This window comes from Sarcophilus harrisii, chromosome 2, assembly GCF_902635505.1.
Source record: "Sarcophilus harrisii chromosome 2, mSarHar1.11, whole genome shotgun sequence".
Taxonomy (NCBI): Eukaryota; Metazoa; Chordata; class Mammalia; order Dasyuromorphia; family Dasyuridae; genus Sarcophilus; species Sarcophilus harrisii.
The window spans coordinates 354,595,963-354,839,755 of record NC_045427.1 but is presented as its reverse complement, the minus strand read 5'-3'; the positions used below and the strand labels follow the sequence as shown (position 1 = coordinate 354,839,755).

The following is a 243,793-nucleotide window of genomic DNA, read 5'->3' as shown; positions in this document are numbered from 1 at the left end:
AACCTGTAATTTATATTTTTATATAAAAATAGAAAGCCTGAAGGATCCGTTGTTTTTTGTGAGATACTTCATGAATTAGATGAAGTCTTTCTTATAATGGAAAAGTCTGTTGACAATTTATGAAAAATTTTGTGTTGATGAAATCATGCACTCTTCTTTATAGTATTTTTCCAATTACATGTAGAGATAGTTTTCAACATTCATTTTTGAAAGATTTTGAGTTCCAAATTTTTTTTTCCTCTCTCCCTTTCTTACCTTCCCTTTCCCCAAGACAGCAAGCAAACATGATCAAAATTTAAGGACTACAGGATGGGGAGAAACCTAACTTGGAGCCAGGCCTGAGTTTGAATCATAGTTATGCTACTTAATGTTTGTTCCCCTGAGTCTCAGTTTCCTCCCCTCTATAAAAGGACAAGGAACCAGATGATCTCCAAGTATATAACAGTTCTGAGTTTCATAAGCCCATCTTATTCCCAATACAGCCAAATCATAGTGTTACTCTGAGTTCTGCATTTGAGGAGCAGAGGACAGGAGAGGAAGAACGTTTCCTCCCCTTTTTCTGGATAGAGGCCAGACCATATGCTCTCATTTTGAAATGGAAGATTTAGTTGTTGGTTCTCCACCTCCTACTATTCATGCTGGCTTTTCCCAAGTATGTCATACACCCAGATTACCTTCTTGGTTGTGGTCCTTATTTCAACAAAATTCTTTCACCCTGAGCGAAAAAATTGGCAAATTTTAGCCAAAATAATTAATTCATGCCAATTTATGGATGTTGGTCCCAGAATTATTTGCACTTTAAAAGAACAAAATTTTTTAGGCATTAAATTGGTGGAATTTCACAAGTTTATTAATAAAGGGGAAAGTCAGTGTGTGGGGGGAGAGGAGGAATCTTTTAGGAGTAAGGGAGATAAGATCGCTGATCCTAGAGTTTAAAGATCTGAGTTCAGATGTCAGTTTTACCATTCCTCCCTCCCCCCCACCCCCCACGTTCACCAATCAATTCTTTGGGCTAGGGGTTGCACTGTAGGGAGATTTTGAAATTTCTTCTAAATCTAACATGCTGATTCTGAGCCCTCACAGAAGGGGGCCAGCTTTGCTGAGTCTGCCTTTGGGTTAGTGCTCTTAAATTACTCCTGTTCTTCCCTGTGGCAACAAAGTTTCTCTAAAGTCTACAATGTTCTTCTTATAGTAGCAAAGCAAAGAAGTTCAAATGATCAAGTTGCATATCCCATTTATCTTCTCTCACTGCTGATGTCTATCTTTAGCAAAATTAGATACAATTCTGATCTTCCCTAAGTAGGGTAAGGTATCCTGGTCAAAACCAGGTAATAAAACTCACCTTTTAATTTGGGGAGACAATTATTTTATCTCCTTGAAGAAAAACAAACATCTGTATATTTTATACATAACACTACTGTAATATACTAAGTATTAATGAATGGAAAATGAAAATTAGGATAAGGATAGATTTTTGTTATAAGCATCCTAACTTATCCCTTCGACATTGTGACTTTTCTCATGGTGTTTTGAACACCTATGAATGGGAATTTGGGGGGAGTTTTGTGGAAGTCACAACCATCACACAAAAGCCAGCAGATGACAAAGTTTAAAAACTTTGTCTCCAACAGGGAAATGTGGAAGGGATAATTACACCTGGGTTAGCATCCTGATCTCATGCCTCACTATGACAGAGAAGTTCCTGCAAGCTGCAAATGGCAGTAGGCTAATGTATCACACAAAAGGCATCTTGGGCAAATGACCCCTAACAGACTGTTATCCAAATTGCTGAGGGAAGAAAAGCTTACTACAGAAGGCAAAATAGTGTGTCTCACTGACTGGGGAATAATACATGGACAAACTATGGGATACGTAAGAAAGAACACATCATTGCACTGCAAGGAAAGAATTCAAAGAAACATCAGAAAAGGTAATGTAGGCTGTTAAGAATTCTCTCGTTTTGGTATTTCTATCTCCAGTGCCTAATATCATGGCTGATTATGTAGTGTTTTAACAAATATTTATCAGATGATTTGCATGGACTGACATGGAACAAAGAAATCAGAACCAGAGGAAAATGACTACAAAAATATTAAATAAAACTAAACTCAAATTAAATGCAATGGCCCATGTTAGTTCCAGAGGATCAGGGAATTATAGTTTTCTCATCTTGGTAGAAGACGTGGGCAGTTGTCAAGGATATTGGAAGTTGCTATATGGAGAGGTGAAGCCAAGATTGTGGATGATACAAAGTAATCCAGAGTCCTCCATGAATTTCTCACATTTGCACTGGACCAATTCCTGATGGGGAAATCCAGAAAGTCACATCTCATTGAGTTTTTCATCCAGTCCAACTTGGTACTGGGGAAGTCTTTGGACACTGGAGATGTCGACACAAAGCACTCTAGAGCTCAGGAAGACAGTATGACACAAGAGGTGTCAGATCCATATCTGGCCACGTTCAGATTCCAATATGAGCTATTATAGAGGTAGGGATGTCCAAAATGCAAATACATCTACAAACATTACTTTCAAATTTTTAAACCACAATTTGGGCAGAAATTCAACAAGAATTCCTTTAGGAGATGAAAACATTTTTGCAAAGTTTAAAATGTTTTTATAAGTGGAATGAGAATACTTTGGGAAAAAAAAATTGGAAAATAAATTGAAGGGATCGAAAAGGCAATTACATTATAACTTGCAAAAGAGATACAAAACCTTGCCCAAATAAGTGAAAAACTTCATGAAATTATAAAAACAAGAAATTGAAAAAAAAATGTAGAAAATGTAAGGTACTTCGTGGCAAAAACAACTGATCTAAGGAAAAAATCATGGAGAAAAAGTTTAAGAAAACTCTTTGAACACTATGACCAAAACAAGAACCTAATATATTTCAAGAAATATCAAAAGAAAATTGCCAAGATCTCTTAGAACCAAAGGGCAAGATCTCATTGGAAAATGAATCCAATTGTCATCTTCAGAAAGAAATCTCAAAATGAAGATTCCCAGGATCATAGCCAAAATCTAGAGCTTCCAGGTCAAAGCTAAAATATTGCAAGTAGAAAGAAATGAAGTATGGAGTCAAATTCAGGATTATATACAATAATGCAACCACCACTATAAAAGAGCAGAGGTCTTGGAAAAAAATAAGGATTTATAATCAAAAAGCTTTACCTAACAAATAATGCTACAAATATAATTATTACAATTATATATATATATAGAATACAATGCTTCAAAGAGGAAAATGGACCTTAAATGAAAAATTTCCAAGCACTCCTTATGGAAAGATTAGACGTATGTGAACTTTCTAAATACAAAGGAATAAAGAGAAACATGAAATGTGAATAATATTAATAAACATGTTACATATCCAAAATAATCGTTCTGATCCTCACCATTAGGGTTAATAGGAGTACAGTACCAAGACATCCAGGTGTAGCTGTTTTGATGTAAAGAATGGTTAGGAGGACATCACATAAAATGAGGGTATGAAAGTAGACATCTATATAATTAAGGGTGGAAGAGCTATGGACACTTGAACCTCAATTTTCATTTGAATTGGTCAAAGGAAGGAAAACAGTTATTCTGTTGGATACAGAAAAGAAGCTTTTCACTCAAATTAGAAAAGGGGAGACGGCAGTAATCAAAAAGTAGATTAAGGGAGGTATTATTCCTAAGCAAAACAACTCTCTAAGGATGTGCAAAAATAGTTTTAGCTCTTTTCAAGGGACCAAATAATGTGACAATCAAGTGAATGCTCATAACTAGAGATTGGATTAATAAGTTATAATGCATGAATGTGACCAACATTCCAGAGAACAAACACGACATCCAACTCCTGCTGGACATGGACTCAGAATGCATGATTTCAAACATGGATTATGTGGAAATTTGTTTTGACTATATATGGCTAAGACGTGCTGTTTTTCTTCTATGTGCAACTGGGGAAAGGGGTGGGGAAGGTTGGGGTAGTAAGGCAGATCTTGGCTGATTAAAACTATTTTAAAACAGAAAACTTGGAACTTGAATAACAGGAACAACAATTCCTAAAGACTCGAGATGCTTTAAAAAAAAATGCCCAATGATCAATTTTGTTTTGTTTTTTTTTTTTTTTTTTTTTTTTGCTCTTACAACGGAGAAAACAGGAGGGAGAAGGGAGTTCTTTGAAAACTTTTTAAAAAGTTGCAATATATTGATAGCTAATAGTTGTATTTGTTGGCTTTGTTTTCCTGTTACAATTATTCCACAATTTGGGAGGGGAGTGTGTAAGAGGATAGTAAAAAATAAACAACGCGAATGAAATCTTCAATAAGCACTTTTCATATAAAAAGATTATTGTTATCTACTGAGAAAGTGGACTACTGTACTCGGTCCATGAAAGGAAAAGAAATAATCATATAATCCTGGATGACAATGACATAACTTTCACTCCATCAATTTCTCCCATATCAGCTAAGGGATAAGTTAAACAGATTGTGTGTGTGTATTGGGGTGGGGAGAGAAGAGAGGGAAAGAGAGAAGTGAAGGGAATTACAGGATCAGGTAAAATATTTTTAAGGATAGGGAAAATCTGTACATGTTGATAGGCAAAAGGGAAAGGGAAAATGGGTAATGAAAGACTAAAGTTTAGAAAATAAGGATGATCAACGGGGAAACTCCAGGAGAAGGGAGAAGACGGTACCAAGGTCACAAAAAGAAGGGTTAATCAACAGAAAAGTCCCCTCTTCATTAAAAACTGGAGCAAAAAGGGAGACAATTTATTAGATCTTGGGGTTTATGGTTGTTTTCTGCTTGACCAGTTAAACGTATTTTCTAATAAATTCCTCCCTCCCTCTCCTCAAATACTTAAAGATCAAACTTTATTAGAAACTCAATTATTAAGTCCTAAGATGAACCCCATCACCAAATTTTAAACAAGATATTTATTGACATCACTCAGCTCCTCTAAACTTGCAGAAATTTGATAGTTTCCAAAAAAATTTTAATCATTTTATCTTAGAGGTAATTACAATTAATCCACCACATATATTCTAAAACAAATGCAAAGTTTTGAGAGACAGATAAACAAAAAAGGGCTATTTTAATTGGATTGGAACACAGTAATTACCATGTAAATATGTATATGTGACTTTATTTCATAGTATGAACAAATGCCTAAAAGTTAAGATGGGAAGTCCTTGTATTCTTTCTTCTATCATGAAATGCTCAAATTTACAGCCAGCTTGATGTTTCACTTCATCATAAAATAAATCCAGTTAATGATGTCCGTGAGCCGGTGCACCTGAAGCTTTGGGAAAAAAAAATGCAATAGAAATTGTACTGTAATTTAGAAAACAATACAAACAAAATAAATTTATATGAAAATTTTTTTTTTAAAACAATCTAAGTGAGATACCCAGGATAATGAAAATCACAACTAAGTAAAACCATTTCAACTTATCTAGTTCCTCTGTAAAGTTTCTCTGTCCCTTTTTTCTATCAAAGCAAATATTTTGTTCAGAATTCAATCATAACTTTTTTGGGTGTTGGGAAATTATGATGGAAAAGAAGAAAACATTCAGGATTTGGCACTAATCAAATGGGATTAATTTCACCACCCAGTTTAGAATTAAATATCCTTTATTATCAGTAGTTTATTTAAAAGTGACAGTATGATTAAACTGATTTGAATTACATACCTATCTCTCACTCCCCACTGTTATAAAGCACACCCCACTGTTGAATCTTCAACAATTTCAATGAAAATATTTAGGGCATTAAAGAGTAAAAATTGCTTTGAGAATTCTGCTTTACTTTATAATTCAAATATGATATTCTGAAATTGTCCCTTTGCTTTATATATATGTATGCATGCCATATATATTTTGAAATGAATCCAATGCTTTTACAGAAAAGGAATCCATCGCTATCTTATTCCCTTCCCCAAAAGACTTACCTTTCAAGGCTTTGCTTTTTTTATCTAAAAATTAAAAGAACATATTATTAGTCTCTGTGATAAGCTAATTTTTTATCCATTAGTCACAATTAACTAACAAGATTACATAACTTAATACCTTAGACATATGGCTCAATTATTATTTTGAGTGGTATCTGGTTGAGCTCTTTATTACCTAATGTAACACAAAAAATTACTACTGGTGGTTTCTACAACCTCATTCAGTTAGGTTTTCCAAAGAGCTTCAAAACAGGAAAACCTGAAAAGCTATAAACAATATGCTTTCAAAATTTTGTATTTTAAAAGATTTGTCTTCCTTACTCCCAATTATATATAGTTTAATGGGTCCCAAAGCAAGATATTTCCTAACACAATATTTAAGATAGATACATTTGTCCAATAATGCTAAACATTACCCTATTTAAAATCTAAAATTACTAAAAATCAATATTTGTATGGGTAATTAGTTATGACAATCCCTGACCCCAATAAGAATCTTTTTTCCTTTCCTTTCTCCCAAGAACCAAACATAATGCAACTTACCAGCACTTCTGATCTTGTACATAATATACCACATGACACCCATTCCTACCCAGATTTCCTGGTAAACCTTGGTATAGTAGGGTTTCATTGGAATCCAAACATTTTTCATTAAGCTCTGTAACATCTGAAAATTAATAGTAGCAGTAAATTTAGGCATTCTGCAATCTTGAAAGTTCAGATTATTATTCATTCAAAAAATATTTATTGAGGCTTCTCACAGGCTTTCTCACTTGTTCCCATCCACCCAACATCATGTTTTCAGAGTTCCAAATCCTTTCCATTCTTTCAGAAGATCCTAGTTGAGCTCTGCTTCTTTCATGAAAGATTCTCTGTTCAACCCAATTGTTCCCTCCTCTGAATTTTCAATAGCATCCATATCAGTACTTATCATATTGCTGTTTCACAGAATCATACACAGCATTCTAGAACCAGAAAGAACAGATCACTGAGATTTAATCTAAGCCTTAACTAGAGCATGAATCCTGCTCAAAATAGTTTGGATTATGATCTGACCAGGAAAACTAAAGTAAGGACAAAAATACATAATGGAAAGAACCCTATATTTGCAATGAGGGAATCTGGGTTCTCTATTCTGGTAAACTTTGTATGATCCAGGTCAAATACTATAATATCTTCAATTTCTTCCTTTTATTAACTGAAAGATGTAAAAGCCCTCTAAGATCCTTTTTCAAGTCTAAATGCTATGAATACTTTCACTGTAAATGAAAATCTTTTTACTAAGGCAATCTAAGATTACAATATTTTTTAATTTGGGGAAGACTGTTTATTGCCTAATTTTTATGTATGTTTCGGATACATAATCCAGTTATTTTAATTATTTGATAGCGCTAATTAATACTTTTTAGGAGTGAATTGATGAGAAGTATCATAGGTCAGAAACTCAGAGCAATGTTAACTCATAGTATGATTTTAGTCAATGACTCCCATCTCAGGTTCCTTACTGTAAAATTAGGAGATTAGACTTGACACTTAAGATTCCTGTAAGATATGACATTTTATGGCTCTACGATGCCAAGTGCCTCCTGTTTTCAGGCACGGGTGGTAAGGATAATAAACAAAGATATCATTTCTAGGTTATAGCTATACCAAGTTACTTGCTTCAACCAGGAAGCAGGAACTTCAGCTCTCTAACTTCTCTCCAATTTCCAGGTATGAGTTTTTAGTATTCTATTATACCTTACGGGTTTTTAGGCCCATCACCACTGCATAGTCATCTCCATGCCATCTTGGTAGAAATGTAATCATCTTCTCCTCTCCCCTCTTCCCACTCTAGCTCTGACAATAGTAATCAAACCAATACTACCAGTGCTGGAAAATACTAGTCAATCATTTGTCCTCTGGCCTTCATTACTATCAGTACAAAATACTTTCCCCTGACCATCACCTTCCTACTGTTGTTAATTTGCCTCCAATTACAAGTAAGCTCCTTGAGAGAACTGATTATCTTCCCTGTTTAGATTAAACCTCCGACTTAGAAGTTCCCTCATTAGTAAGGTCTTAATATTTTCCCATTTATATATTCATTCATATCCCTCCAGATAGTCCACCACTGAGATTCCTTAAAGAAACTCAATTTTTAAAATGCAAATAAACACTATCTAGTGCTACTTATTTTAATATTAATTACTTTTATCCAATTGCTTATATTACTTCTATTAGACTGCTTGCCAAACTAATGGTGGAGGTGGTGTAGCTGGAGGGATAATTTTCCAACACAAAGCATTTTATGAAGAGCAGAGGTAATCTTGAAAAGAGAGGGTGGCAGATGGGGCAAGCAAAAAGTGACAAAAACAAACAAAAACCCCTTCTCCTTTGAAATTCTACATAAAGCTCTTCTGGTACTGAAAAACCCCATTTGGAAACAAAAATACTTATGTCTCTTGGAGAATATGCTGCTGATGGCTACTATAAAACATACTGCAAATTCTCCTTACTGAATAAACCCTTGATCTAGAGTTGGGAGACCTAGCTTCCAATGTCCACCCAAATGTCACTTAACTTCTTTAAGCCTCAGTGACCTAATCTGTAAAAGTGGAATACTCACTCCACCCACCTCACAGTTGCATGAGCAAAGTATTAGCCATTCCTATTAGATATCATCATATGTTTGGCTCTTAGATGTAGTTTTATCAGCCACTGTCACTCACTAAAATTTACTAAAGCATAAAGAAGTCAGAATTTATTACAGGAGTACCACATGAGGGAAATTGTGAATCCTTGAACCATGGTATTGCAACTATTTATGGGATAGTTAAGACGTGTAAAAAGAAGTCAAAAGACCAGGGTTTGAATGCCAATTTATTGTTTAACTTTAGGCAACTTCCTCAGGTCTACAACTTGGAAATTACCTTGAATCCTTCACTATCTCTCCAGTTTACTCACCCCTCACATCCCCCTCTTTCCTCTGACAATGCTACCACTCCTGGGCAGGCCCTCATCACCACCACACCTCAATAAAAGTATTGCTGGTGGGTCAGCCTGCCTCAAGTGCTCCCAATCCATTCTGCATTCAACTCCTAAAATGAATTTTTCTAAAAGCACATATCTGCTCATGTCATTTCCCTACTCAAACTCTGGTGGCTTCTCTATAGTCTCCAAAATGCTCTGTCTAGCATTCAAAGTCCATCATAACCCAGCTCCCTCCGGGCCCCCTGCTCAACTTTTCCAGTCTTTGTATGCCTTATTCCCTGACACATACTTTTAGATCCAGGTGCACTAGCTTGCTAGGTTGTTTCATGAACAAGATTCTTCCATCTCTCAGCTCTGGACATATATATACAAATTGCATCTCCTGGTAGAATATAAGCTCCATAAGAGTAGGGGTTTTTTGTATTTGTATCCCCAGGACTTGCTAGGGGAACTAGTATTTACTGAATACTAAGTAAATGCTTGCTGACTTATTAGTAATGAGGAACACATGATTCAAGTAAGCTCATTTCACTGTTACTGAATTCTTTTTAAAAAGTCTTTCCTTATAATATTGGACTGGACCTGTGATTTATTTAGTGTTGGAAATGTCCATAACTTTTAATACATCAACCTGCCTCTTTCCCCATAACTTAGGCTACAATTCACTTCTCCACACCTTCTAAATACTGTTCCTATTTCTACCTTTTGGAGACAATATGTCTGACACAGAGCTTTATAGAACAAAATGCTTTTTCCTAAACAATTATCTCTGCTCAAGTCTCCTTTACCCCCTAGTATTACCAATGGGAAAACTGAGGTTCAGTGACTCCAAATAGTACAACAGGGACTGGATCACAGGTCTTCAGTTAGTTTACTATTCTTTCCATCATACCATGCTGCATTTTCATATAGCATAAATTAATCTTCCAGGAGACAGTCTTTCAGATGTCTGAAATTACCCGTTATACTCCCTAATAAACCTCTCATTTCCTCACTGTTCTTCACAGGATGTAATTGTGAGTCAGGGCTATAAAATAACCATACCTCACTTCAATACCTCTTGGCCCTCCCAACAAAATAAGTCCTTATATGCACAATCTTAATTTAGGAAGAAAGCAATTATATTTGATTAAATGTACAGAAACCTTTAAGTATTCTTTCGCACATCAGGAATACAAGTTCCACTTATTAAAACTGATCCTTCTAACATACTTCAGCTACCTATGTTTTTTACATAGCTTTAGAAGTGCAGTGGAAAGAACGCTGAATTTGAAGCTAAAGGACCTGGGCTCAAACCAGGCCTGTGTGACCTTATCCAGATATATTTATTTGCCTTTAGGTGTCTTTAACACAAAAGATCAGCTGGTAAGGGATCTTTGGGGTGTAGATTTAGATCTGGAAGGGACCATTTAGTCCAATCCCTTCATGTAAATGAAGAAACAAAGATCCAAAGAAGTGACTTGCCCAAGGTCATAAATTTATTCGTTTAGGAAAAATTTCTTATAATCATAAGTAGAAAGCAGAAAGGAACCATCAATTCATCTCCCCAACCCATCCCACAATTTCAGAAATAAGAAAATTGAGGCCCACAGAGCTTAAGTGATTTGCCTAGAATTTCCAGAGTCTAGAAACTAGGGATGCTAAGACCAAAAAAACCTCTCAAAGAGGACTTATTAAGATAATATCTTATATTCTATTGGGAGGATATGGTTTCAAAATGTAAGGCAGTTGAAAGAAGGAGACAATAATAATAACGATGTTGTCTACAAAGGCTTCCTAAAAGGTGGCAGATACAGCATGCCTTGAAGGATACTATAAAGACAGTAAATGGTAGGGCAAGGTTTAAAACTTTGGTCTTCTAAACTAAAGGAGAAAGACTGGGAGATATTATGAGATACCTCGTTTGATCAATTTAGATATTCCCTTTACTGCCATATACTACAATTCATATCTCAACGTTTATGATTCTTGAATATATCCTTCCTGATGCAAGACAATTCCAATAAACTGGGGATGGAAAAAGACATCTGCAACCAGAGAAAGAACTATTGAGACTGACTGCAGACTGAAGAATACTATTTTCAACTTTTTTTTTCCTTTCTCGTGGTTTTCTCTCTTTATTCTTATTTCTTTCCCTACATGACTAAAATGAAAAATATGCTTAAAATGATTGCATATATATAATCTATATAAAATTTCTTGCTATTTTGGAGAGAGGAGAGGGAGTAAAAAATTTGCAACTCAAATATATATCCTTCCATAAATCCAACTACAAGTATACATTTAGTCATAAATGTTACATGATAGGGCAACCTCCATCTTACACTGCTTCTCAAAAAACAAAATAATATATGTATCTTCTGTGTTTGTGTCTATTAGGTGAAAAAGATCAATCATGGAATCAGAGTTGAAGTTAGAAGTGATCTCCAAGGTCATGCAGTCCAACTCCCTCATTATACAAATGAGAAGGCACACCCAATAAAATTGAGTGGTTTGCCTAAGGTTAGTAAGTTTCAGAAGTGAGATTTTAAACCCATTCCTTTCCATTCTACCAGGCTGGCTCTTAGTTGATTAATCACAGAAGAAACAGACGGAAGTCAAACATTACTACACTGCTTCTCAATTAGCTAAAGATATAATACTTGAAAAATATGGTTTCTATGAGGAGATTCAAGGCACTTTCAATAGACATGATAGAAAGAGCCATCTACAATCCAGAGAGAACTATGGTTCTATGATCGTGGATCAAAGTATAATGTTTTCACCTTTTTTTCTGTTTGGTTGTTTTTTTTTCCTTTTCCCTTTTGATCAGATTTTTCTTGTGCAGCAGCATAACAAAAATGGAAATATAGTTAGAAGAATTGTAGATGTTAAAACCTATATTGTACTGCCTGGTGTCTTGGGAAGGAGGTTGGGAGAAAAATCTGGAATACAAGGTTTTGCAAAAGTAAATGTTGAAAACTATCTTTGCGTGTATTTGGAAAAATAAGAAGCCATTAAAACAAAACAAAACACGGATTGTAATCTCAGGTCATTCTCTAATCCTCTATGTAACCTTGAAAACCTGTCTCAGCTTCTCCGGACTTTAGACTCTTTCTCTATAAAAAGTAAAAGCTCACCTTTCTAATGGGGACACATTTTAGGATACAAAATTAGGATACATTTTAGGCTTGGAAAAGGTACATTTAAGGTACCTCTAAGCTCTCCCATGCTGATACTTTACAAGATCGAGCTCCTCCCTCCTTTCTCTTTTCTCCTTTTTTATTCTTCTCTTCCTCACCTCTACCCCTTCCAAATGCCCAACTTTAACTCTGCACCTCCTTGCCCTGCCTTGCACCAGCTACCATTTGCCTCCCTGTTTTCCTCTTCCTGTCCCGATGCCCAAAGCTTTCCCTCGCACCCCGCCTGCACTCTTCCTCCCCTCTTCCCCACTCACCACCTCTGCTCTTCCCTCCCACCGCCCTGCTCCCGATGAAAGCCCCTTGAACGTAAATGGCAATGAGTTCAAGTCGCGTCCGGAGTACTTGATACTGGGAGGCCTCGAACAAACCTGCCGGCTTCCTTTTTCCTCCTCTGTTAAGATGGGGACAATAACAGCGCCTACTTTCTAAAGGGGTTTGTGAAGGCCGCATGAGTACTTGTGCTTCTCGGCACCCGCCCCTCCCTCCCAGACCCTGCGAAGGGCCTCCAGAAGCGCGGTCCGGCCCAGCGACCTTCCCCGGACGCGCCGGTCCCGCTACTCTCCCTTCTCCCAGGGAGGCCCAAGGGCCGCCGCCCCTCTCCCGGACGCCTCAAGAAGCGCCGACCTGAGCGGGGACGTCTCTCACCGTGGCTGGTTTCTGCAAAGGGCCGCGCGCGGGAGTCTGGGTCCGCAGCAGAGATCAGCGTTAGGCCAGAGACTTGGAAAGGTGACCTCAGAAGCCGGGGCCTCGCGGGGGATGCTGGGAAAAACGGCCCGGAAGCCGCCGGAAGTGGCGGGCCTTGGCCGTTTGCTCCGAGTGCCGGCCTCCCGCCACAGCGTCCTCAGGCGGCACGCGTCGGCGCTGCAGGACTGGGGAGAGCGGGCGTCCTGGGAGGAGGCATGGCCTGGCAAGCTGGGGCGGGGGAGGGGTGGGGGCGGAGCCTGAAGCGGGGGCTGGGTGGGATGGAAACCAAAACTCAGAAATAAAAAGAGGTTTGTCCAAAGCCACGGCCACGAGAGTGTTCTTTGAAGCAGCCAACTACTTCGTTCTACGCAAACCTTTCCCGTTCGCTCCCCATCTTGTTATACGCCGCACCTCCCCTCCCCCCTCTCCCTCCCCCCTCCCCCAATAACTAGTGCCCTTCCCCCATCCCTATTTTTAACTTATTCGTTGGATTTCGTTTCCGCCCGATTGGGAGTTTTCTTGGCAGAGTTACGAAAGTGGTTTGTCATTTCCTTCTCCGGTTCATTTTACAGATAAGGAAACTGAGGCAAACCAGGTTAACTGACTTTCCAGGGTTACTCAGCTAGTAAATAACTGAAACCATGTTTGAACTGAGCCAAATGAGTTTTTCTAATTTAAGATCTAGTACTCTGAAACAAGAAGGGCCAAGAGACCATTATATACTTCAACAACAATACTAGATGATGACCAGTTCTGATGGACCTGGCCATCCTCAGCAACGAGATCAACCAAATCATTTCCAATGGAGCAGTAATGAACTGAACTAGCTATGCCCAGAAAAAGAACTATGGGAGATGACTAAAAACCATTACATTGAACTCCCAATCCCTATATTTATGCCCACCTGCATTTTTGATTTCCTTCACAAGCTAATTGTACAATAATTCAGAGTCTGATTCTTTTTGTACAGCAAAATAACGTTTTGGTCATGTATACTTATTGTGTATCTAATTTATATTTTAATATATTTAACATCTACTGGTCATCCTGCCATCTAGGGGAGGGGTGGGGGGGGTAAGAGGTGAAAAATTGGAACAAGAGGTTTGACAATTGTTAATGCTGTAGTTACCCATGCATATAACCTGTAAATAAAAGGCTATTAAATTTTAAAAAAGTATCCTTGCATATGTTTTGAAAATAAAAACTTCAATAAAAATGATTATTAAAAATAAAGAACTTAAAATAATAAAATTATATTTTCTGGCCATAAACTGTCATTCCATTTCCTTGCCTCAGTCTTTTAACTTTCTTTAATATTCTCTTATTCCCCAGTTTCTTCACTTGTCTCTGTCCTCATATCTGCATTACCCTTGCTCTGGGCACATTTTCTTGCCTTAAAAGTCTTGATACTATTTAATCAGTTCAACTACACATTGCACTTGACCCTTGCATCCTTGATCCCTTTGTGAGGGATGTAGAAGACCCTTATCCAAAATGACAATTCAGAGATCACTCAGTAGAAAGCAGAAAAGTTATTTATTAATAAATTCTCATGAGAATGAGCAATTCTATGGTGAGGAGGGAAAGAGAGAAAACTCACAGTAGAAGGGCTAAAGATTTAGGAAAGATATAAAGTTTTTATAGGTTTGGTTACAAAGGATTACATTATAGGTTGGGGAGCATTGAGAAATAGGTGCCCTCTCCCCTAATTGAATGTTAAACATTGGTGTGAAAGGCAAATTAGAACGGAATGCTTTATTTCCCTGATTTGGAGAGGAATCATCAGACCTTCAAACTTCAGATTACTGAGCTGACAGCATTTAATAATCTAAATATTGATAACATTGAACAAGGATAAATGTCATCATTTCTGGTTAAGTAAATATATCTAGTTTTAAATAAATATTGGCTTGCACACAATGTACTTATGCAGGTCACAAAGACATAGAAATAATAAAAAATACAGAAAAAGAATTTAAACATTCCTGTAAGTTCTTCACTTTATCTCTCCACTGCACACCCCTTGATCTACCTCTGTATAAACTGAGCCAATCTTCATCTTTGAGTCATCATCTCATGCCTACCTTTTCCAATCTTACTACTGTGTAGAAGAATGATGCTGGAGGAATTGTTTGAGCTTGATCAACCTCTAAAATTCATATTACTTAAATCTTATAGAAGCTGTCAGGGTTACAGTTCTTACCGGGTGGTTTCCCTCCCTCACTGGGCCCGTACCATTACCGATAACTTTATATACTTCTTTTTGGACTAGATTTGTGTTTATAGTATTATCATGAGCTTCAAGCGTGGAAATTCCCTTTTTCAATTTAGGTCTGTGAACTTTCTGTACCAGCAATCTCAGAGAGTTATGTGGAGCACCAAGGTTGAGTGACTCCAAGGTTTTACAAAGTGAATGTTGAAAACTATCTTTGCATGTATTTGAAAAAATTAAATACTATTAAAATAAATAAGTAAAGCAGGTTTATTTGCCAAAAAAATTTTTTTTAAAGATTTGAGAATATAGCCTTGTTATATTCTCTCATTTGATTCTCACAACTACCCTGAAAGATAGGTGCTTTCATCATCCTCCTTTTAGATGAGGAAAAATTTTTTTTCCTAGGGTCACATAGCAAGTATCAATAAACAAACACTTATAAAACATTACTTTACTCCAGATTTTCCTAACATCATTATTCAACAAACTTTCATCCTTTGAAGTTCAAATTTTTCAAATTTATCTCCCAATCCAAACCTAATGGCAATTATTCATACCTAGGACTTTCTTCCCCCTTCCTCAATGAGTTCAGGGCCTGGCTCATAGTCATTCCTTTCCTTTTCAATTCCTGCCCTCAAATTAAAAGACGCTTAAGATATATATCTATATCTATATAGATATAGATATTCCGTCAAAAGCATCAGCAGCTAGGTAGCTAGAGTACTAGATGTAGAATGAAGAACTGAGTTTAAATACAGCCTCATATACTCATTAGCTATGAGAATCTGGACAAGTCATTTAATCTTTATTTACCTTGATTTCTTCATCTAAAAGGAGGATGATGAAAGCACTTATCTTTCAGGGTGGTTGTGAGAATCAAATGAGTTAATAATTTTAAAGCACTTATCATAGTGTCTGGCATTTAGTGCTAATATACTAACTTTCCAGTTCCTCAATCTATCCTTTTTCCATGACTTCAGCTCACATTCCACCTCTGCTATAGATAGATGACAAATTTTTCTCCCTCTCTGCCCACATCTGCTGTGATGTTAATCATGGCTGACTTCTCTGTAACCTTCACGCTAACGGGGCTTCAATATTTTTCATGTACCTCTTTCTACATGTAGGCTGAGGAATCTACTATGGGTCCTATCTTTACAAAGAAACATGAAACATCGGCGTAATCCTTCTCCTCTCCCCAAGATAGCAAGCAATCTATTATAGGTTAAACATGTGCAATTCTTCTAAACACATTTTCATATTCATCACACTGCAAGAAAAATCAGATCAAAAGGAAGGAAAAAACACAAGAAAGAAAAACAAGTAAGCAAACACACAATCACCAAAAAAAGTGAAGATTCTATGCTTTGATCCACATTTAGTCTCCGTAGTTTTTTGTCTGGATGTAGCAAGGCTATATTCTAAAATCACCAATTGTCCCTTGGATACCACAAACTGGATGTTCTGGTAGGTACCTCTACAAACTCAACATGTCTAAAACTGAACTCATCTTTCTCCCAAACCTTTTGTACTTCCCGATTTCCTTTTGATTATTGAGGGCCCCACCATCTTTCCAGTCATTCAAGCTAGCAATTTCCTTGACTCCTTTCTTATACTCAATTCACATATCCAATCTGTTACCTAGTCCATCATTATTACCCTAAGGACATCTGTAGTATATGCCCCCTTGTCTTCATTCACACAGTCACTGCACTGGTGCAAGCTCTCACTTCCTCACACTTAGACTTGCTACTATTGCAGTAGCCTCCAGATTGGTCTTCCTGCTTTCAGTCATCTCCTCCTTCAGTTTATCTTCCACTCAGCTGCCTAAATAATCTTCAAAGTGTATAACATATCACTAACTATTCATTAAACTCTAGGGACTGCCTCTTAAATGCAGTATCAAATTTCTCTGTTTGGTTCTTAAAGCCCATTACAACCTAGCTTCTGCCTACTTTCCAAGCTTGTGTTTTTTTCCTCCTCCACCTCTACAATTCAGAAAAAAACTTGGCTTTCTAGCTAATTCTTAAACAGGAAACTATTTGCCTACTCTGTTTTTTACTTTGGCTGTCCCCCATGCCTGGATGCGTCTCCCTTCTCACCTCCACTTTCTGGCTTCCTTACAGACAGCTTAGATTTCATCTTCTGCTAGCGACTTCTCCCACTTCATACCTCTCAGCCTCAACTGCTGACTTCCCTTTGGGATTATCTCATTCATCCTGTGTATATCTCATTTCTATGTGGTTGTTTAAATATTGTTTCTCTATTATAACATGAACTTCTTGAAGATAGAGATTGTTTTTGTCTTTTCTGAAATATAGTGTTTAAGAAATGCTTATTAATGATTGATTTTTGAGAGAGCTAGATGCTCCAGTATATAAAGCTCTGGTCCTAGAGTCTGCAAGTCATTTCATTTCTATAGGCTACTCGTCAGTAAAATGGGAGTGAAAATAGCACCTCTTTCCCAGAGTTGTTGTGAGGATCAAATGAGATGATAAGGCTTTGCAAACCTTAAAATGTTATATAAATGCTCATTGTTATTACTATTTCTATTATGTATGAGAGTTTGACCTCACTCCGAGGCTACATTTCTGTAATAATATAATAATAGCTACTATCTGTTGTTAATTGTTTCAGTCATGTCTCATTCTTCATGACCTCAATTTGGGTCAAAGATACTGGAATAATTTGCCATTTCTATCCTAAATTCATTTTACATATGAGGAAACTGAGGCTTAAACAGGGTTAAACAACTTGCTCAGGGTCACACAGTTAATAAGTGTCTGTGGCCATATTTGAAATATGTGAACATATTTGAATATTAGAAAGATGAGTCTTCTGATTCTAAGCCCTGTGCTCTATATACTGTACCATCTAGCTGCCCTAACTCATATTTACAAAATGCTTTAAGATTTGCACATTTTACACATGTTATCTCATTTGATCCTCAAAAGAATTCTGTGAAGTAGGTGCTATTATTATCACTCTCTTTTTTCATATAAGGAAACTGAGTTTGAGAAAGATTAAGTGTCTTCTCCTGGGTCACACAATTAATAAGTAAAGAGAAGATTTCAATTGTCCTGTACTACGTAGCCTCCTGTTTAAGTCTAAGTATTTAATATTTTATTTCATTTAATTCTCATAACATTTCCATGAATTAGATTGGGATGGAGAATGTCTGACCCATGGGGTGAATAAGTCCCACGAAATCATCTGGTCTGGCCCTGTCAAGGCAAGCACAAGTGATGATGAGCTGAAAGCTAGGTATAACAATTTCCTACTACTGGTGTTCTCTAAGTTGATAATTTTGGATGGCCTTCAAATGATGTTATAAATATCCAATTGGCCTTTGGAAGAAAAAAGATTCCCTACCCCTGAATTAGACGCTACAATGCTATTCTCCACATTTGATAGGTAAGAAAATAGACTGAAAGAAAGCAAGGGATTTGTTCAAGATCACATAGTTAACAGATAAGCTTAACCTCAAACCCAGAATTCTTTTCACATTTTGCCTTATCGTGTTTTCCTTTTTTATATATAACAGGGTAGAAGGTGATAGGAAAAACATGTACGACTCATTCTTAACCTTACCTTCATAGATTTCAGGCCATTTGAAGGCAGGAACTGGGCTATTTTTATTCTTTTTAATCCCAATGTCCAGTCTAGGATTTTACACATATGTAATAATTATTCCATTCTACTCTGGAAACACACTACTATGTGTCTGTGAAGTAATATTGTGCTTTGAAAACCTTAAAGCTTTATATAATATGCTATTATTATCATTACATATCAGAATCTAGACTTTAGTCCAGTTCTCCCTGATCTTGTGACTAGAATTCTATAAAAATACTGGCTAGTGTTTGTTATTGTTGAGTCATTTCAGCTATGTCCAATGCTTTGTGACCTCATTGAGGTTTTCTTGGCAATTACAATTTTCTTCTCCATAGGATTAAGAGGAGCCCTTCTTCAGCTCATTTTATAGATGAGGAAACTGAGGCAAACAGGGTTAAGTGACTTGCCCAACATCACACAACTAAGATCTGAGGGCCTGCTTTGTTTTTTTTTGTTTTTTTTTTTTTTTAAATTTAATAGCCTTTTATTTACAGGATATATACATGGGTAACTTTACAGCATTAACAATTGCCAAACCTCTTGTTCCAATTTTTCACCTCACCCCCCCACCCCCTCCCCTAGATGGCAGGATGACCAGTAGATGTTAAATATATTAAAATATAAATTAGATACACAATAAGTATACATGACCAAAACGTTATTTTGCTGTACAAAAAGAATCAGACTCTGAAATATTGTACAATTAGCTTGTGAAGGAAATCAAAAATGCAGGTGTGCATAAATATAGGGATTGGGAATTCAATGTAATGGTTTTTAGTCATCTCCCAGAGTTCTTTTTCTGGGTATAGCTAGTTCAGTTCATTACTGCTCCATTAGAAATGATTTGGTTGATCTCGTTGCTGAGGATGGCCTGGTCCATCAGAACTGGTCATCATATAGTATTGTTGTTGAAGTATATAATGATCTCCTGGTCCTGCTCATTTCACTCAGCATCAGTTCGTGTAAGTCTCTCCAGGCCTTTCTGAAATCATCCTGTTGGTCATTTCTTACAGAACAGTAATATTCCATAATTTTCATATACCACAATTTATTCAGCCATTCTCCAACTGATGGACATCCATTCAGTTTCCAGTTTCTAGCCACTACAAAAAGGGCTGCCACAAACATTCGTGCACATACAGGTCCCTTTCCCTTCTTTATAATCTCTTTGGGATATAATCCCAGTAGTAACACTGCTGGATCAAAGGGTATGCACAGTTTGATAACTTTTTGAGCATAGTTCCAAACTACTCTCCAAAATGGTTGGATTCGTTCACAACTCCACCAACAATGCATCAATGTCCCAGTTTTCCCGCATCCCCTCCAACAATCATCATTATTTTTTCCTGTCATCTTAGCCAATCTGACAGGTGTGTAGTGGTATCTTAGAGTTGTCTTAATTTGCATTTCTCTGATTAATAATGACTTGGAGCATCTTTTCATATGACTAGAAATAGTTTCAATTTCTTCATCTGAGAATTGTCTGTTCATATCCTTTGACCATTTTTCAATTGGAGAATGGCTTGATTTTTTATAAATTAGAGTTAATTCTCTATATATTTTGGAAATGAGGCCTTTATCAGAACCTTTGACTGTAAAAATATTTTCCCAGTTTATTGCTTCCCTTCTAATCTTGTCTGCATTAGTTTTGTTTGTACAAAAACTTTTCAGTTTGGTATAATCGAAATTTTCTATTTTGTGATCAGTAATGATCTCTAGTTCTGCTTTGGTCATAAAGACCTTCTGAGGGCCTGCTTTGAACTCAGGAAGATGAGTCTTTCTGACTTCAGGCTCTGCAGTCTATATGCACTGTGGCTCCATCTCATTCTCCTGTGATAGTTAGCTTATTACTATTGTTCACCTAATATTAAACAGTAAATACATAAGCTATATGATAAGCCTATGACTGTACTATAAAAATGAAAACATTAGCTAATACATAAAAATTATAGCTTAAAGAATGTATATTTAAGGATCTAGTACAATAGATGTGATTTTAGATAAATATCAAGAGCAGGTTATTCAACTGTAGCAGGGTAACCTTGAGTGCTCCATCAGACATCCGATATGGACTAATACCATTTCTCATGTTTATCATGAAGTCCAACTACTATCATCATCTCTGGACACATTTTGTAGCAAAACAGTAATACAACGTAGGTGACTCGGGCCTTCAGATTTTATATAAAAGTCTAGTTTCTTATATATAATTAGTACTCCTTGCTTCAGGACTCTGGGTAGTGATGGTCGAGAATATAATTGATTAGATTCAAATTTAACTGAGAATATTTTATTTTTATTATACAAAACAGCAAAGGATCTAGATCTGGCATGTCTTCTTATCTACTTTACAAAACCAGAGCAACAAGAATCTCCTTTCCCTGGTATAGACACTATGCAGCTATAACCCCAGGGAGGTTTGGCCATTCAAACAGCTTAAGAATATAAAACATCATTGTTCAGTTGAAACTTGGTGATCCTGTAGACCATATTATGCTAATATTGTCCATGGGGTTTTCTTGGCAAAGATTCTGGAATGGGTTACAATTTTCTTCTCCATAGGATTTAGGGGTCAAATGACTTGCCAAGGGTTTCAACTTGGCAATTGTTGGAGACCACATTTGAACTTGGATCTTCTTTACTTCAGGAGCGGCCTGGAAAGAAAAGCTAGGCATTATCATATTTTTTTTTTTTTTGAAGAATCAACCAATAAACATTTTTTTTTGTTCTTAGTAGTATATTATTTTTTCAAATACATAAGATAGTTTTCAATATTCATTTTTGTAGGACTTTGTGTTCCAAAGTTTTCTCCCCCCTCCTCAAGACAGAAAGCTATCTGATATAGGTTAAATTTGTGCAGTCTTTTTAAACATAATTCCACATAAGTTGTGTTATGCAAGAAAAATCAGACCCAAAAGGAAAAACCCATGAGAAAGAAAAAGTCAACAAACAAAAAAAGGTGAAAATACTATGTTTTGACCCACATTCAGTCTCCATAGTTCTCTCTCTCGATGTGGATGACATTTTCCATCCCAAGTTTAACCAATAAACATTTATAAAGAGCCTACTATGTGCCAGGAATTGTGCTAAGCACTAAGAATAGAAAAAAAAAAGAGTCTCTGCCCTCAGAGAGCTTACAATTTCATGGGAAGACAACATGCAAACAAATATCCAAAGCAAGCTATATACAATGTAAATAAGAAATAATTAAAAGAGGGAAGGTCCTGAAATTAAGAGGGGTTGGGAAAAGTTTCCTATAAAAGGTGAAGTTTAAGTTGGGACATAGAGGAAGCAAAAGAGAAACACAAATATTGTATGAATATTGGGACCAACTAATAATAAAAACACAGGATATCTAGGTAGTACAGTGAATAGAGTACTGGCCCTAGAGTCAAGTAGACCTTAGTTCAAATATGAGTGAAGATACTACTAGCTGTGTGAAGCTGGGTAAGTCACTTAGTGACTTAGTAGGGAGAAGGCAAAAAGCTCTCCCCTTACAAACCTGTGCCTCATGAAATGGCAACAATTAGGAATCAAGATTAGACAGCTGAAGAAAAATGGGAGTGTCTGAAGTTAAACTGTATGCATGCTACTTTCATTACATATCATCACTTCTCTCTGCAGGTTCCCCAACCTCTGATTATGGTGAGCAGCACTAGAGGTATTGTTTGTATGGGCCATACTCCTCGTACATATGTGATCTTTTTCTGCAATGTGGAACAAGTTAAGGCTAACACAAACTTTCTGGCCAGATAGCCTCCCATTCCTGGCACTCTTTACCTTTTACAACTCCATTCCAAAACTCCTTTGTTGCTTTTACTTTATTCTTTCTCTAAAACCCTCATCTATTGAAGCTCATCATTCACTGCTGCTCTGGGTCTCTGAATAATAGTAATTTCTAGCATTTATATACTATCTACTATGTGCCAGGGTAATTAATCAATAAACATTTATTAAACACCTACTGGGAGCCAGGTACGTGCTGGGAATACAAACAAGAGACCAAAAAACAGTTTCTATCTTTACAGAACTTACAGTCTCATGAAATAAATAGCATGCAAATGCATATATTTAAGGCAAGCTCTATATAAGATAAATAGGAAATAATTAACTGAGGAAAGACCCTGAAATTAAGAGGGGTTGTGGAAAACTTTCTATAAAAGGCAAGATTTCAGTTGAGGTTTAAAGAAAGTCAGAAAAGTCAGTACTTAGAGCAGAGGAGAAAGCACATTCCGGACATGGGGAACAATAGGAGAGAATACCTTGAGTTAAGGGATGTAAGAATCATGTTTATGGCACAGCCAGGAGGATCCAGTGTTACTGGATCAATGAGTATGTGTCAGGGAGTAAAGTGTAAGAAGACTGGACAAGTAGGAGGAAGCTTGGTGCTCAGTAGCAGGGAAGATAGTAAGGTCTGATGATCTCTCCCCATTCTTTTTTTTTTTCTTTTTCTTTTCTTTTCTTTTCTTTTCTTTTCTTTTCTTTTCTTTTCTTTTCTTTTCTTTTCTTTTCTTTTCTTTTCTTTTCTTTTCTTTTCTTTTCTTTTCTTTTCTTTTCTTTCTTCTGAGGCAATTGGGATTAAGTGACTTGCCCAGGATCTCATGGCCAAGAAGTGTTAAGTATTTGAGTGCCGATTTGAACTCAGGTCCTCCTGACTTCAGGGCTGATGCTCTATCCACTACAACATCTAGCTGCCCCCCCCCCTTTTTAATCCCAGAAAGATTTATAATTGGTGATTCCTTGTACATGAAGGGAATGTGAATGACCAAATTTATCCTTCAGCTAGAGCTTAGGTGGATCCTAAGTCCATTTGCCACTGGAGATTGGGAAGAAACCATCCTGTGTGGGCAGGGGTTGGACTGGGGATATTGGGGGGTGGTAATATGTTTGGCAATGATCATCATATTTTCAATTATTTTATTAACCAGATAACTCATCCAGCTGATATGTAAACAGCTGCTCAAGAGACTGTCAAGACTCCTTTTCTTTTTTGGTTGGAAGAGTATTTTTTCAGTAGTATTTTTCCAATCACATGCAAAGATAGTTTTTAATATTCAGCTATGTAAAACCTTGTGTTCTAAGTTTTTCTCCTTTATTCTTTCTTTTCCCCCTTCTTAAGACATCAAGCAATCTAAGTTAAATGTGCAATTCTTCTAAACATTTCCATTGTTGTTATACTGCACAAGAACACTTAGATCAAAAGGGGAAAAACTATGTTAAAGGGAAAAACACCCCCCCAAGAAAACAACCAACAACAAAGAGGTGCTATGCTTTGATTCACATTTAGTCTTTGTAGTTCTCTCTCTAGATGTAGGTAGAAGTCTATTGGAATTACCTCATTAAGACCTTTCTTATTCCCTTTACAAAATCAACCTAAATTACCTAGGCATGAATGTAATTTGGGTTAGTGAATTTTTTTATATCTTCTTTATTCAAGAGTGTGTTTCCCCTCCCTTCCACTCCCCTCCATCAGGGTCTACATCTCCAAATGAATTTTTCTGAGAATGTCTATACAAATGTGTATTCTTTTTCATTTTCTTCTTCCATTCTCATCACTGCTCCAGCAACAGGAGCCTGAATCATGCAAATCACCACCAAGCTTCTCTAAGTCTCAAGGAGGAGGCATTTAGCAGCTCTAGAGAAGAAAGGGGCAGGGGAGGGTAGCTTTGGAATTTTTAGTCCTTGTCATCACACAAAGTAGGTCTTTAACAAATATTTGTTGATTTGAATTGTATTCTGGTTCCAAAATGCAGTTTCCTTTCCATGACACTAAATTAACATAACTTGGGGGCTGTGACACATGAAAGCATTTGAGCAATTATGCAGAAGAAACTCTGGATTTAGGGTTAGAAAATTAGGGTTCAAAAAGCATATTTTTACTATGTGATTTGGGACAAGATTGAGCCTCAGTTTCTCTATTAGAAGAAACAGTTGGACTACATGATCACCACATTTTCTTTCAGCTCTAGAGCTCCATTCAGAGCTACCTCAGGCTATTTTCTAATACTCATGCCTTCTTCTGACATCTGTCTTAAAATTCATTTCTGAGTACTGACAAACACCTGTCTTCTCCTACAATCCTAGACTATATGAAGTAGTTTACTACTGTTTTACTCTTCTTATCAGTCATGTTCTTTTTTATGCCCTTTAGAAGGTGTCTCAAAAGTTTCAGTAAAGTTAAAACTTCACTAACTTTTGAGATACCTTATATGTGCTGTTGTATATGTGGGAGAGTTGGGCTCCTCTGTGACCATGTTAAGTGGAAGTCTCATTTTGTAGATTTGAGCCTTTCCTTGTAACAAAGATTAAAAAAGAAAGAAAAGTTTAGCAAAACTTCCATCTCGATCACCTCTGACATTCTATATAGATAGCACCTCATCTTTCTAATGGAAAAGAGGTACATTTTCTTGCCTTTTTTTTTTTTGTAGCCATAACAAGGTTATTTAAATTCACTTTTCTCTCCACTTGCTTTTTTATGAGGTGATAGTACTAATAACCTCAATCACTCTCCCCCATAATAATAAGTGATATATAAAAGTTAATTATTATTTTCAATATTGATTCTAACAGATGTGGATGTATAAGCTACTATTATTTTCATAGTGGTCCTTTTGTATATACCTATTGTAAGCACTCAAACATAAAATGACTAATATTAAATGAAATGATATTTCTTATTGCCTTTGAATACATGATTAACTCAACTCTGCCAAATAATCTGTTCTGGACATCAAATATGCTAAGTATACTACTGTTCACAGTCTTTCCATTATGGCAGAAATTCCCTTTATTCTCTGTGGGCATAGTTCAGAGCCATAGCCACATATATCACTGCAGCAGAACTTTGATCAGAGTTTTTTCTTGAGGTTTAACCAACTTTTCCTTCTCCCTGGTTAAAGGGGATTCTAGATGAGACTAGAACTAGAGGCTCATCGTACCATAAACCGTATCTTTAAATTTGTCATAGGATTTGATCTTCCTTTCTCCCTATGCCTTTATTCTTTATTCTAAAGTTCTAATTTACAGAAAGGGTAAACAGAGTCCCAAAGAGAGGTTAAGACTTGCCCAAGCTTGTGCAGGTATTAAATAGCTAACTGGGATTTACCATTTGCCATGTAATTAGGCTGTGAGATACTTGAGGTCAGAAATTGTGGTACTCCTTATTTTGGGGTCCCCAGGGCTAGCTAGCCTCAGTCCTATTCACATAGTAAGTGAACAGAAAGTGTTTGTTGAATGTTATTAGCTAAGATTTTAAGTAGTGTTTTAAAGTTTATAAAACATTTTCTTCCTAACACGAAGATAGTAGGGTAAGGATCATTTTCATTTTACACCAGTTAAGTGCTTTAGTGTGTTAAGAGAATTGAATGAGAGGAAGAAGCCAAGAGGAGATGATTGTGTGTTTTGTAATGTAGTTGTGTCTATTTGTGTGGGTCATTCCTAGGCCCTTGGGAACGGACACTCCCAGCTTCCTAGATTTCCTTGAGGGCTTCTTATAATAATGATCAAATAAGATCAACTATGCAGAGGATATTTAAAGTGCTTGGCAATCAGTGGAGAGAGTGCCAGTCCTGAAGTTAATTTGAGTTAAAAACGGGCTTCAGACATTTACTTGCTGTGTGACCTTGGACGAGTCACTTAAGCCCATGCCTCAGTTTCCTTATCTGTTAAAATGAGTTGGAAAAGGAAATGGCAAGCGGCTTCCCATTATCTTTGCCAAGAAAATCCCAAATAGGGTGACAGTTAAATCCAACTGAAAAAAAAATTAAATGGCCATTCTAATTTTCTAAAATTTCTAAAGAAATTTCTAATTTCTAACTTCATTTCTAATGAATTCCTTAATATTTAATTCAATTGTATTGACTCTTGCTGTTCAGTCCAACGATGCAATAGAATTATAAAGGACTCATGAAAAATGCTATCTGCTTCTAAAGAGAGAACTGAACTTTGAATGGCAATTTTAGTATTTATTTCCACTTTTTTTTTCCCTACGCTTTTTTTCCTTTTCAACATGACTAATATGGAAATATTTTGCATAATTTTGCATGTGTAATTGACAAGTTACTTCCCTTCACAATAGGTGAGGAAGGGACTGGAGAGATTTGTCATTCAAAAAAAAAACAACATTAACGTTGAAACATTTATTTAGAAAACACAAATAACCGCGTGGCCTGGGGTGTATCAAGTTCTCTTTTCGGGTAACAGTGGAGGAAGGAGGGAAGCCTCAGGGAAACCCCTCCAGCGTGGGGAAAGGGGCACCGGGAAAGACCAGTAAGGACTGCGATTCCGGCTTTGTTTCAAAAAGTGGAGCCTCAAGGGGCACGTGGCCACAGGGAGCCTCGTGTGTCTGTATGTGGAGGGGCCGGGGAGGCGGGGAAAAGAGGGGAGCGTGGGGCCGGGGCGAACTTGCACTTGTGCACGTGCGCGGTGGGTGAGCTTTAAAGGAGGCGCCTGGGAACTTCCTTCTGTAGAGCTTTTCCCATTGGCAGAATTTCGGAGGTTTCCCAAGTCTAGCAGGGAGGGTTCTTTGAATCCTGGAGTCTAGGAAGGACTGCACTTGAAAGGGCCGGGCGGCGCACGTGCTGGGGGAGGAGCCCCACCCCGTTGAAAGAGGGCGGGGCCGGGGGCGGGGCTTGTAGCCAGGCATCTCTTTCCCCCGCAGACGTTTTGTTACCGCCAGACTCTCAGCGACGCCCGTAGGGCTTGGACGCCCCTACTTTGGTGCTCGGTCTCTTGGGCTCTGCGACCGCGTCCGCCCTCCAGTCGGCTCAGACCTGACCATGCTGCGCAAGCTGACCCTCGACCAGATCAACGACTGGTTCACCATCGGCAAGACGGTGGCCAATGTGGAACTCCTGGGGTCTCCGCCTACCTTTCCCGCCGGCCCTCCTGGGATTGGGGTGCAGGCTCACCATGCCCAAACCCAGGCTCACGCTTATGCCCAGGCCCAGGCCCAGGCCGAGATGGAGGCGGAGGCCCTGGCTCAGGCCGAGATGGAGGCGGAGGCCCTGGCTCAGGCCGAGATGGAGGCGGAGGCCCTGGCTCAGGCCGAGATGGAGGCGGAGGCCCTGGCTCAGGCCGAGGTGGAGGCGGAGGCCTTGGCTCAGGCCGAAGCCGAGGCCGAGGCCGAGGCCGTAGCCGTGGCCGAAGCCGAGGCCGAGGCCGGGGCCGGGGCCGAAGCCGAGGCCGAGGCCGAAGCCGAAGCCGAGGCGAGGCCGCAAGAAGAGGAGAAAAAACCACTTGAGAGTGACCAAGCGGCATTGGGATCGGACGGCAGTGCTGTCAGCGAGGAGGCCCGTATTCCAGCCTTGGCCTCCCCGGCGGCCGGCGGGTAAGGGGCCGTGGGAACCCTTCGCTCCTAATCAAGGCATGAGGAAATTTAGAAATGGGGAGGAGGGAGCTATGTATTTGGGAGACAGGCAGAAGAGGAAAAGGACTCCCCCGCTCGGGGTAATGAACCAAAGCCATTTTTAAGAACGTCGTGTTCCTTATCTCCTTTTCCTTTTCTTTTTGCACCTATCATTCTTTGTGCTCACTTGTAAAAAATATCGTTACGCAAAACCGACTAAGACGTTGAATCTTGGTCACAAGCGTTTCTCAAGTGCTTCTTCTCTTCAAGGAAAGCAGCGTGGGAACTGTTAGCTCTTCAGGCCTAGGCTCTATCGAAACTGCTCCCGCATGTTGACTTGAGTCCTGACCTTTTTTAAGCGTTGTTTTCCAATAGGCATTGTAGTGAATCTGATCCCTTAACTACTTCCTTCGCTATTGTAACAGGTAATACCAGCGCAGCCGCGTTTTTCCGAGTATAAATATTAGACTTTTGGTGCTTTCGGTTCTTCAATCCATTAGTACCTATTTTATTTTTAGTTTTTTCCTCCACCAGTAGTTGTTGAATTGCTTTTTTTCTCTCTGCTGTGTTAAGATTTACTCAGTGTTAGCCTTGGGACATTGTGAGGAAGTTGGTGTGAGTGTTCTTTGTTTTACAGAGGAAGAAACTGAGGTCCAAACGCTGATGATAGTAAGGGTTATACAGCCAGTAAGGATCTCAAAGGCCGTGAAGGCTGTATTGTATTTATTTTTTTGCCTGCTTTCTCTCTGATGCAGCATTTCTTCCCTCTCCTCCCCCCCCACCATTTTCTGTTTTTTCAAAAAAAAACTTGTATATATTTGTCACAAAATGAAAACATTGCATTCCACTAAGAAGTTTAAATTGTTTTCTGAACTTAAGTTTCTTTTGTTTAAAACCCAAGGCATTTTGAGTGTGGTATAGGATTATAGATTTAGGGATTGAAGTGACTCAAGAGGTGGTATGAAGAAACTGAGGCCTAAAGAGACTGCACTTCCACAGAAGTTGTATGTTTTAGAGCTGAATTTGAGGTCTGATTCTCTGACTTGATTACTCATAATGAATTTGATTCCTGCTGAGGTTGGTGAAGAGTGTTAGCATTTGCCAGTCACAGAAAAGAGTGATAATAATTGATAATAAGCAAATTTTTTGGAGTGTATTTTTTTAAAATAGAAGAGTTCTTAAACAGAATGTAATGAGAAACAACTATTTATATCAGAGAGATCAACATTCTCCTTACCTCAGGATCTTGATTCAACTCCCTCCAGTTATTTGCCAAAACTTGCTGTTTCTACATATACTATTTCTTCTTCCTGACCTCTGGAGTCATTCAACTACCATCTTAGTTCAAGCCCTTATCACCTCTGGCTTAGTTTACTGTAGTAGTCTCTCTTTACTCCCTAATTAATACATTCTTTTTATCTAAGGTGTCAAAGTAAGGGCTGCTAGAACCAAATTAAAATATAGTAGGGAAATATTTAATAAAATAAAAACAAACTAAATAAAATAAATATGTAGTATAGACACATGCCACATTTAACATAGATGTACACACACACACACACACACTCTTTCTCTCCCCTTCTCATGTTCTGCCAGGAACTTTATGGGTGATTTAGTAGCCCCCATTCTATTTAAATTTGACATCACTTCTCTATTGTCATCCAAGTGATTTTGAACACAGAATTGACTGTCATTCCCACTCAAATTCCAGTGGTTTCCTATTATTTCTGGGATCAAATGTAAACTCTCTTTATCTTTTAAAGCTTTTCACAAGTTGGCCTCAACCCGTCTTTCAACCCTCAATGTATTTTATTCCCCATCTCACAGTCTTTTTAATCTACCCAAATTGGCCATTTCCAACTCTTGCTCATTCTTGACATTCCATCTCCCATGCCTAAAATGTTTACCTGACATAACATCTTTGTCCAAGGTGCAGCTCAAATACTATTTTTTATACTATCAATGCTAATCTTCCCCCCATTCCCAACTGCCTGTACTCTTCTTCTCAAACTACATATGTTATTTTCTCCAATTAAAAGTGATGTCTTTCTAATGTTCAGCTACCTTTTGAGCTATTTCCAGACTAGAGGCATGCCTATTCTATTTAACTGAGAGGAAAAGAAGTCAGTATAATGGAACTCAGAATTTGAAGTCACATGGGTGAGATTACTGTCTTTGTCACTGCCTGACTACTTTTTTGATCTTGGACAAATGTCACTTTGCCTCCCTGGGCCTTTGTTTCCTCATGTGTAAAATGAGGAGCTTGGATTTGATGACTCAAAGGACCTTTAGTTTTAAATCCGTGATCCTATTAAGACAAGTAACACTTTGACTTTTTGTTGCTCTTACCATATTTTACCCGGCATCCCACTTATTTCTAAGGAATTAAAGCTGCATGTAGTCTAATCACTTTTTTTCACAGATGGGAAAACTCAGGTCCAAAGAGTAGCAGTGACTCATCCAAGAAGACACAGGTATTATGTAGCTGGGATTTAAGTTTTTGTTTCCTTTTATAGTGTTAGATCTCGAGTCCAGGGTCTTTTGATATTTTTCATCTTAATATCTTAAATGCCAAGTTATAGTGTCTTGTACATACATATACATATTGACTATGTTGAATTAAGTCATGTTTCTATAGTGCTTTAAACTATACAGAACATTTATCTAATTGAAACCATGCTAATTTCCTTCTCATTAATCACCAAAAACAAACAAACAAACAAACAAAAAAAAACTATTGCAGAACTGTTGGGGAAAATGCAGTAAGAGATATGGGAAATTATTGTGTAACCAAGGCATTAATTAAGTGTAACCAAGGGCCAGATTTCTGGTAGATTAGGACTTTTTAAGAATTTACTGTTTTCTTTGCTCTTTTGCCACTGATATTTCCTGGGAATGGGAAGTTTCTATTCCATTTCCCTGCCATCTTTTGTCTCGTATTTCCTCTCTTTTGTGAATAAACTCCTTTAGGACTTCTATAATAGGTGTCTTCACTTCCTTTCAAGATATATTTCATTCTTTTTAACTCTCTCTAATCTGATTTCATCATTCAGTCTGATTGTTCTCACCAGCATGGTCTCTTAAATGTTTAAATCTACTGGCCTTTTAATCCTCATACTTCACCTTTCTGCAGACTTTGACACTGTTGATACCTCTTGAATATTTGCTTCTTCCTAGGTTTTCACGAAACTACTCTCTCCTATTTTCCCTCCTACCTATCTGATTGTTTTTCTGTCTCTTTATTCAGGTTAAGCCTGCAAAGTGTGGCTATCACCCAAGGCTCTCTCCTGGGACCTCTTCTTTACTTCCTTTCAACTGTTTTTCTTGGAAATCTTGTCAGTTTCCATGGATTCAATTATGATCTCTATGCTGATGCTTCTCACAGTTGTTTACCTAGCCTTGCATCTCCAATGCCTATTGGACATCTCACACTGGATGTCCCACAGACGCCTTCAGTTCCACATGTCTAAAACCAAATTTGTTATCTTATTCTCCAAACCCTTCCTGGTCCAGACTTCCCTGTTACTATTGAGGGTACCACCACTGTCCCAGCCATTCAGCCTCTTTACATATTCATCATCTTGAGCTCCTCACTCTCCCTTATCCCTAACTTCCCAATATCTGATCGATAATTGAGGTTGAGCTTATCTTTGTAGCATGACTGCTTTCTCTGTTCTGATACTGCTACCACCCTGGAGCAGGCCTTCCACATCCTTGTGCGTAGACTGTTGCAGTAGGCTGCTGGTTGGTCTCCATTACAAGTTTCTCCCCACCCTAGTCTGTTCTTTACTTAGCTGTCAAAATGATCTTCCTAAAACGTGGATCTCCCCACATTACATCCCCCACTTCACCCATGTATTTAGTAAACTTCATTAACTGTCATCTCAAATATATAATCCTGTTTGGCATTTAAAGCCTTTCCTAACCCTGGTCTCTTTCTACCTCTCCAATCTCTTTCTCCAACTACTTCCCCCATATACTTGACCCTACAATGAAAATGGCCTCTTTGCCCTGCTTTGCACAAGTTTCCTAACTCTGGGCATTTTCACTGGCTATTTCTCATAGGTGGAATACTCTTAACTCATTTCTGTCTCCTGGCTTCATTCAAGTCCCAGTTAAAATCTCTTTTTCCTGGAATTACTCTTTCTTGGTTTCTGTTAATTCCAACGCTCCCTCTTTGATTATTTTCAGTTTAGCCTGTATTTTGCTTAAACAAAATTGTTTACATATTGAATTAAGAGAAGAGAAGATTTTCCCCTTCATTGTATCCCATATTGCCTGGCACCTCTATATGTTTATTGACTGAGTTACTGACTAGCTGTTGTGATTCTAGTCAAGTCACTTAAGTTCTCAGTGCCCCTAGGCATCTCTCTCTATTAATAAGATTGAAATGCAGTTCTGTATATGTAGAGGGAGTTTCCTCACTGGAAGTTTCCCAGTGAAATCATAGATCACAACACCCTTCCCTTCCCAACTCTCACCCTGGACCCAAACAATTTATTTATAAGCATCACCTTTTGATAGTGATTGCTTTATCAATTGTAGGTATAGTTATTATATAAAAATTTAAATAAAACTTTAAAAAAAAGCTAAATGGATATATGGTGCTTTACTCCTTAGAGCATTGTTTCTCAAAATACAAGGAAATGTGAAACACACCAAGTCTGCTTTAAAAAATGAATCATATGTTATTTGTTAATAGGCATAAAAATAATTTGAGGATTTTACCACAAGCATAAAAGATTTCTTTAAGCTGAAAAAACAAGAGCTGCTGCATTAGAGCGTGCTTAAAGAAATAAGCATGCTCTCCTTTAGAATGCCTGAAGTATGAGAAATACATCTCTTGTGAAAATTTGTCTAAGACAGCACTTTCCTAGATAATCAATTCTTTTTTATTTCCCCTGAAAATTTTAGGCAGGAGCACATAGCTATAATTATACCTTGATTATCTTATTCATTCGTTAGTTTTTTGAAAAGTTTTGATATTCTGAGAAAATTATTTCATTGTTCATTTTACATTCAATCATACATTTTGATTAGCAAAAATTTAATTTTAATTCTAGTTTAGATTTGACTTTTTGCATGATTGTCAAGGAGTTTACCATCACTGAACTTTTATTAAGCATTACTATGTAAAGAATACTGCACTAAGTGCTAGAGGAAATGCAGAATCAATACAAAATCAATTGATTTGTTAACCAGGAACTCCCCTGATCCATCTCTATAACTATAACGCTAAATGGTAGTTAGTTCAAAATAACTATTCTGGTGTTAGTGAATAGAATTGTAATTACAGATTCTTGAGTTTGAGGAGCTTCAAAGATCATCTAGTCCAAACTCTACCTTGTTAGGGATATATGTCATAAAGGAGATTTCTTTTAAGTAATGATTCTTCGTATTTTCTTACCAAGACCTTTAGTAACACAGAACACAGTACTTAGGGAAGAAACTCATTTCACTTTTAGTTATTAGGAAGGTTAGCCTTTAAGCCCAATCAAGTTTCTTTACAACTTCTATTTATTGATCTTTTTTTTATCATTCTCTACCTTTACTGGGCCCAAGGCAGAAATTTTTATGAAGACTAAGTCTGTCTCATTTTTATGGTCTTAAGTTTTATCAAGTGAGAGTGAATATAGGTAATTTAAAAAAGATCTTGTTTCTGATCTAGGGATTAGAAAAGCATTGATTGATAGAACTCTTATTTAATAATTTCTGTATCTCTGAATTGCTGTTTTTCCTCTCAGTAGATACCATGAAAAACTCCTCAGGGAGCAGGCTTGTGGGTCAGGATTCATTTAGAGCACTTTTTGTCTGGAATGGCACAGAGAATGGGCCATTACATAGATAGAGTTCTCAGAACAGACTTGAGTCTTCAATGTTTGTTTTGCGCCCATGCACTCTTAAATGCTGCTACATTCTTCCTCTTCTTCATTCTGGAGCTGGGAAGGAACTGAGACTTTAATCCAACCCCTTATTTTATATATAGATGAGGAAATGGAAATGTAGAAAAGTAGAGTAAATGTGCCTATCTTAAGATAGTTCCTTTTTCAGAGACTTGCATCAAAAGGCCACAGACCTTTGTTTTTCTCAAAGACTTTACTCCAGAAAGAGATGTCATAAATAACCAATACAAGGGGAAGAGAGAAAAGATATTAAAAAAGAATTTTGGGGGGTTTATTTGGATCCATAGATGGATTTATTTATATGAGAGTCATCTTGATTTTTAAGGCCTGTCCTTGTAGACACATTTCTTGATATTACTGCATTTGAGATTTAATTCAAGCAAAACCAAATAATTTAAAAAAAAAGTTTTTAAGGGGAGAAACTTTAGAACCTGTGCATTTTTTCCTCTCTGTACAGAGGTTTTAATTTTGGAATTTAATTCTTTTTTGTTCATATGTTTATTTAAAGACAGAATTCAAATTTTCGTTTGTTTCACTTATTTACTGACTTATTCACTTTATTTACTTCATATTTCTTGAATGGTTAAGATTCATTTTTTCATTCTTTCATCAAATTATTATGAATTCCTAAATTATAATCTTAAACGTCGTTAGGTTATTTTCACATTTTATTTGCACTGAGAAGCAAGTTTATATGTAGTAAAATGATGTATTATTTTTGTTCCAGGAGAACTACCAACTATTAATGTGGTTAAAATCCAATTCTATTTTTTTCCAGTTAATCTGGAGATTATATATGTATTTTAGGATTCTGCCTGTGTTTCTGACCATTGTTATGTTGTGAGTACAATAGATAACTTTAAACCATTCACTTTATTCTACAAGGAGCTTCTTTATATAAATATTTTTTAAAAAATTGTCCTTGCTATCCATACTTTACAAAGTGTTGTTTACATTTTAAATACATAAAATTAGTTTGTTTTTTGTAACATATGCTAGAGGTATGGTAAAAAAAAAAAACAAGGAAATATTTCAAACATTTACTTAAAAGAGGCACCATTTACACTTTAGTTAAACTTTACATTTTTTGGTACAGTAACTAAGTATAATTTTAATTATAGAAAATATAAGGACATCCATAAGAATTGTAGACTTTTAATCTTGTAACAAAGAGAAACGAATCACCACATTTTCTTATTCCTAAGCTATACTTCATGTTGTGAGTTCAGATAAATACTTATGATGATGATGATGAGTAACTTAAGTTGATTGATAGTAATATGGCAGATTCCATATTCTCTGTGAGAATGTAGGGAACATATTTTTGGTGTTTTTATCAATGTAACTTGAAATAGTAGGAATTTCTTCTTTATCTGAATTACCTTCACCTAGAACTCCAAAGTAGACAGAGCAATTTGTATTCTGTGTGTTTCCCAGTTCCTCTTGTTGACTTTGCTTTTCTGCATTGGTTAGAAAATCTCTTAGTACTTGCTTGAAGATATAGACTATTTCCCATGGTAAAACGTCATTTTCTGCTAAAACTTCTCGAAATCTAGAAGAAAAACTAGAAATGAATATCTCGTTTTGAAATACATAAGGTATTTGTAGTTTCATTACCAAAAAAATGCACAGAACCTTGGTGAAAGATTTTTGTACATTGTAAGATTACATATTTCTTTCTTTTCTTTTTAGAAGAATTAGAATCCATTAAAGTTTTGTTAGTTTTCACTTAATGTCTTGTTGATGTGAACTGACTTTTACCCTGAAGGTGTATAGAAAAAAATATGAATTCATTCTCTTCCATCCTCCTTATGTGACCTTTGAAAGTTTATGCAAAAAATTTAGTGGAAGATTTCTGAAATTTAAGTAGTTATTGCTAGGAACAACAGTGACTTTGCAATTAAAAAAATTAATTCAATACCATTACCACCTTTAGGATTATGATTTATTTAAATGAATCATTTCTAAGCTTGAAATCAATATTAAATAATACAGAAATAGGTAATAGTGTAGAAGCTGTGTAAAAGAGAGTACTTGTTATAGAAAAGAATAAACCATATTTTCTTTTGGGCCATGAAGCATCATAAAAATGTAATTCATCTGCAGGGACTTTATGGTTGTTATCTTGTTTGATAAATATAAGCAAAGAATTTGCATAATTAGGATTTCTAGTCTAAGTATTTAGGGAGTTTAAGACTAATGTCTGTAAATATCTTAAAAAAAGAATCCTGTATTTGTACCTGCTGAGAATAGTTCCAGTCTGGCAAGGTTGAACTTGTGAGCAGAGAACTTCAAGCTGTCTTTGTTCAGTAGCTGGAATGGTTGCTTGGGGATTCTGGTAGTTTTTTGGCCAGTTGTAATCCACACCAGCTTTTTTCACTTTTTGTTCATTTTCAATCTCCTGTATTAATCTCTCACGTTCTTTTAGGTGCCATGTCAGTTCCCGAAGCAGAGTCTTGGTTACTACATCTGAGCCCGGATAGTGTGTAGATTTATGGGATTCTCTTTTTGACCACTTCATCCAGCTAAAAAGTGGCATTTTATAATCTGGAAAATCACATAAAATTATTAACTGGAATTTCCTAATTGGGATAATAGACTCTAGAAATTCTAGGGCAGACTTTTTTTTGACCACTTCATCCAGCTAAAAAGTAGAATTTTATAATCTGGAAAATCACATAAAATTATTAATTGGAATTTCCTAATTGGGATAATAGACTCTAGATACTCAAGGACAGACTTAAAAGTGTTTGATAAATTTGCTATGGATTTGTCATAGAGTAATATTTCATTGTACAAGTTCAGAATAAAATTGGAAAAAGATATTATGAAATCTTCTAATACATAACCAGGTTTTGACCAACAGGCAAAATAGCTTAAAAATCTTGACAAACAGATTTGTTTTCATAAATGTTGTCATATAGCTAGTACAGCTTTCCCACTAGAATTATTCCTGTTGTCAACTAAAGTAACCAATAATATTTACCACCATCAGGACTAGCAATTAAGATTAACATTTAGGGGAGAGGATTATTTAAGAAGAGGTTTTTTGGATCTGTGTTTTGTGAAGGAAAAAAAAAAGGAAAACATACCTGTTAAGTTGTTACTGTCCAATGTGATAGTTGTGCTTCAAAGGAGTTTTGCTTGAAATATTTTATTCAATCGTATCCTGTTCTCTTGAATGTGTCCACGGTTGAGAGAAGCAGTCTTCTTATTTAATTAACCTTTTAAACTGGATTCTTGATAAATTACTTTCTGTGTTGGGAATATGGTTTTGATTTCTCTGTTGATGAGGCTGCTACTTAATTCACCTTGTTTGATTAAAAAACACAACCGATTTTATTCTTCATGAAATCCATTAAGATCTTCGACCTTTTGAATGTAGTTTTGCCTGTGGAAGCAATCTAAAACGAGTAGGTGCAGATACAGATGTTTGTTTCAAAATGCTTGCAAATATATTGTTGGTAGTGAGATGAATAACAGTAGTCTGAAGCAACTACAGATGTGCTCCTAGCTAAAGTTAAGACTGTCGCATGATGTGATGCGTTGCTGTGCATAGCTGTAGGTCACAGTTTAGTGCTGTATTTTTATGCCTGTAGAGCTCTAAAAATAACCATGTTGCTTTTATTCTGTAGCTAAACTTTCAGGCCATTTTTGAAAGCCAGGTCATTATTTTCTTTAATTGAAGATAGAGAAGTAAATTAGACTTTATTATTAAAACTTGAAAAATAAATGGTAAGATTCCTTTGCCAGTGAAATACTGTGAAAACTCATTTTTATTAAAAGAGCAGATAGAGTTAAAAGAATCCTGAGCAGACAGCCTTTCATGTGATTTTTAGCAACTTGGGTTCATTTTTTCTAAATATTAATTATTTTTCATATGTTTGAATTATTATACATTTTTATTAACATTTCAAATATTTTAATGTAAATTTTGAAGTATAGAACATGTGCTTTAAATTCTTTTAAAAGTCAGATGATCGTAGTAAGGCCATTATAATACTTAAGGATCAGGATATTAGCACTTACAGTGCATTGATAAATCATATCAGAATAAAATATGAAGGCTTAGTATATTCAACTTTGTCACTGTATATTTTCTCCTTTTTTGAGAATTAAATGCAAAATATTAGATTTTTAAAATATTTATTATTTGCTATAGGGAAATATATCATAGGTTGTAAAGGTCACTTTGTGTTACTGCTTTGTGGATAAGGTCTTTTCTTTTGAAAGTATACTTTTTCTTTATTACTTTTTTCCTTTGCGTGTTTAATTGAATTATAGAACAGGCTTTGTAAAGCAGACCTAGATGTCATGCGACATAAAGAATGATGTGTGTGGCCATTACTATAGCTGATATTACTTGTACTTTGGGAAAATTCAGATGTCAGGATTCATTATATTCAGCTGGAAGGCTTTCACATTGCATTGTACATGGTACTATGAAAAATGAAAGGAGTTGGGTTTATAATGACAGAAATGTCCTACCAAATTTTCTGATAAAATTTAAATGATTCTCGCCACCTCTTTCTTTAAACTATCTGGTTGCTGCTATTTTTTCCCTGAAAGTGTGCGACATATCAGAAGTATAATAGAGTAGAATATTCCTAAAGTGAGTAGATTGTAGGGAGATATATATGTACATATATATATATATATATATATATATATATATATATATATATATATCTTCACACACATCTGTGCACATATGTATGCAAATGACATGTATAGACATAGGTCTGTATATGTGTCTAAAGACACAAACGTATGCACACACATCATTGTGTGTACACTCATAGTTCTATATATACATGTGTTTAAGGTATGGAAGTAAGTCTGGTCTGCCTTTTCTCAAGTTGAAGCATTGTTGGTTGGGATAGAAATAACAAAAGAATAAAATAAATTGGATAAGGGAATATATTAAAAGAATGGAAGGAAATGTGTAATTCAACAAAAGAAAATATTATATATGTGTGTGTACACACACACACACACATACACACATAGAGTTGAGTCAGAAACGGAGAAAGAAGCAGGGGAGATGGATGAAAGAATAATTTGAAAATATAAATTAATACTGTACCTGAGAATAAAGAACATTGGTGGGAATAGCAAAATAGAGTGAAGACCACTAAATAGATTAAAAAAAAAAACAAAGACAATCTTAGAATGTAATAGATCTTAAAAAGCAACTAACAAATATTCATGAGATGTCTTGCATCTGTTCCCAGACAGATTTGGAAAACAGCAGGAAGCACAAATCTTAAGAGTAATTGGACTTTTAGATTAAAACACTGAAAAAGAAGAAAAGTTAAATACTGAGTTTTGAGTAATTTAGTGAAAAGAATTGTAGCTATCCATCAGAATTTCCTCTTCCAGATTCTATATTGTTCTTTAAATTGCCTCAGTACAGTTTTCTTTTCTACTTTTTCCTTTAAATTTTGGAGGAAGAGGCCTTTCTATTGGAGTATTTTATTTTCCCAAATACATGTAAAGATTGTTTTAAATGTTCATTTTTTTGTAAGAGTCTTTAAAATTTTTCTCCCTTCCTCCCTCATTTCCCACTACCCGAAGGCAGCAACCAAGCTGATATAGGTTATCAAGTATCAAAAATACAATCTTTTAAAACACATTTCCATAGTTGTAATGTTGTGCAAGTAAAATCAGACCAAAAGGGAAAAAAATGTTAGAAAGAAAAGTAAAATCCTATGCTTAGATTTACATTCAACCTCCATAGTTCTCTCGCTGGATGATAGGCATTTTCCATCCCAAGTTAATTGGAATTGCCTTGAATCACTGCGCTGTTGAGAAGAGCCAAATTCATCACATTTGATTATCACATAATTTTCTTGTTACAATTCACAATTTTCCCGACGGCCCACTTCACTTAGCATTAGTTCATATAGGTCTTTCCAGGTCTTTCTGAAATCAGTCTTTTCATTATTTCTTATAGAACAATAATATTACATAACATTCATATACCATAACTTTATTCTGCCATTCCTCAATTGAATGGGCATCCAGCTCCTTGCCACTACAGAGTTGCCACAAACATTTTTGCACATATGGAGCCTTTTCTCTTTTTTATTATTTCTGGGACACTGAGACAACTGGTTCAAAGGGTTATGGAGTCAGGTTCGATCATAATCTTCTCAATAATATCATTTATTCATCCATTCTCCTACTGATGGAGATGCCCTCAGTTTCTAATTCTTTGGTACCATAAAAATTTTTGTACATAATTATTTAGTTTGTTTTCTTAGGATTTATAACTTCTTCTTTCTTTTCTCTTTTTTCCCTTTCTCTTCATATTTTTCTTTTTTAAGAATTGTTTTGGCTGTCTCAAAAGTTTTGGTATGTTTCCTTTTTGCCATTCTTTAATGAAATTTTCTATTGTTTTTATGATTTATTCTTTAATCTACCAATTCCTTATTAAATTTTTTAAGTTTTTCATCTTTATTTAGGCATTTAATGAATATAATTTTTATTGTGTTATAGTCAATAATGTTTTATTGACTATATAATTGTTTTGTAAGGTTTTTAAATACCTTAATTCATATTTGTTTTGTAAAGGTGCCTTGCAACAACTTCAGAAATAAGTATTATACAAGTATGAGGATTATACAATCCTTTTTATTCTCATTCATTAATTAATAGAAAGATATCACATCTAAGTTTTCAAAAATTCTATTCAGATCCTTTTTTAGTAATTTTTTTGGTTAGACTTGACCGAGTCAGAAATGGGTACAGAGGTATCCCAACTATTATAGTTTTATTGTTGCATTTTTCTTGTGAACGAATTATTTTTTAAGTATTTAGGTGTTAATTCATTTCATGCTTATATACTAAGAACTGATAGTCTTTTTTTTTTTTTTTTTTTTTTTTTTTTTTTTTTTTTTTTTTTTTGCTGAGGAGGTAATTGGGGTTAAGTGACTTGCCCAGGATCACACATATAGGAAGTGTTAAGTGTCTGAGGCCATATTTGAACTCAGGTCTAACTAACTTCAAGGCTCTTGCTCTAACTACTGCACCACCTAGCTGTCCTCTCATACTCATTTTTAATGGTGCCTTTAATTTAAACAAAATGTGTTTTCCTTTTGATCTTTTTAAGATATACCTCTTTTAATGTTGAATTTTCTGAGGTCATGTTTGCTATTTGTTCTATTTGAGTCCATTAGAAGCATAATAAATATTATTCCAGCCCCTTTTTTAACTTCATGTAAATCTTTGTTTCAGGTTTTATTTCAAATGTTTTGTTGGATTCTTTTTCTAATCCTTCCCCTCCCCCTGCCCCCGTCTTTTTTTAAAATCAGGTTTAAAGTTAAAATATATTGACTAGAACACAATAGGGGACAATCCTATGCCCAAGGAAGTCATCAGAAGCCTGTCCTGAGGCCAGGGATCCCTGGTGTAGGAGACCAAGACGGTTTTCAGGTCCACCCTGGAGGTGGACCTTTTAATAGACTCTAAAGATGAAGTAATTTTTTTTGTTATTTGTGTGTTTTCTTGGCAGTTTTATTTATTTACCTTACGGTATTTGCAAATCATATGTAATCTGCTCAGGTCTGGGTGTTTTTTTTTGTTTTTTGCAGTAGCAAGGGTGAGAAGAAGGGTAGGAATGCTTCTTATTTATTGAGCATCCATCTTTTTCTTTATTATACTCAGATTTGTAGTTTATTGAATTACATCTTGAGCTCCTGTTGCTTTTTTAGAATATATTAATGAATTATCTTCTTCAGTTTTGGATTGGGGCAGAACAGTCTTATGTCATTTAAATTTCCTTTCCTTTACATTTGAAGACCTTTATCTACATTACTTGCAGAATTGTATATATCAAAGGAATTGTTAAATATACTTACTATGTATTTTGGATTTTGCATCAATAAGTTTTTTTTTTTAATGTTTTTTTTTTTTTCCTTGCAGGTGATCTGTGTGTTCCTTCTTTTAGTCCTTGGTTTTCTTTTAGCTTTTTCTTGCATTGTATCAGGTTTTATTTGTCTTATTCTTCTGGGATGCTTGTGGATCCTTAAGTTATCTTATCTTACCTTTGAGATCAATATATTTGGATCAATTGTTTGGAAATTATATATTCTTTCTGTGTTACAGATTTTTGCTTTTCTTCCAGATTGTCCTTTACTTCAATAATATTTGTATTTTTAATGGATTATTTTATTTTTCCTCTCACTTCTTTGGAGTGATTTGTCATTATGGACCCAAGATTCTCTACTCTGATAATTATTTCTTCCAAGAAGGCTATAAATCCTGTCACTGATTATCTTTCTCTTTCTTTTGAGTTAAGTGACTTGCCCAGGGTCACACAGCCAGGAAGTGTTACGTGTCTGAGGTCAGTTTGAACTCAGATCCTCCTGATTTCAGGGCTGGTGCTCTATCTGCTGTGCCACCTAGTTGCCCTTCATTTATTATTTTTTTAATGACTTCTTCCCAAACTCTTATTTCTTAAACCATTTGCAAACATTCTGTAGCAATTCTATGTGCTCTCAGGAATCCACAATGTTCTGTTTTATTGAGTAATGTTTTAATTTCCTTTGTCTATTTATTTTGGGGATTGTTTGGATGTTTTGATAGCCTCTTCTGTTTCCATATTTTTCCTGGTTGATTTATCAGTTTATGCACAGGTTTTAGCTTTAGTTTTCTTCATTGTGAGATCTTTGTTGACTTTGGTCAGGGTGAACCTGAAAATTGTCTTGGTCTCCCACACCCAGGCCTCTGGTGACTTCTGTGGCTATAGGACTGTCCTTTATTGTATTTTCTCTTTAACTTTAAATCTGATAAAGCTCCACCTCACAGCCTCTTCCCCTTAACTCCTTTGGTGTTGCTGCTCTGTCCCAGTTTCCTTTTCTTTAGTTATTTAGTTCTTTAGCTGAATGCTACCAGTCTGACTATATAGATCATTTTCTTTCTCTATAGGGTTGTATAGAATTAAAGTTCTATTTGTTCTATTGTATCTAGAATTATGGTGTAAGAGCTAGGGGCCTTGTTTACTTGAATCCATTGTAACTACAGCAGGGGAATTGTTGACTAGCTACCACAGAGAATAAGCCAATTGAGTTTTTTGCCCCTGCCAGGGCTTTGGATTATTGAGATGGTGGTGGTGAGGCAATATGTTAGGGATTACTCTTCTATTACTGGGCTTGATATTTGGCCTTGTGGAGACAGCTGTAATTCTCTGTTTCTGCACTCATAATTACTTTTTTGGAAAGAGTTTTTGAGAGTTGAAGAGGATTAGAGAAAAATCTTTAGTCTTTCATTTTATTGGTCATGTAACTCCATGAATATTTTAAAATATTTGAAATGAATTTTTATTGCTGCTTAGTCTTTTTTAGTTGTGTTCACTTCTTTGGGATGCTTTTTTTGGGCAAAAATTACTAGAGTGGTTTGCCATTTCCTTCTCCAGCTCATTTTACTGATGAGAAAACTGAGGCAAACAGGGTGAAATGACTCGCCCAGGGTCACACAGCTAGTAAATTTCTGAGGCCAAATTTGAACGCGAGAAGATGAGGTTTCTTGACTTCAGACCAGAACTTTGAACCTAGCTGTGGTCATTACGATAAGAACTGAGCTTTACAAATCTCCGTTTGAAATATGCCATAGGATCGTTGATTAGTATTGAGAGGGAGATTGTTTAGTTCAAGGTCATATGAGCTTTTGGTTTCAAAGTGGGCTCCTTAGATTTTAAATCTAGCATGATTTATGTTGTAGCTTCCTCCTCTAAATTGTTAAGTATGTATTCTGGGGATGAGAAGAATTGTAAAGAAGTTAGGAGATTTAGCATAAAACTACTTGATTCATCAATCTTGATTAATCTTTAGCCTGAAAGACTCTACAAGATAGCTCTTTAGTCTCTAATTTGCTACCTCTTTGCTTCATATTTTGTGTCTGCTAGATGAAGGATTTGGTTGTTTCTACAGATTGGGTCAAGCACATTTCTTACAGTAACAAGCAATTGGGCATTCTCCAGGAGCAAAGTGCCTACCTCCAACCATTCAACTCTGTAGGAAAGGGGTCAATTATCTAAAGCATTAATTGAGTGGCTCTCTTTTAGTTTCACAGGTTGGTAAATTGAGAGCTATTAGACTTGTTTATAAGAGGGCACCTAGACCAACCTCTTCATTTTATATTTATCCTTGCTCTTTGGTAACAATGGTTCTGGGAGGTGGATGGAAATATAATATAGGATAATAATATTCAGATATGGAAAGGTTTTATAGGCTACCTTGTCCAAGTCTTTCATATTACACATGAGGAAATTAAGTCCTAGAAAGTAACATTATAAAGGCAGGAATCATTTAGTTTATCTTTGCATTCTTACACATCTTTTACAATGCTTGATATATAAGCAGGCACTGTTGAATGAATGAGTGAATGGAATGCAAATAAATTTAATGAAGATCATGTAGAGATAAGCAACGGAGCTAGAATTTTAGTCCAGATTTTTTTATGTTGCAGTAAGCATTCAAACTGTTATTATAGTCTTTTCTATAGTCTTATAGTATTTCTGTTTTGTTTATTTGCGTTAAAAAAAAAATTATCATGCTTTTATTTTTTTCTTCTTCAATCTCCCTGCTCTTACAGAAGGGAAAAAAGAAAAAGAAACTCTTGTTAATAAATAAATATACCATACAAATTCTCATATTGGCCATGTTGCAAAATGTGTTTCATTTCGTATGTTAGTTGATCACTTCTCTGTCAGAAAGGGAGTAGCGTTTTTCAACATATAATCATAATTGATCATTTGCTTATCTCTACAATGTTGCTATTGTATAATTTTTTTCCTCTTTATTTGATTTACTTTGAGTGGAAGTGATATTGTTGGGTCAAAGGGTATGCACAGTTTAATAACTTTTAGGACAAATTCCAAACTATTACTAGTTCACACCTCTTATCTCCCATAGTATATCATAATTTTTTTCTGCTCCTTTATTTGCTTTGCTATTTATTACTTAACATCTCCTCACCCATGGCTCCCTCCCTTTCTTCTTCCCTAACTCTGCTTGCTTGTCTGCCCATCCCTCCCTCCTTATTTCTTTCAGAGGTTTGTTATATTCTTCATCATACCATAATTTTAATCTTCAGTATATATAATATATATATTAAGTAAATCAAACGAAAAGCAAAGAAATTGATATTTATTAAGCACTTATAAAAGTGTTAGGCACTTATTTATCTGAGCCTAAGACTTCTATTAGTAGCATGACTATGGAGACCATGACATGCATGGTCTGCTAAAAATTTAATATTGTTCTAATGGTGATTTCTTCCATTTTGACATCTAGTGATGACTGCTGAGATCCCTAAGGTTTTTTTTTTTTAAACTCAAATTCTCTCACTTCATATCCAGTTTGCTTTAAAGTATTATTTGAAAATATTAGAAAAAATTAAAAAAATATTAAATGGGACAGCTGAGTTTCACTTTTAATTAAATCTATTTTAACTTGAACTTTTAGATCATGATTACTGTTCCTGCTTTTTTTACATACTAAATTCTATTTCTGCTTTTTATTTTTGTGTATATCTCTCATTTTTATATCATTTCTTGAAACAACGTATTATTGAATAAGGATTTTTAATCTGATATCCATCTCAGTCTTAGGGATAAATTCATCTCGTTTACATTCTAAGCTGTAATTACTTGGGTATTTTCCTCTTTCCTATTTTTCTTCACTATCCTTCTCATCCTATTGACCTCTATTCCTCCTTACTCTTCTGCTTTATGTATACTTGTCTGTCTCTCTGAGAGCTGTCCTTATCTTCAACTCCAAACTGATCCCCTTACTATTTTTAATGCTTTCTGAATTTAGAAGACTTTTATACCTCTATCTCATATATATGTGTGTGTTTGTATATACATATACCTATGTGTGTGTATGTGTTAGTGTGCATGTGTATATATGTCTGTTGTTACTTCAAGTCATTTCTGTTAAAAATTCTAGTACTACTTTCTGACTCTTAGTGTCTTCTGTATCAGTTTTTCCTTTTTTACCTCATTTGCATGAGATAAATACGTATTTTTATTTTTCCTTAAAGTTTTATTTTTTCACACTCATCTCACCATATCAACTCAGCTCACACCTTTCTTTCAAATTAATCAAATAAGCATGTCAATATTTTCACATATATGAAATAAATAATTTGACCTTATTGAATCTTTTATAATTTGTCTTTTAATGTTTACCTTATATTTCTCCTGGTTGTTATATGCTTGAATTTTCCCTTAAGTTTTGGGGTTTTGTCACAAAATCCTGAAATTCTGTGAGTTCGTTAAATGTCCATTTTTTTTTTCCCATTCAGAGTTGCATTTAACTTTGCTAGGTAGGTTAGCCTTGGTTGTAACTAACCCCAATTCTTCTGCTCCACAGAACATAGTATTGCAAGACTTACATGGTTCTTCAACACAGTAGCTGCTAGGTCTTGTAAAATCCTTATTATAGTTCCATAATATTTAATTGATTTTTTTCCCTTGTGCTTCCAATATTTTCTCCTTAACCTGGAAGCTTTGAAACTTGGCTGTGATATTTCTGACTTCCTCCATGATTCTCTCCTTTTCAAGTGGTAATTGGTGGATTTTTTTTTTTTTTTTCTATTTCAGCTTTGTCTTGTAATAGAACTTCAGGGCAACTTCTGATAATTTTTTGTAATATTGTATCAAAATTCCTTTATAATTTAATTTTAAAAATTTTACTTTTCCTCAGTTCCATATAAAAAGTTCATAATATTCATTTTTAAAACCTTGAGTTCCAAATTTTCTCTTTTCTCCCTCCCCACCTTCTCTCATTTAGAATATAAGTAATTCAATATAAATTATACATGTACAGTCCCATAAAACATTTCTTAATAGTTATGTTGTAAAAGAATACATAGACCAAAAAAAATCATTGAGGAAAAATGAAGTTAAAAAGCATGCTTCAGTCTGCATTTAGATAGCATCAATTCTTTCTCTGATTATGGATGGCATTTTTCATAACTCCGTCAGAATTGTCATGGATCATTGTATTACTGAGAATATTTATGTCATTCATGGCTGATCATGTTACTTTGTATATAATACACTTCATTTTATATCAACTCATGGAAGCATCTCCTTTCACCTTGCTTTTGACTACCTCGTTGCCTAATCACTTAGGATCATAGAATCAGAGTTGGGAAGAACTCTGAATTGTGTGTTCTTTACCTAGCCTCATAAATGGTTTTGGATTAAAAATGAAGCTTAGCCATTAATGAAACAAGATTTCATTAAGTTCTTTCTTTTGGAATAGTCTAACTTTGACATGTGTGTAAAGCACTTTGGAAATCGAATTGCCAAAATAATGTAATCTATTATTGCTACTGTTTAATTTATAAGGGGGGAGGAGGAATCAGGTAGTCCCTATATGTTGAATAAATTAGCCTAAAATGTTAAAAAGGTTATATGGCAGTGGTATATGATTTTGAAATTGCTAGTTTATGTTAGGGTCATATTTACACTTTATTTCTATACTATTCACCTGTTCTTTCAATTATATTGTGAAATAAATACTATAGTAGAGGTTTTTTCCCCCCTCCAGAATTTCAACTATTTAAAAAACAAACTAAAATGGTCCTTAAGGGATTGTGTTTATATACCTTTGGAAAACACTTGTTTAATATACCATGACTGCTATCACCACATACAATATTATCTAATAAAAACAGTCCCCCAAAGTATATTTGTCTGGGTACTAAATATAGAAATTATGTCTGCAGGGGACCTTGTCTGCATAATTTCTGGGACGTATTAGAGGCATCCTTAGATCTTTCACTAGCAGTGCATTCATTAACATTGGCAGGCTCCAGAAGGAGCTTCTTGTTAGCCTTCCATCAGATGCCTTTGAGGAATGATATAAGTCAAAGGGCAGAGAAGAGGGGAAACATCATCTTCTTTTTAAAAAGTTTTAATAGTATCATTATCAAAGATAGTTCTTAACGTTCACCTTGGCAAAACCTTGTGTTCCAAAATTTTCTTCCTCTCTCCTTCCCCAAGAATGGTAAGCAATCTGTTATGGGTTAAATATGTGTAATTAAAAAAAAAAACATATTTCCATATTCATCATGTTCTGCCAAAAAAAAAAAAAAATCAGATCAGAAAGGGGAAAAAACATGAGAAAGGGGAAAAAAACCAAGCAGATATACAACAGCAACAAAAAAGGTGAAAAACTATGCTTTGACCTATATTTTAGTCTCTGAAGTTCTCTCTCTAGAAGTAGATGACACTTTCTATCAGAAGTCTATTTTAATTGGCCTGAATCACCTCATTGTTGAAAAGAACCAAATCCATCACAATTGATCATCACATAATCTTCTTGTTGCTGTGTACAATGTTGTCTTTATTCTACTCACTTTACTTAGCATCAGTTCATGTAAGTCCTTCCAGGCTTTTCTGAAATCAGCCTGCTTGTCTTTTCTTATAGAACAATAATATTCCATTGCACTTATTCAGCCATTCCCCAGTTGATGGACATCCACTCAATTTCCAGTTTCTAATGAGTATGAAGAAAGGGCTGTTAACAAACACTTTTGCACATGTGGGTCTGTTAGAGGGAAAACTTCTTTAAGGTGTCTTAGAGCAAAATTTCAATAGAATTGCAATTATTCCTTCCACATCACAGTTTTTCCATTGCAATTTTGATGTAGCTCAAGTTGAAATATAAGAAATTAAATGGGAATTTTTTTGGGGAATTTTGTAGAAGTTGCAGATGACACACAGAGACCAGCAAATGACACAGAAAAATTTTAGAAACTCAGAAATAACTAATCTTCAGGTGTTTGAAGATAATGATACAGTATTGACAAGAAATAAGGGATAGTAGATAGGGAACATCAAGAGTGAGAAAAAAAGTTTTAAATTTTGTCCTTTATATATGTCAGTCAAGTAGCTTTTTAAAAATCTTATGTGCCTTGACACACATAGTTCTGTAAAACTTCTAAGTTGCTAACAATTGCTGATCTGCATCAATAAAAGGAGTCCTCACAGAGATTTTTTTAATCAGTTGAAATCAAAAATATAATCCAGTCATATCCCATGCAAATCTTTTATTTGGGCTAGATCCTCACTTCCCTAGATCTTTACATATTCTCTGAGTTTTAAGGTGTACCAAAAAAAATCTAATACTATCTCCTTTGGATAAATATGTGTATAATTGAATTGATTCTACAGGCCTTACAACAAGCTGAAGAAAATACTACAAACAGCTATTAACATCCCATTTTTACAAATAAGAATATTGAGACTTAGAGCGGTTAAAAGTATATTTGACATGCCAGTACAGTCATATGGCTATTTAATCCTATCTGAGAAAGATTTTGAATTTAGGTCTTCCTAGTTCCAAAGTCCAGTGCTTTGTACACTATGCATGCTAGAGGTTACTCATTGTCACAAATAGCAAGGGTACTAGACAGGATTTGAGTCTCTCTAGACTCAGTATTAACATTTTGGCACAGTGCTTCTTCGTGATTTGTCACATGTTTGAGAAATAGCTTGACTAATGTAGAATACATATAATTATGTTTTCATCTTAAATCTTTTCCTTTCTCACACCTTTCATAATTTCTCTCTCACCTCCCTGACTTTCCTTTTTAGCAATGGTAATACTTTCACTCATTCTCTAATTTATTTGTTGACATGGGGGAGTTTGAAATTTTCCTTGTACTCATTGTCACTTTCAGGTTCTACTTCCAAGCCTGTTATGAACATTTCTTCTTCTTTGAGATTCACTCATCTCTATCACCTGATCAAAACTCTAGTAGCTGTTATTTACTGACTTTCAAAATCTTTCTCTTTTTTTATTCAATGAGTACAGTGCCTGGATCTGTTCAACACCCATGCTGTATAGTTCTTCACTTTACTCATTTCTTGTGATCTGCTTCTTTATTCCACTTTAGCCCTACACAATGATAGTCTATTTTTGATCTTATCATGACTGAGGTATGCGCCTCTTTCATGTTCGTGAACTTTGGAATTTCTGTATCTGATCGGTCTATTGTTATTCCATTTCTCCTTCTGCCTTGTAACCCTGAAAATCTATATTTTTTATCTTCATTATGAATTCTTAAGTCCCTTGACTACTCAGTTTTTATTTCAGGCTATCATCCATGCATTTGCTGTACTTGCTTGCCTTCTCCATCTTGACCCTTGGGTGAACCAATTAAAATCTGAAGTCCTGTTCTCTTGAATCCCTTCCCCCGGTATCATATCGCTGACCTCACTACTTTAAGTCTTAGTCTTGGATTACCTTGATATCTGCTGCTTTTGCTCCTATATACTTACTGCTGAATGAAGCTAGAGAAAATCATGAAATTGTGCTGAGTTGGGTACATTAGTAGTTCATGTATGTAATTTCTTTTTTTAAAAAAATTTTTTATTATAGCTTTTTATTTACAAGATATATGCATGGGCAATTTTTCAGCATTGTCAGTTGCAAAACCTTTTGTTCTAATTTTTTCCCTCCTTCCTTCCACCCCTCTCCCTCAGATGGCAGGTAGGACCAATACATGTTAAATATGTTAAAGTATATGTTAAATACAATATATGTATACATGTCCATAGTTATTTTGCTGCACAAGAAGAATCAGACTTTCAAATAGTGTACAATTAACCTGTGAAGGAAATAAAAAATGCAGGCAAAGAAAAATAGAGGGATTGAGAATTCTATATAGTGGTTCACACTCATTTCCCTGAGTTCTTTTGCTGGGAGAAGCTGGTTCAATTCATTACTGTTGTATTGGAACTGATTTGGATCAGAATTGATCATCATATAGTATTGTTGTTGAAGTGTATATAATGATCTCCTGGTCCTGCTCTTTTCACTCAACATCAGTTCATATAAGTCTCTCCAGGTCTTTTCAGAAAAGCCTGCTGGTCTTTTCTTTCAGGTTCTTTCAGAATCATCCTGCTGGTCATTTCTTCAGGTATGTCATTTCAATTGGAACCTCACTGTCAATCATCACAGTGACTCTTCCAAATCTTTTGCTCCTTTACAAACTCCCATGATTCTCCCTCTCCTTAGTTCTCATCTGATAACCTTGCCTCATATTTTACTGGAAAAACTGTGAAAAGCTTCCTCTGATTCACTGTTTCTTATCTTCTACCACTCAGATGCCTTAGTCACTTTCCTGTCATTCTTGTCTCTTCTTATCAAGGCAACATGCCCAAGAGATCCTTTTCCGTCCTGTCTTCTATTCAGCACGTTGCTTCCTTTTCATTTCCATCTTGTTCCTTTTCTTTAGTCTGTTCTTGACTAGTGTCTACTTCCCTAATACTTGCAAACACATCCCCAAACAACCCTCACTTGGTCTGTATTCCAGTAAGTTGCATCCCATTTCTTCTCTTTTGTGGAGATTCTTTTACAAGGTTGTTTGTAATAGATTCGTCTCCCTCTTTTAGTTGCTTATCTCTGTAAAGTCTGGCTACTGCCCTCATCAATAAATGAAAATTGCTAAATTAACAGTAATCTCTTTAATTGCCAAATATAATGGCCTTTTAAAATTTCTCATTCTTGTTCTCTTTGCAACTTTGTCACTGTTGATCACCCTCTTCTGTGATACTGTCTTTCTAGTTTTTCCTCTTCAGTAATCTCTTTCTCTGCATACCTGTCATACTGCTTTCAGTCTCTTTTACTGACTTCATCCAAGTCATACTTTAAAAAATAGTTTTTGGTATCTTTTTTTTTTAATTTCACAATCATTTCTTCCATTGTCCATCTCACTCTCTTTGCTTTTTCTCATAGAGCCATCCCATGTATAATGGATAGTATTTTTTTAAACAAGCAAAAGAAGAGAAAAGGATGAAACCCAGCATAAAGTGAAAAGCATATTGAAAAAAGCTGAAAATATGTGTAATATACTTCATCTGTGGACCTCTAACTTCGTTATAATTTTAGAAATTCACTTTTGATTTTTTGGTGATTATTCTGTTTTTATAGCCTTTGTATACATTGCTTGACTTTCACATGAATGAATTCACGTGAATAGCAATTCATGTACATCTTTCCATGGTTCTTTATAGGCATCATATTGTTTCTTATAGAAGAAAAATAGTCCTTTATGTTCATGTACCATAATTTGTTTAGTAATTCTTTAATCAAGAGACATTTACTTTGTTTCAGATTCTTTGCTTTTAACAAAATGTGTTACTATAAATATTTTTGTTCATATGGGGATTTTTTTCTTATTACTAGCTTCCTTAAGCTATAAACACAGAGATAAGAGTCTCTAGAGAGTTCAAAGGGTATGGATATTTCATAATTTTCTTTTCATGAGTCTAAATTATTTTCAAAAATGGTTATATTGATTTATAACTCCAACTAGTTTATTTTTAGTGTAGTTTTCCTTCCTATAGTTTCTCCAACATTTACTACTTCCAATTAAGCCGTAGGGTTGTTTTCAATTTCCTCTTATTTGTATTTTGGACTATTAGTTCTGGTGTGATTATCAGTAGTTTGCTATTATTTGAAAAACTATTCCTGTCATTTGATCATTTATTGGGAAATGGCTTTTGTTCTTATAACTATACACACATATACAGATAATATGACATATAACAATACAGAAATATCTATATATACTATAAGTAAACTATAAATATCTATACTATATGCAAACTATAATATATAATAAATAATACTTATATATAACATGCATATCCTCTCTACTTGCTGTTTATATGTCTTAAGTACTAAAGTTATCAAAGAAATTTGTTACAAATATTTTTCCCTAATTGACCATTTCTTTCTTTGTGCAGAAGCTTTTCATTAATAATGAAAATTTACAATTGAGTTGTATTATTTCTGTTTCTCTTGTCTGTTCCATTGATTTATCTTCTTTTTTGAAGATGTTTTTGAAGACTGATATTTTATAATACACTTTGAAGTTAGGAAGTGCTGTTTGCTCTTTTCATTATTTTCTTTTGACAATCTGGATTTTATGTGTCATCAAATGAATTTTGTTACAATTGTATCAAGTTTGATAAAATATCCCTTTAATGTAGTTTGGTGAAATTGTTATAAGTTGTTTGTTCCAAATGGCCAATATAAAAGAACAGATTTTGGAAAAGCTTAGTATAGAAAAACTATATTTATCAGAGAACGTCTTTATTTTTAACTTGGCTCAGTAAAAGTCTCTTATTCATTGGTCTATGTTATTAATTTCTTGGATATATGATTAACCTTGGTATATGTTACCCTTCTCTTTTGCTTTTTTAAAAAAGTATATTATTCTTTTTGGAAAAGTTTTATAGCAAATAATAGATATGATGTATAAATAAAACTGAATGTTCAACCCCTATACTTAAACTTTTGAATATTTAAAAAATTAGCTGAAAATTTTATTCATTGAATTTCAATGCAGTGATGTTTTATTTCTCAAATATGTATTTTTTTGGTTGAAAATATCTGCTTTTAAAAATTTATCCTAAAAGAAAGAACATGTTAATCTTTTAAGACTTTATAAAGCTGATTACATGTAAGCTGTAGCTAAAAATATTTCTTGTGATAAGAATGTATATAGCTCTTTTCCACTTTAGCTTCATGTTGTTTATCTTAATTTTATTTAATATTGCTTTAAAATACCTTCCCTAAATGTGTGGGTAGTTTTAAAAAATCTGTATTTTTCTTTTAAAATAAGTAGTTTATTTTGGGTTATTATAGTATGGTAAAAGTACACACAGGACAGTGATTTTATGTGTCTGATTTTAACTTGAAATGACATTTTTATTTAAGACCTGAAGCAGTATTGTCAACATTTCATTGGGTTTTACAGTTGGAAAGAGCTTCTGAGGTTATCTAGTCTAATCTACCTGAATAGAATCTATTTTCTCCTTGATAAGTATTTCTCTATTCTTTGAAAATTTCTTATAGCAGAACATGTTCTTTCCAAATATATCTTTGGAGATATCAAAAATCTCAACTGATTTTGCTTTTGAATTACTTAAATGATTAGGAAAGTTTTCTTTTTCAACATTTCAAACTGCCTTTATTAAAAAAAAAAAACAAACAAACCTAAAAACTACAGTTGCTTCTAATTGTTTATTTTGACCAACTAGACTAGAACAAGCTCTATTTTGTTGCCTCTATTCTCTTCTTTAGATTTGAATATCCTCACTTCTTGCATCTTCATATTCTTTGATAATGAGGCCCTTGCTTTTCTGGATACTATCCAACTCCCTATGGCTGCAGCTTTGGTACTTTATCTCTCTATAGGCAACTTTTTGTAAATCCCACATGAGACCATATTCCTGTTCTTCATAGCAGGAATGATCGAATTTCTAGGCATCCATTTTAAGTCACATAGATGGTGCAGTGGAAAGGGCACTGGCCCTGGAGTGAGGAGCACCTGAGTTCCAATCCATCCTCAGACACTACTAGTTGTGTGACCTTGGGCAAGTCACTTTACTCCTTCTGCTGTGTCCCTTCTCCCCTCCCCTCCCCCAAAAAAAGAAAGAAAAAAGAGAAGTGATGTATGTATAGCTGACTAAGAGTAAGGACTGATTATGGAAAGTAGTTCTTAATGAGATGACCTGAAAGGAGTGATGTTTGTGTAAAATCAGTCTTTCATCCCTTAAATTTCAGAGGTTTGGGACCATAATCCTATTTTTCTCATGGTAAGCTTGCCCCCTTCTCTCCTTAAGGTTAAGATAATAACCTTAAATTAATTGAATGACTTGGATTTAATTATCTACATGATTTTTTTCTCTTAATGGAGATAATTATCTTGTGTATAGAATGCATTTAATATTATTTATATTGCTTAATTGTGGCACACATGCATTTTTACCCTTTCTTCACTAGCCTTTGTGTTCCTTGAAAAGACACCTTTTTGTTGTAGCTCCTCAAAAACCTAGAAATAATTGATTTGTAAGTAAAATGAACAGAATATCAATAAAATTTTTCATAATACATCATATAATCATAAATTTTCTGAAATTTATGAAACTTTTTCCTTTATTAAAGCTTTTTCTTTTTCAAAACATATGCACGAATAATTATTCAACATTAGGCCTTGTAATATCTTGTGTCCAGTTTTAATTTATGAAGCTTTACATTTTATAGAGTAATATTTCAATGTAATATTTTTCACGATTTTTTAAAAAAATAAGGCAGTAGGGTATAATGTATGGGGGAAAAACCAAGTAGCTTTGGATTCAGGGATAACTAGTTTCACATTCTGTTTCTGATATAGACTAGCTCAGTGATGCTCAACATTTCAATATTTGGGACAACTCCTTTAGTTGGTAAATTGCAGAGTAGTTCTCTGCTTTCATAGAGTTCTTTTCTCATTCAGTTCTTTAAATAAATAACATCACATAAATAGATTAAAAATAAATATGGGAAATATGAATGAAAGTATAGACTTTCATGGACATAGTTTTTGATGTTCATTCTTTTAGGTCAAGTTCGATTTCAAGATCCCATTTGGGGTTTTCTTGGCAAGGATACTGGAATAATTTGCCATTTTTCCTTCTCTAGCTCATTTTTTATAGATGAGGCAACTGAGGCAGACAGGGTTACATGACTTGCTCAGATTCACACAGTTAACAAGTGACTGAGAAGATGTCTTCCTGATCCCAGTCCCAACAGTATATGCACCATGCCACCTATTTGCCCCTAGACTTTTTGATCAGTTTAAAACATTAAGTCAAGTTAGGTAATTATTACTTCCTTTGTAAGTTTTTACATTCCTTTTGCATATTCCATATTGACATTCACATCTAGATGCATCAGCATTTTATAGAGTAATATTTCACACCAAATAATCTTGAAATTCTTTTTGCTTGATGACTTAAATTTTCCTATTGATAAACATGTTACATAGTTGGTCTTATTATGGTCATTAAATCACTTCATGGGAAAATAAAGTTGCTATTCAGAATTAGAAATTTTGGGATTGCTTGCATTATTCTAGAGGCCTATCTATCTAGATTCAGTTCATCAGAGTGGGAATTTGAGGACTGATATAATTTCTGACTATGTACTTTATTCCCTGAGAGGCCTCAGACAAACTGTTTTTTGACATTTTTGCATATCATTTTCCTAATTTTTATCATGTAAAGAGGGAAGAAGGAACCAGAGTTGATGGCCTCTAAGATCCCTTCTAGCTCTAAATCTATGATGCTATGAAGTATTTTATCTGAGAGCTTAGTATACATAAGACTTATTATACATAAGTATACATAGGGGAATAAAAAGAGAAGTATGACACAAATCCTATGCTTAAGTGGCTGATAGTTTATGGCAGAGGAGGGGGGGGAAGAAAATGTCAAAATAATTATGAGCCAAATAAAAAGTCTAGAAAAGTTTGGTAACAATCTTTTTAGTTAATTATAATTTAATAAGGATTATATTTTATTTTTTATATTCCTAGTAAATTTATTTTTAATACACATTACTTATAAATCATGGTGGGAGAGAAAAATAAGAGCAAAAGGGAAAAACCAATAGAGAGATTAAAAAAAAAAGAAAAAAGAAGTGAACATAGCATGTGTTGATTTCCGTTCCATCTCCTTAGTTCTTTTTCTGAATGCAGATGACATTTTCTGTCCAGAGTTTATTGAGATTGCTTTGGAAAACTGAACCACTAAAAAGAACCAAGTTTTTCATAGTTAGCTGATCATCAAACATTCTTTCTGTTATTGTTAGAATCTGATCATCAAACATTCTTTCTGTTATTGTTAGAATGGATTCCTGGTTCTGCTTGTTTCACTCAGTATCAGTTTCTGTAAATCTTCTATGTCTTTCTAAAATCAGCTTGTTCATCATTTTTATATAACAATAATATTCCATTACTTTCATATGCCATAAATTGTTCAGCCATTCCCCAATTGATAGGATCTATTGATTTTCCAATTCTTTCCTGCCACAAAAAGAGATGCTTTTTGCATATCTGGGTCATTTCCCCTGCTTTATGATTTCCTTGGAATATGTAATGCCAAGTCAAAGTGTAATCACTGATAGTCCTTTGGGCATAGTTCCCATTCTCTCCAGTAGGGTTGGATCAGTTCACAACTTTACCAACAACACATTAGGGTCCCAGTTTTCCCATATCCCCTCCAACATTTATCATCTTTTCCTGTCATCTTGGCCAATCTGAGAGGTCTGAGGTGGTACCTCAGAGTTGTTTTAATTTGCATCTCTCCGAACAACAGTGATTTAGGGCACTTTTTTCATATAACTATAGATGACTTTAATTCTTGTCATCTGAAAATTTAATTTAAGGGAAAAACATTAAATGTTTAAAAGTATTCTGTGGATTTTGGGAGGGGGAGTATTTGATTTTTAACAATTATAAAGGACAGAAATAGAACATTACCAGTTAATAGGAGGCAGTGGAGATTTGAAATGCTGGGGTGTTTTGTTTTGTTTTGTTTTGTTTTCCCTTTGTCAGGCTTTACCTGGGACTTTGGTAAAGTCATTTCTAGAGTAGAAGATAAAACTTTTTCTTGGAGGGGGATAGTATGTAGTATTCCCTTACTTTTATGATTACTTTATAGAATCACAGAATGACAGAATTTTAGAGTTGAGGACCTTTAATAATCTAGTCTTAACCCATATTTTAAAAAGGGAAATCCCCATTGTTAAATAATAATAATAGGAGTTAATATTTTGGCCCTTAGTTTAAAGATATCTCTTATCATATATATCCAAATGGAAAGAATTTCTTGACTTAATAGCTTTTAATTTCTCCTTTAGGCTGCATGAGAGAAAGAGCCCTGAAATGGAATATATAAACAAATACAGACAATTAGAAGCTGAAGAATTTGATGTATACAACAATGATCATTCAAACAGTGGACCAGGTAAAAGAACCTCTAAAGTCATATGTTATATAGGATATTATGTGTATCTTGTTCATTTGAAGAATTTATTTGTTTAAATAGTGCCATTCAGAAATATTTTAGACAGTGTCTTATCCATTCTTCCTGTCATTTGAAAATATTCTAAATTGGTGAAGTTTGGGGCATAGATAATCTATGCGTCCATTGGTTTAATACAATGCCCCTTGCTGAGAGAGGGAGAGGTTTAGGAAGGAAGGAAAGGACCAAGGCAAGAAGCAAAATAATTTGTTAATACTTATATGCTGAATACTGTGCTAATAATTTGAAAAATTACAGTATGAGATTTTACCAGTGAGTTGTCAGTTATTGAGCTTGAATTTTCCATTTATGAATTAAAAGGTTAGATATTACAAATTTTAATTGTCAGATTATCTTCAAGGAGCAAATTGAATGGCAGAGAGGTCAATTCCTATTCCTTCCAGTTTAATATGAAATGATTTCAATATTAAATGTTTTAGTATTTAGGATTGATGATATAATTCAGTGATTATTAAAGGACCCTTAAAAGAAAGACATGAAAAATAATTGGATACTACCATAATTCTGATGAACCTGGTGGGCTTAAAAAGCAAGTTACTGTTAAAGTAGACAATTTCATCAAAGAAAGTAATAGTAATGAGACACAGTATACCAAAACTTATGGGATACAATGAAAGCTATTGAGAGGGTTTGGGTCCACAGTTTAAAAACTGCAACATACTAGAAATTCAAAAGAATTGAATAAAATTAAACAAGACAACCATTTAATTGAAACAAAATTAGTTTTTTTCTTTAAATGGGTAACCTGATTTAACAAAAAGAGAAAAACCAAATTAATTGTTCATAACAGAAATGAAATAAAATTTTTTGAAAGAAAAATATAGGCGTTATCAGAAACCTCCCAGTTATATACTAACACAACTGATAATGCAGAAAAAATAAATGAATGCTTACAAAAACATAAAATACCTGTACTTAGCAAAAAAAGAAATAGACTATTTATTTTTAAAGATAGTACTTTTTCTAAATACATGCAAAGATAGTTTTCAAATTTTGCAAACCTTTTCAAAACCTTGTTTTCCAAATTGTTCTTCTTCTCTTCTCTCCTTCCCCCTCTCCAAGACGGTAAGCAATCTGATAATAGATTAAGTATGTGCAATTCTTGTAGACATAAGAAATAAACTATTTGGATAACAGTATCAGAAAAAAAAGAAATTGAACAAACCATAAGTGAACTTCCAAAAAATAAACTCTGGGAGTAAATGGATTCATAAGTAATTTCTCCAGACATTAAAGAGCAATTAATTTTAAAATTACACAAGGTGTTTCAAGCACTTTTTCCTATTTTCTTTTCTATGATAAATAAAATTTTGATATCTAAACCAGGCACAATAGTAGACCACTATCCTTAATGAAAAAAGATCACTGCATTAGAAAGAATATATACTATATCCAGGTTGGACTAGCATTAGAAATTCAGCATTATATCAACATAAAGAAGATTATAAATATAATAAGCCATGCTTATTATAAATAATTTTTAAACTCCTGTAATCATGTGAGCTAATCAACAAAAGATAATGCTCGTTTCTGTTAGACTCTAGAAATCTACAATAAATGGATCTTTCCTTAATATAGCTGTGTATATTGAAATCCAAGAGCAAACATATGTCGTGAAGAATCTAGAAATCTTTCCAAGATTGGGAATAAATAAGAATGCCTGTTATCACCACTATTATTTAAAACAGTGGTAAAATGAGCAATAAGATGAGAAAAATAAATTTAGAGAATTAACAAAAGTGAATAGAAACCAGTTATTGCTTTTGCAGGTGATATGATTGTACTTCGAGAATCCTCGAGAGTCAAATAAAAATTAATTGAAGTAACTAATACCATCAACAAAATTCAGAATAAGTATATCTTCCCAGATTCACTAAGGAAACTAAGTGACTCTTAAATATAAAATACTCTCTAGAGAGATAAAGACAAGTCTAAATTACTGGAGAAGTACTAATAAACCCTTATAATAAAAATGACAATATTATTTCACTTTATTTATTAGTGGTGTGCTAGTTAGACACTCAAAATTTTATAAGTATTAGGAAAAATGATAAAATTCATATGGAGGAACAAAAGTTTAAGAATCATTATGAAAAAAGTGGGAAGGAAGAGAATCTTATCAGTATCAGATCTTAAGTCATTATTATAAAGCAATAAACATTAAAACAATTTGTTAATGGTATAATAAAAGTGAGGTTGACCAGTGGAACAAATTAGGATATACAGTATATAGAAGCAAATAGAGAAGCACAGTGTTCAATAAATCCAAAGACTCCAGTTACTGGGAAAGGACTATTTGATAAAAACTAGAACAGCAGTTTGACAGAAATTAAGTTTATACCAATACTTCCATGTTATAATCTCAGATGTATTGTAATAAAATGAGTCACATAAATTTTTTGGTTTCCCAGTGCACATACCAGCTTGTTAAGTGTGTAATATTATGTCTTAAAAATGTTAAAGGAAATGAAGAGACACAAAAGATGAGGAGCATTCTAGGCACAGGAGATCCCAGTGTAAAGGCACTGAAACAATTTTTTGTGTTGTGTTGTGTTGTGTTGTGTTTGAGAAACAGCAAATAAACCAATGTCATTAGGCTGAAGACTGGAAATAGGAAGGGTCCAAATTGCAAAGGGATTTAAGTGACAAATAGAAGACTTTGTTTTATTTTTTAGATAATAGTAAGCCATTAGAGTTGGTTGATAAAGTAAAATCTGCAATTTAGGAAAGTGACTGGCAGTGAAGTGGAGGATGGATTGGAATGAGTAGAGATCTGAGGCAGGAACAGAAACCACAAGGCTGTTATTAGTATTTTTCATGAGAAATGTGAGGAGGTATTACAGCTCTTATATTTTAAGAGGTGGGTATGTATAAGATTATGAAGTAGAAATGACAAAAGTTGGTGAAAGATACTTCCAGATCAAATATAAAATATCCTCTGTTTGGCTTATAAACCCCTTCATTTACCTTTTCCTATCCTGCCTTTCCAGCCTTCTTAACTTTGCTTCCTTTTACATACTTGGTGATCCTGTGACACCAGCCTTCTTACTACTTCTCCAACAGGACACTTTATTTTCCGATTCCAGGCATTTTGGCCAGCTTTCTGCTCTCTCTGCATTTCTGTCTCTTGGCTTCTCTGACTTCAAGTCCCAGTTTAAGTCCCACCTTCTGTAAGAAGCCTTTTCTGGTCTTTTTTAATCTTATTACCTTCTCTTTGAGAGTTATTTTTAACATTTACTTTTATCTGTACATAGTCTAATGGAGAGAGAGTGTGACAAGAGCTGTGAGCCCTTTGAGAGCAGAGTGTTTTTTGCCTTCAGTGTATCTCCAATGCTGAGCACAATAGTAGGTGCTTAATAAGAGCTTCTTGACTTGACTTGAATGAGAGTAAGGAGTTGGGGATGACATCAAGGTAGTAAGCCTGGGTAACTGGGGAGAATGGTGTGGTTCCTTTGCTCTAGCAATAGGGAAGTTACGAGAAAGGGGATACTCCCCAAATATTTAAGATGATCTAAATTGTATCTATCACAAAACTAGACATGAATATAAATGCATGTTATATAAATTTAAATTTTTGATAGTTAATAAATTGGTAGATAAGGGGCATGGTTATTGGTGTTGTTTATATAGATGAAAGAAAGTAAACTAGATTATATGCAGTTTGAATGATACAGAAATGTTTAAATGAATTGTCTCACAGGAGAGTAGATAGTTAATAGACAGAAAACTTGCAATGGAATGTCACAAGGATGTGACAGTAGTCTTATTATTTTAACTTTTTTAAATCAATGACTTGGATAATGGCTAGATGGCATGCTCACCATATTTGCAGATGACAGAGTAGGAAGAAATCATTTATCTACTAGATTAAAAAGTCAAGCTCCAAAAAAATCTTGACAAGTTTGTTTAATAAGATGGTGTTTAATAAGGATACTAAATAATAGTAGTGAAAATGAATTACCATTACTATCAGTAGTTAAACAAACAATAATAATTAATGCTATTATGTACCAGACACTGGGCTATATGATAATTAATTCATTTGATCATTACACTAATCCTAGAAGTTAGGTGCTATCATTATCATCTCCATTTTATAGAAAAGGAAACTAGGTAAATAGAGATTATGTGTCTTGTCCAGGGTTATACAGCTAGTGTCTGAAGCTATATTTAAACTCAGTTCTTCCTGACTCGAGATTTAGTACTCTATCCATTGTACCACATAGCTGCTTTTATATAAAAAGTTTCATTTATTGATCAATTTTTTGAACTCAATTACAAAACAGAGTGGAAAGGAGCTGATGTTAGTAAGTAGTTTGTTTGAAAGACTATTAAGTTATGGATAGTAAGCTCAGTATGAGTTACTGTGATATGGCAGCCCCCCCCAAAAAAAAAAAAAAAAAGCTGATATCATCTTGCCTGTATATTCCCTTTTTAATCTCTAGAGTAAGAGATAGCTTCAGTATAAGATTTGCCTTTAAGTTTGTGTTCTTTTGTATTGTTTCCTATTTGTCCACTACCTTATTATATGCTAGCTCGTAATGCAATAAAATCAGCTTGTTTTAACTGGAGATAAAAATCCATTCTAAAGTACATAAAACAAACAACAAAAACAGGAAACTACTGAGACTATGCAATTCCAGTTGATAGGATAAATTCACTATTTTCTAATGAGTCACCTTCAGGGAAAATGAAAACTATTTTTCATATAATTTCTTTAAATGAGTTAGTGGTCCAGTTAAACATTTATCAGTTAAGTGCTCATGATGATGATATTCAGTTCAGAGTATATTAGTACCTCTTACTTGAAATTTATTGGCCAAGATGGGCTCAAAAGGTCCTGGGACTTATCCCATCCTGTGGCTTTTCTTCCTCATGTGATTCTTTAGTTCCTCCTAGTTGGGAAACTACACTTTCCGTTGGCCCCCTTGCCCAATAAGCAGCTACAATTGCATTAAGAGTATCAGAGCTTTCAAAAATAAAAGAGATATCTCTAAATTATTCTTAGGTAACATCTAGTTTGTTGTGTTCAATTCTGTGGGCCATTGTTTGGGAAGGACAATTGACAAATTTGGAGAAGAGAATCGTGAAGTTGGTAAAGTACACTCTGAATTTGTACCAGTGAGAATAATTTGATATGAAACAGGGGATGTTTAGAAAATAACAGTCAATAAGAACCATTACATTGAATTCACAATCCCTATATTTTTGCTTGCCTGCATTTTGGATTTCCTTCACAGGCTAATTGTACAGTATTTCAGAGTCCGATTCTTTTTGTATAGCAAAATAACAGTTTGGTCATGTATACTTATTGTGTATCTAATTTATACTTTAATATAATATTTAACATCTACTGGTCATCCTGCCATCTAGGGGAAGGGGCTTGGGAGAAGGAGGGGAAAAATTGGAATAAAAGGTTTAGCAATTGTCAATGTTGTAAAATTTCCCCTACATATAACTTGTAAATAAAAAGCTATGAAATAAAAAAAAAAAAGAAAAAAAAAAGAAAATAACAGTCAAAAAGAGAAACTAGGATCTTATCACCAAAAAATGAATCCTCTTCTATAGAGTAGGTTATTCTGGAAGAAAGTTGTAAGTTGTGTCAACTATTTGATGGGCCTTTGTGGAAGAGATCTTCGAAGAGACTTAACTTATTGGACTCCAAAGCATAGAAATTAGAGCATTCATGAACATTTCAGAGGCAAATTTAGGTTTGATGTCAGGAAAAACTTTGTGAAATGTTGAAATCTCAAAATTGAAGGAACTAATTCTGAAGGACTTAAGGTAAAAAAAAAAAATCCTTTCCATCCCCAGAAAAAGAGCTAATGGTGTTTGAATGCAGATTGATGCATATTTTTTAGACTTTATCTTTCTTGAGGGTTTTTTCTTTCCTTTTTTTTACATGACAATTATGGAAATGTTTTGCATGAGTACATGTATAGCATGTCAAATTGCTTGTTTTCTGATTTAGGAGGTGGCAAGAGGGAGGAAGAAAGAAAATTTGGAACTCACTTTTAAAAGCTCATGTTCAAAATTGTTTTTACATGTACTTAGGGAAAAATAGAATAACAATTTAAACTTTTTTTATAATTTAGCACCTCTCTGGAAAAAAAATCCACAATAGAAAGATTATACTGCATGGCTGCAGAGGTTCCTTCTAACAAAAATTCTAAGATTCTTTTGTTTTATTTATATTAAAAAGATCGCTGTTAACTAAATTTTTTAAGATGGCCATGGAAAATGCTTGTTAAAATATTTTCTAGTTTCCAAAAATCAGTATATATATATTTTTTTGTGTGTGTATGTGTGTGTGTACATCTAGAGAGATGAATTGAGTGCTGTAGCTTGTTCGGCTGTGTATTGCTTTCTGGATAATAGGAATTCTTTAAATGTGTTTTTCACTCTTTGAATCATTAAGCCAAAATCTTTTGAATGTTATTGATATTAAACCAGAGGTGCAAAAAAACACTATAGTTTCACCCCCCAAAAAGCATCTGAAAGGCATTTTGGAATATTACTGACTATAAGGAACTCCTTTTCAGTTTGGACTTTGTTCTGTCTCTCCTCCATACCACTGCCATACCACTGGAAAACATTTTTGGTTAACCTTTCCTGATAGTAACTATCAGTGAGTGATCAAAGTTATGCCTATATATTTTACAAGAAATCTTATGCAGTTTTGATGATTTTTTAATGCTTCAGTCTATATTCAGACTCAATCAGTTTTTTCTCTAGATATAGATAGCTTTTTTCATCATAAATCCTTCATAGTTGTCTTAGATCTTCGTATTGCTGAGAATACCTAAGTCATTCACAGATGATCATCCTACAGTATTGCTGTCACTGTTTCATGTTGTACATTTCACGTTGCATGAGCTTGTGGAAGTCTTTCTGAAGAAAGCATCCTGTGATTTCAGAAAGGCCTGGAGAGACTTACACGAACTGATGCTGAGTGAAACGATCAGGGCCAGGAGATCATTATATACTTCAATATGATATATGATGATCAATTCTGATGGACTTGGCCATCTTCAGCAATGAGATGAACCAAATCAGTTCCAATAGAGCAGTAATGAACTGAACCAGCTACATCCAGGGAAAGAACTCTGGGAGATGACTAAGGACCATTACATTGAATTCCCAATCCCTATATTTTTGCCTGCTGCATTTTGGATTTCCTTCACAGGCTAATTGTACAATATTTCAGAGTCCGATTCTTTTTGTACAGCAAAATAACGGTTTGGTAATGTATACTTATTGTGTATCTAATTTATACTTTAATATATTTAACATCTACTTGTCATCCTGCCATCTCGGGGGGGGGGGGTTGGAGGAAGGAGGGGAAAAATTGGAACAAAAGATTTGGCAATTGTCAGTGCTGTAAAATTACCCATACATATAACTTGTAAATAAAAAGCTATTAAAAAAAAAAAAAGAATCCTGTACATCATTTCTTATAACACAATAGTATTCTGTCATAATCACATGCCACAATTTATTCCCTAATGGGCAGCCCTTCAATTTCCAGTTCTTTGCCTTAAGAAAGAATTGTTATAAATATTTTTTGTACATAAAGGTTTTTTTCCCTTTTAAAAAAAATCTCTCTTGGAATACATGTGTAGTAGTGTATTGTTAGGTCAAAAGATATACATGATTTTATAGTCCTTTGAACATAATTCCGAATTGCTCTACAGAACGGTTGAATTAATTCTCATTTCCACCAACAATAAAGTAATGTTCCATTCCCTCCAACATTTTTCATTTCCCTTTTGTGGCCAATTAGCTAATTTAATAGATATGAGGTGGTATTTCAAGTGTTTTAATTTGGAAGTCTCTGATCAACAGAGTATTTTTTTTTTCCATATGGGTATATATAGCTTGATTAGTTTATTTGAAAACTGTTCATATCTTTTGATCATTTATTAATTGTGGAATGGCTTTAATTTTTCATCAACTTTAATGCAGTTACTTATGTTTGAGTGAGAAATGAGGTCTTTATCAGAGAAACTTAACTCGAAATTCTTTTCATGGTTACTATTGCTAACTGTATTTCCCTTGATTATTCTATTCTCTCTCCCCTTTCCCCCAGTCCCTGTTTTGTTTCTGACTATCCTCTCCTCCAATATGCCCTACCTTCTATCACCCTACTCCTTTGTTATTATATCCCCTTCCCTTCCTACTTTCCTCCAAGGTAAAATAGATTTCTATACCAAATTGAGTTGTGCATGTAATTTCTTTGAACCAATTCTGATGAGAGTAAAGTTCACTCCCTCTCCCTTTAAATCCCCATCATCATCTCCACTGTAACATTTTTTTCCTTGTCTGTTTTATGGCAGACAATTTATGCCATTCCAAATCTCCCTTTTCTTCAAGTACATTTGTCTCTTACCTATTAATTTAATTATATCTTCATATTTAATTCAGACCTGATGCATCTGTACTCCTAACTGCTTTAATAATGAGAAAATTCTTATGAGTTACAAGTATCTTCCTTCTATCTAGGAAGGTTAACAGTTTTACCTTAGTAAATTTACCCTTATGATTTCTCTTTCTTGTTTACCTTTTCATCTTCTCTAGAGTCTTGATTCAGCTCTGGTCTTTTCATCATGAATGCTTAAAAGTCCTGTTTTTCATTTTTTTGGTCTCATTTTCCCCCCTGAAGGATTATATTCAGTTCTGCTGATTAGGTGATTCTTGGTTGTAATTCAAACTCCTTTACCCTCCAGAATATCATATTCCAGACTTCCAATCCTTTAATGTAGAAACTATTAAATCTTGTTTTATCCTGATTGTGGCTTCCCCATACTTGAATTGTTTTCTTTTTGAATGCTTGCAATATTTTTTCCTTGACCTGGGAGTACTGGAATTTGGCTCTGATATTATTGGGAGTTTTTATCTTAAGATCTCTTTTAAGAGATGATGGGTAGATTCTTTTAATTTCTATTTTACCTTCTGTATCAGGAATTACTGAACATCCTTATAATTTCTTGAAAAATGATTCCCAGACCCTTTTTTTTTGATATGGCTTTCAGGTAATCTAATAATTTTAGAATGATCTCTCTTGGATCTATTTTTTAGGTCAGTTGTTTTTCTGATGATATAGTTCACATTGTTTTCTCTTTTTTTCCATTCTTTTTGTTGTGTTTTATTGTTTCTTGGTTTCTTATACAGTCATTAGCTTCCATTTGTTTAATTCTAATTTTTAAGGAATTATTTTCTTCAGTGAGCTTTTGTAGCTCCCTTTCCTTTGAAAAGCATTTTAAAAGCATTCTCCTCATTGCCTTTTTGTACTTACTTTTGCATCATTCTCATTTCTTTTCCCAATTTTTCCTCTACCTCTGTTACTTGATTTTCAAAATCTTTTAAAATTCTTCCAAACCTTTATTGGAGGTTTTGGATGTATAATAGCTCTGATTTTATCATCTTCTTATGGAATCACCATAGTGACTTTCTGTAGTCAGAATCTTTTTCTCTTGTTTGTTCATTTTCTCAACTTATTACTTGATTTTTTAACTTTTTTGTTTCTGGAATGGAAGGTGTATGTCCTAAGCTTTAGGGATTTTTGTGAAGCTGTTTTCAGAGATCCTTCTAGGAAATCTACACATTTTTAATTTTTTCAAGGTAGTACAATCCAGGGTGAAGTGTGTTTACTACTCTCCTGGCCTATGCTCTGGTCTGTGAGCCACTCTTTAAGGCCCAGAAACTGTCAGGAGCATCTCTGTTTTTCTGTGACTATATGTTCTAGTGTAGTAGTGCTCCTCTTTGCCCTGGGACTGTGACCAGGATTATGTCATGAATCTGTACATGGACAAAGCAGCAGAGTCTTACCTTAAATGCTATCAAAGAGACCCCCTTAATATCTTTGGACTGAGATTTCCAGAAGCCATTGCTGTTGCTGCTGATGATTTCAGTGGCTTCCAAGGTCCACTTCTGGATTGCTGGATTTGGAGTTGCATTTTTCTTTCTAGTGCTACAAACCTTTCTGGCTGATTTTCCAAGTTGTCGTTGGTGTCTGTGGGTTGAAAGGTCTTGAAACCGCCGCTTCTGCCATTGTTTCAGAGGCTTCCAAGGACTTCTGTTTTTCTGGGGCTATGTTGACGTGGCCTTACCCCTAAGTGGGCTCCACTCTTACTATTGCACAGCATCCTGATGATCTTCCAAGTTGTCTCCAGTTAGAAAATTGTTCCAACTCAGTCATTTTGTGGATTATAATGTTCTAAAATTTGTTTAGAATCATTATTTAAAGCTCCTTGCTTTTTAATTCCACCATCTTGGCTCTGCCTCCTGATTTTGATCTGTTTAAGAAGGACTACCTTGTTGTTAGGCTTTTGTGTGATGGTACAAATATGACATGAAATAGAACTGCATGTGAAAACTTGGTGGTTCTCTGTTAATACCCTTATTATGTATTGTTTTTTGATTCTATCTGTGGATTGTCTTCATAAATTTCTGTAAAGATGGGAAAAGCAGACTACTTGGTTAAGTAGTTTTGGATATTCTTTTGAATAGCTTCTTTTTTCCTTTGGTGATAAGACCCTAGCGTATTTTCTTCTTCCTTCAGATTACTTGAGACTTGATCCTTTACTGCTCTCAAAATCATGTCACTTCTAGCATAGAGAATCTTTGTGTACCTTTGATCAGTTCCATCTGTTCTCTTCAATGACTTTAGATCCTTCTTTGTAATTCATGTTAGTCTTGTGTTGTGGATTATCTCCATTGTATTTGATGGTGAGGATAATTTGCTTTAAAAAAGTCCTAACAGTGTTTTTACTATTTGTTTTGTGTATGTATGTGTTATGTCATTCCTTACCTCTCTTTCTTATCTCTTCATCTCCTGTTTGTCTCCCCTTATGCCTCCCTTCTGATTATTTCCCCATTTATCTTCATCTTTTGTCATCTCTTCCCCCCACAAAAACAGTATCTCATTTATTCTGTAATATCCTGCCTACCAGGACAATGGTAGCACAATGTGGTCAGGAGTCTTCCATTCTCAGCTCTCCCCCTCTCACATTCCTCCTCTCTCCTCCAAATCCTTTCTCTGGTACTATCTACTGACCTTGTATCTTAAGAAGGTCCTTCCATCTTAATTCTCTTCTCTTTCTGTTCTCACATAATACTTGGTCCTAATAATATGAAGAAAATTCTTCCTCATATTTTGACAGGTGATATTCTCAGGAAGAGAATAGGATATATAATTTTTGAATTTGTTTTCTTTGCTATACATATTGCAAGGATTTTGTCTTCTCTTTTTTTAAAGGTAAGGGAACTAAGGAAAGAAAAATATTTGTTAATTAGAAAAAGAAAAATATATATTTTTTTCTATTTAGTGGGCCTGTTGCAATGTTACTTTTTTTTTGTCTGGCTCCAATAAAATTCTCGATTTAAAATATTAAAAAACAATAACTTGTTTTGCAGCCTTTAGGAATCTATTAGTCATTCTCTGTAAAAATATAAAATTCTATGCACATAATTGTGACTGTGTGTATGTATATAAAAACTACCCAGAAGTGCTTAGTGGTGGTAAGAATTCCTGTACACGTACTTGGAGACTTCTCTAGGTGTTTCTTGTACTGCTTTTGGCCCTGTAAACTTTTTTGCATTTGGTTTTTTGATTCCAAATCTAATTTTTTTTTTTTTACTTAATAGTGTTAAAGTGATAAGACTTCATGGAGAATAGAAAGCAGGAATGAAGACATCCTTTGAAGTATATTATGACATTTGTTATTAATAGATTTGAAAAATGTATTTAGTAGTATATAAATCCTTTTAACTTTAAATATTTTTAATCTCATCATAATTTTATTATCATACAACTCAGAATAAATATTACTGCATTGAAAATAGTGTTTTAGCTTTTAAATGGAAATAGAATACTGAAAATACAATCATTTTATTCAGTTTAAAAGGATAGTACTTTGGGAACCAGGGTTTCCTAATAACTTGAACCTTCTCTCAGAATGCTATATTTTGTGGCGCTATTGCTATTTTATAGACATTTTAAAATTTGCTGTAGGGTTGGAAGTTATATAAGTTTTCATATCATATTTTATGACTAAATGCTTTCTTTTTCTTTTTATGGTAAAAAATTTCTTTACTGTTTGTGCCCATTATGTAGGAAATAAGAATAAGAAAAGATTATTTTCATTTTCCATAAGAATGAAGTGTATGTAATATTTTTAGTATCTTAATAAACTATTGATACTCATCCCACATTAAGAGAAATAGTAAAGACATTCATTTAAAAGACTTAATTTGTGACTGAATCATTAATACAGTAAAAAAAAAAAACCTTCTAATTTTCAGTAGTGTATGGATGCAATGAATGACTATTCAAATAATTTCAGTATTCTAGAATTAGATGACTTATGACCATCTTACAGTTCTTTAATTTTATTTGGAAGGAAGCTGAGAAGTCATATAGTCCATTTAGCTCCTAACTAGTATTACTTTTATCCACAGGCCATTTTTTAAAAGATCATTTCCTTAGTGTAAGCCTAAATATGTCTCCCTGTACATTCTGTCCTCTGGGGCCAAACAGAACACTGCTTGATAGCCCTTTATGTTCCATTTTCCTTGTGGTTTTTTTTTTTCCCCCAATCTAAACATCCCCTGGCAAGTATGATGATCCTCAGTCCTCTTGTTGTCATATTGTCTCCTCAATGTGTGTGTTTCAATTTGATAGTGATAGTGATCTTTGTGCAAAAGATTTGCAGATGATCTATTTTAAGTACTATGGCCGAGTATAATGTTGAGTCCAACACTATTGCATTTGCTAAACTACTTTAGTAAGACAATAAAATAAGACCTACTGGGATAGTTGTGAATAGCTAGATAAAGCTGTGGACTAGAGTCTGGGCTCAAACACTAACTGTATGACTCTGGGCAAGTCACTTAACTCTTTTTATCTCAGTTTCCTCATTTGTAAAGTGATCTGGAGAAGGAAATGGCAAACTGGTCCAGTATGTTTGCTAATAAAAATCCCAAATGGGAGTCACAAAGACTTTGACGTGAGTAAAGTTGACTGAACAATAACAGGGATAGTTAGAAGGAACATTGGGATTTTTTTTTAAAATTCCAAATCTATTTTATTTTTACTTAATAGTGTTAAAGTGATAAGACTTCATGGAGAAGAATAGAGATAATACCTCCCCACTCATTTTATATGCCAACATTGGTCTTAGATTTTAATGTCATAGAAGTATACTTACTGCTGAAGTGGAACAAAATCACATGCAAAACTTTGTAATCTTTACATGTTGTCTTTGAAGCTTGAAACTTTGAAGTTTACTGTTAATTATAAACCTAATGTGATTCCTGTATTCTATTACATGTATGAACTCTGGAAAATTATATATAGCAAATCATCTCAACTAAACTACTTTAGTATGCTCTATAAGTAAATAGAAGTGAAACCAAAAATTAATAAAACTTGTTCATTACCTAAAGAATCTTAAAAAGAAAGAATGTTAAGAAAAGTCAACCAAAAGGAATATTGTATAGTAATAAAAATAGAACTTAAGTTGTTGAAATTTGGTCATTCAGTAAGTCTTTTGTATTTGTGGAACAGATTTAATTAACTACATGCTTTTTAGTTGAAATCTTGTTGCGTCATTCTGGAGTATTTAAATTAATTTTTTTTCCTTTAACCTGATTACTTTTACATTCACCAATTTTAAAAGACTGCTATATAAGGCATAAAACCCTCTGATGTTTTATTTGGGAAAGTGTTATTTGTGTTCAAATTGTTGGGCCGGGGAAACAGTAAAAAGGAACTAATATTTCTTGCAATTTCACTCTTGTGTTAGAGGAACTCAGGGAATCTCTAAATCCAGGGAATCTGGTCATTCTACTACTGCCTTCAGGGACCTGTGATCTCTTGTGCCATGTTCTGCTTTTTTGAGACTATATTTTTCTGCTTTTGGATTTTTCTGAAAGGGAGAGGAACTGGAGTTGTTAGTGTTCATCCTTTTCTGACTTAGAGTACTAATAGAGGGCAAGGCACCAGTTTGCTTGTCCCTATGGTGGCTTTATCTCTCTGTTCCTAGGCTCTGACTCCGTTAGATCCTGAAATTCTCCTTTGTTTAGAAGACACACCTACCCAAGAACTCTTCTTTTTCCTTCCAGGAATTTGGGTCCAAGAAGGCAACATTGCTGATGAACTCTTTCTTCTTTCTTTAGAATTATTGCCATTCCATTGTTGATCTATCTAACAGGTTGTCTGGTGAGGGTGACACAACAGTTACCAGCTTTTGCTGGAATCCTAGTGTCAACTCAACTTGAAACAAGGTGAAAACTCAAGGGTGATATCAGGGTCCTGGTATTAACTCAATAGAATTGATACAGTGCTTGTTGGTTCACACCTTAGAGGGAATCCTTTCAGGGTAATGGGTTGCTAATACTGATAGACAACAATGCTTGTGTTCATACCTCCCTTGAAGTTCTTAGGACCAGAGAGCACTCTGGGAGATAACCCATAATCCCTGCCTCCAGAAGGAGGAGTTAACCTTTGGGAGATCATCTATATGGAGGAAGCTTTTAGAGCTAAAAAAGAATTTCTCCAGAACATTGACTGGGGTCGGAGAGGAGCACTCTGGGAGGAAGCCCACAAGCCCTATTTTCGAGGCAAGAGAGATTCATTGCATCTTCCAACTTGGTGTTGGCTGGAGGCTGAAGAAAGAGGAAGAAGCCAAGGACAAAGCTGCAAGAGCTCTTGGAACCAAGCAGAGAGAGAGAGGCCTGAGCTAACTGGGCTATGTTGAAGGACACAATAAAAGATCTGAACTTCTTTCAGCTGGCTGCAATTTTGGAGTAATTATTTACTTGTAACTGAAACTAAGGCTGCCTCCAGAAAACCTCCTCCAGAAACCCTCTCCCCCAGAGAGAACCTTTATTTTAAAGAAGAGAAAAACACCAACAAGCTTTCAGCTCCAAACTCTCTCTAGTCCCTGTCCATGTTCAGCTCTACTCAGATCTGTCTGTTTTCTTTTAAAGGCCATATCAAAGATGATTCAGATCTACCAATAGCCATCCCCAAATGCCGTGAATCAATCAAATGTTTTTGATGAGTTGATAACATTGGAGTAGTAGTCACACCTTAAGTCAGGAATTAGGTTCAAATGATGTATCATTCTGGATGTTCAAGACCAAGAAAAAAGTCTTTCTACCTCTTATAGGAAATAATACAGAATGAAGTAAGCAGAATTGGTAGTACAGTTTATACGGTAACAACAGTAATAAACAACCTTGAAAGATTTGGGAAGTTGGATCTATACAATTTTCTTCTTATTCTGAACTTAAGAAATAATAAAAAATTTAAAAAGAGAATTGTGCCTGAAGTTGAAGATTTTGTATATATTTAAATATATAATATAAAATATATTGTATATATTTAAATATATAATGGTTATGTAACTTTCTTTCCCCACTCCTCCTCTGAGATAGCCACCATTAGACACAAATGTGTGTGTATGTATGCATATGAGTTCTTTTTTCTGAGTGCAAAAAGCATCTTCATAGGATTTTTGCAGTTAATTTGGGTGTTTATAATGTCAGAATGACTTGGTCACTCAGAATTGTTCCTAAATCAATATTATTGTTAATATATTCAATGTTTACTTGATTCTACTCATTTCACTCTTCATTATTTCATGCAAGTCTTTCCATGTTTTTTTTTAAATCAAGTTGATTATTTCCTATAATAAAGTAATATTCCATCATGAACATATACCTCAGTTTGCTTTTTAGCCATATCCATCTCTGCATTTTCCATTTCTTTACTGTCACAAAGAAAGCTGCTATAAATATAGAATATATAAGTTCTTTTCCTTTTTTCCCTAATTAGGGTATTGCTGGATCAAAGGGTAGAGACAGTTAAATTAGTCTCTGAGCATAATTCCAAATCGCTCTCCAAAATGGTTGGATCAATTCATAGATCTACCAACAAGGAGTTGGTCCCAGTTTTTCCATTATCTCCTCCAATATTTGTCAGTTTCCTCTTTTATCACTTTAGCCATTTTGATAAATGTAAAAGGATATCTTGAGATTATTTTAATTTAAATTTCTCTAATCAGTAATGATGTAGAGCATCTTTTCATATGATTAGAAATTATTTTGATTTACCAAAAAAAATACCTGTTCATATTCTTTGACAATTTATCAATTGGAATAACTTGTTTTCTTATAGATTTGAGTAAGTTCTTTATATATTTGAGATAGGAAATAATTTACATAATCTAATCACAATTCTAGAGTACTCCTGATAAAAAACATGCTGCCTTCCTTCACATAGAGAGGAAGATCTGAGAGAGAAAACTGAGAATTTTTTGGAGAGGGAGGCATGGCTAATGCAGGAATTCTTTTAGGTTGACTCTTCTCATGTTGATGGATTTTTTTCTTTTCTTTCTTATTATTTTTTGTATTTTCAACTTTTTTGGTTATCCCCTCAGTTTCCAATTCTTTGCCACCATAAAAAGAACTGTTATTAATATTTTTGTATATGGGTCCTTTCCTGTTTTTATGATCTGTTAGCCTAAATCCAGAAAGAATCCAGACAACCAAGATTAATTCTAACTAAGGTTAAAAGGAGGAGTATGGCAGGCATTGGGGATAGCCAGTGCAAAGACACAGAAGAGGGATGAGGCGCACCCCAAGAAAGCAGGATTGTAGAATTCAGAAGCCTAGGAAGACAAGAAGGAGAGGTTCTTCTGTGAATTTACTAAGTTCACTTAACAACTTCTGACTTAGCTGTGTCTTGTGATCAGATTATTTTTATTAAGAAAAAAGAAGAAACTTTTACTTGCCATAGTTAAAGACCAGCCTCCTTTAATAAAGTATGTGCATTTAGTGTGATTTTTAATAAACCAAGACACTATCAGGAAAAGGGTTATGGATGTTGCCTGGGGAATAGAATCAGTAACAGTATTTGTGTTTCACTTCCCTCAGGATGATGGTTATTGTAAATAGAGAAAGTCTTGAGGTCACAAATGATAAATTGATTGTAGGACATTATGTAAACAAGAACTCTGGATAATTGGGGCTCCCCTCTCCCACTTATCTAGTCCTTGGAAGTAAATGCTGACATCCACTATCAGGCAGAATGGATCCACAGCAAGCTCCAGGCCTCTCCCTGTTACGATATTCTGATGACCCTGCTGTTGCTCTGTCACTCCTCTTACGCCTCTTCTTTAGCCTGGCTTGGTACTCTTTGCATCAGGAGGCATTATCAGTACTTTAAAATTTTCTCTTCCTTTTTACTTTCTCAATAGTGAGCCCAGTGAAGTAAAAATAAAGTCTCTTATTTCCTTGGGAACCTCTAGGCATCTGGTCAGTGCTCTGCTGTCTGTGCTCTGCTGTCTTTGCGTCACTGTCCATGCTCAGTTCTTGAAAATCCTGTCCTCTTTCTTTTAAAGAGCCTCCAGTGATGCTTCAGGTCTGCAGGAGCTCAGCAGTCATCTCCTACTTAATCATTCTTTGGATTAGTAAACATTTGAGGATGGGAGTTCTCTTTATACCTTATCAAGGAAATCTGATCAGTCTCAAATGAAGCTTCAGTGTGAATATTCAGACCATATATGAACAGACTATTAAAGGCCCGGAGCAAAAGGCCTTATATTGTATCGTTATTACTTTAACTAGGCTGTTTCATATTTCTTAGATTTGTAATTTTATTATTTATAGTTAAATTTCTTCCACTGTTTTTGAGGAAATAAGTTTCCGTCAATTTTTAAAGGAAATAGAGAAAGATGTTATTTAATAAGAATCTTCAGGGTGTAAGTTTTGTTCAAATACAGGAAATATTTTGCTTTCCTCTGGATTAATATTTACCTGCCCTGTATCCAGATGATGGAAAGATGACAGAGATATAGAATGTAAACATTTTCTGCTTGTTATGTCTGCCACCTTCCCCCCGGCAAAAAAAAAAAAATGGTATGTTTGGTAACAAGATTTGCTCTGTGTTAGAACTGTTTCAGTCAGTGACCTGGAAACTTCACATTGTGTTTTGTTGAAATAATTCTCCCACAGAACATTTCTGCCTCACGGAATGTGTTTTCATTATATAAAATCTATGTCCATACCTCACAACCTAAAAATGATCTCTAAATATATAATTCTGTTATATTTTCATGATAATCAGTCTAAATCCTATATTTAGATATTTTATACTCATTAAAGTATTTCTGTTGACTTTGTGGAGCTCTTGAGCATTGGTTTACTTTTTTTATCACTAGAATATTTCTGAGTTCTGAACATTCATCTTTTGAATTTTTATGTCTATTACTGTTAATAATATTTATAGAATAATAATTTCAATAATGTTTTAAGGCTTACATTTGATAGAACTTTACTTTCCTATGTCCCTCATAACAACTCTACAATGTGGGTGCTATTAGTACTCCCCTTTTAGAAATAAGGAAGTGCAAGCATGGCAAATTTGAGTGATTTGCCCAAGGTCATGCTATTAAAATAGTGTCTGTGGTTAGATGAGCACTCCTGGGCCCCTACCCCCTGGACCCTTTACTGGCCTGCCTGCTCTTCAGCCTCTTGCTTCTTTCTTGACCTAGCTGGCCTGTGGTTCTCCTCCATGACCACTTTGCTTCCCTTGCAAAGAGTCATGCAAGTGCTGTATGTTTTTTCTCTTCCAGTTTTAGATGAGTTCAGGCCAATTTAATTACTCAGTGTCTGTCTCACATTCATATCCTTGGTTATCTATTTGTGCCTTTCTCTTTTCCTCTTCTTCAATTCACAAATAATCTCATTTGTCTCAGATCCTTTTGGAGGAAGTAACTCTTTCTGCCTTTTGGAAAGAGGCAGAGTTATTAAGAATCTAAAATATGATGGCTACCAGGTGAAGTTTTACAATGCCTTTTGTTGATTTGGCGATGTTTTTATTTCTCTCATAGCCATATACCTACTGTTCATGTAGAAAAAAAAATATGGAGAAAACTTCAGTTTTTCAAGTTTGTCAAGTCTCTTTACACACATTCCAGATCAAAACAGACAATACATTTTCCCTGAAAGTGATGGAAAGGAAACTTAAGTTGGGGGAAAAAGGACTTAAAGTGATAAAGTAAACTTGACATTTGTTGGGATGTTGGAAAGTGGAAGAATGATATGAAGAGAGGAAAGAAGGGAAATAAGTATGTATTAAATGCCTACTGTGTGCTGGAGATTATGCTCTAAGCTTTAAAAATGTTATTTGATCCTCATAACAGCCTTTGAAGATGAGTACTGTTATTTCCTCCATTTTATAGTTGAGGAAATTGAGGCAGACGGAACTTAGTTGACTTGTCTACATTCACACAGATAGAAAATTTCTGAGGCTGAATTTGGATTTGAACTGTGGATTCAGCATTCTATCATCTATATCATCTTAGCTGTGGGAAGGAAAAATAAAATTTTAGGCTTTGCATTAAAGAATAAATTTGAAGTACTTCCTGAACAGGAGGGAGCTGGATGATCTGAGGAAAAAGTACTACCTCTAAAGACTGTTAAAGCAGAGCCATTGAAACCATCAAATGAGCAATTATCCAGTAATATCAGATAAATCAGAGAGTCACAAATGTGGTTTGTGAATCCATTTATTTGCTAACTTTACAGTAATAAAGAAGTCTACATGGTTTTGAGTGTGTATACATCTTGAAAAAACTGATTTTAAAGGATTCAGAGAAAAGATTGGCAGGATTCCATTGACTCTAAAATTCTACAGGGGAAATGAGTTGGAAAGGGATGAAAAACTCTTAACATGAAATTCTCAATACAAAAAGGGAAGTAATTCTACTGAGGAGGAAGAGTGATGGTTGTCTGTATAATGTGAGTGAATACAGTACTCATCAACTAAATTAGAATTAAGAATTATGTCCTCTATCTTGGCAGATAAACATAAATATTGCTAATTGTACATAGGTATCAGGGAATAGGAAAGCCATACATTTTGAACTAAGAGTAGACAAGGAATAAACTTTATCAAGATGGAACTACTTTGATTTCAGAAAATCCTTTTATTACCTCCATTCTCCCTACTCACTTAATTTTGCCGTTTAAGGAGAACAAAAGTTTAAAAATGTTTTGCTAGTGTTGTGACTTGTTAATAATTATATTTTGGCTATATTATCAATGAAGTACCTGTTTGGAGACTTATCTAGTAATCTAGCAACTGTTTATAAGTTGAAGTATAATAGATATATAGAGGTCATAAATCTTAGATTAGAATTGTAAGGGATCATTTGTAATGTCATTTACTGTGATGGATAGGTCGTTTAACCTTTTTTTTTTTTTCCCAAACATACTCTAAATTGCAGAATTTGCATTATTATATAGTTTTTGTTTATCTGGGACTCCCTATACTAATGAAATCTAAGATCTGTTTACTTTATAAAGAAAAGACTGAATTTAAGCGTAGTAAATGTTTTATAAAAGATAAAAGAAATTTAGCTCAGTCCTATCCACGAGGACCATAAGGATCTTGTTTTATCTAAACTTTGTGTATATTTTACCAATTGAGCAAAATGTCTAGGCAATGCATATTTTGTGATTAATAAAAATTAATTAAATATATAAAATTCAGACTTTATTCAGTAAACAAGAAAAATAATTTCTTGGTAGGTAAGATGAGAGTTACATGCTGAGTCAGGGAGAAAGACAAAAAGACCAGAATTAATTTTTCAATTAGATCTTTTTTCAATTTCCTGGTTTTTAAAAATATGTAAAGAAAAACAGACTTAACTTTTTTAGATGTTAGATTATGATCTGTCAATTCATAAGAAATCTTTTTGTTTGAAAAGCTTTTGTTTTATTTTTATTCTTTGTAAGATGTAGAGTATATTATTCCATAATTTTCTGCTGAATAAATATAATCTATAGTCCTGATCTAGGAAAATATATAATTGTCAAAGTTGCCACAATTCTCAAGCATCTGTTCTAGCAACCTAGATGTTATCCTATAATATACATTTTTCTTCCCCTCTGTCCTCCCATCCAGTCATTTATCAAATCCTGCTGCAGCATCTATTGCCACTACCCTTTTGCCATTACCCTCATACAGCCTCTCATTACCCCACACCTATACTATTGTAGTAGCCTGTGCATGGTCTCCCTGCCATACCTTTCTCCCTGCTTTAGTACATTCTCCATCTAGTTTTCAAAGAGATTTTCTTTGCGTTAAAGTAGGGATATTAAAGTACTATTAGTATGCCTGAGAACTGATCCAACCATAAATTTGGGAAAGTTATAGTGCCTTCAAAGTTATCAAATTGGGCATACTCTTTGATCCAGCAATACCATTACTAGGTTTATATCCTAAAGATACCAAAGAAAATGGAAATGACCTGTATGTATAAAACTATTTATAGCAGCTCTTTTTGTGGTAGCAAAGAATTGGAACAAAAAGATGCCCATTAATTTGGAAATGGCCAAACTAATTGTGGTATATGAATGTAATGGAATGAATTAATTCCATGGTATGGAATGAATATACCATGAATGTGGTATATGAATGAATGTAATGTGAACACTATTGTGCTATAAGAAATTATAAAGGGGAGATGGTTTCAGAAAAAAACAGTGAATTTATGCAGAACAAAGTAGGAAAATATGGTACACAGTAATAACAACATTATATAATTCATGAAAGACTTAATTATTCCAATCAGTACAGTGTTCTAAGACAATCCTAAAGGTTTCATAATGAAAAATTCCATCCCCTCCAGAGAGAGAACTGATGAACTCTGGGTACATTTTGAAACATAATTTTTTTCCTCTCCCTTCCCTCCTTTCTCTTTCTCTCCTCCTTTCCTTCCTTTCTAGTTCCCTTTCTTCTTCTCTCCCTTCTTTCCTTTCCCACCTTCAAAATAGCTGATATGGAAATAATGTTTTATGACTTCATATGTGTTATTGATATATTGCTTTACTTTCTAAGGAGTGGGGGAGGTTTAAAGGGGGAAGGGAGTGAATTTGAAATTCAAAAAAAATTTTTTTAAAAGAAAAGAATGTAAAAAAACAACAAAATTTTAAAGGAAAAAAACCCTAATGAAATGATTTTCCTAAGACATAGATATGACTATGTCACCTTCCCTATTAAATAAGCTCTAGTGGTACCCTATTACCTTTTACCTTCATGATCAAATATATAAAAATCCTCTCTCTGGTTTTTAAAGCCCTTATTCTTTTCTGTTTATGATCTAGTGACAGTGGCCTCCTTGATTCTGGACATAATCACTGGCTGTGCTCCGTCTGCTAAATGCTCTCTTTCATTGCTACTTCCTGGATTCCCTGACTTCCCTTACTTGTAGTAGTAGTAGTAGTAGTAGTAGTAGTAATAATAATTGTTATTTCAGTTACGTCTGACTTTGTGACCCCTTTTGGGGTTTTCTTGGGAAGTATATTGGAATAGTTTGCCATTTCTTTTTTCATTTCAATTTTATAGATGAGGAAATGGAAGCAAACAGGGTTAAGTGACTTGCCCAGGGTCACACATCTAGGAAGTGTCTGAGGCCAGATTTGAATTCAGAAAGAGGAGACTTCCTGACTCACGAGGCTTGCCTCATGTTCTATCCATTGTGTCAAGAAATGAAATGAAATGATACTGTCAGTCTGTCCTGGTCATAATGTTTGGGGATCGTATTTTTAAAATGGATCTATGTAAACTAGGGGCCATCTGGAAGAATGACAGAACTAGAAATCAAGGCCATATGATTGAACAGGGAACCAATTAAAATCACACCTTTTACAAGATCCTTTCCTAAATCCTCCTTAATGATAGTGTCTTCCCCTTGCGATTATCTCTGTTGTTTGTTGTCTATGTTGTGGTAGTATATAGCTGTTAGCATGTTTTTATCTTCACTAGACTCTGAATTTCTTGAAAACAGGGGGTGGATGCTTTATATTTCTAAGCTTAGCATAATATCTGGCACTCAGCAAGCAATTAAATGCTTTTGGACTGATTCTTGAAGCAGGGAAAGAATAGTTAACACTTGAATTATCTTTCAGTTTAAACTTGTATAAAGAAGATATACACACACACATACACACACACACACACACACACACACACACACACACGTAATAGTTTTTTTGATTTGTGCCAATTGATAAATTCTCTTTTACACTGGGTTGCTAAACATAGTCTGAAAGATTCCACTAAAGTAATGTGTTTAACTTTTATTATTTTTTTTTTTATTTAATAGCCTTTTATTTACAGGATATATACATGGGTAACTTTACAGCATTAACAATTGCCAAACCTCTTGTTCCAATTTTTCACCTCTTACCCCCCCCCCACCCCCTCCCCTAAATGGCAGGATGACCAGTAGATGTTAAATATATTAAAATATAACTTAGATACACAATAAGTATACCCGACCAAAACATTATTTTGCTGTACAAAAAGAATCAGACTCTGAATTATTGTACAATTAGCTTGTGAAGGAAATCAAAAAAGCAGGTGTGCATAAATATAGGGATTGGGAATTCAATGTAATGGTTTTTAGTCATCTCCCAGAGTTCTTTTTCTGGGTATAGCTAGTTCAGTTCATTACTGCTCCATTAGAAATGATTTGGTTGATCTCGTTGCTGAGGATGGCCTGATCCATCAGAACTGGTCATCATCTAGTATTGTTGTTGAAGTATATAATGATCTCCTGGTCCTGCTCATTTCACTCAGCATCAGTTCGTGTAAGTCTCTCCAGGCCTTTCTGAAATCATCCTGTTGGTCATTTCTTACAGAACAGTAATATTCCATAATTTTCATATACCACAATTTATTCAGCCATTCTCCAACTGATGGACATCCATTCAGTTTCCAGTTTCTAGCCACTACAAAAAGGGCTGCCACAAACATTCGTGCACATACAGGTCCCTTTCCCTTCTTTAAGATCTCTTTGGGATATAATCCCAGTAGTAAATGTGTTTAACTTTTAAAGCCATTTTGTTTAAATTGTAAATAAGATAGTACAGAATTTTTTATTTTTTAAGTTGTCTTCTGTCTTGAAAAGGTGTTAATTAGCATGGAGAGGGAGAAGTGTATTCATATATAATGCAAACATTTATAATGTAATCATTTTAAAAATTTTCATTGCTGTTTTTTTCCTCCCTACTCCCAGGTCCAAAGAAGCCTTTATGTAAATCAAACAGTGTGCCATCTATCCCAGAAACAAATTACAAATATCCTGATTTGCCTATAAATCGGTGTAAGGAAGAGGTAAACAGTTTATTTTAACATAAATGTAACTCTGTAAATGAAGAAACAATCACAAATATATGTAGATGTAGAGCAAGGAAAGGCCTTAGAGGTTATGGAGTTCATCCCCGCCTCATTTTGCCGGTAACTAGTGGCCCAGAGAGGTTAACTGACTGGCCTCAGCTCATATAGATAGTAAATAAATATCTGAGGCAGAATTCTAACCCAGCCCTTTTTAACTCCTAAATCCAATAATATGGATTGAGCCAATACTATGCTACTTCTCAATTTTGTCTTTTTCTAAATAAAGGTATCATGTCTTTATTCACCATATATTTACTAAACATCCGCTACCATCTTTAAAGGCATGGTGTGTCACGGGATGCAGATACTTAAAAGATAAAATCTCTGGACTTAAGTTATATATAAATTTATTTTATTCATTGACTTTTTATAAATTTTCACTTCTATTATTTCTGTTTCTCTCTATCAGAGGCTTTTCATCTCTGATGAATTCTTTTCAAAATCTTTTGACTAAAAGTCTATAAAAAGTGGAGATTCTTGGTTAAAATATCTCTCTGATATAATCTTATAAAACAATTATGTAATAATGCAAAGATATTTGCCTATGTTAGATAATTTTATTAAAAGTGGCAAACTATTAATAGATTATTTTTGGTTCTAACGAATCACATTCCATTAAACATTTAAAATTTTAAGTATATTGATTTACCAGTGGAGAGAAGTTGTAGTGTAAATAATAGAAAACTGAAAAATTAAAACTCAATTTTTATTTGATTTGAGCTTGTATTGATTTTCAATATTTGGATGATTGTGTTGAAATGTAATTAGTTTCCCTTGTAGTCCTATATGTTTTATTTTATATATTTAAAAATATTATTTGTAGAAGGGGGTTAAGCTTTACTAGATCCTCAAAGGAGCTTATGACAAAAGTTTAAGAGCACCTTGATTAAATCATCTTTAAGGTTCGTTCTAACCTTGTCTTACGTTATTATAGGCATGCATTATTATTTTATGCATAATAGTTTCCATTTCTGTTCAATTTTTGTTCATCGAAGAGAACACTGATTTTTTTGCCCTCTCTAATTTCAGGTTATTTCCTTGATAGAAAGCAATTCAGTTGTAATTATTCATGGTGCAACTGGTAGTGGAAAAAGCACCCAGCTTCCTCAGTATGTCTTAGATTATTATATTCGCCGTTCTACATACTGCAACATTGTGGTTACTCAGCCACGGAAAATAGGAGCCAGTAGCATTGCAAGATGGATTAGTAAAGAGAGATCTTGGACCTTGGGTGGTTTGGTAGGATATCAGGTAAGCTTGTTATAGAAAGGAAGCAAATTTTTATTTCTGCTTTAATTCATTAGCCTATATCATATAAATTGTATAACACAAATTTTGCAAACCTTCAAATTCTACCAGATGTTTATGTGTTAGATTTTTTTAAAAATTAAATTTTAATCAGTGTTTTTTATTTTTCTCCAGATAAATGGGTGATTGAATGTTCAGTATTGCCAGACTTAAACAAAACAAAACAAAAATTTCCCCAACAAAATAAGACATATTGTGTGTAGGAAGGATAGTACCTTTATTATTAGGTAAACCAGGCTCCAAAGAGAGGAATTAAGAACTGTAATTTTATTTTAATCTGTCACTGAATTTTATACTGGATGATAAAAAACACACACAGTTACTTTACTCAAAAATGGAAGTGGTAATAGTTTTTAGTAATTGGCATGTGAGCTATTTAAATATATCAACTTCCTATTTCTTTCTTTCTCTTCCCCTCTTAGGTTGGACTAGAAAAAATAGCTACCAAAGACACAAAGTTAATTTACATGACCACTGGTGTGCTGCTTCAGAAAATAGTTGGTGCCAAAAGTTTGGCAGAATTTACTCATGTCTTCATTGATGAAGTAAGTTTGAAAAAATGTGTTTTTATTTTATTGTAAAGGATCAAATTGACATACACAAAAGCATTTTGTAAAATTGCAAATTGCTATACAGTGCAAGTACAGATTGAATGTAAATGAAATAACTGAATTTCATATAAAACATTTTGACTACATGACACTTTTCAAAACTTTAAAATTTGTTTTTTTTCTCTTATTTCTAAGGTACATTTATACATGGATATAAGGGCTTGAGGGCTTTGGTCAGATCTATTGTTTGAAGTGCTAGTTTTAGTTTTTAGATAAAGAATATATAGAATTTAGAAGGACTTCTAATTGCATTTTTTTTAATCCAATTCTATTCAACCATTGAGTTGATAAGTTAGATTTTTTTTTTTTTTTTTTTTTTGCTGATCATCAAGATGAAAATGTTGGCACTGTATGACTCAGCACATGACTTTTCTTTTCTCTCTCTCTTTGATCCTGGGACCCTTGATAAATTAGCTCCTTCTGGCACTTGCCACCAGGTAAATCAGTGGATACCACATGAGCCATGATAAAATTGGAAAATGTAAATCAATGGTTTTATTTTCTTTGAAGTAAAGGAATCATTGAGGTCTTAATGACTTTTTTTTTTTTTTTAAGAAAAAGTGACTTTTACACTCAGGCTTTTTATATACGCAGATAGGTATATTTACACAGACATGCATGTATGTATATATTTATGCATGTATATAGTATGCATATATTTGTATATATGTACACCTATGTGTGTATGTATTTGTGTCTGACTCTTAGAAGAGTTGTCCTTAATTTTTGTGAAATTTAGGAACAAATTTGAAACTTGAATTAAGTATGCCCCATTCTAAGAAAATTAGATATATGAAAAACTGAATTTATAAAAGAGGTAAAGGAATACTTAATTAACATCACAAACAATTTCTTTATTTCATTGGGATTTGATATACTTTGGGAATTTGGATTTATGAAGGACCAAGTGCTGAAGTCTTTCTAATGCATTTGAAACATGCAGATTTGGCAGAAGTATGTGAAACTGTGAATAGGAATAAAAGGCAGTTTTGATGTAGTGTAAAAGTTCTTAGCCTTTTTTTTGTAATGGACATTATAGTAAATTGATGAAACCTCTGGACCTCTTCTCAGAATGATGTTTTTAAATTCATAAATTAAAATACATGTTAAACATATAATTACATATATACACAAAATTAACAGGAAGGCAATTAAAATAATTTATTAAAATATTTTTTTAAAGTTTATGGATACCAGATTAAGATTGCTTGGTGTGCAGTGCTTAAAGTCCCACCTCTGATGTATGTCCTGGCTATGTGATGCAGGCTAATCATTTAAGTTGTCAGTATCCCAGGCACTCAAGACTCTAAATTGCAGTGAAATCACTGACCTGCATTGGTAGCAGAAGCATTGATATCACAGATCTGTAAAAGAAAGAAGTTGTCAGAACTCTGTGAGGTTCTGAAGGTACAAGAGAGATGAATAAATGTCTATTTAGCCTTGAAAAAATTTAACAGTCTAGTCTAATGAGGATTTGTACTCAGACAAATAAGAAATTGGGAATATATGTCCAGACAATGGAGTAGAAAGAAAATTTGATTTGGAATTGGAGAATTTCAATTCACATTTTTGTTTTGTTGTATAAGTACTCTGAGTGACCTTGTTCAAATTACTTATTCTTCAATTTATAAGATAAAAAGAGGATTGGATTCCATAATCTTTTCAGTCTTTATATTTTTTAATCAGTCATCTTTATCTTCTACTTTTTCTATTCTTTGGCACTGAATTGGAACTTTGTTTTTGTCAGTGACCACTGATTCCTTTGATAGTTTATTTTCTTACACATTTATTTCTCTTGCCTTCATACCTACCCTTGACTTCATATACCTTGGCCTACCTTAATAAAATTCTTGTTGAATTTCATGCTCTGCCAGTTAGATGATTTAACCAACCAAATAATTCTCATTAGGGCTAAAATATTTGACAGACTAACAGTCTCTGTCAGGTTTTTCCACTTTTAGCATTGATGGATGAAGTCACAAAATTGAGCTGATTTTATCCTTAGTAATATTCTGGAATACCATCTTAATCTGTTGCTAGTGATTTTTTTGTTCTTATGTATTACCTGTTTTATTTCCCAAATGTTCGAGGGTTTTTTTTTCCCCCCTTCAAGACCTTTATTGTACCTTCCATGCTCACAGTTAGAAGTATGGCCTAACTTTTCCATTTTTTAAAAACTATAACCTAATTATAAATTTAACTGTCTAAAATGATCAAATAAATATGCCAAATGAAGAATAAGAATCATCATAAATTCATAATGTTTTGTATTGAACAGTAAAAATTAATACCAAATAAATTGTAAAAGATAATGCATTTGCTTTCTCCTCTTAGGAGTGCAGTTGAAATTTTCTGTGGCTTTATTTTCTTTTTTATATGAAGTTATTAGTATATATGCTCTTTTCAACCTATTAACCTTTCACAGATTTATCTATGTTAATATGTTATCCATATTTATATCTATAATTTTCAAGTCTCCAAATATACAAAAACCTTCTCCTAATTCCACTTTGATATAATTTTAAGTGTCATATAAGCATTCAGTTGATTTTTGTGGTTTTAATTTATGTTGTAATGTGACTTTGAACAATGGAATTTTGCAGTTTTTGAAGATTAAAATTGAACATCATTCCTCAGAGGGCAATGAAAACTTCTTGGCTAAATATGGATAGATTGCAGTGAGGAACTATTATTTAAAAAAAAAAAAAAACCAGGAACAAAAGACTGTCAAATGTCTATCAGATGTGTTTAGCTAGATCACCTCCCCGAAACTGGCCAATATAAATAATTATTTTGCATGGTTTTTGTGTTCATGTATATTAAAAATAATAGCTTATAAGCTCCCATTGAGTGGTTTAATTTTTTCTGTAGTCTACCAGAAGAACTAATTAAAAAGCAAAAACTTTAACTGAAATAACATAGTAAAAATATTTGCTACAGATCATTCTCCCCATAAACATGGGGCACACTCTTTCACAAGTATTTTTACCATTGTTGGTCTAAGATTAATCTAGGTTCGGAATTCTCACTTAACCAGATATAATCTTAAAGAGATTGGACACAAGTTTATTATTGCTCAGAACCTTGATTTAAATAAGACTTAAGGGAAGAGGAATTTCATAGCACAAAAGTAATACACAATTAACAAACACAATGGCTGCCATAAAGACAAAATTAACAAACAACATACAACATACATGATAACCACCACCACCACTACCATTTGAATTCCTTGTCTAGAAGGATTCATGGTTACAGCTTTTCAGAGTCTCAAGTGGGAGCCATTGCTCAGTGAGCTTTCTAATACTTCCTAGATGAATTCTCACTTTCCACTAAGGGGTTTTTTATATATAGATTGAGAACAAAAAAGGCAGTATGCTAAGGACTGGTCAGGTTTCTGGGAGAGTAAACACAGGCCTGCAATAAAGGATACTAAGGCACTGGAAGGGTGGCTGACCTTTCTTGTGTGCTTACTGAGATTCTGTTACTGTGAGCATGTTCCAGTGTTCTCAGCAAACAAATTTATACAAAGATATGCCCAAGACCCCCTGAGATTCTGTAATGGGCTGAGGCTTGAGTTGATGCACTGAGGTCCCAAGCATGTGAGGCTAAATAGTAATTTGACTATACTCTAGTAATACATATGCTTGGAGAAAGAATGGCCCCCACCCACTCTCTGTGCAAGTCCTGATATGTTGTATAGGAAATGACGATTTTGTTGGGTGGAGGCAGAGGGGCAGGAAGGGAAAGAGAGAGAGTTCTGGCTGGGTTCTGTTCTGGTGGCTGCTGGTCTCGTGGCTTCTGGTCTGGCTAGCTTCTTGAGTCAGCTGCACACATTGCTATTGCTGATTCCCTTCTACCTCCAATTTTTCTTCATCTCTACTGAGAATAAAGATTGAAGATTTTCCTCTAACCTGAATTCCTGACTCCGTCTGATTTTAAAATACACGGTCATCACACGATTCCTCATTGGGTTTCCTTACAGTTGGGGAGAGTAGGCAAGCCTAGGGATATATTGGGACCCCATCATGACCACAACTTGTGAGGGAGGGGTTGGAGACTGACCTGAGTTAGCAACCATATAAAAGGATTCTCTAATAAATGGAACATAAATTAAAGCAAAGGTTTTTTACTTATTAGATTGGAAAAGATAACAAAATGAGAAAAAAACAAAAACAAAAAAAGGAGGCACATTTTAAGGAGGACATTTATACTCTATGTGGTCTAGAGGAAGGGAATCAGGATACTGAAGGACTTTGACATGAAACTTGACTGAAAGAATTGAATGTAAGATTCCAGGGGAAGGTAATGATTGTCTTCAAATATTAAAGGATTGTTATATAAAGTAGCAATTAGATTTATCTTCTTTGGTCTAAGAAAGGAGTGCCAGTAAAGAAATAGCAGGTTGTGTTGTGGGAGAGCAGTTTGGAATGTGAAGAATTGACGTTAGATGTTATAGTCACAAGAGCCCTTTATTAACATGAAAAGGTTCATGAGACAAAATCAAAAATGATTTTTAGCAATAAACTGTAATAGTCTCTAGAACAAACTTGATAAGATGGTTGAGTATGTCTTAGATATTCTTAACAAGATAGTCCTGGGAATTTGGCCTCCTTTTGTGTGAAAAATGTTGACAATGGGAACAGGATGAACTCTAGAGTTCACATTACCAGGAAGAGTGGGTAGAAATTGTAAAGAATTTCAGCTTCCAAGATTAGAGAGCTGTTCATAATATAATGAAATGTCTTGAGATTTAGAGTGATTCTTTTTCCATTTAAAATTTAGAGAAAAAGTCTACTTGTTGGATATGTTATAGTAGTTATTTCCTATTGTGTATTTTTTAAAATATATATTAGATAGCCTCTGAGGTCCCTTCCAACTCCTGAATTAAAAAAAAAAAGCTGCCAGTCAAATTTGCTTATTCTGTGCTAGTAGCAATATTGGATTCTTTAACTTGCATTTGTCTTTTTTTTTAAAGATAGTTTAATTTTTGGATTCATTGGCCCTATATTCTTTTCTTTGTAATACTTTTTTGCAGAATTTATTTTAAAAAGTATTGTTCCCTAACAGTTTTCTTATATTCTTAACAACTATTTTGTTTTGATTTTTAAAAATCTGAATGGTTTAAAACCCTGCTTTTTTGTGTGGCTTGTATTCTTGCCAGTTCCAAGGTTAGAAAATTGGCTCTGTAAATTTGAAAAGTTAAAATATTTTTTAAATTGTCCATTTTTGTCTTCATATACTACATCATATACTACATATACTACCCTAAGATTTCCTAGTAGATAATTTTGTGTTCATGGCTCATACATATGTATTTTTTCTTCCTTATTTCTATGATGTTTCGTGAATTGCATTGATATTTCTTTGTATATTATTTGTTTTTCTTAATTTTTGACTGCTTATAAGCTGTTGGCATTTAAGTATATTTGGGAAGAGCTAAATTTTGGGATCTTTAAGGAGGTCTGGAGGTCCTTTGAAAATTTTTTCTCTCTTTTTCCTATTATTTGTTTTTGTCCATTCTGGAATGTTTTCTTGTTTAAACTGCTTTGTTTTCCTAAATTCTTCCGGGATGTCAGTAATTCTGATTGTAGGTTTATCTTGATTTGTTCCTCATCCATATAAATGGATCAAAATAATTCCAAGAAATTTTCTCTAAATTAGCCAAAAAAGCCAGAAGCTTTCATGAAGTTAATGGTTGTGATGAGGTGTGAAAATTGGAGTGGGAAACCCTCTCTGATTGGAAGCCCAGGTCCTATGTGAAAGAATTCGAAAACCCAAAATCTGTGTGGCAAAAAGGAATTTACTGACACTGAGAAGCCAACTTGCTAAGAAGATAGACTTTTTAGGGGGGTCCTGTCAGGAAGATAGTAAAGGTTAACACTGAGAAGAGACTATCTCATCAATGGGCAAAAGTCCAGGCAGGACAGCTTGCTAAGAAGACAGCTTCCTTGACAAGCATTAGGGCTTCTGCAAAGAGTCTGGGTTCAGAGTTGTCTCTTATTAGCTGTCTGGGGCTTCAATTCAATTTAAAATTGAATGAGATTACTTAACTGGGAGTTTGAGTCCATGTTGACAATACCCCTGGCCTATATCTCTAATTGAAAAGAGATTATTTATCTTGGGAGTTTGAGCTACTGGAAGTTGTTTGTAGCGATTCAGTAGAGGGTGATTAACCAAGATCTCTGATTGAATGAAACCAATTAACTGGGGGTTTGCAGGCTTTTCCCAGGATCTGGGAGCTCTGGAAGGAGATACAGTTTATATCTGGCCCCCCAAAAGATCCCAGTTTATGTCAGCTTCAAACTTAAAAAAAGGCTTACAAATCATTGTGCTTATCTTAATTAAACTATCTCAGGGCTGATATGGTGGCAGACATTCTAATGCCATTGTAAGAGGGCCTGCCCAACCCCCTGCCAGCCTTGGACATCGCATAGTGCACGGGTCAGGTAATCTGAGGGTAGCTTTGTAAAGGTGAACAATATGGTGCTGGGAGGAAGGGGGTCCCACCCTAAGGAGCAAAGTGGCAGTTCCCAGAAGAGGTGTGCCAGAGTTAGAGGGGAGGACCTTAAATATCCTTTATTAAGAAAGGAATGCACACATCATATCTATGTATAGCTTCCTCTAGAGAATCATGTGTCTATTATAGGCTAGGACGTGATTACATATGAAATAATAACTAGAAACAAAGCACCAAGATGATAAAAGCACCTGCAGTCTTTGAAATAAATGGAGTCTCACACCACCCTGGCTCTCATCCCTCATTACTCACACTCTTCGCCATTCAAGTGGACAGGCAGTGCTGGTCACATAAGTCCTGTTCAACTTGGGAGTTAGGGCCAAGATCCCTAACATGCCATGCTTTCTTTTCACATATAGGTAAACTTGAAAAGAGGGATTTCATTTTTCCAGCATAGGACGAAAGATATAGATGCTTAGCATAAATTATTTTCCTTTAAAATAAATAACCAGGGTGCAGCTAGGAGGCAGCTGAAATCAAGAGGACCTGAGTTCAAATCTGGTCTCAGACACTTAGCACTTCCTAACTGGGTGATCCTAGGTTAGTCACTTAACCCTAATTGCCTCAGCAAAACAAAACAAATGAAATAAATAACCAGACTTGAGATGAGAATTATCCCTTTATGAAAGCAATTTAAAAATGAAATTTCACTTAACTGGCAGGGGCCCAGAGAGGAAGGGCTCATGCCAGGGTTAAGGAGCAGTCACTTTCCTGCCATACCCAGTAAGGGGGGAAGGGGGAATTAAGTTCTCCTATTCCAAGGCTAACGGATTTAAAATAAAACCATGAAATTATGCAAATAACTAGTAGACAGTTTCAACCCTCAATTTCAATAATTCCAAAAATCCTCATCAAGAATTTCCAGAAGTGATAGCCAAATTGTCACCTGTATTTTCTTTCTGTGTGGGAATTTTCATATTCCATATCAAGTTCATTTCCTAGGGCAGATGACCTTGCTAGCAAGAAAGATTCTGTTTGGGTTTTTTCTTTCACTTCTCCCAGCCAGCAGTGTGGAAGGTGGGAGAAGAGGAAAGGGCTTACTGATCCAAAAATAAAATTAATCTAGATAAAGTTTTCACTGTATTCTTCCTTTCTATACACAGTATTTACACCAGTTTTAAGTTAAAATCATCAATTTCGGATAACTCAAGAGAATAATTAATCCTAATACTATAATTTCAGAAAGGACCTATTAACTCATCAGTTAGTATTTACTGAGATAATTCAGCTGATGTTCAGATCTCAGAAGTGCTTAATTTTCTTTTTTTTCTTTTCTTTTCTTTTTTTTTTTTTTTTAAAGTAAAGGGAGAAATAAGACAATTCTAAAATTCAGGACGTTGGTCTGACAATTTTAAAATACATCCCACATATAGTTTTACAAATTGCATAATAATACAATTTAGAAAGCAACTTAGTATTTTCTATTAATATAAATATATTTCCTCCAGTTAGAAGCGATAAAGACATGTGACCTCTTTGAGTAAGAATTTTGTTTTAATGCTTTGTTTTTGCTTAAAATTAAATCAAATTTAAATTTCTAGTAGTAATATTTAAATATCAAGGATTTATGCACATATCTATAAAACCTTATGCCCAGAATAAACAAGGATACACCCATTAATAATGATTATTTCATCAGATTTCCAATTTAAACACACATACAAATTTAAAGATGCATCTGTTGGGAGAAACTTTTTGAATCGTAGTTTTTCAAATGTGTATTCCTCCACTTTGAAACTTTTCAACATTCAAATTTATTCTCTTAGAGCCCAATAAGTTTTAAGGGACAGTAAATTGAGGCCTGAAATGGAGACCACCCAGGCCTGGGTTTTTTCCATATGGTGCTTGGGGGCAAAAGGATAGTGACTTCAGTCTTCCCCCTCTCCCCTGAACCATGTGAATGGCATATATTCTCACCCCAAACCATGAGGATGTCCTGTATCTCTATTTTCCTGTCCATTCAGTTGGAGGAAAGTGGTAAAGCTCTTAAAAAGCCGAATGGATTTCCCTAAGCCTCTGGAGGCAGTCTCTTGTCTGGAGAGAGTGGATGAAAACTGCTAGTATCTTCTATTTAAGGATAACTGAAAAGACCATACCGTTCTACATATCTGGAGTCCCATGAGGGAGGACTTTAGGACTCTGGGGGTAGGGGATACACGAGACCTCCATCAAGAGAGAAACTGAGGCTCATGCCAGGGCATGAGGAGAGTATTGGGGAGCCTACTTTTAATCTGAGAAGCTGGACATACATCTTGTAAGTGGACACAGCGTGTGGCTATTCCACAAGTCTCTTCAAGGAAGAGAAACTAAAGAAGGACTTGTCACTCTTTTCAAGGTGGTAGTCTTGAAAGCTTACCTTTTGAGAAAATGCAAATTAGTTTAAAGCACAAAGAGAAAGGGAGACTGTCATAGACTCAGAGAGGTTAGATAGACCCAGAGACATAAAACAGAAAACATGCTTTTAAATTCTGAATGGCCAGATATTATATTAGTTCCCCTTTGCAATGTTGGGAGTGTAAACACCCCTATAAAACCAAAATACTACTCTCAAGCTTCCCCTGCACACTCACCCAGTATGCTGGAGAGAAGTGGGGATACGTGTTTTATACACAGTCATCTTCATAAAAGAAAGTGATCTATTTGGGGTGTCCCCCTACTTTAGGCCCCTTACCACCATCCAGTGAGCAAAGTGATAACGAGTGTACCCTGAGATATTGCTGGACTCCTATTATTCCCCACTTTATTGACCAGTAGGAAGAAATTATTAGGATGCACATTTCTTACTTTTTGGCAAAAAGAAGGCCAGACAGTTTGGTGCACCAAATGGTATAGTTGATGTAGGCAATTTTGGATTGATATCCAGGCACCAAATAATGTGTTTGAGGTTTAGTACCAAATGTTGGGGTTTAGTCATATGAAGAATTCACAGTGGTCATTCTCTAGTCAGTGGCAAAAGGTAGGTTTATTTAGGAGAAGAGGTTACAGATAAAATGAAAAGCTACAGTAGGCACCAGGAAAGGTAAAAATGAAGTAGAATTGGAGGAGCATATAACAACAGTGGAAAAGACAAGTTCCCTAGTGGAATTCACAGTTAACCAAGAGAAGGGTGTTATCCTATTACGTTGGAGTATGCCCCTTAGCTGGAAGATTAAATCCATGGAGGAATTTAGTAGTCTAAAAAAGTTTAGGAGTCAAGAGGGAGTAGGGAGGGGAAAGACACCAGGAGGCAGAGTGCTATGATTTTAGTAAAGGGATTCAGCAAAGATGGCGTGAGCCATGGACAGATTTATAGAAGAAATTTAACTTCAGGGCTTTGATATAATTTGGATTTTTGGCTGGATCAACAAGATGGGGCTACCCACAACCTCCACAGAGGGAGAGACTATAAGGTTAAAGTTGATCCCCATCAGTGTCCTTCCTTGCTTGCCTGAGGAAGTAATTTTGTCAATACTTCAGGCTGTCTCTGTCAACCCCACATGGTAACCCAGAACCACTAATATCCCTATTTCTCATACTTCCTTCATATCTAAGAGAAAAAAAATATGTCCATACTTTATTTTGAGGCTAAACATGTATCCTTGCTCAGCATATATTGCTGTTTCCTTCCTATTGTCTGGGATTATAATTAGTTTTCAAGTCTACCTCTTGACCAATCCTTCTACTTCTGTCATGTCCCTAGCGTCTTTCACAGCCATGCTTCTTGGGCTTTTTGTTCTCTATTTGATGCCTTTACTTTCTCATCAGTACTCTCTCTAATCTGACAATTGAGCTTTCTTCACTACTACTCTTAATTCCTCTCTCAAGATTTACTGGTGATGTTTTTTCCCTCCTTTTTCTTTTAATTCTTTAATAGTATTTTATTTTTTCCCAATTATGTGTCAAGATAATTTTTAACATTCATTTTTATAAGACTTGAGTTCCAAATTTTTTCCTTCCTTTCTCTGTCCCTCTTCCTAAAGTGGTTAGACAATTTTATATAGGTTATATATGTGCAATTATATAAAACATGGTTCCATATTAGTCATAGTTGTGAAAGAAGAAACAGATCAAAAGAAATTTTCAGAGTCCATTAGTTCTTTATCTGGATGTAGATAGCATTTTCTCTCCTTAGCCCTTTGTACTTGTCTTGGATTATTGTGTGGCTGAAAAAAGCTGTCATTCATGTTTAACCATTGTACAGTTGATTTGTGGTGGTGGGTCTATCCATTTATAATGTTATAGTTATTGTATATATTGCTTTATTTACTTGGTGTACTTTGCACTAATTCACTTGTCTTTATTTCTCTATAGTTATCTTATTATTCATTTATCACAGCCCAGGAATATTTCACAATTGTTTAATGTACCATGATTATTAAGCTGTTCTCCAATTGATGGATAAGTACTTTGTTTTCACTTCTTTGCTATCATAAAAATTAACTGCTATAAATATTGGCATATATGGAGACTTTCTTTTTAATCTAATTAAAATCTAATTTAATCTTTTTAAGTAAAGGGATATCAACATTTTAATTGCTTTATTGGCATAATTCAGATTACTTTTCAGATTGATTCCAGTCACTTACAACTCTGCCAACAATATATTAGTTTGTCCATCTTTCTATATCTATACTCTCTTTTACATTGACTATTTTCATTTTTTGTTGTCTTCAAATTTATGGTCATGAGATAGAACCTCAGAATTATTTTCTTTTGTTTATCTCTTGCTCTTAGTGATTTGGAGGATTCTTTCCTATAGTTATTAATAATTTGCAATTTTGTTTTTAAAAAGTTTCATATACATTGACCTACTAGTGATTTTTTAGTGGCCAGTTTTTTGTCTTCCTTTTAGGAAGCATTTCCTATAGCATTTAACACAGTAGAATACTTCTTTCTTCTGGATACTCTCTTATCACTTAAATTTTTAGATTTTATTCTCTGTTAATCTTTCTGACTCTTATTGTTTTGATTTTTATTTTACTAGATCCTTATCCTGCTCATTTTTTAATCTCTTAAGATATGAATAATTGGAAAATCTAAACCCCTATTCTTGATCTTATTTTGGAGGTTGAGGCCTATTTTGAAGTCTTGCAGGGGTTAATTTTGTTTTTGTCAGCTTCTGGCACAATATCTTACACATAGTTGGTGCTGTTGTATTTCATAAAAGGGGGGAGGTAGTTATTGTTACTGCAGATCTGTCCAGATGTCCCACCATTTTCATATATATTTTAAACTACAATGATAATTTACCCTCTCAATCCATTCTCCTTTCTGTCTACATCAATTTTACCAGTTCCACTATCTTTCTTTCCCATTCTCATGTCACTGATATTTAAATTTTAGTTTATCATTACTTCCTTGCCTTCCTTCTCTCTCTCTCTCTCTCTCTCTCTCTCTCTCTCTCTCTCTCTCTCTCTCTCTCTGCCATTTAGCTTCTAAGTTCTGTTGATTTCTTTCTCTTCATCATTTTCTAACCACTACTTGTTATTATTGCCTTGACCCTTGTTAAAGACCTTGTTTTTATCCATCTGAACAATCAGTTTCCTTTGTTTTTAAACTTTTTATCTACACAACACATCATTTCTATTTTGGCTTTCTCCTCTTTACTTTGCCAAAAACTTATTCCCCCTCTCTTGCTTTTTAGATTGCTAAATGGAATGATTTTTTTTTCATTCAGAAAATATATATATTTATTGTTTGCTTACTATATTTCTGGCATTTAATTGTTTTATTTTTTCTGGTTATGCATGTATGTTAACTTTTTAATACATATTTCTTTATGAATCATATTGGGAAAGAAAAATCAGAACAAAAGGGAAAACCACGAGAGAAAAAAAAAAGTGAACATAGCACGTGTTGATTCAATCTCCGTAGTTCTGTTTCTGGATGCACTGCTGGATCAAAGGGTATGTACAGTTTTATAGATCTTTGGACATAGTTCCAAATCGTTCTCCAGAATGGTTGGATCAATTCATAACTCCACCAACAATGCATTAGTGTTCCAGTTTTCCCACATCCCCTCCAACATTCCGCATTATCTTTTCCAGTCATTTTAGCCAATCTGAGATGTGTGAGGTGGTACCTTGTGTTGAGAGGTTTAAGAGCCCATAGCATATGAGCCCTTTGATCTCAAAGGCGAGATGAATGAGGCAGGAGACTGATTGGGTGTGAAAAGAATTCCAGTTTATTATGCTGTATAACCTTGTTGATATACATTTTTGTAAGTGTGATCAGTGCATGAACAGTAGGCAATCCCCAGTCACCATTCAGAGAAGCAGCTTGTGGGCACTGTGTTCACATGGTATCTTACCAATGGGAGGTGGGCCAATCCAGCAATCCAGCAGCTCGCTCACAGGTGAGAGGGCCTGTCCAGGCATCACTGTTTACTGGTCACTGACTGTGACCTTTGGCTTACACTCGTTCCCACAATCCCAAATCAATGCTTCTTGCTCAACAAGGGTGTTTCCACAATGTGGCAGAAAAACTTATTGTTCATCAAAGGTCGAGGTGGCCTCGGTACTCCCTCTCAGCAGGGTCCTATACCCTTGCAATTCTCCCTTTTTATCTTTTTTTTCTTGAGTTGTAACCTCTGAAAGGATGGTGGAGAAAGGTCTATAAAAGCATCCTAATATTACAGGGCAACAACAAAGCAGTAACAACATAACACACAGGGCAATCCATGATTCTAATTTTAACCACCATGAAAGAGGTATTATCAAATCAATATTAGATTTTTTTCAGCAGTTTTATCTGGATTCACATTATAATTGAGCCAGGTGTTTCAATAACTCTATTTCTGCCCCTATTTCCAATAATACTTTTTTTTTTCTAATGGGATTAAGGTCCGTTTCTCACTTTTGACAGGAAGACATTGATAAATGAGTTCTAGTGACCATAAATACAATCTGATTTTCAATTTCAGTATACAATCCCAACAGGCAACATTATAAAATTCTAATGTTTCTTTGGTAACAGTTAGAGTCTCCCGAGATAAATGCATATTTCCTTCCCAGACAGGCTTTAGTATGGAACTGGTTTTCAGTTCTCATACCATTTGCCCAAAAAAAACAGGTCCTAAGATGTTTTTCCATGTGCCAAACTGCCAACCCAATTTTTGAATGACAAAAATGTGTCCCATGGAGGTTTGTGTGGGGCCAATCTGATGATCCATTATGTAGACATACTGCTGCAACCCTCCCGCATGGATGAGGGTGTTACTGTGACAAGATGTCCCCTGCATACCCAGCTTGTGTGTTACATAATACCCCATTCCATGAAACAATCCTAGGACATGGTGGGTCCAGCCCACCAGTCCTGATTGTGTGTAACACAAACTATATATATATATATATATATATATATATATATATATATATACCACTAGCAAGATGCTTTCTCTCTCTCTCTCTCTCTCTCTCTCTCTCTCTCTCTGTATGTATGTATGTATGTATATATATATATATATATATATATATATATATATATATATATACACACACACACACACACACTAGTGGTCTTGGGGGCATGTCTTCTCATGTTGGATGGTCGCCTCTTGTTTTCCTCTTCACTTCTATGGACAACTTTGAGATGTCTGGTGGGAATTCACTGTTGAAGATTTTCTCCTGCATCCTGGCCTTCACGTAGAGCCCTATAAGGTCCCTCCCATCCTTCAGGACCCTTTTTCATTATCATGGTCTTGTTCTTGGGGGGCCTTCTTAAAATGGGGTGTTATTTTTGAGTGATTCTCTATGTTTCTACCTTCATCTCCCTCTTTTTGTTTTTTCCTCCATGTGAAGAGGGATAGACTAAAAGCAATCCTTAATATTTGTTATCCATAAGGGCCATTCCTTGGGGATCATGTTAGGGGATGGCAAACCTGCCTATAAAGAACCCATGTCTTTCAAAAATGAGTTTACTTGTCTCAAATCTGTTAACATTCTCCATTTACCAGATTTTTTTCTTTATAACAAATACAAGGAGTTCCATGGGCTATTTGTTTCCTCAATATGTCCTAATTCTAATTGTTCTCGTAGTAATTGATGTAGAGTGGCTGTTTTCTCTTTGGACCGAGGGTCCATTGCCCCACCCATACTTGTGTGTTGATAGTCCAAGTCATTTTTGGATCGGTGAAAGCCACAATAGCAATGACCCTTCCTAAAATTTTCATCCCTAATTGGTGTAATATATCCCTACCCCATAAGTTAATATGTAAGCCATCTATTATTAAAGGAAAAATGGTTCCTGTCTTTTCATCTTTTTGCCAGTTTACTGGTTCAGTGGACATCAAAGCCTCCTTATTACCTCCTGCTTCTTCTGCCAAGAGGGCCATTGAGAAGCAGCCACCGCAGACCTATTAACTTCGTCTATAATCCTTCAAACTATTGGTTATTCAAAGTAAGGGTTAGTATTGGCCGAGTGAGTGTGATAGCCTTTGTAAAATATGTTTGTTCAGTGGCCTCTGTATTTGTATAATTCACAATTATTATATTCTATTTTAACTGTAAATTCAGGTGGAATGACTATTCCTTGAGCTATACATTGTCCTTTGTTAAGATATGCTTCAATATTGTCAGTGTTAATCATAGTTACAGTGTTAAACAGAGTTACAAGCACTTCTTCATATATTTGTATGACTTGGATAGCTAATGAATACTGGGGTAGTGAAGGATTTATAACAAGCAGTTTTAGTTGTTTTCCTCTGATACTGTTGAATGAGTACTTCACAAATAGCATGAGGGGGTAGGTGATAATAATCATTGCTTCTGAGTTTTATTACTGTGATTGTCCCTTGGTGTCTAAAGCTGCATACTTGTTCCTCCGTTCCTGATTTATATCTGTCCCTTCTTGAGCTGTCATTCCCCAGGTTGGTTTTGGTGTCCCAGTGCCACTAAGTTGCTCAAAATATAACTTCCTGTTTGCTCCTGGAGCAATTTGAATGGCAATCAACTGAGTCTATTCTAAAAATTCTGTCATCCAGAACACTGCCTGGCCTGGAGTCAATGCTGCCCATGCAAGTGCTTTCTAATCATTGGGGTACAAAATTGCTCATGACATTGTTTCAAGTTGTAACATATGAACCGAATCCTTAAGCTGGGATAGAACTTTAAAGGGAAGTGGTTCATGTCTGAGTCTTCTCTTCCTGAGTTAAAAAGGGCCATCTTCCTCTATAATAGGATATAATTCTTCCTACCCCTCCATGTCTTTTCCTTGATCTCTAGCCAGCTGCAAAACTTTTTGAAGAGCAAGTAAATATAATTGATTACCTTTTAGTTTTTGTCCGCTAAGTGTCGCTGTAGTCTTTGTTTATGTTTCTGATTCTGCTTTTCCTCAGTTCTTATTTCATTTTTTACATTAGGAGAGTCTTTAAAAGGCTGTAGGTCTGGATAGACACAACAGTAAGGTGGGGCCGAAGGTGGTGGTGGTAGTGGGGGAGGCCATTCATTATCATCCTCCTCAGGCTCAGGAGAGGGACATCTACTGCAAAGAGGTGAACCTGTCTGTGCTCCAACTGTAAGTTTCCTGACCTCCTTTTCTGGTTCTGATTTCAGACTTTGTTTAATGAGATTATTTTGTATTTTTCCTGGGCATTGTTTATCAAAGGTGGTGAGCTGTTCACCAAAAACAATCCATCTATCACAATTATAACAGCCTTCCTCAGGTAATCATGTAAACTTTGTAAGCAATGTCCAGGAATTTCCTAATGTCTCCTAATTGAACTGTGCACCCCTGCTCTTTTATACATTTATATGTAGTCCTGACATATGCTTCCCTGTCTGAAGGGAGTAGAGTACCTATTTTCAGCCCCATTAGGTTACTTAATCACTCTCCGCCGCACTTTGCCTGGTCCAGAAATAGTGAAGTTTGGCGGGCTCTCCCTCTGGAGTCCTTGTAGAGGTTGTCTTGATCACATAGCAGTTCTTGACTGTGAAGTGGTCGCTCTGGCACTAGTCCAGATTCCTGCCCCTGTTCCCAGTGTCAGTTGTTGTGGCTGTCTTTTAAGAGCTCATGGCATATGAGCCTTTTGATCTCAGAGGCGAAATGAATGAGGCAGGAAACTCTTAGGGTATGAAAAGAGCTCCAGTTTATTATGCCATACAGCCTTGTTGATATTCATTTTTGCAAGTGTGATCAGCATGTGGATAGTAGATAATCCGCAATTGCCATTCAGAGAAGCAGCTTGTGGGCATTGCGAATGTGTGGTATGTACCAATGGGAAGAGAACTGATCCAGCAATTGAGCAGCTAGTTCACAGGTGAGAAGCCCTGTTCAGCATCCCTGTTCATGTAACCACTGGCTGTGACCTTTGGCTTACACTTGTTCCCACGATCACAAATCAGTGCTTCTTGCTCAACAAGGGTGTTTTTGCAACTGTTCATCAAAGATCAAGGTAGCCTTGGTACTCTTTCTTAGCAGACTCCCATACCCTTGCAACTTCAGAGTTGTTTTAATTTGCATTTCTGTAATGAATAGTGATTTAGAGCTTTTTTTATATGACTATGCTTTAATTTCATTATATGAAAATTGACATTTATCAGTTGGGGAATCCTTGTATTCTTATAAATTTGACACAATTATATATATTAGAAATGAGGCCTTTATCAAAAATGCTGGTTATAAATTTTTTCCCCCGGCTTTGTACTTCATTTTTAAAATTTTGTTTGTATTGGTTTTGTTTGTGCAAAACTTTTTTAAATTTAATGTAATTAATGCAATTTAATTTAATGCATTTCATAATGTTCTCTAGTTCTTCTTTGGTCATATATTCTTCCCTTCTCCAAAGATCTGATAGGTAAACCATCCCTTATTCTCCTATGTAGCTTAGGTATCACTCTTTATACCCAGATCATGTATCCATTTTGACCTTATTTTGGTATGGGGTGTGAGATGTAGGTCTATGCCAAGTTTCTGATAAATTATTTTCCAGTTTTCCCAGCAGTTTTTTTGAAATAGTGAGTTTGAGTTATTATCCCAAAAGCTGGAGTTTGGGGATTTATCAAATACTAGATTACTACTGTAATTGATTATTATGTCATGTGTATTTAATCTGTTCCACTGATCCACCTCTCTATTTCTTAGCCAGTTACAAATGATTTTGATAACTTGTTTTATAATAGATTTTTGAAGTCTGGTACTGCTAGACCACCATTCTTTGTATTTTTTTTCTCATAAATTCCCTTGATATTCTTGCCCTTTTGTTTTTCAACTGAATCTTCTTGTTATTTTTTTCTAGCTCTAAAATAATTATTTGGCAGTTTGATTGGTATGGCACTGAACAAGTAGACCAGTTTGGTTAGAATTGTCATTTTTATGATATTAGCTCAGCCTTCTCATGAACAAGTGGTATTTTTCCAATTGTTTAGATCTGATTTTATTTGTGTAAGAAGTGTTTTATAATTGTGTTGATAAAGTTCCTGGCTCATGACAGGTAAACAAGGGTTTCTTTTTTGTCTATATTATTTTAAATGGAATTTCTCTATCTCTTGCTGATGCATTTTGTCAGTAACATAAAAATGCTGATGATCTTTGTGAATTTATTTTTATATCCTGCAACTTTGCTAAAAGCTTTATGTTGTTTCAATTAGATTTTTAGATTATTTTCTAGGATTCTCTAAGTATATCATATCATCTGCAAAGAGGGATGGTTTTTATTTCCTCATTGCCTATTTTAATTCCTTTAATTTTTTTTCTTATTGCTAAAGCTAACATTTCTGTTATAGTATTGAATAATAATGATGATAATGGGTGTCCTTATTTCACTCCTGATGTTTTTGGAAATACATCCAGCTTCGCTCCAATACAAATAATGATTGCTGATGGTTTTAGATAGATGCTGCTTATTATATTTTAAGGAAAATTCCCTTTATTCCTATGCTTTCTCGTGTTTTTAATAGGGATGGATGCAAATCAAATCAAATAATATATCACTATACATTGTATGTAGGAGAGGATATGAGAATCCACTTATTTTCTTGCTAAACCAGACATTAAGGAGCTTTGCAAAAATATGTTTAAAAAAACTATTCTTACTACCAAATTTTGTCTTGGAAAATAGTATATTTTCTTAAAAACATTATTTATGTTAATGTGTAGAGAACTTGTTTTTCTTTCAGAATAAATGAATGAATTAAAAAACATTAAATTTAATGTCCAATATGGTGACATAATTCAATGTCCAGTAAATCAAAATAATCAAAAGTAATCAAAAACTCTTTGGGATACTCTTTTTTTTTGGTTGTGAGGCAGACAGGGTGAAGTGACTTGCCCAGTAGTATCACATAGCTAGTAAATGCCAAGTGCTATGTATCTGAGGCCTGATTTGAACTCGGGTCCTCCAGATTCCAGGACAAGGCCTCTATCCACTGTACCACCTAGCTGCCCCCATACACATTAATTTTCAAGAGTATAAAAGGATTCTGAGGTCAAAAAGTTCTGAGCTGTTGCTTTAGAGTATCATTTACTTCATTGTGAGATAATTGTCTAAATTGTTCATATTGTTTATAATTAGCTCTCACAAAACTATCACAGCTTTGAATGTGTCTTTTCATTCTCTACTTACACCCTCCCCTAGACTTTTCCAACATTTTCATTTTCTCTAAGACGTTAGGTTTTTAAATTTTTCTTTCATGTCTAAACACTTGTTTGGTTGATACTAGTTTTGTATGAATTTTTGGGAGGAAACAGCTGCTAGTTCTGATCTTGATCTTTCAAGGCCAGATGGTTCCATGGAATGCTAATATTCCTTAGCTGGTGGACATAACAGTGGCTTTTTTGTCTAATTCCTTCACTTTTACAAAGAAGGAAATAGACCCAAGAAGGTTAAGTGACTTGTCCTGGTCACACAAACACCAAGTGTTGAAAAGTGTGGTGTAGGAATGTACTAGAAGTGACCTCTAGTCTTTTGACACCAGAAGTAGTACTCCTCCCACAGTACCATGCCTTACTTTTGCAAGCCTGACTGTCATTTGATTTAGCATACCTGGTAAAGAACCTTGTTAACGTGATAACATCATCCCTTATGACCTTATATTGGTCTAGAGTGTGATAATGGAAGAAGGAAATATCTTTCTCATACTCTGAATTTAGACTGACACTGTCACAGCTTCTACCTGTTTAAAGAAAGTGTTCAGACTGTGATTGGCATTGGATGAAGGCAGAGATATTTTACAGGCAGTGTCTTATATCAATCCTGGCACCCCTATCCTATTAGACCCATGGCTTACTATCGATTACAACCTGTTAGCTAGCAGGTCTGATAAGGGATACTTGATACGTGAAATGTGGCACAGATATAGAGATTTGAATCAAATCAATATTCTAAAATGAAAGACAGCTACTGCCTTTTATTCTCCTCCTAGCAGTTGTCATAGCTGATGTGTCTAATACTATCATCATATTTTTTTTCATAGGTACATGAACGTACAGAGGAAATGGATTTTCTCTTGTTGGTTGTCCGCAAACTTTTAAGGACAAATTCACGTTTTGTGAAGGTAAGTATGACTTCTCTGAATAATAAAAGTATTCAAGATCAGATTTTGTCATTGACTTTCCCTTTTTATTTTACCTGAATTTAAATTGAAAATGGAGACTTATCAAACTCAATAATATGTAGAATATCTTAGTTCTTGTAAGAAGAAAAGCTAGAGGCTATTTTCCTATGACTATGGTAATGTGTTTTGAGTACTTTTAAAATAAAATTGCATTAATGCCCAAAATTTGCTTCAGGCTGTAGAAAAATCTAATGATAGTTGACTATAATGAAATACTTAATATTAGATACTTGTCTTTGCTGGACTGAATGTTTAATTTAAAGGCACAGGAATAGATTTAAAGATTAACATTAAGCATTAAATGACATGTATAATTATTGTGTATCTAATTTATATTTTAAGGCTATTAAATAAAAAAATAAATAAATAAAGCATTAAATGACAACAAAGTATAATTTAAATGAAATAACTGTAAATGTGTTATGATTGAAGAGATTTCATATTCCATTCCATCCCAACCTATTAGATTTATTTTATAGAATTTATTTCATGGACATGGTTCTCTAATCAAATTGATAGAGTCCTAGCTGTTCAACTGAGTCCTTGTTGCATCTTGATATCTTTGTACAAACTGTCTCCCTTTCTCTCTCTTCCCCCTCCCCAAGCCTGCAATATATTCCCTTTTCACTTCTGCCTTTGGTTTCTTTGAAGATATCTCAGGTGCTACCTCCTATACTTTCCCAATTCATGTTTGTCTTGTTCCTCAAATGGTCCTAATATTTACTTATCTATTATTTTCATGTTGTTTTTTCCCCCCCAGTAGAAATTTACATTACCTGAAGGCTGCGTGCAAATTACCATGTTGTGTTTGTACTCTCTGTGCCTTGTCCATTGCAGATGCTTAAACATATAGCAAATGTTTATAATAGGGATATTTTTAATATGATTTCTAGTTCACATATTTGGACTAGCTATTGTGAAGAGGGGGAAGGGAACAAGCATTTTTAAAGGACATATTGTATGTCAGACACTGTGCTAAGTGCTTTAAAAATATTTCTTATTTGATTAGAGTTAAGTTAAATATTTAGTGACCTAATTTAATCTAACTCATTTACTTGTAAGTATATAGAACACTTCCAAAGATATGGAGATTTAATACTTAAAAGTATTTAGGGAGAACCTGCTGTATTAGAAACTTGTAGAAATCTTTAGGGCAGGGGTCCTCAAACTTTTTAAATAGGGGGCCACTTCACTGTCCCTCAGACTGTTGGAGGGCCGGACTATAGTAAAAACAAAAACTTTGTTTTGTGGGCCTTTAAATAAAGAAACTTCATAGCCCTGGGTGAGAGGGGGATAACCATCCTCAGCTGCTGCATCTGGCCCGAGGGCCGTAGTTTGAGGACCCCTGCTTTAGGGAAAAGTGTTTTGGAATAATTGATAATTGACAGATCACTGTAGACTCATGAGTCTAAATGTTTTAGAAATGTTTGAAAATTATTCTGTTATGTATTGGTCAACCTGCCATCTGGGGGAGGGGATGGGGGGGAAGGAGGGGAAAAATTGGAACAAAAGATTTGGCAATTGTCAATGCTGTAAAATCACCCATGCATATAACTTGTAAATAAAAGGCTATAATAAAAAAAAAAGAAAGAAAATTATTCTGTTAAATAACATAAAATTTATCCCTTGAAATGTTCATACATTTTGCAGCTGATATTTGCTCCCATAAAATAAGGAAACTCTGTTACAATGGTCACAAATTTTGAAATAGTGGGATCCAAATCAATGAAGCTTATTTTAACTGTCTCATGACATCATCTCTCTTATTTGATAGAGAAGAAAACAAAGGCTTAGAGTGACCTTAACTACAATTCTACTGAACACCAGAGCCATAATGTATAGTCAGCTTGACCCTTGTCTTCCACACAAAAGAACTAGTTTATTATCTTTTATTATATTATGAAATACTTGGATTATATATAAAAGGAATTGGAATTTTAAAATATGATTTTATAGATGTTGTCTATTTAGCCACTATTCTTTTACACTTTTAACTCAAAGGTGGTACTAAAGTACAACTATACTAAATACTAAAAGGCTTTTATTCACTTTTTGATCATCTTCTTGAGAATACTCTATAAGCATTTTAATTCTTTTAAACTTTGTAAAGTATTTGAGACTATTTTAAAAATATAGTTGAAATGTGTAATTGGCATTTCATATCTTGATGTAGTGGCATTGAATTTTCCATTAGTCTTAGCACAGAAGAGAAATGTCAATTTCAGCAGAAAAAACTTTAAATATGACGCCTTATTTCTAGTCATGACCCAAAACATTGAGCTTAATTATTGGGAAAAATTTGTTGCATTTTTGGATTGTTTTTCTGAAAGTGTTTTGTGATTAAAGACCATGAAAATTACTACTTAGTCCAAATGGTACATATTTCAGATTTAATGGAAATAGATTAATTTATTTTTGGCTTGGTAACATACCAGAGGTAAATGGCAAAAGGTAATAAATTTATAACAAAATACTTTGAATAGTAAAACAAGTTTTTCTTGTGATGTGTTCTGAAATATTAAAAGGTCAAGAAGTAAAAAAATGTTTTGATTAATTTTAATGATTTATTTTTACTGTATCTTTTTAAAATAGGTAATCCTGATGTCAGCTACCATCAATTGTAGAGAATTTGCTGACTATTTTGCTGTTCCAGTTCAGAACAAAATGAATCCTGCTTATGTGTTTGAAGTGGAAGGCAAGCCTCACACAATTGAAGAATATTACCTTAATGATTTGGTACATGTTAATCATATCAGGGTATGTTGGAAAATACAGTTTTTATTATTTATAATTAGACTAATATTGTAACATTCATGTTAGGACTAGGATACAATAGCAAACTTACAGGGGCAATCACTTAGTGAGGAAGACTGATTCATTGTTTAAAAAAAAAAAAACTATAGAGTAGCAGCCATTATATATGTGATCACATAATCTGCTTATATATTAACATGCTTACCAAATCCATTACTTAGTTCCCATGTCCATTAATATTGCCAATTAGCTGGTATATTTTTTGATGTCTAGGGAATCCCCTCTATTTTTCTCTTTTGTGCCTTCCTGACCTCTCTTTTCACATTTCTTTCAATGCATCATAGAATTCATGAAGACTGATTTTATACCAACAAGTTTGTGTAATGAATATCCTCTAATTGTTTTGATATAGCTCCTGGCTCTGTCTTGGTAGGTAGACTCCCAAATATTTTATGTTGTGTACAGTTATTTTAAATGGAATTTCTCATTCTATCTTTTCTTGCTGAATTTTGTTGGTAATACATAGATATACTAATGATTCATTTGGATTTATTTTATATTCTGAAAATTTCCTAAAATTTTTAATTGTATGTTTAAATTTTTAGTTGATTCTTTAGGGTTTTTAAAATACATCATCATATCATGTTGTTACAAGTAACAATTTTTTTTGACTTGTATGTATTCTTTCAGTTTCTTTTTCTTATGTATAATCTTGACTAAGAATGGACTTAGGTCATCCCATTCACATTTTTAAATGTCTATTTTTCCTTCATTTTCTTCTATTTATTGTTCTCTCTCTCTCTCTCTCTCTCTCTCTCTCTCTGTGTGTGTGTGTGTGTGTGTGTGTGTATAAAATATCTCTCTCACCCTTGTTTTCCCCTCCATAATCTCTTTTTCTTCTCAGTAATTAATCAACTTTCTCTCTTTTCCATCCCCTTTTCTTAGCTCCTTTCCCTTCTTTCCCTTCTATTTCCCTTTTGGGTAAGATGAATTTTTATACCCATCTGTGTTTATAATGTACTTGAATATAATGTAATTGAACCAGTTCAGATGAGAGTGAAATTCCAAGCATTGTCCATTTCTCTCCCTTCACTATCATTTCATTTAAAAAAATTCTTTGCACTCCTGTTACATTATGTACATTTTGTGAATTTTTATACCCATCTGTGTTTATATTTATTCTTCTCATCTTGAACCAGTTCAGATGAGAGTGAAATTCCAAGCATTGTTCATTTCACTTCCTTCACTATTCATTTCATTTAAAAAAATTCTTTGCACTCCTGTTACATTATGTACATTTTCTCCATTCATTCTTTTCCTTCCCTTTTGTCTTTATGCATCCCTCTTTCTCTTCTTCCATTCTTTTGAGGTGATCCCAATATAATTGATTCATTATCATGCCACTTAAGTAAAGTGCTTCTAACTGCCCTTATAATTGATAATGTTCTTAATGTTCTTATCAACACATAATTGATAATGTATCTATAATTGATAGAGTATCAATACTTAATTGATAAGTATAACTACTTATGTAGTTATACATAACCTCTTTCCACAAGAAAACAAAAGTTTACTTTTGTTAATTTCATTCATGTTTACCTTTTCATGCATCCTTTTGAGTTTTGTTTCAGTATTAAAGTTTGGTCTTTTCATCAGAAATGCTTGAAAATCTTCTGTTTCATTAAATAATCATTTTTCCTTGTAGGATTATATTCAGTATTACTAGGTAAGTAATTTTGGTTTTAGCCCTAGATCCTTTGACTTTTAGAAAATCTTTTCTTTTAATATGGTGGTTGCTAAATATTTACTTGTGTGATCTTGAACTGTATTTCCATGGTATTTGAATGATTTTTTTTTTTTTTTTTTTTTTGATAAGGTCTAGATTTAGGGAACCAAAATGAGATTAGGGTTTCTGGTTGTCAGGGAGTTAAATGATAAAGTCTAGTGGCAGGTTTGAGGTTCAGGGAACGAAATGGAGAGGTTTGGCTTCCCTGCACTCCCTTGGGATTTGGTGTAAGGGTAGAGAGTTTTGGAGACTCCCTTCTGGCAGCGCAAAGATTATCTGTAGAGAAATTTACAGACCCAAAAACCTAGATTGATAAGAGGTTTATTATGGGGATTGGAAGTAAGGTTAAAGTCTGGTTAAGGAAATAGGTGAGGGTAAAGAGAGTGTGACACTGGAAAAGAATATTCCAGTGGACAGAGGCTTCTTGACATAGCAAGCATGGCATAACTGGCATGTTTGGAACCTCTTCAAAGCGAAGATTTTAGATTGTCTCTTTTATAATAGGAGTTTGAGCTACAAGCTGAAGGGACCTCATGGGTGGACTTCTACCATCTGGGATTCAGCTTGAGCTGAATTTGAATAGAATTCAATGAGTTTTAGGACTGAACCAACCCCACCTAGATAACAGGAATGAAACTGTCCCTCAGGGCAGGGTCACTCACTGAAGCAGAGTTGAAGGAGATTTTCTCGTTTAAGGATTTTTAGAGTTTCAGGGTCCCCTCTTCATTTTGACTGCTTGAAGTATTTTCTTTGACCTGGGAGCTCTGGAATTTGGTTATAGTATTCCTGGGAGTTTGCATTTTATGATTTCTTTCAGGAAGTGATCAGTGGATTCTTTGCATTTCTGTTTTTCCTTCATAATTTTTTAAAATAATGGAGAGTAGATTTTTTTTTTCATTGATCGTGAGTTTGTCTTGTTTTCTACATCAGTTGTTTTTCTGATATTTCTCATTTTCTTCCTTTTCTATTCTTTTAACTTTCTTTTATTGTTTCTTGCTGTCTCATAGTCATTAGAGTCTACTTGTCTAATTTTAGTTTTTAAAGTATTAATTTTATTTTGTGCATTTTTTTATCATTTGGCCAGTACTGATTTTTAAAGAGTTATTTTTTTCAGCATTTTTTGTATTTCTTTTAATGTTTGGCTGATTCTTATTTGTAAGTAGTTATTTTCTTCATTTTTTCTGATTCTTATCAAATTGGTAATTCCCATTTCCACAATTTTCTTTCATAGCTCTCATTTTTCTCCCTAGATATTTATTCCTCTACTGATTTTATTTAATTTTTAAAGTTTTTAAAAATTAATTTCTTTTTTTAATGATTTTTTATCTCTTCTAGAAATTTTTGTTGGGCTTGTGTTCATTTTGTATTTTCATTTGAGTCTTTTAACTCGGAGATGTTTTTAAGTCATTGTCTCCTGAGTTTATGTCTGAACTTCCCTGTCACTAAAAAAAGTTTTTATGGACAGATTCTTTTATAGATGTTGTTTGCTTATTTTTCCATACTATTTCTTAACTTTGAAATTTATGTTAAAATTGAGCACTCTCCATTGCTGAGGGTGGGGTGGGGTGTCTAGTCTGTACTTCTGTAGCTTGACCTTGGGGCATGTAGGTTTTTGGTCCTTCCAAGGTGGTATGATCTAAGGAGAGAGGTCTAGTTACTATCTTTTTGATCTACCTTCTGGCTTTTACCCAGGTAGAACCTCATATAGAACCTCATATCATTTGTGACCATAGCTACTTTTCTATGTTATGGAACTGACGTCTGAAATTGGGTAATGGGTTGATGGAATTTCCAAATGGTGTCCAGTCTTATGCTTAGTGTTGGCAATAGGGCTCCCCTGGGATTTTCTGAGCAGGTGTTCATTCACTATTATCCCTTGGTGCTTGGTGTGCATGATGCCACCAGCACTGGTGTACTGGTGTACAGTACTGCCACCTTCAAGACCCACATTTGGTGCTGCTTGTACTTCACTTTTGGCCAGTTCCCACTCTGTCAACAGATCCTCTGTAAAGTTCCCTAAGTTAGAAAAATGACATACTCTGAATTTTTGTTGCTTTTCTGCCCAGAATTTGGTTTTGCATTTTCTCTGGTCATTTTGTAAGCAAGGGAAGTGAACTTTTTGGTACATTTTGACATCCATCTTCCTAACCATTACCCAACCTTCAAACACTCACGTTTTACTTAATAGTAAAGGCCCATTTTCCCAATACAAATTTTTTAAAATGATGTTCTATATCAGCAAACTTTGGAATATCAAGAATTAAATATGAATATCATACAGAAAAATAATGGAAAGATTCGTGGTAGATGTGCGCAGACTGAAATATATAACCATTGAACTTTGAAGAACAAGTTTAAACGATATCATTAAAGAATTGTATGACAGAAAGGGAAGATGGATTGGTCATGTGGGGAAAATAAAAGTTGTCAGGTAGTTGACCAGAGTTCTCCATTGGGATCTTTTTGATATGATTTTGTGAAGTCTTTTTTTTTTCTGAGACAATTGGGGTTAGGTGACTTGCCCAGGGTCACACAGCTAGGAAGTATTAAGTGTCTGAGACCAGATTTGAATTCGGATTCTCCTGACTTCAGGGCTAGTGCTCTATCCACTGTGCCACCTAGCTGCCCTTCTTGTGAAATTTTTAAGAGATATAGCTGAGACTTAAACAGAACAGACAGATTTGTATAAGTTGCCATCAGCACCATTGGAAAGGACCTACAAATTGATGAATCATTGATATATTTGAGTATTTGAAGTGCTGAGAATGTATTATTTCCATGCTGTAAAAAAACAAATGTGAAAAATTTAGAGAAGAATGATTAGACTTTTGTCTTTTGATATAGAATGAATTAAGAAGAGTCAGAAAGATATTATTCACAATAACCACTACATTGCCACGGAAAGCACAATAAAACAATGCTACTCTTTAATTAGAATGACCTAGTTTTACCACAGTGATGTGTTAGGAAAACACACCTTCCTCTTTACAAATTTGGGGATGCTCTTGGAATACAGTATTGTGCAGAATTTCAGATTTGATCTATATGTGCACTGGCTTTGCTAAGCCTTCCCCCTTTAAAATCAGTGGAGATGAAGGAAATGGGCTACATTTCAAAAAATACAGTTGTATAAAAACAAAAAAAAAACCTAATAAAAATAAAAGTAGAGAATCAAATAAGATTGGGAAAAAGTATTACTGTTCTTATTAGTGGTAGTATTTAGAATTCCCACTTTTCCCACACTCAAGAATATTTATGGCTGAGTGCACACATTAAATACCATAGTTCTTGCTAATTTTTATACTAGGGAAAGGAGTTGCAAAGTGCTAAGTTAACTTTGAATGATGAGACTCAAAATTTTAGATCTAATTTGTCTTTAGTGCATAGGGTAGATAAAGAGCAGAAGTGCTTTAGTGAAAAATCTGTATTACTATTATTATAGCTTTTTATTTACAAAAGATATGCATGGATAATTTTTCATCATTGACCCTTGCAAAAACTTCTGTTCCAACTTTTCCTCTCCTTCCACCCACCCCTCCCTTAGCCGGCAGGCAGTTCGAAACATGTTAAATATGTTAAAGTATATGTTAAATAAAATATATGTAAACTTATGTATACAGTTATCTTGCTACACAGGAAAAATTGGATGTAGAAAGAATGTAAAAATAACCTGGGAGGGAAAATAAAAAGACAAGCAGAAAAGAACAGATAGAGTGGAAATGCTATGTTGTGGTCCACACTCATTTCCCATAGTTCTTTCACTGCATGTAGCTGGTTCTCTTCATTACTTAACAATTGGAACTGATTTGAATCCTCTCATTGTTGAAGAGGGCCACATCCATCAGATTTGATCCTCATATAGTATTGTTGTTGCCGTGTATAATGATCTCCTGGTTCTGCTCATTTCACTTAGCATCTGTTCATGTAAGTCTCTCCAGGCCTCTCTGAAATCATCCTGCTGGTCATTTCTTATAGAATAATAATATTCCATAATATTCATATACCACAATTCATTCAGCCATTCTCCAATTGATGGACATCCATTCAATTTCCAGTTTCTAGTTACTACAGAAAGGGCTGCCAAAAACATTTTTGCACATATGGGGGTCTCTCCCTTTAAGATCTCTTTGGGGTATAAGTCCAGTAGTAACACTGCTGGATTAAAAGGTATGCCCAGTTTAATAACTTTAAGACCATAGTTCCAAATTGCTCTCAAGAATGGTTGGATCTGTTTTTAATGAAAAATCTTGATGGAAAAGTCACATTGCTAAATTTGTTTGCATAAGTTGGCATTCTGATTAGAAATAATTTTTGTAATATAAACTTTCCTTTTCTATATTTGAAACAGAATACAACTTAGATCCCTTTAATAAGAACAGTTTTCCTCCTATTTATCTCTCTTTTTAGAAGCTATAACGTCTAGGTAGGGAAAGCAGGCTAAATACTTGTATAGTCTTCATTTTTGGTGTTAATTTGGAGGAAAACTTAGACAAATTTAAGTTTTAAAACATGAATCCATTATTTTATAGATGATTTGCTTCATAGAGTTATATTTATTCCTTTGCCCTTTGAGCGGTTTTTAAAACTACTTCTTAATACTGAATAACAAACAATATGGATGTGAGGCTTTAACAACTGTAGGACTCTTAGCATTATTTTGATTTTTGATATATCAAGAAATTTCCTTCTGTTATTCATGGTCTTAAGATAATTTTGCTTTTGTTTTTAATCTTTCCCATTTTTTTTTTAGAAATAAAACTTCTATGTAAGTATATATAATACAGTTGAGAGATCTACTCCAGGTTATTCTACTTGTTTCTCTTCCATGCCAAAAAAACTTTAGCAAGAATATTCTCTTTTGGTAGACTTCTCACAGTAGACATATCTAGATGGAAATCTGATCTTTGATTTTTCAAACATTGCCTTCCTTTTCAAGAATAATGATTGAACTCACTTCAATGCAAATGAGCCTGAATTCCATCTGGGGGAAAAAAATCAGTTTACTCGATTAGGTACACTGTAGTTAGATTCATTCTGGGACATGAAGTCCAATAAAACAGCTGGAGAGGGTGCCAGACTCAGAATGAAAACTGCCACTCCCAGTCTTAACTGGTTGTGTGATCTTGGACAGGTTACTTAATAGTTCTTCATTCTGTTTCCTTATTTATGAAATCAGGGTAATAGCACTTAACATTGGTCATTGTGAGGGTCAAATGACTTCACATGTGTAAAAATACTATGGACTATGTAAAAATCCATTGCTGTTAATAAAACTTCTTTTTTTATTGCCCACAGTGTTTTCAACAACTTTCCACAGTGTATTGTGGCAGCTTATTATGTTCTTTTTTTTTTTTTTTTTAAAGCCTGACAAATCTTGCTAGGATTCAAATATATGATGGATGTTACATGTCAAAATTTTTTTTTCACTTCATCCCTTTCATCTCTGTTAAGCATTATACTATTGGAATGTGAACATATATTGTGGAATGTGAATCTTTGACTGAAGAATGATGAACTTATAATTTTCATGTATATAGTTCCTATATATTCTTGTCTGTCTTTTTGTATCATTTGCATTTGTATCACCTAGAGGGGAGAAATCTTTCATGGGGTTTGTAATGGTATAAGGAATGAAATGTGTATGAACACATTTTATTTAGGATGTTGAATGGATGGTTTATTTTAACTAGCTTAATAAATTAGAACAATGCTGATTTTTCCCCCCTTAAAAATACAATTGTAATATGCAAAACAGTTTCTTTAATTTGACTCCTAAATCTTTTTTTGTACTTGGAACTGGTTTCACAAAAGTCTAATATCCATTTCATAGGTCATTAAACTTCTAATCTCTTTTAGTTATTATATGAAGTGCTTTCTATTGTCTTAGATACTCTCTGTTAAATTTTGTTGAGCATGAGAAGTGTAATTGTTTCACCAAGTTATCTTGGTTCCATTTTACCAAAATCTTTCATAAACAATTCTTTTTTTTTCCTTTAACAGTTACTCTGTGATTCAGGCTCTTTTTACCTCACAGCTTCATTGACCTTGTGCTTAGACTCCCTGCCTCAACTCCCAGACTACCTCATTGTATCTTCTACTCATCTGCCAAAATGACTTTGTAAAAGCTGGCTTTTGAAGAAGTCAGCACTCTGTTTAGTAAACTTCTCTGTCTCCCTATTACTTCTGGGATCCAATATAAAATCCTTCTGACTTTAAAACTGTGGAGCTGAGGCAGTTAGTGATTTTTATTAACCATCTTGATTTGCTCCACCTCTTTTACTATCTAGAGAAGGCCAGAGTGAGCCAGGAATTAGAATCAGCTAATCGGGAGGCAGATAGAGCATCTCTTAGCTTGACAGATCAGATATTCTTTGCCGTGTTTGTTTGCTGAAGTCAGAACTTCCTCTGCCGTGTTAGCTGCCATAGAACCATCTCAGATCGACTCTCAATAGACTAAGGTGCCCTTGTGGACTTTTTACTCCTACACACTTCCCTACTGAGAAGAAATCTTGTAATTTCTAAGAATAGCCTAGTCCAGTGGCTGGACCTGATTAGGTTACTATCAGACATAAGAAAAAAATAGCCCATCTCAGGGGACCAATGGCCAAACTGATTAAACCACTATGCAAATACATTCATTTATTATTTTTTTCTTTATAACCTCTTCTGCCTATGCTGGAATTCAGTTGTCACTGTAGCTCCTTTAAATTCCCATTCATGGCTGCTTGCTTGAAGAGGAATGAAAGCATGACCAGCACCATTGTCTTTCTTAGATCTAAATCTGGGGAAAAGTTGACCAACCTTTTTATAGGCTGACCCAGTCTTATCTTTCTTTTTTTTTTTTTTTTTTTAAACACTTCCCTCCATGGCCTTTTTGCTGTTTTTCACCCATGACACTCTTATCTTGTCAAGGCAGCTAACATTTATTAGGTGCTTACTATGTCTATGTATCATATATACTAAGCACTGGGAATAAAGATTCAACTTGAGAAAAACAGTCTCTACCCTCAAAGAAGCTATCCATTATAGGTATGATCCATTGTATATAGTGCTGGGCCTGGAGTCAGGAAGACTCATTTTACTGAGTACAAATGTGGCCTCGGACACTTCCTAGCAGTGTGTCCGAAGCAAGTCACTTAGCTCTGTTTGCCTTTGTTTTCCTCATCTGTAAAATAAGCTGGAGAAGGAAATGGCAAACGGCTACAATATCTTTGCTGAGAAAACCCCATATGGGGGATTGGATACCATTAAAAGGATCTGAAGTTGTTGGACACTACTAAAAATACTAAACAACAAAAAAGACAACCTTAAGGAACTTACTTGATAATGGAGGAAGCTATCTCATAAAAAAGAAATCTGAGAAGAATGATGAAAGTAGAAAGGGATTGAGGCTATGAGTGAATTAGCTTGGAGAGGAATGCAGGGGATGGAATTTCCCAACTTCTGGCATTATCATTGTCTGCACTAGGGTTCCACAGCTCTGGAAAAGACCATTCTGCTTGAATTCACACCTGACTCCCTTACCCTCCTCCCCCAATCTTCCCAATTTAATTCTGGTTTTCTTAAAATGACTTGAGATTCCACTTTTTGGGAGAGTTGTCCTCTGTCTCCTCCCTCTTCATTCTGATGCCTTAACTCAGATTACTTCTACTTTATTCTGAATATTATATGTTCATAAATTGTTTGCATCATCTCTCCTACCTCATTAAAATATACTGTAGGAACTATTTTTGCCTCTCTTTGTGTTCTCAGATTTTAGCATATTTCCCAGCACATAATAAGCTTTAAATAAATGCTAGTCATTGGACTTGTTAAGTGCTGATTAATATATTTTTTTAATACTAGACTATAAATATGTTGAGGGGGAGAGATGTAATGGGTCCTAACTTAATTAACCCTCTCAAGTTTTTTCATAGCCCTTAAAATGGGACAATAGTACTTTTATTTCAGAAGGTTGTTGTCAAGATTAAATAAGATAATATATGTAGAGCACTTTGTAAGTCATAGAGTGCTATAGAATTATCAACTATTTAATATATAAACAAAAAATAAGGAATATTAACAGGAATACTTAACAGTTACTTGGAAAGTTTTGCTGCATTTATTTGAAACTAAAATTAATTAATTTTAGATTAAAATAATTTAAACAATTTAATAAGTACTAATTAAACTAAGAGTGAAAAAACCCTTGAAAGAAATAGACATTTTAGCTAAAAGAGATTCCCATATTATCCTTATCCAAAAATGTGTTTCAGCTTACCACTTCTCTTTTAGATGTTAGACCTTATACTTCATATTGGTCCTTTGGAGTTAAGCTTGGTCATTGCATTGATAACAGTTGTTTGTTTTTCCAATGATGTGATTATATAAACTTTTCCCCCTTGTTCTGCTTTTCCTCACTTCATTTAGTATCTTGCATATAAATCTTTCCAGGTTTCTCTGAAATCATCTTCTCCATCCTTTCTTGCAATAACATAGTATTCTATTACAAACATATAGTATAATTTGTTAAATCATTCCCCAGTTGATTCTACCCACTTTGCTCCCAGTAACTTTATGCTATAAACAGAAGTGCTATAAATATTTTTGTAGGTATAAGAACTTTGCTTCTTTCTTTGATTGCTTTGGGGTATAAGCCTAGTAGTCATATTGTAGAATCAAAAGGTATAGACTTTTTAACTTTTGATTATAATTCCAGAGTGCTTTCCAAAATTGCTAGACCAATTCACAGTTTCAGGGACACTCAAATCAGATCAACATGCATTTATTAAGTGCTTCACTATTTTTCCAGGCACTCTCCAAAGAATTGGGAATACAAATACAAGCCCAGTGCCCTGAATCCCTGCGAAAACAAACAAACCCCAAACCCATCCCTGCCTTCTAGTGGTTTTTCATTGTTAATGTACACATCTACCACCCCATTTCCTCTAATGAGGAAAGATAAAACTTAAGAAAATGAAAAGGGGAATGTGGGAAGTTAACACATTGGAACCTGGTACAGAAAGTGAGCTTAATATCAAGTGTCCTTTTTTCTCTTCTTTTCTCTCAATTTAAACATTTTATTTTTCTTCAGAATCACTATTATTCCTTCATAAAAGTTAGTGTGTTGTTTTATTTTTTGTTTTCTTTTCCTCCGAGTATTTGTAAAAAGAGTTTTTAACATTTTTTTTTTAAATTTTGAGTTCAAAATTTTCTTTCTCCCTCTCCTGTCCCTTATTGAGTAGGCAAGCAATATGACACATATATGCCTCTATAATCATGCAAAACATAATTCTTTATTAGTAATATTGTAAAAGAAAACAGACCAAAAAAAAGTATGTTTCATCATTCTAATGCTCTCCATTCTTTATCTGGAAATGGATAGCATTTTTCATCATAAATCTGGATCCATGTATTGCTTAGCTATATGATTCACAGTTAATCCTCACACAATATTGCTTGTAATTGTGTACAACATTCTCCTCACTGCTCATTTCACTTTGCATCAATTCCTTTTAAGCGTTTCCACGTTTTTCTGAGGGAATGTTGCTTTTCTTTTCTTACAGCACAGTAGTATTCCATCACAATCATATACTACAATTCTTTTAACCATCTCCCAATTGGTGGGCATCTCCTCAATTTCCAATTCTTTATGACCACAAAAGAGCTGCCATAAATATTTTTCTACATATAGTTTTTTTTTCTTCTTTTTTTAATCTCTTTGGGATACAGACCCCAATAGTGGTATTGATGACTGGAAGCATAGGCATGGTTTTATAGCCCTTGGGAGGGTATAGTTTCAAATTGTTCTCCAGAATGACTGAATCAGTCCACAATTCCATAGCAATGTATTAGTGTTTTAATTTTCCCACATACCTTCCCACATTTGTCATTTTCCTTTTTTGTCATGCTAGCTAATGTGATAGATGTGGGGTGATATCTCAGTTGTTTTGATTTACATTTTTGTAATCATCAGTGATTTGGAGAACTTTTTCATATGTGACTGTTGATGACTTTGATTAACTTCATATGAAAACTGCTTGTTCATATCCTTTGACTATCAATTGGGGAATGGCTCTTATTTTTATAAATTTTCCCAACTCTTTATATTTGAGAAATAAGATCTTTATCAGAGAAACTCATTAAAAACTTTCAGTTATGATTATTGTATATTTGCTTCTATCTTAATTTTCTGTTTATACATCTTGTTTGTACTCAGTCTTCCTTTCACTCTATGTTCAAAAATTTATTGCTTCTGATATCATCTTTCCCTATCTACCTTCCCTTCTATCAGTACCCCCAACTTCATTCCACCTTACTTCCATCCCCCTCCTGCTTTCCTATAGAGTAAGATAAATTTCTATAACCAACTGATTGTATATGTTATTCTCTTTTTGAACCAATTCCATGAGAATAAGGTTCAAGCACCCCCTCCATATATCCCCGTCCACTGTAAAAGCTTTTTTTGTATTGTTTTTATGTGAGATAATTTACCCTAGTCTACTTTTCCCTTTTCCCTTCTCCCACTCCAGTCCCTTTTCTCATATCTTTTATTTTTTTAGATATCCAGTCACATTCAGCTCACACCTGTAGAGGGTCACAGATAGTGGGGGAATTCTGAGTGAAGTAGAAGATCTTTCAGCCCAGAAGGAACCTGTTGACAATGTCTGGTTCAGCTCCCCATTTGCCCTAACGGCTCTCGGCCTTCCTGAGAAGTCAGGAAGCAGTGACAATCTGTGTTGTAATTGAAGCAGAGTTATACCAGGTCGCAATCTACATATAATAGCAAGTTGTTTATGTGGTCCCACAGTGCGCAGTAAATACTTAGTGCATGTACAATGTTGCTTTGGTTATATAAGGGTATTAAGGTATATAAGGGGGAGAGAATTTGAAATAAATGGACTCTATATTTTTAACCATCCTCAGAAGTCTCACCTCATTAATTCCTCCACTAAGATGGTATGTTTTAACCACCTGTGCATGGGGACTCTAGAAAGCACTGTATGTTTTGTCACCCCAACTTGGGGGCTCTAGAAAGCAGAACACAACACACAATCATGCCCTTGCCTTTGTATATTCTTTCTAACTTCTCTAATAATGAAAAAGTTTTTAGGAGTTACAATTAATTTTTCCACATAGAAATATAAACAGATTAACCTTATTGAATCTGCTATGATTTATCTTTTCTGTTTACCTTTTTATGCTTCTTTTGAGTCCTGTATTTGAAAGTCACAATTTCTATTCAGTGCTTGTCTTTTCATCAGGAATGCTTAGAAGTTTTCTATTTCATTGAATATTCATTTTCTTCCCATGAAAGATTATGCTCAGTTTTTCTGGGTAGATTATTCTTTTTATCTTTAAATTTTTATTTGTTTATGTAGAACTTAAATACAAAATAGAAAAAGAAAAACAAAATTGTCATGTGCATGGTAGAACATGAGAGAGGATCCAAAATGAGACAATAAATTTCCATACATTGTGTTTAGAGCTGTCTATATTTTATTTGCTTCAATGTATGTTTTCTTTTGTTCTCTGCTGTATGTGTACTTTTTACTTTTTTCCCCCTTTCCTTTTCCTCATCTCCCCCTAAAAAATTATAGTTAAGCATGGAAATCCATATTTAATTATATTTACCTACATATATTTGTATATACACATATTCCCCCACATATCTATCTAAATGTATCTGTATATATATACATATATGTATATACAAACATACATACATATATATATACATACACATAGTCATGTATATGTGTGTGTGTATATATACATATAGTGTGTGTATATACACATATATATCTATGTAAGATTGTACTACATTTGTTTGTACTCTGTTTCTCCAGAGGTAGATAATATCATTCTTCATAAGTCTTATCCACCAATCATCATTTTCTACACCACAGCAATGTTCTAACTTTATCTTATCTAGTCATTTTTAAGTAGTCTGTAGTTTACCTGTTTTTCTCTTTTGATCTATTTTAGCTTTAACTCTGAGACCAATGATTGGTACTTGTACTTTTTTCCCTAATAAATTTTGTTCTTGATCATTATTTTTATATTTGTGTGTTTTTCTTATTTCCCATTCTTGCTGACTTCTCTGCTTTACTTATATATACTACTTTGCCTTATTATTTCATCTACCTTACCTTTAAGAATCCCTTTTATTTTCCTCCCCTCAACCTTTCCCTCTTTTTTGATTCCATTTCTGTTAATCTATATGCTTTTTTCATTGTTAATCTACACAACTTGTATACCACTCCCATAATCCTATTCCCTACACCTTTAAAAAAAATTTAGAAGACTTTCATAACTTTATAAATATAGATAAATATTGTTTATCTCATTAACCTCATTAACCTGTTTTTGTTGTAGGTAAGAATCCTCAACTAAGAGCTCTATTGTCCCATCTTAATTCCTCTGTGTCAATTCTTACTCTCTCATTTCATTTGTTAAAAAAAAAAAATTGAACCTCTTCTTTCAGTTTTGATTTTTAGAATCATATCATACTCAGGTTTATCCCATTCTTTCTTTCAAATTATCCAATATTGTATTGACAATCTTAGATATGAGTTGTGTTTCTACATGTAAAACAAATGGGGTGTTTTTGAGTCACTTGAAATTGTCTTTGATTTCATATGTCAAATTTTCTATTAAAAAGTCTGGAAATTTATTGAATGTTTATTTTTTCTTGTCAGGATTATGCTTAACTTTTCTGGGTATGATATTTTTGGCCACAGTTCCTGTTCTTTTGCTCTTTTATTTATAATGTTCTGAAGCCTGCAGTGTTTTATAATGTAGCCACTGGTATGTCTTGTGTGATTATAATTGTGGTAGGGCTGTATTGGAATTATTTTTTGTTGTTGTTATTTTTGTTTGCAATATTTTCTCCTTGATTTGGGAATTTTGGAATTTGCTTGTGATGTTTCTGTAGGTTTTCCTTGTAGGATCTCTTTTAATTGATGATCAGTGGATTTTTTTCTATTTCTACTTTCTCCTTATATTTCAGGACAATTTTCTTTAATTATTGCTTATATTATTGTATCATGATTAATTTTTTGATTATAGTTTTCAGTAGTCTAATTCTTATGTTTTCTCTTCTTATCTGTTCTTTAGACTTGTTGTTTTTCTTAATGAGATGATGTCTCACATTCTTTCTATGTTTTCAAACTCTGCTGGCTTCCCCTTGTCTGACTCTAGTTTTCAAGGTGTCATTTTCTTTTTTAAGATTCTGGATCTCCTTTTCTCATATGTTGATTTTCTTTTCATAATCTTTTTGTTTATCTTGGTATGTACTCATTTTTTAAGGTTTTTCTCAATCTCATTTGATTTAAAACTTTTTTTTTTGAGTTCTGTGAATTCTTTTTAGTCAGGTGACCATTTAACGGTATTCGTTAGGGTTGAAGAGGCTTTTTTTTCAAAATTTAGTATCTTTCTCTGAAGTCGAACCCCTGTCTTCTCCATTCCTATAGTAGCTTTGTGTAGTTAGATTAATTCTCCTTTGCCTGCTTGTTTTGTAGCAGATTGTCAGTACCTCTAATTCTGGGATATAGGAGATGGTGCTTCTGGCTTCAGGTTTTCCTTCAGTTCTTTCCCTCTGGCCTAGAACCTGAAACTAAGAACTCCACCATCTTCTTATAAGTGCTTGTAGCCAGCAGTGTTCCTACCCAACTAATTCTGGACTTAATAGGTACGGTTCCTTCTGGCCCACGGTAGCATCTCAGCAGCATAGCTGGGCCTGATGTCTCTTCTGGTGTACCTTGTCAGCAGAGGTTTCCTCAGTGTTCCTCTACTCACATGTCTAATTCCCCACACTGTCTGGGAACTGAAAATTCCTGTGACTGGGGCTGAGGCTACCTCCCAACCCAGTTAGCCCCAGGATTTACATTTTTTGTTCCAGTGGAAGTAGCTTGGAAGTGTTAATATTTCACACAGTTCAAACCTAGATCTTGGAATCTTTCTTTTGATCTTTTTGGTCCCAGAAGGACCACAGTTCCACTCCAATTCTTGTTTTTGCTGTTCTACTTTTGCTCTGAGGTGCAACTTTTTCTTGTTTGTGGGAGTAAATCTGGAAAGTTTAAATTTTCTGACTTTGCCATCTTCTCAGAATTCTCTCCTGGTAGGTGATTATTGATTTTAATCTAGTTCTCTTGCCCATTAGAATACCATTTTCAAAGCTCCCTGATATCCTTTAAGGTAAAAATTATTAAATCTTGTGTTATCCTTACTGTGACTCCATGATATTTGAATTAATTGTACCTTTTTTGGCCTGCTTGCAGCATTTTTCTCCTTGATCTGGGAGTTCTGGAATTTGACTAGTATTCCTGGGAGTTTTTCTTTGGGAATCTCTTTAAAGAGGTGATTGGTGGATTCTTTCAATTTCTATTTTGTCTTCTGGTTCTAGAATATCAACTCAGTTTTCCTTGATAATTTCTTGAAAAAAGATGTCTAGGCTCGTTTTTTGTTTTGATCATTGCTTTCAGGTACTCCAGTAATTCTTAAATTATCCCTCTTGGATCTGTTTTTCAAATCATTTGCTTTCCCAATAAAATATTTTCACATTTTCTTTTTTTCATTCTTTAGATTTTGTTTTATTTTTTCTTTATCTCATGAAGCCATTAGTTTCCATTTTCCCAATTCTGATTTTCAAGGAAAAATGTTCTTCAGTGTGCTTTTGTACTTCCTTTTCTGTTTGACCAATTCTACTTATTAAGGAGTTATTTTTTGTGCCTCTTTTACCAAGCTGTTGACTTTTTTTTCATGATTTTCTTCAATTTTATTTCTTCTCTCATTTTTCCTCTATCCCCTGTTATTTGATTTTTAAAATCCTTTTTGAGCTCTTCCATGGCCTCAGACAAATTCACATTTTTCCTTGAGACTTTGGATATGGTAGTTTTAACTTTGTTGTTTTCTTCTGAGTCTGTGTTTTGATCTTCCTTGTCACCATAGTATGGTCAGGTTCTTTTTTGTTATTTGCTCATTTTTCAAGCCTATTTCTTAACTTTAACTTTGTTTGGATATGTTCTCAGGGTGAAGTATGCATTGTCCCAAATTTCAGTTTTTTGGGGCCACTGTTTTCAGGGATATTTCTTGGGAGCTCGATAAGTTTTCAGTTCTTCCATGGTAGTAAGAGCTAAGGAGTGAGGTGTTTACCACTCTGCTGACCTGTATCTGTATCTGAATATGGGGAATTCAACAGAGTCCTACACTCAGTAACATCAAAGGGGCCCCTATAAACTCTTCTTAACCAGTTGTTTGACCCCCTTCCCATCGGAGAATGTCTGGCAGCTGTAGCAACTCTTTATTTAATATAATTTTGTTTTGATGTGGATCAGGAAAAGGTATGAATTAAATTTCTGCTTTTCTTCATTTATTTGTGAGGTTATATATCCTAATACACAATTGATTTTTGTGTTGTGCCTGGCTGATAAATATGTACATTCTTTTCCATTTTCATTCACCAATTGCCAGAGATTAATCATAACCCAAATTTTAAAAATTGCTTCTTAATTATTTTTAGTTAAATTTATCTAGGGTTGAAAGTAGCAAATTGAGGTTTTCTACCATTATAGTTTTTTTCATAATTTATTTAATTTTTCCTTTAAATATTAAAACTTTCTTATCTGGTTTATGTAGGTTTAGTACTGAAATCAGTTCTTTTTTTATGTTCCCTTTTAAGAAAATGTAGTTTCTCCATATTTTCCCTCCTTTAAATAAATGTCTATTTTTTTGCTGTTGCCTTCTCTGATATAATTGATAACCCTGCTTCTTCAGGTTTAACTAAGGCACAAAGAGATTTTTCTTTAATCCCTTATTTTATGTCTTTTTTGAGTGTTTGTGTTCCTTATAAGTACCATCTTGGTGGATTTTGACTTCTAAAACCATTCTTTTAATTCCTTCTATTTAATGTTAGTTCACCATAGTTCCTATTAACTGTTATAATTGATTTTTCATTTCCTTGTGTTCATTATAGTCCTTGTAGGGAATCAATTTTTTCTTCTGTTTATAGTTGTTATCAAGTTATAACTACAGTTATAATTGATTTTTCATTTCCTTATGGTCATTATAGTCCTTGTAGGGAATCAATTTTTTCTTCTGTTTATAGTTGTTATCAAGTTACTTATTTGGGGGGGAACGGGTCTCTTTAGTTCTATTATAAATTATTTATTCTAGTTGATATTTACTTCATTTCCTTTAAATACTGAATTGAGACTTTGTGTCTAGGCCAAGATCTATCCCTGGCTATACAGTTGCATGGGGTGGTCATCCTAATCATCCTATCCTGTTTTTCCTTCTAGGTCCCTTGGGTTTCTCTGCTAACCTTCATGTTTTAGAGTTAGACTCTGGAGTTTCACAGTAGTGAATCTGAAATTCATGCACTCTCTGGCTTTTCCAGACAGTTTATTAGGGACTTCAGATGTCCTGGGTTTCAGTTGTCTACATCTTGTTGCTCTAACAATGTTGACTCCACTGATGAATGCCTGCTTTTGTTTACAGGCACAACTTTCCATTCTGTTTTCTTTCTTTGGAATGTTTTAACTTCTATGAAACTTTGTTGGAGATCCTGCCCCTGGAAGTACAGCTATCCATGTGCTGGATTTTTTCTGGTTATAATTGTTATTAATAACCATAATGATGGTTATTATCATTTTCTAATGATAATAATAAGATCTTCATCTATATAACACTTTAAAGTTTACAAAGTGCTGTAGAAAAATCCAGTTTTATCCTCACTACAAAAAAAAAATTGATTTTTTTTTCTGGTTTTGAGTGAGGGGGTTATGCTGAGCTTCTATCTAGGTGCTCTCTTTCTTATTGCTATTTGGATTTTGACTACTCTCTTGTATAGTTCTGGGGTAGAAGTGATTAGATTCTTGTTGCATATATAGATTCTTATGCAATATGGCACAAAATTCAGAATTCTGATAGATTTTTACAATTGCTGTGTACGCAGCCAAACTTTTAAATGAATTTGAAAGTTGTGTAGTCTACCTTCCATTCAGAAAATCGTTTGGCCAAGCAGTTAATTATTTTTGAGCTTTTAGTGAGTATTATATTTAGGTGATATTGACATTCATAAACATTATATTTGGTGCTATAAAGGAAGAATTATTATATACATGTGACCCTCTTTCCCTGGAAGGTTTGAGGCCCAGATGAATAATACCAACGTAGCATTTAAAAATGAAAATAAAGAAATAAATGATTATCTTTTCTATTCATATTGTGAATCCATTTAAGAGGCCTTTTAATGAATCCACTAATTATATCACTTTTGCAGCCTCTCATTTAAGATGAGTCAGGGCTTTGGGAGAAACTTTTAATCATACATGATTGTATCTGAACACATAACCTAGAATGAGGATTTGAAATAGTTCATCTGTTTAATTAAAAATAACTATAACATATTTTCTCAGGAAATAAATTTTTCTTTATTTTTTAAAGCTTCCTGCACAGCTTATGGATGAACCAATGATAACAAAGGAAATGTATGAAGTTGCCATTTCCTTGATTCAGTTGTTTGACGAATTGGATATGAAAGAAAATGGGTAAGAAAAGGAGGAGAATGGCTTAAGAAACACTTTTTTTTGCTTTAAATCATTTTAATAGTATATTATGATATTAATATGTGCCGTAATTTATACCTTAACTTTTTAACCTTTTAACAACATTTCTTAGAAACATTTCATTGAGATTTTGATTCAAATGGTGTGATTTGATAATTTTATACTTCAAAAGAAATTTGGGACTGATAGTTACAAAAGCTGAGACAGTCTAAAGAGAATACTGAATCTGCTTTTCCAAAATAGAGACGTTACATGTCTGTATTAGATTTAAATGAAACTTAGGAATTATATTGATTAAAGAAACCATTGAAAGCTGATAATCTTTGTTTTCTAGCTTGTCTTTCCTAACAGGTTTTTTTTTTTTCAGCATTATAGATAGTCTAAATTTTATGAAAATATCACTCTAAGGATTGAATTGCTTGGAATTTAGAATTCATTTTCCATAGTGTTGGAAAGTAATCGTTAGCTTTGGAAGCAACTTCTGTGGGAAAACTTTATTCAAGTTCCAGTTTTGGCCTTGAAGAATCAGAAATATGAGGCATGAAGTTTGTGACTACTATGATGTCATCATAGTAAACTTAGAAAATATTAGGATGATGAACATTAAATTGCATGTAGTTGAAATAACTATACTTCATTACAGATACCTAAAAATTTTCCATTTCCTGACTTTGATGCATCTCAATCCCTAGCAGCATATGCCTTTACAAACTTCTGATTTTCTATTTTCTCAGGTGTATAAAAGTCTAAGCACAATGTTTGGCATATAGGAGGTGTTTTTGGTTAACTGATTGAGTCTTCCAGAAGCTCTGGATATCTGATGGTAGTTTTTGCATCTGTAATAGCACCAGCTTTGATATGCTTTTAAGCTTCCAGAGGTTTATAAATTCTTGTGTTTTTTTCTGAGTTCTGTAGCATAAGCAATCATGTAGCTAGTAGGTTCCCTAACATTATCCCAAGTCGGGAGGCTTCTATTATGTACCATCATGTTTGTGGCTTAGTACAAAATCAAAAACAGAATCCCTCTCCCCCTTCATTTTGCTGAGGGGATATAATACGTGTTGGGATGAATAAATATAAAATAGTTTGAGGTAGGAGAGGGTGTAAAAGAGAGAAAATGAGAACAATTTTATAGGTGAGGTGATACTTAAGATGAGCTGTAGATAATGAGGAAGAGTCTCTTCCCACAGCTTGTGGGAGGACCTAAGTGAAGAGAGGGAATGCTGAGTTTAGGAAACTCAGTAGTTTGGTGAGGCTGGGGTATAGAGGATTCATTAAATAAGACTGGGAAGGTAAGTTGGAGCCCAACCATGGTGGGCTTTAAATACTAGCTTGCAGTGTTTTTTATCTTAAAAGAAATAACTCTTTCTATTGTGCACCATTGGACTGAGTTCTTGATATAAGTTGTTCTAGCTTGCTGAGTTGTTGCTTTACTTTATGAAACTTTAAAAAGAGGTTTTTCTGTTTCTCCTTTTGCTTTTTGTATTTTTGACCTGACTCATATCTGCTTCTTTGATAATTTCTTTTCATTGTTCTCTTGACATTTATTTCTCTGACCATTTTCATGGTGAAAAATGATGGTGATGGTGATAATAATAATAAGATCTGCATCTATATAACACTTTAAAGTTTGCAAAGTGCTTTACAAAAATCCAGTTTTATCCTCACCACAATCCTGGTAGGTAGATGTCGTTAATATCCCAAATTTGTCGTTGAGGAAATTGAAATAGGAAAGTTATTTAACTTTTTTAATTTAATAGCCCAGTAACATAGCTAGTAAATGTATCAGAAGAGATCTTCCTGATTCCGGGTAAGTATTTTGTCCACAGATCCGTCAATTTTGTAAATGATTTCATTGCTTGACTTCAGACAGTTCACTTTTATTCTTTAGGCTTTAAATTTCTTCATTGAAAATAGCTGTTGAATGAAATTATCTCTGCATTTACGTTAAACTTTAAATTTGTGATATTTATGATATATTTATCACGTTTGTGATATTTATGATACAATGAAAATGATGTGTAATTTTCTTTTCATTTCACATTTTTACTATTAGAGACAAAAACTTGTCGGGTACCAACTTTGTGTCAGAACGCAGTAGTGTGTTGGTTTTTTTGCCAGGTGAGTATTTTGTATTTTACTTTGTTCAGAGAAGAAAGTGTTTGATTAGGCTTTTTTTAAAAAAATGGAATAATTTTTTTCTGTTGACTTTTTTCTTGTCAATGAAAATATGAACAGAAATAAAATTTTTATTATTTATATATATATAAATATAATGTAATATATAGTATTATATTATTATCATTCTTTTAACAATAACAAATAATTAAATTTTTTTGAGGAGGTGATATATCTTGAAGGACAATTCTTAAGTTAATTAAAAAATCTAAATTACCAGTAAATTAATAAAAATTTCTTTGTTATCTTTAGGATTTAACTGGTATGGTTACAAATAGTACATAATTTAGTAGTTTTGAATAAATTTTAGATATGATAGATTGATGCCAAATAGCCCTGGAACACTTTAATCTGTAGAAGACATTAGGATAATAATTAAATTCGTCTTATGTTGTTTTTCTTTTCAGAGATTTTCAGTATAAGGGTTATTTTAAAAAAATCCTGAAGGAGAGTACAATTGATTAATTAATAAGCATTTTTATGCACTTAGTTCATTCATGTATAGCACAGTGCTTAGAGCTGAGAATGAAAAGCAAGTAAAAAATTGTCCCTACCCTCAAGGAGCTCATGTTCTGCAAAAGGAAAACAATGTATAAATGCCTAAATGGATGCATGCTAAATAGAGTAGATGGAAGATACTCAGAAAAGGAAAGACATCAGCAGCTCAAGGGCTTAGGGACAAGCCTTTAGAAGATGGAGTTTGATCTGAGTCTTGAAGGAAAACATGAGAACCAAAATGTTAAAGATGAAAGAGCATAACATTCTGGCATGAAAGGTAGCCAGTACTAAGGCACAAAGGTAGGAAATAGGGTGTGAGGAGTGGTCACATATATAGTTGTAGGAGATCTAATAGAGTCTCAAAAATTTAAGAACAATCCACGAGCAGAAAGTACAGCAATGTCCAAGATGGCAGAGAGATCAAGGTAAATGAAGAGTGAGAAAAGGCCATAAGATTTGGCAGTTAAGGAATTGGTACTAACCTTGGAGGAGAACATTTTTAATTATTGTTTAGTTTGGAAGCCAGAAGAGATGAAGTGGAGGCCCTACTTATAAAAATGATTTTATCAAATTTAGTCAGGAAAGGAAGGGGTGGGGTGGGGGGTGAGTTAGAAAAATGCCAAGTGGGAGTGGAAAGACTTAAGTGAAGGTTTTTAAAGCATAAGTAAGTGATTGTGGCCATCAGGAAAGGAGCCAGTAGAAAGATGAAGTGTTCAAAGATTTTAATTGGATAAAGGAATATCAGAGTTTATGGATGTGGCAGTAAAATACCTATGGGTGATGACAATTATCATGTCTTTGAATACTTGGGATATATTATTCATATGTCTTTAAGATATTTGCTGGTGTTGGAAAATAGTTTACTACAGTTAGTGTTTGAATGTTTTGCTACTGATGATATGGATAATGTTTTAAACATTTGATTTTTAAATGCAGTCTAAAATTTAAAACAAAAAACTCAAACCTATTCTTTTAAAGTTCTTAATTAGATTCTGCTTAGTCTAAGACTAAAATTGAGTGTGTAATTCTTGTATACTTGCTAGTACTGCAGGGAAAAATGAATCTGAAATGTGATATTCATTATATTAGCATGTGAATTCCTCTTATATATTATGAGGAAAAATCACCAAGTAGAGCCACAACTCAATGCATTTAAACTTATTCTGTTTAAAAAAATTTAGGTTAATAGTTTCTTTGAACCTAAAAAGAAATCAGAAGGTATCGAGAAATGAAATTTGATGACACATGAATTTGTGTTCAGGGACTAGAAAAGTGATCAGACATATATTTTCTTCTTCCCTATTATTTAATAGTAAATGTTCTATTAAATGGGATGACTATAGTAACACAGAAATTACAACAAGGAAAAAACAGACAAGCCAACACACAGAATTCATTTCAGAGGTAGTGAGGTATTTTTTAAGACCTTATATCTCTCCTTGAATTACTTAACAGGGATGGAAAAATGAAAAAAATAACTCTTAATGAAAAAAAATTGACTATGTGAGCCAGTATATATATATATATATATATATATATAGTGCCTTTTATAAAAATTACTTGAATATAGATATACATACTTGTTAATAAGTTTATCTTTTTGATTCTTATTTAGAGGAAACAATCTTTAGACTTAAAAGGAATGTGTCAGTTCTTTATTTAGTTTTATGAGTATCTTCCTCCTCAAATGATTGCTTCAGAGGGAAAGGAAGAAAGCATCTTTAAATTTAACATTTGGAAAGGGGACTTGAGTGTAATCCTCTCAGAATGATTGTTTTAGAAGGGAGAAAGACAACTTAAAGACCTTCTATCAAATAATTGCCTTGGACTGGGGGGAAATTGCAAAAGAAAAATATTTGGAAATACTGCTTGCAGAAATTTCCAATATTGTGCCTCTTATAAATTGTAATACAAAATGGATGAGTAAGCAAATTCAGATGCTAGGAAAAGCATCCTGTCCTCATTATGCCATTGGACCTGTTGATCCTTTTGGTTATTATATTTATGTATCTTTAGGAAACAAAAGTGTATTTATGATGAGTAGAACCTTGCACCCTTGTTTTGCAAGGCATTAACAAAATTTTTTATAAGATTAAAAAATTGAATCTGTTAAAGATTTTAGTCTTTTAATTGTTGCAAACTGTTGGGAAAACACATTTTAAGGTTGACAGAGAATTTCATTTGACAATATAGATATTATTTTGACCTATCCAATAGATCACATACATGGAGAGTAGAATATGGAAATAAAATAAGAAATAAAATGGATAGAACTTATGTGAAAAATTATTATCTTGATTTTGAAAGTTGGTTTTTGACAAATTAAAACTTACATTTTAAAGCTGACTCTCTTCTTCTTTCCCCAGGTTTAGGTGAAATAAACTACATGCATGAACTCCTTACAAACATGGTTCACAAAAGGTAGTTTAAAACATACAAAATTGACTGATTTTTTAAAAAAGTTGAATAATTTCTGCATAAAATGAATCTTACAGCCATCTTTAAATAAGAATAGTCGAAGAATAGTCATTGATCATGTTCTAAAATATCTTATGTAAGATTATTAACACTTTAAATGTGTTTATAAAGAACACTAGTCTTGGAGTCAGAAAACCTTTAGTTTAAATCTCATCTTTGATACTTAATAGCTCTGTAATCTTGGGAAAACCATTAATCTTTTTTGAGCTTTTATTTCCTTAAAGAAATGAGGATTTTAACATTCAGAATATCTCAGAATTGCAAGAAAAAAAAGTTTTTTTTAATCTTGAAATACTATGTAAATGTGAGATATATTTGACATTTTATGTCAGTATTCTCTTTTTTAGATTGCAGGTTTATCCTCTCCATTCCAGTGTGACTTTGGAAGAACAGAATAATGTATTTTTAACTCCAGTCCCTGGGTATAGAAAGGTGAGAAAATTGGAAATAGACATTGTACTTCCATGTGTAAACAATCTAGTAGTTTCCTTTCCTAGCACTTTCTGTTTAATGTTACTCTAGACAGGTTATGGGGCAACGAGGTGGTGCAGTAGAGAGTGCTAAGCTCTCTTGAGGTCAGGCCTGAATTCAAATCTGGTCTCAGACACTTATTAGCTATGTGATCCTGGGCAAGTAAGTTACTGTGTTTGCCTCAGTTTCTTCATCTATTAAATGAACTGGAGAAAGAAATGGCAGACTATTCCAGGAAGGAATATCCCAATAAGGAAATCCCAAATGGGATCATAAAGACTAGGATATAATGTGAAACAAATGAACAGCAGGCAAGTTATTATTTAATCTCTTAATGCCCCCAAATGTCTCTTCAAGAATATAAGTTGTCAAGAAGATACATGTCAGTTGTGTAGAGGAAGTTGTTCACCTGCAACACCATATTCATGAAATCACTGTGCCACTTTTCTCATTTTCTCTGTTCCTTCCTCTCATCTGCCTCCCAGTTACTACACTTAGGGAAAGTAATCACTTTTTTGATTCATTTCCTAAATTATGATTTTGTAATGAGCTAACATTTCTGAATGAAAAGAGAGCTGGCCTTGAGCAATGTCATCTTGCCTTTTCCATACTGGCAATATGACCATGGGCTCAAATCACTTTAACTTCTTAATGTTCTAAATAACTATCAAGATAATAAACTATCAACAGATTGGCAGTCTGCATTGTAGGGAAATTTTTACATGATGAGTCTTCCATAAGAATGAGATTGAGGGTCCAAATCCCTTGCTCATCAAAAAGAAAAGAATTTTCTGTGTTTAAAAATTAGTTGTTTAGACAGCTATGTGACTAGTTCAGTATGCCTGTATTTTTTCATCTATATTTGTTTAAATTCATGTTTAAATTTTGATTCTTCCATAATGTCCTTCATGTCCGTAAGTCTCCTTTCCCTTTTCACTAGTGCCAGAATTAGTAGATTCTCATTACCTCTAGACTGAACTTTTGTAGTAACCTTCTAACTATTCCTATTGCTATTTTAATTTTTTTATTCTCTGTCCATGCGACCTTCATAAGCACTTCTCTGATCACATTAATCTGTTTTTTTTAATGGTTTTAAAGGTGGAAGTATCATTGCATTCTGTTTCATCTAATTTAGGGGTGCTTTAAAGTTTTCACAAAACACACAGATGGGTTAGGAAGACAAAGTAAAAGGCTCTAATGATAGGTTTATTTTTAACTCTAAAGAAAAGAACAAGGCTTAACTTCAGACACCCAAGGGGCATTTACAACAGGAAAAGGGAAGAGATGGCATCAGGGGAAATGATTCATTAGCTGCTTAGTCTAGTGGGGCATTACATGAGATATAATCTCTTGCCTGTGGCTAGAAGGGGAAAGGTTTTTACTGATTCAGTAGAGGCTCCTTCCAGACTTGGCACTTCAGGCTAAATTAGGCTCTTGTTTCTCTTCTTGAGTCCGATCTGTAGTTTACTGATGTCCACTAATGCCAAAGTGAGGTCTTAGTTAGATACATGTAGTTCTTCATCTTTGATGTCATAGTCAGAGTAATCACAAGTAATAAGATTGCATGGAAAATGGAAGGTTCCAGGTATAGTAGAATCTAGAAAAGATAGTAAATAAATGCCAGACATAAAGAGGAAGTGCTTCCAGAATTGACTCAAACTGATAGAGGAAAGACCATGCTTGAAATACTAGATAAGTTTTTCTGAACTACCACAGTTATAAATTCCTTTTGATATTTAAGGCAGTATACCCAGAATTCTTAACTTGGAGTCCAGGAACTATTTAAATATTTTGATAATTGTATTTAGTTATAATTGGTTTCCTTTGTAATCCTATGTATTTTATTTTTACATATTTAGAAGCACTGTTGCTTCTAAACACACATGCTTCAGTGTAATATGTTCAAAGGAGTCCATGATATAAAAAAGATTAAGAACTTCTGTCTATATTATTTACTTTTGATCTATTTTACTATTACTATCTTTATCTCACTAATCACTTAGATGTACTTGTCTACCCCAAATAGGTTGCTTTTTTTCTTTTTTTAATAGTATTTTATTTTTCTAAATATATGTAAAGATAGTTTTCAACATTAATTTTTGTAAGAATTTGTGTTCCAAATTTTTCTCCCTCTCTCCAAAACAGCAAGCAATCTTATATAGGTTAAATATGTGAAATTTTAAAAAACATTTCCATTTTTGTCATGCTGTCAAGAAAAATCAGACCAAAAATGGAAAAAAAACCCATGAGAATTAAAATAAACAAAAAGGTGAAAATACCATGTTTTAATCCATATTACAGTCTCCATAGTTATCTGGATGTAATTGGCATTTTCCATCCCAAGTCTATTGGAATTGCCAATAAATGGAATTCTCACTGAATTGTTGAGAAAAGCCAAGTCTACCACAGTTGATCATCACATAATCTTGTTATTACTATGTATAATGTTCTCGGTTCTGCTAACTTCACTCAGCATGTACTGTTCATGTACATCTTTCCAGGCCTTTCTGAAATTATCTTGTTTATCATTTCTTGTAGAACAATAATATTCCATTGCATTCATTGCTTATTCAGCCATTCCCCAACTGATGGCTATCTACTGACTTGCCAATTCCTTGCCATTACAAAAGGACTGCTACAACATTTTTGCACATATAGGTCCTTTTCCTTAAGCTGCTTATTTTCAGTGTTCATTTTGATGATTCCACCTCAATACTTCCTCATAAAAATAATTTCAGAGTTAGAAGAGACATTACATTGGCAGCCACCTAATCTAATGCATGTCCAAAAAAAGAAAATCCTCTAGAGTAGCTGCTTTCTTTGAGCTTTCCATTTCAGTTTTGGCTGGCATTTATTATTAGTGTTTTCCTCATGTCAAATCTTAATTTCAGATGCTTCTTGGAAATTTGCACTCAGTGTTTTTGTTCTGTAGCTAAGCAGAGCATGTTTAATTCCTTTTTCCATGAAAAAAACTTTCCAAGAGTAGAAGATGGCTAACTTATTCCTATTGAATCATATCAGATTAAAGAGTTTTTTTCCTTTTATTAGCTAAACACTATCAGTTTTTTCTATCACTCTCTATTCTGGGGACTTTGAGTTTTTTTGTTTGTTTGTTTTTACCATCCAGGTTGCTTTTCTTTTGAGGTTTTTCATTTCATTCAAGTTCTGAACATACAAAATTCTGATTTCATTCTAACCATACTTTCTAGTAGCTCAGGTTTTTTTTTCTGTCTCTTGCCTTTCTCCCTCTTTAAAAAAAGGGTTTTATTGATGCTCTTTTTAAATTCATTAGCACATTCTCACTTTAAATTATAATAAGGTTGATCAGTTAAGGAGAATCAATCAGCATTCTGGTCATTTCTGACAACAAATGCTTCCCCTGCATCAGTAGTCCAGACTGTCTCTATTATGAGGAGGAAAATATGTTCTATTACTTTGAAATCAAGGTTGGCTGTTAAAATGATCATAATTTTGATATATTTTATTGTTATTTTCTTTACTTTTTTGATATTTAAAAATTATTATTTTGGCTAAGCTTTCTTTGTTCTATATAATTTTATATTTCTTCCCAAATTTCTCACATTCACGGGTTTCCCTTGAATGTAGCATAATATTTGCATTAGTTTTTTTTTAATTTTGTTTATTGTATTTTCAACTCTGATTAAGCTTGCAGTTGTCTTACTATGTCCCCAAACTTGTACTTGTGAATTTTTGAACCACTTATATTTGTTTATTCTAATTAAATTTCAACTTAAATGATTCAGCATAGTGATTTAGTTTGTCAATGCCTCTTTAAATTTGATAAAGATATTTTTTAGGCCTTACCCAAGTGATGGATACAAATGTTTAACAGGCTAGAAGATACCCTTAAGGCATTCTACTGGAAACTTTTTTTTTTAAAGTTTATATTGAACTATTAATGATTTGTTTCTGAGTTCAATTATTTTATCAGTTCTATTCATTGAAATTTGAGCCCATCTGATTGTCCTATAGTCTTCCCTCCAGTTTTTCATTCTTTCTTTGAGAATAATATGACACATTACCACTTTGCTATAGGCATATGTATGTGTATCTATGTGTAGAAATATATCCCTCTCTTCTCTCCTACCTACTCTAGAGTTCTCTCATAGCTATTTCTTACTTAAATTTATACCTCTCGTGGTATCTACCATAGTGACCTGTCAGCAATGTAACTAATATATATATATATATATATATATATATATATATATATATATATATACACATATATATATATATATATATATATTTTTTTTTTTTTTTTTTGTCAAGACCTGTGATTTTCATTTATTTAGGGTATTCTGTAGTGAGAACATTCTTTCTACTAATTTAGATCTGTACCTAGTTGAAACTTTTAGGCTTAAGAGAGTTGCCTAGAGTTGTGATATCAAATTCAGATAAAAATGGGGCCACTGAATTGTACATAAGGATATCCCTGTAGGTATCTACCAACTTAAAAAGAACATATTAAATATTTGTTAAATATTTCCCAGCTACATTTTTAATCTCTATGTTTGATAGCTCTGTATTCCTTTGGCCTAAAATTAGGTCAGTAAGACATTAATTGCTTTATCTAGGGCCACACATTCAGTATATTTATTGAACTCAAGTCTTTTTGGATAAGGCCATTCTTAGCTTTACTACTTGATACTGGATAATGTATACTGGATAAATGATGGTTGTATGAACAAGCTTAAACGAAGCTGAATTTGAAATCCTACCTGGTAAATCACTTAGGGGAAGGCATAGTATAGTAGGTTGATAGGAATAGAGCCTTGAATGACAACTAATTGTGTGAGAAGATCACACAGTTTTCCCTAAGCTTATGATTTATTAACTATAAAAATCAGTAACAGCAGCCCTTTCTTAAAGAATTATTAGGATAAAAATGTTTTATAATATCTTTAAGCACACTTCAAATTTGGGCTATTATTGCTTTTTCATGTTAAGCGGTATCATGTAAAAACTTTTACTCCATATAGCCACTTAAAATGTTCCATTCAAAAAGATTTATGTCTGAAAGTACCACTGAGGAATTTTATGACTTTCTCATTTAGAGATTCTTTTTACATATTATTCATTGAGTATATACATTGTATGATGTTTTCTTTTTACCAGATTATTTTATCTACAAACATAGCAGAGAGCTCTGTCACAGTGCCAGATGTTAAATATGGTAAGTGATATATCTATAAATAAAAGTAAAAGCATTTGCAAGTTTTTTCCTTCCTTTATCTTCCTTTTTCTCTCCCTTTCCCCCTCGGCTAACATCCTTTATTGGATGAGAAAACTTAACATAATTTCTTTTCATAGTTCTCTCTCTTTTTTCTGTAAGTAACTTCCCCAACTCCTACTGAAATCACCTGTTAGCTGAAGTGACTGCTATTAGTGGATTTTTGTGAAATTGGGGGAAAGCCATGGGAATGATTTAAATCAAGATTGCATTATTATTGAATTGTCCCTTTGAAACTGGGAAATAAATCTTATTCTTTCATGACCCAGGGGGATTGCTGTTGTCTGTCACTGAGGAAGGTTGAAGATATTAAGTAAGAGATGCAGTAAGCCCCTGTAGTGGGGAGTGGAATTTAAATATTTAGGATAAGGCTAAAGTAGATGAAACAGAAACAAATAGAAATGAAATCATACATAGGGCAATTTTCAGTAGGAGTTGTAGGGCAGCTTGGGCAATATTGTATCTTATTAATCCATATAATTCCTTCCTTCTTTGTGAAAGTGTCAGGGGAAAAGAAACAAAATTGTGGTTCATATAACTAATTTTTTACTTCTGGCTTCTTTATTTGATAGTGGGTTTTTTTTTTTTTTAAAAGATGTCCTGTCATATTTCTAAATTTGTGAATACAATATTCAATTCTGTAAACATGTGAACAATTACAAATTTAGTAGCATCACATGCACATAGCTAGTTTAGTTCTTGTATAATTTTGAATATTCTCCAGATTGGCGTGCCTTCTAACTTTTAATACTGTAAGCCAATATCAAATAAACCAATGTTATTTGCCCCTGAAAATATATCAGATATGTGCATATTGCAAGTATCAGAGGACTTTATATTATTAAAGTTATTTGCATAGATTTTGTATGGGATTGCTTTGGGTTTATCAGGTACCATTAACAGTCTTAACAATTCATTTCAGTTTAACAAATAATTATTATGTACTTACTATGTAGTTGGCACTGCTTTGGCATGGATTTTAGGGAAGTCCAGGGATATTAGAACAATCCTCCTAAAGGAAGGGGTAAAATGTCTTTTGAGGAAAAAAGGACAAAAAAGAATAGTGAATAAATTATGAATTTGTATTATTGCAGATTTGGAAAGGACCTCAAGGTCATCTTAACTCAAATCTACCTAAAACCATCTGTTTATAGTTTATTTCTAAATGCTAAACATCTACCATATATTTTCTTTGATAATTTTGCATACTTCAATCAGCTTATACTGTGTAAGTATTTCTTCTTAATGTAGTGTTTGTGATTTTTCTTGCCCCCTTTTTTTTGGTACAGTTATAGATTTTTGTTTGACTAGAACACTTGTTTGTGATGAAGACACTAATTACCAGAGTCTTCGACTGAGCTGGGCTTCTAAAACCAGTTGTAATCAGAGAAAAGGTAAGAGATATTATTTTGTTGTATGTAATATTAGGAATAGTCAAAAATACTGTATTTTTATTTTTTATTCAGATTAACTATAAGGGACATGTAAAATAAGACAGTATCTTTCATTCAAAGAACATAGAGGTATAGAATATCTTTACATATATGTGTATATAATATCTGTGCTTAATAGCAGCCATATCTGTGGTGTGGAGGGGAGTATAGGGATTTTAAAAAAATTTGCATGATAATTTTGTTGTATATTTGAAAAGAATAACAAGGTATCCATAGTAGATTTGCAGTTTTGTGTATAGTCATCATTTTATGGTAATATGTTATGGAAATGCTTGTTTTATTCTATAAGTTAAAAATTAAACAATTTTTTGCATCAATAAAAAATACTGTAATTTTGGAATAATTTAGAGATTTTGGGCAGTTTTTCTTTTTTCTTTTCAGGTATTTTGGTGCTCTAGAACAGTAATTTATTTGCAAGTTTTATCCACCCATTGGAATGTGACATTCCAATAATGTGAAATTTTATTGTGAAATTCTAACTTAAGGAAATAATTTATTTTACTTAAGTACACATCTGTGCCTTTTTTCCAAATACTCTAATGCAGATGGGTCTGAGCTATTGGTCTTGCTTATACATAAAGTAGCAGTGACTGTTTCAAATAATTGCTGCCACATCAACTTAACTTAAAAATATAATAAGAGACTCTTAGAAGATTAAGAAAGGAGGATTTTCTGATTATCTTAATCTGTCACAATGTTTACTCTAGGTCAGTGCCACTTTCTCTTGGAATCTGTATCATATTTCTTCTAACCACCCTTTACTTTTTTTTTTTTTTTTTGGCTTGTTTTAATTCTATTAGAAAATACAATCTTTATGTAATTTTTAAGTAAGTTACATAAGTTATGACCCCTGTAGATGATTGCTTAGATCCTATAATTTTTCCGAGTCTCTCCCCTGAGCTATACTCATTTATCACCTACTGCTTCTTGGACACCCTGAACTTGATTTCTTACAGACATTTCAAACTTATCATGCCAAAAATATAATTAATTACCTTTTTCACCAAATCTGCTCACTCCCATCTTTTACTCAACTCCCAAAATTATTTACCTAAAACATGTATCTCCTCAGACCCCCCCTCCCTTCTTAGTGAAGCCCAGTTGTTGCCTATGACCTTAAAGATCAAATATCAATTTCTCTGGGTTCTGTAACTTGGACCTTCCAGCCTTTCAAATTCTCCAGCCTACTCGATCTAAATACACTGAAAACTTGCAGTTCTTGCACAGTTCTCTTTTTCCTCATTTTAGCCTTTTGGTATCTTTGGTTTAGCTCACTTCTCATTATGCAGGGGATCTTTTCTGGCCTTTAGATTGCCACATTGCACTGCTGATCCACTTCAAACCTTCAGTCCTTAAAGATTCCCCAGATTTTTTTTATATAAAATGCCATTTAATCATGGTAGTTAGATGACACAGTTAGATTGATGGGCCTGGAGTCAGGAAGACCTGAGTTCAAATCCAGCCTAAGACACTTAATAGCTTGACCTAGGGCAAGTCACCTCATATCTGTTTGCCTCATTTTCCCGATCTGTAAAAATGAGGATAATAATAGCACCTGCTTGTTATGAAGATCAAATGAGACAATATTTGGAAAGTACCAGGCCTTATTTAATGTTATTATAACTGTAATTATTTCTTGATAATGATGTCTCCTTATCCTGTACTTGTGAAATTTACTTTTTGAACCCAAGAATAAGACTTCATTCTTTTTTTCTGAATTTCCATCTTTTTAGATTTAGTCACTGTTCTAGCCTATGAGTATCTAATTCTGTCATTTAATGAAATTGCTATTTCTCCCAGCTTTATGTCATTTGCAAATATAATGAGCACAACACTTATGCTTTTAACCAAGTCATTGATAAAAATAATAAACAGCACAGGGTCAAGTCAAGTTCAGCCTCCTAGAATACCCAAGTGGAGCTTTCCTGCTGCATTGAGATCAAACCATTAAAGACTGTTCTTTAAGGCTACTTATCCAACCAGTTCTGAAGCCATCTAATTATGTTATCATCTAATTCATATCTTTTCACGTTCTCCATATGAACCACATGAAATATTTTATTAAATGTTTTGCCGAAATCATAAGTAAACTACATCTGCAGGATTCCCCATATTTGCCAGTTTAGTTGCCTATTAAAAAGGAAATGAAATTGGTTTGGCCTAATTGCTTTTTTCATTATAATAGTTGTAATTACTATGAAATCAAGCATCAACAAGCCCGAACAATTCTACATATAAAAAGTATAGAAAGAAGAGGAATGTAGTGTATTGTATTTGACTATTGACTGTATAACTATTATATAAAGCCTGTTTTTTAATTTAATATTTTTTGAGGGGTTGGCAAGATACTTGGGGTTAAGTGACTTGGCTTGGGGTCAGGCAGCTGGTAAGTGTTCATTGTCTGAATTTCTTGACTTCAGGGCTGGTGCTCTATCCACTGCAACATCTAGCTGCCCCTCAGCCTGTTACTTTTAGAGGAGATATTAAAACCAGCACTAGTTCAACATTTCCCTGTTTTCTGTATCATCTTTTGAACTTACTTTTCTTCTCTTTGCTATATTTTAAAAAATGTTTCATCAATTGTCTTTTTCTTTTCTTTTTTTTTTTTTTGGCATCACTTACCCCTTGAATCTTCCCTCATAAGTCTCTCTCCTCTCTTGCTCATCCTTCCCATTGTCCCCTTTCTTCTCCCCCACAACATACTCACAAAACCAAAACACTTCCTTATAACAAATTAGTGTAACAAAGCTATACATATATATAAATGTGTATATATGTGTATATATGTGTATATATATATATATATATATATATATATATATATACACACACACACAGAAAACACATATGTGCATATAAAATCTATTGCTTTGTATTGTAACTTAAAATTTGGTACCACCATACTCTATTTCTAATTTTAATAATTATTTAAGATTCTTGACTTTTTGTTCCTTCAGTTGAATCATATTTTTTTAGTTTTATAAAGTAATTTTATGAAGTGTTTATTATGACATTGAATTTGTAGGTCAGCTTAGGTAATATTTATCATATTAGTATAAACCAATATGATAAGCAGTGTCATTCTTCACTTATTTAAATTTGTCTCTTTTTATATAGAATACTTTGTAAATGTATACTCAATTTCTTGTATGTCATAATAGGTTTAGTATCAGAAAGTTTCTTCATTCTTTAGCTAGATGGCAGGGATTATTTGTCTTTTTATTCCTTTTGGATTGTATTGGCAATACACAAGAAGGCTAATGATTTTTTTGAGTATTATCTTATATTCATCTATTTTACTATAATTGTTATTTATAGGAATAATCAGGAAGTATTTTCAGTAAATTTAGAAGTGAAGCAACAATGCCTATTATCACCACTTTTATTAAATGTTGTACTATAATGTTAACTGTATTAGTAAGAGAAGAAAAAGAAATTGAAGGAATTAAATAGTCAAAGAAAATGTAATAGCATATTTAGAGAACCCTTAGAGAATCAACTAAAAATTACTTGAAATAATAACTTTAGCAAAGTTGCATAATATAAGATAAACTCATATAAATCATTAGCATTTCTTTTGTTGCTGGGTTTTGTTGGTCAAATAGAGATAGAGAAATTTCATTCAAGATAACTGTAGACAATATACTTGGGAGTCTAACTGCCAAGACACAACAATTGGAAACAATTGGAAAAATTTTCGCACAAATAAAGTAAGATCTAAACAATTGGAAATAACAATTGCTCATTGGTAGGCTGAGCCAATATAATAAAATGACAATTCTGCCTAAACTAATTTATTTATTCATTGTCATATCAAACTACCAAAAATGATCTGAGTAGAACTAGAAAAAATAACAAAAAATATCCTGTATTACTTCTGGAATAATGTTGTTGAGAATATTATGGCAGTTAATGGGGAAAAATTTTACAAAGAAATGTAGCAATATCAGATTCCAAACTGTATTATAAAGTAGTAACTATCAAACCCATCTAGTACTGATTAAGCAATAGAGTAGTGGAATAGATTATATTAACCTTTGCAAAACTTTGTGTTCCAAATTTTTCTTCCTCCCTCCCCCACTGCATAGCAAGCAATCCAATATAAGTTAGACATGTGCAGTTTTTCTAAACATATTTCCACAGTCGTCAACAACTACCACCATGCTTTGGAAAAGGAAAATACTATGCTTTGTTCCACATTCAGTCTCCATTGTTCTCTCACTGGATGTGGATGGTTCTTTCTGTCACAAGCTTTTTGGAATTGAAAGATTTATTTCTCAAGAATATAGAAATCTGAGTCATTTATAATAATACAAGACATTACACAGTTGATAAATGGCCAAAGGATATGAATAAGCAGTTTTCAGATAAAGAAATCAGAGTTAATTATAGACATATGAAGAAATACTCTGAATTACTCTTGATTAGAGAATGGCAAATTAAAACAACTATGAGATATTATATTACTTTACAACTATCAGATTGACTAATGCAAGGAAAAAGGAAAAAGATTAATGTTGGAGAGGATGTGGGAAAATTAGGACATTAAATATACTGTTGGTGGAGTTGTTAACTGATCCAAATTTGTAACTGTGTCCAAAGTTGTTCATGCTGTCTATATCCTAAAGAGATCAACAAAAAGAGAAAATGACCTACATGAGCAAAAATATTTGTGGTAGCAAAATATTAGAAATTGAGGGGATGCCTATCAATTGGGGAATGACTGAGCAAGCTGTGGTGTATTAATATAATGGAATATTATTCTACAATAAGAAATCTTATTGGTGTAAGATTTCAGAAAAACTTGGAAAGATTTGAATGGGATTTGATGCAAAGTGAAATGAGCAGAACCAGGAAAACATTGTATCAGCTACATTGTGTAATGATCAACTGGGCAACAACACAGTGATCCAAGACAAGTACAAAGGTTTCTGCATGGAAAATGCTGTCTAAATCAAGATAAAGGACTAATGGGCATGCTTTTTTCTCACTTATGTTATTTTCTATTTAATCTGTTTCTTCTTTCACAAATGTGACTTTTATAAAAATATATTTTACAAGATAGTACATGTATTATAAAAATATATTTTACAAGATAGTACATGTATAACCTGTATCAAATTATTTACCATTTTAGGAAGAAGGGAGAGGAGGGAAGAAAGATGACAAATTCGCAACTTAAAATCTTATAAAAATGAAGGCTAAAAATTGTCTTGACATGTAATTGGAGAAAATATAAAATACTATTTTTAAAAGTACTATTAAGGGAGTGATAAGATGTTTTGGACAGCCAATTGGATTTGGGAGTGGATGATGAGTTTGGAGAATATAGTATGATAGAATGGCATCTAGATTGTGATTCTGTGTGATACTGGAGTAATAGTGTTCTAAAATTGTTAAAAAAGGGCAGATATAAGAGGAAAAAATAATGAGTTCCATTCTGGACATGTTAAGTTTAAGATTTCTTTGAGTCTTCCAGTTATAGATATCTAGTTAGATAGTTGGTGATTAGAGACTAAAAATCAGAAGAGAGGTTAGGATTTGATAAATAGATTTGAGAGTCATCTGCATAGGATTGATAATTGAATAGATATGAATTTATATGATCAGCAGGCAGAATATTGAAGAAAACCCAGAGCAGAGTTTTGGGGGAAATACAATTAGTGTATAATCCTTGGATGAAAATCCAGAAAAAGGATACTTTTAAAAGGATACTAAGCAGTGATTAGACAGAACTTTGTAATAAAAACCTAGAGTGAAGAACTTATAAAAAGTGAGCAAGTATCAAAGGCTGCATAGAAGTCAAGAAGGATGAGGATTGAGAAAAGCCCATTAAATTTTGTCATGGAGATAATTGGTGCTTTTTCACTTTCTGTGGCTGGCAGTTGAAGTCACAAGAAGTTTCAACAGACATAATCTTAAGAAATCCAAGGAAAAGGGAAAGGACTTATATAAGAAGTCCTAAAAAGCCTTTGAAAACTTGTGATTGTTTTTATGCAGGCCCCATTCCAGGATTGGGTTGCACAACTTTTAAGGAGTTTGATATTGTATCATGATTGCTGTGATAAATGGACATCTGTTTCTGATATTGTTGGAAAGGCACCTAATGTTTCTCCATTACAGATAGCTCCTTGTTTTAGATATTTGACATAGTAAGGAATGATATGTTTGTTCCTGTGCTTTTTAATGTTTTTAAATAAAAGTCTATTTTTTTTTTGTCTAAAGCAGATTAAGTATCTGTTGATGTAGTCATTTGATTTTGATATTTTGATATTGTCAAACATTTCTTGCATTTAGCCCCAGTTGTCTTGATAGAAATTTAATAAGTTCATAGTATATAATGTTTTTGATACATTGTTTTAGTCTTTTTGTTAATATTATTATTGGATGTGAGTCTCCCTCATCTTCATCTTGAAATATCTCTGATTTTTGTAAAGTCATCAAGTGATGAAGATTCACTTGAACTCAGGATACTCATCTTGTCTGAGGGGCTCACATAGCTGAAACTTTTTATGTCTCTCAACTAGGAAGCTGTATCAGGGAATCTGGGTGGAAAAAAGTTGGCAACAGGAAGACAAAGGTTCTATCACATTGTGTATCCATTTTTAATCTATTCAGACAGCTTGTATTTTTTCTCCTATTGGATTTTTTCCCCTTTACATTTTCAGAATTTCACTTTTTTTTTAATCATCTCCTATCCTTCCTAGGATAACATGCATAGAAGATTAATATTTGGTATTCTACAAAAGAAAAGTGTCTTTTCTCTGAGTACTTTGAAGAAGGAAATAGCAGATTCTTCTATCAATATTACTTAACTACTTTTAGCAAACATTGACCCCTATATCAGATAGGTCCACAGGATGCATATCAAGTACAGCCTGAACTATCTTAAAATATAATAATAGGAATAAAGATACAGTAAAACATAGATAACATTAATTTGTAATTTTATGTCAGTATGCAGCTAGCATATGTCTTATAGTTTAGTAACCTCTTTTTCTTATTTGAGTTTGACACCATTCCTCTAAATGTCAGATTTTAACTCGGGTCCTCCTGACTTCATGGCTGCTGCTCTATCCACTGTGCCACCTAGCTGCCCCAAAGTTTTTATTTGTGATGCATGAAAATGTTTCCATTTTCTACTTCCCAAAGATAGCAGGGCTCTGATTAGCTAGATGAGGTGGTGACAGTAGGCTCATCTATTTACTTGGAATGTGATTGGAACTAGCAAAAAGCAAGCAAACAAAAAACTCTTACTATTTTATTTTGGCAGAGTTTTTATAAAATTTTGAAAGCAGGAAATGATTTCAAGTAGGTTACATGTGTAAGACAAAATGAGTAAAATTGCTTAAGGCAAGCAAGAGAATAATCAATATCTTGAAAGTTTCTTTTCTCTCTTGAGCAAAACCAAGTAGAAAAGATTTTGAAATGGTTTCAGGAAAAATTTTTAAAAATTAAGACTTTAGTTTTTCTTTTTTAATATTTCTAAAAAGCAATGTCATTTATTTCCCTAGAATAGTATTTTCAGTTTTAAAAGTTCAAAGATAACAAATTACCCTGAAGCTTTGGATATGGTTATATAAACCAGATTTTATTGTACATTGTTTCATAACTTATCTGTACTAACATATCAATCCAGTATCTGGGCTGTCTATACCTTATGCCTTTGTGATCCATCCACTTCTTTTACTGGGCAGTCTTCAGGTAGTTGTTAAAGAGCTGTATTGTTTTTATGGCAGCCATACATCTCATCATTGCCTTTTGAGTAATGTGGTGGCCAATGATTGGCAGCTGACATATCATTGCTATTAAATAAAAAAGTTTTTGTTTTTGAGATCTTGAACTTTGAGATCAATGAAATTTCTGTAATTTCCCAAAAGCAGTCTAGCTCATTTTTCTTGTTAAGTAGTCTTCTGATTCATTGTCTGTCTGAAACATCTGGTCAAGATATGTATATATACTGATAGACCAGAATAATAAGCTATTGTTATATCATACTCTTACCAGGCAAATGATGGCCTTTAGGCCTGCTGCTTGTTTTTTTCACCACCTACTATAAAAAAGATAACAAACTCACACTCTATACAAAAAGAGTCAGCTTAAGCTATAGTTTGTTGTTACCTCTGCTCTAGACCTGTTTTTCCAGAAGTTTGGTCTAGAGATCCCTGGAAAGTCCTGAACATTTTTAGGGTATCCAAAAGTCAAAACTATTTTCATAATAATAAGAGGTTTTAATGTCTAATATGGTAAACATTTATACATATAACCCACATAAACATAAGCTCTTTGGGGTCCTCAATTTTTAACGAATATAGAGGGCTTGAGATGAGAAAGTTTGAGTACTGTTTTAATGTAGACAATAGCACTCTTCTTATTTCCTCTATGAATTGTATTAACACAATGTAATCTAGAAACTGGAGATCCTCCTTATACATTAGGTTTTCTTGTTTCATATAAATTCTATACCTCTTCATTGGTAGAAGTAAAGAATTTTAGTGAGCCTTATCTCTCCCCATTTTTATCAGTTCCTTAATAACCAGAGTATCATATAGTTACCTTATTTCTCTTGTTTTGCCCCTATAAGGAATCTTTTGTCACCATGACATATACATTAAAAAAACTTCATTGGTGATTCCTATTGCGTCAAACAGTATTCATCTTCAACAAACAGTAAACAATAAGATTTTGTATTATTTTTTCAGTCAGTTGCATGACTTCTAAATATGTAGGTTGCTATATAATATCATTGGCAAAAAAATTTTATGTTCTCATATTTTTATAATTTTCATTTACATACTTTAATATGTGTGTATAGATGATTCTAGAGAGAAGAAAGTAGCTTTATAAATTGTTTTTAGCATTCTCTTGATTAACTTTTTTCAGTTCTAATACTATTCATGATTTTTTCAGCTTTGATGTTTCTTTCCTTTTTTTTTTTTTTTTTTTTTTTTTTTTTTTTTTTTTTTTTTTTTTTAAAGAATTGATCATGGTAATACCTGATTAATGTTTTGTAGTTCTTTTTGTGTTACCATTTTATATTGTCCTTGAATTGAAACTTGGATATATTAGCTTATAACTGGAATCTTATTAGTCACAAGCCCTTATTATTAGTTCATGCTAAATTATACACAACCTGTCATGCTAATTATAAATGGTCTTTGTACCATTTAAAAGATTTCACCTTTCTCTCTTGTCCATCTATTGATTTGGTGATTTCCTGATATTCTCTTTATGGTTCCCCTCCCCCCCCAAATGCAGTGCATTCTTTTTTTTTTTTTTAATCAGTTAATTTTTGTTTTATTTTTCTCAACTACTTTTTAAAATAAAAACCTTAAACATTCACTTTTAAATAATTTAAATTCCAAATTCTAACCTTCTCTTCCCTCTTCACTCTCTGGGAAGACAAGCAATTTTATATAGAATATACATATGTAGTCATGCAAAACATTTTCTTATTCTTGAATTCAGAATTCCTGAATTCTTGCAGGTCATGTGGACTTTTTATTCTCCTCCTTTGGTTTCTGCTGGGCTCACTTTATTCTTCCTCTTAATATTATGAGTTCCAAGCATTGTTCTTTCCCTACATCAGTGTATTTGTTAGGTAACTAACTATCATCAGGTGTCTTATAGGTATTTAGGTATCTTCATTGTATCACAATAGACATAACATATTCTACTATGTTGACTTCCATTTTTTAGCCCAAACTCATTTTGTCACAAATTTTCTGTTACAGTTTATCTTTCCTAGACTTTTTACTTTCTGTAGTTTCTAGCAGGTGTTCATAAAGATTACAGAAATGCATACTCATTCATGTCAGGCTTATGATCATAATGAATTCTTCTTGATTTATTTCTAGAATTGCAAAAGTTTAGATGTACTTGACTGTTGCCCTTCATCAAGTTGCACTGTACTTCTTTTCTGTTTTCAGTGGTGTTTCCTTCCTGTATTATTCTATATTATTGATTAAGGGTGATCACAGAACTGGAAGTACAGGTTATTAAAGCCATCCTGATGTAGGATGCAGATGCAGAAGATCAGTAGAAAGTCTGAGAGGCTTTCTAGGGTAAAGGAACCTGATCTTTCTTGAAAGTATCTGTCAAAGGAAGTTAAAGTATAAATTTGCATTTTGGAGTTTGTGTATCCTTGTTCAAATGAAAAGGTAATATTTAAGATGTAAGTGGAGTCACTTTGGGAAAAGTCCAATCCCAGCTTATTTACATATGTTTAGAGTTCATCCTATAAAACCTGGAAAGGCTATTTATAATACAATTGATAGTAAAATTGTCAAGAGAAAAAAACCTCCTGCAATCTTGTTATGATTGTTCTATTTCTTAAAATGTTGAGATTGTTTAAAGAAATCTGTGATTTATGTACATCTACATCTCATTATACTTAACATTTACTGCAACTTATGATAATGTTTAGTATTGATGATAAACCTATTTTGATAAACATATGTATTATCTTGTTTGTGTAAATTGATTTATGTAACTTTTAAGATATATGTGATATATTTATCTTATATTCAAGTTTATTTTGGTATGAACACAGCAGATTTTAGAACATAATTCAATGGGAAAATATTTGTCCTAAATAAATCTTGTTTTATAAGCAATGTTACAGTTAAAATTTTATCTATTAATTATTAAAAATCTGGAAATTAATTCCTTAGTAAAATCTCTGCAGAGTTAATGGAATATAAGGTATTAATTTATAAAAATTCTTAATACTCAGATTTTCTTTTTTATAACATCAAATTTTAGGAAATAGTTTTCCTAAACCAATACGTATTTATCTTGACATTAGCCAAAAATGCAAATAATTTGTATCAAACAGTACTTTAATCTTTTCTTTTACTTGCAGGTCGGGCTGGGCGTGTTTCTAAAGGGTATTGTTACAGACTCATCCACAAAGACTTTTGGATAAATTGTATCCCAGATCATGTAGTTCCTGAGATGCTGGTAAGAATCTTTCTCTCTGACAATTATTTTTTTCTTTGACAATTTTTTATTAACAATAAGAAAATAATGTAGTTTTATTACAGTAGTGGGTGAACAAATTTTAATTTGGAAATTAGAAAAATTAATTTTGTAACTGACTTAAAAGATTTTTATACTTTTGTTTAATAGGATAATTATAAGTTTGGAAAAAGAGTCGTTTATTTTTGTGCCATAAGGCACAAACTCCTGAAATCTCAAGCAACTATTCTAAAATATTGAAAACTTTATTTGGAAGTAAATATCGATTGCTTTTGTGTGTTCTTGTTGTTTGTGCTTATGACTAAACATATGCTTTTCTTATGGTATGTTAAGTATTTAAATTTCTACAAAGACCCATCTGTCTCCCCTCCCATCTGGTATCTAAAAGCACGTTTTTCTTTCCTAACTATGACAAGGCATTAATAATTAGCTTAATAGTGGATTGATGGCTACTCTCAAACACTTTTAAAGAATTCACCTACTTGGAGAGAAACAGTTTAATGATAATACTGTTAACAGTGTATCTGTTTCGATTCTATGAACTCTGTACTTATTAGATACAGAAAGGACCATTCTTTCTCATTCACTGCAGAAATATATTTCTTGTATTTTGATTTAAACTAAGCTTAACCATTACAGGGTTATGACAAAAGAAACACTTCACAAATTCTAAAGTACCAGTGAAAGTGAATTGTAACAGGCATCAGTACTTTAAATAGTCTGTGTAATTTGTATGGCTTCTAATCCTCCTCCTCAGACACAAGTCACAGCTCATGTCTACTTAGCGTAGTTCATCTTAAAGAGATCCTGTGACTGAAAAAGTTATTGTTCTGGAAATTTCCGTTCAAATCTTTTGATGGGGAAGAGTTTGTGATTAGACAGGAATAGATAGTTTATGACCAGACAGAGAAGATAAAAGTGAATAATTTCAATTTATATAAAAATTTTTTAAAGTCTTTGCACAAAAACAGTACACTTTAAATGAGAAAAAAAACAACTAAATGGGAAAAAATCTTTGCAGCAAATTTGTCTGATAAAGGTCTCATATACAAGATATATAAGGAACTGATTAAGATTTGTAAGAATGAAACCCATTCCCAACAGATCAATTCTAGTCAGAAGATATAAAGCAACAGTTTTCTCTTTCTCATTAACAAGATGAAGCATGTTACCTGCCTTCTGATAGAATGTATTTAAAGTTGCTTTTAAACCATTTTTGGCCATGACCAATGACTTTTGCTTAATTATGCATGTTTTGTTGCATTTTTTAATTTTCTTAATGGAAGAAGTAGAAGAGAGAGACAATAAATGCTTATTAAAATTTTTTAAAGTAAAATACAAGTATAATGAAATCAAAATTCATTATTCTGTGGCAAAACTTTTGATAAGACTTTCTGTTACTTATCAAGGCGTAGACAAAAAGATAATATTAGGCAAAAGATATTTCCAGTTGTCTAATAATTGAAATCTTTGAATCACAGTAAGATCTGTCAGGAGTTGAACTTGCCATGTGTTAATATGTTTCTTGGACTTTGTAGAAGATCAGATTAGTGACCAGTTGAAAACTGGTGTGTTTTATGGTTAGAAAATTCTTATGATACTTTTCTCTGTATGAGGATCTATGTAATGTATATCTCCTTAACTTGAGTTTCTTGAAATAGGCAATCCACACAGATGGATTTAAGTATTCTCTTTCATTAGATTTAATGAAATTTAATCCAGCAAATTATCTTTCTTATCTTAGATTTTAAGAAACTTATGCCAGAGCCACATTCAAGACCAAAATGTAGGAAATGGCTCCTTTTGTGTTATTTGTAACATAATCTGAATGTTCTTTATAGATGACATTGGTTTTATTTTTATTACAGAAATTTTATCATTTTTATACATTTCAATGAATCATTTCCCTTCATTTTCATAAATTGCAACCCATTTGTACATCATTCACTGTGATTTTTGTTTGTCTTCCCAAAAATCCTACATAGTGTATTTCTCTACATTCTAACTTTTTATGTTATATTTAATTGTATGTCTTCTTAAATTATTTTGGAAGCTAGGTATAGTATAAATCATAAATAAATGAATAAAATGTTTTCTTTGAAGATTAATAAAATTATATTCTTTTTCATTGAATCTCATTAAAATACAGTATTTCGCCACTGTGCTATATTACTTACTTTAGAAATTAGAAATTATTAGAAATACTGGATTATGAAAGTATTTTCTAAGCATTTTGGAACTCATAAAATTGTTTTTCTTAAATGCTGTTTTTTATTTTTTATTGTTGATATAGTTGCATAATTTGGATATCTTAAAATGTGCTAATTATTTTAAGTTCTGATTGTAGAAACTTGCTTGATTTTGTTAGGTTTTTCTTTTTTTGTAGATAATGAACTTCATTTTCTGTGTTCTTTTTAGTCAAAAAAGGATGGCCATTGTGTTTTGATTATACCTGTTACTGAATAGCTGCGATGTTCAATTAAAATTGTTGAATTTAATATGGAGTGTTTTTTCTTTACATTTAGTACAACTCTTCCACTTTTCTCACCATCTTCTTAACTTTCTACAATCTGGATTCCAGCCTCATTATTCAACTGCAATTATTCTTTCCAAAATTGCCAATGATTATTTAACAAATTTCATAGACTTTTCTCAATTCTCATTCTCCTTGATCTCTTTTTACAGTTTTTCACACTGCTGATTACTCTTATGTCCTAAAATTGTCTTCTTTTTAGGTTTTCAGGACTCATTTCTCTCAAGATTCTTCTCTCACCCATCAGACCATTACTACTTAGTTTTCTTTGCTGGATTACCTCAATCAGGTCATACCTCCTTAACTATGGATGTCCCTAAGAGGTCTATTCTGGGTTCCCCTTCCCCTTTCCCTTTCCCTCTTCCTCTCCATCATTAGTATGTATTTGTAGTGCATTGGATCTCATGGATTTAATTATTATTTCTGTGTTGATGATTCTCACATCTACCTATCCTCACCTAATTTCTCCAGCTGTCTATTTATTGGACATGTCCTAAAGACAATTTTAAACTCAACATACACAAAACTGAACTTTTTATCTTACCCTCCTTTTCCCCCCCTTCCAAATTTCCTTTATCTCTATCCTCCCAGTTTTCCTTATTCTTTGTCATCTCCTCTGTTTAATCTGTTGCCAGATTGTTTGCATGTCATCTCACCCATTAGATTGTGAGCTTCTTGATGTCAGGGATTGTCTTTTTGCTTTTTTGTGGCTCCCTAATGTTAAGAACAGTGCTTAACCCATAGTAGGCCCTTAATAAATGTTTATTGACTGACAACTTAAGAATTAGTACTATATTCATTTTAATTGTCAATTTAAAATTAATTATTAACTGGGGGCTTTTTTATTCCTCTCAAATGGAGGAATCTGAGAACCAACCAGATTTTAATTTATTTCATTCCATTGAATCTTAAAGGTTTAGATTCAAATTTAGATTCAAAACTACTGGTAAGTTTCCATTCTTTCTTTGGCTTTATCAAATGACTGTTTCCTTTGTTCATTTCTTTTTTCATTAACTAAAATTGATAAAACTGGTTTGTTAATGAGATATTAATAACAGGTTTTTCTTTTGAAACTTAAATGCATATTTCAATTCTTCCATATTTGATAGGACTATTACTAAATAGTTAAATACTATTAGTTATTACTAAATAATTAATACTAATTATAGGCTGCCTTAGAGAGAGTTGATACAGCTGAAACAATTTATCAGCCTTTGTATTCTTATATATACTGAATTTATTTACTATATATGTGTAAAATCTCCCCAGTAGAATGAGTTCCTTAAGGACTATTTTGTTTTTGTCTTTGTATCTTTAGCATGTCTCTTGTAGGCAAGCTTAATAAATGGTTGCATCGAAAATAGAACATTATAGATACAGATACATGACTACATATATCTTTATGTGTGTATCAGATTGTGGCCAAGTTGGTGAGGTTTCTCCATATTAGTCAGATACAAAATTTGTCACCAGTACAAGAGTTAAACTTTTACATGCTTGCTATAAGAATCTGTCAGAAGACTAGATACCTACCAGCATAATCTTCTAAGATAGAGGGTCAGTGTCACATCAAGAAGAATCTTTGGAGTAGACTTGTATCAGAAACTTAATTCCTTTCAAAGATTTTCAGTTTCCTGTTCAAGGTTGTCTGATATTATGAAATAAGCAGTGAAGTGTAGGAATTTTGAGGCCCAACTCCACTGCTTGCTCAGCACGTAAGAGCTATGTGATCACAAGCAAGTCAGAGCTTTTGGTGAACTTTGTTTAAAAGCTCAGAACAAAAAATAACCCCTCTCTTCTTTGGTTTACAAAGGGTGTGTGTGTATGTGTGTGTGTAAGTAAAAGAGAGGGTTGGAGGCAAAGGATGGAAGGGAGGGGAGGGAGGAGAGAATAATCCTGATTACTTATCTTGTTAAGAGCCACTATTCCTGAGTTCAACTTACTTTTTTATTTTGTTAACTTTTAGCGCTGTCCATTAGGAAGCACAATTTTAAAAGTAAAGTTGCTTGATATGGGTGAGCCAAGAGCTTTGCTGGCAACTGCTCTTTCTCCACCCAGTCTTGGTGATATTGAACGGACCATCCTTCTGCTAAAAGAGGTAGGATTCTTTGTCTAAATATTCTTGATGAGAAAAGAGGGGATTTCACTGCTGCCATTTTGTTTGTTTTTTGGCCAGTTTGCAAAAATATGAAATGAAATCTCAGAATGATTTTGATTTGCATTTCTCTTAATGACAGTGAGCCAAAGCATTTTTTTTTTCATGTGGATATAAATACTTTGAAAAAAATTATTGATATCCTTTGACTTTTATCAGGGAATTAGTCTCATTTGACTGGTTTTTTTGTATGTATATATACATATGTATATATACATACATTTATGCATATTCATTTATTTTCATTTCATTTATTTTATTATTTCTGTATGTTGGTTGTCAAACCCTTTCCAGAGAAATTTAATACAAAGATATTTTTTCCCCATTTAACTATTTTATCTTCTTATCCTGGATACATTGTTGCCTGTGCAAATAATCTACATTCAGACTCCATTTTTTTCTCTGTAAATAGATAACATTGTTCATCATAAGTCCTTTAGAATTGTCTTGGATTATTGTGTTGCTGTGAATATTTAAGTCTTGATTAAGTTTTAATATATTTCTAGTTCTCTCCTGAAGTAATTGGTTTCTTTTTGGTCCATTTTAATTTCCAGAGGATTTGTATCTTGGATTAGGTTTTGTAACTCTTGTGCCAATCTATTAATAACCTTCCCAGTCCTTTTGAATAGTGTTCTCATTCATTTATAAAAATATTTTAAACTCTTGATAACTCTTCCTTCTTTTCCAGAAATTCTACTTGAATTTGTGCCCCAGGCTATTTTTTGTTTGAGGCTTTGTATATAGTCTTTGAAGTCACAGTTCTTTTTATTTAGGTTTGTGTCTTGAGCTTATCATCTTATTAGCCTTATCTTCATATTATCATCATATTAGCTCTATATAATGGGATTCTTATTTTTGCTTGCTCATTCTTCCAGAAGCAGACTTTGGACCTGATATTAGGGCCACACTCTGGGAACTTCTAGAGGAAGGTCTAGGCTTATCCTGGCTGACTGCTTACATTGGACCTCAGAATGTATTCCCCCCCCCCCCCAGAAAACAGAAAAGCTTTATTCCAGGCTTTCAGACTGCGCTCAGGCCAGAGACTTATAAGTTTTCATTTTTTTCCTAGTGGTCCAATTCAGAGTAAAGCTTGATTGTTGACTCTGCTCTCTTAATTCTGGAAGTTCTTGACCTGGACTTGGATCTGAGCAACAGTAGACTGTTGCCGATCCCAGCCCCCATCCAATAAGATGTTTGTCTTTGGGACTTTCTGCTCTGGTTATTCTTCTATAGGCTTCAGGTTGGGCTAGAAGCTAGAATTGAGACCCTCCTCTGCTTCAGAGCTATGAGCAATGTTTGTTTTTGAATGTTCTCCTCTGGGAGCACTTGCCAGTGCCTGGAATTTTTCTTTACCTTGCTGTAGTACATCACTCAGATGTAGGTAGTCTCCTCAGGCTACCCTAGATCTGTGAGGCAGGAAGGTATTTGTTGAATGCCCTGTATTGTGCCATCCATCCACCATCTGAGCTCTGTCCCTTCCCCCAGAAATTATGGAGTTTCTTGGTGTTTGAATAGCCTTCTGATTTGTATAGCCTTCTACTAATAAAGAAATTAACTCCCTTCTGGTTGTCAAAGTATGTCACATGTAATGCAATCTTCTACTCTTGTTGGCCATTTTTGTAGGTTATTTCTTCCATTGTTTCTTCCATTCTTCTCTTCCCTTTCCCAGATGTTTGACCTCTGCATAACTAAAGTATTGGTATGATTTTTAATGACCATCTAAAATAAATAAATCTGAACTTTCAAACATGATAAATGCATTTATACTTTTAAAAAGTTTTACAATTTTAGACATAAAAAGACTTCAGGCTTTATAAAAAAGCTTCATTAAAGGGATCATTTGAATCCTATAATTTCTTTACATTAAGGAGGTTTGACTTAAGTTTCATCATCACCATAATCACCCATATAGTGTTGTAAGGTAGAGAGTATATCCTCTCAATCTCTAGGAACTCTTACTTTTCCTTCTTCTTTCATTGAAAACTTCTCCCCTTTCATTTTTCCTCTACTTCATTGCTACAAATCCACTCATTGCTTAAGAATTAAATCATTTCCTAGTCATTTCTTAGCCTTAGCCTGTACTTCTTATCTTGATAGAACCATTGACAGGGATGGGAAAGGGTGCAACTGTGAACATCTCACCTTTCACATCTATGCCTATAGAAGCGAGAAATTTTAGCAATTCATTTCACAAATAACAAATTTTGCTAAGATTTGAAAGATTTATACCTGACTGCTTACATTGGACCTCAGAATGTATTTACCATAAGAGACAAATATATAAAATATTTAGGTTCCGTAGTATTTAGGATAGAAGCATATTTCAGGTTCATTGTGGCTTAAATTGTTTGGGAGTTCAGGGGGGAGGAGTATGGAACTGACTTAGAACCTCTGCTAACAGGACCAGGAGATCATTATATACTTCAACAACAATACTATATGATGACCAGTTCTGATGGATCAGGCCATCCTCAGCAACGAGATCAACCAAATCATTTCTAATGGAGCAGTAATGAACTGAAATAGCTATGCCCAGAAAAAGAACTCTGGGAGAGGACTAAAAACCATTACATTGAATTCCCAATCCCTATATTCATGCACACCTGCATTTTTGATTTCCTTCACAAGCTAATTGTACAATATTTCAGAGTCTGATTCTTTTTCTACAGCAAAATAACGTTTTGGTCAGGTATACTTATTGTGTATCTAATTTATATTTTAATATATTTAACATCTACTGGTCATCCTGCCATCTAGGGGAGGGGGTGGGGGGGGTAAGAGGTGAAAAATTGGAACAAGAGGTTTGGCAATTGTTAATGCTGTAAAGTTACCCATGTATATATCCTGTAAATAAAAGGCTATTAAATAAAAAAAAAACACACACACACACAAAAAAAAGAACCTCTGCTAACCAGGTTTATTGTTTATATGGAAGAATATTTTGAGATTCAGCCAACCTACAAATGAATGAGGTTTCTCTCTCTCTTTTTTTTTTTTTTTTTAAATAAGGCAATTGGGGTTAAATGACTTGCGCAGGGTCACCCAGCTAGGAAATGTTGAGTGTCTTGAGGCCAAATTTGAACTCAGATCTTCCTAACTTCAGATAAGCTCTATCTACTGCGCTACCTAGCTGCCCCTTGAATGAGCTCTTAAAATATATATATATATATATATATATCAAACCTTTATTCTATATTGTTACATATTTCTCTCTTCCTTTGTCTCTTTTTCTTTCATACACACACACATAAAATTATTTGACTAACATTTTTATAGGTCTTACAACTATTTCTACTGTATTTTATAAAGTAAGGCATACCTTTCTGTATTGCTAATAATAACAATTAATCACTTTATAAAGGTAGGAGCACTTGCTGTTAGTGGGCAGAGAGAAGAAGAAAATCCCCATGATGGTGAACTGACTTTCTTAGGACGGGTTTTGGCCCAACTTCCTGTAGATCAGCAACTTGGTAAATTAATAGTGCTTGGACATGTCTTTGGATGTCTAGAAGAATGCCTTATCATAGGTGAGTATAAGAAGAAGAAAATGTTTTTATGAGTAGTTTGGATAACACCGTGCTAAAAAAGTTAATCTCTCTCTTTCTCTTTTGATAGCTGCAGCTCTCTCATTGAAGAATTTTTTTGCAATGCCTTTCAGACAGCATCTTGATGGATATAGGTATTTAATATTCATATTTTTTAATGTCCATTTACTTGAAGGATTTTTGGATCACACATTGTTTTTGGTTTAATTCACAGGAATAAAATGAATTTTTCTGGCAACAGTAAGAGTGATTGCATTGCGCTTGTTGAAGCTTTTAAAGTAAGTTCTCTAGTGTTTAGTGAAAATGTTAATTTGACAAGGACATTTACTGATTCTTTTACTTCTAAAAAGTTCTGATCTGAAAGCTTTCAGTAGTTCAATAAAGCTTCATATTTTTCACTTGGAGCTCATAATGTGAATATTTCAGAAAAATCTTACTGTAATGCCTCATGATAGTTAAAGTTGATCCTGGTTTGTTAAAGACTATGCCAGAAGTGTGGCAGCTTTGGTAGGTTTTAACATGCTGAAAAGATTTCAGATTGGATCCTAGCATAGTCTAAATATAGAAAGGTTTATCAACTAGTTGATAGGAATACATTTTTTTTGGCCATAGAAATTCATTAAACTTATAAGCTATTAAAATTAATAAAATCTTTGTAAATATATTGATGACAACATTATTAAATTTTAACTTCATAAATTACATGTTAAATACTATCTATTAAGTTTTCAATCGAAATATGTATATAGAATTTCTGCACAAGATAATTAACTAATGAAATTTGTGGGAAACTTTTTAGACTTGGCAAGCCTGCAGACAAAGAGGAGAATTTCGTCATCCAAAGGTAAGTTTTTTTTCCTTTTTGTTTTATTGTATATTGAATGATGCAAAAGAGGGAATTTCAAAATGTTTTCATGCTCTTCTTATCCATTAGATATGGAATATGATAGCATAAAAATCCTAATGTGTGAGCAACAGTCTGGGTAGTAGGGGTTAATCCTAATAAGCCTGTCACTAACAATTAGTATAACAAAATATTAATAGCTTACTTTTGTATCGACTTTTCAGTTTTGTAAGTCCCTTAACCAATCTTGTAATGACAGTACATAAAATACCTGTATTTCTATATGGGTAAACTTCCATTAACATGGATTCAACCAATTTATCATTTAGATCCCTTGAATATTAGGTGAGGCTCAGAAAGGCTCACCCATGGTCACACAGCCAGTCACTGTCAGAGGTAATTTTTAATTTGGATCAACCCCACAAATTCAACTCTCCACTATAACAGAGTGCCTCCCTTGGAATTAGCTAGTATAAATATTTATTATCCCCATTTTCAAATTGAAGAAATTGAAACTTAGATCCAGATAGTCTGAAGTAGAGTCAGGACTTAAGTCTAAGTCCTTAGGCTCTCAAGGTCATTATTCTTTCTATTCTATATAAAAACCCAGATTGAGCCAGCTTTTTCTAAAATTAGGCCAAATTTCCACTTGATAAATGTTTTGGATCCTACACTGTTAGTTGCAAGACCAAGCAACTGATTTGGCTGTAATGTATCAGTAAATCCACATAATGTATCCCAGTAGAATACCTCTTGCATAATCAAGGAATCTAAAACCCTTTGTCTTCACTTGTTTTTGATCACAGGTTTTAGGTTTATCCTCCAACACTGGGACACAGCATGACATGGTAGATAGTTGCGAGTGTTCACCTCCATTGATAGATGGGTTTTCTTTACTGGGTATTCTTATATCATTGAAATCATAGTTTTAGTCCTGTTTTCATGGAGAATTGGGACTTTTTAGGGCAAGAAATGTTTAACTTGAAGGATTGGTGACATTCATTGTGACTGCCATAAATAATTTGTTGGAGCAGTTAAAAAAAGAAACTTGGTTTATTAACATATTATTAGTTTATTGGAGTTGTAATTATATGGTCACACAAGTTCAAAGTTATGAAATCATTTTTAGCTATTACTGACTTACACATTTGTGTAATTTTAAAGGATGAACTTGACTGGGGGAGATTAAATTACATTCAGATCAAGAGAATTAGAGAGGTAAGTTGCCATCTCTCATACTATATCTGTTTGCATAGTTTTTAATTAGTCCTCAAGTATTTGAGTTCCTATTTTGTGGAAGGATTGTAGAGGATACAGAGAAATATGAGGAATGATCTTTGCCCTCAAAAAGAGCTTATGATCTATAGATATTAAATATAGGCTTAATTAAGTAAAAAATAATAAAGATAGTAATGCTGGAGAATCATAGTGATTGAAACCTTAGAGCTTATTAGTTCAGCCCCAGCTTGTTGCAGATGAAGATAAGGAAATTAACATTCCAGAAAAATGAGGTTATTGGCCCAAATCTACTTAAGATCATTAGCTTAAGCTTTACTGAGGCCAGACTTCCCTGTTCTGCATGTGCCCATGAGCATCATTTTATATTAGCCCTAAAAGGAGTGATTGAGGAGCTGCTGGGAGCATAATATCTGGAGGCTACCAGGTGATGCTCTGTGCCCTGCACTGCCCACCCCTCATTGTGGTCCTGTGGAGTCCTCTGAGCCTGTATGGTTAGGACTTCTCTTTTTATTCCTCCCTGAATTTCCTTCCCAGTCTTGTCTCTTACAGTCTATTAAGTTAATCAGTCCTTGGATCCCTTGTCCTCTTGGTGCTTGTGCCTTGTGTTACCGACTATTATCTGCCTTGATTTCTACTCCTGCTTCAGAATGACACTGTATCTAGTACCATGCTGTGACAGTGTCTTACCTCAAACTCTCAGTTGGATCCTCAATATACCAAGGAAGTCCTCTTCTTCCTTGATTAACTCTGTTACACTCCACACAAACTTCCTCATCTCTCCTCCAGCTTCCCACATTCCTCCCTTCTCCTTCTCAGGAGAGGGCCTCAACTATACTTAAATGGGCTTACTTATTGTATGCTCCTTTTCTCCCAGAATCCCATATAGTAGTCTGGGATTACTTTTTTCTTTCCTTTATTCTAGTCTGGGATGAAGTGATCCATTCCACTGTGATTAACCCCTAGACTTGTACCTTTGACCTTCCTATCCTATATAGTAGTTTTTCCTCTTCATTCATCTCTCCCCACCCTTTCATCATTTTCTTTACTCTCTACCTACTGTATCTTTCTTTGTTGCTTTGGGAAAAAAATAAAGAAGAAGCACTCAGGAGTCCTACATTCTTTATCTTGTTTTTGATCATCCTATCAAGCTGTTATGCTGTGTCTCCTCGCTTTTACATTAAATCTCCTACTATTTACTCTTTTTCTTCTGTGTTCTCTCCTCTACTTCTTGACACTTAAGTCTGGCATCTGACCTTATTATATAAATACTCTCTCCAAAATTGCTAGTGATTTCTTTTAAAAATATTTTTCATTAAATTTTATTTTCATTTTTAATTCAGTTCCTCTACTTGTCTCATCCATTGAGAGGGCAAGAAAAATAAATCCATTCCAGATATATAATCATGTGGTATAAATTTCTACATTAGCCATGTGTTCTGCCTTGCCTTCCAACACCCCCCCCCCAAAAAAAAAAAAAAGAAAAAATAGGAAAGATGATTTATTTTTACATTGAGTCCATTACCTTTCTCTAGAGGCAAATATCATATTTTCAGTGATTTTTTAATAGGCAATTTGAGAATTTTTTCTCAATTTTTATCCTCCTTGTGTTCTATACTAATCATTCCCACATTCTGGTTAGTTGTGGTCTAGGACCAAATACTTCTAATAGGACAATTGAGCTTGTGCTCACTCATTTACTGAGAAAGATAACTGGGTCCAAGGCAGGACTTCTAAAACTAAGTAGATTATCTTCATCCAAAGACTGGAAGCAGTTTTCTGGTGGTCATGTCAGAGGTGTAGTTGAGAAATGGTTGAGTAGGATGGTAGACATCAGGACAGTCTGTGTACCATAATTGATAATTGATACTAAAAAGAATAGCTAAGATTTCTGTAGTACTTTAAAGTTTTTGATACACTTTACAAATTAGATCTCATTTGTACACAACCCTGGGAGGTAAGTGAATTTAACTGCTGAATCAGATAGCAGCTAAATGACATAGCTCGTAAGTCTCTGAAGCTAGTTATTCTCTCAGATCTTTCAGATTCCAGGTCCAGGTAGTGTGCTCTATATCACCTCCTGGTATTGTGTTCCAGGATTTGCTCTGTTTGCTCTAGGCATTGTTTTAAGCTTTGGAGCATTTGCATTCAGGATGATACAAAAAAAGAGACTGCTGTTAGACTAATAGAATTTGAATTCTAATGGAAGAAATGATTACATGGATAAATATATAAAGAGAATCAATAGAAGTAAACACTTTTTATATGGGTATGTGTCTGAAGATACACATTTGTGTATCTCACACACAAAACTACTTATACATATGTATGTATGTCAGACAGAAGTAGATTTTTTTCCTTTAATAATATTACTGTATTTTTTACAGTGAAGTAGTCTAAGTCAATTCTTTGAAGGATATGAAAAGATGAGTTTCATATTTTACTTTAAAACAGAATTTTCTGTCTATATTTTTATTATTTGTTAGAAATTTAATAAAATTTTACTAGAAAATGCTGCAAATGGAAAAATTTTTTTAACTTCCTCCCAAAAAAGTCTAAGAAGAATACCCCTTAAAAATGCTAATATTAAATGATATTCATGACCTTTTTTGTTGATGGACCCCTTTTTGATAGGCTGATGAAAACTCAACCTCTTTTTAGAATAATGTTCTTAAGTGCATAAAATTAAATGTAGATTATAAAGGAAATTGATTATCTTCAAATACACTTTTAAAAAAACAAAAGTTCACAAATCCCAGGTTAGTAACCCTTGCCCTAAAGCAAAAAACAAAACAAAATAAAAAACAGGTGCTTTAGCTAATGTTTGACTAGTTGTTGTAACTCATTTCACCTGAAGCAGACTACTATTATCCAGGTTTGTAATTTTTAAACTTTATTAATATGTTAAATTGACTTGGAAGATATCACCAGGTAACAAGAAACCCGTTTCCTGCAAAGTAGACATTTTTGCTCGTCAGGTCTATAATTTTAAATGTATTAATGAGTTGCATTGAATCAGAAGATTTTATAGGATTATTAATTAACATAGAGGAGACTATGCCTACTTGATAGCAGAAGGGAAAATCAATTCACTTTACATACATATATTTTAACATTTTATTTTGTGTGTAATGTGTCTATATTTTTCATTACTCAAAAATTGTTTTGTAGGTTTGCTCTGTTTTCAATGTAATTTTTATTAGAGATCTGTCTTGATGAATTTGCTGCCCCAAATGTGGGTAGCATATATATGAGTATATGTGTGTGCATGTGTTTATGTATATTTTGTATGTCATTTGCATAAGATGTGAATCTAAAGATTTAGTATTTCATGGGGAAATTAAATCAATTTTTGGCAAGTATATATCTTTTTAAAAATATATTTAATGCTTTTCCTTTTTCTTGATTTTTAAAAAATAAACTTTATTGCTCTTTTGGTTATACATCTCCTAATTTTATCCCACATCCCTCCTACAATATCCTATGTAACATAATTTGTAATAGTATTTTATTTTTCTAACTATATGCAAAGATAGTTTTCAATATTCACCTTTGCAAAACCTTGTGTTCCGAAAGACTTCTTAGGTTAAATAGGCACCAGTCTTCTAAACATATTAACATATTCCTCATGTTACACACACACACACAAAAAAAAAAGATTTAAAAGGGGAAAAAAAAACCATGAGAAAGGAAAAATAAACAAGCAAACAAAGAACAACAGCAAAAAGGTGAAAATACTGTGTTCCAATCCAAATTCGGTGTCCATAGCACTATCTGGATGTAATTGGCATTTTCCAGCCCAAGTTTTTCAGATTTGCCTTGAATCACCTCATTGTTGAAAAGAGCCAAGTCTATCAGAGTTGATCATCACATAATCTTGTTGATGTGAACAGTGTTCTCTTAGTTGTGGGCACCTCTTTTATATTCTCTTTGGTATACAGACCTAGTAGTGAGACTTCTGGATCAAAGGGTATGCATAGTATGATGGCCTTTTGGGCATAGTTCCAGATTGCTCTCCAGAATGGTTGGATTATTTCACAACTCTATCAGCAATGCATTAATGTCCCAGTTTTTCCCACATCCTCCAATAGTTGTCATTATCTTTTTCTGTCATCATGACCAATCTGAGAGGTGTGAAATGGCAGCACTTTTATTTTTCCCCAATTACATGTAAAAAAAAAAAGTTTTAACATTCATTTTAAATTTTGAATTCTAAATTCTTTCTTCCTTCCCTGTACCACCTATCCCACATTGAGAAGGCAAGAAATTTGTTATTGGTTATACATAAATATTGGTTATACATAAATAATCATGTAAAAATATTTCGATATTAGTTATGGTAAAAGAAAATAGACAAGAAAAGAACCATAGGAAAAATAAAGTAAAAAAAAAAAGTATGATTCAGTCTGTGTTCAAACTCTATTAGTTCTTTCTCTGGGAACGGATAGCATTTTTCATTACAAGTCCTTCAGAATTGGTTTTTCTGAGAGCTTCTCACTCATTGTTTCTTATAGCATAATAGTATTCCATCACAGTCATATACCACAACTTCTTCAGGCATCCTCCAATTGATGAGCATTCCTTGAGTTTCCAATTCTTTGCTACCAGAAAAGAGGTGTTATTTTTGTACATAAAAGTCCATTTTCTTTTATAAAAAAATCTCTTGGAGAGCTATGTGCAAGAATGTTTATGACAGCCCTCTTTGTAGTGGCCAGAAACTGGAAACTGAGTGGATGCCTATCAGTTGGAGAATGGCTGAATAAATTGTGGTATATTAATGTTGTGGAATTGTTTTGTAAAAAATGACCAACAGGATGATTTCAGAAAGGCCTGGAGAGACTTACATGAACTGATGCTGAGTGAAATGAGCAGGACCAAGAGATCGTTATATACTTCAACAACAATACTATATGATGATCAATTCTGATGGACGTGGCCCTCTTCAACAGTGAGATGAACCAAATCAGATCCAATAGAGCAGTAATGAATGGAACCAGCCACACCCAGCGAAAGAATGCTGGGAAATGAGTATGAATCACTAAATAGAATTCCCAATACCTCTATTTTTGTCCACCTGCATTTTTGATTTCCTTCACAGGTTAATTGTACTCTATTTCAGTCTGATTCTTTTTGTACAGCAAAATAACTGTTTGGACATGTATACATACATATATTGTATTTAACATATACTTTAACATATATAACATGTATTGGTCAACCTGCCATCTAGGGGAGGAGATGGAGGTAAAGAGGGGAAAAATTGTAACAAAAGGTTTTGTAATTGTCAGTGCTAAAAAATTACCCATGCATATATCTTGTAAATAAAAAGCTATAATAAAAAAAAAACTTTCTTGGGATACAGACCTAGTAGTGGTATTAATGGGTCAAAGGGCATGCATAGTTTTATAGTTTTGGAGCATGGTTTCAACTCTCTCTCCAGAATGATCGAATTAATCAGTTCACAATTTCATCAGTGGTACATTCTGTTGGCATCTTAATTTTCCCACATCTCCTCCAACATTTATCATTTTCTTTTTCTGTCTTATTAGCCATTCTAATAGATGTGAAGTAGTACTTTTATTTTACCTTCTTTCCCTCTTTTCCTGTAAAGTAATATAGATTTATATACCCAAATGAATACTTCTGATAAAAGTAAGGCCCAAACTTTTCCCATAACCTCCTCCAGCTTTTGCTTTACTTGTAAGAGCTCTTTTTACCTCTTTTATGTGAAATAATTTACCCCATTCCACATTTTCTTTTCCCTCTTGTGAAGACCAAGTTAGTACCCTGGATGCCTTAGAATTAGCCAGAGTCAGGATAAGCAAAAGTCCTTGGTCTTTATTCTTGGTCTTTAGGGTTAGGAGTGAATTGGATGGATGCAGAATCTCCACAACCTCTCTCCTCTTCATCTCCCACTCAGAAGTGACTCTGGCTAGTCTTATTCTACCCCCTAGTCTCTCCTACAATTCTCTGTATACACCAATTATCGAACCAGCAGAGGATAGTGGGAAGGGCCATTTTCCAAGCATAGGCTTATAGAGTATTGTCCAATTGGTAATTAGCCTTAAGTGCTTGTTGTTGGACCTCAGTGCATCAACTCAAGAGTTTCAGCCCTTTACACCCTTTTCCCTAAGGTATACTTTCACACCTCTTGTTTTTTCTATATTTCTTTCCAATATTGTCAATTCACACCTATGCAGTCAATTTACACCTATATGGCATCTATATATATATATATCCTAATAATGAGAAAGTTCACATGAGTGATAAGTATCATCTTCCTACATAGGAATTTAACCTAAAGTCTCTTTATGTTTTCCCTTTCCTATTTACCTTTTTATGCTTCCTTAGAGTCTTGTATTTTAAAATAATATTTTCTATTTAACTCTGGTCTTTTCATTAGGAATACTTGAAAGTGCTCAATTTCATTAAATATCCATTTTTCCCCTGAAGGATTATACTCACTTTTGATGGGGAGGTCATTCTTAGTTGTAATCCTAGGTTGTATGCCCTCTGGGATATCATATTCCAAGTCCTCAGCTCCTTTAATGTAAAAACTGCCAAATCTTGTGATATCCTTACTGTGGCTCTATGATAACTTGAATATGTTTCTTTCTGGCTGCTTGCAGTATTTTTTTCTTGACTTTGGAGCTCTGGAATTTGGTTCTAACATTCCTGAGAATTTTCATTTGGGGACTTCTTTTAAGAGGTGATTGGTTTAGTCTTTCAATTTCTATTTTACAAAATAGAATATCAGGGCAGTTTTCTTTGATAATCTCTTTTTTTCTCTCCTAATTTCAGTAGGATTTTATTTTTCCAAATGCATGTAAAGATCATTTTTAGCATTCATTTTAATAAAGACTTTTTCTTCCAAAATTTTGCTCCCTCTCTCCCTTGCCTCTTCCTTCCTCCAAGAAAACAAGCAGTCTGATATAGATTAAACATGTGCAATACTCCTTTTAAGCATATTTCCATATTGGTCATGTTTGCAAGAAAAATCAGATCAAAAGGGGGAAAAAATGAGGAAAAAAAAGCAAACAAAAAAATATGTGAAAACACTATGCTTCAACCCACATTCAGCTTTAGTAGTTCTCTCTCTGGATATAGATGGCATTTTCTTTTTTTTTTTGTTATAGCTTTTTATTTAAAAGATAATATATGTATGGGTAATTTTTCAGCATTGACAATTGCAAAACCTTTTGTTACAATTTTTCCCCTCCTCCTTGCCACTCCCTCCCCCAGATGGCAGGTTGACAATACATGTTAAGTATGTTAAAGTATAAGTTAAATACAATATATATATATATATATATATATATATATATATATATATATATGTCCAAACAGTTATTTTGCTGTACAAAAAGAATTGGACTTTGAAATAGTGTACAATTAACCTGTGTTGGAAATAAAAAATGCAGGTGGACAAAAATAGAGGGATTGGGAATTCTATGTAGTGGTTCATACTCATTTCCTAGAGTTCTTTCGCTGGGTGTGGCTGGTTCAATTCATTATTGTTCTGTTGGAACTGATTTGGTTCATCTCATTGTTTAAGAGGGCCACGTCCATCAGAATTGATCATCATACAGTATCATTGTTGAAGTATATAATGATCTCCTGGTCTTGCTCATTTCACTCAGCATCAGTTCATGTAAATCTCTCCAGGCCTTTCTGAAATCAATGGATGGTATTTTCCATCCCAAGTCTGTTGGCATTTTCTTGGGTCACCACATTCCTGAGAAGACCTAAGTCTGTCACAGTTGATCATCTCACAATGTTACTGTGTACAATGTTGATTCTGCTCACTTCCTCAAAATCAGTTCATGTAAGTCTCTCCAAGTTTTTTTGAAAAAGAAAGTCATTGAATACAGAGAGGCTTAGAGAGACTTACATGAACTGATGCTGAGTGAAATGAGCAGAGCCAGGAGATCATTATATACTTCAACAATACTATATGAGGATGTATTCTGATGGAAATGGATATCTTCGATAAAGAGAAGATCTAATTCAATTCCAATTGATCAATGATGGACAGAATCAGCTACACCCAGAGAAGGAATACTGAGAAATGAGTGTAAAATGTTTGTATTTTTGTTTTTCTTCATAGGTTATTTTTACCTTCTGAATCCAGTTCTTCCTGTGCAATAAGAGAACTGTTCGGTTCTGCACACATATATTGTATCTAGGATATACTATAATTTATTTAACATGTATAAGACTTCCTGCCATTTAGGGGACAGACGGAAGGGAAAAATCAGAACAGAAGTGAGTGCAAGGGATGATATAAAAAATTACCCCCGCATATGTACTGTCAATAAAAAATTATAATAAAAAAAGAAAAAGATAGTTATTTTTAAAAGAACAGTAATATTCCATTACATTCATATATAATAACTTATTTCAAGTATTCCCTGGTTGATGAGGCATCTCCTTAACTTCCAGTTCTTTGCCACCACAAAAAGAGCTGCTGCAAACATTTTTTGCACATGGGTCCTTTTCTCTCTTTTTTGATCTCTTTGGGATTAAAACCCAACCTGCCATCTGAGGGAAGGGATTGGGGGTAAGGAGGGGAAAATTGGAACAAAAGGTTTTGCAATTGCCAGTGCTGAAAAATTACCCATGCATATATCTTATAAATAAAAAGCTATAATTAAAAAAAAAGATTTTGGATGCTATGTCACTTGGTGCATATGTTTAGTATTGATATTACTTCATTGTCTGTTGTACTTTTTAGCAAGAAGTAGTTTCCTAACTTATCTCTTTCAATTAGATCTCTTTTTGCTTTTCCTTTGAGATCAGGATTGCTGTGCCTGTTTTTTTTTTTTTTTTTGATTGGTTGATTTTTGTTTTGTTTTGCTTTTTATTTCTGCTGAAGCATAATAAATTCTGCTCTATCTCTTACATTTATTCTACATGTGTTTCAGTTTCAAGTTTGTTTCTTGTAAACAACATATTTTAGAATTCTGCTTTTTGAGCCACTCTGCTATCTCTTTCTGTTTTATGGGATAGTCCACCCCATTCATATTCACAGTTAAGATTACTAGAGATATGTATTTCCCTTCACCATCTTTTTCTTTCTGTTGTTTCCTCTCTCTCCTTCCACCCTATTCCTCTTCATCATTTTGTCTACCACTTCTCCCAGCCTGCCCTCTCTTCCTTTCCCCTTCTCCCACTTTTACTTAATCTTCTCCCCTCTTATTTCCATATCAGGTAAGCTCGATTTCTATATTCAGTTGATTGTGTGTATTATTCTCTCTGAGCTAATACTGATGAGAGTAAGGTTCAAGTGATGCCCATCTGCCCTTCCTCCACTGTAACAGGTTTTTCATGCATTTTCATATGAAATAATTTATCTAGTTCTACTTCTCCCATCTTTCCATATCCATTGATTGTACTTTTCTTTCTCAACCTTTAGTTACTATTTTGTCATTCCCTCAAATTCACCTTATATTTATACTGTATGTATACTCCTTTATACTCCTTTTAGCTGTACTATTAGAATTAATTTTTTTAAGAATTACAGGTATCCACTATACACCTGTCAGATTTGGCTAAGATGACAGGAAAAGATAATATCGAATGTTGGAGGGGATGTGGGAAAACTGGGACACTAGTGCATTGTTGCTGGAGTTGTAAACGGATCCAACCATTCTGGAGAGCAGTTTGAAACTATGCTCAAAAAGTTACCAAACTCTGCATACCCTTTGATCCCGCAGTGTTACTTCTGGGCTTATATCCCAAAGAGATCTTAAAAAAGGGAAAGGGACCTATATGTGCAAAAATGTTTGTGGCAGCCTTTTTTTGTAGGCTAGAAACTGGAAATTGAATGGATGCCCATCAGTTGGAGAATGGTTGAATAAATTGTGGCATATGAATGTTATGGAATATTATTGTTCTGTAAGAAATGACCAGTAGGATGAATACATAGAGGTTTGGAAAGACTTATATGAACTGATGCTGAGTGAAAAGAACAGGAGACCAAGAGATCATTATATACTTCAACAACAATACTATACGATGATCAATTCTGATGGATGTGGCTCTCTTCCACAATGAGATGAACCAAATCAGTTCCATTTGTTCAATAATGAATAGAACCAGCTATACCCAGCAAAAGAACATTGGGAAATGAGTATGGACCACAACATAGCATTTCTACTCTTTCTGTTACTGTTTGCTTGCATTTTTGTTTTTCTTATTAAGTTATTTTTACTTTCTTTCTAAATCCAATTTTTCTTGTGCAGCAAGATAACTATATATGTATACATATATTGTATTTAACATATATTTTAACATATTTAACATACATGGGACTACCTGCCATCTAGGGAAGAGAGTGGAGGGAAGGAGGGGAAAAGTTGGAACAGAAGTTTTTGCAAGGGTCAAAGTTGAAAAATTACCCATGCATATGTTTTGTCAATAAAAAGCTATAATTAAAAAAAAAAAAGAATTATAAGTATCTTCTTCCCACATTGGGATGTAAGCTGTTCAGCTTCTTTGAATCCCTTAGTTTTCCTTTCCTCCTCCTTTTTTGATGTGGTCAGTCATTATCACCATTGTTTGCCTTACTTGGCAAAGCAAAAGAGAAAAAAAAAGAAAGAAAAGAAAAAGTTTTCCTTTCCTTTCTGGAGGGTCCTTGCCTTTTTTCTGCCATTGTAGCTCTGTCCCACAAGTGTGTCACACTTTAAGGATTTTCATTCAAAGAAAATTATTCTTAAATATAACTTCCTTTTAGGTGGCTGAGTTATATGAAGAGCTGAAAAATCGAATCACACAATTCAACATGTGTGTTGACACTCAGAGACCCGTGATGGACCATGAATATGTCTATAAACAGCGATTTATCCTGCAGGTATTTGGGCCAACCCATTTTTGTCCTCTTCTCCCCAGGGATATTGTGAGTCTCAAGTGAGATAATAAATGTAAAGCATTTTGCAAACCTAAAAGCAGTATATATAATTTCCTTGCTTTTTTGTTTGTTTGCTTGTTTTTATGCTTTTGCTATTGTTGACTAGTTACTAGACATACAGCTTTGTTATTAAGCAGTGTGTATAAGAGTGTGCTGATATTTTAATAAAAAGAAAGGTTAATGTATGCATACATACTTACAGTTTATTAAGTCTAACAAAACAGTTTAACAAAACAATAAGTCAAATTCTGGTTTGTAGTGACTGCTGATTGCTGATGTATTATTCACCTTAGGCTCTGGCTCCAGCACACTCATACTTTCTGCCCTATTATGGTGTTGGAGGAGCTCATAATTCTTTTACTTGCCCCTTAGATATGACCATAAAAGAGATTGAATGTGGAATATTTTTAGAGAAGACTGATAGCTGGTAAGCTGGTAAAGCTGGTCAACAATTGAATCATCAAGCACTTATTCAGCATTTACTCATTTTCAGGCATTGTGCTAAATGTTGGAAATACAAAGAAAGGCAAAAGCAGTCCTGCACTAAAAAAATTACACTTCATAAATAAATTTTTATGGCTTAAGGTATCCCCTAATTAACTGAGAGATTAATTTCAGGACCGTTTTGGGGGACACTTTATCTGCCTGTCCATGTTTCTGTCAAATTCTTGTTTGTTTTTTAGGTAAAGTGTTTGGGGAGGGGGTAATTAATCAAATACTCAATATGGTATCTAATGGTAAATATTCCTTTTTTAATATCTGTAAAATACTGAAATTTCAGAGAGGGTAGAGATTGCATTGTATTAAGCACTAGATTAAGGAATCTTGACCATATGGGATCTTTGGAAATGTTCCATTGGAGTATTTTCTAGAAGAAAAAAGGTAGTTTCTTTCTCTTCATAATGTTTGAGGAGTATCCTGTGACATCTTTTTTAAAAGTTTGGTTTTAAGAAGTAGGTATCTAGGAATTTGACAGGACACAACAATATTTGTCTAGATGGGAAAAGGTCACGTTTTAGAGAAAGCCTTGATTGAAAATTAAACAATTTAAAATTAAGAATTTCTTTAAGATGATACCTTTCTAAAAGTGCTTCTTAGAAATAAGTGGAAGAGGGTTTTTTCTTATTTTGAGTATCTATGTGCTGTAAACAGGAACATTATCTAAAAATGAAGAAAGAGGGGATCCCTTCCCTGTAACATTCATTGATTTAATGGCATAGGAACTGGTTGTTTTGCTATTGTTATTATCCTCCTCAGTTCCACAATAAAATGCCTCAAATTCTAGGGAATGATGATATATACTTGAATATTATTATATGCTTAAGTATTTATTTTATTTTCGTAATTCCTTTCTATCTCAAAAGTAAAGACCTTTATTTTTAACTTAAGAAGTATGAAGCTTTGTTTCAATGGTAAAAATTCTAAATTTTAATTAGAATATCTATAAAAGTCAAGGAATAGATTAGAAAATGCGAGTTACTTGTATTTCTTCTGTTTGACTAAAGGAAATCTCTCTCTTTTTTTGAGGTTGTATTGGCTGGTGCTTTCTACCCAAATTACTTTACTTTTGGACAACCTGATGAGGAAATGGCAATAAGGGAGCTTGCTGGCAAGGATCCTAAAACAACTGTAGTGGTAGGTTAATGTTCAAAATAGCCTTCAGTATACACTTAGTAATAAATGAGTAAGAAGAATATTGACATGTTTCCTGAAATACTTAGGTGTGATTTTTGACTTAAAATACATAGGTGGATATAGCTCATTAAAAGGCTGTTTTTCCCCTTTTCACATTTGCTGGATTGTAACTAGCATAATTTATGTCAATTACAATCCCCATACTATATACTTCCCATTAAAAATCAGCCACTTGAATCAGCTTTTAGAAAAAAGGCATTTACTTAAGAATATTTAGTATAAAACTTTCTAGATAGAATAGTAAATAGAGATCTGGCCTAGTAGTCGGGAAGACTAACTTAAGGTCTAGTCTCAACCTTGCTTATTTTTCTCAGTTTCACTCTAACCCTAACAAAAGTACCTACCTTCTAGTATTATTGTCAGTCTAAAATGAGTTAATATTTGTAAAGCAGTGCTACAGTTGTGACTTTCCCTTTCCCTAGCATGCGGCTCATTTTGCCACATATCACATAAAAAGAGTTGACTTGAAAGTCCTCCATTCCATTAATAATCCATTTTTTTTATTCTGTTGGATAATAATCACTTTTTCAGAGTAAGTAATTTTGGGGTGTAAGCACATATCTTTTGCTTTTTGAAATACTGTATTCCAAGATCTTTTTATATAATAAAAATTCCTTGTAGTATCCTTGACTATGGCTCCTTAGTACTTGAATTTCTTTTGTGGATGCTTGTTGCAAATTTCTGAGTCTCTTGCTTCTCTCCTCCTAACTCTTGGGAATCTTTGCTTTGATTAACACTTTCTAACTGCCTTCAAGAAAACTTCCACAGCAATTTCTAACTATCCTTATTCCTGAGTAGAGATAATCATTCTGAAGTTTGACTGTTCAGTGTATTCAAAGTATCTTCTTTACTTCTGTTTACCATAACTAAACCCTATAAGAATCTCCTTTCTCCCCTCTCTTTCTGGACATCTCTATCTGAGTAGACAGAACATTGTCCAGAATTCTATTTCTTTGACCCAGTATATATGCCTCATTTTCTTTGCTGATAGTCTAATTGGTCTGAGATTTTGTACAGGTTTATATTTGTAATATTTTTGATGATGAATTTGGCTATGAAATTTCAGGATCCTTTTGGGATTCCTTTTTGGAAGTGATTGATGGATTCTTTCTATCTTTACATTATTTTATTGTTTTTATTGCTTTGAAGCAGTTCCATTTATGATTTCTTTTAAGGGTCCACATTGTGTTTGTTTCTCATGGTTTTCAGGGATTCTTATTTGTCTTTCATAATGTTTTCTAGATTATTTGCTTTTGATACATATTAAATTTTCTGTGTTCTTTAATCTTTTTGGTTTTGTTCTAATATTTTTTGCTTTTTCATGTTGTTACTGTTTTCTGTTCAGTGTATTCTAGTTTTCTGATCATTTATTTTTTCCATGAATTTTATTACTTTCTCTTTTAAGTCAATCTCACAATTCTTGTTTTCCTAGCTTTCATTTTAATTGGTTTTCTCTTGGTTCATTTCTCCTACATATTCACATCATCTTTGTGGAAAAAAATATTTTCCTTTTGTGTTAATTGTGTGCCACTTTTGAAAGCTACTTCTTTTTTAGAGATCTCTATATGTACACTAATTTTTGTTGTTTTTTTAATAATAGCTTTTTAATTTCAAAATATATGTTAAAGATAGTTTTCAACATTCTTCCTTGCAAAGCCTTGTATTCCAAATTTTTCTCCCTTCTTTCCCTCCTACTCTTTCCCCTAGACAGCAAGTAATCCAATATAGTAATCCAATAGTATCTTCTATACATATTTACACATTTATCATGCTGCCTAAGAAAAATCAGATTAAAAAGGGAAAAAATGAGTAAGAAAACAAAATGCAAGCAAGTAACAACAAAAAAGGTGAGAATTTTATATTATGATTCACATTCAGTCCCCATAGTCCTCTCTCTGGGTGCAGATGGTTCTCTCCATCACAAGTCTATTGGAATTGATCTGAATCACCTCATTGCTGAAAATAGCTACATCCATCAGATTTTCATCATCACATAATCTTGTTGCTGTTCTACAATAATTTTAAATACTGGTTGGTGTTGCCATCTTTTTAGCTTTAGTTTCTGAGTAGAGACTTTGGAACAAATGCCAAGCTGTGCCCTATTTATTTTTTGAATGGGGTGGTTGTTCCTGACTGGGTTTCTATATTGACCACCACCTCCCAAGATTATGCCTCCTTGGATCCTTAGGAATGAGTTCTGGATCTTTATGGCCTTCTTATTGTATTTTAGGACAGTGCTTGTGATGTCAGTGTTCTTGGGCCTGGACTGTATTAGTCTTGATTGCTGCCATGCACATTCTGGTGTCCTTTCTTGGAAAGCCTTAGGTTCTTATTAGCTCTTGCACAGTCTTGAAAGCTTATCTTTGGCTTTTTGCTAGTTAAACTGGAAGGCTGCTGGCCTTTGCAATTGCTTGTTGGCTTCTTGGTTGATGTGGTGCTGCTGATAGTTGTTGGCTCAAGGCCTTTCACCATCTTGATTGCTCTTCTTCAGTCTTCTTCTTGCTGCTGCTGTTAGAATTCTGGGATGGCAGAAGTAATTTATTGTGGTTTCTTATTGAGTTTCCTGATCATTTTTGATGGAATTTCAGGTTTTTGCAGAAAGTTGGTGGTCTGGTTCTGGTTGGGCATCCATCTTAATGGGAAATCCATACCCAGATAGGATTTTTCATTGATTGATTTAATTGAAATATCTGAGCCTTTTGATTATATTAATTGGTGTGAGGGCAGAACTTATCCATCCATCCATTTTAAAATAGAATTTTAAGATTTTCCTACCCTTGTGTCCAACTTTTGCCAATTCATCATCATAATTTAGATGCTTGGCATTTTATTTTTTGATTACCAGACTACACATGTAGCATTTAGAATTTGGGTTTGATCTTAAAATTAAAATGAAACAAATCAATGAAGACTCAGACAATAAAATGTGAAGTTAAAGAAACTAAAATTATCTAGTTTGGACAAAAGAAACTTCTTCTGAGGGATTTGAATAATAATAGTCTTCAATTATTATATGACAACTCATAATTTTTAAAAAAGTAATCAGCTTTTCATCATTGAAACCATGTCAGTCAGAATCTCCTTCTTTCGTATTACTTTGAGTAAAACATGGTTTTTCTGACTGAGAATTATTTAACACAGATTATTTACCAATGAAAGTTGTATAATGTTACTCTTTGGCATATTTTAAAATATTTAATATTATTAAATATGTATATGCATTAGGGTAAATGCTTAAAAATGAGGAATCTAGGTTAGACATGTCTTCTAGTAACCAAAATTAGTAGTAATGATATATACAACAATACAGAAGATATCTATGTAGCAAAAAAGGTTTAAAGTTTATAAAACTCTTTTGCCATAGATTTTTAAAGAGACTCTACTAAGCAGTGTCAAAAGCTCATGGTAGTGACTTAAATAATTTTTTTTTTCTAATTGGAATACTATAAACTCAAAGAGAATTCTGAATACTTTCCACTTCAAAGTCAAAATTTCCTTTAATTTTTCCTTTATAGAAATGTAACTTAAGTAAATTTTTCTTATCTAAATTATTTTGAAGCTGTTTTTAAAAATTTAGTCTATTTTTGAACTTTTATTGTGTTAGAATTGTGTAATTCTGTAAGGCAAAAATGAACTTCTTAGTGGACAACTTAATTTACAATTTCTAATTTGATTATAAATTTTTAAAAGTCCCTATTGAATAAAATTTTTCCCAAGGAACCTGAGAATAAACTTTCAATTTATTTTTAAGTTCTTTAAATATTCAGTACCATGTGCCATGCACATAGTAGTTTTTAATTTATGTTAGTGAATAATCATTCTGTGGTAAATTTTAAAAGAAGGTGTCATTTATGTTTTAAACAGCTGAAGCATATTCCTCCATATGGATTTATCTACTACAAACAACTTCAGTCTCTCTTTAGGCAATGTGGTCAAGTAAAATCCATTGTATTTGATGGTACAAAGTAAGTAGTGTTTTATTTTTGTCATTCATGGCATAGTTATATGGGAAAATAATAGTTATATATAGAAATATGTAACAGTATAGGAAAATAAAGTAGATTCACTGATCCTTTATCTTTTAATGGTGGGGACAACTTTGGTGCATTAGCTTTGACACAGAATATTTATTTAGAAGACTGATGCAAATAAGTTGTGGTGTTCTGTCTTTGTCTCATTCCTTTTATTGGAAAACTAGCAAGTATTTATGTTTTCTCTCACAGTCTTGAATAACCTGAACATTGATGAAGAAGCCACTTTTTGATGTCTTGGGCTTCCTGTTCGCAGCAAGTGATGAACAATAAACATTTGTTAAATTCTTATTGCTAGTCAAGTCACTGGGCTAAATAAGCCCTGTTAATATAAATATAAGTAGAAAGATAGTCCCACTTCTCAAGGAGATTATAGTCTAAAAATGGGAAAATACATATTAAATGAAACTGAAAGGGAGAATGGAAAGAATACACCCTGAATGCATCCTTACTCCAGTGGAAATCCTAGGAGGATCCACTCTTATTATAGCTAGAGGGAGCTCCCTGGGGGAGAGCTTGCAATTTGGTGTAAAGGGTAGTTCACAGTGCCGCGAAGAGATGAAGAATGATGAGTTCCATAGACAGCAGTCATCTAAACTCTTAAAGAATGATTGGTCTCATTTCTAACTTATACTACTTAATTCCATTTACTATGAGTTGTTACTGTTACATACCTTGTGTTATTGCTTCCCATACCTAGGAAGAAAAAGCATTTTAGGCTCATTTTATTGGATCTGACACTGGTATAGTACTTCAACCTGGCAAAAGCAGAGACAGTATTGTACAGTAAATTTTCGAACTTAACACTCAGAAGAAATGAGTTCAAGTTACAATTTTAACATTTATTTGCTATGCAGCCATGAACAAGTCCTTTTACTTTGCTCTGGGTCTCAATTTACAAAACTGTAAAATGTTAGGCTGGGTTATTTCTATATGTGATATATATGTGATCATATTTGATCACATAATCTCAGAATTGGAAGTCAATGTGAATTTTCAATGAAAACAATACAACAAAATTGAGATCTTTAATCAGGGTAGGTGAGTTGTAATTAGGGTGCCCCACAGCAAGTACCCAAATCGGGGAGCTGGGAACAGGGTTTATATGAGGTACCAAGACAGACAATGACTGAGCTTCAGGTGGGAGGGGTTTTAGATAGCTCACCACTTCCCTATGTAAGTTGTTTTACATAACAAGCAAAAGTCCATAAAGAGAACCTGGCTATACTGGATACTGGATCTTTTATCCTAAAGAAATCATAAAAGAGGGAAAAGGACCTACATGTGCAAAAATTTTTGTAGCAGCTCTTTTTGTGGTGGCAAAGAATTGGAAAATGAGTAGAATGCCCATCAATTGGCAAATGGCTGAATAAGTGATGGTTTATGAATGTAATAGATTATTGTTCTGTAAGAAATGATAGACTGATTTTAGAAAAGCCTGGAAAGATTTACATAAACTGATGTTGAATGAAGCAAGTAGAACCAGAAAAATATTGTACATAGCAACAAAATTGTGTGATAATCAACTGTGATAGATTTGATTCTTCTCAGCAATTTAGTGATCCGAGGCATTTCCAATAAATAAACTGGATGGAAAACACCATCCTCATCCAGAGAGAGACTATAGAGACTGAATGTAAATCAGTAAATCAGATTCATCTTTTTTTCTTCCTTCTCTTCTTTTTATCATGGTTCTCTCTTTTCTGATTTTTCTCTCCCAAAGTGAGAGAGAAAATTTCCATATTATATGGAAATATATTTTAAAAACGAATGTACATATATGTACAATCTTAAAATGTATCTAAAATGAATAGATTTTTTTTTAAAGCCTGGCAGTCTAGGGGAGAGGGTTGAAGTGGATTACTTTGGGAGATCTGTGTAATAATCAGAGACTGGAAGTGACTGTGTCTGGTCAGCCTCAGGTATTTTATTGGCCTGGGAAAGGAGAGTGGTGAGTTCAGTCCATTCTTAGGCAACTGTGTTTTTCAGACCTCTAAGGCCATATAATCCAGCTCCTACCTGAACCACAATCCTCTCTGTGATATCCCCAACTAGTAATTATCTAGCTTTAGCCTGAAGATCAGAGCAAAGAATATACTGCTTTCCAAGAAAGTCCATTCTCCTTTGTAGCTCTGATTATTAGCAGTTCTTTCCTTGATAGCAGTCCTTTCCTTGAATTAAACTTAATCTTGCAATTTCAATCCATTGGTTCCTAGTTGTTATCTGGGATCAAGCAGAACAAAGTCCTGCATAGAGTGTAGCATAGTGGATAGATGCCATTTTGAATCAGAAAGATCTGAGTTCAAATTTTGACTTAAGACACATGACCCCTTAATCCTACTACACTAAGAATATGACTCAAAGGTGGCAGGAGATGAGAATTATAAGACCTTTATTAATAATTTTTACTTGTATCCCACAAGCAATTCCAGATGTAGTACTTTGAATTTATTTAAATAAAGATCTCATTTTAACAGCAAAGACTTAATAAGAACTTAAGTTGCAATTCTTTCTTGGCATCAAGTCTTAGCAGAAACCTCGACTACCTTAGCTTTCTGTGACACTTAATTAACAACTTCCTCCATAAACGTTAAAATGTTTTGGGAAGTAGAAAGTGTATTGTGGAAAGAACCTCGAACCAGAAGGCAAAACAGATGGATTCTGTCACGGTTCAGGCATTTACTAGTATTAGTAGATCTTTGGCTTTCTTTGAGATCCTGCATCAACATATTGTAATGAAGTAATGGAGGTGAAAATATTGTAAACTCATCTGAAAGAACAAAAGGTCAAGAATTTCAAGGGAATTCATGAAAAAGAAATGCAAATGAAGGTGGCCTAGCCTACCAGAGCTAAAATTATATAATAAAGCCACAGTCATCAAAACGATTTGGTATGGGCTAAGAAATAGAGTAGGTTAGGTTCATGAGACACAAATTAATGACTATAGTTATTTAGTGTTTGATAAACCCAAAGACCCCAACTTCTGGGATAAGAACTCACTATTTGAAAAAAAAATTGCTTAGAAAATTGGAAAATAAAATGGCAGAAACTAGGCATTAACCAATACCTAACACCCTATACTAATAAAAAATTGAAATGGGATTGTGATTTAGGCATAAAAAGTGATACCATAAGCAAATTAGAAAAACAAATCTCATCTATCAGAACTAATCTCATCTGATTAAAGTAACTCCACTACACCTCAAATTGGTTAAGATGACAAGAAAAGATAATGATAAATGTTGGAGAGGATATGGGAAAAATGGGACACTGATAAATTGTTGGTGCTGTTGTAAATCCAACCATTCTGGAGAGCAATTTGGAACTATGCTCAACAAGTTATCAAATTGTGCATACCCTTTGATCTAACAGTGTTTCTACTGGGACTGTATCCCAAAGAGCACAAAAAAGGGAAGAGGACCCACATTTGCAAAAAATGTTTGTAGCAACCCTTTCTGTGGTGGCAAGAAAATTGGAAACTGAGTGGATGCCCATCAGTTGGGGCATTGGCTAAATAAATTATAATATATGAATGTTAAGGAATATTGTTGTTCTATAACAGTGGTTCTCAAAGTATGGTCTAGAGAATCCTGGGGATCTCTGAAACCCTTTTTAGAGGGTCTACAAATTCAAAAATAGTTTTTATTTCCAATATGGTAAATGTCTATAAATATAATCCAGATAAACAAAAACGCTTTGGAGAGATCCTCAATAATTTTTAACAGGATAAAGATACTGAAAACAAAAGTTTGAAAACCACTGTAATCTATAAGAAACCATCAGCAGTAGAGCACCAGCCCTGAAGTCAGGAGACCTGAGTTCAAATGTGGCCTCACACACTTAACAGTTCCTAGCTGTGTGACCCTGGGCAAGTCAATTAACCCCAATTGCCTCAGCTAAAAAAAAAAAAAAAGGAAGGAAGAAGCTATCATCAGGATGATTTCAGGTCTGGAGAGACTTATATTAATTGATTCCAAGTGAAGTGAGTAGAACCAAGAGAACATTGTACACAGCTGCAACAAAATTATGCGATAATCATTTCTGATGGACATGGGCTCTTTTCAGCAACAAAATGATTCATGCTAATTCCAATAAACTTGTGATGGAGAGAACCACCTGCACCCAGAGAGAAGAAACTGAGGACTAAATGTAGATCACAATATACTTGTTTGCTTGCTTTTTGTTTTCTTATTTTTTTTTTCCTTTTTGATCTGATTTTCTTGTGCAGCATGATGATTGTGGAAATATGTGTAAAACAATTGCATATGTTTAACATGTATTGTATTACTTGCTGTCTAGGGAGAGGGTGGGGGAAATGGAAGGAGAAAAATCTGGAACACAAGGTTTTGCAAGGAAGAATGTTGAAAACTATGTATGTATTTCAAAAATAGAAATATTATTTAAAAAAAGAAAGAAAAAAGAAAATAATGTAGATTCAATTTAGGCATATACCTCATTGTCCAAAAACATAGAATGCATAAAGTAGAGAAATATACAAGAATTATATTCATAATATCTCATTGTAAATATATTTTTGTTGTGTTTTTAGTCACTTATCTCCTTTTCCTTCCTCTCCCACTTCAGTACATGCTGCTAATGAAACGTTCCTGTGAGTTTCAGAAAGATTAGGGAATAGTTAACTGATCTTGAATGACGTTAGTTCATATAGTTAATACTTTTTTTGAATAAATACTTATTCTCTTTTTATTTGGGAATAGGGCATTTGTGGAATTTTCTCGTAATCCAACAGAAAGATTTAAAACTCTTCCTGCTGTATATATGGCAATTAAGATGTCTCAGCTAAAAGTTTCACTTGAACTTAATGTTCATGCTGGTGAAGAAATCGAAGGCAAAGTACAAGGAGGAACAGTTACAAAACTGAGGAACACAAGGTAAAAGTGGTGACACATTTTTCTTTCTGCCAGCTTGTTAATTTTCATTTGGTGTGATAGATAGCATGCTCTACTTGAGAGTCAGAGGACCTGAGTTAGAATTCAGAATTTGGTATTTCAAACCCTTGGAACAACAGGCAGTTTTCATTTAATGTCTCAGAACTCCCAGTTTCCTTATCTATAAATTGAGAGAGTTAGGTTATATGAGTTAAAAGTCTGAAATTTCTTTTTTGCTCCAAGTCCTGTGTTGTGTTATCAGTAGAAGTTAACTTCCCTCCCGTGCCCTCTTCCTCTCCCTTTCTTCCCCCTCTCTCTTTCCTTTCTCTCTCTCCCCCTTTTTTCTCTTTCCCCTCTCCCTCTCTCCTTCCCTCTCTCTCTCCTTCTTCCCCCTCTCGCTTAGCCCCTCTCTCTCAGCCCCTCTCTCAGCCCCTCTCTCCCTCTCTTCCCTCCTTCTGTCCCTCACACACTCTCTTGCCTTGAACTTGAAACTTTCTTAAATGCATATTTAGGCTTCATAAAGAACTTGGGTTTTTTGGAGTGGAAGTTTCATCTTTGTTTAAAGATGTCTGGTTTTAGACTTACTTCCAAGCATTCATCACATTGCATCAGTTGATCATGACTGTCCTTGAGCTGTGAGAAGAAAGGTTCTTTCTCATTTTTTGCCGTCCAGTGATAGAAAATTATTTGTAATGAACATCAGCAATGGTCTACTGATAACTTTCAAGTCAAAAGATCCAGATATGAATTTTCCTTTAGATCTCCATTTATAACATGAATTCAATAAGAATACTTGAACTAGAGTTCTTGTGAAGAGAGCCCTTTGAAAACCTTAAAGTTTCTCTCCAAGCTTCATTTCATTTTTTAACAGGGTTACTAAACTGGAAGTGATGAGAATGCTGAATTTATTAATTATAATGGAACAGATACAGAGAGGTGGACTGGATAATATTACTCAAATAAATGGTTTATAACTGGTTATAAATGACTGATCTAATATGTTCACTATCAGGGTGGAAGGAAATTGGCAGAAAAATGCCTCCAAGGATATATGTTTGTCCCTGTGCTATTTAACATATTCCCCAGTAGTTTGGATGAATGCATATATGGCATGCTTGTTAAATTTATGGATGGCACTGAGCATTGAAGAATAATTAATATATTTTACCCAAAATATAGCAGAGTCAAGATACTTAATATAAGAATTTAGTAAAGTTAAGCATAAAGTCTTATCTAGAGGTATGCTGGATCCAGATCTAATCAGCTAGTGAGAGTCCATTTAATTTTCAGTGTGAGCATTCACACCTCAGAAATAATATATTTTTTTGTCTTTTTATTGTTAATGCAAAAAAGCGTGTACACATTTTTCCCCTAGAGAGCTCAGTTGTTAATAAAAGCCTTTTTCCAGTTTAGTCAAGAAAAACGGGTTATATCCATGGATTTCTTCCTGCTAAAAATGGAAGACATGTATATATAGGGAGCATAGTTAGAACTGAGCTTGGGATTGGGCATAGGCAACAGGGATTATAAAGACAATCATGAGAAAGGGTGATGGTATAATCCCATAGTGGTCTGATCAGGTTATATCAAGACAAAAATCATAGATGGTAGTGGGTGGGGCGGTGATAATTACATAGTGATCTTAACAGATTATTCTTGGACTGAGCTCTTTTTCAGAAGGTCATATCAGGTTTGGTCACTGGTTTGAACCAGTCTGAATTTGTTCTGTAGCATAGCAGTGGGAGTTCTGGGTTCAGAAAGCAAATATTGCAAGGAATTTCTGATGTACTCAGCTTAACTAAATGCTCAATTTATCTTTTGCTTGGCTGATTCTGATTCCAGGGTCAGTCTGGCTTCCTCTGGATAGTAGGGGAGTTTGAGTAAATGAAGGTGGTTAGTAAAAATCATTAGCAGTTTCCATTTCACATTAAACATATACCAGCACACTCCTATATTGCCCTGTAAACATTTCTTGAGCTCGGTGGGGGTTCATGGTCATTACTAGACTGTAAACCTAGTGACTAATAATAATAGTAATAAAAATTACTGATATTTACATATCACTTTAAAATTTTCAAAATGTTTTATATCCATTTCCTTTAAACACATTCCCTAGTCTTACCCTTAAATTTCAAAAACATTGATTTCCCAATTATAGGATGGGAGAGACATGATTAAGTCACAGAGACCTTGAGAACTTCAGGTTTTAATGGATTGAAGTCTCAACATGAGTCAGCTAAGTGATATAGTCACCCAAAAAACTAATGAGATACTGGGAGTAAGAAAGTGATACTTTACCTCTTTTCCACCTTTGTTATACCTATCTGGAGAATTATTAGGTTATACCTAATCTGAAGAATTGTGTTTTAATTCATAAAGTGCATAGATAAGCTGGAGAGCAAACAGAAAATCACATCCAAAGATGGTGAAAGATCTTGAGTTTGTTGTATGTGGATCATTTAAACAAAATGAAAGTATTTATCCCTGAAGAAGTGAAAACTCAGGAAGAACTTGATTGTTGTGCTCAAATATTTGAATAACTATCTTGTAAAAAATAGATATAATTCTGTTTGGTCCCAAAAGGGAGAACCAGTAGCAATGAAACCTGCAGAAAAGCAAATGTACACTAGATGTAGTAGCAGTTAGTATACAAGTAGACTGTATGAGTCATCTTAATGGTTACCTTAAGAAGTATGTTTTCTGTCCTTGGAGATATTCAGGAAGAGGTTATGATTACATACCAGGTATGTTATGGTGAGAAATATTTTTGATTTAGGTTTGTCTAAATGGTTGCTAGATCTCTTCCAATTAATTGATCACTAAGCCTTGATAAAGCCTTGAAAGGAAACATTAGTAGAAGGTAAACAAATAGTAAGATCAGAAATCTCAAATATTAATCAAGATTGCAGTGAATGTCTGTGATCTAGGGTCCAGATATTTTAAGAGATCTATTTTTTCCATTGGCTAGATCTCATGCTGTTTAAATTTCCCATTCTTCTATATATTCTCTATAGAAAATTCACCAGGACCATAGGACTAATATAATTCTTGAACAAATCTAAAATGTCAACATAGCACTTAGGCTGCCCACTTGTTAAATCTTGCTCTTCTTTTTGTAACTGGTCAGTGTGGTCAGCAAACATTTAAGTGCGTATTGCATGCCAAAACTGTGCTAAACACCAGGAATAAGGAGAAAAAAAACAGTCCCTATTCTTAATGAACAGCCAAATGGAAGAGATAATAATGCTAACAACCATGTACAAACAAGATATAGACCTGATAAATTGGAGATAATAGATGGAAATATAAATAGTAAGGGGGATTGGGTGTAAGGTGTCTTGTGGAAAACCTTTAAAGTGGGATGTAAACTAAGACTTGAGGGAAGTCTAGAGGTGGAAATGACAGAGAATATTCTAGTTATGGGGAAATAGTCGTATGTGGAACACAGAATGGGAGGAGGGGCTTAATTAAGTCAGGCACTTCCTGGAGTATTATTAATGTTTTCCAATAAATATTAAGTATTTCATAGTATTCTTAGTTTTTTATATATTGTATTTGGGATTACTGAATTTGAATTCCAAATTTGCTACCAAGTTATTTTTATAAACCTCAGCAAATTATTTAGCTTCTCTGAGTCTCATTTTTCTTCCATGTAAAAGAAATGTGGTTGGGATAGATGATCACTAAGGTCCCTTCAGAATTCTCCATTTTGGATTTGAGGCTTTGACAAGAAGCACAACAATAGTTGTTAATAATTAGCTCTAATTGTAGGACAAGCACCTATTTTAGAGTAGGTTAACTTTGAAATCTAATTGGCTTACTTTCTAACTAAAAGGCATGATCATTAGAAATAAGCTTATTTTTTTTAATTTTCTGAATTTAATTTTATAAAATAAAGACTTCAGGCATGCCACTTAGATGTACCTCCTGGGCATGCAACTTAACTGTTGAATATCATGTATCATATTTCTTATTCAAATTCCTTCATAAGGGTCTCATTGTCTTGATGTGAAAAATTAATTTATTTGACGATCTTCTAATGTTGCTTTCTGGAAGAATTTATTTAGATTTCTGTGACTTATCCTGGAGTTTTTTTGACAAAGAAACTAAAATTTAAATAATAATTCAAATACCATGAATTTTATAATTTAGCATTAATATGTGATGTTGAATTAAGATGATATTACATTTCATATTTATGTATAGACTATAATGATAATTTAAAGCTCATGAAAATTACTTGTGTAACACTACGTTAAAAAAGATTATGTATTTATTTAGAGTGAACGTGGACTTCCAGAAGCAGACAATTGATACTATGCAGATCTCATTAGATGCTCTAGAGCAGTCACAAGCAATTACAAGCCTGCTCTTAACTATTGATGTCACTGAGGTATGAGAAATTGGGCTGAGAAGATTGTATTTTTTCTTTAAGTTGAATTGAACCAACTGTATTGAAAACTGTATATTTTATTAGAAGCTCTAGATTTCTAAAGTTTGTTAGTGGTCGATATATAATATGATATAGTTCACTCTGATTTAATATTATTTCAAAGGGTAATGTTATGTTATTGATGTGAATACTTTACCCAGATATATAGATCATAACCATTTCTCCTTTAGTGATTAGCTACTTATTTTTTGAGTTTTAAAAATTTTGAATTGTCAGTGAAGCTGATAATTAATGTATTTTCAATTTTTTTTATATTTGAGTCTTTAAAATACAATTTTAGTTAAGTAAAAGATAATGATATATGAAGTTTTGTGATTTAAAAAGCCTTTTGACCACTTGGTTTGGTGGAGAAATCCCTTTCAAATTACATTTTCCTTTTTTTTTTCTTAAAAGGTTGTAGAAGTTGGTCACTTCTGGGGTTATAGGATTGATGAAAAGAACACAAATATTCTGAAAAAGCTAACAGTTGAAATAAACCAGTTGAAATTGGTGCCTTTGCCAATTCGTCCATATCCTGATTTAGTTTGTCTGGCACCATTTGCTAATTTGAATAAAGAAACCTACTTTAGAGCTCAAATCCTATATGTTTCTGGAAATTCTGCTGAGGTATGTTATTCATTAGTAGAACTTAAGATAAATGAGACGAGATTTTTACATTGGTAAAACGCTTTTGTAATAAATATTAAAGGCAGGAAATAATGTTATTTGGAAAACGATGTTAGTAAAATTTGATTGATCTTGGTAACTCACTAAAGGAACGTACTCAATGTAGGGAATCTATATTTACTTAGATCTATTATGTTTAATCATTGAATTACTGTTGTCACAATTCTGTATTATTATATTACAAATTATTTTTGATCCTGAATTTTATAGTCTTTTAACGACTTATTTGTACTTACCCTTCTCTTTCTGATTCTTTATTGTCTAGGTCTTTTTTGTAGATTATGGCAATAGATCACATGTAAGCCTAGATCTTTTAATGGAAATCCCTTGCCATCTTCTAGAGCTTCCATTTCAGGTAAGATGAAAGGAGGAATGACTTTCTAATTTTCTTTTCCCTCTACAGATATAAAAAAAAAAAACCCTCAAATATGCTTTCTTATACTACTTTTCTCAGCAAAAGGTTTGGAGATTGTCAAATATAGATATTAATTTTCTATCAATAGTCTCAACTCTTCAGCTTAAGTCATGTTGAAAAGCGAACATTGTTCTTATGTTTCTTACTATGATATCTTGGAATTAGACAGCATTTAAATATTTCTTTTTACAGGGAAGTGTCAGATACTTTTTTTTCATTACTAAACTATTATAATCTACTACTAAAATCTCTTTTATGGTGACATCTCTCAAGTCAAAGAATTTGTTGAGTTTGACAACTTTATGATTTTGGGCAAGTCATGCCATTTTTTTAAACCTCAGGGTGTTTTGTTTTGTTTTGTTTTGTTTTGTTTTGGTATAAATGAGAAAATTGGATCAGATGATCTCTGAAGTTCCTTGTAACTCTGCATGTATGAGCCAGTGATTCTTAAAGTCTAAAGAGATTGTTATGTCTTCAGAGATAGTATATCTATGCCTAGCAGTTTCTAACCAAATTAGAAAGGCTTATGGAGTACAAGCCTAAATGATAAATGTTTTATCTGTCATTCAAGGACCTAAAAGGTTGACTATCAAGTGATGTTTTGAAAGTGGGGCATAGTTATTCAGGAAACTAAACCTTGGAGGGATTGTTATATAGAGAGGCTGTATCCATACCAATGAAATCATGAATCTCTTAAAAGAAACAAACATACACAGTAATATAAATTTAGAAACAAAATGTGAAATCCTATCTTATCTCTGCAGTTTCTTTGATGCAGATGCTTTTAAATACACTTGTGTAGTCAAGGAATCAGGTATACAGTAAAAAAGATCATATTTCTTTGAGATGGTCAATAGGTGAAGTGTATTATATATTCTTAACTAAGCCTTTTTAGGGCAGAGAAAGAATTTTAATTTTCTTGGTATACATGTCCAGCATCGGTACAAGACTTCAATAAATGTTTGCTAAATAATTAAATTTATAAAATATTGTTGCCCCTATATTTGTCTTGTAGGCTCTGGAATTCAAAATTTGTAAGATGCGTCCTTCTGCCAAGTCTCTTGTGTGTGGAGAACACTGGAGTTATGGGGCCAGCCAAAGGTTCGCTGCTTTAGTCAATGGCTGTGCTCTTATAGTGAAAGTATATTCAGTTGTACACAGTGTTCTGCATGTGGATGTGTATCGTTACTCTGGAATTAAAGAAGTGGTCAACATTCGGGATGTGCTTATCAAAGAATGCTATGCTGAATTAGCAGAAGAGTCTTATGAATCAAAAGTAGGTAAATTTTTATAAGGAATTCTGCTTAATTGGATAACATGGCATAATTCATACTGACTTCAGTGGGATTCTAGTTCTGTCTAGAGTATGACAACAAAGTTGGGTTGTAGGAAGAAGCTAAGAGGGGACTGCTTCTTGTTTAATTTAAATGATAATGAAAATCTGAAGATTAAAAATATTGAGACTTTCTGGGGTTGGGAAGTAGGGGGAGAAATCCAAAAAATATGATATTGAATTACTCTAATTAAGAGAGATATATATAATAGGAAAACTATATCTATAGCATTCTTGTGATCAACCAGCTTAGAGATACTTGTCAAAGAAGAGTTAAATTACTGTGGTATGCCTACATATCCAAACACTTAGCAAATGATGCTGGCTCTTTGGGATCACCACTTTTCTTGTTGTTTACTGTCCTTTGAATGATACTTTCCAGAATTTTTCCAGGAATTGTAAGTCAAGCTTACTGGTCTGTGGTTTGGTACCTCTGCTTAATTTTTCTTTTTTGAAAATCTGAAAAACCTCTACCCATATTCAGTCCTATGTTATTTTTCCTGGGTATTGTGATATTTCTTTTAAGATTCTAGTGATATCTTTTGTTTTTATATCACCTTCATTTTAAAAAATATATTTTCTTTCCCTACCTATTGGGCCAATAAATAATTTTTTTAAAGGAAGGGGAAGGTTGTGTAGCAAAACTAGGCAATACTTCAGTCATGCCTGATGGCACATATTGTATTCTACACCCATAAGAAACTTCTCTCTTGACTTACACGAACTGATGCTGAGTGAAATGAGCAGGACCAGGAGATCATTATATACTTCAACAACAATACTATATGATGACCAGTTCTGATGGACCTGGCCATCCTCAGCAATGAGATCAACCAGATCATTTCCAATGGAGCAGTAATGAACTGAACCAGCTACGCCCAGAGAAAGAACTCTGGGAGATGACTAAAAACCATTACATTGAATTCCCAATCCCTATATTTTTGCCCACCCGCATTTTTGATTTCCTTCACAAGCTAATTGTACAATATTTCAGAGTCTGATTCTTTTTGTACAGCAAAATAACGGTTTGGTCATGTATACTTATTGTGTATCTAATTTATATTTTAATATATTTAACATCTACTGGTCATCCTGCCATCTGGGGGAGGAGAGGGTGAGGGGTAAGAGGTGAAAAATTGGAACAAGAGGTTTGACAATTGTTAATGCTGTAAAGTTACCCATACATATAACTTGTAAATAAAAGGCTATTAAATAAATAAAATAACCCCCCCCAAAAAAAAAACAAAAAACCTTCTCTCTTTGCAGAGAACAAAGGAAGCTGCATTTTTTCATCTCTTCTCCAGGGCTGGGTTAGGTTATTACAATTACATAGTACTTAAGTTTCTTTTATGTTTTATGTTACTTATGATGTTTTCGTTGCATATGTTGTTTTCCTAGTCCTGTTTCAGGTCAGTTCCTATGTTCTAGTCCTATATCAGGTCAGTTCCCATGTTTTTTCATATTTTTTATTTCTTACAGCTAGAAATTGATATTCATGTACCACAGGTTGTTTAGTCATTCCCCAGTGGGTGGGCATTCATTTTTTAATCTACTACAGAAGAATGTTCTTGTGAATATTCTGATAGGTTTATATAAACGTTTCTTTCTGATTTTTGACTTCCTAAGGAATGTCTTTAAGATACCTCATAGGCCACTAGGATTGGCTTAGCACTTCTATTTACCATGTCTTTGGTGCCTCAGATGTAAATTTTTGGAACCTTATGACTTTAATTCACCAAGGTAGCTAACTAGGTACTTTCTTACTCCTCCTAATTTATCTTGTGTATCAACTTCTTATTACCAGTTTTTGTTCTAAACTCTCCAAATCAGAGTTGTTTTTCCTTGGGTTTGAGAAGATTCCCTTCTCCCTCTTGTTTCACATTTTTTTCCTCCAATCACATATATCATAATTGTAGACTGTGGTGAATAATGAGTAGAACATTGAACTTGAAATTAGGAATACCTGAGTTTAGATCTTGTTTCATATGGTTACTAAATTGTATGACTCTCATCAAAACCATTTGGTACTGACTAAGAAATAGAGTAGTCGATCAGTAGAATAGGTTAGGTCCACAGGACAAAATACTCAATGACTATAGCAACCTAGTATTTGACAAACCCAAAGACCCCAGCTACTGGCATAAGAAATTGCTTTTTGATAAATAATGCTGGGAAAAGGGGAAATTAGTATGACAGAAACTAGGCATTGACCTACACCTAACACTCTATACCAAGATAAAGCTGAAATGGGTTCATGATTTAGGCATAAAGAGTGATATTATAAGCAAATTAGAAGAACAAAGGATAGTTTACCTGTGAGATCTGTGGAGAAGGAAGGAATTTGTGGCCAAAGAAGAACTGAAGTACATTATTGAATAGAAAATAAATAACTGTGAATATATTGTTAAAAAGTTTTTGTACAAACAAAACCAACATAGACAAGATTAGAAGGGGAAGCAGTAAACTGGGGGAGGGAGGAAATTTAAGAGATCTGATAAAGGCCTCTTTTCTAAAATATATAGAGAATTGGCTCAAATTTATAAATATTCAAGCCATTCTCCAACTGATAAATGGTCAAAGGATATGAACAAACAATTTTCAGATGAAGAAATTGAAACCATTTCTAATCATATGAAAAGATGCTCTAAATTACTATTGATAAGAGAAATGCAAATTAAGACAACCCTGAGGTACCACTACACACATCTCAGATTAGCTAAAATGACAGGAAAAGATAATGACGAATGTAGGAGGGGATGTGGGAAAACTGGGACACTAGTATATTGTTGGTGGAACTGTGAATGAATCTAACCATTCTGGAGAGCAATTCGAAACTATATCCAAAAGGCCATCAAAATGTGAAGTATTTACTGGGTTTATATCTCAAAGAGATCATAAAGGAGGGAAAGGGACCCATATGTGCAAAAATGTTTGTGGCAGCCCTTTACATTTGTAGTAGCAAGAAACTGTAAACAATGGATGCCCATCAATTGGAGAATGGCTGAATAAGTTATGGTATATGAATGTTTTGGAATATTATTGTTCTATATAAGAAATGATTAACAGGATGATTTCAGAGAGGCCTGGAGAGATTTACATGAACTGATGCTAAGTGAAATGAGCAGACCCAGGAGATCATTGTACATGGCAACAGTAAGATTATACACCAAAATCTATTCTGATGGACATGGCGCTTTTCAAAAATGAGATAATTGAGGCCAATTTCAATAATCTTGTGACAAAGAAAGCCATTTACACCCATAGAGAGGACTGTGAGAACTGAGTGTGGATCACAACATAGCATTTTCACTCTTTTTGTTGTTTACTTGCAATTTTTTTCTCATTTTTTTCCCTTTTTGATCTGACTTCTTGTGCAGCATGATAATTTTGGAAATATGTATACATATATTGGATTTAACATATTTCACATGTTTAACATGTTTGGATTACTTGCTATCTAAAGGAGGGAAGTGGGGTGAAGGAGGGGGAAATTTGGAACATAAAAGTTTTGCAAGAGTCAGTGTTGAAAAACTTTTATGTATATATAAATAAATATAAAAAGCTTTAATAAAAAATAAATATTTGGCAGAGTTCTTTTGCTTTCTGTCAGTCAATCAATAAATAAGTTAATTGGTTGTGTGACCCTGAGTGAATCACTTAACCTCTTGGTGCCTCAGTTTCCCAGTCTGAAAAATGAAGGGGTTAGATTCCATTTTCTCTAAAGTTTCTAACTCTGAATTTATGATCCTACAATCTAAAATACTTCAAACTCAGAGATTTTTTTCTTTGTAGAGAAAGAGGTTTTTCCATCAGCCAAAATACTGCACCAAAGCAAAGAGGAGGGCCATTGCAGGTGGGTGCTAACAATGACTTTGTCTAATCAAGTATAAATGATCTGCCACAGAGGTCCTCCATCCTGTGAAGAAGGCATTTCTTTTAATCCTTCTTTACATAGAGAAAAATGGCCCCACTTGTGTAGTTCCATTTACCTGTTTTTATCTTGCAATTGCTTCACATCATCATCCATATCCTGTCACCCTACTGCAGAAATTCCAAAAGTTCTGTCCTGTATACTCTTTTACTTTCTTTTGGTGATATCAGCTTCCATTGATTGGATGATCTCATCCTTGCTGCAGTGTGACGAGATCTAATCTTTCTTGGGTGCCAGTCCTTTGTCTCTGACTACATCATTTTCTCTCTGAGGGAAACCAAACTGTATTTTTTGCCTATCTGGTTCTTTAATATAAACAAGTTATTACAAAATTACCTTTTCTTGTTACACTTGCTGGAGACATGTATGATTCTTCTTTCATTCTTAACAGTTGCAAGGAGAATTACTAACTGCTTCTTGGATGCAACATTTAATTAAAATGGTCTTGTGTCTTTCTCTTAGTTGATGATCCCAGTTCACATGACTCTGAATTGTAGTTCATAGTTTATATAACTGTGGATCTGGCACTTCTTCTCTAGACTTCTTTCTTCTTGTGTAAGATGAATAGAGTGACCTTCATATATGGTCCCTTCAGGCCCCCAAATCTCTGTAATCTGTAACATGAAGGAGCCAGTAAACTCTAGATTATAAATCCTTGAACTGACATTACAGATAGAGCAGTTAGGAGTATCTGTAGGCATCGTCTAATCTAAGCCTTGTTTTTGCAGATGAAGAAATAACCCCAGAGAAGCAAAAGTAATTCTTCTCTTGGGAGTCAGGATATTCAAGTTTGAATCAAGTTTTGACATTGATTAGTCTTCATGACCTCTCTGAGCCTCTCAATAGTAATGTTCAAAATTGGAGAGAATACTTATGACTTTATAGTATTACTGTTACAGGTAAAGGGCTTTCCAAACTTTAAAGTGCCATGTAAATGTGAGTTTTTATTGTTCCTTTCAGTTTTCCTGTTTATAAAATATGAGATAAATGTACATCCCTTCTGCTAATATTTTTCCTTTTTTATTTTGATAATAGTGGGTTTTTTAAATACATGCAAAGATAGTTTTCAGCATTCACTCTTACAAAACCTTGTGTTCCAAATTTTTCTCCCTCCCTTTTCTCCCAACTTCCTTCCCTAGACAGCAAGTAATCCAATATAAGATAAGCATGTTCTGCTAATATTTTTTTAAATTTTAAAGAATTAATGTGCCTATATCTCCAACTCATTTCTTCAAGAGATATGAAGGGGAAGTTGCAGCTGGTTTTGTTTGTTTGGTTTTTTTTTTTTTTTTTTTTTTGGCTTCTGTAGTATTTTAACCAATAATAATTAAAGAAATAAAACTTTAAAACAAACCCATTTTATAGAATACAGCGTAAGATGTTTCATTTGATGTACCTAAGGGAGTAAGCATGGGAAAGGGAGCAAATATGTATGAAAATGACAGCCATCCAAGGGAGATAAGTGTACAACTGAATTCTCCTGCAACTTAGCTAGCAAGTGAGTATGGCGCTTGAGTGCAATGATTTATGATATGAGGAATGTGCTGCAAATTTGATAACCCCATGAGATAGTGCTGTTGTCTGCCCTCTTTGGAGGTTTAATGAAAATGAAAGGGTCAAAATAATTTTCTGTGTGTGTGTCAATTAAAAGATAAGCTTTTTTTGTAATTCTGTTTAGCAAAACAACGAAATGCTGAAGGAATTCTTTTCGAAGTCAGTGGAAAATGCTGCCAGTGCAACTATACCACCAGTAACTCATAGTAAAGAAGATGAAAAGTTTCTGATCCGAATATTGTTAGACAGCTTTTCTGCTAATAAACTTGGGGCCCCAAATTGTAAGGTAATTTTTACAAATTATCTTTTGAATATTCTAAAAAATTATTATCCTAGGCCTGTAACTTTGAAATTTCTAAATTCCATGGAGATTTACTTAATTCTAGTTCCTTCTTTTTCCCCAAGTAATTTCTTCTTTCTCACATTTTCCTAGAATATTTTAGATTTCTTCATTCCCCTACTTTTTTTTTTTTTGGTATCATATTTATTTGCATCTGTATCTTCCCATTTCTATTAGATTTCAAGTTCTATATGAATTATGTCATTTTCTTTACATCCTATACTCTAGCGCAGTGGATTTTTGTTGATTTAATTAATGTAAAATTCATCTTTTCAGAAAAAGTATGATTTGCAAGTTAAGCTTAGTCAATATTTTGCAGACCAATAAACTTTGTGAATTCCATCTCAGGTACAAATGTTTGTCTCTTCTTTGACAAAAGAGGTTCTTAATTAACAGAATGGGATCTGTTAGTAAATCTTAGCTCCAAGAATTTGGAAAGTTTCTTGCCAGATTGTTGCTACTTCACCACCACTTTTTCATTTCCTGGGGTTTCCAATAAGGAGGAAAATGGACTCTGCTTCTTTCTAAACTCAGAGAAGTTACTATGAACTCCATGGTCTTTAGACTTTGAGCCTTGGGATAAATGGAAAAAAAATTACAAAAACCTCACATTTGTGTAATATTTCTATAAAAATATAAAATTCACTGATTAACATTTTCAACAAAACTTTCATTGAAAGTGTTGAGTCAGTTGTTGTTCAAAGATTCTTTTTCCCCCAAAAAAATTTACATTTGTTATATCCCCAAGAAGGCCTATTTGGAAATATTTTTCTTAGTATGTAATAAATATGTAATTTTTAAAGAGTTTAAAACTAAAATTCAGTGAATTAAGACTTCCTGCCCGCCATTAATAGTACATTAATAGTTGTCTTCTTTTATAACTTAAGAAGGTCTCTTCTAGTTGAAAGTTCAAAATGTAATTTCTGGGAATAGTATTTTTGAGAGACTGGAATATGATGACAGAGAGAGGTTAAGAAGTATAATGAAAAAAAGTAATCCTGCTTATTGATATTCTGTTTCTGTTTTGTTTTGTTTTGTTTTTATCAATTGCATGTGAAGGTACTACTTCATGGTCCTTTTAATCCTTATGAGCTCAAGTGTCACAGTATGACCCGAATATCTAAGTTCAGGTATGATAAAATTAAATCTATCAGATAACATTTTCCTCTTTTCTTCATTTCCTAATGTGCTTATTATTCCTTCTTAATTTGTAAATTTTGTTTAAACAGTATGAAATCCCATCTTAATTCACAGTTATACTCTCTATAATACAGAATGCCTGAAAACAGTTAAGCAAAATAATACCAAAAAGGGATTGCCTCTGAAGACAGCAACCTTACATTATAGTGGTTTTGCTGTTTGTTTAAAAAAAAGAAAAAGAGGTGTAGGGGTTGGAGAGATAGAGTTGTAGATTTATTTTAGTGTGAGCTTAACAAATATCAAAGAAACCGCAAAACAAATATTTCCATATACAAAGCACAGCTCAATATAGGTGGCTATATATGAAAATGAGTTTTTCTCATGCTACTTAAAACATATTGATAGGAAATTCCACCCTTTATTTAGAAAACTCTCCTACTTGTTTATGCTTACTTTAAACTACTTCTTTATGCTCTTTTAAAAAAGTGTTTCAGTGGCTTTCCTATTTTTAGGGGAATGGAGGCAGAAGGATATTACCTTCCCTTTCTTCTCTTTTCCCTCAGCCTGTATCTCTAGTAGAAAAATCATTCTGTAATAAAAAAAAATTATCCTGTGCAAATCTATAGTGGCCATGCCCAAAAAATGTATGACCTTCCATTCCTTGAGTCTTTTACTTCTTTTTCAAAAAATGAGAAACATGCTTCCTTACGGATCTTCTCAAGACATTATTGCATTGATCAGAGTTCTTCAGTCTTTTAAAAGTTGTTTTTCTCTATGGTGTCCTTATAATATAAATTGTTCTTCTGATTTCATTCTATATCATTTCTGTTTTCATAAGATTCTCCAAAATTTCTCTTTTGTCATCTCAATAACATAATTATATGTGCAACATAATAATATTCCATTATGTTCTTAAATCAAACTTTGACCATCCACCCATTCCCTAATTTAGATGTGCATTCCTTTAGTTTTCAGTAGCTTCCCCCCCCCCCTTTAAATTTCCTTTTCGCATCAGAAAATGTATTTTTCTTGTGACTATTTCCATCTTAATACTATTTTCTCTTTCATTCTCCCTTATTTTCCCCATTAGATTGTGATCCTCCTTGAAGGTAGGGACTGTCTTTTGTCTCTTTTTATATATACCTCGCACTAAGCATCGTACCTAGCACATAATGGCACATGCTAAATAAATGTTTATTGATTATACAACAAATTACATACACTTGCTTTCAATGCTTCTCTTGTCTAGTTCAAATAAGAATGAGATTCATTGATGTTTCTTCTTTCCACCATGAACCACTTCCTTTTCTTCTTTCTTTCTACCCTAGCATATTCCTTTTACCCTTCTTTTTTTTTTCTTTTTTTAGAACACTTAGACAATAGAACCTTTTTTTCCTTTTGTAACTTATTTAGTGCAATTTGAAGACTTTAAAGTTCTATGGGGGAGCATTATTTCTTCATCCTCTATTAAAATGTTATCCATAATCTAACCTATCTCAGTTTCTTTAATTTAAATTTACTTTTCTAGGTTTCACTTGAATTTACATTTCAAAGTTTCTACTCAATGATATTCTTTTCATCAGGAATGCTTGAAAACCGTCTCTTCCAATAAATGTTCATTTTTAGCCCCCTTTGGAATGACACTCAACTTTTCAAAGTAAATTATTCTTGGTTAGAAGCCCTTGTCTTGAGGACAGTGACACACTGGCCTTGAAGTCAGGAGTACCTGAATTCAAATTCGGTCTCAGACACTTAATACTTACTAGCTATGTGACCCTGAGCAAGTCACTTAATCCCAGATGCCTTGCCTAAAAAAGAAAACAAAAAAAATCTGTCTTTTGCCCTTTGCAATATTGTATTCTAGAATCTTCCTTTCATGTATAGGAAAAATAACCAAGTCTTTTGTGTTGTACCATCATTTGCTATGAATTTAAACTTTGTGAAGTTTCAGGAGGTGATTAGTAGATTCTGTTTTTACTGGTTTGACTTTCTGGTCATTTGGGGATTTTTATAGTGGTCTGTATTTTATTCTGTTTGATTGTATCTTTTGTGCCAAGGTCAGGTTCTATTCTCTGTTGTACTTTTTTGGGGTGTAATAGTCTGCCTTACTTAGTCTTAACCTGGATCATTTGGATGCCTGTGCTGGTTTAAGATTTAAGCATGCTTGAATCTTTGAGGTTCAGAATACTGTCTATTTAGGGACTTTCATGGTACCTCATGAAACCTGGCCTAAAATTTCTATTTCTAAACTAATGTGCCCACACTGGTCATAACCCAGTTCTCAGTCAATTTCATGTTCTTGACTGAATTACAAACTACATTGGGAGATTCTCAGCAGAGCCCTGAGAGTTTCTACCTCAGTTATCAAAGTCAGATTCCATATATCTTTTCTTCAGTTTTGTTGGGAGACTGTTGCTTTGCCGGTTTGTGCTCACCCTGGGTTTGCTTTACTATTAGTAAAGGGTGGTCCCTTTACTATTGATTGTGGGCTGATTGTAGTCTGGTGTGGAAAAAGTTACTGTGTAGTTTATCACTTAGTTATTTTTTGGGGAGGGCATTACTTTCCTAATTAAGTTTCATATTATTTTTACATTTGCTTTTCTCCCTCCCCATTACCTCCTATTTCTAATATACACACAGTTGGGAAAGCAAGAAAAACAAAAATCCATATTACAAACACACAGTCAAACAAATAAAAATATCCTCACATTGACTATGTCCAAAAAAAAAAAAAAATTCTCAATCTGTACTCTGAGTTCATCATCTCTCTATCAGCAGGTGGGTCATATGTTTCATATTGAATCCTCTGAAATTACATGCATCTTGATTGTTATGTTGATCAGAGTTCCCAAACTTTTTCAAAATTGTCTTTATAATATTGTTATATAAATTGTTCTTCTGGTTTTGATCTCTTTGCTTTTTATCAATTCAGACAAGTTTCCCCATGTTTCTTTGAAGTCATTTCCTTAATTTCTTATAGTACACCTATTTCATACAGTATACATCACATATACATGCCATAATTTGTTTACCCATTCCCAGTTGATAAGTACCCTTTCAGTTTCCAAATTCTTTTCTACTACAAAACAAGCATGCACATGTGCGTGTGTGTGCACGTGCCACGTAGCCATAGGCAGACTTTTCTTTTTTCTTTGATTGCATTGTATATAGGACAAGTAACATTACTAGATCAAAGAGCTTGCCCAATTTAATAGCTTTGGGGCCATAGTTCCAAGTTGCTTCCCCAAATTACTAGACCAGTTCACAGTTCCTATAGTTCTACCAGGAGTATATATCTGTTTTCCCATAGCTTCTCCAGAAATTATCATTTTCTTTTTTCAGGTCTGTTTTGCCATAACAGGTAGTCTAGTGATTCTTAAATTATTTCTCTTTAATCTTTTTTCTAAGTCATTTGTTTTTGCTATGAGAGATACCTTATATTTTTGTCTTGTTTTGAAATGATTATTAATGTTGCTAATAAAGCCCATTCTAAATTTTAGAGTTTCTCTCCTTGGGCAAGGTTTTTATGCCTCTTCTTCTAAGGTGTTTATTCTCTTTCCAAATCTTTGTTTGATAGCTCTTATTTCTTTGACTTTTTTCCTTCTGGTGCTCATTTATTTTTTAAAATGATTTTAAGTTTTTTTTTAAGTTCCTCTTTTCCAAGAATTCATATTAGATATTTGTCCAAGTTGCGCTTTTCTTTAAAAAGCTTGGCCTTTAGATATTTTGGAGTCATTCTCTTTTCTGGATTTGTGTTTTAAGTACACTTGCTATCACAGTAGTTCTATATAGTTGAGATTCTTTTTTAAAAATTTGCTTAGGGCAGCTAGATGGTGCAGTGGATAGAGCACCAGCCCTTGAAATCAGGAGGACCCAAGTTCAAATTTGATCTCAGACATTTAATGCGTCCTCGCTGTGTGACCCTGGGCAAGTCACAACCCCAATTGCCTCAGTTAAAAAAAAATATCAAAACAAATTTTTTTTGCTTATCCATCTACTCTAATTCTTGACTTCTGTATACTCTAGTGGCGGGGACATGTGTAGAGGAAGAGTGTCAGATATCTGCACTGATATTTTGTCTTGGGTCCTTTTGCTGTTTTCTTTGGGAATTTGTTTAGTTATTCTGGGATCTCAGGAATAGCTCAGACTGATGCTCCCAAAATGTTGTGTTCTAGAATGCAGTCTGATTGTTACTCTCCTAATCTGAGTTCTACAAATTCCTGACGTAGGTTTTGGTCTGAGTAGCTCTCCTGTAGATTTGTCTCTTCTTAGAAGTCCTAATGTATTACTTCTGGACTGTTAGATAATTGGAAAGCTTTATAGGTTCTGAATGATAGAACATCCTTTGATCTAGGGTTCCTGCTCTGGCTGTTCCATTGTAGTTTTCAGTCTGGTTTGGAAGCTAGAACTATGATCCTGTTTTGGTCCTAGGGTTAGAGCCACACAGCTGATTTTTGTTTCTGGACTGCCCAATCAAAATTAGGGTCCATGACCTCTTTCTACATGGAAACTACCACCCAAGAAGCAGATTTGGAGGATGTAAGCAACAAAGCTCCTTGTTTGTACCTCTTTATAGATCGTGCATGAGGTTATGGTATCCCTGTGTGAGTCTAGGATCTTATCTTATCCAGGAAAAGCCTCTTCTTCCAATCCTCTGGTGTTGAAATGCTCAGTTTGGTGCACTCTTGATTAGATCCTGTATCCAGTATCCATCCCCTGTGTTCTATTTCCCTAAACTACCTTGATCTTGGAAAATATCTTACTTTGAATTTTTTCCTTTAATTTCCCAGTCAAGATGTTATCTGGTACCGGACATACTGCTACTCTGCCATCTTACTTGTAGGCCTTTTTGGATTAGATGTTTTAAAAATAATTTTTGGTCCACTAAAGTTTATAGCTTTTTCCTCAAATAGATTTGGAGCAGCTGAGCTACTTACCTTTATCCATTGTAGTCATCTTAGTCAGAAACCTATGCATTGATTTTAACAAAAAATTAGTATCCGTATTATCCACGGTTTTTATTTGAGTTCTGTGCCATTTAAAGTTTTAATTACATAATTATAATTGTGCATTTTTTTGTACTTTTATCTTTAATTTGTATTCTTTTATATAACTCTTTGGAATTTATTTTGGTATTTTATGTAAGGTCTTGACTTAATTGTGTCCATGCATTTTTTAACAAAATTGAGATAGTGTGCCATTTCAGGATATTTTTTTGTGGTGAAATTATGAAATGACATAAGAGAAAATTATACAAGAGGTAGACATTAGTGGTGTAGGAAAAAATTCTTTATTCTAAATTGTAGGCTCAAGACTGCTAAATAGAATTTCATTAATTTATAATTATTCTCTAATCCAGCAGTTATTGTACTCAGGTTAAGAAGTGTCCAAACTGACAGATGTCTCCACATTCTTTGGACATGTCTTCATACAAGACATTTTGAAGTCCTAATCTTGAACATTTAAATGTTGTCTGAATATTTCATGACCAGAGTTGAGCAGTTTAGATAACCATTAAATAGAATGATAACTTGCTCTTGAAGAATCATGTTTCTAAGACCCTTCAAACTCTCTTCAAGGGCTATTCTCTCCAGCTGGTCTGTGCTACCAAATTTCAACTAAATAATCAGAAATACTTCTCCCAATTGATAAATTGTCAAAGGATATGAACAATTTTCAGATGATAAAATTAAAGCCATCTATAGTTATATGAAATAATGCTCTAAATCACTATTGATTAGAGAAATGCAAATTAAAACAACTCTGAGATATCCTCACTCACACCTTTCAGATTGGCTAAGATGACAGGAAAAGATAATGATAAATGTTGAAAGGGATGTGGGAAAACTGGGACACTAATGCATTGTTGGTGGAGTTGTGAAAAGGATCCAAGCAATCTGGAACTATATCCAGAAGGCTTTAAAACTGTGCATAACCCTTTGACCCACCTATTAATGGGTCTGTATCCCAAGGAAATCATAAAGGAAGGAAAAAGACCCATTTGTGCAAAAATGTTTGTAACAGCTCTTTTTGTATTGGCAAAGAATTGGAAAATGAGTAGATGCCCATCAATTGAGGAATGGCTAAATAAGTTATGGTATATGAAGGTAATGGAATATTGTTCTATTAAAAAAAATGATGAACGAGCTGATTTTTGAAAGGCTGGAAAGATTTACATGAACTAATGCTGAGCAAAACAAATAGAACCAGGAATACATTGTACACAATAACAGCAAGAATGTGCAATGATCAACTATGAAAGGCTTGGTTCTTCACAAGGTTTCAGTGATACAACGCAATCCCAATAGACTTTGGACAGAAAATGCCACCTGTATCCAGAAAAAGAACTAAGAAGACTGAATGTTAAACAACAAATCACTTCTTTTTGCTGCTTTTTTTCTCTCCCATAGTTTTTCCCTTTTGCTCTGATTTTACTCTCTCAACATGATTAATAAAGCAATATGTGTTAAAAAAAAAAAAAAGTAGATTTTTTTTCAAATAGTATGATTTAGCAAACAGTTTTAAGACTGATTTCCTTATCATAGAATCGAAAAAAAAAAAGAAAGAAAAAGCACCATAGATAAACTAACTTACTTCATTAAAAAAAAAAAAAAGAAACAAACAAACAAACACACGTTTCTCTTTTCTAATCATTCACCTAACCCTGGCAGGGGTCCATCAACTGAGGAATGGCTGAACAAGTTGTGGTATGTGAAGGTAATGGAATATTGTTCTATTAAAAAAAAAATGATGAACGAGCTGATTTTTGAAAGGCTGGAAAGATTTACATGAACTAATGCTGAGCAAAACAAATAGAACCAGGAATACATTGTACACATTAACAGCAAGAATGCAATGATCAACTATGAAAGGCTTGGTTCTTCACAAGGTTTCAGTGATACAACACAATCCCAATAGACTTTGGACAGAAAATGCCACCTGTATCCAGAAAAAGAACTAAGAAGACTGAATGTTAAACAACAAATCACTTCTTTTTGCTGCTTTTTTTCTCTCCCATAGTTTTTCCCTTTTGCTCTGATTTTACTCTCTCAACATGATTAATAAAGCAATATGTGTTATAAAAAAAAAAAGTAGATTTTTTAAAAATAGTATGATTTAGGAAACAGTTTTAAGACTGATTTCCTTATCATAGAATCGAAAAAAAAAAGAAAGAAAAAGCACCATGGATAAACTAACTTACTTCATTAAAAAAAAACAAACAAACAAACACACACACATTTCTCTTTTCTAATCATTCACCTAACCCTGGCAGGGGTAGTTTATTCAAAGGCCTCATACCCTAGTGTGGTCACCTTTCTGATTATTGTAGAAGACCTCACTGGGCTGATCTCATGTGTTCTGTTGGATACAAATAATAGCTTGTGAATGATTATTAGTTTAGATGCAATATGACTTCTAAAATACTGCATTTCTATATATATGTGTATGTTTTCAAGATGTTTGTTAATATTTCTCTTAGATATAATTTGTGAACTAAATGAAATTTATTAGTATTCATTATTTATTTTAGATGTGTATGGATTGAAAAAGAGAGTATCAACTCTGTTATTATCAGTGATACCCCTGAAGATCTCCACCAGCGCATGTTGGTTGCTGCTTCTCTTTCAGTAAATGCAACTGGTAATCTCAATAGTTCTGCCTACCTCTTTTAGATCTTTTATCTCTTTATCTGCTTATCATTAGCTACTTGTATACAATTATCCTACGACCAATGAATATCTGTGCTAAATATCTTTTTCAAGCTTTGTTGAGTATGAGACATGAACATGTAGCAAAGATGATTTAGCTCTGTCCACTGCTTTTCTTTTCATACAAAAACACTACTAATTTCATTAATTTTCTTCTAACTCCTTGATGTTAATTGTCTTTGTTATAGGATCTACTATGCTGCTGAGAGAAACATCTCTCATGCCTCATATCCCGGGACTGCCGGCATTACTTAGCATGTTGTTTGCCCCAGTTATGGAACTGAGGTATGTATGCATAACTAACAATTGTTGGCCTATAAGTATCTCTGGAGGGATGGCTCAGATCCATCATCTTGGATTATATGAATTTTGGAGACTTATAATATAAGTAACTCATTGATTTTCCCCTCCTCCTCAGTTTCCCTAACCTCACCAGAATTTGGCTCATGTTTCTATTATCCCTTTACTCTCATGTAAGCCCCTCAGGAGGATTTAAATATTGCATATGAGACAATATAATTTAAACTTGATAAACACACACAAAGACTTATACCCAAGTCCAAAGTAGCTCCCCTTATACTGCTAGAAGCCAAGCCTTGGGCTTATTTGTGAATTTGAGTCTGCACTAGAACAAAGGCCTCATCTGTTGTAATAAAAGAGGACTGTGGTGGTTCATACCCTATTTAAGAAGTTCATACTGTGTTGAGAAAATACAAGATGATGAAATGGAGCATGATGCATACAAGAAACCTACTTTTAAAAATTTGACTCATAAAGTATTGGAATTTAAAAAGGAACATTGGATGTATGACAGAGTCCCATATGAGGTAGCTACATCGACTTTAGTAAACTTCTTTAAAAGATGATTATCTACTTGTGCATATGCATAGTGATGGGGGGGGGGCACATTTCTACTTCATGAAGTGGACTATTTAAATGAAAATTGATTTCTGAAGTTGTAAAGAATCTATAGAAGTGTATTTCTAGCAGTACTTCCAGATTCTAACTGAACTTTGCCTACTCTTACCTCCCTAAATATTCTTTATAAAGGAATTAATTATGCAAGATGCATACTTAGTATTGGATGAGCATGGTGGTTGGCAGGGAAGGAAGAGAAGGAATTACTTTGTTATCTTCTCTTACTAAATGTCTCCTGTTGTTTCAGCTGGTCTTTACATGTTAGAACTTGAGAACCTTATACCATCCTGGTTGCATTCCTCTGTATGTTCTCTGTCTTTTCCATTCTAAAATGTAATGCCCAAATTGGAATACAGTACTCATAATGTAGTGACTAGGGCAGAGTTCTGCAGAACTATCATTTTCGTAGGCCTGAAGGAATGCTTGTTTTAATGATAGCCTAATAATATATGAGCTTTCATGGATTACCCAAAACACTATTTACTAATGCTGAATTTAATTTAAAAAAAACCCAGCAGTATCCCCCAGTTGGACTTATTGTTTGTCTTTTTGAATCTTGAATTTCTCATTTAGTATATTAACTCAATGGTTTATCTCATTATCTAAGTTACCGATGAAAATATTGAATAATATAAGGTCAAACACAGATCCTGATAGGCACAGTACTGGAGATTACCTTCAGAATTGGCATTAAAACATTAATAACTATTCTCAGGGACCAGCCACTCACCAGTTTCAAGTCTACCTAATGTGACTGTCATATAACCTCACTTTTCTCCATCTTTTTCAAAAATTACTTGAATGTCTTTATCAATTTTTTTTTGTTAAAATTTAGGTGATTTTTGTAGATACAGGTATATAGTAGCACTTCCTTAATCTTTCAGTATGGCAAATTTTCATTAAAAGGAATATTATTTGTTCTATGTTTGCTAACTTTCAAGCCTTATAACTTAGATTTTATTTGTTCTTTTTTGTGATTTTTTTTATTACTGCTTTTAGTGGCATGACTATATGTTTTTCTCCTGTTTTAGAAATTCAAATTAGGACCATAGATATTAGAACAGGAAGGAGCCTTTGAAGTCAGCTAATCCAACCCCTTCATTTTATAGGTGGGGTAATAGAGAACTGAGAGATGAAATGAACCTCTAGGGTCTCACCCATAGTAAATATTAGAGTTGGAACATAATCCCAGGTGTGCAGACTCTAAATTCAGGACTCTTTTCATTCTAGTACCATAACTATATTACAAAATCTTATTTATTATAACTTTATATCATATAGCAACCACCTGTCTGCTGCTCTCTATTTCTTTTCTCATTATCATCTTAACCCAAAACTTTATTAATCAATTGATAGTGGACTAAGATAGTAGTCTCTAAACAAGTTCTTCAACTCAACTCTTACCTGATTTATTTTAGTCTTTGTAGCTTTGTCAGACTAACCTTTTTTATTGCATATGTATGATCATTCCATTACTGTAGGTGAAGACATTTTTGAAGCTTTGTATTGGCTATTAAAGAAAGTTTAAGCTTTATAGGCTCATATGCAATATATCCCATGTTCTAATATGACCTTCCTTTTAGAGACAAATCTCATGTATTCTACATTGCAGTCAAACTATACTTTCTTTTCCTCATAGAAGTACTTTTTAGTCTTACCTCCATTCCCTTGTTTGTAGTACTTCCTCTATTAAGAATAGCATTTTTTGTTTTTCTATGTTAACTTCCATACTATATTTCAATTTGATGTGGTCGTTGACTGGTGCTTATATAAATTTTGTATCTGGCTTTTGGCAAAGAATGTTCAACAAAGATAGCTTAATAAAGAATAATTGAACTGAATTCCCAAAGATATTAATTTAAGCTTTGTTTAAATGAGATTCAAAAGTAAAAGAGCAAATAACTGCTCTAAAAAGGCCAGGTTCTTGATATAAAGTGATGCATATATTGTTACAAGTACTGCATTCATTTATAAAACCCAAAATTTGAGAACTATTCACAAGTTTTAAGTCTCCTATGTCAGTCATTTCACAGCTTTCTCATAATGTTCTCCTTTATTATTCATGATCTCTCCACGTTTTATTGATTTTTATGCACTACAAGGCTTAAATTTCTGTACTAGAATTATAAAGTAGTGGTTTATTATGTTCATAAGAAGAAATAGAAATGTGCAATATTTTAGAGTAAAAATATTTTTTACTTTATTTTTTCAGTTTCCTGTCAGATTGTACCTAGTATTAAAATTGCTGTGTGTTCTTTAGGGTTGATCAGAGTGGAAAATGTTATACTGGTGCCCTTTGTGGTTTGGGGTGGAATCCAAGTACTGGAACACCAATACTGCCAGAGCATGACATTGAGTTGGCATTTGATGTCCAGTTAAATGTGGAAGACATTGTTGAGGTAAGATCATAGGATTGAGAGATAAAAGGAATCTTGAAGAACATGAGATGATAATCTTTTTTTTACATGTGAAAAAACTGAGATTCAATCCACTACCAACATTTATATTCACCTACTGTGAATCAGGTATTAGAGTAGGAGCTGGAGATACAAAGACAAAGATGTAAGAGTTTACATTCTATCAGAGATACCAATGTGGTGTGTGTGTGTGTGTGTGTATGTTGTGTAGATATACAAGACGACATTTGGGGGGGCAGTTTTTTTATAGAAGGTGTTACTTGAGCAAAATCTTGAAGGAAATGAAGGATTCTGTGAGGTAAAGTAGGAGAGAGGGGTATTCCAAGGTAAAGGCATGGAGAAGAGTGTCATCTGTGAGGAGGAGCAAGAAAGTTTGGCAGATCTTTATGTGGAAACCAAGGCCCAGAGAGTGATTTTCCCAAGGTCACAGGTGTAAGAGCCATGTTTTTGACCCACATACTTTTAATGCCCTTATCCTCACGCCTTTTTGGATACCATGTCCCCCATCTCACTTAGGCTGGAAAGGAAATATAGTAAACATTTGTGGACAAGTCTCATGACCTGTGCCAATGCACAGAAGCTTTTACTAGCTGCTCATTCTGACTTTAACTGGTTCAGACCTCTTTAAGCCTAGGCCTTCCCCAGTTTCCTTGTCTTAGGAGTTTACCTTATTTGGTGCTGAAATTAGGATAGAAATTCCATCAGCTCTGCCCTGCTTCAAGCAACCCCTCAATCTACTGGAAGCAGGGATTACAGATATGCCTTACTACCATACTTAGCCACCCCAGATACTCTTGATTCCAAATGCAGTGTCCCGTTATTACTAATCGCTGAGTATGGTAATAGCTTGATTTTGTCCTTTTTCAGTTGCCTTGTCTTTATTTATTTATTCTTCTTTGTTCCTTTTATTTCCCCTCCTAAAGGATAAAGCACTTATTGTACCCTGAAATTTGGAGGGATAGTTTCATCCTGCTGATCCTATATCCTTCCCCACCCTATACACAGAAATTATTGGATTTAGGTATAGAGATCATTTGTTCCAAACTCCCTAAATTTGCTATGAGGAATGTGAACTTTGTCGGCCAATAAGCATTTATTAAGTACATAGTGTATGCCAGACACCATACTGAAGGTACAAAAAAAGGCAAAAACAGTCCCTGCCCCCAAGTAGCTCATGATAATAATGAGGAGACAATAAAGAAAAAACTTTATACATACAGGTTATTTACAGGGCCATTTTGGGAATAGACAACAGCAAGTGAAAAAGTATGGTGTCTCAAGAGAAGAATGTCATATGCACAGAGCAGCAGGAGGGCCAGTGCCTCACTGGAGTTGTAGGCAAGGGGAATAAGCATGAGAAGACTTAAAGGGTAGGGCAGGCAACCTTATTATCGGCTTTAAAAGCCAGAGTAATGTATGTTTGATCTCAAACATAATTGCCATGGACATTAATTAAATAACGAGTGGTCAGTTTTATAGCTGAAAGGAGGATGGACTGGAGTAGGGAGAGAATTGAGATGGAGAAACCAAACAGAAAGTTATTGGCTGTGTTACTAACATTGTTAGGCAGTGATGGCCAGTGTCAGAAGAGAGAGAGTGTCTAGGAAAGATACTCTGCAGAAGCAGAATCAGTAGGAATTAGCAACAGACTGGATGTAGAAAGGTTAGAGTGAGGAGTATAGGATGGTAATTAGGTTGTACAGCCTGTGTGATTAGGAGAATGCCAGTATCCTTAATATAGTAATAAAGAAGTTAGGAAGAGAAGGTTTTAGAAGAACATTGAGGCTTAGTTTAAGACATTTATAGGATACACATTTTGAGATTTTACCAGGCAGTTGGAGCTATGAAGCTAGAGTTCAGGAGCAGAGTGTAAAGGTTGGATAAATGGATCTGGGAGTCATTTGTGTAGAGATGATAATTGAAAACATGGGAGCCAATCAGGTCATGAAGAAGCTTATTTAGAGAAAGTATAGAATAGGGGTGGGGAGTAGAGTTGGGATAGACACAGCTATGATAAGATGAATATTAATGGAAAGGCTGGATTTCCCCATCCTCCCACTTAAAAAGCTCTACCCTCTCCTATTCCCACCCCCAGGCCCCCTTACAAGCTACTGAAGCCCTTGGATAGTCCTCTTTCCAATGCATAGACAGCAGGCCCTCATGATAATAATGAGGGATTATTATCTCATCTAGGGATGATCTGAATACAAATCAGAAAATATGGGGTTTCTGTTTTATTTTTATAAGTTGGCTAGATAGTGAAATCAAACTAAAGGCACTGTGATTTGTTTTGTTACCTCCAGTGTCAACTAGTAAGCATGATTCCAAATATCATGTTGGAATCCTTTATGCAGAGTACAAGGGAGTCCAACAATATAAGGTTATAGCAGAAAAGAAGCACAGTCTCAGGGAGGAATGAAGGGCAATTTCAGTTTCAGGTATAACTTGGCAAAGATAGTATAATCATGATATTCTTTTGTGTTAATATTTATGTACAGATTAACATTCTTCGGGCAGCTATTAACAAGATAGTTTGTGATGGACCAAATGGATGTATGTATCTTGGGCCTGAAAGAATTGCACAGCTACAGGATAATGCTCGTCAGAAACTTTTAGGGTGAGTTTTATGATATTTGATATTCTTACTGATTGTTTCCTTTACTTTCTTATATTTCCGTTTGTTGAGTATCATCTCTTAGCTCATTTTTTAGAACTTGCATTGCTGTTTTGTTTCCTAACAGATTCTCAATTAAACAACAAAAATTTCTTTCAAAAGCTAGTTAAGAACATATTTAGCATGTATTGGTCAACCTGCTATCTAGGGGAGGAGGGAAGGGGGGGGGGGGGGGGTAAGGAGGGGAAAAATTGGAACAAAAGATTTTGCAATTGTCAATGTGAAAAATTACCCATGCATATATCTTGTAAATAAAAGGCTATAATAATAATAATTTTTTTAAAAGCTAGGTAAGAGGGGGGCAGCTAGTTGGTGTAGTGGATAGAGCACCAGCCCTGAAGTCAGGAAGACCTGAGTTCAAATTTGACCTTAGACACTTAAGACTTCCTAGCTGTGTGACCTGGGCAAGTCACTTAACCCCAATTGCTTCAGCCAAAAAAACAAAGCTAGTCTTAACTATAACTTATAACTTAACATATAACTTGGAACTGAAATGTTGAAGTTCCATATAGACATTTAACTATATATATATATTTCTTTTAAAATCATTTTTATAATGTTCATAGAAGGATATATGAAAATATTATGGCTACTTAAAATACATTTGTCAGGGAGGAGAAAAATTTGGAACACAAGGTTTTACAAGGGTGAATGTTGAAAATTATCCATACATATGTTTTGAAAACAAAAAGCTTTAATTAAAAAAAAAAAAAAACATTTGTTCTAGTTAGATTATGTAGAAAGGCATGACATTCCCAATACCATCTGTGAAGTGAAGGGTATTGCCTTTTCATTCTCTTCATAGCTTGAATAGGTCAATACTTCAGCAAGGCCAGTTAATTTACTGGACTGATTGTTGAGGAAATTCAGTACTGATTGGCCCTTGTGATGGTGTAAAGATCTGCTAATAAAGTGGCTATCTCAATCTTACTGCCCAGTTTTGGAGTGGCTTTTTATTTTTTTTAAAGTATGGATTATCTCAAACTATTTGGGACTCCTGTATATGTATGTGTATGAATGTATATGTGTCTCTGTCTCTCTCTCTCTTTCTCTCTCTCTCCCTGCCTCTCTGCATACATACATATGTGTGTGTATCAATTTTCAAACTAATTATAACACTTTATTGCGATTTAAGCTCTAAAAAGTATATATTTGCAAAATCTGTTCAGAAACGATTGATTAAAATACATGGTTGTGTTTAGTAACTGAGTAGATGTGCAAAGCACATTTTTATTTATATTCTTCAATATTACAAAAAACAAAACGAAAGTATGACTTAAATTGTGTGGATGCCACCTCAGCTTAGCAACTGAAATTCTAACACAGATTAGTAGAAAGGTTCATGAACTTCTATAGACAAAAACATTTATTCCCTAGTAGCCCACATCTCAGCAAATGAGCCTTTTTCAACTTTATTAAGCTGGATTTCCAATGACAGGCCCAGAATGCATCTAAGTCTTTCTCATTAGGTAAGATTTACCACAAGCTTGTACTCCTAAAGTATCCTTTGAGAACTCTGAGAACCCCAAGTGATTAACACAGATAATTTTAAATGGAAGTGGTTCATTTTAGAGGACTAGAACACATTCTTTTAAATCTATTTGGTTTTTCCAGTGCTTGTTAATCTTAGGTAACTTTTATTTTTTAAATTTTCAGTCTGTTCTGCAAATTGAAACCAAGAGAAATAATTGTTCCCACATGGTATGAAAAAACATATGATTGGAATCAGGTAAGTGTCTAAAGTGTTAAACAAATGAAACATTATGTTAGGTGTACTGGGTTAGCACTAGATCATTGATTAAGGTAGGAGAAAGTAAGTGTGGAGAAAGGTTGTGGAAGTGTAAGGTAATAAAGTTTCAACTTTATTTCTCCAGTACCCTGATTAGTGTCTTCCTTTTACTGCCAAATGAAGACATTCATAATCTCTGCTTCTGCATTGCTTACTCCGTTAGTCAGCTGCCCTATTAATAGTCACCAGTGACTATCAAATTAATGTTCTTTTTTTCAGTCTTTCCTTTGAGCCTAAGATCTCCTTGACTTTAAGCCCCAAAAAAATGTTTTTTGGGGGATGAGCCCAGTTTGTTAAAGTACAAGAAGTCAGTTTAGGTTAGACTGGTGTCTAGAAATGGAAGGAGACATTTGTGAGGAAATGGGACTTAGGAAGAGAGAAGGAATCGGAGGCCTGATTTGGCCCTGTTACCTTGATTATTTCATAATATGTTCTGTAATAGCCTGTCACTTTACATATTAAGAGCAATAAAATCTTAGAATTAGATGGGACCTTAGGAATTATCTAAACCTCATACCCTCACTTGAAAGATAAGGAAACTTAATAAATATAGTTGTCAGTTTTCATTCTGTAGCAGAGTTCATTTTTGTGAACCTTAGATGAAATACAAGGCTTAGAAAGTGTAATGGAAACAATCCTTTTCATCAAAACGCAGACTGCAATTTTGTTGCCATAACCTTAATCTCAGAAGATTCTTCATTGGGAGAAACTCAGCTAAAGTATTAATTCTAGCTCCTGTTTTCAGCTTAGTCAGAAAACTGTCCTTCAGATTATTTCTAAATCTTGATGTTGTGCAGCCATTTTTTTAATCCCTCATCTTTCTATGAGGAGACTTTCTTTTAGAGAGTTCTCAATGCTCAATAATTAGGTTTGGACTCATGTCAAGACGCTGTTCTGAAGGTAAAACCTGAGAAAAAGAGAACTTAGCTTATTATAAAATGACAGTGACATGTTTTAGAATAGAAAATCAGAATTTAATTTTAAAGAAATATTTTTAACGCAAGGAATATTTTTTTCATAGCTTAAGAAACAAAGATACATTAATGATTTTAGAATCACCAGTTATAATACCAGCAGTAATAAGTAATTTCCTTCTTATTGTGCTTTTATTTTTTTAGGTAGATCCAAAGCTGATTATGGAACAATCTGACAGGGAGAGTGGAAGAGGAAAATATACATTTCTCTATCAGCTTCATAAACTGATTGTATTAAGTACCTAAGATATTTCATCGAATCATAATCAAGATTCAGCATAAAGGAAGTTATGTAAAAGTGGGTTTAAGTTCTTTGTACTTTTCTTTTATCAAGAATTGTAGCCAGTGGGCCTGCTGTCTATGCATTGGAAAGAGGGGACTATCCAAGGGCTTCAGTAGCTTGTAAGGGGGCCTGGGGGTGGGAATAGGAGAGGGTAGAGCTTTTTAAGTGAGAGGATGGGGAAATCCAGCCTTTCCATTAAAAAAAAAAATGAAAAATCAGTGTAGAAAATAACATTTTTGCCAAAGTTGTTCAGAAGGAAGATTTCTTTAAAGAAGAAGTACTTATAAAAAAGAGCTCACATTTCCTTTTTACTCTGCTGGTAATAATTCAGGTAGTATAAGGTGACAAGAGTAGCTAATGTTATATGTGCTGTTCTGAAAATGGTTGTATTTTTCTGTTGTTTGAGCAGTTTAAAGGCTTATTCAAGATACAAGGCCTCTGAAGCATAGGTTGTCATGAAGGGAAATCTGAGTTCTGTAATACTTATGGCACATTCTAATTTTTGTTTTTTTGAGGAAGGAAAATGTAGTTTTTTAAAACCTAACTTTTGTTTTGTACACTTTAAATGTTCAGGTCCCCCTTCTTAGGTCACATATTGGTGACAGTAGAGAGTGTTTTTCACCTGATGTAGCTATGTTACAACAATAAAAGTCATGGAGTAAAAATCTCTGCTCTTACCATTTTTTGTCAGAGAAGTACAAATATTTGCAACTTTAAGAAAACCAATAAACAACAATGATTATTCATTCAACAAACTTAAGTACCAAAAGTCAGATATGATATAGTCCCTGTCATCAGGGAACTCAATGTTTAGATGGAGAATGGAACACAGATAAGTATAATAAACAACATTATATAATAATTGTGTTAGTGCTGCATGAGGTCTAAGGTAAAGGTCATAAATAATTGTCTCACAAAAAGCTTCAACATGGGTTTCTTTGCAACAACCAGATCCTGCTTTTGTTTAAAAAAAAAAAAAGTTTTCTTTTTGCTTTTCTGAAATACATCTGTTAAAAACAATGAGATGTGCTGCTTACATGGGATCAGGAGTGCTAAAGGTGGTAGGATATTAATTATATTTTTTTCCTAAATGTGACTTCTCACTATTTGAAATCCTTACTTCTTCATGTATTTATGTATTGCCTGCATTATTTGAAGTTTTTTGTCATCCATTGTGGTTGGACTTTCTGTCAGAAAAAAAAAAAGTCTTAAGAGAAGGGAGACTTGGAAATGGGATCAAAATTATAGTAAGAAGAGTGAGCATAATTTTGCAATGAAATGCATAAAGTGAAGGAGTTGTTTTTATTCTGCTCTGATTAAGTAACCATTATCAATTCTCAAAGTTCTCTTTCCTAAATTGGAAAGTACTCTCTAGTTTACTTAGGAAAATGAAATATTCCAGACTGGAATCTTGATCTGTGTTTAGAAGGTTAGAGAAGAATAGGGAGGAAAAAGGAAGGCAGAAACAAGGCTTTTCCTAAAAAAAAACAAAGAGCAAAAAAAGATCTCTGGATATTTGGAAAAGCAAGAAGCTGCTTCTCTTCTTAAGAAAATGATGACATACATGCACAAGTTGTCAGGTGAAAAATCATTCAGTGTCTGAAGAAGAAATGAATAGTGTTATCTGGTACCTCCCACCTGAGAGAGATTATTGTTGATCTGACAGCAGTACTAAAGAAGTATGATGTTTTCCTGAGGCATGTACCTGAGAGGTTACAAACTTTTCAAGACTGTCAAATTGATATTTATTGGCTATGTTACCTATCATCTCTTACAATGTGGTGTTCATATGGACTAAATTTACCCCTTATAATTTATCCAAATTTTCTCTCATTAGCTCATTGTTTTCCAGAGGAATTACTCCAAGAAAAATCTGTAAATAAAGATTGGCTATAGCTCATATTCATATTTCTCCAAAAGTTTAAAAAAAAAAAAAAAAAAGGACCCTACAGCTCCCACAGAATCACTCAGTGTAGCAAATGCAAATCAAGTGCAGTCTTAAGTCCACAGAAAATTCAAAAAAAGATCTCATAGGAACCCAGAAACAGATACCTAAAATCCAGGCAATTTTTGAATTACACATAAACTTTCCCCAGAAGGAACCAAATTTGGAGTTGCTATCTGGGTAGCTCTTTGATGTTTCAATAGAATCCTGCATATTCAAACTATCAGACCATCTTGTGGAATGCTTACACTGTCAAAAGCAGAATAGTTAGCATTTCTTTACCTGAATTAATACGCTTAGCTTCATCCTTCAAAAAATAGACACAAGAGAAAATTTTGTGATTCTTACCCAACAAGTAGGAGGGCTTCAACAAAAAATGATGGACATCATTGAAAAAGTAACCTCTAGGAGGATAGCAGGAAGGGGGACTTGGGTATTTCCTTGACCCAATCTTCCTACAGGCCTACGCAAATACTAAATTTAACTTTGTTGGAAGAATCTTTGCGCCCAGAGGACTAACAGCTAAACAACTGGAGGCAGAAACAGGATGCAAAATAATGGTTCGAGGAAAAGGGTCAATGAGGGATAAAAAGAAGGAGGAACAAAATAGGCAAACCCAAATGGGAACACCTAAATGAAGATTTACATGTACTAATCACTGTGCAAGATGCTCAGAATAGAGCAGAAATCAAACTGAAGAGAGCTGTTGAAGTAAAAAAAAATTATTGGTACCTGCAAGGCTATCGAATTTAACTGATAACTGACCGTTCTTTAAAACCACCATTTTCCTAGGACAAAGCAGAAGGAGAAGACAGCCTTAAGAAGATGCAACTGATAGAACTTGCAATTCTGAATGGCACCTACAGCAATGCCAACATTAAATCACCAGCCCTTGTCTTTTCTCTTGCAGCAATAGCCCAGGCTCCAAGGATTATTACTAGGCCTGGGCCTGTTCTCCCACCAGCTGCCCTGTGTACTCCTACACCCGCTGCCCCTACCATAATGCCTTTGATCAGACAGATACAGACCGCTGTTATGCCCAACGGAACTCCTCATCCAATTGCTGCAATAGTTCCTCCAGGACCTGAGGCTGATTTAATTTACACACCCTACGAGTACCCTTACACACTGGCACCAGCTATGTCAATCCTTGAGTATCCTATTGAACTTAGTGGTGTATTAGGTATGGTGGCTGCTAAAGTTCGAAGGCACGATGTGCGTGTCCATCCTTACCAAAGGATTGTGACTGCAAATCAGGCCGCCACTGGCAACTAACCTATGACCTTCTGACCTCTGAACTCTTCACCCAATGATGACCTGACTATGCCTGCTTGCTGATCAATTAACTGGTAATTGCCTTTGCTTGCCTGTCATCAGTGCAGTAAGCTGATGCACTTGTCCGTTCATCTTACCATCTAACCAAACAAAAGGCAAAGAAATTGTTATCCTCAACTCCGCTTTTTTTCCCATTTGGGTGAAAGTGGTTCTAGAACCTGTACTGAATAGTAGTAAAGCAATAAGGTCCAATCCATCCCTCAGCACTGATCATCCTTTTGTGTTCTGCCCTAAACGAACAGTAAGAAGGCCTCTCTTAAGAAATGGAGACAAATGGCCCTTAACTACCCCATGACAGTGGCAGTTACTGTGAGAGACTTCTAGGAATCCTGTGATTCTCATAGTGAAGTCAAAGCTCGCTCTCTCGCTCGCTCTCTCTCCCTCCTCCCCTCTCTCTTTCTCTCCCTCCCTCCCTCCCTCCCCCCCTCTTTCTTTCTCTCCTTCCCTCTCTCTGAATTTACTGTGTGATGATGCATCATGCATGATATCATTGGTGAAGTTATTTCAAAAAGTATTCAAATTTTGACATGCTGTTTGGTCACTACAGTGCCCTCAAAGGGCAGAAGTTGCAGCCTTTTTTATATTGCCTGCCAAATTTGATGTAGTAAAAGAAAATGTGCCATGAAAGAAAAATTAACTAGGAATTTTGAAAACTAATGCCAAGAGCAAAACTGCAACACCATTTTTTTAAAAAGAAAAAAAAAAATCTGAGTTAAAATTACCAAGCCTGTGTTTTAGACCTCCTTAAAAGATTGTATGAGATAAAGGTACATGGATTATGTGTCATATTACTGGGCAAACTGTTCAAAATTTTTTTAAACCTTCCTGTATAGAAAAATCATTCAGGATGTAAAAGCCATGCTTGCCTATTTGCTGTATACATGTAATGAAACTGTAGATAAAGTATAGTGCATTGAAACAAATGAACAAAAAGAGTAGATACTTTTACTATACAAAGGTGCTGGTTCAGAAAAAATATATATTTTTTGGAAATGTAGCATTTTATACTTTCAAGTGTTATAAAAAAAAAAAAAGAAAAAAAGAACAAAGAAACCCTTTATTTCATTAAATGATTTTTTCTGGTGGTTGTCAAGAAACAAAAAACCAAAAAGAAAAAAGAAAAAGTAACCACTTTATCTGGAGTTTGGTGGGAGGAAGAAAAATGGAGCATTTTCTCATATGCATCCTAGATTAAGAGAAGCAGATTTGTAAGGGGTTAAAGGAAAGGAGATAAGATCCTGAGAGCTAAAAGTTCATAGGTAAAAGTTGGCATAGGAAGAATGGGACACTCAAAAGAATAAAATTTTTAAAAATTCATGAACAATCCCAAAACAAGATCAAAGAAACTGAAGTGAATGCGAAGAGAACTTTCTGACTAAATCAACTCAGACATATACAAGTTGGAAACAATGACAGATAGTGGGGTGATTACAAAAGTATAGCAAATCCTAAATATTGATGGTAGAAATGCTAATGTTTAGGCTGAATTTGCTGGTGAAGAAAACCTAAGGATAAGGATTTGATGTTTTGTTTTGTTTTTTAATTAGAGAGAAGTGTACAGGTGTTCAAGATGGATAGGAAGATAACCAACCGTTGACTGGATTAGATAGAACAGAATAAAATAAGAAATGGGAGTTGGACTTAAGTAGCAAGATCCCAAAATTATATGATTGTCCTTGATGAGTTCAAATGACCTGACCCAAATGAAAGAGATCCTGTGCCATAGGAACTGAACTATGATTGAGAAGAATCGCTGACAGTGTTTTAACAAAGATTCTGGAGAATAGGAGAGGATTAGGCAAGGGCACATTACCTAATTTCCACTTAAGGGAAGAGAACTGAATGAAAATTAGACCTCGAAGCTTGATTTTTCACAAAATTCTAGGGAGAAAAGTGTATGTGTGTGTTATATGTATATGAAAACACATTTTAAAGACATAGGTACTGAACATCTATCTGTAAAAGGAAAAGGTCAACACAAAAACTCAGATCGTTTCATCAAGAATAATTTTTAGTGCCTATATTACCTATAGCTTTTCATCTCTTCCAATGTGGTATTCATATGGACAAAATTCAGCACTGATATTTTATCCAAATTTTCTCTCATTAGCTCATTATCTTCAAGGGGAATTATTCCAAGAAAATCTGTCAATAAAGATTGGCTGTAGAATAATCTTATTTCTCTTGAGACAAGTAGATTTTGTAAGATGCTGTAGAATTACTTAGATTTTGGCAAAGCATTTATAAGTTATTTTTGTTAGAAAAGAAGACAAAAAATTGAACGAGGTAAAGTATAAGTGGATTGACAAGTAACTAACTAAATGGCTAGGTATTAATGATTTTATATCACTTTGGAAGGTGATCTATAATAGAATGCCCTTTAGGGATCTTTATTTGACCCTGAGCTATATAACCTGTTTAACAATGACTTGGATAAAGGCATGATTGACATTTTTATCAGATGTGAACAAGAAGTGGAAGACATAGCTAACACAATGGATAATGGAATCTAATCCAAAAAGATCTTGACTTGAAAGAAGTTTTAGGTGTTATCTAATAAAACACATTAGATAAATAAATTTCATTTCACAAAGTCATGTTCATGTAGGAGGTGGGTTTTTTGTAGTTACCATGGAGCAGCACTGAGCTTTGTTCATCTGCCCTTTGTCATTCCCCCAGATTTGAGACTTCTGTTTCACTGGAAGCATCACCACCTCTTCATTTAGCCTGATGGCAGGATGTTGAGTCTAGTTTGGGGCTTTGGTGAGACTAAAGAACAGTTAAGAGAGAATAAACAAAATAACATCTACTATTTTTGAAACACTTGAAGAAAATCTTAACTTCTTGGACCAAGTAATCAAGGGTTCAGTCTAATCAGAGTAATTTTGATCTGAGTTCCAAAGAAGAAATTAAGCTGAAGTAAATCTAGAATTTTTTTTAGGCTTACTTAAAGAAAAGATGATGGTCCTGAATATGTGAAATCAGGCTGGAAAAGCTGATGTGGGACAGAATGGAGAGAGATCTGTGCCTGCTGTGCCTCTTTCTAGCTTAATTGTAGCTGTAGCAGCAGCATCCAGAACAAATCAACTGTTAGAATCCTAGTGTTAATTCAACTTGAAACAAGGTGATAACTCAAGGGAGATGTTAGAATCCTAGTGTTAACTCAGTGGAATTGATATAGTGTTTATTGGTTCACACCTTAGAGTGAATCCTTACAAAGTGATAAATCAGTTGCCTAATTTAGCATGGTACTTAGCAAATTCTCTAACTCACTAATGTATTTAAGTACTCACTGGAGTTCACACTTTTGGGAGATTCACAAGTCAGTATTCAAAGTCAGAAACCCACAATCCCACTCTCAGAGAAGTCAACCTTTGAGATAGCATAAAAACAGCTGAGCTCAGTCAGCAGAGTTGAGTTGAAAAGATTGAGAGGGGAGAGTTGGTTAGTTCAGCAGCAGCCAACTCTCGGAAGCAAGACAGATTCATTCCATCTTCCACCTTTGTGGCTGGAGGCTGAAGGGAGCAGAGGCAAAGGACTAGCGGCAAATGCTCTTGGAACCAAGGAGAGAGAAGACCTCCAGAAAACTAGCCGAGCCCCAAGTGAAGGAGATAAGATTTTGGAAGAGACAGTAAAAGACTGTACTTTAATCCCTGGCTGCATTTGGGGTGATTATTGATCTGAACTGATACTAGGGCTAGGGCTACCTCCCCAAGAAACCTGCTCCCAGAGAAAACCATTATTATTTTAAAGAACACCACCACAATCAATCTCATGTCAAGTCTAGCTTAGCTTTTAGTTAAATCAGACATTGCCCTTCTTTTGCCATGCACAAGTTGAGTGTGTTTCTTAAAATTTCATATATTTAAAAAGCACTTAACTGCTTTGAAAATCACCATTGATTGGTTCATGTCTGCAGGTCATGGCACAAGTGTTTTCTAGAGTAGATTTCTGAAGAAGCTTAGTGATATCTTTCTAAAAATAGTAATTAAAATGTGAGATTCTTATTTTGAAGTAGTTTTTAAACTCCATTCTCAAATAACTTTACTGATCTCTGCAATTAGTTAGCAAAGTATAATTCTTCTTAGACTTTTGAAACATAAAGTGGAAGTTATCCAAATCATCATTTTCTGTTTCAATGTAAATAATCTTACATATGTCCTTTGCTACTACAAAGCATCTAGTAAAGAGGCATGAACCTTACATACTTTACTGACATTGACTGTACATTTGAACATAAGAAATTAAGGTAAAATATTAAGTTGACAAACTGAACCTGAGAGAGGGGAAGAAAGGTGTCCACTTGATTTCAACTAGATTTAAGAATAGTAAGAAAAGTGAATTATGAAGCAAAATGAATATTCATCAAGAAATGTATCCTAGAGACATTTTCCCATACTTACTGTTATCATTTGTTCATCATGTTTTTGTGTGTTCCCGAAGTGAAAGTCTCATCTTTTATGAGTATTCTAATTTCATGAATATTAAAATTATAGAGGTTTTTTGGGGGGAAATTGTAAATTTAAGATGGAGGGTAAGCCTAGATAGCAATTCTGAAAAAAATCCAAGGTTTTGAACAGATTACAAGTATTAAATGAATCTGCAGTATGTTATGGAAAACAAGAAAGCTAATGTAATCTTAGGCTACATTAAAAGAGGCATAAGCACTCAGGAGTAAGGAGTTTAAAATAGTCTTGTTTTTGTTCCAGGTTGGATTAAATCTGGAGTATTCCATCCTAGAAACCACATTTTAGGAAAGATGTTGGGGGACCATAATATATTAAAGTAGGTCATTAAAGATAAAGGAGGACTTCAAGGTCATGGTACATATTGAAGGAACTTGGAGATGTTTAGCCTACAAAAAAAAAACTTCAAGTACAATAGTTTTGTTTTGTTTTTTTTTTTGCTTAAAAAAGGGATTAAAATTGTTGGGCATAGCCTAAGGGGATCAACCTAAGGAAATGAGTGAAAGTTACAGGGAGGTAAGTTTAGATTTCAGTAAGGCAAAATTTCTTAATAGAGCTACTTTGGGATGGATATAGGGATTCAAGAAAGACTATCTGGAAGGTATCTTGGAAGTCATGTAGTAATTTGTGAGTTGTATAGCTGGTTTATTAACAAAGTAAGCATAATGAATGTGTCAATAGGCTCCCCACCAGGCTCAAAGACCCAAAGAACAGAGGAAGACAGCTTTTCATATATTAGAACAGACTAACTAAGATGTAAAATTAGGTAATCTGATTGGAAGGAAGATTAGGAACTTTTTAAATTGGGAATGGAAAAGAGTGAGTTTTGGGAATTTTCTCAGAAGTCTGGTGCTTTATAGGAAAAAAAAAAAACAAAATGGAGGATGGTCACAAGTAGAAACAGTGTGTCCTTAATTACCACAATTCCTTCTGTTACCCACTTTTGATCATTCTGGGAAGCAGCCAGCCCTTCCCAGGGGAATATAGTTAACTCATCTATAAGCTAAATTTATGTATGTTTATTTTTATATGCTATTATCAATATTATATTGATATATATATAGATATATGTGATATATATATAGATAGGTATATCAGTATTATACACCATGAAAAACCACTATCACATAGTTGAGTACAACAGCTAATGCAGAATCCAAAAAAAATAATGAGACATAAAGCAAGAAGAGCCCATTTACCTAAGGTGTGGCTAGTAAACCATTTACTTGTAACCAAGTGAACCAGAATAAGGGATTACTGGGTTTAGCCAATTGCATTTCTGCTATAGCCTGTTGGATTTCATGAAGGCATTCACAATTTGGTTAATAGAAAAACACGATGTGATCATAGTACAGTACAGGACCCTCCTTTTGAAGAAACAATACGGTCTAAGATCAAATGATTCTGTAGTGTCATTTGTGATAAAGATTCCACATTGATTTGAAGAAGATGTATTTATTTGGGGTCTCAGCAAGTTTCTCAACTCCAAAGGAGAGATTTCTAGCAGCTCACTAGAGTACTGTGACCCCAAAAAATGTAAGTAAGAGCCAGAGAAACTTCATCCACAATCTTTATCAGGATAACTAGCATCCTCCTCTTTTTTACATATATGCCACTGTGCTCTCAGGTTTCTAGTGTAACTTCTCCCACCAGCCCTGCAATGTGATTGGAGACTATGGGGCTAAAAAAGCAATCCCTACAGACTCCAAACCAGTTGGGTGCAAGTGGGAGGGAGGTGTAAACTTTATTTCTGCAAATGAAGAATGATAGAAATGCTAGAATCCACATGAGACCAGTGGGAATTAACTTTCATTCAGAAAAACTTATACTTGTTCCAATTTAAGCCAATTCTGGTAAGATTTGCTAAGGAAACATACTTGGATTCAAGTTTGCATAATTCTTATAGAGAGAAGCTCTCTCTAATGCAGTTAAAATCTTCCCTTGGTTATGTAGAGAAAGGTAAAATTATGGGTGAAATTAGTTTGCTGAAACTAAATGACCAAAGTCCTGAGTAATAGAAAAGGGAAAAGATGGTAGAGATAAACTAATGCAGTAGTGACTGTTCAGGTCTTAGTATGCTGCCATTTTCCTTAGGGACTAATTTTGAATGAAATGTAGTCACTCCTTAAAGAGGTGAAACTTGCTGGTCTGGGATTGGTCCATTTTAGTATCTTTCTGTTAGAAGCTTCTTTATTAAATTGAGCCAAAGCTATAACTTCAAAGCTTTCAGTCAAGAATGACAAAAGCACTGGCTCTGCAGTCAGGAGGACCTGGTTCAAGTAATCTCAGACACTTAACATTTACTGGTGGTGTGACCCTGGGCAAGTCACTTAACCCTGTTTGCCTCATGGGGGGAAAATTAAACCTTGCTTTGGAGAAACTCAGTATCTGTGATAGGGACAACTTGGCATAGATCAGGGACCTCTTGGTATGTGTGATGACACATTTCAACAGCAATATGAGATCAGTAGCTTTATAATGTGCTTTAAGTCATGCCTATCATCTCACCATAAAGATTGCTAACAGCATTAAACTTTTTACAATCCTTCTGAGAGGAATGAACTAGAAAGGAGAGCATAACAGCTAATAGTATCAAAATAAACAAAGCCAGCTAGACTTTCACATTATGATACAAAAGATTACCAAGCATAAAATAATATTAAAAAGTATTCATTTAAAAATTATCCAGTCTCTTAAATCTGGCAAATTATCCCCAAAGACAAGTAGATTACTTTTAGGGTTTCTTGTTCTCCAGTCATCCCTAAGAGTCTAGTGGAGAAAAATAAATTTTGGGATCAATACAAGAAGTGCAAGTGCCATCTGCATCCATTTGCATAATCAGTGGAAATAATGTAAACAACTGGTAAAATATCTTTCTTCCTGTATTTACCAACTTTCCAGCAAAATGAGTACTTTTCAGTTCCCCACCCTTTCAGGAAGACTTAAATGAAAAAAATGAGTGTTAGGAAAAGCGAAAAATGTATTATGTATGTAAATAAGGGGCAGGTTTCACATGGGAGAAGTATATCAAGAGGAATATTCTCTGATCTTAATTGTATTTTGAATAGTCAGCAATGCTTGGAATAGGCCTTCCCAAAGGATTGAATTCTGTTAGTCCACTGGAAATTCTTGTGTAGTAGATCTTAAGCGAGAGGTATGAATCTTATCCATACTGCAGTTCCTGTGTCATGAAGTTTCTTCAGTCTATTTTGTAATTCCTGTTTATAAGAAGGAATAGAAATACTTCTCAGTATTCATGTAGACTGTCAAGAATGGTTTTGCTTTTAGAGGAGGGTCCCTAAAAAAACATTTTAAAAAGAAATATTTAATTTTCATAATGGTTCCTGTAGTGGAATCACAGAAGAGGTAGGATATCAGACCACTTAAGGTGATAATTGGAGCACAATTTACCAATCATAGTCATTAAGTTTTTTGTTAATGCACTTGAACTGGCCTGAATTCTGAGGATGGTAAGGGCTATGAAATCTAGGAGTCACCCCAAGATAGTATGTCAGTAAAATGAGACCCTCTTTCTGAGTAGTCATAAGCCAGAAGCAACCTGGGGCACAGTTCTTTTACTATTATTAAAGCTTTTTATTTATAAAACACATGCATGGGTAAATTTTCAACATCGACCCTTGTTTTACCTTCTGTTCCAAATTTTTCCCTCCTTCCCTCCCTCCCTCCCCTAGATGGCAGATAGTCCAATACATATTAAATATGTTAAGGTATATGTAAAATCCAATATATGTATAGTTATACAGTTATCTTGCTGCACAAGAAAAATCAGATCAAGGGAAAATAAGAAAACAAAATGTAAGCAAACAACAGAAAGAGTGAAAATGCTATGTTGTGGGACATATTCACTCCCCATGGTCCTCTCTCTGGGTGTAGACGGCTTTCTCCATCACTGAACAAATGGAACTGATTTGAATCATCTCATTGTTGAAGAGAGTCATGTCCATCAGAATTGAACGTTGTATAGTCTTGTTGCAGTGTATAATGATCTGCTTCTGCTCATTTCACTCAGCATCAGTTCGTGTAAGTCTCTCCAGGCCTTTCTGAAATCATCCTGCTGGTCGTTTCTTACAGAACAATAATATTCCATAATATTCATATACCACAATTTATTCAGCCATTCTCCAACTGATGGGCATCCACTCAGTTTCCAGTTTCTTGCCACTACAAACAGGGCTGCCACAAACATTTTTTACACAAATCAGTCTCTTTCCCTTCTTTGATTTCTCTTTGGGATATAAACCAGGGGCACATTTCTTTGAGAATACTCTTAGCAACAAAACCAGCAGTAGCTTTTGTGCTAAGGAAGGTTTCTACTTAGCAAGCAAGATCAATGATTACAAGACATACTTTTTAGTGACCAGTTGTGGGTAAGTATATTAATAAAATCAATTTGCAGACATTAAAAAGGAATATAAGCTTACAGACATCCACTGAAAGTAATGGTACAGAATAGTGTATTGATACCTGACAAGATAATAGGAAATAAGTAAAAGCAGGGGCCACCCAGATCTTAATATCAATAGTCACTGACTCCAGCTGAGTGAGTTGCCTTTCAGGGCAAAAGAGAGAGTCTAAGGAATTGTGAAAACCCCAAATGGCTGCCTTTTGAATCAACCCCTGAAGTCACCACCTTTTTTGGGGGGACATAAAGAATTTAATCTGGGAGTCCCTGGACAGGAGCTAGTCAGGTTCTCAAGATCTGCAAGTGCAGTCAAGTGTAGAGAGGCTCAAGATGTAAGAGCTCTGGATTAGTCTTTAGTTAGAGAAACTAGGAAGTTAGTGATGTCTAAAATGTGTCCTTTGAGGTGGTTGATTATGATGGGTTTACTAATGGTCCATCAACCACACCTAAATTCAAATTCAAAAGAAATAACTAGTTTTGGTTCCAAGAAATTTCCTCTCAAATAGCCAAGTCCCACATCAGAGGCTTCAGATTTAAAAAATAAAACTTGTAAATCATTGTGCATGACCTAAATTATCTCAAGGTCTTATGGTCAGTGCACAGGTTCTTCTTGAAAGAGTTCATGAACCAGAATTATTAATTGGCAAAAATGGAAGTTTACTGTTGGATAGGAAGCCAGTTTTGCTAAGAGACTGATTTTGTTAGTGGCAAAGTCTTATTAGGGAAATGGAGGCTGAGACTAAGAAGAGAATGTCTTCTCAGTGGGCAGGATCCTAGAAGCAGAGCAAACTGCTTTGGACCTTCTGCAAAGAAATGAGTTCACAAACTGCCCTTTAAAAGGAGTCTTGAGGCTTCAGATTTCAGGTTGAAAGAAAGCCAAAGTTCCCAGACCTAGATCTCCAATTGGAATTCAAAGGGTCTGGCATCCTCAAAAGATCAGTGAGGTGCTTTAACTTATTTGGGGGGATATGCCTTCCCCAGGAGGGCTTGAGATCAAAAGGGAACACAGTTTCAGAGTGATAATTTTAAAGGAAACAGTTTCCCTTCCCCTTCAAAATTAGGTGCAAAAACAAGGAAAAACATAGATTTTGCCAGTACTATCAGGTTAAAATCTTGCTTTAGGTATTTAAAAAAGCTGTAGATTGTGTTGGTTAAACAATGTATATATACTAAATAAATATTAAACCTTGATAGAAGGGATTTTGAAATAGCCATTTCTAGCGAACTTGCAACTAACCAAAAATAAAAAAATCTAATCAACTTCTCTTTAAAGTTCCTTGCATTCCTAAGCAATAGAACCTTTGATATAACATCTCATTCAGCATTACACAAATTTATATAAATGACTAAGACAACCACAGACTTGAGATGTAAAAATAACACCATGTATAATTACAAGAACATAAAATAGGCTATCTCTTTAAATAATGGAAGCAATTTAAAAATAAAAAGATTTCAAAACAATTTCAACTATTTCCCTCCTTGTATGGGAATTTAATCTTCTTTCCCAAGCTCTTTTCCTAAGGACCACTGTTCTAGCTAGTAAGAATGGTTCTTTTTGAGGATTTTTCATTTCCAATGAAACCAGTGAAAAGGGAGGGAGAAGGATTAAGTTGGGGGTTTAACTGGTCCAAAAAGAAAATGAAGCTAGATGGTTTTCACCTTATCCTTCCTCAGTGCTCACCTGGCACATTACCAGGACCTCATCATAGTGGCTCTTAGTTTACAAAAGAAATCATCACTAACAGGTTAATGGGAGATTCAGACACTAGGAGAAAGATGGTAAATTGTCCTTCATTCTCAAAGAGGACCAATGACATCAGGAAGGTGATGCTTTGATTTACTGGGCTGTGCAAAGTCACCAGCTTCCCTCCCTCTCTTGAAGTGATATAGGTCAGTAGCAAGATATGGATCAGGATCACTGGAGATGACCAGTGGGAGATGATACAGTGGGAGACTCTGACCCTTTGTAAGCTAAGGTTTTCCCCAGGTGTCAGTTTATCTGAAGCAATGCCCATTTGGTGAGAAGGTAGGTAAGAAGTGAGGCAAAAAATGGCCTTTTTTACATAGTTTTAAAAAACGTCTGGGAGAGGAATTTCAGAAGGTAGGTAAATCCTGCTGCAAAATTTGAGAGAACAGAGTGGATCTATATACCCCTGAAGCAGATAGTTCCAGACCCATTGTCTGTTCTCACAGAATTTCTGGCCAAAACAGAAACAATTGCTATTCACACCCATTCTGAGCCATTCAAACCCAAACAGTGACCAAATGAGATTTGGGCTGGGCTTTATTGTTGGCCAATCGGCGAGAGGAAGGGAGAGTGATTTGGGTTTGAGGCGCTGGTCAAATTAGCTCCATTTGAATCCCACTGGGTTTCCAATGCTGTATTTCAAGAACTCATAAATGAACATGATGGAGTCAGGATAGCAGTTCCTAATTTGAAATAAAAGGTGCATGTAAAGAATTCACAGTGGCATTCTCTTTGCCAAAAGGTACCTTTATTTACAAGAAGAGATTACAGACAAAATGAAGAGGTAAAATAGACATCAGGAATGGTAAATATGAAATGGATTTGGGAGAACAATAGAAATAATATATTATAATTAGCAAGCAAATGGGGTTTTAACAATTAACAATGAAAAAGACAATTTCCCTAGTGGAATTCACAATTAACCGGGAGAAAAAGAAATAAATACACCATGATGTGGGAAAACACCATTGACTAGAGGCTTAATCCACAGAGGAGTTCAGTAGACTAACCCCAAAAGGGATTTGCAAGGGAAGGGGATTATACCATTACTGGTGGGCAACCCTGAAAGGGATTTAACACTCTAAAAGTTAGCTATAAGAAGAAAGATACCATGAGGTATGGGGAGGGGAGAGAATGAGAAGAAAGACATCATAAAACAGGACGCCATGGAGGGCTAAAAAGAATTTTAGCAAAGATGACTTTGGCTATGGACAGATTTATAGGGAAATTTAACCTTGGGGGTTTGAATTCATAACTTGGCTTTCTGATTGAATATAGTAAAGTGGAGTTTCCAAAGTGCTCCACTGGGGGTGGGATTATAATTAAAAGTCCACTTGAACAAATGATCTATTTCAGAACAAATGGCTTACTTAAAGCTGAAGTGATCCTATCAGTGCCCTTCCATGCTTGCTTCAGGAAATATTAGTGCTTCACCCTTTTCTGCTAAGGCCTATCTGGATCAGGAGCCTGTCAAAAAAAAAAAAAAATACATAAGGCAAGAGTTAATTATCCCATACCCTTACCTGTGAGTGCTTTGCCCAAAGGAATAGAAATTTTTATCACTTGAACCTCACAAGACATCTTGAAGTTTACAAGCTAGATTTCTTTTTTTCTCTTCCCTACATATATTCTACCCTTTGGGGGCGGGGGAGAGAAGAGAGGGACTGAGACAATTAACTATTTTATCCTATGTAGTGTTATGATTTCTTGAATTAGGAGAAAGGAATGCTACACTGAAAGGCCAACAATTTATATTCAGGGATACTTAAAGGCTTTCCCAAGATTTCAACAACTAAAGATCCAGTAGAAGAAAAATTATTAAAACTGAATTAGAAGCTCCACTATCTAGCATGCAATTATAAATTGTGTCACTGACTTTGATATGGACATTGGGCTCATCAGTGCAGGAGTAGAGTTTAGAGGTAGATATTGGTATAGTGAAGGACTTCAGGATTAGAAAAAAAACAAAAAGGGGCAGCGAGGTGGTGCAATGGATAGAGCACCAGCCCTGAAATCAAGAGGACCTGAGTTCAAATCTGACCTCAGACACATAACACTTCCTGGCTGTGTGACCCTGGGCAAGTCACTTAATCCCAATTGCCTCAGCAGAAAAAAGCAAAAAACCAAAAAGATCTTCATCAGAATCTATGATCCTTCCTGTACTCTCCTTCCCCTCCCACTGGCCCCCATGCTAGATCCTATCTTCTTCCAGGGCCCCTTTTGTTCTCGCACCTTAAATTTCTTTCTACATTCTGGCATTAAGGCCCCTTTGTGATAATAGAAGCATTTGCATAGTCCCTAGCACCCTGACAACAGCTTGAATGAGAACAGGAGCTGCTTGGCTAGGGGCCCAAGCTTGGAAGGGACCAGGGCAGTTTGGGCAAGGGCCAAGATCATCTGCGGTTTTGGCTTGGGTTTCTCCTCTTTATCTCTTCCTTCATGAATATATTGAGTGATGCCTTTCAGTTCACCAACAAACACCCTTTTCATGCCAACCATGCAACTCTTTTGAAAATAGTTTCTTATTTCTGGCTATGATCGATTAACCGAGTATATTAATAATTCGTTCATCTCTCAGATGGTTGAACATAACTGTATACCACTATAGCTTATCATAAAAATGCTTGGAGCTCTCATTATCTTCCTGGACAATTTCTTAGAACTTACTCCAGGTCTCAGATCTCACAGAGATTCATTGCCCCTGATTAATGATTCTCTGCTCTGCTGGAACCTGGTGTAGTTGCCTGAGACATAAAGGCTATGATGAGATCTTGCAATATCCAATTAGGGGCTTATCTACTTGTAGCCTCTATAATGGCAGTTCTTTCCCCCACAGAAAATAGGTCTCCATTAAATCAGTTACATCTCCCCAGGTAGTTATTAGCTGTAAACATGGCTAGAAACTGAGTTATGACAGCCCAAGGATCTTCATCAAATATATGAGTTATCTCTTTTTCAAGTGGGAAAATCAGAAAAACTGAAAGACTGATAATTTCTATGGTTAAAAAAAATTTCAAGTTCACAGGATCAGATGCTATTTTTTCCCAGTGATAATGCAGGTACCTCATGTTCAAAGGAGTTTAAATCTCCTATTACAACAAGAGGGAACAGAGGAGCAAAGAAGGAAGAGGAGGGGAGATCTGCATAACAGCTTGCCTAGCAGTGGGAGGGAGAGGACCAAAGTGGCCAAGAGGAAGCTGCCAGAAGGAAGATGCTGAAGAACAACAGATATGGTCCTCTGGAGTGTGGGGGGATACAGGGTGTCAGATAGTGGCCTATCAAAATCAATGATTCATATAGCTTCAATTTTTAAAATTTGCAATGGGGGCAAGTACGAAAATGAGGCCAAAAAAAAATTACCAGTTGACTCTAAAATCTTTATAACAAAAGTTCACGTAATTCAACAACACATGTTTTATTTATTTCCCATTGAATTGGAGCTTCCCCAGGTCCCAGGTCAAAAGGACCTGATAGGAGTTGGTCAATGTGATCAAAGTTCCCACAAGTCCTTTATTCCCCTTAAATGGAGATAGGAAAAGCCAGGTGGTATTTTGTAAGTATGTTTTATAGAAAATCTTTTTGCATCTATAGATTGGAATTATCCTTTAAATATGAGAACCATTAATGTCCATAAATCATCTCTATTTTTAGGAGGATGTGTGGGAAACCTTTTAAAAAGATCCAAAAATATTGTCAATAGGAAACAGACTAAAAACCTTAGGACTAAAATTTACTACGTCTCACTTGACATCAAAAAATTAGGGGTAAATCAAATACTAAATTGGAAATTCTAAAATTAAAAGGAAAAATTAAAAATATTGAAAGTAAAAAAACTATTGAACTAATTAATAAAACTAAGAGTTGGTTCTATGAAAAAGCCAATAAAATAGATAAGCCTTTGGTAAATCTGATTAGAAAAAGGAGGGAGGAAAATGAAATTAGTAGTCTTAAAAATGAAAAGGGAGAACTTTCCACCAATGAAGAGGAAATTAGAGAAATAATAAGGAGTTATTTTGCTCAACTTTATGCCAATAAATTTGATAACCTAAGTGAAATGGATGACTACCTCCAAAAATATAGACTTCCCAGACTAACAGAGGAGGAAGTAAATTGCTTGAATAGTCCCATTTCAGAAAAAGAAATAGAACAGGCAATTAAACAACTCCCTAAGAAAAAATCCCCAGGACCAGATGGATTTACATGTGAATTTTACCAAACATTTAAAGAACAATTGGCCCCAATGCTATATAAATTATTTGATAAAATAGGGAATGAAGGAGTCCTACCAAATTCCTTCTATGACACAGACATGGTACTGATACCTAAACCAGGTAGGCTGAAAACAGAGAAAGAAAATTATAGACCAATCTCCCTAATGAATATTGATGCTAAAATCTTAAATAAGATATTAGCAAAAAGACTACAGAAAATCATCTCCAAGATAATACACTATGATCAAGTAGGATTTATACCAGGAATGCAGGGCTGGTTCAATATTAGGAAAACTATCAATATAATTGGCCATGTTAATAACCAAATTAACAAAAACCATATGATCATCTCAATAGATGCAGAAAAAGCATTTGATAAAATCCAACATCCATTCCTATTAAAACACTTGAGAGTATAGGAATAAATGGACTTTTCCTTAAAATAATCAGCAGCATCTATTTAAAACCATCAGTAAGCATCATATGTAATGGAGACAAACTGCAACCATTCCCAATAAGATCTGAGTGAAACAAGGTTGCCCACTATCACCGTTACTATTTAATATTGTATTAGAAACGCTAGCTATAGCAATAAGAGCTGAGAAAGAGATTAAAGGAATAAGAATAGGCAATGAGGAAGCCAAATTATCACTCTTTGCCGATGACATGATGGTATACTTAGAGAACCCCAGAGATTCTGCTAAAAGTTATTAGAAATAATCCACAACTTTAGCAAAGTTGCTGGTTATAAAATAAACCCACATAAGTCATCAGCATTCTTATATATTACTAACAAAATCCAAAAGTCAGAGTTACAAAGAGAAATTCCATTTAAAGTAACTACTGATAATATAAAATATTTAGGAATCTATCTGCCAAGGGAAAATCAGAAACTTTATGAGCAAAATTACAGACCACTTTTCACACAAATTAAGTCTGATCTAACCAATTGGAAAAATATTAAATGCTCTTGGATAGGGCGAACAAATATAATAAAGATGACAATATTACCTAAACTAATCTATTTATTTAGCGCTATACCAATCAGACTCCCAAAAAACTATTTTAATGACCTAGAAAAAATAACAACAAAGTTCATATGGAAAACAAAAGGTCAATAATTTCAAGGGAATTAATGAAAAAAAAATCAAATGATGGTGGCTTAGCTGTACCAGATCTAAAATTATATTATAGAGCAGCAGTTATCAAAACTATTTGGTATTGGCTAAGGAATAGATTAGTTGATCAGTGGAATAGATTAGGTTCAAGGGATAAAACAGTCAACAAATATAGCAACCTAGTCTTTGACAAACCCAAAGATCCCAGCTTTTGGGATAAGAACTTACTGTTTGATAAAAATTGTTGGGAAAATTGGAAACTAATATGGCAGAAACTAGGCATTGATCCATACTTAACGTCCAGACACCAAGATAAGGTCAAAATGGGTTCATGACCTAGGCATAAAGAATGAAATTATTAATAAATTAGAGGAACATAGGATAGTTTACCTCTCAGACCTGTGGAAGGGGAAGGTCTTTATGACCAAAGCAGAACTAGAGATCATTACTGATCACAAAATAGAAAATTTCGATTATACCAAACTGAAAAGTTTTTGTACAAACAAAACTAATGCAGACAAGATTAGAAGGGAAGCAATAAACTGGGAAAATATTTTTACAGTCAAAGGTTCTGATAAAGGCCTCATTTCCAAAATATATAGAGAATTAACTCTAATTTATAAAAAATCAAGCCATTCTCCAATTGAAAATGGTCAAAGGATATGAACAGAAAATTCTCAGATGAAGAAATTGAAACTATTTCTAGTCATATGAAAAGATGCTCCAAGTCATTATTAATCAGAGAAATGCAAATTAAGACAACTCTAAGATACCACTACACACCTGTCAGATTAGCTAAGATGACAGGAAAAAATAATGATGATTGTTGGAGGGGATGCGGGAAAACTGGGACATTGATGCATTGTTGGTGGAGTTGTGAACGAATCCAACCATTCTGGAGAGTAGTTTGGAACTATGCTCAAAAAGTTATCAAACTGTGCATACCCTTTGATCCAGCAGTGTTACTACTGGGATTATATCCCAAAGAGATTATAAAGAAGGGAAAGGGACCTGTATGTGCACGAATGTTTGTGGCAGCCCTTTTTGTAGTGGCTAAAAACTGGAAACTGAATGGATGTCCATCAGTTGGAGAATGGTTGAATAAATTGTGGTATATGAAAATTATGGAATATTACTGTTCTGTAAGAAATGACCAACAGGATAATTTCAGAAAGGCCTGGAAAGACTTACATGAACTGATGCTGAGTGAAATGAGCAGGACCAGGAGATCATTATATACTTCTACAACAATACTAGATGATGACCAGTTCTGATGGATCAGGCCATCCTCAGCAACGAGATCAACCAAATCATTTCTAATGGAGCAGTAATGAACTGAACTAGCTATGCCCAGAAAAAGAACTCTGGGAGTTGACTAAAAACTATTACATTGAACTCCCATTCCCTATATTTATGCACACCTGCATTTTTGATTTCCTTCACAAGCTAATTGTACAATATTTCAGAGTCTGATTCTTTTTCTACAGCAGAATAACGTTTTGGTCAGGTATACTTATTGTGTATCTAATTTATATTTTAATATATTTAACATCTACTGGTCATCCTGCCATCTAGGGGAGGGGGTGGGTGGGGGGGTAAGAGGCGAAAAATTGGAACAAGAGGTTTGGCAATTTTTAATGCTGTAAAGTTACCCATGTATATGTCCTGTAAATAAAAGGCTATTAAATAAAAAAAAAAAAAATTAAAAAAAAAATTAGGGGTAGCAATCATTAATTCAAAGTGAAAAACAAAAATACAAACATCACAGAATCTATCATTATTTAAAGGCATCACATTGTAAGCAAGTCTTAATTCAAGTCTACAGCAGATTCAGATTTAGGGATTGGAATGAAATGTGTATTTGCCTACCATGAAGCCATGTCAACAGTCTAAATGTTAGTTCCTTGGCCCAATTAAAAAAGTTTTGAAGACAATTTAAATATATTTTAAGGAAAACCTAGTCTCTTCTGCATGGATTAGGTGCCTAGGGAAATCAGCCTTTGTCCAGGGACCTCAGGAAAACTGGCCTAGCCTTGTAGCACCTAATAGAGCCTGGTGTTCTCCTATTAAACACCAGAAATATTAAAGCCCTATCAGTATTGAACTAACTATACCCAGAAAAAGAACTCTGGGAGATGACTAAAAACCATTACATTGAATTCCCAGTCCCTATATTTATGCACACCTGCATCTTTGATTTCCTTCACAAGCTAATTGTACAATAATTCAGAGTCTGATTCTTTTTGTATAGCAAAATAATGTTTTGGTCATGTATACTTATTGTGTATCTAAGTTATATTTTAATATATTTAACATCTACTGGTCATCCTGCCATTTAGGGGAGGGGGTGGGGGGGTAAGAGGTGAAAAATTGGAACAAGAGGTTTGGCAATTGTTAATGCTGTAAAGTTACCCATGTATATATCCTGTAAATTAAAGGCTATTAAATAAAAAAAAAAAAAAAAAAAAAAAGCCCTATCAGTATTAAATACACACATGGAATATATATAGCAGTAACATTTTTTTCCTTTAAAATTTTTATTTTTATTTAATTTTTTAGGTTATACATTTACTTTTTTTTTTTTTTTTTTTTTTTACATATTTCCATATGATTCATTGGGAGAGAAAAATCAGAGCAAAAGGAAAAAAAACAAGAGGAAAAAAACAAGGAAAAAAACGGTGAGAATAGTATCTTTTGATCTACATTCATTTTCCATAATTTTCTGGATGTGGATGTCATTTTCCTTCCAAGGTTTATTGGAATTGTCACGGATCACTGAATTGCTGAGAATGGCCAAGTCTATAATAATTGAGAGAACAGGATAAGGTGGGATATAAAAGAGTGTGTAGATTAATGAGAATGGAATAAAGTAGGAGGGAAAGTGTGAGGGGGTGTGGATAAGGGGGAAGGGATAAGAGGAAGTTAAGTAATAGCAAGGCAAGCTAGCCAGTCTAAGTAAAGTAGAAGAATAAGTAGGGACAGGAAACAATAGATACACACAAACACAATAATAATGATCAGGATTAGAATTTATTAGGAAAAAAAGCAAGGGTAGTAATCATTGATCTCGTATAAAGTTAAAATAGATTCAATCAAAAGGGAAAAATAGGGAAGCTTCATTATGTCAGGCATATTAATATTATTTTGGACCATTCAAAACAACTAGATAGTATAAGGTTGGAATATTGCTATGACAGGAAATAATGAGTTGGTGAATTTAGAAAACTAAGGAAGGACTTGAACCTAAGAAGAATGATATTATCTGCCTTCAGAGAAACAGAAGACAAACAAATGTAGTACTTATGCTGTTCCTGTGTCAGTGCAGGAAGTTGAGGTGGGAATCCCCTTCTGGTCAGTGCAGGTTCAACGTGAAAAAATTCACGAACCCGAAATATTAGTGGCAAGAAGAAAGTTTATTGGCACTGAGAAAAGGGTTTCTTCACAACAGACAGGAGCCCTGCCAGGCAGCTATGCCAAGGAGCAAAGCAAACTACTCGGGACTGCTGAATTTAGAGTTGCCCTTTAATGGAGTCTGAGGTTCAGGTTTCAAGTTGAAAAGAAAGCCAAAGTCCCCAGGCCTAGATACTGATCAATATCAGGTCCAGATCTCCCAATTGAATGAAAATCACTTTGAAGGCTTCCTGAATGAGGATCCAGTTACCAAAGGGTGTGTGTGTGTGTGTGTGTGTGTGTGTGTGATTTGCCTCAGAAAAGCCCAGTAGAATGACACCACTTAACTTGTCTGGGGAGATATACTTCCCTGGAGGGCCTAAGACTCGAATCTCCTTTCTTTACAGATCAAAGAGGACACAGTTTCACATGTGTCAGTACAACTTTACATAGGTATATATGAATGTATGTGCATATATTTGTGTATGATTATGTATGTGTATGTATATGCATATGTACATATAAACATAAGTATACATATGTGTATGTATTTGTGTGTATGTATATGTATATATGTGTGTGAACATGTATATGTACATATAAACATAAGTAAGTATACATACACATACACATACATGCACAGTAATACCTTAGCACTAGTTTGCTTCAAAACTCTACAAATTTAACATTTCCTGCACTTAGATGAGAAAAAATTGCCTCAGCACTTGATAGCACTTATTGCAGCTGGCTGTTGTCTTGGTTGAATAGTAGGGATGCGAGGTTGCCAGGGCACACTACTCTTCTCCCTGAAACTGCAATTGCCCTTGGCCATTGGCAGTTCCTCCTCAGCCAAGATGGTAGTATGCAGTACTGGAATAGCAGGGAAAGGAGCAGGGACAGGAGTGCTGGTGGCACAAGCAGCAGGCACATCCCAGGTGGAGGTGGCAGAGGTGGCAGTAGGTCAGAACCCTAGGTGGTACAAGACTTGGGACTGTAGCTTTTGCCTCTACACGGCAAGATGAAAATTCCCAGGAATACTGTAGCCATATTGCAGAGTTCCCCGGTCAAGGAGAAAATATTGCAAGCATCCAGAAAGAAACAATTCAAGTATGGTTGAGCTACAATGAGGATAACACAAGATTTAGTAGTTTTTACATTAAAGGGTCAGAAGGCTTGGAATATGATATTCTGGAGAGCAAAAAGAGCTAGAATTACAACCAAGAATCATCTACCCAGCAAAACTGAATATAATCCTTCAGAGGAAGAAGTAAATATTCAATGAAATAAGAGGACTTTCAAGTATTCATGAAGAAAAGACCAATATTGAATTAAAAAATTTGACTTTTAAATATAGGACTCAGGAAGCATTATCAGGGATAATCAGGAAAGGGAAATCATAAGGGACTTAATAAGTTTAATCTATTTACGTTCCTACATGGGAGGATGATGCTTGTAAACTCATAGAAACTTTTTCATTATTAAGGTAAGTAGGCATGTATATATAGGCAGAGGGCACAGGTGTGAGTTGAATATGAAAAAAATATCTAAAAAAATAGAATTAAGAGGTGAGAGATGAATGTACTAGGAGAAAGGGGAAAGGAGAAGTGGAGTACCATAAATTATTTGCCATAAGAAAAGGCAAGAAAAAAAACTTTTACATTGGAGGGGAAGAAGAGGAGTGGAGGGGAACAGAGTAAATCTTACTCTCATCAAAATTGGCTCAAAGAGAAAAAAAACACAGTCAATTGGGCATAGAAATCTATTTTGCTCTGCAAGAAAGTAGTAGGGAAAGAGGATATGAGAAGGGAGGAAGCTGTTAGAAGAGAGGGCATGTTGGGAGAGGGATGATCAGAAGCAAAACTCTTGAGGAGGGACAAGTGAAAGGAGAGAACAAATAGAATAAACTTAGGAAATAGTAATAGTAATTGTGAAAAGAATTTTGAAGCAAGTTTTTCTGCCGAAGGCCTCAGTTCTCAAACATATAGGGAACTGAATCAAAGTTTTAAAAAATAAAAGTCATTCCCTAATTGATAAATGATCAAAAAATATGAAGAGTTTTCAAATGATATTGATTGGAGAAATACAAAATTAAGCCATTAATGTACTATGTAAGAATTAAAATGTTCTCCCCTTTTATATACACATTCATCTAAACTACCATCCATCCCTGGAATATTCCAACCACATTTCTACTTATTGAAATCTCTTCCTTCAATAAATGTTTCATCTGTATGAAGACTTCCTTGATTTTCACCTATGAGAAGATGGTCACTCCTCACATTTTTATCCATTTGTCTGGATAACCATTTTGATTTTTTGTTTACATAACTGTTATTTAAACTGCTGTAACTCCTGGGACTGGTCAGCTGTAGAAATGGAAAATAAATACCCTCTTCCCTATTCTTCCTTCCTTATATTTGTGAATTTCTTCCTCTATGAGCCATAGGAATGCATGAATTGGGAACACAGAAATTCTTGGGGTGGAGGGAGGCATAATGAAGTGAGTTTATAGATTGGTTTTATATTTATTTTCTATAGTTTAGGCATTTGTAGGCCAAACATCCTCTGCTAGCAGCTGACTCTTAGGAAAGGCTGTGACTCAAACCACCACTGAAGTGATAGTTATTAATATCTTATTATTTTTATTACTTCGTATTTTTAAGTTAATAGTAATTTATTAAGCTTCTTCTGAGCAGCTAAAAGGTACACAGGAAAATGTACTGGGCCTGGAAACTCATCTTGCTGAGCTCAAATCTGGCCTCAGACATTTATTAACTGTGTGACTCTGGGCAAGTCACATAACTCAGTTTGCCTCAGTTTCCTCATCTGTAAAATGAGTTGGAGAAGGAAATAGAGAATCACTCAAGTATCTTTGCCAAGAAAACCCCAAATGTGATCACTAAAAGTTAAACGTTACTGAACAACAGCAACAGAGCTTCTATTATGTATTGGACACTGTGGTAAGTCCTGAGGATACAAAGAAAGGCAAAAGGCAAACCTTGTTCTCAAGAAGCTCACAGTCTAATAGGGAAGATAACATGTACAAAGTGTGTACAAACAGCATATAAACAGGATAAATTGGGGATAACCAACAGGAATAGATACCTACCTTGTAGATAAGTTAGATAGTGCATCCAGCTAATTAAATTCTCTTTCTGGTTAGTTAACAATGATATACTGCAGGGTTGAAGACAGCAATATTTAAGCTGCACCATTAAAGTGATATGCCTAAGATTGTCCAGATGATAAGTATATTAAAAGTTCTACTTGACAAAGAAATTCTTTGTTATCCCAGATTCAGTACTGGATCCAAGGAAGAGATATGTCAGGTCTGAGCAGTTGTGTGAGGAGAGATAAAGGGATGAACTTGAAACTTAAGAGATATTGAGACAAAACCTGACAGCCATGAGGTGGGAGGCTGGTGAGGGAGAAGGAAAATTCAAGATACCTCCCAGGTTTTAAGCCCGAGTGATTAGAGGCTGATGTTGCCAGCAACAAGAGTGATGAATGAAGTTGAGAGTAGAACAAGATTTATTAGTGGAGAGAAGATGATTGTAACTTTAGCTGATTCTGTCAAAGTCCAAAGTTGGGGCGGGGGGAGAGCTTAAGATAAAATTATTATTTTTAGGTTAAATATGTGCAATTCTTTTAAACATATTTCCATATTTGTCATGTTGTGCAAGAAAAATCAGACCAAAAGGAAAAAACAATAAGAAAGAAAAAGCAAGCAAACAAACACAGAACAGTGAAAATAGTATGTTTCAATCTACCTTCAATATCTATAGTTCTCTCTTTGGATGTGGATGGCATTTTTCCATCCCAAGTCTTATTAAAATTTTCTTGCTGAGAAGACAAAGTCCAACACAGTTGATTATCACATTGTCTTGCTCTTACTGTGTACAATGTACTGGTTTTCCTCACTCAGCATCAGTTCATCTCAGTCTCTTCAGACTTTTCTGAAATCAGCTTCTTATCATTTCTTGTAGAACAATAATATTCTATTACATCCATGTATATCATAACTTATTCAGCCATTCCCCAACTGAAAGGCATCCAGTTCCTTGCTGCTACAAAAAGGGGTGATATAAACATTTTTGCACAGGTGAGTCTTTTTCCTTCTTTTATGATCTTTCTGTGATACAGACCCAGAAGAGACATGGCTGGATCAAAGGGTATGCACAGTTTGATAATTCTTTGGGCATACTTCAAAATTGCTCTCAACAATGGTTGGGTCATTTTACAGCTACACCAACAATGCATTAGTGTCCCATTTTTCCCATATTCCTTCCAATATTTATCATTATTTTTTCCTATGATTGTAGCCAATCTGAGAGATGTGAAGTGATACTACATAATGGTCTTAATTTGTGTGGCTCTAATCAAGAGTGATTTAGAGCATATGAAAAAGATATTTTTAAGACTTAGTAAACCAGAGTGGAAGAAGCCATTGCAAAGTGAGGAATAAAATAATTCAAAGAGAGAGGAAAAAGAGAAGCATAATTCTGGGTAGGTGATAAGTAGTCTAATAAATTCAGTATCAAAATACATCACACAAAAAAATCTCACCTGCTCACTTAGAAATGATCTGGTTAAATAACCTTATTGTGCCCACCTTGCAATCCTGCCTACATTCAGGGCAGGAAAACCTCCTCCTCGTCATGAATACAAATTTCGTTTCCATAGAGATGATTGGAAAAGTTGCTATGTTCAATGCCATGCTAAGTACTATTTATTAGCACTACAGAATCTCACAAATCCAAAGCGACATTCTACACACAGTCCTAGAACAAACCCCCCTCCCAAACAAAACTGAAAATAGTTTCAAATTCCATTATAGTAGCAAATTAAGGTTCTGATATATTTTCCATTTACTTCTACCTCACTGCTTCCTTCCCAATCTATAAAGATCTTAAGTTTCAGAGGCAAATTAACTTGCTATATTGTGAAATATTGTAACTAAAAGTCTGAGAGAAATGAGTTAAACAGGTATCAGGGTTGACTGCAGAAGCCATTACTAATGAGTAGAATTCTGATTAAGCATCCTCTATGGTGTGGCATGAAAAGAATGCTGCACTTGGGAAAGAGAGGGAAAGAAGAAAATTTAAAACTCAATTTTTTAAAAAAAGCAATGTAATTAGGAAAAATATTTTTACATGTAATTGGGAAAAATATTAAAAATAAATATATATCACACTAGTTCAGCTCCCATCTCCACCCAAAGTATTTTTTTTTTTTTGTTTTTCTTGTTAAACAATAGTTTTTTTTCCCCCAAATAAATAAATAAATGATTTTTGCTGAGGCAATTGGGGTTAAGTGACTTGCCCAGGGTCACACAGCTAGGAAGTGTTAAATGTCTGAGGTCATATTTGAACTCAGGTGCTCCTGACTTAGGGCTGGTGCTCTATCTACTGTGTTTATGGGTCTGTTTTCACTGTGGGATACTTGGCACTTTGGGACTAGCAGTGCTGCCTGCACATAATATAAGAATTAATGACATACTTTTTATTAGAACATGCTCAGAGGATCCCTATGAAATATTCAGGGTGGGAGTCATTATGCATATTTATAGATGCATATCTATAAATGCATATCTTAAAATCTTTCTTTTAAGTGACTTGTAGAGGGTCACACAGCTAGGAAAAAGCAGAGCTTTAATTCAAACCTAGTTAGAATGAAAGAATAAAAGGAAGGAAGGAAGGAAGAAAAGAAAGGAGAGAGAGAAGGAGAAAGGGAGGGAGGGAGGGAGGAAGAAAGGAAGGGAGGGAAGAAGGGAAGAAGGGAGAGAGAGAGGAAGAAAGGGAGGAAGGAGGGAGGGAAAGAGGGAGGGAGGGAGTGCGGGAAGTAAGTAAAGAAAAAAATATCAATCTGTGGGGGCACAAATTAAAAAAGTAAGACCATCCTTGCCTAAGACTAGAGCTGAGGTGAGTAATACTCAGATTATGACTCACTACTTTTAAATTTTCAAATTTCTCCTCTGGATTAATTTTATATTGGAATAATTTTCTTAGCACATTTACTTGAAAAAGTATTTTGGGGTCAAAGAAAAAAAGAAAATGTCACAATATCTACTGAGAAATAGAATAATGTCTCAAGCTGATAGGGTGAGCTTATTCAAAGAATTCCTAAATTAGACTGGGTTTTGAAGGGCTGCAATTAGGTAAGAACAGAGCATAGCTTTTTGTCTTCTTGCACAAAATATATTTAATAGTGAGTCACTTAACTCTTGATTTGACTAGTGGTGCAGGAAAAACTCCCATCTTTTCCTGAATCATGTTCTGTTTAAATCACAGGTTTGCCCTCTAGTGCCCATATGATAGAACTGTAGTCTTGGTGGCATTAGCTCCACTTTGTGGACATTCTAGGGATAAGGTAGATTTTTTTGCTTAATTTTTTAAAAACTTATACATTTTTATCTTGAAATAGGAGTCACTCCCACTAACTACCCTCCCAGATATACCCAATAAGATTTTCACATAAAAAGGGTCAAGCAAAACACTCTTTTGGAGTGATGGTGACTCATTATGTCAGTTAATAATCATCATTAATGCTTAGAAAAGCAAAGACAAGACAAAAACACAGCCCCTGAGCTCACCATCTAATTTAGGGAACAAATGTACACACAACCATGTGCATTAAAGCCATAGAAAGTATTGCAGTACGATATGGCACAGGAGAAAGAATTCTGGCTCTGGAGTCAAATCTCAGTTCTGCTGTTTACTATGTGACCCTGAATGAGTCAGTGATTCTTCTGAGTAAGCCATTAATTCAATTTCCTTATGTATGCATGAGAGAAATTCCCCCTTCACTCTGCTGAGCCTGAGACACTTGTCCTGGAGCTCAGTATGCTCCCTGGTGTTTGGGAATTCTTAAACAAAGGGCTCCCCTGATTAAGAAATCTGAATATGATCAGGAAGAGCTAGACACTCAGTGGGACTTAAAAAGTAGAGATGACTTCCACTAGCTCCCCCCATATCAAGTATGCTGGGAGGCTTCCAAACTCCTTTTTGGACTTTTCATTGAGAAGGAAAGGGAATTTTTTTTTTTCTTCCCTTCCCTAGCTCTTCTTTCCTCCTCTTCTCCCTTAACTAAGGAAACTGTTTACACAAAGCAGAAAGAATACGTGGGGGCTGCTCTAGCAAAGCCTGGGATTGGCTTTCAAGGCTCCCGTGGTCATTTTTCTTTTGTGCTTCTTTCCCTGAGCTTATTTCCTACCAATAATTCTAGCCTCAAAGGTATTTTGAGTTCAGGAGGCTGGGAGCTTCTAGGTCTGGGTGCTGATTTCTAAGTGGGAAGAGATTTCTGAAATGTCGTCTCAGAGAATATGTCCTTAGGAGGAAGATGGATCCAATTCAGCATTCATCAAGCCTGATTTTGACTTCCCAAACTTGGACTGGGTAATTCTGATGTGAAAGTGACTGCTGGAAAGACTTACATAAACTGATGCTGAGTGAAGACAGCAGAACCAGGAGAGGGTGATAAACAGTGACAGCAAGATTCTGTGATGATCAACTATGATAGAATTAGCTCTTCTCAGAAATACAGTGATCCAAGACAATCCAATAGACTTTTGTTTTGTTTTGTTTTTAAAAGTTTTTTATATTCAAAACATATGCATGGATAATTTTTCAACGTTGAACCTTGCATAGCCTTGTATTTCAGATTTTCTCCTCCCCTTTCACCCTTTCTGCTAGATGGCAAGCAATTCAATATATGTTAAACATGTTAAAATATATATCAAATCCAATATATATATATACATATTTATATAATTCTCTTGCTGCACAAGAAAAATCAGACCTAAAAGGAAAGTAAATGAGTAAGAAAACAAAATGCAAGTGAACAACAACAAAAAGAGTGAGAATGTTATGTTGTGATCCACGTTCAGTTCCCACAGACCTCTCTCTGGGTGTAGATGCTCTCTACACAAGATCTTTAGTTATCTCATTGTTAATTCCAATAGACTTGTAATGGAAAATACCATCTGCATCCATAGAGAGAACTATGGAGACTGGATGAGGATTGAAGCATACAATTTTAACCTTTTTTTGTTTATTTGCTTTTTTTCTCATGATTTTTCCCTTTTGTTCTGATTTTTCTTTCACAACATGGTTAATAGGGAAATATGTTTAAAATGATTGCATGTGTATAACCTATATCAGATTGTTTGCTGTCTTGGGGAGAGAGAGGCAAGGGAGAAAGGGAAAAAAGTTGAAACTCAAAAAGCTTACAAAAATGAATGTTGAAAACTATCTTTACATGTAATTGGAAAAATAAAATACTATTGAAATTTCAAAAAAAGAAAATTTTTTTCATCAAGAGACCTGAAGCAGCCCTTTCGTGGGGCACCACAAGTGGCAAGAACACACTCTCATCTCCTTTGGAATTACCTCAGCAGGAGCAGAATGAGGAAGGGGAAGGTGCTGACTATTCCCCTTACATTCACACATAAAATGTAACCAAGGTACCTTTAAACTCTAAATCTACATCCTATTGACTCTTATAGTGTGAAGTGACTCTGAAGGCTATATTTCATTTAGTAATATATGGTTGTATATCCCTGCTTTATCTTCCCCACTAGAGTGTAACTCCTCACAAGAGAGATTGCCTGGAAATACTAGATCTTTGAAAATCTATGATCACTTAGTACTTTGGTGAAGTGCAATCTATCCTTTCAACTGATTTCCAAAAAAGATGATTGATGCTAATTCCAATGATCTTGTGATGAAGAGGGTCATCTACACTCAGAGAGAGCACTGTGGTAACTGAACATGGATCACACCATAACATTCTCACTCTGTTTGATGTTGTTCATTTGCATTTTGTTTTCTTACTCATTTTCTTTCCATTTTGATCTGATTTTTCTTGTGCAGAAAGAGAATCGTATAAATATGTTAACACATATTGGATTCAACATATATTTTAACATGTATAACATATATTGGATTGCTTGCCATCTAGGAGATGGAATGAGGGGAAGAATGGGAAAATCTGAAACACAAGACTATGCAAGAGCCAATGTTGACAAATTATCCGTGCATATAAAAATAAAAGCCATGAAAATAAAAAGCTTTTTAAAAAAAGAATAATTTCAGTGGAAGAAACTGAAAAGCTTTTTCACTAATTGAAGCAATACAACATGGATTAAAAAAGGAAATAGTGGTGTTACCTAAAAAGCAACTTTGTATTGAATCTCTTTAAGGATCTGATATATAGAAAATTCATGCAAATATATGACCAAAAACCATTCCATATTGGAAATGAACAAAGAGTTTTCAAAAGAATAATAACACATTATCAGTAAACTTGTGAGATACTATTCTAAATCACTAGTAATAAGA

At 34.2% G+C, this 243,793-nt stretch overlaps 3 protein-coding genes, 1 long non-coding RNA gene and 1 pseudogene across 6 annotated transcripts; 2 read left to right on the top strand and 3 right to left on the bottom strand.

The window, feature by feature from the left end:
* Positions 1-4,910: 4,910 nt before the first annotated feature.
* Positions 4,911-18,801, bottom strand: ATP5MPL (ATP synthase membrane subunit 6.8PL). Of its 2 annotated transcripts, none has more exons than XM_031953154.1 (4): positions 18,584-18,801; positions 6,482-6,605; positions 5,939-5,962; positions 4,911-5,290 (listed from the first exon to the last, which is right to left on the bottom strand). In XM_031953154.1, exons 1-4 carry the CDS (start codon positions 18,668-18,670, stop codon positions 5,259-5,261), a joined length of 267 nt encoding a protein of 88 aa, XP_031809014.1. In that variant the 5' UTR covers positions 18,671-18,801; the 3' UTR covers positions 4,911-5,258. The 2 variants fall into 2 exon arrangements, with proteins under 2 accessions (XP_031809014.1, XP_003756556.1); XM_003756508.4 differs by lacking the exon at positions 18,584-18,801 and adding an exon at positions 12,739-12,884 and having other exon boundaries at positions 5,065-5,290.
* An 8,500-nt stretch (positions 18,802-27,301) lies between these two features.
* TDRD9 (tudor domain containing 9) lies at positions 27,302-212,484 on the top strand. 2 transcript variants are annotated; one of them, XM_031953152.1, is made up of 37 exons: positions 27,302-27,561; positions 27,592-27,935; positions 57,574-57,680; positions 81,854-81,951; positions 83,044-83,265; positions 83,745-83,867; positions 103,842-103,922; positions 106,575-106,739; positions 125,950-126,053; positions 128,128-128,192; positions 131,114-131,168; positions 131,573-131,657; positions 136,836-136,893; positions 138,240-138,344; positions 149,269-149,366; positions 153,884-154,015; positions 157,434-157,599; positions 157,688-157,751; positions 157,832-157,895; positions 158,417-158,461; positions 159,626-159,679; positions 170,433-170,549; positions 172,134-172,241; positions 176,166-176,266; positions 181,051-181,224; positions 185,503-185,614; positions 186,068-186,280; positions 186,606-186,695; positions 187,771-188,031; positions 193,698-193,859; positions 194,973-195,043; positions 202,585-202,694; positions 202,951-203,047; positions 205,941-206,079; positions 208,596-208,714; positions 210,428-210,500; positions 211,679-212,484. In XM_031953152.1, the coding sequence occupies exons 1-37, from the start codon at positions 27,385-27,387 to the stop codon at positions 211,778-211,780; spliced, it is 4,461 nt and encodes a 1,486-aa protein (XP_031809012.1). In that variant the 5' UTR covers positions 27,302-27,384; the 3' UTR covers positions 211,781-212,484. The 2 variants fall into 2 exon arrangements, with proteins under 2 accessions (XP_031809012.1, XP_031809011.1); XM_031953151.1 differs by having other exon boundaries at positions 27,302-27,935.
* Positions 35,111-37,422, bottom strand: RD3L (retinal degeneration 3 like). The gene is made up of 3 exons (XM_003756507.2): positions 36,949-37,422; positions 36,097-36,403; positions 35,111-35,408 (listed from the first exon to the last, which is right to left on the bottom strand). Exons 2-3 carry the CDS (start codon positions 36,393-36,395, stop codon positions 35,117-35,119), a joined length of 591 nt encoding a protein of 196 aa, XP_003756555.1. The 5' UTR covers positions 36,396-36,403; positions 36,949-37,422; the 3' UTR covers positions 35,111-35,116.
* On the bottom strand, positions 132,793-146,317 carry LOC116421618. Its single transcript, XR_004232082.1, has 3 exons — positions 146,062-146,317; positions 137,900-137,983; positions 132,793-133,293 (listed from the first exon to the last, which is right to left on the bottom strand). It is a non-coding gene; the product is annotated as an uncharacterized LOC116421618 (long non-coding RNA).
* Positions 212,485-214,235: 1,751 nt separating the features above from the next.
* On the top strand, positions 214,236-215,463 carry LOC100922517 (annotated as a pseudogene).
* Positions 215,464-243,793: the final 28,330 nt, after the last annotated feature.

Coding starts and splice junctions, on each gene's coding strand:
- ATP5MPL (XM_031953154.1), bottom strand. CDS start 18,670: ATGTGTAAAATCCTAGACTGGACATTGGGATTAAAAAGAATAAAAATA. Junction 5,963..6,481: donor GTACAAGATCAGAAGTGCTG/GTAAGTTGCATT, acceptor TTTAATTTTTAG/ATAAAAAAAGCAAAGCCTTG. Junction 5,291..5,938: donor AAAAAGCAAAGCCTTGAAAG/GTAAGTCTTTTG, acceptor TTTTTCCCAAAG/CTTCAGGTGCACCGGCTCAC.
- TDRD9 (XM_031953151.1), top strand. CDS start 27,385: ATGCTGCGCAAGCTGACCCTCGACCAGATCAACGACTGGTTCACCATC. Junction 126,054..128,127: donor TTGGATATGAAAGAAAATGG/GTAAGAAAAGGA, acceptor TTTTACTATTAG/AGACAAAAACTTGTCGGGTA. Junction 158,462..159,625: donor GAGAATTTCGTCATCCAAAG/GTAAGTTTTTTT, acceptor GTAATTTTAAAG/GATGAACTTGACTGGGGGAG.
- RD3L (XM_003756507.2), bottom strand. CDS start 36,395: ATGCCACTTTTTAGCTGGATGAAGTGGTCAAAAAGAGAATCCCATAAA. Junction 35,409..36,096: donor ACTGGAACTATTCTCAGCAG/GTACAAATACAG, acceptor TTTTTCTTCTAG/ATTTCGAGAAGTTTTAGCAG.